This window comes from Thermobia domestica, chromosome 5 (genome assembly GCF_964235325.1).
Source record: "Thermobia domestica chromosome 5, izTheDome1.hap1.1, whole genome shotgun sequence".
Taxonomy (NCBI): Eukaryota; Metazoa; Arthropoda; class Insecta; order Zygentoma; family Lepismatidae; genus Thermobia; species Thermobia domestica.
Window position 1 is genome coordinate 323,448,058 of NC_137458.1, and position 288,358 is coordinate 323,736,415.

Below are 288,358 nucleotides of genomic sequence, written 5' to 3' on the forward strand. Positions count from 1 at the left end.
ACTCGGTCTGGTATCGAACAAGAGACCCTATATACCAGTGGCGAGCGCTGAACCACTGAGCCACCATGTCCCCCAACTGTCGGAAATGTCAAGGAAATTCTTCAACAGCAAGTGAATATCATTGGCTCTATTTTCGAAGGGGACACTCGTTACAATTATTCAATTAACCAACTAATTGAATATTGTAAGCATCTTTTAAATTGACTCTGCAGCTTTAACTGTCCATTTAAAAGCACGTAACTGGCTTTTTCTTAAAGTTGTTGTTTTAGTTGCGGAAATGAAGTCAGAATTTTCTTAACTGCAAAATTCAGGTTCAGCATTGTCTAAGTTACCAAATTTGATACTCAGCATGACCCCGATTTCGAATTTGAATAAACTGGATATAATTTTAGCTGATAGAGGGAAAACTAGATGAAAAATGGAAACTCTGAATCTGGAGTGAAAGAAGAGATTAAAAATTAGGAATACAACTTATAGAAGAACTGAGTAATTATGACTTCATTACTCAGATATTCATTTAAACACATCAATTAATATTCCTTCGATCTAAAGGCACTCTGACTTCTTATAGTGTCAAGAAGCCATATCCTTGACAGAGGGGAAAGGCAGATGGAAAACTGGAAATTCTGAATCAGTAGTGAAGGAATAGATTGAAAAATATGAGAATTAGGATTAGGGATACAATAAATACAAGAACTGAGTAATTGTGGCTTCATTACTCAGATATTCCCTTGCACACATTAATATTCTTATGGTGGAAAGCCACTCTGACTTCTTATAGTGTCAAGAAGCCATATCCTTGACAGAAGGGAAAGGCAGATGGAAAACTAGAAATTCTGAATCTAGAGTGAAGGAATAGATTTAGAATTATAATTAGGGATACAACGTATACAAGAACTAAGTAATTATGGCTTCATTATACAGATATTCACTTGCGTACATCAATTAATACTTATCCCATTTAAAGGCACTTTGATTTCTCATAATATCAAGGAGCCAGAATTTTTTCAAAGCACATTTGGCTAATTAGAGTATTCAATTTGTCCTAGTCCTTAGAAATTTTTACCAGCAACAAGAATCATGAAACTAACAGTCATTCTGGCAACGAAAGTATATTAATGTGAAACATGATGGGGAAGAGGGAGATGAAGTTAAGCCACGGAATGTGATGATGTGGTATACCTTTACTCCCCCGCTGTTCCCTCTTTTAACCTAAGCGACCTGTTGTTGGTAAGGTTAGGAGTAAGAACTGGTATATGTAGCGTTTCGAGTTGACCGCAGCAACCAATGAAATATGAGAAGAAGAAGGAACAGCCATAAATTTGTGTTGTAGCTACCTTGTCTCTGCTACCAACACACAATGCATTGGAGTTTTATTTAGAACTATAGAGCTTTGATGACACCATCATCAGTACAAGGAACATTTTTTTAATTTTTTTTTCAAGGATACTGTGTTACTCTTTCACAGGAAATAAAAAGAAAAGCTGTGTCAGGAAAGGTAAAAGATTATTATTATTATTATTATTATTATTATTATTATTATTATTATTATTATTATTATTATTATTATTATTATTATTATTATTATTATTATTACAAGAAGTATGAGCGCCACAGGTAGGAGTATGTGTATCACTGTTAGGAGTATGGCCCTAACTGCTGGTCTAGTGGCTAGCGCGTGTCTATGGTACAGGATGCACTGGGTTGATTCGGATTCTACCTTAAACTATAGGTCCATGTCTTATGTAGTCGTGGTGCCGAAAAGAACGTTAAACTCAACCAACCGTTAGTTGTAGATTCGTGTTACAACAGTATAATCAAATAGCTACTTCAGAGTGTATTTTTTATACAGTATACATTACATAAGTTTGGATACTATAGTCTAATGGTTTGAGCGTTGGACTCGCGTCTGCGTGATTCCCGGTTCGACCCCCGGCCGGTGCTTCCAAGATTTGCGGCGTCCATCCAACATTGTGTGGTAAAGGAGTTACATGAATTAAAAAAACAAACGTGACGGCAACTAGATCTAGAAGGCTACTGATATTCCTATTAGAGACCAGGGGCGGATCCAGGACCAACTTCTGAGGGGGGCGGTGGTTTGTCATACTGCTACTTTTAAGGGCTCCAATATTTGGGATGGGTTTTATTTATATATAGAAAATAAGAAAGTTTCCTCTTCTGGGGGGGGACGATCGCCCCGATCGCCCCCTTCCGGATCCGCCCCTGTTAGAGACAGGGCTACGCAGCACGCTGAACACGTGTTCTTCACTAGGACGTAGTTTAGCCTGTCGGTAATAGATGGCGTTGAAGCGGCTCAGGCCCACAAAGGGTTGTTACGCCAAGTGAATTTGGTTTGATTTTATACAGTACATACGTTTTACAATAATATGGCATTTAATGGAAAAGAAATACCAAACAATCAGTTATACACTGATCGATGATCCACATTGATGAGCATAAAACGGCACGCATTAGTGTACGGACTCATCCACAGCTTTGAAGAAATTTAACAACGAAATTATTTTAAAAACAAAGAAGTTGATGCTAAACGAAAACCACGCGACCCTTTAAGGTGATATCAGGAAGAAATTTATTTCTGGACGTATCCAATGCTTTTTGAGAGTCCAAATTCGATATGAGGATAAACTATATTAAAATTTGTAAAAAGTAATCGTAATATTTTAACTAAATTGATTTCGGGAGCGGGGCACAAACATCCCAGGACCATCCCTTGTGTATGTTCCTGGATATGACTGATACTGAAGCATATTTTTTGGTCTTTTTGGCCAAGACAAAAAGAATTGGACAAACTTCCGAAGGTTGAATGTTAAAGATGTCATTGGATACAATAGCGAAGAAGTTCACTCGTTCCCAATGCTGTTAGTCTTACAAGTGAAGAAACGGGACTAAGAGTAAAGCGTTGAGTATTGAGGGCTAAAGTTTTTTATCTATATTAGGGGCGTCACTCAGACATTCAATCGCATATAATGCTTTTAGTTTTACTAGACTAAAATTGAGACCAATGCTAAAAGTATTGAGAGGTCTCTCTAAGACTGACTGCTAAAGTTTTCCTGAATACCATTAAAGTAGTCCGCTATTATCCATTGTAATCAATCGCGATCTGATTTCCTCACTTTAATACACCCAAAAATAATATTTTCTTCTTTGTAATGTATTTCATAAAAGCATTGTTTACAGGGTTTTTAAAGATTATTATTATTATTATTATTATTATTATTATTATTATTATTATTATTATTATTATTATTATTATTATTATTATTATTATTATTATTATTATTTAGTACAGGTGGTTGTAAGATTCAATCACTTCTTGTATATTTTGTCAACAGGACTTTTAATAGTCTGCAACCAACTGAACTTTTGTGCGAATTTGGGTTGCATAAGTAATAGGCGCTTGATAGATACTTATTTGAAAATTATGAATCTTTACCGTAAAATGATAAGCTAACTTGAAAGGACTCTTTATAAAAGTTGTTTTACGATTATTATTTTTTTCATGCTCCGAATCTTCTTTATGTTTTTTTTTAATTATCGTTGCGATAATAATTCTTTCTTACTTTTTTTCTATATATTTATTGTTATCTATATTTCATTTTTCCAGTTACTTTCTATACCTCTTTAACTTCAATCTTTCTGTTCTTCTATTTATATATGTATAGAATATTCTTTCTCTTCTTTCAGATACATATTTATTAATCATTCTATTGTATCTCTAATTATTAATTGTTTCTCTAACGTTTTTCTTCTTTTTCGAATAAGAATTACATTTACCACACTACAATATGTCATTTACATAATCCTCTGCGAAAATAGTATGTGAATATAACAAATCAATATTTCACTGATAATTTCCACTACACAACCCTCTATGATCACTTATTTTCTGCAGATAACTAGAAAAATATTTAATAAAAACACGAGATGTTATAGATATATTACTACCCTTTGGCTAATTGAGGGCTTCATCCCCACACCCTGTGTTTGTTCGGCCTACGGCTTCGTACGTTTTAAACCCACAATTCTACCGAATTTCAAGTTTCTTTTCGTATTTCAACTACCTAAAAAGATAAGATTTTGTATCCCAGGAGAACGCCCATTTAAATAAAATGGAACCCCTTTTAGACCCCTTAAAACTAAAAATATTCACTTTTGGCAATTTTCTTGTGGGTTAGTCCCGAAGGGCTACAATCAGTCGAATTTCGGCATTTTAATCCTGCAGGAAGTGCTAAACATTTCGGAATGTAGAAGATGTTCCATATAAAGAACATCGGGAAGACTTTTCAGTTCCCCATAAAACCACTCTAAAGTTGGAAATTTTTATTTTTAGTGATTTACTCAGGTAACGCTAACGAAAACATACAAGCATATTGTACTTTAAGTTTTATTCTAATTCCAAGTACCTGAAACATGAGATCATATTTTTTTAAAGGCTTTTATAAGTAACATGGTGAATTAAAAATTAAAAATATTCACAGTGGGCAATTTTTCTGTGGGCTAGTCTCAAAAAGCTACAATCGTGTCCAATTTCAACTTTCCATATCAACCAGAATTACCCGTCGTTTTATGTCAGTTCATGTAGTTAAGAAGGGTATTTTACATATAATGTGTGGTTCATAGTTTGGATTATCTAACATTTTTTTCAAGGCCTTTAATATACCTATGGCATAAATATTGGCCAAACATTCAGGATATCATATGGTGTACACCAAAATTTCCGCTGTTATGTATATGACTTTTTAAATAAATTTCCGTTATTGATTTTTTTAAAAAGAAATCAATCACAAACAATGGCATACGCAAGAGAATTTTAAGATATCTTGGAAAAAATAAACCTTTACTATGTATAAATGATTGATTGGTTTTTAAAGTGAAATATGTCGGAAAGTATTAATACAACGCGTTTTTGCTAAGACGAAACAAAAGAACATATTCGTGATCTTGGCTTGTGGTGACAGACGGCAGCACAAGTTTAGTTTCCAATATGACATCTATTCAGCAGAAAACATTCCGTGTTTTGGAACATGAGAAGTTGTTTTTTTTTTTTTTTTTTTTTTTTTTCATTCTTACCGTACGGTGTACACTATGTTGACTATTTACAACTACACTGCTTCTGCTATGCTAACCTGCAAGCAGAGAACAGCCAATCTGACGACCTCGATTTCTTTCTTTGGATATTTTGTAAAGGATTGTACGTACGTTCCTTACTGCCACAGTCCCTGGAAAATTTGAGGCGACACATCTCTAGTACAGTGGAACAGATAACCGAGGATATATTGAAATGTGTCTTGCAAGAACTGGATTATTGGTCGGACGATTTTCGTTTTAAGAGAGTACTCATATCCAACACTTGAAATGTCCTCAAAGACTTACTAATTTCTTTTATTCTTGCTGAAAAACTTTGCTTTTGTACAAAATAAAGACGGTTTAGCTTTACACCATTACTTTTCAATAACCCTGTATATGTACGTTCCTAGCTCACTCCTTATTATGGTTTATGGTCTGCTACTTGTTGACAGAACGGACAGGCGAGTAGAGCGTCCTATAATACTCCTAATCAGGGGCGCATCCACAAAGGGTCTAATGGGTTTGAACCCCTCCTCAAAAATCCTAATTCAACACACATTTATACACTTTCTCAATAAGACTTTACTTATTTAACGGGGAAATGATTGACGTAGCACGAAAATTTGATTTTACACTTCATCTGTGCCCCTCTTTAAAAACGATATAATATTATAATTTTTGAAGAAAAATGAAATCTACGTCAAGTTTTACGTCCCACTGTTATGCCAGTTACACTAAAGGATACGGTGATGATCAGAAATGAATGAAATGGTGGAATGAACAAAGTGGGAGGAAACGGGAGAACCCCGAGAATACCTATACACACGGTGTTTATCCACCAGAAAGTTCACTTGGCGCGAGCTGGGATCGAACCAGACACCAGAGGTGAACGCTCTACCACTGAGCCACCACGGTCCCAACTACTACCATTGTTTTCCTGAAAATAAAAGTGGAATTATTTTACAATTATTTGTCGTCTTTTTGGGGACAGAAAAATTTCCGTTCAGTACTACCTAGACGGAGTGGCTTGTAACATTAGACCTTACTTCCACGAAGCTTGGACCCATCCAAACAAAAATTTCTGGGTGCGGGCGTGCTTCTCATGCATATAACACTTTCATTTTCGGTGGGGGCATTCGGTCGAAAAAGTGTAAAAAATCTTTTTCAGGCTAACCATCCTGAATGAGGTGTTTCTGGATTTTCCTCATTCACATCAGATAAATGCCGGGGTGGTACCTAACTTATAGGTCCCAGGCAGCTTCCTTCCTTCCCTTTCCTCGGGTAGTGTCCTCGCTGAGGGACGTCATCTCTCATACGTGAGGCGCTAACACATGGCCATAGATGTCGAAAGCCAAGAAATCTAATTCCTAAATCCTAAGAATTTGAAGTAATAGTCTTAAAAAAAAGAAAAGAAAAAAAATGCGCAGTTTATCTTCTGATTCCTGAGTCCATGTCTTAAGGTTAAAAAAAAAAAAAGTTATCTTTTATACTTGACTGAATTATTTTGTGAGTACTGTCGGTAATCAAGAATGTCTAAATAGATTGAATAATCGAAAGCTCAAGTTTAAAAGGAAGATAAAAAGGGAACACTGTAAGCTGAACAAGTTCTTTTATTTTCACAACTGAAGTAATCTAATTAGAAATTCGTGTATCTTTTATCTTTAACTATCTCTCCTTGTCTCTTACAAGAAAAAAAAAAAGAAAATCTTGTATCGATTCCATTTAAGAAGTTACGTACACTTTACATTTGTCCAGGAACATTGTTGCTGAAGGTCTAAGAGCAAATTGGCCTTTTCTGGTTTCTGTCTTTCACTTATCTAGATTTTTTTTAATGCTTTCTAAGCGGTTTAGTTTTTCAAAACTCTTTTACATATTTTCTCTGTTTGTCGGTGTGTCCGTGCGCCCAGAGACGAAAACTCTCAAAAACCACTTACTTGATGGATCCATGCACCGGAAGTAGTAAAAATCAACCATTTCCTGTTTTAACCTTGGTCACTACGGAGCAGAATCAATAATAGGTACGTCGTAACGGTTTCCTGTAATCGATTATGCGTTCCAAGAATGCGTTCCAAACGTTCCATTTTCATTCTTAACTCTTTACTGAAACCGGAAATGGTAAAAAATCTAGTAAAACCGGAAGTGATAAAGATCTAGTACAACTTCCTGTTTCAATATTGATCCATAAACAGCAAGAAAAAAACACATAATGAGAAGCCATTTCTCTTAAACGTCTATTTAAACCGGAAGTGGTAGAAATTAACTGCTTCCGGTTTCAATAAAAAGGAAATGAAATCTTTCAGTTTTACGTCCCTACTGTTATGCCGGCTAGGCTAAAAGAGACGGTGATGATGAGAAATGAATGAAATGGTGAAATGAAGAAAGTGGGAGGAAACGGGAGAACCCGCGAGGAAACTCACGCAGACGCTATTTGTCCACCACAAACTTCGCTTGTTGCTGACTGGGATCGAACCAATGACCCCATGCACCAGAGGTGAACGTTCTATCACTGAGTCACCGCGGCCCCGGTTTCAATATTGATCTACATAGGACAAGAACAATAAGAAATCATGGGAAATGCCTTTTTAAAAACCTATTTATCATTCTGAGAACAGATACCATCTCTCTTAGCCCATTCAAACCGAAGGTGACAGAATTTAACCACTTCCGGTTTTAATTTTGATTGCTATTGAATTAAAACAGTAATAGGTACAGAGACGTGTACTTTTCTGCAATCAATGACGCATCCCATGAATATCCCATCCGCATGACGCATCCCATCTCAACTCCAATATCTCTACTAAAACCGAAAGTGGTAGAAATCTACTACCATTTACGGTTTCAACATTAATTTAGAAAATATCATGTAATACAAACCAAACTCCTTTACGTGGCTCTTTGATTTGTTTTGAGTTGTTTGTTTACCGTCACTTTGAGCAGCGAGGCTATGTGAGACGTCGATCTACAGTTTAACGTGAAATCCGAACCACATGAATGCCCACTGGGAATCGAACCTGGGTCTCTCACGCCAAAGACACGTACGCTAACCGTTTAGCCACGAGGGAGCTGTTTCCGTGGCTATTTGTTAGAATATATGTTTTTAGTGTAATGTTTCTCAATCATTTTAAGACTGGGGCCCACCTACAAGGACCCAAAAGGATGATGAAAAATTCCTTTGTTTCTGCTGATACTACAATTCTTCTAATAAGCCAGATACTAAAATGGAAAAGCAATTTGTCTTCATCGCTGAACCCGTGAGCCCATGTTGCACGTGGTACCAATCTAAATTCAATGAGAAATCATCGAATGCACTGCAGCAACATAGATTCTTTTTTAATTGTTAGAAGACTCTGGTTCGATTCCCAATGGGAGCTCATGTAGTTTGGATCGCACATTAAGCTGTAGGACTACGTCTCATAGAGACTCGCTGCTGAAATGTACACTAAAACCAAATAATTCAATCTTCGTCTTACATTGTCTCCCTATTAAACTCTTTGGGCTTTCGTCGGCCTGAGCCGCTTCAACGCCATCTATTAGCAACCAGTTGAACTACGTCCAGCCAAGCGACGAACAGGGATTAGCGCGCTGCGTCGCTTTGTCTCTAACAGACATATCAGGAGCTTTCTAGACCTAGTGGCCATTACGTCTTTTATTCATGTGACTCCCCAGTTTGCCTCACGACTCTCGAAGAACGCCAAAAATTGGGAATCATCAGCCGGGAATCGAACCCAGAACCATCCGGACGTGAATTTATTCAACGCTGTAACCACTAAACTACGTTGTGGCCATTAACGAACTAAAGACATAAATGAAAAAAAAAATAATAAAATCAATCCTAGTGTGGCTGTGATAGTTTTCCCTCTTTGCTCTCTCTCTCTCTCTCTTCTTCTCCTTCCCTTTCATAAATTTTATTGTAGACAACGGCAATTAACTTAGATCGTAAATCTGAAAGCGTATGACGACGATTTATGTACTTGATTTTTCACTTTAATCGAAACACATGACCTTGTTCCACTCAGATATGTAGTGAACACTGATCTGAGTTATTTTAATGTCTCATCCAAAATTTCAGGATGTCCATCTCGTAAGACACTCTCTAATTCTATGCAAGAGCTTAGTCTGATGCGATAATTTCACCATCAACCAAAACATTCCTTCAGGACCCAAGAAGTAAGTCGCAACTCATAGGCTGAGAATAACCGTTCTAGTCAGGGGCGTCATTTAGAGGGGGCAGAAGGGGGCAATTGCCCCCCCCCCAAGAGTTTGAGGAATACATATACTTTAATAGATTGCCTACTAATATACTAGTACAAAACGTGAAAGTCTAACGTCAGTGATGCTCTTGTCCCTCCCCCTAAGCGAAGTCTGAAATAACGCCCCTGGTTCTATTATGTTAACTCTTAAGTTTAAAACTGGCAAAGACAGTAATCCCAATTATATGACAGTTTCAACAAATCTAGCTTAGTTGAAAATAAGTGTATTCCCAGAAATGTCAACAAGCTGTACACAATTTGCCACTCTTCGGATAGGAACCCTAGATTAAAAAGATGTCACAGCCTTTTCAGACCAGTCGCCCTGAGAGTGAGTGAGATTTTCCCTGGGTGTTATTCATTCACACCAGACGAATGCCGAATGGAATCTATCATACAGATTCCAGAACGCTTCTTTCCTTCCACGCTTTCCAGTTAGTACAACGGTCGTGGTCCGGGTACGTCATCCCTCATACGTGTCAGGCTTTAAAAATATACCGGTAATGGCCAGAAATGTTTATTTATTTAGCAATCACCAGATACAGCTCAGAGACCATTTTATACTGGATATCCAACAACAACAGTAACAATGGAAAGGATTTGGAAGGTATCAGCCAAGGCCTGTTTAGTAGGAACCATCTCGCATTTGCCTGGTAGGACTGAGGAAAACCCGTCATGATGGTCGTCAGCAGGAATCGAACCCACGATCTCCTGAATGCAAAGCCAGCGCTCTATCACTTGGGCTACTTCGCTTATTTCTAATATTAATAAAAGAAAAAAATAACAGTTTTATACTCTTTTGTACCCTATACAAATGAGCTGATGATACCACTCAAGAACTTTTCTCCCGTTATTATTCAAACACCCTGTACCAGTATTTAATAAGCCAATTATTTGACCGAATCTTCACACATTGTTAAAAACGCCCCTTTTCGCTACAGCGAGAAACCCACACATGTTGTGTTATAACCATATCGTTTTATATGGAAAACCAAGTAAACTGTATATTATGCAGTAGCCACTTAACAGTACTATCTTATGAGAGGCAGCTTGTTGAGCAACAGGTGTCCATAGTACATCGTTAAACACCAGCTGATTAATCCGAAAAATATATACCTCAATCCTGAAACACAGTACTTGTATACAAGAGCTGTTCGTATCCGGAGACCTGTAATAAAAGGTTTTTAAAGAGTTACTTGCCAGATAATAAGGACAGGGATAACGCTTTAGAAGATTTTTCAATATAAAGATACAGTAGTGGAACTTAATTAACCAACATTAGATTGTAAAAAGAAGATAAAATATTTTTAAAAAAAGTAACGAAGAAAACGTACGGAGGATGAGAAGAGTGGGTAATGAGAAAATCGGAGTCCTGACAGGATGTGGTCAAACGAAAGGAACCTGTTCGAGTTGACAGCTTCTCTCTCTCTTTCTCTCTTTCTATATTACCAGAACCTCCTGCCGGTTCACTGACCCTTCCGGTACACTTGTATTAACGATCTTCGATAAAACCTGCTTCTTCTTTAATTTCTTATTTTTATCTTCTGAGTATGTATTATATCTTCCTCTTAGACTCATTAATCTATCGTGTGTTTTCTCTAAACCCATCCGGCGTGGTCAGGATCTTTTTCGCTTAGAAGCATAGAGCGAACATGTGGTCAGAGTATTTATATCTGTAGCTGTTATTGCCAAAAAAACAGAACGATGAACTATAAAACTAAACTGAATTTCCTTGCTTTTACCTTATGAAGGGTTTATTCTGAGACAGACAGTTTCTAGTTTGGCGATATGTGGTCAGTACATTGGTAATTTTTTGGGGTTTTCTAGTCTTGATTTCACTACCTCTTAAGGTTACGTTTTCGATTGTCAAAGAACGTTTTCAAATCAGTTAGGACGTCATTTGCTTAGATATTACGAATTGAGCTAGAATTATGTCCGCCACGAGATAAGACGAGACGAGAAATAAGGTTTTCTCGTCTCGTCTCGGATTTAATAATGTTCTTCTCGTCTCTTTTTCGAGACGAGACAAGAAATTTCTCATCTAGTGAACAAAACAGAGCAAGAATGAAGACCTTCTAAAACGCATTGACTCATGCTCATTTTATTCTTAGAATGTAGAGAAAATGTCATTACTCAACCACACAAAACAATAAATAAAATCTGTGCAAACCCCAAGAGGATTGACCGTGTAACTTTTTTTTTTTTAATGGGCGAAATAATTGAGTGATATTTCGCCCATAAAACAAAAATTGACACGCTCAATCATCCTGGGGTTTCGAAATTTGGATTCTGTCTAACAAAATACATCGAATCCATGCCCTAAGGTCGGCTCACAGAACTTTATTATTATTATTATTATTATTATTATTATTATTATTATTATTATTATTATTATTATTATTATTATTATTATCATTATTATTATTATTATTATTATTATTATTATTATTATTATTATTATTATTGTATGTGGCTGTGCTGCCTTTCTCCTTTGAATATTTCTGATTTGGTGCTTCGGTGATTTCCGCGGTAGCTCAGTGGTAGAACGTTCTCCTCTGGTGCTTGGGGTCCCTGGTTCGGTCCAGCCAAGTGAACTTTGTGGTGGACAAACACCGTTTGCGTGGGTTTTCTAGAGGTTCTCCCGTTTCCTCCCACTTTCTTCATTCCACCATTTTCATTCATTGTTTCATCATCACCGTCTCCTTTAGCCTATCCGCGGGACGTAAAACTCAAAGATTTCATTTAATTTTTTTCAAATACTTTGAATCTACGTTCTTCCCTCAGAGTGAACGACCATGTTTCGCAACCCTACAGAGCAACAGGTATGATTATCGTTTTGTATATTTTAAGCTTCAAATTCCTCGACAGAATTTGTGACGACACGGAATCAGGCTCATAAAAGTCAATGATAGATGTATTTTTTTTTTTTTAAAGATATCTTTCTATGCACATCAGGACAGAAAATAACTTGAAACTTATAACGGTCAATACTGGAATCAAACCCGCAACCAAAAGTGCATGCAGAACCAATATGTCCCCATATAGATTTTACTACGCAAAGCTATCTAAGTTTCACAGAAAAGATAGAATCCACTGCATCGCATCATTTTCTCGCATTGGAAATATATAGAACAACTACCACCCCTCGGTTTACCAATGATATATAGGATTGATATAGAGGAAACGTAGATTAACCAGAAATACGGAGCCGACGAGGGGGCGACCAACAAGGGGAAAGGAAAGCGTCTATAAGAACACGTCATATGGTTTTTTGGGGACAAGAGAGAAAACCGGATCAATGACTATATATTAACTTCTTTCCGATTGGAATTGCGTAGAAGTTAAAACCTCAGCTAACTCCACTGATATGCCTACGCTTGTCTGGTATGTATATATATCATAATCATTCGTTTGATGACTTTTTAGCATTCTTACAGACAAAGAAACGTCGAAAGAAGCACTACTCTCACAACAATCACTTGTAGCTTAGGTTTCTTCGTCTCTTCCTTTCTGATTTAAGAGGGGAAAAGTCCATTTGGATGTGTTGCAGCACCAATTACTAAGGCCATTTGGCCTAATCATTATTGCAGGGAAAAGAGAAAATAAATTTTCTGGAGCGGAAAAACGATTTGAAGGGAAAGAAAACATTTTCTTGCATTCTGTTCCTGTGTCTTAGAGACAAAAATAGCTTTGCAGCTTCACAAAACAGGTAGCCTAGTTACGAAAATGGCCAACATAACAGAATTTACAGTACGATTTTTGAAATAAACTGGAATTGGCCACTCTTGATTTCACAGAAATAGCCATCTCAGAAAAAAAAAGTCAATATACAGAATACAGTAAACCAGCTTTGAAAATGGAAGCAGTTAAAGCTTTCGAAACGTTAGCTTATTAGTTTTGAAAATGGAAGTAGTTAGCGTTGCGGAAAATTTAATATAATCAGATTTAAAAATAATGGCAATTAAAGCTTTAGAAATGTTAACTCGATAACCTTTGGAAATGGAAGTAATTAAAGCTTTAGAAACGTTAACATCATCAGCTTTGAAAATGATAGCAATGAAACTTCAGAAGTGATAGCATTATCAGCTTTGAAAATGAAAATAATTAAAGCTTCAGAAACGTTAACTTTATCAGCTTTGAAAATGATAGCAACTAAACTTCAGAAATGTTAGAATCATCAGCTTTGGAAATGGAAGTAAAGCTTCGGAAATGATAGCAACTAAATTTCAGAAATTTTTAGCATTATTAGCTTTGGAAATGGAAGTAATTAAAGCTTCGGAAACGTAAATATTATCATTTTTGAAATTGATAGCAACGAAACTTCAGAAATATTAGAATTATGAGCTTTGAGAATAGAGGAAGAACTTAGTTGGTTGGTTTGAAGTTCCCTTCTCAACATCGAGACCGTGTGGAACGTGCAATTGCAGGTTAATGTGAAATCCAAACCGCATGAGCTCTCACGAGAAATCAAACCAGATTCTTCCGGGTCAAAAGCACGTATATTGACCATACAGTCAACATAGGAAACTTTAGCATAAAGATACTAGAATACAAATGAAATATCAAGAACTGATTCACTATTGGCTATCTTCAAAACATGTTAAGATAGTCAATCTTTATTCTGGGGTCAGTACGCTGACCACATGTGTAATTTGTCATTTTTTTTTCACGTTTGGAACGAAGGTTAAAGAACTTAATTAAGTTTTACGTACATATGAATTAAATGTAATCTGAAATTAAACCACTTTACAAATGAAAAAAATTAAAAGACAATTCTGAGATTGCAACTCGTTTTGCAGCATAACAGAAAATGAAATGTTAGAAAAAATATTCACATTGCAGTATTACCATACAATAAGATATCAAAAATATAACGTTCAGTTTTGCTATTATTTTGCACTAAGATATTTATCGCTTAAATAAAGTAATAATATTGTTTGCATGGAAAAGCTCACTTTACAGTACAGAACCTTTTAAAAAATACACACGCGTTATCAGATTATTTCACAATTAATTTTAATATGTAGAAGTACATTTTTCACACATGATATATCTGTAGTCTGACAGGATTTAACAGGTGTTAATTGTGAGAGGGAACAGAGTGTCCACATGAACAAAATTATATTGTAAATGTAAAACTTAATTTTATATTAGTAAGTTAGTTAGTTATGCAGGTGCATTCCCACTACTCTGATCTTGTTACGATTATGGTTGTGCTGAAGGCTGTATTCAGTAATAATAACAAATGAGGTTTGTTCCGCAGTGCGAAACTGCAGTACACTTCCGAACTATATAGAGATTCAATTAGTGTCGCCCATGAGACCAGAAAGTTTTTGAGTCTCGTGGAAAAATACTAGTTCATCCAAGTTTTAGGTCTCAAATACTGTTTCAGATTTACATAATTAATAATATGAAAACTATAAATTGACAAAGTATTTGTACCAACGCAAGGAAAACCATTTATCAACGCTTAAAGATACGCAAGATAATACAGAATTTACTCCAATAACACATGGGTCGTTCAATATATACGGTACGTTTCTTTAAGCTGTAAAATATTTCCTTTTTAAAGCAGAAATTTATAAATTATACATACATGTGTAAGTGGGTACTTGCTTACCTCTCCACGTAATTCCCATTGAGATTTAAGCATTTGTCACAAACATCAGTGAATGTACTGCAGGTTTCATGAAACCATCATTTACAGCCAACACACTGAATCCAATCGTCTTTCTTTTTTGTGTTTTCATAGTGTTCGCTACAATCAACGAATTCATTAGCAAAATTCACAAACTCAGCATTACTGGACTAGTCATAGAATACAACGGTGAGAATAGGCTCTTAGAAGCTGGAGCTGATGGGAAATCTACTAAAACCGGAAGTGGTAGAAATTAATCAGAAATTTAGGAATTTGTCTCACCGTTGTATCAATTTGCCCAAATCCTTTGCAAAAAAAAAAAAATCAAGGCTCTGGCTTTTTAACACTCTTCTCACATTAAGCTTAACTTCTTCATCTGTTTCGAAACGTTCAACTTACAAATGTAGACTTCAACACCGGAACAAGATGGAAGTAACTTGGCGCTAAATTGAGACTGTATGGAGGGTGGAGCAACCGTTCGTACCCTAATTCTTCAATTTTGTGTCTTGTCTGCGGTTGAATGTGGATGAGCGTTAACCTCAAAAAGAAAAGACCACATCGCTTATATCGAATCTCGTTTCACAGAAGAAGAGTTCAGGTTTGACATAAGAGACCTGCTCTCCTGTCAATTGGTAACGAAGAAGTGAAGCGAAATTTGAGGAGAGTATTAAATAGCCAGATCCCTGATTTCTTGCAAAGGGTTTGGACAAATTGGTACAACAGTGAGACAAATTCCCAAATTCCTAAAAGAAAATTTCTACCACTTCCTGTTTTAGATTTGTTTAATCTACAGCAGCTTCAGCTCCGAAGAGCTATTGTCACCGTTGTATTCTATGACTAGTCTAGTAATGATGAGTTTGGGAATTTTGCTAATGAATTCGTTGATTATAGCGAACACTATGAAAACACAAAAATAAGAAAGACGATTGGATTCAGTGTGTTGGTTGTAAATGATGGCTTCATGAAACCTGCAGTACATTCACTGATGTTTGTTTTGCTTGTAGGAAAGCGATAACAAAGAAACATTAAATGATTGCTTTGTTGATAGAAGTAATCGTCTTGAAAACTTACTTGTACAAGATTCGTTGATGTTCAAGTTTCCTAACTGGACTTTCTTAATAATGCGATATAATACTGTATTTTTTGTAAACCTTAAACTTTTGTTATTGCTCGTATGTTTGTTGAAGTAATAGAGTGGCCGTTAATTATGTATAGTACTTCAAAGACTGCGGTAAAGAAATAGCAACATAATTTGAACATAAACACACTATTTTCATACATTTCCTAACAGGAATTTTAATCTCTGTTCTCCATGACATGGTCCACCAATGCACCATCCAAATCGATACATGCCTGGAGACGAAGAGCAACCATCCAAATCGATACATGCCTGGAGACGAAGAGCAACCATCCAAATCGATACATGCCTGGAGACGAAGAGCAACCATCCAAATCGATACATGCCTGGCGACGAAGAGCAACCATCCAAATCGATACATACCTGGAGACGAAGAGCAATCATCCAAATCGATACATGCCTGGAGACGAAGAGCAACCATCTAACTCGATATATGCCTAGAGACGAACAGCAACCATCGAAATCGATACATGCCTAGAGACGAAGAGCAACCATCCAAATCGATACATGCCTGGAGACGAAGAGCAACGTTGTCACAAACAGCTTGACAGACCCACAGTGGTATTTCTGTCCTCTGGAACTCTTTTGTCCTACCTTTCTAAACTTCGGTCAAATTGCGTATGTGATGTTGATAGACTTTGTCCCTTAAAGTATCCCATAGGAAAAAGTCAAGTGTTTTTTTTTTTTTTTTTTTCGAGAGATCGACCTGGCCACTTCACAGACACACGTGAACCAAGTCAGCGGTTCGAGAATGTTTCCTTCAGCCCCACCATCCCGTCAGGCATGCACTAACGATTCTAAGTCCAGTGACCGTTCTTTCTACTCTTAGGCTACACAGTATTGCCATATTGGCATTTTGTCCAGACTTACAAATACTACAGTCGTCAAACATAATTATGGTCTACCCTGTAATACCATACATAATTGTTGTTTGTTTAAAAAGTAAATATCCATAATCTCAAACTTCAAAAACATGATCGCCAAGTATTCAATACCATATGGCCACTCTCCCGTACACGTCGGATAGAGGGCAAATGTAATTTCTTTTTCAAAATGTTATTGTTTCTGCACGTGCTACTTAATCAATTAGCCTATTTAATTTTTCACCATAAAATTCGTTTAAAATCTTCATATTTTAAGGCTTTGAAAGACTATGACCACATCATTCAGATTTACCCTACGTGCATATTTCTTATTAAGGTCTCAGATATCTCTCAGCTCTTTTAGAGTCCTATTCAGCAGCAAAGTCATGAGAGATCTGGACTTACAGCTTACGAAGCTCCCATCACGGCGAAATTAAAATATCGCTAATTTTACAATAATAATGTAATATCTTTAAATAGATAAAAGATAAATCGAAAAGTGGAACAAGAGCTCCCTAGACAATATTGTTTTGCATGAGATATCGTTATCATGACTTACTTATCTGCTTTCGATTTCCAGCCATTTAAAAAAAAATCGGCATTTATTTTCGCGTTTATAAATGTCTGGAAATGGAAAGCTACTAGGTGACTCGTGAAAACGTTACCTCATGCAATATATATATATATATATATATATATATATATATATATATATATATATATATATATATATATATATATATATATATATATTGTCTATTGTCTAGCCCGCTCTTGTTTCACATTTCGATTATCTTTTATCTATTTGAAGATATCACATAATTACCGTAAAATTAACGGTATTTTAATTTCGCTATGATTAGGCTCTTAACGTGGATCCGAAGCACATTAGCTCTCAACGGAAATATAAACCGGGTCTCCCACTTCAAGAGCACGTACGCTACTCATTCAGTCACAAGGAACGTCTCCTATAGGTATAGTGGCTAGAGCTCATGCTTTTGGTGCATGAGGTCCTGGGTTCGATTTCCGAGTATTACAATTTGAACGGGAAACGCATTTCACTTTAAAGTGTACATCCACATCTCATAAAGCGCCAATACTGAAAAAAGCAACGGCTTCTATTTACCGAACCTTTTAACGTTTCATGTAAAGTTATTTCAATTACGTATTTTCTATTCTACGATTTTTCTGCAGCCCAAATTGTGCAGTAGTGGTAAACTTAAGGGAAGAAAACGAATATGGAGCTGAAGATGAACGAAAGAGAACCCAATGAAGGAAGAGAGAAATCCTTCTCCCTGTTCGAAAGAAAAAAAAGAAGCCTCCCAAAGAACGAGAAAAGAAAAGAAAATTGGCATGCAGCACAACAAACAGAAGGGGAAGTGAGGAGGTGGGGAGGGGAAACCAAGGGGATCAATACTAGAAAGAAGAGAGAGGTCCGAACCCAAGCAACCAACCAGGGTGAAATGGAAGGAGAAAGGAGAAAAAAAATCCAACACACGAAACTCTAGCACTGTTTCTCACATCACAAGTCTCCATTGTCTACCAACAACAAGATATATATTTCATTTTAATAAATACTGAATCAATCAGTCAGTAGATTAGATTGGGTACAGACAGAAACAAAATTTCTATCCGTTCACCTTCCTCATTATTGGGTATTATAGATTATCATTTCCTGATCAGTTTAAGAATTTCCAAATGATTACAGATTTTAGACTTTTTAAAACTGTAATACAAGATGATAAGACAGATCAAAGTATAATTGAAGAGGGTGTTGACGTCATAGGAAACGATAACAATCTACTAGTTAACAGTACACTTTTTTTTTTTTTTTTTTTTTTTACATATACTGTGCATAAATAAGAACTGTAGCCAGTTCCAGCAGAATAAATTCTATTAATTATTATTGGTAACAATGACATTTTTTTAAGTGTCAACAAATTAGTTTTTTTTAAAAAATTATTTTCTTCAAAACTACGCATCAGAATTTATCTTGAAACATGTCGTTCTATCCAGCTTAATGTCATCTATTGGATCGCTTATTTATAATTTTTTAGACAATACTTCCCAAACAAAGGAATTGTTTTAAAAAAATAAAATAATATTTAAGAGTTTATAATGATTTTAGGCTATATCTCATTGTGCAATGTTGACGTATTAAAACATAAAAGAAAGGAATAGCATTTAGGAGTTCATAACAATTTTAAGCTATATCTGATTATGTGATGCTGACGTCTTAAAAAGTAAAATGTAGGTGATAATAATAATTTTAGGCTATATCTCATTGTGTAATGCTGACGTCTGAAAAATAATAAAATAAAATTTAAGAGTTCATAATAATTTTAGGCTATATCTGATTGTGTGATGCTGGCATCTTAAAATAAAATAAAATTTAAGAGATAATAATAATATTAGGCTATATCTCATTGTGTAATGCTGAAGTCTTAAAAAGTGAATCTCCGTGAAATGAATGACTATTTGTCAGTCCGTGTATTTAGAAGACAAAACCCCTCAAGAACTAGTTGATGGACCATCTTCAATTTTGAGTTGGATGTAGAGAGTCAAAGGTTAACAAAGTGAGTTCATTGGTGGAGGATATAACCTACTTGGTCCAATGTATGCTCCAAATGTATTCCCATAGGATATATTATAGATGAATTGCCCCTTGGAAGTATGCAATCTGATCGTGCCTAAGAGTTAGTTTGGTTGCATATCATTCAGTTACTTTCAAAATCTTCTATATATATGTATATACATATATCCCAACTCCACTCTAACTTCTCTTTCGAAGCCGGAAGTGGTAGAAATTAACTTCCATTTCCGGTTTCAATATTAATTGAAAACATGTCATACCATACAAACCAAACTTCATCACGTGATATACACGTGACTTATTAGACTTACAAAAAATAGTTTCTCTCGAAAATTATTCACGAGGACCAGTACAATGAAATCTTCTCAGTACAAACTTATATTTGTCCCATCCTTAGGCATTTTTTCATGATACTAATAATAATTGATTGATTGATTTTTGAAATTAAAAAATGAAATTTTAATTTTACGTCTCACGGTTTTGCCGGCTAGGCTAAAGGATACGTTGAATATGAGGAATGAATGAAATGGTGGAATGAAGAAAGTGGTAGGAAACGGGAGAACCCCGACAAACCCACGTAAATGTTGTTTGTCCACCACAAAGCTAAGTTGGTAATTAATTTTTGAGTTTAACATCCCGTTCAGCAGCGAGACTATATGTGACGTGGATCTACTAATTAACGTGAACTCCGAACCCCATGAGCTCCACCGTGAATCGAACCAGGTCTCCCATCTAATAATAATGTACCCATTTCTTATTTTTAAATAGAAAAGACAAATTAATATATATATTTTAAACGATCTAGTTCTTATAAACATTTATATTCACTAATCGATATCATCATAAATTTTGGGTGAGGAAGAAACTGGAAGTCAGGAACTGTTTGAAAAGAAATGAACACGAATTCAGAAGACGGACAGAAACAAATAAATCTTTGTAAAGAAAAACAAGAGTGAAATGTGATGATGAACCCATAATAGCAAAAGGGTTTATTAATAGAAGGCGACGAAGCTGTGCAAATTCCTAACAGTCGGAATTGCCACCCTATCCCTTTCACTTCCTTCTCTCCACAAATTCCTTTTTCTTTCTTTCTTTCTATTTTTCTCGTGAAAGCCGAGACACAAATTAACTCACTTGGAGTGTAATTAAATTCCCTAATTACCCACAGATAGCTGGGTTCGTTCGCCAGTAATATATGTATTACGAGAAAAGAAAGGATTTGTAGTTGCAAAAGGGGGTGACTTTAGTGATAGGGGGAAGGGGTGGTGGTAAAGCTAGTGAAGTGAAGTGAAGTGAAACAAGGGCGTATCTAGAATACAGAGCTGTACATACATGCCCGAGGATAAGTAGGGGTGGTGGTGGAAATATGGTTTTAAAGGAGAGGGTAAGAATGTGAATTACAAGATAGGGTTGTGAAAAGTAATGTGGAGCGTAAGGGAAAGAAATAATAAGGGGTGGCATGGTTCATGACTTCATTGCGATACTACAAGTACTGCTTCATTTACTGGAAAGAATAACTTCTGAAACCCCGCATAAGAAGTGAAGGATAAACCGAGCTGAAATTTCAACTAAGGGATAAACTGAAAGAGTCTTAATAACTGAAACTAGGTGCTTCTTATGTTTAAAAGACCATAAGAAATTGTCTTCATATGTCATTTTAATTTACAATGCCTATATGTTAACAGAATTCAAGCAGTATAGAATTTTTGTTTCAAGGAGACGACGTTAAGAAGAATCCCCTTGTGGCTATGTCTTTAGCATGTGCGTCTTGGACGCGGAAGATCCGGGCTCAATTCGCAGTAAGAGTGCATTTGGTTCGAATTCCACGCTAAGCTGTAGGTTCACGTCTTATATAACCTCAATGCTGAAACTACAATTCAACCAATCATGTTGGAGCAGGAGGTTAACAGTGATGATTCTTTTTTCAAATGAGGAAGTCAATCTATCTCAGATTTATGCGAGATTTGACAGCTAACAGCACCACAGCATTGCTAAACTTATTTTAGCTTTTGGCTAAATCTTACGAAAACCAGGTTTAATATTCCTCAAATTAAATGGAATGTAGTATAAGATTAATTACTATTTGGAAATAGAAAATACTTAAGTACTGTATTTACATGTGACAAATAGAAAGTCATTTAGACGGAAAACTGGAAATTCTGAACCTGGAGTGAAGGAATAGATTAAAAATTAGAATTAGGAATACAACGTATACAAGAACTGAGTAATTACGGCTTCGTTACACAGATATTCACTTGAACACGTCAATTAATATTCCTCCGATCTAAAGGCATTCTGAGTTCTTATGTTGTCAAGAAGCCAGGTCCTCGACAGAGAGGAAAGATAGATGGAAAACTCGGAATTCTAAATCTGGAGTGAAGAGATAGATTAAGAATTAGGATTAGGGATACAACTTATACAAGAAATGAGTAATTATGGCTTCATTACACAGATATTCACTTGAACACTTCAATTAATATTCTCTAATTTAAAGGCATTCTAACTTCAAGAAGCCAGGCCGTTAACAGAAGGAAAAGACAGATGGAAAACTGGAAATTCTGAATCTGGAATGAAGGGATAGATTGAGAAATATGAGAATTAGGATTAGGGATACAATATATACAAGAACTGAGTAATTGTGGCTTCATTTCACAGATATTCACTTGTACAGATCAATTAATATTCTGGCAGACATTTTCTAGTGTTTGGTACGTGATTCTTAAGATAGAAGACAGAACGACAGTGCTATTAAAAACAGCGAGAGAGTAGCATCAGGCATTAACACAGTATGTCTATCATTGACTTGATGACCTCTTTGGAAGTACGAATTTTGAGTCCTCTCCTGAATTATTGTTTCTTTCTTAACTTAGTTGAACTTTCTTCATGACACAGGAAATACTATATGAAACGTAACACATAATTCTTTTTCTGTCCCCTTGTCACATACACACACACAAAAGAAAGAAGAGAGAGAGAGAGAGAGGAAGAAAAGAAAAAAGAACTCACTTTTTTTTACGTAATATTTACCTAGTTACGACAATGACTTGCAAAAGAATTCAATTGTAAAGCATCGCATCATTCATTCTATTGCGTTTCTCTTCTTTAACATCTTTTTTTTTTCTCTTTGCTCTTAATGCTGAAAGATGGTAACCTTTTTTGTATCTGCGAGTGTGACAAACAAAACACTATCATTTTAAAGACCTATCACTAGTGACCTCTGTATCTGCTACCAGATGTTAAGTGAAACTTTGTTGTTAGAGAATAGGTTACACAAGAATCTCATTAATTAAAATGATATTATGAATGGCATCACCTAAGTTGACAGTTATATCTTGACGATTTCCTATCACTAAATAAACTGATGGGAAAAGTAATGATAAATACATACTTTCGATTTTTTTTTTTTTTTTTTAATGAGATTAGCGTTAACTGTAGTAGACAGATGTTGTCACGTCTATGTGCAAAAATGGTAACGGGATTTATATTATCAAACCTGTTCATTGTTCAATACTACCTTAAAGCATGTGCTGTAATATTTTACTATAAAACTAAAACGGACCAATGAGATCGTGGTTAGTGGCGAATCTAGAGGGTAAAAACTGAGGGGTCAGTCAGAACCTAGACTATGACAGATATATCATTAATTTGCTATAAACTTTCAAAATTATATAACTAATAGCTTAAATTTATTTTTGTCACTCAAACACCCGGGGGACTAGGCCTCCCGTCCCCAGGCTAGATCAGCCGCTGACTGTGGCAGCTCATTAGTGTCCTTGGTTCAATTACAGCTCCTGCAAAATGAGCTTTATGGGGAAAAAAACGTGTGTTTCGGTTTTTCTCGGGGTTTTCTCTTTCCTTCATTTTTATTATTACCCATATCATTCATTTCATCATCACTGGTTCCTTTACCCTTTGGTTCATAAACTAAACAGAAGGATAAAACTTACCTCCGTGAAACTACTTAAATTACGCGTAACTCAAGGAATATATATATATATATATATAAATGTAATGTAATCTTTCAGTTTTACGTTCCACAGTTATGCCGGATAGGTTAAAGTAGGCGTTAATGAGAAATGAATGAATATGGTGTTTGTGCACCACAAAGCCAACTTAGAGCGAGCTGGGATCGAACCAGGCACCCTACGCACCAGAGGTGAACGCTCTACTACTTTTGTTTTAATTTCCTGATTTATTTTCTACTTCGATCACTTTGCAGGACTACCAGACTCGAGAGGAACACGAACACAGAAACATCGAGGACAGTTAAAATTCCACCCTTGCTACTATAGAGGTACTCGAACCCCCAATGGGCTTCACCTCACAACGTCTCAGACCGCTCGGCTAGACCCACCGACCCACTGAGCCACTGTGGGACGACTGATTCTTTCAGGATGTCCCACTTCTAGCTAAAGAGCAACAATGGCGTGCTGATGTCTACATCATCTTCTGTGTGTGCTGAAGTTCAGAAACTTTGAATCTTTATCTCTGCCCATCCCGCCCCCCTATGGCCCGCCCCGAATAGGGAGTACTAGAGCATAGTTAATCTTTGCAACAATCTACGGACTATTTGTGGAAGTAATCCAACAATGGTTGAGATTTCAGTCAAGAAAGCTCTTCTAATGAACCTTCGGTATCCCTGCTTTCAGTCAACAATACAATTGATTCCCCAAACTTAGACAAAACTAAATTACTTACACGCACCTAAAAACAGAGAAAATATGGATACGGTGTAACATGACAAAATACTTAGGTACAGAGCATTCGAAAAGTACCTGAGTACTAAGAAATTCTAGAAGCAAAAGTCTTACATACCGATGTGCAGGTGATATTGGCACTACCAGTAGACCTCTAGTTAGGTGTTAACGTACGAGTATCACAGCAGATGCTGAAAGTGTTCATCTTGTTGTACGATACACAATTGAACCAAACGGAACATGTTTCATGCCATTGGATGATGATGTCTTTCAGTGTATCCAAATCCCTGGGGTTATTTTCGAAGACTTTTTAAATAATCGTACAAAAAGACTCTCTCTCCTATACGGACCGAAGTGAAGAAAATGTGGTCTTACCTTCATATAGTACTTAGGCGTCGACATGTCCATAGAGTAACTTATCAGGTAAGTATTTGTATATCATGCACATGTGTTTATTTAATACTATGTTTAATTTTGTTACAGGTGGTGGCCAAGTGAGCAAGGGAGGTGGTCTGAGGGGTTAGGTTGATTGTGGTGAGGTGAAATCATTCGTGATTTCGAGTTTTACTGAAAATAGTAGGATCATTAACTGTTCTCCTCTGTTTTTATATTCCCGTCGAATATCACCACCATCATCATCATCATAGGTATTCTGCCATTATTAGCAGATCACTTGCCACAATAAAGAAGCTTCAATGCTCCACCATCTTCAGTTAACCACACCGTCTTCACGTACGATTTCTGTGTTTTGATATTGTTCATCAATTGTAATCTTTTTCATCCTCTTCTTCTTTTTCTTGCCATCATACCCTCTTGCAAGTTCCTCATGATAGAGCTCCTTCTTAGCCAATGTCTCAACGAGTTTCTCTTTCTGTTCTTCATAATATTTAATTTTTCTCCCCACCATTTTAAACACCTTCTCATTCGTTTTCCACTCCACCGACTTAATTTTCCCCATTCTTCTCAACACTCACATTTCGAAAGCTTCCAGTTGTTTTTCATCATTTTTGTGTAATGTCCATGTTTCTGCCCCATACAGTCGAATATGGTTCAGGTAAAACTTTACGGTAATTAAATGACTTTATTTTAAAGTGGGTAGCACCTGTGTTTTCTCTACAGGGGATGTAGGTTTGATACTTGGAGGGAGAAAATTGTCTTAGATATAAACTTAAGTAGTGGTTTAGATTCGACTTTAAAAACAAGTTTCCGTCTCATAACTAACTCTTTGGCCTATGGAACCTGGAGGTTCGAACACTGTGTTCACTAAAGCTTTTCACTGACTTCTGTCCTTAGACAACGGGATTCAGTTTCTACTTTGTATTCCTATTTCATCTTAATATTGTCCTCCTATCTGCGCCTAGGTCTTCCTAATGGCCGTTTTCCGATTGGATTTCCAGTTAAAACTTTGAAAGCGTTCCTACTTTCTTTCATTCTGGCTACATGACCTGTCCACCTGAGCCTTTTAGACTTGATGACCCTAACAATGTTTGGTAAACCATATAAATTATGTAGTTCCTAGTTATGAAGTTTCTGCCATTCACCATTCCCGTTTCTCTTGGGTCCCAATATTCGTCTTAGGATCTTGTTCCAGTCTCATAGGGTATTGAAAAGGAAAGACTAACTTGAATCAACTTAGTACGAGGTAAATTTGTTGCAAATTTTATAATTGTTTTGTTTCGCCAAAATAAAAAAAAAAAAAAAAGGAAAGAAAAATAATTTTCCGAAGTTTAGAGGTTAAACATGGCCATATATATGATGCTGAGGTGATAAAGTGCGTACTCGAGTCTCTTTAGTGTCAATTCTATCTCATTTCTTCCACGCAACTTATTTTACCCGACTTTCTTTTCTGTAAGGCTATCTTTTCGTCTCTTCGTTTCTACTCAGACTTCCATTTATCTTTCGCTTCATCCTTCCTTGTTCGTCCCTTTTCATGGTTTTTCTCATCCTGTCGTCAGAGGAGGGTTTTTCTACGAAAGAAGGGAAAGAAATGAAAGGAGAAAAATATATTAAGGAACAAAGTCATTAATAAAAAAGAGAACTAATGTCGAGTGTGTTCCTCCCTCAGCGCCTTGAGACGTCCGCAAAAAAAAGAGTACATACTATTAATACTCCTACTACCTACTATTGCTATTACTACTACTACCACTATTACTGCTACTATCAAACTACTGATACATTTAAGCTTTAGGGATAGTCATTTTTCTTAGCGTAGTTAATAGCTTGGTATGACGATTAGCGTTTTTCTTTTCTAAAAGAATTTTTCTACTGTTAAATGAGGACGTTCGGCTTGAACTGACGATGGGGGATGGTCATATTACAAGAAGGGGAAAAAAAATGGAAACAGTCACTTGCAATTTTCCATAACAGATAATTGGAATTAGGGAGCTAATGTTAGGAAGTGTGGGGGGTTTTAAGAAGACGAGAGATGAATGTAGGTGGGTAGGTTGAAAGATAATATCTATCTATTCTTCGGCCAACTTCTAATAGTCTTCAACGGCTCAATTTACTTCTTTAAAATTTTCCTTTATTATTATTATTATTATTATTATTATTATTATTATTATTATTATTATTATTATTATTATTATTATTATTATTATTATTATTATTATTAAAGTACAAAATAATTATTGGGCCCAAATGGGGATATGTTTCCGCACTCTTCTCTATTACATATAAAAAGCTAAACGTAATAATTGAAAATGTATGAAAAATATATTAGCTATTTGTACGTTTCGAAGAATTTTCTTCTGATCTAGACACTAGTTTTGAAAAGCAAGTGCCTGCCTCTATAACACAAACCCAATTTGATAAATAGATCTACATGTTTTCGCCATAAATTGTATGTAAAAGCATACAAACGCCCATATTAACATACACAAAGTTTTCTTAGTGTACAGGCTATACTACAAAGATAACGGCAACTAAGGGAAATACTCTGGAAGTTGCTTGTGTAAATCTTAGCGGATTGACTCCATTAAAGAACTTTGGCGCGGTGGCTCAGTGGTAGAGCGTTCACCTCTGGTGCTTGGGGTCCCGGGTTCGATCCCAGCCCCCGCCAAGTGAACTTTGTGGTGGACAAACACCGTGCTCGTGGGTTTTCTCGGGGTTCTCCCGTTTCCTCCCACTTTCTTCATTCCACCATTTCACTCATCTCTCATCATCACCGTCTCCTTTAGTCTAACCGGCATAACCGTGGGACGTAAAACTCTAAGATCTCATTTCATTTTTTCCATTAAAGAACTCAACGTAGATAGTATAGTTCTAGTAAGAAACGTTACACATCTTTTTATTGTAGGCAACCACCATTACTTTACTACTATGCAGGTTGCATACAAGCTAGGGAATATTTTAGATTCTAAATGGGATGTGGATAGCCATTGTTAAAGTCAACGTTACAAGTAAAGATGTTAACAAATTGACTAAATTAATTAACTCAGCAGAGATAGTTGTAGTAAGAAAAGCTACATATCCTTTTATAGTAGGCAACCAATATGTCTTTGTTACTATGCAAGTTGCATAGAAGCTAGGAAGTCACGTGAATAAAAAAGCGTTACGGCTACTAGGTTTAGAAAGCTCTTGATACGCCTGTTAGATGCAGAGCGACGCAGCGCACTTCCCACATTTTCGTGGCTACGCTGGACATAGTTCACCCGATCGCTAACAGATGGCGTTGGTGCAGCTCAGATCCACAAAATGGTCTGTTACGCTAAGTGGAATTATTTTTTTATTATTACACTTTCATTAAAATTTATATCCGAAGCCGGATTCAAATATTTTCTCTAAAGCTATTTTCCCCGTGCGAAGAATGGGCATTCCAGCTAGTTGATAGTAAAAAGACGTTTAACTTACTTTAAGCAAAATGTTATTCCCAATTTCACCCCATTAAACAAGACACTCATTTTGTGTAAAGGGAAAGAAACAATCACTCCTGAAAGTAATTATACAAGATTATAAAAGGCAATTCAGTGTTGCCTGAAAGTTCAAACTGTGGATAAAAGATTTTTTTTTTTTTAAATGAGACTATGTCATATTTCTTTGTTAATTATAAATGATAATGGAAAATGTTTATGTTGATGTCATATATTGTCTGTATATCTTCACTGTATGCTTTATTTATATTGTGTTTTCTAAGTCGAATGTATCCATTTCCATGCACCAGATATATAATAATATTGTCACTTGTATCTTTGACTCAATTTGTTTTGTATGATTTGCAGTGCTGTAGTGCACTTCTGGCTGTTTTCAGCACTGCAAATTCCATTAAACAGGACTATTATTATTATAGCTCTCCAGGATTTGTTTATACTCTTATATTTGCTCCAGGCGAAACAAAACTCATTTTTGGATTTTCTGGAAATCTTTCAGTTTAATCTCACTATGTCCTTTAGGCTAAGGGAGTCCAATTATTAAGGCAAGTGAATGATAATGGAAGACTTGGTGGAATGATTATATGGGAGGTACGCGCTCTACCACTGACCCACTGTGCCCCTCTCAGAATACTACTTTAGTACTGTGGTGGCATACGCAAGGGGGGGGGGTTAACTCACCCTTGTGCAAGATATGGAAAAAATAAACATTTACTGTTTCAATATATATATATACAGTGTGTTTCAAAACAACACCGACAATGTTTGGGAGGTAATTCCTGACACCAAGATAAGACGAAAAGTATAGACCAACCTAGGTGCACAAATGCTTCCCTGAGGAGTTATAGGCTGCCGAAAACATGAAAAATGAACTTTAAAAGTCTATAGCTTCAAAACTGTGAAACCTAACGTAGTTTCAAGACTTTACTTAGGAACTAGTAGGCTATGTGCCCTGTCCAAATATCTAAGTTTCAGACTTCTGCGGTAGTTCCGTAACAATTTTTATAGATGTAGTTGTTAAGTACTTCAAGTTATATGCCCGTAGTCAAACTCCCTCTTTAAAAATTGTTCCTTAGCTTAGGATTCTGAAACTTTTTTTTTTTTTTTTGGATGGCGCACATATTAGTTCTTAAGTGAAGTCATGACCCGACTACGGTAGGCTCAATAATTTTGGAGCTATGAACCTTTAAATCTCTCTCTCTTTTTTTTTCTTGTTTTGTTTTCGATAGCCTATAAGACCGAAAGGAAGCAATTGTGCACCCAGCTTGGTCTATACTTTTTTGTCTTATCTTAGTGTCAGGAACCACCTCCCAAACGTTGCTCTCGTTGTTTTGAAATACCCTATATATATCCCACCCCATACTTTGATGAAAGTCTGCGTACATCATTGTTTTAGTGAGAATACATGTCAGAGGGTTTCGGGCAGATAGTCATCCTTGATTTTATGTTTGTTATATATACATACGAGAACATTAAAATATTGCTGTTATATAATCTACAAGTTACGGCAAATAACAAGTCTACAGTGAACAAATGTAAAGTTTACTGAAATGCGCTATTATTTCACCTGAAGAAAACGTTAGTTTTATTAGAACTTAAATATTATGAACACATAACATTTGCTTTTTCATTTGTCCTTGCTTCTACATTGAAATCCGCGAGTTCAATTCTCGACTGTAACGTGTGTGTTGAACAAATTGACATAAAACATTCCAACCAATCTCAGTTTTGTTGATGTTAAAACTGGGTGGAGTGATTGCGTATGAGAAATTACCATATGAGGAGATGATTGGTGGATTTTTTTTTTTTTAACTAATGAAACTTACTGAGGGTTATCCGTTCAGAACTGAAGAAAAGAGATGAGGGGGAGTGAAACCCCCCGCTTAAATTAAATAACGTGCCACAGTGGCTTTCCGCCGCAACCAACACCAGGCGTGGTGAGACGATCGATCCAGGCGACTGTCATCGCACGTGGATGCATCGAAGTATACCCCTCGACCCTCACTTCTCTAACTACAGAGAGAGAGAGGGTGAAAAAAATCTCCCACCTTCAGCATTTGCTATTAAACTCAACCCCCCGATCTGGAATCCCTCCCACAACACAACAATCCCTTCATACGCTGTCGGACGAGATGAAGTTCTCGGCGCTACACACAAGCTCACAAAGGAAAAGCGTAGAGAGCAGAAAACGCTAACAGCGATGAGTAGGTAAATTAAACGATAGCCCGGAAGGCTTTCAAAATGGTGTGAGGGATAGGAAAGTGAGACGAGACCAAAGTTGGGCAAATTAGCAAAAGGGAGACACGAAGAGAGCAAGGGTAAACAGCACAAGTGGTTTGAGAGGGATGGATTGGAATTGTCATCGGTTTGTTTGTATGGGAAAGGCGCCCCAGGATAAATAAGACCACAACATTGATACAAAGTATTTTTAAATCTTTTTCAGGCATCATATAGTCTTTGTGTATGTATGTCTGTGTGTGATACAATATGTAGAGTACCGCCAAATATGAACATGTTTACTTTTGAACATGTTTAGGATTTTGAGTTTTCCAGAGATTCATCTCTTTTATATGCCGAGAACAGGGGGTAAAAGTGGATCTGAAAAGGTAGGGAATCGTATGACGTCACGCCGTCCCCCTTGTCTATCTTTGTTCATTGTAATTTTTAGTAAGTGGAGGAACGCCATAGATATTTTCTGGAAGTGGCAGAACGGCATTCCCTGCGTTACACTTCATTTTTACCCCCTGGCCGAGAAAGAAAGGTTTTGCCGTCTAGACAATGGGTTAACTATCAATCTATTATTATTATTATTATTATTATTGTTATTATTATTATTATTATTATTATTATTATTAGTAGTAGTAGTAGTAGTAGTAGTAGTAGTAGTAGTAGTAGTAGTGGTAGTAGTCAGTTTCAATTAGTTCTTCAGTTTTATAAATCTCTCAGTTTAACATCCCAAGACTATGCCCTTTATGTCAAGGGAGAGATGATTAAGGCAAGTGAACGATGATGCAAGAATTGGTGGAATGAGAATGTGGAAGGAAAATTGAGTAACCAGAGAAAACTCATTGACATGATGTTGTCCACCACCACCACAAACTTACCACGCTGGGGATTGAACCAGGGGCCTTACGCATCACAGGTAAGTGTTCTACCACCGAAACATCGTGCCCCCACGGTTGTTTATTTTAAATTAAAACATGATATCTTTCATCCACTGATAAGTTCAACTGCTTTTTCCACTTTTCGCTAATCCTTCAATTCAAAAAGATTCCAGGTTCAAAGTCACGAGTCCAGGTCTAGCGTACAACCGGGCTTGAACTATAATTGAACCCGAGTTTCAGTGAACCTAAGTCCCACTAAAGGTGGCGAGCGGAAGCCTAGGCAAGTGTGAACCCCACAGTTGAGCACGAACTTCATTGAAGGAAACAAGCCTCGACAAGGCTACTCACCATGTGAACCCATACGAGTAAGGGTAGCAAACTCAAGCCTGACTGAGTGCAAGCCTCATTAAAATTAGTGGCGTCTGTTTCTATTGATAGTAGCGAGGTTTTTTTTTTTTTTTTTTTTTTTTATGACGAGGTGTGAAATACATTTGTAAATACCAAACAAGACTAAATATCTTTATAAATTGTCGAAACATCACAATTTTCGTTTCGTTTTCGAGACCAAACGAAAAATTTCACCAGCTCCGTGGGCAACACAGTTCGTTAAATTCTTAGATTCGTTTTAGTGCTACACAATTCCTAGTTCAAAAATTCATAAATTGATAAAGTGGTTGAACGAAAATAGTGAAGAGAATTTATCAACCTTTAAAGATGCGCAAGATACGCATAGCGCCACACAGCATATTTCAATAGACCTAATAAATATGGTTTAATGTTGTTATATCACACCCTACAAAGACCTCTTGTGACGCAGAAGGTTTCTAATACCTTCTAGATGACATTAAGAAAAGAAACTAGGTCATATAAATTTTGTAGATTCATTTACAAAATGAGACGAGAATAATTGCGAAACGAGACGAGAAATAATTCTTCCTGAATTGAGACGAGACGAGGCTTTACCAGAAGCGGATCCTGAAGAAAAAACTGGCGGGTGGAGGAGGAACAGAACCCAGACTAGGAATAGCATATTATGAGTTTATATATAAACTTTCAAAAATGTATAAATAATAGCTTCACTTATTTTTGTCACTCAAAAAACTGTTCCAACAGGACAAAATTTACTGAGACGAGACGAGACGAAAAATGAAATGAAATATTTCAGTTTAACGTCCCTCGAATATGCCTTTAGGCTAAGGGAGAGATGATTAAGGCAAGTAAATCATGATGCACAAATTGATGGAATGAAAAGTGGGAGGAGATGGAAGTATCCCAACAAAACTCACGTACACGATGTTGTCCACGAGCTCCTTAGTGGCTAAGCAGTTAGCGTAAGCGCCTTTGGCTTGGGAGACCCGGATTTTATTCCCGGTCGGAGCTCTTGTGGTTCGGATTCCAAGTTAATCAGTAGATCCCGTCTCATATGCCTCGCAGCTGAAAGGGATGTTAAAGTCAAACTCAACTCAACTCAACGATACTGTCCATCATAAACTTACTTGGCCCGGAGTTGAATCAGGGATCCACACACCAAAGGTAAGCACTCTACCACTGAGATACCGTGCTCCCTCTCCCCCTAGACAAGACTGGAAAACTTTATATCTAATCTTGTAGACAACACTAGTTCTAACGAGTTTTGTGAGCTCCAAGCAAGTTCGCTGATTTCTCTGTAAATTTAGGGGCCCATTCAGATGCAGAAGGTATATATATGAGAATGTTAAGACAAATTGCATTCAAATTATGCCAAATATTGTATATTCATAAATACAATAGGGGGGACACATGAGCTTTGGGGAGGCCCGGGACCCCCGGGAGCGGCGCCCTTGGGTCCAAGTGTACCTGAACCTCTTTCAGACTAGTAAGCGCGAACACCGTTGAGAGTTGCAGGCACCGACGCAAATAAGCTAGTTGTCTCCCGGGGCAAGAAATCGCCTTAGCGCTCCCCTGACTAACCAGATAAAAACGCTTCCCCAAATGTTTGCCCAATTTTGCGCTCTTCCAATCCGGCGCCCGGAGCACAAGCCCCGTTTGACCTCCTAGTTACGTCACAAGTAGGAAGCCCGAGTCCGAGCCGAGCGATTGTAATCGTAATTGATATTATTGATCCTGAGCCCAATACGCAATGGCCATCTTTTAGCTGTAGAATGTGAGCTGTCATAAGCAGAAAGAAAGTAAAAAGCCAAAAGTGACAGTTAAAAAAAAAAAAAAAAAAAAAAAAAAACTAGCAAACACACTTACATTACATAGTCTTAACAATCTGTTGCGAGGAACGGGGCGCTGCTGTTGGTGACATGAAGATATTTGGTACCAATTCATCCACCGTTAAAATCCAAAGAGAAATGGGGAATTTCTCAGAACAAAGCACAGGAAGTACTGAATGAATCGAGCGGATGAAAACACGCCTCCTTCTTTTTTCAATTTTTTTCACCTTGTTAAAAAATATCCATCGAATTCTTAAAGAGGTGCGTCTTTCATTGCAATAACAAAAAAAAAAAAAAAAAAAAACTCAGTATGAAAAGAAATGAAAAAGAGAGGCGTGTACATATGAAAAAGAGAAAAAGAAAGAGACAAAAAGAAAAGAATCCTGAACTGCAGCAAGGACACGTGTACTTACAGCGAGTGTGTCAAATTTCACGGCGTCATTTTCTCTTTTCAGATGAAATTGTCTGACTGCCGGCGCCTTTGTTGATTGCAGTTTAAGAAATGTTTTTAAAAGGTGTTTAGCGGGGGAGGGGATTACTTACCGAGGGGCGCTTCTATTTTTCCTATGTCCTGAGAGGACATGTATGAACGTAGATGTGTGTGTTTGTGTGTGTATGTGCAAAAGCAACATGAAAGATTTCACAGTCGCATCTCGAAAGATTGTATTCTGTACAACTGTACAATTGTATTCGAAAGATTTCTTTTTTATGTAAAAAAAAAAAAAGTGCATTACGTGAGGATCAGTGGAGGATCTAACCACAGACCGGGAGGACCTAGGCCCTTCCCAGTTTTTTTAAATGAAAAATTAAATAAACTTTTACTTCCCACGATTATGCCGGCTAGGCTAAAGTAGACGGTGATGGTGAGTAATGAATGAAATGGTAGAATGAAGAAAAAAATGGGAGAAAAGGAAAACCCACGCACACGGTGTTTGTCCACCACAAAGCTCACTTGACGCGAGCTGGGACCGAACCAAGGACCTCACGCACCAGAGGTGAACACTCTACCACTGAGCCACCGTCCCTTTCGTTTTTTGAGTGACAAAAATAATTTAAACTATTATTTATATTTTTTGAAAGTTTATAGTAGATAAGCATTGCCTTTTATTCTTTATTGGCAAATCTTTGAAACATTATATAGGCCTATACAGTACAACCTCTCAAATCCGAACCCCGGAAATCCGAACACGTTCTCAGGAGAAAAAGATAACTACAGCTGGAAAATGAAAAAAAATAGATTTAATCACACAAATTTAGTTTTTTTAAGGTTTTAACATTTTTAGACTTAATGCTTATTCAAAATCATTATCTAATTATATTCTTACAAGAAGACAGTTATAGATACGCGACAATCATTTTGGACATGAGTGTACACCCGCCAGTCAAGGTCACTGCCCTTTCGACCACTGGGCCACCCTGTCTAACCTCAGTCGCTGTTTTACCGCAAATTCAATGACGAAATAAGTACGTAATATTATTGCCCGGGTAATCCGAACCCCCCGAAATCCGAACAGGCTTCAGCCCCAATTAGTTCAGATTTGAGAGGTTGTACTGTAGTTTCAGTTGCAGCTTTTCTGTTATGCAATGTATAAAACAAAACTTGAGGTCCACAAAGTCAACGTCCAACTTAGCCATAATATAGGTCGGGAGAGAATTAAGTTGGAAAGTTCTGCAGAAGCCATGAAAAATTGTAAACTTACGAATTTATTAGATCCATCACTAGTGAGGATGTGCGATCCAGTGTAATGAAACTGTTAGAAGTTTTGGGATTAATTCCCGGCAAGAGTGCAAAATTTTCTTGAATCGTAAGGCAATTGTGAAGTTTCTTTACATTATTAAGAGGCCTAATCACTGCGAAATTAAAATACCGGTAATTTAACAGTTATTAGGGTCTATGTGATATCTTCAAACAGATAAAAGATAACCGAAAAGTGGAACAAGAGCTCGCTAGACAATATTATTTTAAATGAGGTGCCGTTATTACGACTCACTTATCTGCTTTAGATTTCGAGCCATTTAGAAAATCGGCATTTACTTTCACGTTTATTGGCTGCAAATGCAAAGCTACTAGGTGACTCGTGGCAACGGTACATCATGTAAAATAATATTGTCTAGGGCGCTCTTGTTCCACATTTCGACTATCTTTTATCTAGTTGAAGATATCACATAATTACTGTAAAATTAGTGGTATTTTAATTTTGCAGTGATTAGGCCTCTTAAGAACTATAGAAGAAAACAATATCATGTAAAAATTTTATAGTTACAAGTACCCTGAAGGAGATATCAAGTTTAGTTTCGTGTCAAATTGTTTTGAAATTAGTAATTTTATTGGACAATGGCAACAAGTGTCGAATTGCTTATTGACTAATCTAGGCGGGGGGCCTAGGACCCCGTTTTTTGAGTGTCATAAATAATTTAAACTATTATTTGTGTTTTTTTGGAAATTTATAATAAAGTCATGCAATATATCTATCATAGTCTGAGTTTTAGCTTCCTCCCAGGTTTCACCTTCTGCATCCGCCACTGGAGACGCTCTCAACCATAAAGCAAAATAATAATAATAATAATAATAATAATAATAATAATAATAATAATAATAATAATAATAATAATAAAAAATAAAAAAAAATTAAAAAAATAAAAAATAAAGACACGTATAAGGAAACTACAGACCTCTGTTTAGAAAAAGGAAAACAGCCTATGCCACTAATGCTTGCTTGTATCTGTGTCGATATGTAAAAGAGGAAAAAAATAACCTTACACGTGAATTTAACAACAGCAGACTCTCTTCTTCTCTGTTTAAACACATATAGTGTATATGTAAGTATGTAGTTTGTGTATATATGAGTATTTCCAGTGATGTTAGAAGGGGGAGTATAGAGGAATACGTAGCTGCCACATATTTGCTGCAAGGATCACATACATACACACAAGTAAGCAAGCTTGAAGAGAGCTCATGCGCCAGGCATGATGCCGGTGTTTTTTGGTACGCGTCTACATGCTAATTATCTACTATAAAGTTTCGGTCTATAACCGGCCGGCAATGACTCGTAATCGCTTGCTGGGAAAAAGATTTGCACACTATAAAAAGCTCTTGGTGGTTGGAGATTGCCGAGAAACACTCTTTTTATTTCCTTTCTTTTCTCTTTTTTTCATTTTTTCTTTTTCCTTGTTACTTATGTCTCGAAAAATAGGATTTTTCGCCTGTAGTGTTTATTTTTTCCTAGAATTTTATGTACAACCTTCATATCGTATTCAAAAATTACAGAATGCAAGTTCTTTATATATATATATATATATATATATATATATTCTATCCTCTTATCCTTCTTTTGGAATATCTAAAAGTTGCCGCGATAGCTCAGTGATAGAGCGTTCACCTCTGGTACTTGGAGTTCTTGGTTCAATCTCAGCTCGCGCCAAGTGAACTTTATGGTGGACAAACACCGTGCGCGTGGGTTTTCTCGGGGTTCTCCCGTTTTCTCTCACTTTCTTCATTCCACCATTTCATTCATTTCTCATCATCAGCGTCTCTCTTAGCCTATTCGACATAACCGTGGGACGTAAAACAAAGATTTCATTCCATTTCATTTTTGGAATATCTAAAGGTACGTATCTTTTCAAATGAATTTCCAAGGGACGCGGTGGCTGAGTGATAGAGCTCTTAACTCTGGTGTGTTAGTCCCTTGGTTCGATCCCCAACCACTAAGATTGTGATGGACAATATCTTGTCCGTGGGGTTTCTCACGATACTCCTGTTTCCTCCCACATTCTCATGTCACCAATTTATTCCATCATCATTCTCTTGCATTTATCATCCGTCTCCCTTATCCTGAAGGGCATAATCGTAGGATGTTAAACTAATATATTTCATTTCATTTCATTTTCATTTCAAAAAGAATTTCTCCATCTAAATATCTGTAAATATTCCGTGTCACGTTCAAATGGGCAGAAAACGGTTTTAGATCATTATATTTCTTATCTATAGTGTATACTGTTATCTTGGTAGTGTCATAATCAGGGCCGTAACTTGTGGGGAGAAGGGGGGCAACTGTCCCCCAGGGAAGCTTCCCGCCGGCGTTTCATTTTAAGACAAAATTTTCTTACTCCATATACGATATGAACATGAAATTATAAATGAAGCATCAAACAAGTTCACTACATTACATAAACAAAACTGCACACAAAAAGATAAATAATACATAAAGATAATAAAATGTGTCGTTGGCTCATTTCAGTTAAAAAAAAAAAAAAGTCTACTCTTAGGGGCCCTAGAAATAATATTTATTCCTATGGCTTTGAGATTTGTCAATATTGTCCCCTTAATTAATATGTCATTTATGGAATGGGCTCATGGGCGTAGTTAACGGCCCCGCAGATCTTGCCAAGCGGGAGGTCCCACAGTCTCCGAGGGGTGTTCATATAGAGTAAGAGAAAGATGAAAAGAGGGGCCCCAAAAATTAGAAAAACAACTTTTCTAGGGGGCCCAAATACGTGTATTAATGCTTTCCCCTCAGAAATAAATCTAAGTTACTACGCTGGTCATAATGAAAGGCATTGATGGTGATATATATTACATCTGTTTCACCCGTATAAATAGTATATTTTTAACATTGGTATTATTACACCACAAACATCCAATTTTTAGAGCCATTAAAGTGCGCTTCTGTCGATTTTCTCAACAAAACTAAGCATGAACATTTATCCTTATTTTGTTAAGCTAGGATAGATCAATCGATGTATGTGTCTCATCTTCGGACAGTTTTTTTATTATTATATTTCATAAACTACTTTTGTAGAGTTCTTTAAAATATTGGAGGATAAATTTATCTTGTTTTCAATATAAATTGAATGCTATTTTTAAAGAAAGGTACATCTTTTAAATATAATAATACTCTTCAGTGCCGGCGATTGGACGTTAAAAGTGAGGGGAGGGGGCAGGAGAGGATCTGAATATTTCTATATCAATATTAGTTTTCCTGGTTGTTTCTAACAGTTTGCTTGACGAAAGGTTGTATAACTAATAGGATACCATCTTTTTCAATTAAAATACCGTGTATCGTATTTCATATTTTCTTAAGTAAATTGACGAGAGCAACGCAAGTAGGTACTAAACCTTTGTACTCTTAAACAACGAAGGCGTAAGAAGAGATTTGAAGGATGTGAGGCAAGAACATGGTAACCCACAATTTTGCAATTGCTGCGTTTTACAGCACCCGATAGACAACAACGCATATCCTTTCTACCACTTCGTTTAAACTTGTCCGTTTAATCCTTCATGTATAGTCTTATATGAAAAATCAGCCTTCCGACTTTGAAAATGATTTGTGCAGCAGAAAACCGTCTAATTTATTAAAATAGTAAAATTGTAGATTACATGTTTTTGCCTCACACCCTTCATTTGATTCCTTGCTCATGAACATCTTAAAATTCTGCCTGTAAAATTGTGTGATCAGATTATTTAATAACAAATTTGCAAAACAAATAGATAAATAGAAAGGATAATATTAATCATACTAATGAATAATGAGGCTTGTTTTGTAGAAGTTATATTGAAACTGAGGATTAATGAGTAACTTATGTTTTTAATTCCACATATGAAGGTAAATGTATGTTATTATTATTAGAAAATGAAAGACAGTAAATACTATAGTGTACAAATATATACTACGACATTCAAAGAAATACACAATTGCAGTATTAATTGCTTTGAATTGCAATTAAAACGCAATTTCTGTAGCTTTCTTAAATCCAGAGGAAGACAAATAACCAATACGTACTCACGCAACGGCAAATATTATATGGCACCGTTTTTTTTTTCTAGGAGCCAGTAATTCATACAAAAACTTTACATTTCGAAATAAAACTATTTACATTAAGAGGTCACTTCAAAAAAGTAGGGGCACCTGCCCTTCTTCCCCCTAATAGCCGGCTCTGATGCTCTTTGAAAATATACAGTGATTACTTGTAATTGTATGATAAATTTTGTAATTATAGGGTGACTTGTAGTTCTAAATGTAGTGATTCTTTGTAATTACATGATTTGTTGTAAATATACAATGATTATTTGTAATTATATGGTTTGTTGCAATTGTACTGTGCTTCTGCTAACTAAAAATTACCAGTAATCGAACCCAGTATCACCTGTGTAACCAATCACTTATTTTGCATAACATATAACTCAGATGTTAATACATATTATGGGTATTTGTCATTTGATAGGCTAAATGTAGTGATCAACACACGAAATCGCTAATATAGTAAAAACCAGAAATCCAGCTTCCCACCAGAGGATGTTACATAGTCCCTATATTTATTTTTTTCTTGATTTCTTTTTCCACGTTTCTTGGCTGTTGTCCACTCGAGTATAAGCGAAGCTGACACCGACGTGATCTGACGGGTAGCCACTCCTAAGGTCAATGACCTCATATCTGAGAGAGTATGTGGATGTGACAACTGTGTATGTGTGTGTGTGTGACACATACGCAATCATGTGACATGCATGAGAAATAGTACAGGTGCCTACCAGTGAGTGTGGTCTGTAAACATATAACGTATACTACACAAATATATATACTATACACTGTAACACATTGAAATTATTGATATATTTAGGAAAGTTTACCAAACGTGTAGAATACATTAATTGAACTCATTTTTTGGTGTTGCATCTGTGTTTTATTTATTTTATTTTAATTTACGTATCAAATGCACTGATTGCGGTGCAATCTGAAGATTTCGAATTTTAATCAAATATTGTCATAATTCACAGATTTTTCAAATTCATAATACAATCAGATATATATATTATATGCTCCTACCATGGATGGTACACGGACAGAAAACCAAAAGCTGAATTTAATTACAGATAAAGTAACTAAGTCTATGGCCAAATAGAACCCGAAAGTTCAACGCCGCGTTCACAAAAGCTCTCCATTGACTTCTATTCTTAGCCAACTGAATCTAGTTTCTACTTTGCACTTCTATTTCTGCGACATCCATCTTATTATTGTCCTCCCATCTGCTGCTAGGTCTTCCTTATGGTCGTTTTCTGATTGGTCTTCCAGTTAAGAATTTGAAAGCGTTCCTATTTTTTTTCTATTCTATTCTGGCTAAATGACCTGCCTACCTGAGCCTACCTTAATGACTCTAACATTGTTTGGTAAACGGTATAAATTATGTAGTTCCTCGTTATGAAGTTTCCCATTCACGTTTCTCTTGGGTCAGAATATTCGTATCAGGATTTTGTTCTCAAATACTTTCAGTCTATGTTCTTTCCTCAGAGTAAGCGACCATGTTTCGCAACCATACAGAGCAACAGGCATGATTATCCTTTTATATATTTTAAGCTTCAAAATCCTCGACAGAATTCACGACGACAAAACATTTTGAACTGAATAACACGAATTCCCTGTTTTCAGTCGAGATTTAATTTCTTCGTAGATATGATATTGGTATGTTAATATTGATCCTACATATTTGAAAGTATCAACACTGTCGAAAGTATTATCTGATATTTTAACGCATTCATCATTCGCTGTACTACGATCCCGACGAACTTCCATGTATTTAGTTTTCTCTGCGTTTACTTTTAAATTCAAATGAGTGCAAGCATTTAATAAGATCTCTGCGTTTCTTTCTATTGTTCTCTTATCATCCCCTATTAAATTTACATCATCAGAATAAGCCATAACCTGGTGAATACCATTCAACTTTAGGTCTAGTTGCTATCTTTAATTTACCTTATGGCCAGCTACGTACGCAGGAGGTGGGTCCTGGGGGTCCGGAACCGCCAAAATTTCGACTTTTGTGTAAATTTAGCCTAATTTTAGGAGCAATTTTAGAAATTTTAATATAAAATATCTTCATATTGTGTTTGAACCCCTCCCGAAATTAATTCCTGCGTACGCTACTGGTTATTGCGTACTACAGGACAAAGTTGAATAACAATACCGACAACGCACCTCCTTGTTTCCGATTTAATTGTAGATATCTTGGTGAAAATTATGTCGATGTGTATATATAGAATACATATTTTAATTCACTAAGTTATGCAGTGTTAGTTCGAGAGAAAAATGTCCAACTTATTAAACTGGTCAAAATTCAGAAGACAGGTTATTTATATATTTAACAAACTAAAAGATCTCACTCTGAAATTCGATGGCATTCGATTCTTGTCAAATTATAGCGATTTGCAATACAATTATCATTAATATTAAAATAGATTACTAAAAGATTTTTTGATGTGATCGAAACTTTAATATGGATCATTATTATGGTTACAAAAATTGTACTTATTGCGATACGCATAGCTGTAATTGTATATTAGTAATTCTTTCTAAGTATACGTGTTTAGTTGTCATTATACAATGATCCTTCGTAATCGTACAGTGTTGTTTGGTCTTTTATAGTGAATCTTTGTAATTGTATAGTGATTTGTTGTAGGGGTCTAATTATACAGTGATTTGTTGTATAGTTATTATATAGTCATTGTAATTGTACAGGTGTTTATAATAAAGTCTATTCCGTATATATAAACAAATTAAGCAAACGGGAACTTAAAGAGAGGCAATGACTTTGTTTATAAGAAGAGTTGGTTTATTGAAGTGTTTGCGCTTATTACTGAGAATCCCACAACTTCAGTAAATTTCTGTTAGTTAATTAAGAGGTCTAATCACTGCAAAACTAAAATACAGCTAATTTTTTAGTAATTATGTGATATTATCAAATAGATGAAAGATAATCGAAATGTGGAACAAGACCGCCCTAGACAATATTATTTTGCATGAGGTGCCGTTATCATGAGTCACCTAGTAACTTTCCGTTTGCATCCGTTTAGAAACGCGAAAATAAATGCAGATTTTCTAAATGGCTGGAAATCGAAAGCAGATAAATGAATCGTGATAACGGTATCTCATGTAAAATAATGTTATCTAGCTAGCTGTTGTTCCACACTTCGATTATATTTTTTTTAATTTGTAGATATCACATAATTACTGTAAAATTAGCGGTATTTTGATTTCGCCGTGATGGGACCTCTTAGTACCTTATATTATTCCTACCTGATCAAACATCGTCTTCTTCCTTTTATTTTATGTCTATGATCTCCTCTATATCCACGTTCAGTTGTTGTGTCTTCAAATCTTCTAACTTACCTGCTATCTTTAGACTCTTGATATAGCTATCACCCTCCTATGCGTATTATTTGGCTCTGTCTGTAGATCATTTTAAGCCCCTCAAATTCTTGTACTTAAAGCTTTTGCAGTATAGTGTTCTGTTTTACTCATTTGGCGAAATCCATTTTTTAAAATAGCCATTTCCATTCGGCTTGTTTTGCGGGAGAGATGCTCGTTTTCGCTTATTACGAATGCACTTTTCATGCCAATACAGTAAGCTCCCGAATTCCGTGCGTAATTCGAAAAATGACCGAAGGGGGACATAAATCAACACGAAAATGCTCTTGAACCTTTTTGTTTATAGTAAGAATTTACAAGTACAATTGTTTCTTAATAAATACTAGTTTAATGTACTTTCAAGTCTGATGGTCTATTTCTTCACAAAAAGTCAGTTTAATATTTTCATTTTTTTTCATAGCAAAACACCTTTTCTTTATTTGTGATTGGAGATTTACATTGTTAAGTAATTTATCGACCCAAAAGAGAAGACAAGTAGGAACGAAAGATCACGGATAATCGAGAGTTCACTGTATTTCACTTCGCCGTTACTCACTGTTATTGCAGACGCATTTACATCTTTCCTGTAGACCTGGTTCCTTACTTTGAGTACTCCCCTGAAGGCCAGAAATCCCTCCCCCTCCGCCCCTAGTACAATATGTCTCAGGTGGTCTAAGAGGTGTCACTAAGGCTGAACAAGCGGTATTCACCAACATATGACAACACATTTTTCCTATTTTTCAACTTTGTAGGGAGCGACAACATTCGCAACAACTCACTCGTTGACTGCCATGAGCATCATATGTGGTGATCACCTTATTTCTCTGTGGGGCTATGAGCACCATATATGATGCTCATGTTTGATATCATAAATTACTAACCTATCCAGGTTCTTGAGCATTATGTATGATGCTCATTGTCACAAATTATTGTGAGAGACCTATGGTGCTCGGCTCCCAGGGGTACATTTTCGAGAGAAACAAAATATTGCAACAAAAATGTGATATAACTATCTATAATCGAGCCAAAGGTAAGAAGAAATTTATGGCCTCCTTGGACCAGTAAACTCAAATCACCTTGGCAGTCAAGCTGTTAAAAACAAGTGTTGAATTTCGAAACTTTGCCCCAAAACAAATCGAATCAGTAGTAACAGAATAATTCATGCAGTTTTCATTTCATTTTTTAATCATGTTTCTTCCATTGTTGGGAGCATGTTTCTTAAAAAAAGTAAATTAAATGCTCTGTACAATAAATAAAACAAAATAATTTAAAAAAAAACACGAATTATCCTCTGAATATATGTTTTGGACAAAGTTTGGGTGTCACTAAAAGTGGCTAATTTCTTGGGTCATCTGAAGTATACCAAAATGCTATAACAAATATGAAATACTTTATTAAGGGCAAACATGGCGACTCAGTGGTAGAGCGGTTATCTCTAATGTATGGGGTCCCTGGTTCGATCTCCGACCAAGTAAGTTTGTTGTACCCAACATCGTGTCCGTGGGGTACTCCCATTCCCTACTACATTCTCATTCCACCAATTCTTCCATCATCATTCTCTTGTTTTAATCATCGTGTCCATTAGCCTAAAAGGACATAATCGTTGGATGTTAAACTGAAAGATTTCATTTCACAAAAAGACTTTATTCTTCATGGTCGAACTTTGGTGAGTTCTGAATTTACCAGTATCATGCCAGCGATATTCTAACACAGTGCCACCGGTGGGAGGGGCGGTGGGTTGTCATACTGCTACTTTTAAGGGCTCCAAACTTTGGAATGGATTTTATTTATAGGCCTATATATAAAATAAGAAAGTTTCCTCTTCTGGGGGGGCGATCGTCCCCCCTGGACCCGCCCCTGACCTTCCTACTGGGCAATGTATTACATCAGGTTCATTCTTTAACGTAGAACAAGATTCAATGGTTCTTTACTGACCAACTTTTATGAAAGTCATACATAAAACACAATGTTGTAATATCATATTAAAATTTTAGAGTGTGTAAATTAGCAGGTTTCGGAAATATAGAATATTTAAGACTAGAATTTTTTTTATTGAATTACAAAATGGCACACATGACGATGAATGTAGGTGTAAATATGTGGACTCTTCTTCGAAACTTTGAATCGTTAGGACTCAAAAATCTGTTGTTGACAATTTCCATTAATCTGCAATAGAACGTCTGATTCCTTATTAATTTTTAACATAGTTTGAAACACTTATTCACATAAAGGAACAAAAAAAAATGTTTCTCTGACTTAATTCGACTCAAATAGAGCGAGTAAAGCCATCGTTTGTTATGTGAGTTTAATATTACTCCAAGTTCCATTAAGAAATGTTTCCTTATTTTTTTAACTTCCCAATTACGCTAAGTAAAAGTATGGGAGGGCTTATTGGACAGCTATGTACAGTCAGCGACAAAAGTTTTTTTCCGTTTGATGCAATTAATTTCGTAAATAGCTTCAGAATGGAAGGACAATTTGAGTACAGTTTCCAGTACATTAAAAAGAATGTGACTTTCTGTACGTTTCAGCCATATCACCGTTGTATGTTTCAGCTATACCACTATTATTCCCAAAAATATATTTTACCAAACAGAAAGAACTTTTGTCGCTCACTGTACGGTTGTGGACTGGTATCAGTTCATAAACGGACAGAGATAGCTTTTATGAGATGGGTTCTGTGTGTTCAGCATAGCTTCTGATTTTTTTTTGACTATTTATTCTAACCGGAAGTAGTAGAAATTAACCATTTCCGGCTTCAATATTGATCGTGATAAAGGAAAAATAGTAGGAAACATTGAGAATAGTGTTTTTTTTAAATGTAGATTCAGTGATCTGTCTACGCCGACCAAAAATAGGAAACCTTATGCGACTTATACTGTTATTAAAACCGGAAGTGGTGGAAAGCTGTCACAACTTCCGGTTTCACATATTGACTCCCATAGAGCAAAATCTTTCAAGAGATAGCGAGAATTGGAATTCGACCCGGTTTCTCTTTATCTCTGTATTGAAACCAGAATGCTAGACTACTCATCAGTTCCGGTTTCAATTAGATTCCCCATAGAGTTTGGGCAGTCTACTGTAATTTCCAAGTATGAAACAAAATCCACCTGTTAGGACATATGAGCAGTCCCGGGTTCGATTCCCGAAGCGGACACTCGGTCTAGATGTAAAAGCTTTTTTCAGGCTAGCCATCCTGAGCAAGGGCGCCCATGTTGTGGTTTCCAAGGGGGAGGGGGCAAGTATAAGCGACGTTTCAAAAATAGTTTCAAATTTTGCTGTAACTAATGTAAAAATTCTATTGGATTTTCGATATTCTTAAGTACAATTTCCTCTAGGGGGGCGAGCGCCTCACCTTGCCCCCCTGAAGGGCGCCCTTGATCCTGAGTGACAAATGGCGGGAAGGTACCTAACGTAATGGTCCCAGAATCAATCGCGGTTAAGTGGTTAGTATACGCACCTCTGGAAGACCCGGGTTCGATTCCCAGAGGAAGCTCATATAGTACGTTAAGCTGTGGGTCCACGTTTCATATAGCCTTGTTGCTGAAAGAGGCGTTAATCAAAATCAATAAAGATCTCAGTCAACTTTTTTTTTCAATTCCCCGGGTAGTGTGATCGCTGCATCCCTCATACGTGACTGGCTTAGGCAGGTCACAAATACCAGTTACTGCCCAGAAATATAACTCCTAACCTATCTGAACCTAAGGACTTAAAATGTATGATATAATCAGGTATGTGAAGTCACTTGGAAGGATTCCGACAATATGGCAGTCTCACTGTCAACATGTATCAAAATGGTAAGAGGGCAGCGGTGGCTCAGTGGTAGAGTGTTCAGCTCTGGTGCATGGGGTCCGTGGATTGATCCCAGCTCGCGCCAAGTTAACTTTGTGGTGGACAAACACCACGTGCATGGGTTTTCCCGGGATTCTCCCGTTTCCTTCCACTTTCTTCATTCCACTATTTCATTCATTTCTTATCATTACCGTCTCCTCTAGCCTAGCCGACGTAACCATGGAACGTAAAACTCACAGATTTCATTTCATTTTCATTTCAAAACGGTAAGAGATATCGAGAAATGTTACATACTGTAGAGATGAAAAATGACATGAAACCTTTAAGTTTTACGTCCCACGATTTTGCCGGCTAGGCTAAAAGAGACACTGATAATGAGAAATGAATGAAAATGGTTGAATAAAGAAAGTGGAAGGAAACGGGAGAAAAACCACGCACACAGTATCTATCCACCACAAAGCTTACTTGGCGCTCGCTGGGATCGAACCAAGGACTCAATGCACCAGTAGTGAGTTCTACTTCTCAGCCGCCGCTGCCGATCGTTACATACTGAAGAATGAATAGGTACTCCCCAAGAATACGTACTCCGCATAATATATGTTTTCCCCTTTTAATTTATTTCGAGAGAGACCAATGTTTTGTAACGAATACGTTGAACTTTACAAAGAGCAAACAAAAATTAAAACTCAACGTTAAAAAAGTGAGTATGGAGAAGACTTGAGAAAATTATGTTAATGAAACAAAACACAAATGAGGCAAAGTTGAGAGGACAATATGGATAATAATAATAATAATAATAATAATAATAATAATAATAATAATAATAATAATAATAATAATAATAATAATAATAATAATAATAATAATAATAATAATATAAAAACTCGGTTTTACGTCCAACTCATATCTTTTGGACTCAGAAAGACGAATTGATTAAAGAAAGTGAATTATTATTTTACATAATTGGTGAAGTGAAAATGTGGAAGGGAACGGGAAATTCCACAGGCATGATGTTGCCCACCATAAATGTATATGGCTTGGGATCACATCGCAAACACTTCGCACCAGAGGTGAGTGTTTTATAACAATAAACCAAAGTGTCAGCCTAGGAAAACGAAATAGTTAGGACATTTCAAGTAACAAGATTGTACCAGAATGTATAATAGAAGATTTGGAAGAAGAAGATGATTATATTGACAGAAGAAGATTAATTTGTATGTCAAAACAAGATTAATTGCAAAGCTTAGACAGTGGCGTACAGAAAGGGGAAGTATGAAAGTTTTTAACCCGCCCGCTTTACAAAGTATTATGATAAATATTTACCGTGTTCAGATTTGAATTCGAAAGTAGTCCGTACTTTAAAGTGATATAAACCTGGGGACTTGAAACCCCATTTACGAAGTTCTGTGTACGTTACAGACTTCAGAACATTGAAACTTCTTAATTTGGACAGTGAAGACAGAGTATCTGTTATAATTATGGAAATATAGTTTCTAATTATACAGTAAAATTTGTTACGGTAGCTTTCCTGTTAATTTTCCGGCGTAACTATAGAAGCATTAGATACAGGCATGTGCTATTATTAGTAAATATGTGAGTTACAGATTGTCTGAGAAACCAAGAAAGGGAACCCGAATCACATCTCATTTCGCTGCAGTAGTAACTACATTTTGATTTAACATAATGAAACCTTAGCAAACCACCTTTGGTCCCATAGAAAGTGGCCAATTTATGAAGCGGCCAATCTTACGATGTAATAATAGTACATACTTAATGTTTATTGACATTTGACCCGTGGTCAAATTAAGAAAGCAGCCAAGTTGGTCAGGTGACCAACATGTTTAGATTTTTTTATTGTTTCTGCTTGATTTGCAGTTTCACGTACCTTTCCAGCAACATGGCTATGTGAGACATGGGTCCTACAGCTTAACATAGGATCGGTCCTGCCTGAAAGTCCCACCAGGAAACAAACTAATGTCTCTCCGAGCATAAGGCATGCATGCTAATCTTATAGCTATTCGGGAGAGATCCGTGGCTTTAACTGGATCACAAGTTTTAAGAACGGAACGAAGAGCAGACAATAGCAAAATGACCTTTTATGCTCTGCGATTTCTCCTGTATTGTTTCCAAGCTTTGCTCTACGGTGTATACTTCTCATGTTTCAGTATAAACTTGGTGCAGGGACGTACGCACGAATTTATTTTGGGACGGGTCTAAAGCGTTTCGGGAGGGTCCAAATACAATTTGAGGCCAAATTATATGAAAATTTCTAAAATTGTCCCTAAAAGTAGACTACATTTACAAAAAAAAGTCGGGATTTCGGAGGGGGGGGTCCGGACCCCCAGAACCCACCCCCTGCGTACGCCCCTGACTTAGTGGTTATTAAATGAAAACTCTATCACTTATACAGTTTATTTCGTTGGATTTCTAAGCATTCTGCTATTTGGACTTACTCAATTCTTACAACTCTTTCGAGTTCTAATACCTATTTTTAGGTATTAAAGTACTAAATTAGTGTCTTCATTATTATTAAATTATTATTATTAAATTATTATTAAATTAAAAAGTAGCAATAAGGCTTTTTACTTCGTTTTTGTTTGTTTATTTGTTTCTTCGCCACACATAGAGGCATTGTCGAACACGTTAAGTATGTTTTCACGCCTTTCTACGTCGAGATATATGGGATGATGGCGTCATAACTTTAAAAAAAAATGTTAAGCCTATTTTCATTATTTTTTGGCGGGCTTACTCTTGCACCTAGAAGATCGAAACTTTGCACAAAAATTCAGTCCACCGAGTAGTATTTATCAGATTTTTTCAGATCTTTGCATTATTAACATAGGGGGGCTCAGAGGGAGAAAAAGGTAAAAAAAGGGGGGATTTTTAACCAAAAATCCCTTTTTTTCGCTATTTTCCAGCCTTAGTTACATGACTGTGACATGTGAATGGTACCGTTTGAAAGGCTGTTCCATTTTGAAGAGAATGGTGTACAAAACATGACCCTAGGATAAATAGGGAAATTTGTTACCTGAGATCAGGGTCTTTTGCGGTAATCTGGGGCACTGTGGGGATCATTTGTAAATATTTTTCCTGCCCTTACTATTCAAGATAGAAGCTTGAAATATTGTACACATATTTAGTACACCCCTTAGTATTTTTAAGTCAATTTTCAGATCTATGTGTTAACACAAGTGGGTCCAGGGGGCTCAAAATTTGAAAAGAAAAAGTTGAGAGAAAAATCCCGATTTATCTCGAACTTTCCCGCCTCAGAGACATGATAGGGAAATGTGAATGAAACCGTTTGAAAGGCTGCCCTATTGTAAATAAAATGAGGTACGAACCATGATCCTACGGTAAATAAGGATGATGCTGTAGCCGTTTGACTGAAAATATATAATTTACCTAAAAAAGCTGGAATTTAAAAGGGTTAATCTGACGATTCGATTGGGATTATGAGTATGGAATGATGAACCGCCACTCCTTACTAACTAAAATTCTACAGCGACTTGTCGAATCTTGAACCCTCATGGTTGGGCTAGCGGTAATAAGAGCACACTGCCTTTAGTCATAAGGTTCCAGGCTCGAACTCCGGTGTGATACAATAAAAAAAAAAAACTACAGTGGTTCAAATTCCAGTCTGAACAGGAGGTTCAGTGGCGAATCTAGAAGGTAAAAACTGGGGGGACAGCCAGAACCCAGACTATGATAGGTAAATCATCAGTTCGCTATAAAATTTCAAAAATAAATAAATAATAGCTTAAATTATTTTTTAACACTCAAAAAACTGATGGCCTAGGCCCCCCGCCCCCGAGCTAGATTCGCTACTGAGTAAGTTACGTCCTATATATGGCATTTCTGCTGGCGAAGGAGGTAAAAATATAAATCAATCGATTGTTTAAGTCTTGAAGGAAAAGAAATACATTCGGCAAGGAACTCCTTTCGTACGCCGTTGAGCAAAACTTGTTCAAAATTATTTTTTCGTGAAAGTGTGGAAGAGATCGTCAACACCTTCTACTCCTTGAGATCAACAACAAAACCATATGCTGTCCATTCTGCAATTGCTCCATAAACCTGAAATAAGAGAAACAGAGAAATGTAAGTTGAAATACTGCCTTTAGATAGTTTAAATAAGAAAACTGCACAGAATTGTATTCACTAACAATATAATAGAATGTTAATTCCTAATTATTCCTCTAACTTTCTCTAAACAGTAATTATATCTACTTCAGAAAAAAACAAATAGCATACAATGTTTCAGTCACCTTTCTTCAATGTTACAACGTTTCAAAAACTACTCTAACAAACGTTTCTGAAACTTTTTTTTTTTTTTTTTTTTTTTTTTTTGGAATCCATATCGTTTTTCGGCTAGTTTTCTCCTCCCCAAGCCTTAAGATTGTCTTCAAATTCCCCGTACACTAGTGGCATCTCTTGACACTAGGCAGAACGCCGTATATTAACGTTACTTGCAGCCTGAGATGTTACTGTATTCTGTTATAAATATGATTTTTTTAAATGTCTATTTACAAACATTCAACGAATAAAATGTTTTAATGAATCTTCCAAACGTTTAACATTTACATCAAAAGAAACAGCGCCGAACGTTTAAAAATATTCAAATATTTAAATTATGAGTAAGAAAATATTTAAAATATTTAAAATATTTAAAGAATTTGCAGAATGTTTAGTTAATTAAATGTTTAATAGTATGTTTACTTTATTAGACGCTTTGCAAAATATTTAGCTGATTACAGGATTGAAAAATATGTACGTAATGGAACGTTTTGCAAAATGGCTAGCTAATTAAAACGTTTCATAAATGATTATATAATGAAACTTATCGAAAAAGTATTCAGCTAGTTAAACATTTTTCGCAAAATATTTGGCTAAATAGACGTTTCACAAAATGTTTGGCTAATAAACCGTTCGTAATATTCTTTCCGGAAAAAGTAGTCAAATTGTATCCTGGAGATGAACAACCCAGAAAACATTGTTGTATTAAGGGTTGTATATCTATCAGGCTATAACCAGAATCAATACATTAAGTTTCCTACACTATACAATGCTTAGGATGTGTTTTATAAGCGTTACAATTCACTGTGTAGAAAACATGTGTCCGAAATGTGTTGGAGTCATGTGATAAAGTCTTCTTTTTTTAACTTTCGATCGGATAGACAATTATGAGATCTTATACTCGTGAATCTGTTTTAGCTACATAAGCAAAAAAATGTACTTTCGTCTCCTGAAAACAGTTGCAGTCTTCAGTGAGGCGTACAGGGGCTAACTTTCAGAAGTTGAAATAAAAAAATCAGGGATTATCCTTTTGAAAAATATCGGAAATTTTGTTTTCCGTTTTTCAAAGACTTTTGCATTTTCAAAAAAATGTTCGTTTCTCGTTTTGAAAATAATTATCGTTTTTCGAAGGTTTATTCGTTTTTCATTTTTGAAAAAAAGATATATTTTAAAGAATGTATTCTTGACTTAATTTTTTAAAAAAGCATGTAGCTATCGAAACAAGCAATTGAAAGTTTCAGAAGTACTGTAGTTGATTGGAGGAGCCTAAGTGTTTTCGAAGGGATGCTGAAACCCCTCCCCGCCGCTCCTAGCTACCAGCCTGGAGTCATGTTTCAATTGGAAGACATCCTTTCCTTTAAAAAAAAAAAAAAAAAAAAAAAATCTTTAGTCTACAGACCATAAACGTGGAAAGCAAGCTTAGGAATAGTGGTTTAAAAAATCCGTAAATGTGATTTTTTTCAAGCGGGGCCTCTGTGGCTTAGTGTTAGAGCGTTCACCTCTGATGCATGGGGTCTTTGGTTCAATCCCAGCTCGTGCCAAGTGAGTTTTGTTGTGGACAAACACTGTGTGCGTGGAGTTTCCTCCCACTTTCTTCATTCCACCATTTCATTCATTTCTCATCATCACCGTTTCATTTAGCCTAGCCGGCATAATCGTGGGGCATAAAACTTAAAGATTTCATTTCATTTCGTGTTCTTCAAAAACAGACCCTAATATGGAATATTGAAATGTTCCATTACCGGGAATCGAACCCGAGTTTGCCGTGTAAAAATGCGAGAACGCTAACCAATTGTGTCTTAACGGATTTCTGAACCCACGACCTTATTGTCCTAATGAGGCAACAAATACAGTACATAACTTACTTTTCTTTAGTATCAATTGACACTTAGGCAACACGAGTGACTCAACAAGACAACCGCATAGAAAACCTGAACAAAATGAAGAGAAGAAAAGGATGCATCGTTGGTCCATGTCTTATGAATAAGGTTGCTCCACCTCCGCGCCAGGAAGTCATGCATAACAAAACGCAACGCTTAAACGTTGAAAGATTGGAATAAAGTAAATAATTTGTTTGCATTCTTCTAACACCTTTTCATTTCAACTCGCGTGTGTGTGTGTGTGTGTGTGTGTGTGTATGTGTTGGCCACTTCTTAGCAGGCAGCGGAGGGAGGAGGAGGATAGTTCCCCCCGCGAGAACCCAGAAACCCCAACCTCTAAATATCCTTTTTTTTACGTCTTTTTATTTTTGGAGGACCCCCTTCCTCGTTTTATTGTGAATCACAGCGTTGCCAGATAGTACATCTAGGAAGCTACTTTTCAGTAGAAACACCGTCATTCAAGGTTCTTTGGCCCAGGCAACTTATAACGTTGTTGTATTATAAGATTGCTGTCGCGCATTTTAACCGAGTTTAACTTTAGCTTCCACATATGAACACATGAGCATAACTTGTTTTCGTACACAATTTTACTTACAACTAATTTGCTCTTTTCCATTCAAATAGCGAACGACTTTTCGTAAAGAGCCTAATTTTTAAATTGCTGATGATACACCGCAGTGCGTGATACGTTTTTACTTCTTTCGAAGCATTTTGATCGAAGGCTAAAATTAATTCCTTGTCTAACTGCTGTTTGGTGGCTCATGGAAAAAAGTTAAGCTCTACTGCAGAGTTGCAATCTACCAAATAGTTTCCCTAACCACTCTTCAAATTACCAATTTCCGATAACTATTTATGAAAACAGAACACGTAGGTAACTGAGAGACTATCACGTTTGTGTTTGGTGATTCCGGAACAAGGTTCGATTCCCAAAGCTAACTACGTATTGCGAGGTAATTCACAAATTTTTGTAATAGATACGAATTGCAGAACTGGAGTGAGATTGTCGGCAAGGATTCTAGCTCCCAACTGTGCGGTTATGGTTCCATTCAGGCCCATAGCCAGAACAGTAAGATAGTGGAGGCTGAAGCATTTTTGGAGGGAGGGGAACTTAAGTTCACATTACATTCATATAAACGAGCTCCTTCCTGGCTAACAAGTAAGCGGTTAGCGTACGCGCCTTTAGCGTGGGAGACCCGGGTTCAATTCCTGGGGGAAGCTCATGTGGGTACATGTCTCAAATAGTCTTGCTGTTGAAAAGGATGACCAACTCAAACTCAACACAACACTCATAAAACATAACAACGAATAATTGAAAGTTTCAGATATGCTCAAGGTTGTCTCAGCGGGGCTCAGCTCCCCTGAGCAACCTCTAGTTATGAGCCAGATACGACTCGTGATGGTGGTGTAAGTTTTACTCTTGTCCCAATTTCACTCAGAGGTTAAGCCAGGCCCTGTCCAAAATGGGCATGGGAAAAATGTGGGATCAAGGCGGCCAGAGAGAGCTTGTGACCACACCAGAAGTGCCCCCAAGCAAGTTTTAGGGTGCATATTACGAACGAGAGTTTTTTTTTCTGGGGGGCTGACTTTTTATTGGAAACGACACAAATATTCAGATAGGTAACTAGCTAGAAAATCTTATTAATTATAAAGACAAAAAGTTTCGAAACTGAATTAAATTTAGTCTACAAATCAAGCTATATTGGTTTTGTGACATCCAACACCGGTCTCTTGGACTACTTTTTTTCTCTCGTGGTGGGGGGAGAACAGTAAATTTGGGGAGATTATACCCAAGCACTTGAAGGAAGGGGTTGGGCAACGCTGGACTACATCACTCTGTATCGTACAAAAATGGGGTTCGAGCAAGGATTAATTTCATAACCTTTCCGGATAAGGCTGATTTTTGTGTATAGACCTTAATATAATACAGTACCTTAATATAAAAATATTTTTTATTTTTCCATGTCTTGCCCAAAGGGGAGGTTAAACCCCGATTTGCATACGCTATTGACATCACCTCATGTATGTGCCGAAGTCATAACGTCCACTCAGCCCTCTTGCCTCATACAGCTCGTCCAAAAGGGGGTTGTCGTTTTATATACACAAGTAATGTCCAAGTACCATTTATCGACAACTAATCCATTAAACTATGTGTACCAATGCCAGATATTCGTTTTCTCAAAAACCTGTTATTGGGCTATTTGTATAATTTTACCACATATTAGTACTGTCAGCAACAAATGTTCTTTCAATTTCGTAAAATTTATTTTGGGAATAACGGTGGTATAGCTGGAAAGTACGACGGCGGTATGGCTTGAACATATATAAAATTATATTACTTTTAATTTACCGAAAATTGTACTCAAATTGTTCTTCCATTTTGAATTTATTTACGAAGCTAATTTCACCAAAGGGAAAGAACTTTTGTCGCTGACTGTACAACCTTATACGTAATTCCAATAAAACGTGTAAGGTGTTATCATTTTTTTTTTAATTTTACACACCCACACACACAAATCATTTATTTGACTCTCTTTCGGAGTTAGATTAGTATTATATGATTTCATAGACATTCAGCCAATAGGCAGTTGGCCAAATTAAGTTGGTAGCCAACTTAACAGAATCAATCTGTAAGTTGGCCATTTTTTAACTAAGTTGACATTTCCTGTGAAACCACGTTTCGCAAACGTAGACAGGTCTCACCTTATAGTTCTGATACTTACACACACACACACACACAAATCAAATTAAGCTATGGAAACTGATTGATACTTGAAATGGAAATAAATGTTACGTAATCTGTAATTTTACATTCCATTGCTATGTTTTTCAGGTTACAAATGCTGTATAATTAACGAAAACAAATAGTTATGAAAGAATTGGTGGAGTGTTTTTATAATTTTTTAGCGTCCTTTTCAGCAGTTAAGCTATATGAGACGTGAATGTACAGCTAACGCAGGATCAGTACAATTTGAGCTACCGCAGGGAATCGAACTCGGATCTCCCAAGCCACATACGCTAACCTCTTAGCCAAGAGGAATCTCAATTGGTGAAATGGAGATGTAGAAGGAAGAAAACGGCAAAACCTCGAGAAAAAACATGGGCACGATATTATCCACCACAAATCCACATAGCCAGGGGCCCCTCGCACTAGAGGTAAGCGCTCTACACTTAAAAAAAAAATGGTTTTCTCTTTCTATCACTTCTGAGTAATATCAGATTCGCCAAGGACACGAACAGACGCGTAATTTGGTGACAACAGGGGCCATTTCCTCCCTGAATTTGAAAAACATATACTAAGCTGTTTTAAACAACTTATATACTAAGTTGTTGATAGAAACGTAAAATTTTTGTGTCGATGGACTATCTTGCATCTTCTCTTGGCAAAATTTGAAGTAACACTACTAGACACGAACACGGAAATAATGAGGACGGTTTTTAAAAAAATGTCCATGCTCGGGATATTCAGAATAGCGTTTCAGACGGTTTTGCTTAGAGCACTCCGGCTTTTTCTTTCTAATGTGGAATAAGAATGTGGTCAGAAAAGGGAAAAAAATCCACAGACACCATGTTTTCCATTACAAAGTCACAAAACTTGAAATCAGTTATTATTTCAGGGGGTGGCCCGGGGCAAATCTGACGTCTTGAGCTAGGAAACTCCCTCAAGGACCGTGCCTCTGATCATGCTCAATGTGGATTATCAGTAATTTGGCTGTACTTTGGTATATTCTATTGAAATTTCTCTCCGGAGAAATCTTCTGAACCCATCATTGCATGGAATCAAACCAAGAACTGTTTGCATCAAAAGTGAGGACGTTAGCACTGACCCAGTGTTTCTCCCACACCCCTTTCCAATCACAATAAAATATTGTCCACAATACTATTTCATGCGCTGTGGTGTCAGTTTGTTTATTTTTGTCGATCAGTTCTAAGGTAGAGAGATATATGCATACTTTTGTATATAGTTACTGAATGCTTGCAGTGAAGAAAAAGTGTTTCGTCCCCTGAACAGATGGCAACCCTTGTGCACCGAGGGATACAGTCTTGAAAAGAAAAGAAACCAGACTTGGTGAGATGTTGTTCTACGTGGTTGCGGTTCGTTGATGTGTCCTCGGGCAACCAGGTGCTAGAAAATGTTTTTACTTCAGCTGGGTCCAGCAGGGAAAGAGAGAGAGAAAGATCTACGGTGTACGGTATTCATTCACTTGGCGCGTAGGTTACATCTTTCTCTCTCTCTCTCTCATCCTCGCACTAAGCTCAAAAAATTTCCAAGCATTTCCAATACACCGTTGTCAGATCGTGAAACTACAAATGAGTGTAACCGAGTATGATAAACTGGAAATTAAAGAATCACTAATTAATTCTTAATTTGCATTTAATGGAATAAAATTAGTCCTTAAATCTTGTGATACATTATAATAACAATCTAGTGATTATTCTCAGCAATGTGGCTAAAGTATGTGCTTTATTGAGCGTGATATTGGGTTTGATCCCCTGTATTTCTCTCGGATAAGTCGCACTTTAAGAGGCCTAATCACTGCGAAATTAAAATACAACTAATTTTACAGTAATTATATGGTATCTTTACATAGATAAAAGATCATTGAAAAGTGGAACAAGATCTCCCTAGACAACATTATTTTGCATTAGGTACCGTTATCATGAGTCAACTAGTAGCTTTCCGTTTGCAGCCATTTAGAAACGAGAAAATAAATGCCGATTTTCTAAATGGCTGGAAATCGCAAGCAGATAAGTGTGTCTTGATAACGGTATCTCATGTAAAATAATATTGTCTAGGGCGGTCTTGTTCCACATTTCGATTATCTTTTATCTATTTGAATATATCACATAACTACTGTAAAATTAGCGGTATTTAAATTTCGCCATGTCTGATATAGCCTCAGTATTGAAAAGGGTGTTAAACTCTAATTGGTTGGATGGATTTGAATTTACTGTCTCTCTCAGCATCGAGGATGTATCAGACAGTACAGCTTAACATGGGATCCGAAACACATGAGCTTCCACCGGGAATCGAAATCGGACCTCGGACTCCGAAGACACATGATCACTGTGTTCGTCCATCATAAATCTCATTTGGCGAGAACTGAAATCGATGCAGAGACCCACGCACCAGAGGTGAACATTGCCGCTGCTATTACTATTATTATTAAGAGTAGAAGTCACACTTACATTGCATTACATTAACGCATACGCAATACCATGTCAGTGTGTTACAATTAAGAAATCTGAGATATTGTTCGCCCAGTCCGTGGACCTCCCCAACGGTCTATTCCCAAAGTGAGCAACCGTTTATTTTTACTGATATGCTTAGAGTCTAAATCTGAAGTACTATCTTAGCATATAACTACGTTAATTTCAGAGACACTTTGAAACTTACCCATTTTTTAAAATTGTTATATTTATGCATTTGTGTTTTGGGTCCCATAGTTTTAACCTTAAGCTAATGGAGCTGATGAAAAATGAAAACCGAAAGGACAATACAGTAACACTCCATCATTAAACGGGATTTGAACTCCAGACAGATCTAGAGTTCGTCAACCTAATTTTTAAACCGCTCAACCAACTCGATTCTTCTTTGTGGTTAAAGAGTTCACATTTTCGCCGTTCACACGTGAAATCGGGTCTAGGTCAAAACCCCCACAGCCAAAACCCCCACACTCAAGAAATGTCAAAACGCCCACACGATCGGTCATAACCCCCACACAAATGGACAAATCCCCCAAACGCACGAACGGTCAAAACCCCCACAGCCAAAACCCCCACACTCAAGAAATGTCAAAACGCCCACACGATCGGTCATAACCCCCACACAAATGGACAAATCCCCCAAACGCACGAACGGTCAAAATCCCCACAGCCAAAACCCCCACACTCAAGAAATGTCAAAACGCCCACACGATCGGTCAAAACCCCCACACAAATGGACAAAACTCCCACACATAGCAACGGTCACAATCTCCACATAAATGGACAAAACCCCCACACAAATGGACAAAACCCCCACACAATCGGACAAATCCCCCACACTCTGAAAATGCCGTGATTGCACGTCTTTGTTGCGGCTCTTTACGACGCCCACCTTAGTGTTTCTGTCATTACAAAACAGTGCAAGAAGAATAGTTGCAACATCGGTTTAAGTGGAATAAAAAATGTTATTAAAAAGTACAAGGGCAAGACATACAACCAGGATCATTTCAGAGTGTGGGAGATTTGACCGATTGTGTGGGAGTTTTGTCCATTTGTGTGGGGGTTTTGTCCATTTATGTGGGGATTGTGACCGTTGCTATGTGTGGCTGTTTTGTCCATTTGTGTGGGGGTTTTGACCGATTGTGTGGGCGTTTTGACATTTCTTGAGTGTGGGGGTTTTGGCTGTGGGGGTTTTGACCGTTCGTGCGTTTGGGGGATTTGTCCATTTGTGTGGGGGTTATGACCGATCGTGTGGGCGTTTTGACATTTCTTGAGTGTGGGGGTTTTGGCTGTGGGGGTTTTGACCGTTCGTGCGTTTGGGGGATTTGTCCATTTGTGTGGGGGTTATGACCGATCGTGTGGGCGTTTTGACATTTCTTGAGTGTGGGGGTTTTGGCTGTGGGGGTTTTGACCGTTCGTGCGTTTGGGGGATTTGTCCATTTGTGTGGGGGTTATGACCGATCGTGTGGGCGTTTTGACATTTCTTGAGTGTGGGGGTTTTGGCTGTGGGGGTTTTGACCGGTTCCCGTGAAATCTGGGTTTGAACCCTAGTGTGGGAACACATATTTCGGATCGTATATTAAATTTAGTTCTATGACTCTTGTACACCCAGTGTTACAAAGAGATGGTACACCCCGAACATTGGAAATCCTTTGGAAAATACGACTTTACTCAATGGTGCATGGGGTTAGAGTCTTTATCTCTGGTGCATGGGGTCAGTGGTTCGATCCCCCGGTCAAAAATTTTCTGGTGGACAACATCGTGTCCGTGGATTTTCTCGGGGGTACTCCTGCTTTCTGCCATATCTCATTTCAAGTATTCATCATTCACTTGCCTTAAGTCTTCATCCCGGCGAAATTAAAATACCGCTAATTTTACAGTAATTATGTGATATCTTCAAATAGATAAAAGATAATTAAAATTTGGAACAAGAGCGCCCTAGACAATATTATTTTGCATTAGGTACCGTTATCACGAGTCACCTAGTAGCTTTCCGTTTGCAGCCATTTAGAAACGAGAAAATAAATGCCGATTTTCTAAATGGCTGGAAATCGAAAGCAGATAAGTGTGTCGTGATAACGGTATCTCATGTAAAATAATATTGTCTAGGGCGCTCTTGTTCCACATTTCGATTATCTTTTATCTATTTGAAGATATCACACAATTACTGTAAAATTAGCGGTATTTTAATTTCGCCGGGATGAAGACTCTTAATCGTCGTCTCCCATAGCCTAACGGGCCTAATGGGACGTTAAACTACAAGATTTCGATTTACGTCTCGAAATCGAGACAAAAATTGCCATCTCGTCTCGAATTTAAAAATATCTTGTCTTGTGTGCAACACGACTTCAAACGTTATTAAACTTTAACAATAAAGTATAGCGGAAGTTCTGAACAAAACAGTTTACAATGACAATAGTGAAAAAAAAATCGACAATAAATCCCATTTCAACTCTTTTGACCTTCACATTATTCCAATCTTGTTCTTTTCGATACTTAATGATAGCTTCCAGAGCGCGCCACGCAGTCTATCTGTAGAAGTAGCGGCGACTGTAATATTAACTAACCCTCACTTTCATATTCAACCCCTCCTCCTATTCTAAGGGTGGCGCCATGCCTCACTCACCCAGTGTCACTCTTGAATGGAGTTCATCGGTATTCGGGTTGCGCGTTCAATTGAGTCATTCCTGCCCCGTGACGTACTTCCGATATTATATCAGTCAGCGAAGAGTAATAACCCGGAGGGAATTCCTCAGTGGAAGCACACATTGGGATCGTAGAAGCTAAGCGTTGGATTTCTACGCTGCTTCTCTTCACTCTGGTTACAATCCGAATGGAATTCTTTTTTCTGTCTTTTTTTGTTAGTTATGAAAGAACGCGACACTCAAATTACCGTCACAAAACTATGCTTATTCCTGCATCGTCCCTGGGGGTTTATTTTCTGTATGGTAATTAATTAACTTCTATTGATTATCACTGTAAGCAGTGCTTCTCAACCTTTTCTGACTGACGACACATTTGATTGTGTGATACACCAAGGTCGGCTACATAGTGACCAGATGAAGGCCAGTCAATTGAGTTGATTTTGAGTTTAACGTCCCGTTCAGCAGCGAGGCTATATGAGACGTGGACCTACTGATTAACGTGGAATCCGAACCACATGAGCTCCCGAAGGCCAGTCAAGCGAGTTAGATGGCAGTAGGAGAGGGTGTGGAGAGACAGCTTGATTGCATTGACTATGTGTCTCAGTCACAAACTTAGATTAAGCAGGGAGCACTTTGGGTAAGTGCTAGAGTGCTCACCTCTGGTGTTAGAGGACCACTGCTTCAATCCCAGCCCATGTGAGTTTATGGTGAACAACATCTTCTTTGTGGGTTTTCCCACAGTTCTCGGGATTCACTTTCCGCCATTTATTTCATGCTCATTTACTTTAATTAACAATCCATCTCATTTAACGTAAAGGGCAATAGGGTTGGCCAGTAGATGAGACAATACAGAATTTTCATGTCGAGAAATGAGAAAAAACAAAGTGCTTCCAATAGAACAAAAAAAAAAAAATTGGCGTCTACTCCAACGCCATCTATTAGCGATCGGCTGAACTAGGTCCACTCAGCAACTAACACGTGGTCAGCTCGCTGTGTCGCTCTGACAGGTGTATCAAGAGCTTTCTAGACCTAGTTGCCGTCACGTCTTTTATTCACGTGACTGCCCAGTTTACCTCACGACGCTGGGTGAAAGCTGGAAATTGGAAAGCACCGGCCAGGAGTCGAACCTGGAACATGAGTCCAATGCTCTTAGACTACTAGACTACAGCGTCTCCTCTATGCTCATTCACTCTAATTAACAATATGTCCTTCTTAACTAAAGGGCAATAGGGTTGGCCAGAGACGAGACAGAGTTTTAATGTCGAAATAAGAGACGAAACAAAGTTTTTTTTTTTTTTCAATAGCAACACGTATGTTTTCCGGGAAACGACATGGAATGAAATCTTTAGGCTAAGGGAGACGGGTGATTAAATCAAGTGAATGATACTGGTGCTGGAATGAGAATATGGGAATGATGTGATTACCTCTAGAAAATCCAAGGACACGATGTTGTCCACCAAAAAATTTCTTGGACGGAGATCGAACCAGTGATTCTACGCACCAAAGGTAAGCAAGCGCTCTACTATTGAGCCATCGTGTCCTCCTACATTTTCCGAGTGAAAGCATCACTTACACATCCTTTTGAGAAGAGACAATGTCTCGTAGGCAACCCTCTGTCTCGTAGGCAATCATCTGTCTCGTAGGCCTCTGTCTCGTAGGCAACCCTCTGTCTCGTGGGCCTCTGTCTTGTAGGCCTCTGTCTCGTAGGCAACCCTCTGTCTCGTAGGCAACCCTCTGTCTCGTGAGCCTCTGTCTTGTAGGCCTCTGTCTCGTGGGCAACCCTGAAGGGCATAATCATGGGACGTAAGACTGCGAATCGTGTAACACTAAAACGTTCTTTGAGATATAAGACTTGGGTGAATGAGATTGAACGGTGTAACTCATGAGATTCGAGCAATTTCTCGTTTCGTCAACGAGACGAAAATTGTCATCTCGTCTCGTCTCGTCTCGAATTTGAGAATGTAATTGACGTCTCTTTGGACAAAACTAGTCAAATCTCACAGTTTCAATTTCGGTTACTACTTCTTGAATTTTTGCGTCCGCAATCTTTTAAACACAAAGACGGATGTACAGCGTCTCTTAAAAACTTTGTAAATCAAATTCTTTGCTCTGGTATTTACTAGTTGAAAGGTATATGAGGACGTATATTTCAAAAAACAAGATTTTTTTTTAGTATTGACTTCAGTAGTTACTTTATCTGAGCGTAGGAAACAGCAAAGTAGTGAAAATGTAATTTGTCAGTATTATTGATTCCTTCCTGAGCAGCAGCGATTCAAAACTGGTCACAGCAACTCGTTTCGTAGGAGACCGGAAAACGCAAGTAAGCATTAGAAGAAGAAGACAACTAGAACACCGAAGGACGGGGCTTCATGAAGTGGTTTATCTTTTTTTTTTTTTTTTTGTTACTTTATTTTATTTATTTAGTTATTTTGTCCAAATCGGCAGTGCAGCTTTATTATTACGAAAGGATGTGACGTATTTAACCAGATTCAGTATACTGCTTCTCGGCAAGATGGCCATACAAAGAAAGCGAAGAATAAAAACGTCTGTAAGAAACAAGTGACCGCTGCAGAGAGCGTCTGTGTGTGTGTTGTGGATGTGGATGCGTATTTCGGCCAATGATCCTACGGCCTTTCTGGCCATCATCCAGCCACGGAGACAACGAGTAACATAGATCTTCTTCTCCGTGTGACCACGAGAAATGGATATGGGGGTGCTTCTACTACGGCTAAACGTTCTTCTCTCTCTCTACATTTTTACATTCAGTTTCACTCTTTATTACGTACACTAAGTAAATATAACTATAGCCTTCCCGCTGATCTAATATGACTAGCACAAGGGTGGCCAAAGGTTCGATTCCCGGTGGAAGAGCCTTGAAAATTTTGAACACATTTGAAATCATCCCGCTTAAAACTGTAGGTCCACATATCGTATGCCATTGGTTCTGAAAAGGCCACTAAAATCTAATTGAACTAAACAACTCTTGAAATGAAATGAACCGAAATCTTTCCGTTTAACGTCCTACGTTATGACTGTTAGGCTAAGGGAGACGGAAGAGTATGGCAAGTGAACGACGATGGAAGAATTGGTAGATTGAAAATGTGGGAGGAAACGGGAGTATCCCGAGAAAACCTACGGACATGATGTTGTCCACCACAAACTTATTTGGCAGGGGATCAAACCAGAAACCCTGTGCAACAAAGGCAAGCGCAGTACCACTGACCCACTATGCCCTTCCTCATCAACCAACTCTTAACTGTAACACTAATTATTGGTAGTGTTTCACAAGAGACGAGATGATAAAACTACTGTCACAGGCATATCCCATTGAAATCCAAAGGAAACCCTGGGAATATTTCCATTATTCCATTATCCTTAAAACTTCTATTGTGACAGGTATATCCCACTGAAATTCAAATGAAGTCTCGTGAATATTTCCATTATCCTTGAAGTTTCTACTGTGACAGCTACATCCCATTGAAATCTAAGGAAAATCCCGAGAATATTTCCATTATCCTTAAAAGTTCTACTGTGACAGGCATACCTTCATTGAAATCCAAATAAAATCCTGTGAATACTTCTGTTATCCTTAAAGTTTCTACTGTGACAGCTAAATCCCATCGAAATCCAAAGGAAATCACGTGAATATTTCCATTATCCTTAATGGCAGGATATATTAGGTGACATATTAGTATGATACTCGTTGATTTTATCATCCGTAAGGTAGTCAGTGGCTTTATTACTCGTACGATATTCAATGATGCCTTTCTTATCAGATGACAACTTTGTTATCCTATGACGTTAAATGATGACTTCGTTATCCGTATGATATTCGGTGATGACTTTATTATCCGTATGATATTCGGTGATGACTTTAATATCCGTATGATATTCGGTGATGACTTTAATATCCGTATCACATACTATCTATATTACTGGTAACCAGAATGTTTCTGGATAGGTATAGGATATGTTGGTTGTATATACAAAGGACGTCTCTTGGGCATAGATGTTTTATTATATGTGTTGTGGAATTTAGGACATTATGTGAGATGTTAAGCTAGCTTAATTTCGATTTCTTGTTGGAATGACAAAATAACTAAAAGATCTTCGTCAAATTGATCTACATCAGGAATCGAACGCAGGAACTCCAATCACATTATTACTATTAAAGCCCATTCTTGTGTTCCATTTGGATTGTTTATGGAACGCCTCTACAAGAGCTGAACGATTTATATTTACCGAGAATAGCAATTGAAAGCGTTTCCATTTCTGTAATGCAACTAATACCAAAAAGTGTGGAGCCGAAACAAATCTTGCGGGGGAATTCTTTCAATATGATGAGGGTTCGAGTAAAAAAAGGGACTTGTACAAATGTTATGACTTTTTCCTCCACATAAGCCCTTGAAGCGTTTCCCAATCTACCAGCAACCAATTGCAATAAGAGAGAGAGAGAAGGAGAGAGGCTTTCTTCATCTACTGAAGGGGTGAGGGAATTGGGGGGTGCACAGGGGTGGTTCATAGCAATCGAGAGAATAAGGGCAACCAACCTTTCCAATATCATCAAATATATCACGTCACTCGAGCCATGTACGACTCTCGAAGGAGCAATGTTAAGAGACGACACTTTTTCCAGCTTCTCATACCACGCGCTTTAAACGGCAACGGAATTGAACAATTTAACCTCCCTCCTTTTATACGAAGATCCCACACTCTTCGCACACACACTCACACACGACCACATATTCTAATAGCGCCACTCTTCTTTCGCTGTCTCTTCAGATCAAGTGCATGTGTACGTTTCTCTGTAGCAATTGAAACACTTCGCTTCTATTAGATTCTTTTATTTACTTCATGGTGCGGACGAGTAGGCAAGGGTCTTGTTTTGTATCTCAGAGTACTGGCTTCGATTGCAATATCATCTATATGTGCAAAGTTCCAACTTCGTAATTTAGGGGTATTGTCGCGTGTACCGAAATAAATTTTTGTACGTAGAAGAACGTAGCGAAGCTGATTACACATAAGTTTCATATCATCGCTGCGCCTTCAGAAATCGCTAAGTGCAAAATTCAAAATTGTAAAAGGGGAGGGGGGTAAAAACGAATTCATTGTTTGTTAGGAGGCAGGACAAAAATCAGATATGTGCAGCTGTTGGGCGAAATTATTGTATTATTGTTACATTTTTTAACTATGAAACAACTATGTTTCTTTAACACCATCTAGCGAAAAATGTTAGAAACAATTTGACCGCTATATCACATGACGGATTTTGTTTGATGATGTCATTACTCCTTAAAAGGACGATATCACAGAAGGGTCTCTGCAGGTAGATGCAGTACAGTAAACTGCTCCTGTATGTGTAAAACCAACGTTTTCAACAAATACTGCACAGATTTATCTCCGTTAAAACAAAAGGTATCCATTGAATTTATTCTGCGGCAATCAATTCTGGATTCTTATTATCCAACTCACTAAGATTCTTCTAAGATGGTTCACACCATTGTTCCACTTTCTTTTTCATATGCCCACAGGTTTTCGCTCTAGGCTTCCCAACTAGAGCTCTAGACGTATTGTACACATGAGCGACATTCTTCGTCTATAGAGTCTAGGCTCTATTATTCAAATGATATTCGGTGACGATTTTATTAATCGTATGATATTAGGTTGTGATTTTGTTAACCCAATGACAGTCGGTGACTTTATTATCTAACACTGTAAAAAATAATTTCTTAAATTTGTTAGAAACCGTTTGTTATCTGTACATCGAGACAATATTTTCTTAGAAATGAGATTCGGCAATTCTTATTCATAAGGAAAGTAGCAGTATATTTTCTCGTTTTGCTTTATACAACCTCATTGACCTTCCTTCATTTCTCATTAATAAGAGTTTCAAACTCTTATTTCTAAGAAAAGATATTCTCGGTGCACAGATAAGAAACGGTTTCTCAGATTTAAGAAAGTATTTTTAACAATGAAACGATATTCGGTGACGATGTTATTATTCGTATGATATTCGGTGGTGATTTTATTAGCCGTATGACCGTCGGTGAGTTTATTATCCAAATGATATTTGATGACGACTTTATTATTCGTATGATTCGGTGGTGATTTTGTTAACCGTATGACAGGCGGACATTTTATTATCCAAATGACTTTATTATTTCATTATATTAGATATCATCCACATGATATTCAGTGACAACTTCATTATCCGTATAGTACTTGGTTATTTATTGTTTGTATGATATTAGGTCAGGATATTATTATGCATATGATATTAGTTGATGACTTTATTACATTTATATGATATTCGCTGTAAATTCACGTCTCATATATCCTCGAGGCTGCAAAGGGACGCTAAAGTCCAATCCATCCAGAGCAACAAACCAGATAAACGACAAATATAAGTACTTATATCTATTATAGAATCCTTTATTCTTAACCATGTTTAACTTCGAACTTTGAAGTGTGGCGTTAAGTACTAAGTACTCAAACCAAGAACTTGAATGAAGTGAAGTCTACCGGAACGTGTCACGCGGGAAAATGGTAGAACAAAAAAAAAAAAAATCAAAATCAAAAGAGGTACTGGCATAGTTGGTTAAGGGTATTCTGCTGAAGACTGCAAAAATGGAATGAGGTAAGGGACAACATGGAATGAAGTAAAACAAAGAAAGACGAATTCCAATATATATTAGAGAGAGAGAGAGAGAGAGGGGGGGTGCAAACGAAACGGGAAGAAAAGAAAAGACAGCAAAGAAAAAGAAAAATCCCTGAGGAACCATATACAACGTCATAATTTGTGATAAATTTCTGGTCACGTTTGGCGCGAAGAAAGATTGGTAACGGAGCGGTATTGAGTTGAAAGCTAGGCGAAGGAGTTGGTGAAGGGAAAAGGGGGAGGGCATGAGGGAGTATCCATCCACCCCTCACCTCTACACAGAGTCATCGAAATGAAACAGAGAGAACGAAACGAAAGAGTCTTTCTTGAACAAGGGACCGAATGAAATGCGCACACACACGGCACCTGAAGTGTGACAAATGACGATGTTCGTTATATTCAAGTACGCTCTTCTTTGTAGAAGGCTCTACAACTCCTACTGTCCACGAAGGCTTCGAAGACAAGCACTTCGGTACACTGACCGTACAAGCCTTCCAGTGTATGAGACGCCAGGCGCGAAAAGACAACCTTTTCATTTTGTGCAGATCCTTTCTTTTTTCATTTTTACTTTTATTATTATTATTATTTCTTTTTTAAATCTTCATCCCACGCACATAGTGCATATGTAACATGTATAGTGGCAACTATGATGACAGGTAATGCAGAACAAAGTTCTTCTCTATACACATGTATTTACATAAAAGATTTTATTTCACGCATTCTTGAATTGTATCTCCCCCTTTTGAAAGAAGATTTTTCATTCCCGAATCTCGTCCTTTGAATATACTTGGTCTTTTGTGTTCCTTTAACATATTTTATTTAATTAAGTTTGACTACATAAGCTTTAATTAATCTTTTAACACGCCACATGGTTATATTATAAAACTTTAAATAGGAAAAGTGGAGCGTTTACTTCAGGTGAGTGAGGTCCCTACGTGTTCGATGTACGCCCAAGTATTTTCTTTTTTTTATGAAATGAAATCTTTGACTTGAGTTGATTTTGAGTGTAACGTTCCGTTCAGCAGCGAGGTCATATGAGACGTGGACCTACTAACTAACATGGAATTCGAACTACATGAGCTCCCGCCGGGAATCGAACCGGGGTCTCCCACGCTAAATAAGGCTCGTACGCTAACTGCTTAGCCACGGAAGAGGTCTATGAAATCTTTGAGTTAAACGTCCTACGTTTATGCATGTCCTTTAGGCTAAGGGAGACAATGATTAAAGCAAGTGAATTATGCTGGTGGAATGAGAAAGTGGGAGGAAAAGGAAGTACTCCTACAAAACCCACGGGCACGATTTTCTCGGGGTACTCCCCTTCCACTTTCTCATTCCACCAATTCTTCCATTATCATTAAATTCCCTTAATCATCGTCTCTTTTAGCCGAAAGTGAATAATCGTGGGACGTTAAATATTTAATTCCATTTTTCCATTAACACGTCTTGCCCAGGAATCTTAGATTAATGCACCAAATAGAGGTGATGGCGTACTCAAGGGTTTTGGATTTTGATTTGACTTCATTTGATTTTGAGTTTTAGCATCCTTTTCAGCAGCAAGGCTATATGAGACGTGTATCTAGAGCTTAACGTGGAATCCAAACCACATGAACTCCTACCAGGATTTGAACTCGTGTTTCTCACCCCAAAGGCGCGTGCACTAACTGCTTAGCCACAAGGAGCCCCCTTGAACAATATACTACGGAAAAATAATCATTTACTATATGAATATAAGATACTGTATTAATAGCCTGTAAGTTAATATAAATACAAACATTATACTTGTCCTGATAGGGTATGAAATTGAGTGCATAAAAGTATGTGTATGCCGCTGAACAGGAGTCTTATAGGGAGTTCTTGAAAGTTGGTAGCTCTTCTGCAACTAGCAGCCAAGTTTCAGTCAGAACAGGGACTAATTAAGATATTATATCTCAAGAATAAAAGAATAGACCCTTTCCAACAAAATCCATTGTAGATTAGAAAGACTAAGCTCCCGTGCCCGAGCTCCCTAATTGAACGTAAGTCCATGTGAACATGGATCATTTAAGTTCATAGCGAGCCAACACCCAAATCCGAGTAAGCTCGGGCCCCAGTCAGGTTAGTGAGCGCAAGCCTTACTGTGGATCAGGAACCCGAGATCGAGCAAATAGGAGCCTGAGTTAGCATGGGTCTTATTGAGATTAATGAGTGGAGGCCTGAGTTAGCACGAGCCTAATTGAGAATAATGATCTGGAGCCTGAGTTAGCATGGGCCTAATTGAGGTTAATGATCGGGAGCCTGAGTTAGCATGGGCCTAATTGAGAGTAACGATCTGGAGCCTGAGTTAGCATGGGCCTAATTGAGGTTAATGATCGGGAGCCTGAGTTAGCATGGGCCTAATTGAGAGTAACGATCTGGAGCCTGAGTTAGCATGGGCCTAATTGAGGTTAATGATCGGGAGCCTGAGTTAGCATGGGCCTAATTGAGATCAATGAGTGGGATCCTGAGTTAGCAAGGGCCTAATTGAGATTAATGAGTGGGGGCCTGAGTTAGCATGGGCCTAATTGAGATTAATGAGTGGTGGCCTGAGTCAGCATGGGCTTAATTGAGAGCAATGAGTGGGAGTCTGAGTTAGCATAGGCTTAACTGAGATTAATGAGTGGGAGCCTGAGTTAGCATAAGATTAATTGAGATTAATGAGTGGGATCTGAGCTGTTATGGGCCTAATTGAGATTAATGATCGGGAGCCTGAATTAGCAAGGGCCTAATTGCGATTAATGAGCTGGGGCCTGAGTTAGCATGGGCCTAATTGAGATTAATGAGCGGAAGCCCCCAGTGAGCCTGAGCTTGTGAAAGTCCGAATGAGCTCAGTTGCAGAATGATTATCTTTGCTGTAGATTAGTTAAATGTACGTATTTGACTTTCACGCAAGTTACTAAACAAGTGTTCTATACTTTGTTGAGACAGAATCTGGTTAGATACTGTAAGGTTGAACCTTAAACGGTAAATTCACGCCTTCTATAGCCTCGGTACAAAATTGACGAGTTAAGCTTTAAAGTCATTAAACATATAAGCGAAAATAAGAAAAATGCGTAACTTACGGAAATAGAGACAAGTCAATAAGAGCCATAAATATATTTTCTTGTGATTTGTTTTTTTTTTTTTTTTTTTTTTTTTTAAATTTATTTAAGCATTAATGTGACTGCTGCATCTAATGGTATCGCCCTATATACATTTCGAAAGTACAACAAGTTCGCATGATCCTTCAAGATATTTTAAATCTTGTTCTTTGTGTCACCCTGCGCAGTTCCAATCCAACTGAACTAACCGTATCCACCTGAAAACATGTTGTGAAATCACTCACACAGCAGGGGACGCTAGTATTTTCCCACCTCGTGCTTTGTTCTGGATCGTGTACAATCTTTTCTTCAAAGAAGGAGGGGTCTTCACCGAAGATTTCTGATCGTTGTCAAGAAAGAAAAAGAGGAAAGAATTTTTCCCTCTCAGACGATGGTCAAAGAAGGAGAAATGACAATGGAAAATTTACAGAACAGGGGTAGATATTCTTCTACCTTGTCGACAGGAACATGGAAGGAAATTTTTACACGTCCTTCGAGTTTGACTAAGGAATGTTCGGTTCCTGAAATATTTTAAGACAAGACCATCAGAAATAATAAAAAATCGCTAGCTGAGTTAAAAGATCAAAAATTTTCTTACTGTTCTGGGACTCGTACTAATATAACTAATACCAGATTACAGGTTCCTCACGAAGGTCGAGTCAACCTCAGTCCTCCAGAATCGATTGATATAGGTCTGTGTGGATGCTTATATCCGCATTAATATTGCTTTTTTACGGATATATTTTTAGTGCCAATACTGAGACAGATAGAATTGCAGATATTCATGAAAAAACAAGAATTTCGTAACCATCCTTCTAAACACTATTAGCTATTGTAATCTTGTATTAAAATGTGATAATCCGTTTGTGAGAAAAAACGCACAAGAAAAAAAATGTACTTTTGGATTTGCTAATAGTGACTTTATGTGAGTTTGTTTCAAGTGGTCTATTCTTTGTCCTCATTGACCCTTTATCAGCATTATGCCTTTATATTCTGAATACAGATGCTCATATCTTATGAACAATATTGATTTATTTATAAATTAAGTGAGAAGTACGTTATTATCTATCTGACAATGTTCTTGTCGGAAATCTGCGTTTGGGTGTAGCTTAAGAAAGTACCTACGTATATTTTCCATTAATTACCGTATTGAAACTATGTCAAAGTGCTGAGACGTTGTTGAGGGAGAATGAGGAGATATCATGTAGTGTGCTGATAAGGGCCAGAAGTATTGAGGCTGTGAGGTTATGAAAGTTGATAGTGAAGCTAAAAAACGTAGCAGTGGTCTATTTGTCCATAGGGTTGTCCAGGAACGGACTGACAGCCATAGGTCCTGTCGTGCTAGACTAAAATGAGGGTCCACTATTTGAATACACACTTTCTGTCTCCTCGACGGACAGACACACTCTTTTCGTCTCCCGGACAGACGAACATTATTTTTTGTCTCCCAGACGGACGGACACACACTTTTTGTGTCCCTAACGGACAGACGCACGATTTTTATTTGCCGAACGGACAGACACACTTTTTTGGTCTCCCGGACAGACGGACACACACTTTTTGACTCCCATACGGACATACACATTTTTGTCTCCCAGACGACAGGTGAAAACAAGGACAAATAGGTAACCATATAAAGAATTTTGGTTAACGAAAAGCCTTAAGTAGTTAATATTACTCAGTTATGGTGGCTTTTGAAGAAAATCACTTCGGTAAAAATTGAAATTTTGTATTTACAAGGAATTAAACAGAGGTTATCAATGTACTCACTCTTGATGTAGCTTCGTGATTTGTTTACCTTATAGAGAAAAAATTTATTTTATTATTATTATTTACTTATTTATTTAGCGACATGCCTTTCCTCAAAAGCATAAAAATCAAAAGATTAAAAAATAAAAATAGCACATATACAAAGGTATTCAACCCCTTTAAGGTGTATAAGTCAGTTCTTAACAAAAACTTCTCCATTTGACCAAAAATATTTTTTTAAAAAAGGCATATATTATTTTCACTTTCGTTCTAATATATTATAGAGAACAGTAGTTTTACCCCACATGGCTTCTTTTTCTTTAATTTTGTTTGCATATGAACTTATGGTATAGTGCTGTACTAACAGATGTGCAACTTAACGGTTTAATAAGCTGCCATCTGCAGACAAAATTGACCAATTGGTGACATTGGTTGACAGCTGGTATTCTAAGAATATTAAAGGAGAATTTGTATCGTTTTTCGGTAGTATGGTAGTGGTTTTGCAATATTCTTCTTATATAAACATTATTATTTATTAGTATTATTGGATTATGGCTCGTAGCTTCCATTTAATTGTCAAAGTTTAGCTCTGTGTTCAGAGCCGTAGCTATATGAAACGTAGACCTAGATTTTAACGTGGAATACATTGCCTTACAGTGGCAGATTTAGAAAGTAAAAACTAGGGGGGCAAGCCAGAACTCAGACTATGATAGGAATGTCCATGAGTTTACAGTTTTTCATGGATCCAACTTAATTCTCTACCGATGGATATTATGTTGAACGTTGAACGCTGGCATTGTGAAGTACTTGAAGTACTCACCAACTACCTCTATAAAACTTGTTGCGGAAATACTACAGCATACTGAAACATGGTAGGGCACATACTATTTCCTAAGTGAAGTCTTGACCCGACTACTATAAGTCTCATACTATTGGAGCTATGTGGCTTTCAATTTGATTTTTTTTTTTCACGTTTTCGGTAGCCTATAACTCCGAAAGGAAGCATTTGCGCACCCAGGTTGGTCTATACTTTTTGTCTTATATAGGTGTCAGGAATCACCTCCCAAACGTTGTCGGTGTTGCTTTGAAACACCCTGTATATGTAATAGCTTCAATTACTTTTGTCGCTCAAAAAACTGGGGGGGGGGGCTAGGTCCCCACAGTACTATGCTAGATCCACTACTGCTACCTTAATGTGTTTTATACTTTTCGACCAGGAATTAAAACAGGAACCGGAGACCACATGCTGCACCAAAGGTGTATTAATCTAATCTAACCATTATACTAGGCCATCAGAAAGGAATTCCATTTTACTACATTAAAATGTTCGTTTTAATACTTTCTTTCTTAAAATTTCTTAGCGAAAGTGAAGGGGGGGGGGGAGTACGGTAGTTCAATAGTACAAAGCTCACCTCTGATGCATGCAGTCTTGTTCATAAGACAAGATATGTTGAAAACGAGACAAGACAAAAACGTGACAACTCTCATCTCCTTATCGAGACGAGACGAGACGAAAAATTTCTCGAGTAGTGTGAGTAATATTAAATTATATATTTCAATAGTGTTAGATGACATATAACTATAAATTAATAAAGTGATTGTCTCAACATATAACGAACAGAATTTATCAACTTTTAAAGATATGCAAAGTCATTACACAATATACAGGGTGGCCAGGCCAGCAGCAAGCCCAAAAATGTGGGAGGGACCCGATAGAAGTTAGGGGGGCCCGACCCAACCATATTATAGTTCATTTGCAAGCCTACCATGAATTTTTTTGGGGGGGCGACCCATCCTAGCCCCCCGTGGATACGGGCCTGAGAGTGGTCCATAAGTAGGTATACAGTCCCGTACTGTATTTTATATCATTTCTTATTGTTATCATACAGGTAGACCTAGTTTATTATTTGTTCTTAACGTCTTTTTACTTATAACTTAGGCTTGGAACAGTCAAAGCAAATAAATGCATAAACTAGACTGTTATACTTAAACAATGCAGGGGTGTATACCGTCTTTTGGGCCACCCTACTGTTTAAAGCTACTTATATTACCCTTCGTGAAACACACATGACAGAATAATTCTGATGACTTCCAGGTAAAATTGAAAAAAATCAGGGCCTACTGTAAATGCAGTACATAAATTGGACGGTGTTATGCGACAATGGACCAAGCGCCAAAACATGGTTCTCAGGTATTAATATTGAAGGAAACATAAACATGTTACTGTTACGATCCAGTTCTTGGCGCTTGATCTCTTGTACATTATTTACATTGTCTTCTACACACTGATGTAAAAATCTCGAAAATCGAAAAATGGCACTTGATCAATTGATGCATAACACCGTCCAATTTACAAAATGAGATAAGAAAAAAAATTGGGATGAGGCGAGAAAAACTTTGCGAAATTGAGACGAGACGAGGCTTTTACAAAAAAATATTTCTAATCTCGTTGCGTCTCGTGGGTAACGGTAGATGCATGACGTCACAGATTCGATTAGTAGACATCACAAAATCGGTGAGTTTTCTTGGGATCTTCTCTCGGCGATCACACTGCATGGGAAATTAAAGAGGAAGAAAGGAAGCGACCTAGAACCATCATGTCAGGTACTATCCTGGCATTTGCCTTGTATGAATGAAGAAAACACCAGGAAAACCTCACTTAAGATGGCTGGCTGGCCTCAAAAAGCTGTTACACTCTTTCCAATCGAACCCGGAACTGTTCACACAAAAGGCTTCACTACGTTACGCGGGGTCATCGAAGATAACGAGAAAATATCATTTCTCGTACCGGAGATCGAAGCCGGATCGCCAAAACTGAAATGAAATCTTTGAGTTTTACGTCCCACGATTATGTCGGCTAGGCTAAAGAGACGGTGATGGTGAGAAATGAATGAAATGGTGGAATAAAGTAAGTGGGAGGAAACGGGAGAACCCAGAGGAAACCCACGCACACGGTGTTTGTCCACCACAAAGTTCACTTGGCGCGATTGGAGATCGAACCAGGGACCCCACGCATCAGAGGTGAACGTTCTACTACTGAGCCACCACGGTTCCCCAGACAGCCAAGTTGGTATGCAGACGCCTTACACTATTGAAGCTTTAGTTGCAGGTGAAGGATTGTCGTGAAGTTTAATAACGTTCCAGGTGGGGCTCGGACTGGAGGAGGTTGAGAAACATTGCTCTATGCTATATAGACAGAAATCATGCTTCTTCGTTAGGCATTTCTAACAGCTAAAGTGTAAGAACGTCTCACATTAAAAGATTGGCCACTTGTCTTTCTTAGCAGCTGTCACTATGATAAGATGTCTTTCTTCTCTCTCTCTCTCTGTTTTTCCCTCTTTCTCCCGCCCTTCACACACTTACACAAACACAGTCCAAGAGAAGAAGTGCGTAATTCAGTAGTAATGAATAAGATTCTAACAAGAGACAAACAGGATCTGAACCATTATGAAATATTTAGCCCATTTATAGCACGTCTTATCCTATGTTTTTCTCGTCTTTGCCGGCCTTAATTCAATGATATACAGTTACCATTTTCTTTTTCAAAGAAGAAGAAGAAAAGTTATTATAACACCCGCAAATCTAACCATTCTAACTCTGACGCGGCTAAAACTTATCCAGCTTGTATTTTTTTTCTCCTTCCTGTCTTAAGCTCATCTCCCAAGAGCACTTACAGATGACTTTTCTTCAGCCGACAGAATCAACGGAGGCGTGGGACGTTAAGAAGGAAGAAAAGCAACCAAGTCAAAACTGCAAACGAAGAATCATGACTTCCTTTGGGATGTCTTCTCTAGACGACTTAGCTGTCCCTTTCTTAGCTAACAACCCTTGGGAGTTTTCTTCCTGTGAGAAATTCCAACTGGTATCCTCTTGATATATAGATACGTGTGAAAGACACACTGTCATCGTAACGGGCAATGGTCACTTCCGAAAGCAATTTGGGGGCAATCAAAGTAGATTATAACCTAATTTGTTGCGCATCATCGGTTTTTTTCTTCGTCTGCATAGGTGGCAAACTACAATTCGCATTCACCCTCCTCGCCCCATACACACACACACACACACACACATATATACATCTATTTGCTATGGTTGGTGGTCATCGACCTCAAACCAAGAAAATGACCAGCTGGTCGGAGTCCTGCTACCGCCGAAAAAAAAATCTTTTCCTCCTGTGGCTCTAATGCCTTCAATGACAATAAAACTTATATATGTAGGGGAAGGTTGGCACATTTGTTCTTGGTGTAGCATACGGCTCTGTCTAGGTCAATGTTGCTAACCAGTGATGTATAAATTATCATTTAAATTAGGGCTATATTGAAAATAAAAAAGAGGCTAGCTCTACTCACTGGTCTAGTTGATAGTGCACACACCTTTGGTGCACGGAGTTCCAGGTTCGAGTCTCGGTGGGAGAGCATTGAATATAAGCGCATTACACATATTTGGATACCTCTTTAAATTGCATGTCCGTTTCTCATATAATATCGGTCCTGAAAAGTCTTTCTCTCAGATTAGCGACTCACGATTATGCCTGTTAGGCTATGTGAGACGATGATTAAAGCAAGTGAATGATGATGGATGAATTGGTGGAATGAGAAAGTGGGAGGAAACAGGAATACCCTGAGAAAACCCACAGACCCGATAATGTCCACCACAAACTTACTTGTGTGGGGATCGAACCAAGGGCCCCACGCACCAGAGGTAAGCTCTTTACCACTGAGCCATCATGCCGAAGAAATCTCTTCTCAAGTAAAATCATTAATTTATTATTCCAAATTCTACCGTTTACTTAAATTTTTTCTAGTATTACCTCATTCACAAACTTGAAACTCGTAGGAGAAGGAATAGATTTTGAGTTTCTAAGCTGTTGTAAAAGTGACCTTTGGGTAGATCAATTGATTTCATACTTTACTCCACTTGAAACGGAACTGAGTTACAATTTTAATAGAGGTTAGCTCTATATACTTTGTTTGATTTGACTTGATTTGAATTTAACGTCCTTTCAGCAGCGAGGCTATATAAGACGTGAACCTATAATTTAACGTGAGATCCGAACCACATGAGCTTCCTCCGGGAATTTAACCTGGGTCTCCTGTGCCAAAGGGACCTTACGTTAACCAGATAGCCACGAGAAAACTCTATGTGCTTTGAGTTTGGATCCCCCGTGAATTAAGAAAGTTTCGGAACCACTGGAGTAGGCAAACATGAAGATGGGATATTCCAAGAAGAAGTAGGATCACAGACAGATAGGAACAATCGATAATCAGGTAAAAAAAAATATTACTGTTTCTACGATAATGAATTTGCAAGAGGTGCTTTATGATGCAATTCGATTTATTATTGCACGTTAGCAACACTGGCTCCGATCGGTTAGGGGTTGACGTAGCACAGAAAGTCAAAATGCAATGGACGGTAAAATAGAACTTAGAACAGGTTGACGAGACGAGGGTGGAGATCGGGGTATACACAAAAGAAAAGTCAAAACCCCGAATGGGAAGGACACAGACCAAGCGGCCGACAGACACACTATTTGTAACTTGTTTGCGATGCAGGGTTCAAACTGTGACAGACTGCCTGGTTCTTTCTCTGTTCCCACACCCCTCTCTGCACCTCGAACGGACAGACGGAATGACTGGCGCTTTGACCCTTGTGCATTGTGCCTGCATTTTGCCTGCTCGTAAAGAAAAAAAAAAAACCCTTTGTAGCCACCCGTCCGCCAAGAAAATGGGTTTCGTTTCGCTATGCGGTAGGCCTCAACTTTTCCATACATTCTCCGCTCATTCGCTTAGCACACATATCTACCGCTCAAGCAACTCTCTAAAGATTTTTAACACTAAAGTACAAAACAAAAGAAAAACGACAATAATAACAATAAATAATAAAAAAAAGAAACAACAATACGAGCGAGAAGAATATAACACGGAAGATTGTACATTGTTTCGCGGTCCCTCTGTTCTGTACATGTGTGTGCCTACACCGTTCTTTGCGACACACCGTTTACCCTTCCTGTTTGTTTATTTTCGAACATGTGTGTGGCGCTCCAAAGTCCAAACATGTGAATACAAAAAAATCAATGTATTTTCTTGTCAATGAATGGCGAAGTGTTTTGTTTTTACAGCTAGGAAAAAAATCAAAGAATATGTGTTATAAACACGATTAATAGACGTTGGTGTTAAAACTGTAAGATCTTTTAAAAGTTAATAATTTACTTCTTTCATTTGTATGAAGTTCTTTAATTGTGAACAAAAATAAGAAAAAATGTGCCTATAGTGCTGCCAAAATGTCTTGATCCGTGGCAAAAATGCGAACTAAAGTTCACTCTCGACACATCCATGCGTTGACCCAATAAGAGATTAGCTGTTGCTAAACGAGACAGCTTTTGCGAAACGGAGTGGATTTCCTTCAGCTGATAGCAGAGCCTGGAACGGAAGCCTAGGTGTCAAGTCAATGTGGTATATCTTTAGTATAATCGAGAGGTGTAAGTAAAAGTGTTTGGAATTGCGATTTCAACTCGGAATACGGAATGTTCATCATCCCGAAAATTTTTCAGAATTCCATAAATCTAAGATTAACGTTTTTATTTCAAATCCGAAATAATTAAGATTTCCAATCCTGGAAGAGAAAGTTTCAACTGGAACTGTAAGATAGAACATCTAACTGTATTTTGGCCATAATGTTGGCGGTTAACATCAGTTATAATTAGCGGAAGGTTTGTTATTCTAGAAGTATGGAAAGCAGTCATTATAGTAAAGGCCGACAAAATTTGAAATATATCAGCTACAAGAATTTCCGTCCAAGGTAAATCAATTTCGTAGAATACTACTGTGTATAATAAGACTTTGAAGCAATAGTCGAAATTGAAGTGTGAAACGTTTTAAAGACATAAGAAAAAATAGGCGGTTTCAGCCTCTACTCGGGGTTACTTTGCAAAGGTCCAAAATAACTTTTACATAGGAAACTATTACTAGCGGCATCTCCTTCCTTCTAATTTTAGATAAATTTCCTTTTGGGGTAGATGCCAGAATGGACTTCTTGTTGGAAAACAAATTGCGAACAGTGGCGGATCTAGAAAATTAGTTTGAGGGGGCTTCACTTAGAAAAAAAAAAGTTTTCTTTTTGGAGTATGTTTATTAAAAGGGGTCCAGAAGACGTAAAAAAACAAAATTTACAGGAGAAACGAATGATGCAAGTACCTAGATGTAACATAACGTAACCAAATCTAACCTAAGCTAACCTGAACTAACCTAAACTAACCTAATATTAGTAGAAATATGCGAAATTCTATTTTTTTTTGGAAAATTATGCTGGACCCCTACACTAATATAACATAAACTAAACTAACCTAACGTAACATAACATAAATTAAGCTACCCTACCCTAAACTAACCGAATGTGAACATAAATTACCAAAATTGTAACATTTTTTAGAGAAAACAGCTGGACCCCATCTCCTTTTTTTTTTTTTTTTTTTTTTTTTTTTAGAAATCAGTAACTTTTGGGGAGACTTGAAGCTTATACGCTTCTATAACTAAATTATATTTTTTTATAGATATTCTGCATTTTTTTTAAGACTGAAAGCCCCAAACCTCTTAAATCTTCCATTGATTACGACTGGAATTAGTATATATTCTTGGACATAAAGAGCAACCAAGGCAAATCAGTTCACGGGGATTGTTTTCTGTTCCTGGGTTGGCTTTTTTGCAGGATATGTAGAGAAACGATCAGAATGCGGTTCCTGTGCCGATACCAGAAGTACATAATTATCTTTACAAATATCAGTAATTCGTACTAAGTACCGATATCAATACCACCATTCTAATACCAATATTTACAGACTGCATGCAGTTTTGTGTAGGAAGTGAAATGTATAGACAGTGAAGGGAAAACATAGCACAGAAACATTATGTTCGTATGTGGAACGTACTTTTTTGTATGTTGTGCACACTATCACCCCACCTAAGGAGTTACTTTGCACCGAAGTTTATATTTCAATAACTATGGTCATACTAAATGTTTACTATTGCACTTGTACGAACGTTTTCCTTATACTGTATATCTAGGTATTATTTGTTTAAAATACAGTGTTCTAAATCATTACGTTTATAAATTACGTACGATTTTCTTTAAAATTCCTTAATTTTGGTGCGAAGTAAACCCGTTCGTACGATATGTATTATTTTTCACGTTTTCTTTTATCTCAATCATATCTCATTGTTTCCTTTAGCTTAAAAGGGTAGGTTACAATGACTCAAACCTAGATAGTTTACATCAGATCCATAAAACTCCAACAAAAAAAATTGCACAGTCGGCGCATGAGCTTCAGTGGAAGTAAGATGTGAATTTTTTTTCACATAGATCCTACGTGTACTGTCTAGGATTAAAATGTAACGCGTTAGAGATACTTAAAATGCACTGCGTTAGTGTTATTTTAAAATATAACACGCTACATTTATTTAAAACTTAATGCGTTATATTTGTTTCAAGTCTAACACGTTACAGTTGCGTTATGGTTACTTAAAATGCAACGGAACATAACTGCTTAAAATACAATGCATTAGTTAATTAAAATATAATATTTTACAGCTAGAATATTTATAAAAGATGTTTAAAATATAACGCGTTACAATTAAATTAGTTGCTCAAAATGTCATGCGTTACAGTTAATTAAATGTTACACATTACAGTTACTTAAAATGTATTGCGTTATAACGACTTAAAATGTACCGTTACTTGTTTATCTTTCAGTTTAACGTCCCACGATTATGACCTTTAGGGTCAGGGAGACGGATCATTACGGCAACTGAATGATGATGCAAGAATTGGTAGAATGAAAACGTGGGAGGAAACGGGAGTATCCTGAGAATGCTCATGGACACTATGTTGTCCATCATAAACTTATCATACTTAATCGGGTATCGAACCAGAGACTCCTCGCACTAGACGTATGTGCTCTACTACCTTTTTTTCTTTTTCTTAACTTCCTGACTGCTTATGTTCTCTTTCTACCCTGTTCGGGATTACTAGATTCTATAGGGTTACGAACATCGAGTATAGTTAAAAATTCCAAAGGCGGGAATCGAACCCAGAATCGCATACACTAAAGACGCACGCGCTAGCCACTAGATCACTAGGGAGGGCCAACTACTGGGCCACCGTGCCCCTCTCAGTTACTTGTTTAAAATGTAAAGCGTTACTGTTACACGTTATTTACGTTACCTTACTTCCCAAAATTAAGTTAGATTTCAAATGCATTGAGAATATAGCTTTACGGATTAATATTTTAGTTTGTTGAGTTTAACGCCATTTCAACACCGAGGCTCTATGAGACATAGACCTATAGCTAAACACGGAAGCCATACAATAGGATCTCCTACTGACACACAATCATAGTCATACGTCTTGCAAATAAAATCAGAAAAATAAACACACTGCTGAACAAGACTGCACTTATTTAAGGATGATTTAAAGGGACAAGTTTTGCTGATAGATGTCACTACAGTCTTTGTATCTCTCTAGTGTATTTTTTTATCTTTCACGAAAATTCACGATTTTTCTTACAAATTTCAACCTACAGACTTCAAATTTTTAGAGAAGAAACTTCATAACCTATCGAAGACAACAATGCGTGCCGATTTTTTATTTAGAATTTTCTTCATTGTTGAAATAGTTTCATTGTTAAAGCTTTGAATATCCATTCCAACAATCAAGCTATTTCAACAATGAAGAAAATTGAAAATTAAAAAATCGGCACGGATTGTTGCCTTCGATAGGTTATGAAGTTTCTTCTCTGAAAATTTGAAGTCTGTAGGTTGAAATTTGAAAGAAAAATCGTGAATTTTCGTGAAAGATAATAATAATAATAAAAAAACACTAGAGAGATACGAAGACTGTAGTGACATCTATCGGCAAAACTTGTCCCTTTAAACTATCCTTAATATAAAAACACATTTACACGTGACGTTTCGATCTTCTAGCCAAGATCCTCATCAGACGTAGGCCTACACTCCTAACAAGTATCGAACCTCTCCTAACAAGTATCGAACCCAGGATTTCCGTGCCAAAGGCGCGTTCTTAACTTAACACGGAAACTTCTCTTCTCTAACAAGGAAACTTAATAAGGATTAAAGAGTAAATTACAATGCATCTTACCTCATTCTTCAAGCTGTTTTAATTCCTTTTCTATTCGTCTTTCATCTTGTCCATGTCATATCACGGCAAGAGGAAACTTCAGTGTAAACGGAAGCTGCAAAAAATAAAACAAAATTCTTAGAATCATTTATTCCTCTTCAATTTCTCAGAATTCTGTCTATCTGGCGTTATTTCTCGGAAAATCTATTTTATTCGTAAACTATCATGTATGAGATTTCAGAAAAAAAAAAAAAATATATATATATATATATATATATATTTTTGCAAATTTAGAGTAAATTTTTAAGTTGATCAGTAATATTATTTTCCTTTACAAATTGACCACTTGTACTATTGTGCTCTGCAAGTTGTCCACATATCTAAACTTGACCACTTATACTTTTTTTTTTTTTTTTTTTTTTTTTTACTTTGCATGTGGCTACCTCTCTTATTATTAAACTTGTACTATTAGACTCTGTGAGTTGGCCACTTGCTCAAAACAAATATTAGCAGTGAAATCGGTAAACCTAAGTTAATCGTATCAGAACCGCAATAAAGATTATTGATTATAAGTTGGTCACTAAGTTGACCGTATCAGAATCGCAATAAAGATTATTAATGATTAAATTGGCCACTAAGTTGATGATATCAGAATCGCGATAAAGATTATTTACTATAAGTTGGCCACTAAGTTGATGATATCAGAATCGCAATAAAGATTATTAACTATAAGTTGGCCACTAAGTTGACCGTATCAGAATCGCAATAAAGATTATTAACTATAAGTTGACCACTAAGTTAACCACATCAGAATCGCAATAAAGATTGTAATAATTAAGTTGGCCACTAAGTTGATGATATCAAAATCGCAAAAAAGATGATAAATTTAAATTGGGCACTAAGTTATGTTAGTAAGCGTAGAAACGTCATGAATACAGGCAGCTTTTTCTTTCTTAAAAAATTACTTACTTCATTCTATTGATTGATCAGAGTTTGTCTCCTTTCAGCATACAGGCTGTATGAGAAGAGATGTGCTGTTAAAATTGAGATTCAAGTGGTTACTAGTATTTTCTTCGAACAAAGTATCCAACCGCAGATCGAACTTGGCCAACTACACAGAAAGCATGCGTGTTAGATATGTGACCACAAAGGATTTCGGGGAAGCTTAAGCCCGGAAGCCCCCTCTGAATACACCACTGGGTATTCCATTTTTTCAGTTATCAGAATACTTCGGCGTCACGACAGAATCGTGAGCGGTGTGATATATTTAAGATTAGAGTATATTGTGTAATTGCGTGCGCTGATAAATACTCTTCATTGTGTTCGTACAATGACTTTATCAATGTATAGTTTTTATATTATTAATCATGAAACAACAAAACATTGTTTGAGATGTAAGATTTGGTTTAACTAGCGTTACCCACAAGACTCGAGAAATTTCTGTTCAAGTCTCGAAAACGAGACGAGAATTGTCTAATGTCTCAAATTTGAGAAAGTACTTCCTGTCTCCACCAGCAAATGATCTGGAAGGTTAAAACTGGGGGAAGGGTTCAGACAGAGCCCAGACTATGAAAGATATCTCATAAGTTTACTATAAACTTTCAAAATATATATGAATAATAGCTTGAATTATTATTTTCACTCAAACAACTGGGGGGTTGGATCCGCCACTGGACTCGACTCGTTTCGTAGGCTACATTAAATCTTCGTACACGATTGATAGAATTCTGATTGATCGAACTCTTGCCTCACCATGCGCATGCCTCACTATTAAGAACTCAGAGTCAAACAATCAAGCGCGAGCCCTTACTTACGGTATTCCGGGTTCGATTCCCGATTAAGGGAACTTGAAAGCACTGCAGTCGTTCGGATTCCACTTTAAACTTTAGGTCTACATGTCATATAGTCTTAGTGCTGAAGAGAGACGCTAAACTTCAACCAAGCAACGACCAGTCAATGTCTCACGATGAGCAGGTTGAGAAACTAAAATAATTTATCCATATAACATCATTATGCAGCTTATTAATAAAATAAATAAAAGTGATATTTCGTGGTAATTTTTTGTTGTTGCTGTTTTTAAGTACAGGGTGATCCAAAAGTAGATATACAGAACCATTAATTGCATTTTATATCATTTCTTATTGTTATCCATCAGGTAGAATTAGTTTCTTTATTGTTTGTTCTTAATGTGTTTTTACTTACATCTTGAGCTCGGAAGAGCCGAAGCAAATCAACTCATAAACTAGAATGTTAAACTTGATCAATGCAGGGGCTTATACCATCGTACATTTGGGCCACCCTGTACAATACGCATAAATGCATGAGTTTCTTACTGGATTGAGGTGTGTAGACCTGTTACACGGTGAAATTAACATAACAAGCAAGAAGATATTTAAATCTTGTGAGAAAACACAGATAGTGTGTAGAACGAAATGAAATTGTAAACGGTATAAACTCGTCTAGTACTTGGGTGTTTTTGTGTGTGTGTATGCAAATTTGTTACCAACTGAAATTAGTCAATGAAACGTTCTTGGGAATGACGACCAGAAAAAGGAACGAGTCAAAATAGAAAATCTGAATTATGTGGTACACGTAATCATTCGTAGCTCTTTTTTTTTTTTTTTTCGTTTAATATTCAGAATTATGCAAACGTGTGAGAGGAATAGACCTCGCCACGAGACGCCTGGCGTTACAACTGTGAACTATTCTTGGATCTCAGTGTGTAAAAGGATGAATTCTTCATGGACCTGCTTTGAATAAGAATAACCACTGTAGTTAAATAATTCATAGTACTCCATTGCGCGCTCTCTCTCTCTCTTTTCCACGCACACAGATGCAGGCTACCGTTTTTTTTTTTTTTCGTAACCGTATCATCTCCGGTGAAGCACGCGACGATGGGGTCTTCCTATTCTGATGCTGTTCCTCTCGGCAGCTCCGCGCTGTTTGTGAATCAGAAGAGAGAAGCAGGTGCATTTCGCCTCACTGACCTACTTCTACAGCATGGTTCCAAACACTTGTTAACAACGTGTAATGACGCTTGTATTATGCAAATACAATCTGATAAAAAATAAAAAGAAGTATTTACCATATATATACTATCTAATACGTACTCCGTAGCACTTCAGTCAATGTAAATCAAGATCCATGAAATTATTTTGTTGTACTATCATAATGAGAATGGGCATTTATGTTGTCTTCGGTGAACAGTGTGACAAGAGGATATAATTTTCTATGATGGAGATTACTGTATATCTGATTTCGTTGACATCTACAGCCAAAAACACAATACTATCCATTTTTCTGGTATAACGACCAGGGTCGGATTAGCACAGTAGGACACGTAGGCCAGTGGTTCTCAACCGATGTGTCGCGTGACATACTGATATGTCACCCAATCCCCTAAGGTGTGTTTTTAGAATTTAAAAATCATAAAGAATTTAATAATAATTAATTGGACTCGAGACAGACTTTACCAGTCAACACTTCCAGCGGTTGAAATAATGCTCAGTGCTATATAGAATCATTATAAACACTAATAAGTTTCAATATTATAATATAATATTATTATTATTATTATTATTATTATTATTATTATTATTATTATTATTATTATTATTATTATTATTATTTATAATAAAAATATCAGTAAAGTATGTCGCCAGTCAAAAAAGGTTGAGAACCACTGCCCTAGTCAAGTGTTTGTCAACCTTTATCTTATGGCGACGGCCTATTTGTACATACAATTTTGCACGACCTCCATTCATTTTTTTTTCATGTATCAAACACTCCAGTATAGGACCTCCTTTATTGCTACTCCAAGTGAAACCCGCTTTTAGGAATTCTTCACTAACTAGCCTCATTTTCGCATTATTACAACATTAATTACAGAGACATCTAGTGCTATCATTAAATCTTACTTGCGTAAAATTGTATAAAACACTTCTCAATTACTCTAGTTAATTTGCTGCATGAAATTAAAGAAATTTAGCACCCGCTCTACACCCAATTGTTCCTGGGGGGGCGGTGGCTCAGTGGTAGAGCGTTCACCTCCGGTGCCTGGGGTCCCTGGTTCAATCCCAGCTCGCGCCGTGTGGACAAACACCGCGCTCGTGGGTTTTCTCGGGGTTCTCCCGTTTCCTCCCACTTTCATCATTCCACCATTTCACTCATCTCTCATCATCACCGTCTCCTTTAGCCTAACCGGCATAAACGTGAGACGTTAAATTTAAGATTTCATTTCATTTCATTTTCCAATTGTTCCTCGACATATAAGTTGGAAAGCTCTGCCCTAGACTGTACTTTCGGAATCTTCTCGCTTCCCCGGCAAAAAATCTTGTGTTGTAAATTATAACGACTAAATTATTGTCGACATTCAGTCGTGACCAGAGGTGAATCCACGGGGGGCTGTCGGATCCGGATCCCCTCCAAAATACCAACTCGATATACTTTTGTACTCTTTCTCAATAAAACTATATTTGTTTTACATGGAAATAACTGATGTAGCGTAAAAATTTGATCTTACACTTCATCTGTACTCTTTCTCTCATGAAAGTAATCTAGTACTATCATTTTTTTTTCGGAAAATATAGGTGGAAGTATTTTACAGTTACTTATCGTCTTTTAGGATGCAGAGTAGGATTTAGATTTCTGGGCTTTCGGCATCTAAGATCATTTAGCCCTTCACGTTTTGAGGGATGACGTCCTTCGGCGAGCACGCTATCCGGTAAAATGGAAGAGAGAAAGGATTGAGGAAGGAAGGAAGCTGCCTGGGGCCTATAAGTTAGGTACCAGCCCGGCATTTGCCTGGTGTGAATGAGGAAAACCCAGGAAAACCTCATTCAGGGTGGCTGGCCTGAAAAAGCGTTGTATACTTTTTCGACCGAGTGACCCCCACCAGGGGCCCCTAGGCTGCAGAGTAATACCCGCTCAATACTACATAGACTTAGTGGCTTCTAGTATTGGACCCCTCCAAGCAAAAATTTCTGGGTACGCATCTGGTCATGACCACACAAAATATCATTGTTGAATATACTTTATACGTCAGTATCATTTAAAAAGCATTAGTTTAGTAACAGACTATTCTGTAGGATAGCATTAATTTTACAGACCTCAACACATACTGTATCTCTCATGGACATATTAACAATATTTCTGAGACGTTGTGTCGTCCACACAGATTGTATCTGTTACATGTTATAATTAGTGCCAAATTTGGGTCTATGGCTTAAGAGGACTCATCCCTGCGAAATTAAAATACCGCTAATTTTACAGTAATTATGTGATATCTTCAAATAGATAAAAGATAATCCAAATGTGGAAGAAGAGCGCCCTAGACAATATCATTTTACATGAGATACCGTTATCACAACTCACTTATCTGCTTTCGATTTCGAGCTATTTTGAAAATCGGCACTTATTTTCGCGTTTCTAAACATCTGAAAACGGAAAGCCACTAGGTGACTTGTGATAACGGTACCTCACGCAAAATAATATTGCCTAGGGCTTTCTTGTTCCACATTTCAATTATCTTTTATCTATTTGAATATATCACATAGTTACTGTAAAATTAGCGGTATTTTAATTTCGCCGGGATGAAGACTCTTAAGGAAAGTGAAAATGCGTTTCTTCTAGAACATGGCAGCACGCTTAGGATTCCATTGTATTTCTTGTAGAACGGCAATTACCACAATTCAATCGAATTCAACAGAAGGATCTTGAAACTAGTTAAAAACAAACTAAGTGAATAAGAGTCCATGTGTCTCTTTGAAATTTTGTTTCATTGTTGAAAGAATTTAATCATTGGAAGCATATTACTGATTGTTAAAGTTCTCTCAACAATGTATACTACTGTACAAAAATAATTAAAACTCCATGGGTTTTCCTTTTTTTAGTGGCTCAAATTGTTTTGGTGAAGTTTTAATACTTACATCTTGAATCTGACTGCATGAAGTATAAGTGTACGGGTGATCGTTTGATTCTTGATTCAATTTGCTTTTGGGTAAAGATTCTACATTCACTTTTTTTTAATCTGACTAAATGAAGTATAAAAGAAGTGTAGGAATAATCATTTTGTTCTTGACTCAATTTGCCTTTAGGTAAAGTTTCAACATTTACCTCTTAAATTTGACTGAATGAAGTATAAAAGAAGCGTACGGATAATCACTTGATTACTGATTGAATCTGTCTTTGAGTAAAATTTCAACATCATATCTTGAATTTGACTGAATGAAGTATAAAAGAGATGTACACTGACTGAATTTGTCTTTAGGTAAAATTTCAACATCATATCTTGAATTTGACTGAATGAAGTATAAAAGAAGCGTACGGATAATCACTTGATTACTGATTGACTTTGCCTTTGGATAAAATTTCAACATCATATCTTGAATTTGATTGAATGAAGTATAAAAGAAGCGTACGGATAATCCCTTGATTACTGATTGACTTTGCCTTTGGGTAAAATTTCAACATCATATCTTGAATTTGACTGAATGAAGTATAAAAGAGATGTACACTGACTGAATTTGTCTTTGGGTAAAATTTCAACATCATATCTTGAATTTGACTGAATGAAGTATAAAAGAAGCGTACGGATATTCACTTGATTACTGATTGACTTTGCCTTTGGATAAAATTTCAACATCATATCTTGAATTTGATTGAATGAAGTATAAAAGAAGCGTACGGATAATCACTTGATTACTGATTGACTTTGCCTTTGGATAAAATTTCAACATCATATCTTGAATTTGATTGAATGAAGTATAAAAGAAGCGTACGGATAATCACTTGATTACTGATTGACTTTGCCTTTGGATAAAATTTCAACATCATATCTTGAATTTGATTGAATGAAGTATAAAAGAAGCGTACGGATAATCACTTGATTACTGATTGACTTTGCCTTTGGATAAAATTTCAACATCATATCTAGAATTTGATTCAATGAAGTATAAAAGAAGCGTACGGATAATCACTTGATTACTGATTGACTTTGCCTTTGGATAAAATTTCAACATCATATCTTGAATTTGATTGAATGAAGTATAAAAGAAGCGTACGGATAATCACTTGATTACTGATTGAATTTGCCTTTGGGTAAAATTTGAACATCATATCTTAAATTTGATTGAATGAGGTGTGAAAGAAGTGTACGGATAATCACTTAATTACTGATTGACTTTGCCTTTGGATAAAATTTCAACATCATATCTTGAATTTGATTGAATGAAGTATAAAAGAAGCGTACGGATAATCACTTGATTACTGATTGACTTTGCCTTTGGATAAAATTTCAACATCATATCTAGAATTTGATTCAATGAAGTATAAAAGAAGCGTACGGATAATCACTTGATTACTGATTGACTTTGCCTTTGGATAAAATTTCAACATCATATCTTGAATTTGATTGAATGAAGTATAAAAGAAGCGTACGGATAATCCCTTGATTACTGATTGACTTTGCCTTTGGGTAAAATTTCAACATCATATCTTGAATTTGACTGAATGAAGTATAAAAGAGATGTACACTGACTGAATTTGTCTTTGGGTAAAATTTCAACATCATATCTTGAATTTGACTGAATGAAGTATAAAAGAAGCGTACAGATATTCACTTGATTACTGATTGACTTTGCCTTTGGATAAAATTTCAACATCATATCTTGAATTTGATTGAATGAAGTATAAAAGAAGCGTACGGATAATCACTTGATTACTGATTGACTTTGCCTTTGGATAAAATTTCAACATCATATCTTGAATTTGATTGAATGAAGTATAAAAGAAGCGTACGGATAATCACTTGATTACTGATTGACTTTGCCTTTGGATAAAATTTCAACATCATATCTTGAATTTGATTGAATGAAGTATAAAAGAAGCGTACGGATAATCACTTGATTACTGATTGACTTTGCCTTTGGATAAAATTTCAACATCATATCTAGAATTTGATTCAATGAAGTATAAAAGAAGCGTACGGATAATCACTTGATTACTGATTGACTTTGCCTTTGGATAAAATTTCAACATCATATCTTGAATTTGATTGAATGAAGTATAAAAGAAGCGTACGGATAATCACTTGATTACTGATTGAATTTGCCTTTGGGTAAAATTTGAACATCATATCTTAAATTTGATTGAATGAGGTGTGAAAGAAGTGTACGGATAATCACTTAATTACTGATTGAATTTGTCTTTGGGTAAAATTTCAACATCATATCTTGAATTTGACTGAATGAAGTATAAAAGAAGCGTACGGATAATCACTTGATTACTGATTGTATTTTTCTTTGGGTAAAATTTCAACATCATATCTTGAATTTGACTGAATGAAGTATAAAAGAAACGTACGGATAATAACTTGATTACTGATTGAATTTGTCTTTAAATAAAATTTCAACATCATATCTTGAATTTGACTGAATGAAGTATAAAAGAAGTGTACGGATAATCACTTGATTACTGATTGAATTTGCCTTTGGGTAAAATTTGAACATCATATCTTAAATTTGATTGAATGAGGTGTGAAAGAAGTGTACGGATAATCACTTGATTACTGATTGAATTTGTCTTTGGGTAAAATTTCAACATCATATCTTGAATTTGACTGAATGAAGTATAAAAGAAGTGTACACTGACTGAATTTGTCTTTGGGTAAAATTTTAACATCATATCTTGAATTTGATTGAATGAAGTATAAAAGAAGCGTACACTGACTGAATTTGTCTTGGGGTAAAATTTCAACATCATATCTTGAATTTGATTGAACGAAGTATAAAAGAAATGTACACTGACTGAATTTGTCTTTGGGTAAAATTTCAACATTATATCTTGAATTTGATTGAATGAAGTATAAAAGAAGTGTACGATAAGCATTTCAATATTCATTCAATTTGTCTTGGGGCAAAATTTCAGCATTTTTTTCTGACAACGAAGTATAAAAGAAGTGTATGGATAGTTATTTGATTATTGATTCAACTTGTTTTTAGGTAGAGTTTCAATGTCTATTTGAATCTTAAATGAATTAATGTGAAAAATTGTCGCTCCGTCAGAAATGCTTTGAAAATATGGGAGAAATGTGATCTCAGCGCTTGGTCCTATATTGCACCCAGTTTATAAGACCTTATTTATTCTGAGTACACAACATGAATGATCTTAGTTGGTGCTTTTGATAGCTTGTCTGCTTTCATAGAAGGGAATTGAAATATTAAAACTGTACAAGGACCACTAATGACCTTCAAATGAGACATATTTATATGGAAGACCTCCGTGATGGTTTTGATTTCCAAAACTTGCTTTTATATCAAGTTTATCTTCTTTCTTTTCTTTAGTTTGTTCTTCATATCCGTGTGTGTGTATGTGACCTCATATAAGAGGCTCCATTTCGTCAGCGACCAGTCAAGCGACCGACTGTCAAGAGTCCCCATGTCCCATTGTGATCGTTTTCACGCGGACAAATTGGACGATTCATTTGGAAGGTTTTGAACCCCTCGAGTTTAGGAGAAGGAAGGGATGTTTCTCTCTCTCTCTCTCTTACACACACACACACATGTCCTGCAAAGAGATGAAGTAGGGGGACAGCTCCTTGTGAGCTTGGGTGTGGGAGCTGTCTCAATGAATCAAGTCAGTGTCGACTGAATTTAATCCAATTGATCCTGCAGAAGGCAATGTACACACACTGACACACATGTTGAAAGTCAGCACATATGAGGTCGTAGACTCACGTAGTACATAACAAGACGATGTATACAGACTATGTATATATAATTATACAGGCACAGAGTTATTACAAGGCTAGTGGTGAGCGTTGTTATACAGATTTCATATGCAGTGGTCGGCAATCCTGAGACGTTTCCAGGGTAATTTTCTCAGCTTCACCGGATAAATATCGGAATAGTAATTTAAAAATAAGTTCTGACCAACTTTTACCCACTTTCTTTGTTTGTCTTGGTATGTTGATTAACTTGTAGCTTCACACGTCCCTTTTGAAGAGGGCACGGTGGCTCAGTGATACAGCGTTCAACTCTGGTGCGTGGGGTCCCTGGTTTGATCCCAGTTCATGCCAAGTGGGCTTTTTTCTGGTCAAACACCGTGATCGTGGGCTTTCTCGGGGTTCTTCCGTTTCCTTCTACTTTATTCATTCCACAACCAAATAATCACAAGATCGCTGAACAACTAAATACATAAATGATTCATCTTGTTTTATATGATGATACTTGCAAAAATATGGATTACATTTATTTGTGCTAATCACACAAAAGAAATGCACTTCTCAAATTTTCACACATGCCGACTTCGTTTTCTCCGAATGCTTGGTATCGCAGTAATGTTAAACTTGAAAATCTCACTAAAGATGAAAACAATGTTATAGGTAAGTTATTAAGTTTTCAGCAGATAACTTCCTGATATCTCTTTTGGAAGAAAATTAATGTTAACGAAATTGTTGTTGATTTTAAAACTTTTATTATTTCGCTTGGACCGTAAAAGAAAACTTTTCGGACAAGTTGTTCGAGATAACAGAAGTTCTTGGTAACTTATTCAGAAAGCAAGATTGGACTATTTTTACTTGTTATCTGTGATAAACATTTTAAATTGAATTTTAAAGTTTGCACAACAATGAAAGTTAATATCACAATGATAAACAATTTGATTAGATTTTTAAAATTTCCTTCAAACGAGAACACAATGAAGCGGGTAAGTTGTTGATTATGAAATTTTTGAATTGAACTTCAAAACTGTCTTCCAATGAGAAAATAGTGAAATAGGTAAGTTGTTACGGATGATAAATATTTTGAATTGAACTTCAAAATTTCCCTCCAATTAGAAAACAATGAAATGAGTTAATTGTTGTGGACAAAATTTCCTTCCAATGGGAAAACAATGAAATGAGGAAATTGTTGTGGATGATAAACATTTTGAGTTGAACTTTAAAATTTCCTTCCAATGAGAAAATAATTAAATTGGTAAATTGTTGTGGATGATAATCATTGTGAGTTGAACTTTGAAATTTCCTTCAGGAGGAAATACAACAAAATAGGTAATCAATAAATACTTTAAGTTGAACTTCCAAAATGACATTTATGTGACAAAGCAATGTAATAGGTTAGTAGTTATCGATATATTTTTAAAGAAACTAAATTAATCCTTGAATGTCCTTCAGGCGTAAATATAATGCTTGGTCTTAAGTTATTGTCAATTATATTCACATTTATTACAATTTTAAAACATTTCCTTTAGACGAGAAAGTGAAGAAATAACTAAGTTATTGTGGGGGACAATCATTTTGAATTGAACTTTAAAAATCTCTTCAGAGAAGAAAACAATGAGATGGGTAAGTTAGGTAGATGATAACGTTTTTGAATTGATCTCGAGGAAACAAAGGAATGAGTAAGTTGTTGTGGATGATAACTTAACTTTGAACTTTCCTTCAGAGGAAAAAATGGAGTAGGTAAGTTTTTTTATGGATGATAAACATTTTGAGTTGAACTTCAAAATTTCCTTCCAATAAAAAAAGAACAATGAAATGGGTAAATTGTTATGGATGAGGATATTTTGAGTTGAACTTCAAAATTTTCTTCTAATGAGATAACAACGAAATGGGTAAGTTGTGGTTGTGGATGATAAATATTTTGAGTTGAACTTCAAAATTTTCTTCCAATGAGAAAAAAAATGCAATGAATAAGTTGTTGTGGATGATAAATATTTTAAATTGAATCTTAGAGGAAATCGATTTTATTGATAAATATCATCTAGTATTAAATATGGGCCAAAAATAACTTCTAATCCAGTTTCTAACAAAAGGGAATAAAAAAAATAAAGCCGAGTATAAATTAGTGTGCGTGGTAAAAATTTTGTTAGATCTTTATGATTGAATCCAGGAAGAAGAAAAACAAAATAACTGAACAAGATTATACAAGGTGAAGAGAGCAGGTAGGAGATGTTCTAAAACGACAGAGGTAAATAAAAAAAGTAGTAATTTTTTTCAAGCAAGTAACTTGAGCTCGTATAGACTGAACATTCTGGTTGGCGTTGGACCATCCAACGACATTTAGTAGCAAGTGGACCTGCCGTAGTGGGTAGTTTACAGGCTATAAAAGATGTAGAAGCTTGGCAGCAGGATATGATATAGAGACTAGGGCTGACCAAACCACACAATCACTGACGAATAGAGGGGGGAGGGGGAAAAGCAGGTCGTATTCCCCATATTCTGGCTAGATGGTTGAAATGGGCGGACGCGCAAAAGCAAATAATCAGCCGAAATTGGAAGGTTTTATGCATGATTTACGAAGACTGAGGTTTCACTGAAGAATCTATGGGATGTTAGTACGAGAGTAGTATTTCTTTCTTTTTCTTTTCTTTCCCTTCCCTGTCCGCTATGTACATTATAGCTATAGAGATTTCAGCTCTATAACTCTCCCCTCATCCGTTGACTGTAGTATCCGCTGACCCAAACTCCCAAAGAGTTCTCAATCTATACTTATTGCTTGCTGTCATACATTTCTAGAATTTTCCCTCTCTCTCTGCAAGCCAATCTAATAAATTATCAGCCGCGTAATCTCACACAAAGACCCCCACAAAATACGTTTAGGTGACCCAGGATGGACTGATTTGAAGAACGGTTTTAGTGTTTGTTGTTCCTTGTGTCTCTGAGGGGTTTAATAGGGCTTTCCGCTGCTTCCAAATCCTACTATTTTTATTTCTCGAGCCTCAACTGACCATTGAGACTCTGGGCTTCTGTGAGATTCTCTCCCTTACGTGTTAACACTGGTGTCTTTCACTCATTTTGGGAAAAAGCTAATACAATATCTTCTACATCTGTAGCTACTATGTAAGTACAGTAAAGCTTAGTTTGTCGGCTGGGGGCTTTTATTTAGTTTTTTTTAAAGAAAAAACTTCTAGATACAGCCAGCGAGATGAAGTTACAATGGAATCATTAACAAGAGTAAAAAAGGAAATGTACCAGGATCTATATAATTGAAGGTAGCATCCCTACATTTGCCTATTTGAGCTGAGAAAAATCTTGGGAAAAACTTAGGACTACCGGATACTGGATTCGAATCAGAGATCTTCTCATTGCGAAGCAATATCTCTTACCATTTTTTAAAAAGTTTTTATTCAACTCTTTCTTACTTTGAATTTCTACAGCACTCGACAGGGACATGAGGATCTTATTTTCGAAAGGAAGGGGGTACGCTTACTTCTGATCCATGAGGTCCCTGGTTCGTTCCCTAGCCAAATACGTTTGTGGTGGGTAACATGGTGTCCATGGGTTTCCTCGATGTACTCTCCTTTTCTCCTACATTATCATTCCACTAACTGTTCCGTTGGTAGATATCACAATGTAAATAAAGTTCATGGTGTCTATAAAAAAGAAATATTTCCACATCGTCCAATCACTTCTACTGTAAAATTATTATTATTATTATTATTATTATTATTATTATTATTAGTAGTAGTAGTAGTAGTAGTAGTAGTAGTAGTAGTAGTAGTAGTAGTAGTAGTAGTAATAGTATTACAACAGTGAAACCTGTCTCACATGTCATTTCCAAGTTAGAAAAGCCACAGCTTTAATATATTTTGCTATATTACGTATTTACATTGTAATGCTTTCCTTCAGACAGATTTCACCGTGGGGGCGCGGTGGCTCAGTGGTAGAGCGTTCACCTCTGGTACTTGGGGTCCCGGGTTCAATCCCAGTCCCCGCCAAGTGAACTTTGTGGTGGACAAACACCGTGCTCGTGGGTTTTCTCGGGGTTCTCCCGTTTCCTCCCACTTTATTCATCTCTCAGCATCACAGTCTCCTTTAGCCTAACCGGCATAATCGTGGGACGTAAAACTCAAAGATTTCATTTCATTTTTTTTCACTGTGTTATTATTTTTCTTCTGAATTAGTGTAACAATTGTAAGATGACAGTGTATATCCATCTCCAATTACATTTAGACTCCTGTTGACTTGATTGCTAACTTCAATTGATTTAATTTTTATGTTCATTCTTCCTATTCCTTGTTTCTTTTCTGTTCTCCATGCATCGGTTGCTTTGTCTTTTTTTTTTAAAGGATCTTAGTTTTTCTTATTTTTTCCCTTTTGCTCTCCTCATAATGAGAAAAGCCCAATCTTAAAGGCTGAAATTACTCTTTTGAAATGGCAATAGTGCTTGTTCTGCGTAGGTTGGGCTCACCAATGATGCATGCAATGACGAACACAGGAAAAAATGTTAGAAACTTCTTACATCATATAACCCACGAAAGAAAAGGAGGCTAGGCCATTATTTTCAATGAACGGTTTTGTTACTTTTCCTGTCTGTCTTAACAGGAGGAAAGAGAAGGAATTGAAAGCGATTTCTACCCTGTTGTTTTTTAATTTGATCAATAAATTTGTTTAAAAAAACATTTCCATTGATTACTCTTATTCTCGAAGAAAGAATCGGCTTGGAAGCAAGGGAAAAGTGCCAATATTGAAGAAATTCTTAAACCATGACCCAGTACTTTTAAAGGGCTTAGGAAGGACGGTCAAGACAAAGTACGGTAGTGTGTTATATATGAAGTTTTTGAGGGTACGATCCTTGAACTATAGGGTGTTACTACCGTGCTATATCGTAGTATGATTTAAAAACCCTCACCTCCTAACCAACCCCTACTACAAGATAAAGACAGTATATACTTATTCAATAGACGGGACTTGGATCCTAAAAGAATGCGAAAAAAATAGTTTTAAGGAGACAAGAGATGTGGCGGGGCCGAATAAAAGTGTGAGGTTTAGGAAGGTTGGAGAAAATAAAAAAAAAATCGAAAATAAAATAAAAGAGAAGAATTCCGACATAAATGGAAATGATGCGGTAGGGATGTTAAAAAAAAAAAAGGAGAGACAAACGTTTGTAGTTAGGGGGTTGCACAAGAGGGGTTTGGGGTGGGGGGAGATCTGAAATTGGAAAAAGTGAGAGATGCAGTTAAGAACGGAGTATGTGAGTCTCCGTATGCTTTTTTTTTTTTTTTTTTTATTTTTGCTGTATAGGGAACAATGATTCTAGAAACTTAATGGCAATAAAAATTCGAGGGGAAACCAAGAGAGGAAAAAAAAAAAAAAGAACTATATATATTGGTAGCCAGAGAGCGATCTACTGATTACGTTAGGTTTTCTACACAGAATTTCGAATTCAAAAGTCTTCTGGTCTCCCTTAAGCTATTGCTCTCTTCTCTCCCTTCTTCACATCTCTGGATTCTTTTATTTCTAGAAATTTCCACCCTCAGGCGCGATAAACCGTGGAGTTCTCTGTCTCAACTGTTAAAGCTAACACAAAAGTAAAACATATATCTAAACGTTAATTTATTTCTACGATTCATTTATGTACGTATACTATTAAAGGGGAAAAAAAAAACGCTAACGAAGATACTGGTCCTACTTACGCATCAAAATGAGCTCATAGCAATTAAAAGATTATGAGACTTCCTCTCCAAGGGATTAAATATATAAAGGTTTCTGAGACTTTTCTGGTATTGTCATGTCAATGATAGCCGAACTCATAAGGTCAGCTGTCACTAAAAATCACCTTTAGCACGTAACTCCGTGTTCCATATCATGGTGTGAGCGTGAGGTCCAGTGAGGGTGGTGTCGAATATGGAGAATGTGAGGTCGAAGTGAGCATGATGTGAATGTGAGGTAGTGTGAATGTGGTTTTATTCTGGTGATGTGAGGAGATTGTCAAGTGAGTGATATTGGGTTGACAATGTGAGCATGAGGTCGAAATGATGCTGTGAGTGTAACTTCGACTGACCACAATGTCCGGCTTATGGTATGAACGTGAATTGAGTGAAGTTAGTTCAAAGTGGATATCTTTGGTCATGATTAGTTCTCTCACCTTCGCGTCCGAAGGTTCAAAGTTTACTGTAAGAACAACATATTTTGAATAAATAGAAGTAGTGGTTCTGATATGGTTTGTTTGAAGTCAGTTTCCAGTAACGTGCAAGCAGTTACGTATGTTCACTATACAACAAGGAAAACCGAATTTGTTGCTAGGCAATTGACAAAAGATCATTTCGGTCATATATACAGTATTTATTTTTGCTAGTAGCTATAATATATATATATATCCCGAATTCGAGTCTTGACAAGATATGTACAGGATATCCGAGAAGTCCTCTACCTTTAGATTTTAGTATCACAGAGTACAATAACAATATAGTTGTGGTATTGGTATTCCTGCTTTCAAGCACTGTCTGGTATCCGTACGCTTAACGTCACATGCAGTACTTTAGCTGTGAAGTCTTTAATTAATAATTTCCTGGCTTCTGGATTGGGCGTGGCTCTTCAACACCTCAATCTCCATTGAAATTGCTCCCACGAAGTTTGAACCTTATATGTCTCTCATTGTCGATAAAGGACATGAAAAATTGCTTGAAAGTGTGAAGGAAAACTTTCGAAAGGTAACTCCTCAAGTGTTTACAATAAATCAAAGAGAACATAGAGATGCTTATATTGCTCTCTGTGATACACAAATCTAGGCGTACGTGGGCAATAACTCGGGCACTATGTAGTAACTCAAACATCAGAAGTAAGTAATCGAAGGATCGAAAGCAAGAACCAAGTATGTCCACTTTTAGATTTTTTTTTCGGAGCTGCCTACTTCTTGCTCTAACTTTACGATGAACACTATATGTAGATACCTTCTTTTACATTATAACACTGAATATAATCATCGGATCTATATGGTTCTTGCACACAATGTAGAGTAGTTTTTCCTACTGGACATGTGAAAATCTCAAATTCACTTAAAAAAAAGTATATGGACCTACCGGTTCTTGCATCAATCCCTTCAATTATGTCAGGCTTTAAGCGCAACTCAATTACAGCCTTTCAGGAAGAGCTTCATTGATGTTGAGGACCGATACGTCACTTAATGGCCAGCTTTATCCATTGAGATATGTTAATGTGAGCTTCATGGAATTAGATAAGTATAAGGGACGGTAAAGTTGTATTAAGGCAAGTGTGAATGAAGTATAAAACAACATCGTGTATCACCTGACATTTTGCATCCTACACGTGAGAAACTGGAATATCGTTTGGATACGCTATGAAAAACCAATCAATTGAATGTAAACATGTATGGAATATTTTGTACGAAACTTTTCACTTCTCGTATATGGTTGAGGAAATAAGTTATTTATTCTATATCAAAGTTTCTTTGTGCAAGCAACCTGAAAGCGTATATAGGTCGACTTCGAAAATCTGGTCATCGGTAGTTTGGTTCCTTCAGATTTCCAGGCGTGGATTTTAAAGGGTATTTTCAAATTTACCGCGTTGGCGTGCCAATGTTTTCTGGAGACGACGTTCATGTTTTGATGGCGCTGTAGTCGATAAACAGTTCTTTGGTCTTGTTAGCACCTGATGAATGATAACAGACATTCCTGTTTATTTCGTCTCATATTATAGTTTATTTGCTGAATTTACTTTTTTTTAAAAGGACTATAAAAGCACAGAAGAAATCATCCCAAATCTGGCGCTTCCCAGGAAGGGAGGTTTCTGAAAAATGAAATGCTTTTATGTTTGTTTGGTTGCTTGGTTTAAACAACCCACGATTATGCCTTTTGGAGTAAAGGGGACGGATGATTAGTGGAACTGAATAATTGTGAAAACTATTTTGTGCTCTCTCACCGGGAATCGAACCCGGGAGCATGAGCACCAAAGGCACACGAGCTAGCCACTATACCAAAGAAAGGAGGACCTGACTCAGGTTACTAATTGGTCAACATTTTAATGACAGACTTTTTTCTCAAATTCAACTAGATATTTCGAGGTCTAAAATACAATTATTATTAATCTGTTTTGAGCATTATGAGCGCGTGACGGTAATTTTATTGCCCAGAGTTGGCAACCCAAACCGGAATTTTGTATGTCAAATTGTATTTCATTTGTGGGCATTCTGTACGTGGGTCAAAAATACCCCCATTTTCGCCTTTCGTGGATTGCTAATTATCTAGGCATTAACTACAGGGATTATTTCTGTAAAATATTGAATTCGAAATCATTGTACCGTATAAGATACATATTCTTCTTAATAGTCTTCGTCATAATCATTATGCATTCATAAAGTAATTTTTTCTGGCTGAACATCGAGCTCTGTAATATAGAGAGTTAAAAGATAAAAAATAAAAAAAATATATTAATAATATTTCATCCATAAAATCACGAGTGCTTTCTCACCATGTAAATTCTACGAGAACTTTACACCAATATTACTAGAAGATAACACTTTTTCATAACCACCATTAATTTTTAATGTGGCTGTTTCTCCTTATATAAACCGAGAGCTGATATCCATCTGAGTAAGATTATATTAGCTGAAATTGTTGTTTAGTAACACTTATCGCGTGAGACAATGAAAATTTGTCGATAAAGGAAGAAATGCATTTTCTTTTTTAAATGTGATGTATTACGCAATGAACATAATATCCGTTAGATGTAAAATGTACAATACAGTTGTTGTATTAAAGAATTGTCTTTTTTTTCCTTCAGTTTTCCGTGAAGGTTTCCCGTTTCTTGGGTGGTTGTTTTCTTTTTTTCATATTGTGTATTTTTCTATATTTCAAATTTTTTAAAGGTTGTGCTCAATGGCGGACAATTTAAGTCCTTTATTTATTTATTTAGACTTATTTTACATGGCTAAGTTAATCGTGCCTTATCTCCCACTTGACCATCCAATGATCATGATTAGTAATACAATAATAATAATAATAATAATAATAATAATAATAATAATAATAATAATAATAATAATAATATATTATAAAATATCATTCTGGGACGCTACTTGCCAAGCTTCTTATGGCATTAAATCATACCTCAGAAGAGCAATACTATTACACCATTCGTACATTCTACCGTCACAGTGCTACTAGGGTCTAGGGTGACCAAATTTAGAAAATCGAAGAAAGAAACACTCGGAAAATTGGAATAGTTTTACAGTTCAGTTAAAAAGAATGTAATGTATGATAGAGAAACAGTATGCTGGTTTTCCCTCACCTTTTTTTTTAAGGATACACAGAATTATAAATAAATAATGTCCTTAATAATCCTTTTTTCTTTGTAAGTTTGAGCTCCTGCCCATAGGAGCGCGGAGGTTTAGGGTTGTTGGTTACGAACTACCGTGCCCGATGCAACTGTGTCTGAAGGAATCTCTTGCCCTAAGCAGCGCAAAGGTGAGATAGTATCTCCTGAACAGTGCAGCACGGAGATGAGTAACGAACCTCTTACCCGATACAGAGCAGAGAAGGAACAATATTTTTTACCCAGTGCAGCACAGAGAGGTAAATCTCGTGCCCAAAGCAGCACAGAGGAAAGTGTGTGTGTCCTAACTAAAACGGCTTGGGGAGATAAGTAGAAAGTGATTAGTTTGTGGCTGATGTCTTTTGTCTCTATGCGTCTTTTTCATAGTTTTTAAATACAGAGCCTGTAAAAAAGTTAAAAAGATCTTTTTGTAACTCTTTGTATCCTTTCTTTTTTGTGCGTGTGTCTTCCTCGTATTTCATCAAAAATCGGCTGCTTGGTAGTGCTTGTGCTGAAACACGTGGAATTGTTTTTTATATATATATATATATAAGAGGATATTGCAATAATCATTAATGCAATAATGACATTATGTTTAATATGTCGAGTTATCTTAAAATAACAAAAGACTTTGAGGAGTCTTTGTATGTTATTTTTTACAAAAAGAGTTTGGTTTACCGATACTCCTTTAAACATTTACCCTGTCTGCCTATATGTCCGGCAGACAAAAATCTCAATTTTTTTTGATGAATTGCCAAAATATGGAGGGTTAAAAGTTAGGAATCCAGTTAATTAAAGGAGGCTATTCATCTAATTGATCCGAAAATATACCCCCTGCCTCCATCTAAGTCCATAAGAGGTTATTATAGTAGAATTTCACCTTGGTGGTATGCAACCCAACAATACCTGAAAGCCGTGTTGGTTGCATACAACTCAGCAATTTAAAGGATGAAAATAGAGGTAAATCACGATTCCTCCATACCATTCAGTTACTTTCAATATGCTTACCAAATTCCTTCACGTGATGTACACGCTACTTGTCTGTTTACTCTGTTTATCCGAGTGTCCGTCCGTCTGGGAGACTAGAACTACTTAATTGATCATCATCAACTTTGGCCAGCATGTTGAGAGTTAAAAGTTAGTACGAAAGTTTGTTGATAAAGTTTACATTCAAACCGGAAGTGGTAGGATTCAGCCATTTCCGGTGTTTACGTTGATCTTTGTAGACCAGAAACGGTAATAGATAGAGAGAAGTAATTTCTTGCAATCGATTAAGCATTTCAAGGATACACTTCATCTCTATCCTTAACTCTCTAGTAAAACCGGAATCCGCTACAACTTCCAGTTTCAATATTGGTCTACGTAAAGCTAAAACGATAAGTAATAACAGAAAGCAATTTAAGATTAACCACCTTCTCTCTTAACTCTGTATGCAAACCGGAAGTGGTAAAAATCAACCTCTTCCATTTTTACATTGATCGCTATTGAGTTTTTATGCAACAAACAGTTTTCTACAATCAATGAAGCAGAGTCGGATCCAGGACGAACTTCTAGGGGGGGGCGGTAGGTTGTAATACTGCTACTTAGAGCTACTTTTAAGAACTCCAAACTCTGGGATGGGTTTTATTTATATATAAAATAAGAAAGTTTCCTCTTCTAAGGAGGGCAAACAAGATTGCCTCCTTGGATCCGCCCCTGCAATGAAGCATCCCAAGAATATCTCCTATCTCTACTAAAACCGGAAGTAGTTGAAATGTAGTACCACTTCCGGTTTCAGTTTTGTTTGAGAAAATATTCACTCTTCACAAACGAGACTTCTTCATGCTGTGAACACGTGACTCTGTTACTTGTTTGAAAAAGAGTATTTAATGCGACCTCCACCATATTCATAGCCTGGTAGACAGGAAATAAACATTCTCTTCACATGTTGCTCTGTACAGTGAACTGTTTATTTAAACGAAAGAGAAAGAAAAAAAAAGAACAAAAATAACTGGTTCAGAACAGAAATACTTCGTATGTAGATTTTCCACGAAACAAATATTTCAATTTAGAGTTGTGATATTCTCTACCTTTTCTCATAGAAGGAAGAGAAAGAAATATTAGAATGTTTTTGAAATAATGGCCTTTTAAGAACATTCTTTCCCATGTAGCCTTAAAAGCTTCATGAACAATATATCAAGGGCATATTCTATTCATGAATTTGTCGTGTGATATGTAATAATTTCTTCTCGTACGCCCACTACTGGTGAAAAATTCTCACCATTTGTTGGTCCAATGAATAGTTTCTTTCTTTCCTTTTGCCTTTTTTTAAAAACAAGGTTTTAGCTTTTTTTTCTCTGTCTGTGTTTTATGCAGTAGCATTTTGACACATGATATGATCGTGTTAAGATAGTTTTGTGGGTGGCATTTAAATGAAGCAATTTTTATATTGTATGTCACTTTTATTAAAATATATTCTCTTAAAAAACAGGTAGGTTTCATATAATATGTCAAGATATTTAAATCTCTTCAATTTTAAGAAGCTTGGTGTAACCAAACTCTATTTACTCTGTCTGTCCAACAGTAGGCTAAAAGAAAAAAAAACCTCAAGAAGTAGTTGACAGATTATCATAAATTTTGGCCACATTGGGAATGTCATAGATTTTAAAACGGGATCAAGTTACAGTTCACTTACATAACCTCTGCTAAAACACAGTGAAGAAACTTACTCAATTCCATATCCTTATAAAGTAGACAACCAACACTGCTTTGCTATTGTGCAGGTAGCATACAAATTAGGGAATATTATAGATTTCAAATAGGATCCAGTCGAAGCTCACTAGCATAATCTCTGCTAAAACACAGTGAAGAGAATCACGCGATTCCATATCCTCTTATTATAGGCAACCAACATTTCTTTGCTATTGTATAGGTTGCATAGAAATTAGGTACATAGATTTTAAACAAGATCAGTCAAAGTTCACTTACATAACCTCTGCTAAAACCAGTGAAGAAACTTACTCAATTACATATCCTTATAAAGTAGACAACCAACACTTCTTTGCTAGTGTGCAGGTTGCATACAAATTAGGGAATAATATAGATTTCAAACAGGATCCAGTCGAAGTTTACTAGCATAATTTCTGCTAAAACACAGTGAAGAGAATCACGCGATTCCATATCCTTTTTTTATTATAGTCAACCAACATTTCTTAACTATTGTCCAGGTTGAACAAAAATTAGGGAATGTTATGCATTTTCAACGGGATCCAGTCACCGTTCCGTAGGCGTGAAGATCCTTTAACTGATTGACTTCATTGGCTACTTGGTCGATATATTCACTCTAGCTATCTATCAAAATAAATAAATAAAAATAAAAATGAATTCTAACATTCGCTTTCGTTCAAGAATTTTATACGTAGTAACGAACAGATGTTAAATTTACTGTTTCGTTACCCGTTAAGATGATAACGGATTGAATTTATTAGCGAACTCGGCCGAGATAATCGCCGGATGGACTGCAAGAAATATAATTCAAAGATTCATTTGTGTTCAAGAGTTATCATGTAAAGTACGTCTAACGGACACACTTATGTTACAATCCTCTAAAGCATTCTAGCGTGGTCCTTTAGAAAGTAAAAATTCTGGGAGTTTTAATCATATTGTTTGTAAACAAACCACCTTGCATGACAGTCCTTTATGAACCTGAGCTACTCCAATACCATCTATTTGATTAGGTATTATGTTGTCTTGGAATCCTTTGAATTACATTTTAAATAACAGTTGTATTTAGTTTGTAATAAACAAAATAGTTTCAACATACAATTATTAAAATTAAATAATAATGCTATTTAAAAAGTAGTTCACAGGATATCACAACAAGATGATACGTAATCAAATGCAGTTGCGTTCGTTCCTCTAGTCGCTGCCTTAACTTAGATTTTGGGGAAATTGTTGTTCTGGCAACACTGTAATTTCTATGGATGGCAACACTGTAATGTGTATGGATGGCAACACTGAAAATTCTTCAGATTCATTTTTGTTGTTGTTGTTGTTGTTGTTTTTGTTGAATAACATTATCTATGATTGTGCTAAGTTGCATTTCATTATCTTCTTTCACTTAAGAAAAAAAGAAAAATTGTAAATTTTGTATTATTTTTAGTATATATGTCATGCTCTTAAAGCCACTGGGCTGCCTCGTCTCAAAAAAGTATATCTATTTCTCACTATTGGAAATTCACTGTTTCGTCTCGTACCGTGGCACGAAAAATTTTCCTCGTGAGCATTTAAAAGAAAAATATAAGCCTATGAATTATTAATACGCTATATCCATCTTAAATTTTATTTAAATTATAGTTCATACAAACATGACATTACTTGTTTTTGTTCTTACATTTTTTTATAAAAAAAAATGCGTGTATTTGAATGCCAAAAAAACAAAAAAATAAAACAAATTAAAAAGAAGATTACAGTGCATCACAACATTTAACGGTTTGTGGATAGGTCATGGTTTTGGTGTTATTTAAAAGAAAGCGTCTGAAGGAATACTAATTAATAATTAAAATACAAGACGTGGGTAGTAAAGTCGCACGCTAAGAATTGTCAATAATAATTAGCGATGAAATTCTCCAGACAGTATCGCACAGTTCATTTTCCTTTATTATTGTTATTAGTTAGAAGGAAAACTTTCTTGGATGTTATATTAACATATCTCTGCTGTTGTGTTTATTTAATTAGACTAAAAAATTAAATTCTGATTCTAATGCTACTATCTTAATTCTATGAATTAGTAAAAATGTGGAATTAGTGATATTCTTGCTTAATGGAAAGGAGTTCAGGTTTGGTGTGAGGAGTCAGAGATGGCATGGGTCAATGAAAACTTGATCCACTCTGACTCATCACCAGCCATGACCCACTCTGACCCACCATCCTCCAAAACCCATCGTCATCAACTCTGACCCTTGATACACGCCCTCCTCTCCACTGACTAAAAGCGTTTACACTTGTAATAAAAGAAAACTGTGAAATTATCACTAATCGGAGTTTGAACTTCTACGGTTAATCACTCAAGCACCGCTCTGTTACAATACCGGTGGATCTGATCTTTGCGACATAAAATGGTAAAATGTTTGTCATGGGCCAAATTGACCTGAGATGAATTTCAATTTAATTTTCACAGTAAGACTATCCATGGCTTTGGATTGATTGTTTTAACAAAAGAAACACTGACCAAAGCTTAAAACGCACTTTCAAGAATTTTTTAAAGTGTGTTTTAAGCTTTGGTCAGTGTTTCTTTTGTTAAAATTAATTTTCATATATAATTATTTGTTTGTTCAATTACAGATACTTTTCAGTGGAAAATAGGATAAAATTTGAAAGTCTCGAATCAAGGTAAAATAGACCAACGTAAAGGAAAAAAAAAACAGTGTAATATTCGACTGTCTCAAAAGCCAAGTAGTAAGTCCTATTGCTATTATTACAATTACATATATCAATATTCAAAAGTGCCTGAAGTTATTTTTTTACTTAGATATACTCATCTCAGGTAAGTAAATAGAACAAATTCAAAAGGAAAGAAAATGGATGCCTTGAAAGCAAAACTTAGACAAATTCACCAGTGCTCAGAAGATACTGTCCATAATGCATTGAGCAGAGTGGGTTAGTGGGTCGTAATGGGTCATTGGATCAGACTGTGCCATGGCGGGTCGATGAGTCAGAGTGGGTCACGGTGGTTGGTGGGTCACAGTGGGTCACAGTGGGTCACATCCTGTTGACCCACCTGACCCACTTGACACACGATCCACTTACCCACTCTATCTCTGTTCAGGGCCATATAAACTTATGATGATGGACATCATGTCCTTGGGTTTTCCCGAGGTCTTCCCGTTATCTTCTACATACGCATTACATTAATTCTTATTACGCCATTATTGCTTATAGAATATAAAACTTTTAAAAAATTCTAGTTTATATCTTAGAAAGCTCTTAAAAACAACATTTTTGGTGTACAGCTTGATTTCACACTGATAACTCAGTAAATCTGAAAATGTGCCATACAGCATTATTCAGATTAATGCTTCAATTTGACATGACCATATTATCGGTGGTTTTAATATTTCGATTTTTGATATTGCGATTTTTTTTTAAAAAAAATTGATGTTTTGTTATCACTTCTTCGATTTTTCGATATTTTATTCCCTTTAATTTTCAATATTGCCATTCAGAACCGGGTACTGCACAGCTCGTATTGGTTGGCTTACATTACACTTATGTTTTGTCCCTCGTACAGTTTTTGTTTCCTTATGAACAGCTTATTTGTACAGTCAGCGACAAAAGTTATTTCCGTTTGATGAAATTAGCTTCGTAAATAACTTCAGAATGGAAGGACAATTTGAGTACAGTTTTCAGTAAATTAAAAAGAATATAATTTCCTGTACATTCCACCGCTATTCCCAAAATAAAGTTTACTAAACGGAAAGAACTTTTGTCGCTGCCTGTACATACGTAAAATAATTAACAAAAGAATGCGAGAATAAGGATACGTCAAACATATAACACAGAATACTCTAGTAAGGCACTTATACAGTTTCTTATATTCCCCTCCCCCTCAAATCGTTCTGCATATCAATAGACTATTTACAGATTCAGAAAGGTCCTATCACATTTGATTACTTAAAGACACCGTTCTTAATTAATACTTCTGATTTTGTTCTCTGGTTAATATGTCTATGTATGGAAGTTTATGTCATTCCTTAATAACATGGGTACGTGACCCTAGTATTAGAGCGTGTGCCATATAGACCCTATATATACGATGATAAAGAAGTCCTTCCTTAATTGAAGTGATGGACTTTTTTCTTTCTTTTTTGTAAAAAAAAAAAAATGTGTAGAACCTCCTCATTAACAATGACAGTGAGAAATGGAATAATAGACAGCTTGATCTTCTGGGGTTAAATATGGTAATCTGCTGGAGAACATCATTTACACAAGTGCGATAGAGAAAAAAAATAATAGAACCTTTTTCACGATTTGTTCAATTACTTTCTGTATATTACAAGTAGATACTACGTGTGTCTGTTAGATAATGCGTGTCATTTTTAGAAGTATGTGTGTCATTGTTAGAAGTATGTGTGTCATTATTAGAAGTGTGTCATTGTTAAAAATAGATGCAAGGGAGTCATTTGAGGAGGGCAGAAGGGGTAGTTGGTCCCCTAAATTTGATAAAAACATGCTTTTTAATAACTTGTACACTAATACACTAACAAATAACATGAAACTCTTATTTAGATGGGCATTCTTGCTCCCTCCTAGCAAAATCTGAAATTGACACTACTAAGTAGATGTGTCATTGTTAGAAGTAGGTGTGTCATTGTTAGAAGTAGGCGTGCCACTGTTAGAAGTATGTGTCACTCTTAGAAGTAGATGTGTCACTGTCAGAAGCTTGTGTGTAACTGTTAGAAGTTTTTGTGTAACTCTTAGAAGTTTCTGTGTCACTGTTAGAAGTCTCTGTATGCGCTGTTAGAAGCTTCTGTATGCACTGTTAGAAGTTTCTGTATCATTGTTAGAAGTTTCTGTGTGCACTGTTACAAGTTTTTGTGTCACTGTTAGAAGTTTCTATGTCACTGCTAAAAGTTTCTGTGTCACTGTTAGAAGTATCTGTATGCGCTGTTAGAAGCTTCTGTATGCACTGTTAGAAGTTTCTTTGTCACTGTTAGAAGTTTCTGTGTCAGTGTTAGAAGTTTCTGTATGCGATGTGTCACTGTGAAACTTATAACACTCGTTCATAGTTTAAATTATACAAAATGATGAATGGACTGTTTATTCTATACCTTTCTTTGGCCAACTTTTGGATACCAATTCTTATACTGAATCGGTTAACAAGTCTTGATCAAATTTTGGATGGTGATAAATGCCATTGATAGTAAAAGCTGAAGTTCTCCAAACTTCATTCAACCTGAAAACTCAAGTCATAAACTCACCCTCATTCTCACGCCAACTCTCTCTGCCCTCAACATCACTTGCCTTCATCTCATCGCCAAACACTATCACTCAATCTCATTTGGCTTCTTCCTCACAACCTCTCACTTCACTTCAACCTCACTCACCCTCAGGTTCATGGCTATCCCTCATTGACTTTTAGGAGCAGTGAGGTTGAGGGTTAACCTCATGAGAGTGTCAATTATATTGGCCAGTGTCTAAGCATAGTTTTCTACTTAAAAGAAATTGTGATTCTTAATGCATAATATATTATTCCAAATATTAAATGCACTATTGTTAATATTCTGCATTATTCTAAAATCGTATTCACATGAATAAATAGAATAATATATTTTAATTTATTATTCTCTTTACTCATGGTAAACAGTGCTTCCACAAAGTCTATGGACGCTGCGCCACTGATACGAGGGCCTGCTGACATAGCTCGGGAACTACTCAGTAGCATAATTCATAACAACTTGGGCATGCGCAAGCTCTACGCAAAATAGACTCCCTAAAATCCGTCAGCGGATGAAAAGCGTGAAAGACTGAGGGCATCAAGAGAAGTCATCTCCCATTTTGACCGCAATGCCGACCAATTTCTGTCACGAAACCAAGGACGAAACATGGTTGTGCCCAGTGGCGTATTTAAGGGTGGTTTCAGGACTTAAGCCCCCCGACATTTTATTTACTTTACTAAAGTAAATGAAATATCGCAAAATTTTCACATTTCTAGGAATAAAGTTAGCAAAGCCTCCCCCCTAAACAAAATCGTAAATACTCCATTGGTTGTTCCATTACGATATTGAAACGAAACAACAGTCAATGACTGGCAGGACTCAGGTTTCCCTCGCCCCAAAAGATTCAAGAGACAGAAGTCAACTGGGAAAGTATTTGCAACATTCTTCTGGGATAAGCATGGAGTCGTACTTTAGACTATTTGCTCAAACATCAGATATTTAATGAAGATAAAAGTGGAACACCGCAGAAAATTAATATATATATATATATATATATATATATATATATATATATATATATATATATATAATTGTTTCGTCAGGACAATGCCCCTGTCCTTCGAACACTGCAAACACAACTGACATTGCATGATCTAGAATTTCAACGTCTAGATCCACCTTATTCCCCAGTTCTAGCTCCGTCAGGCTATTCTCCGAACTCAAATAACACTTGAAAGGACGCCATTCTTGACATGATAAGGGGTGATTAGTGATACGGAACAGTGCTGCAGGGAACAGTCTTCAAAATTATTTTTAACTGATCTGCAAAAATTGGTGCGTCGTGTATTGAACTTCGGGTTGGTATGTAGAATAACTGAAAAATGTCATCATTCCACATCCACTCCTTATGGGTTGGGCTACGAACTTCTTGAGAAGTCGATATAATAGATCTTTCACTTGGTATAGTTTGGAATTTACAACAAAAGCTGTGATGTTTGGCTGGTTGATTTCGATCCCTTCCAACACCGAGGGTATACGAAATGCATTGTCTATAGCTTAACATGGGTTTCAAACAACATACACTTCCACTGGGAAACGAACACGCGTTATCGGTGACAAGAACAAGTGTATGCTAACCATTAACCATATAGACTCAAGAAAAGATATTAAATGTATCGACGTTTTTGTAACGAGTTTTTATATTTGGCCACCACTTTGGTCAATATGGTCAAATGTCTTGGAATCATGAGCATATAAAGTATCCTTGTAAAAGTTGGACTTGCCTTTGTGAAAGCCCTCGCAGCTGATCTAGTGGCTAGCACGTATGCCTTGGTAGCACGAGGTCTCAAGTTCGATTCCCGGATGAAAGCCGCACACGTACTGCTGTTCAGGTCTCACTTGTCCTAGAAGGCCTCTGTGCTGACGAAGAGTGAAAATGCAAATGAATGAATCGATTTCTTGGTGAAACCAATTTAATGCACATATGACTTGTGATATTATTTTGTGGTACAAGTATTATCTTTGATAAGTTATATTTTGCTTGAAATAAGCCGATGGTATGAATAAAGTAAAAAAAAAATGTAGGCCGCGGTGGTTTTATGGTAGAGCGTTCACCTCTGCTGCTTGGGGTTCCGGGTTCAAACCCTGCTCCCGCCAAGTGAACTTTGTGGTGGACAAACACCGTGTGCGTAGGTTTCCTCGGGAGTTCTCCCGTTTCCTCCCACTTTCTTCATTCCACCATTTCATTCATTACTCATCATCACCCGTCTCCTTTAGCCTAACCGGCATAACCGTGGGATGTAAAACTGAAAAATTTCATTTCATGAATAAAGCAATGTTAATTAAATGTTTTTTTTTTTTATAATTGAAACTAACACATTCATTTCTATTGTAAATACAGAGGATCCAGTAGTGGCTCAGTGGTAGAGCGCTTACCTCTGGTGCGTGGGGTTTCTGATTCGATCCCCGCCCAAGTAAATTTGTAGTGAAGAACATCATGTTCCTGGTTACTCCTGTTTCCTCCCACTTTCTTATTCCACCAACTTTTTCATCATTATTCACTTGTTTTAACCATCGTGTCCTTTGGCTTAAGAGGCATAATAGTGGGACGTTACACTGAGAGATTTCTCGATTGTAAATACATATTATTTTTCTGATAATAATTTATAAATTATACTTTTTAATGCTTGTTTAATTCTTACCTTGAAAAGGCTTCTCTGCATCTTTCTTACTTAACTTTATGTTAAAGATACGTTCACCGAAACGTGTGCCACAATAGATTAGCTACTGTAATATCAATATAATTTGAAACTCATATGGGAACATAATTAATATTACATATGTGTCTGTGTGTGCATATGTTAGAGAGAGAGAGAGAGATGAGGAGCCTTTTGACAGACTAAACTATTGAATAAATGTGGCAACAAGGCAAGGCGTTGTTGAGGAATGAAGAAACGAAGAAGCGAGAGAGAGAGAGGGGGGGCAGACCTTTCTCACAAAACCTTCCGGGCACGGTTTGCTGTTCTTGTAGATCTTCAGCACCTAGAATTCCGATCTCGAGACCGCTGAAGAGTGGACGAAGAGGGCCTCAGGTGTGTCTGGGTTTTTCAAACGTCTTTTCCTTTGCACCACCATCAAGCCACCCTTTTCAGAACAACCACAAAAAAATATCTAAGATAAAAAAAAAATAGTAAATTCTTTCTTATTTTCCTTTTCAAGTCTTGAATCTCCGTCTTTTTTTCTCATTGCCCTCTCCTGTTGTGTTATTTAAAGACAATTAAAAGATGTTAAAATACATATAATTGCTTTGACATTTATGGGCTAATTTGGTGTCACATGTTGGGACGTTTTGAGGGGGGGGGGGAAACCACAAAGTTAACGTTTATTTATTTTTTTACAGAGAAGATTAACCTGATTTGTATTTAAGCCCTTCGTCAGCAGCAAGGCCATATGGAACAAGGACTACAGGATTAGGATTTTAAATTTCTGGATTTTCGGCATCTATGGCCATGTTAGCCCGTTACTTATGAGGGATGACGTCCCTCGGTGATCACACTATCCGAGAAAAGGGAAGGAAGCAAGGACTGGGGAAGGAAGGGAGCAGCCTAGGAACTGTATGTTAAGTACCACATTCCGGCATTTGTTTGGTGCCAATGAGGAAAACCCAGGGAAACCTCTCAGGATGCCTGGCCTGAAAAAGCTTTTGACACTTTTTTCGACCGAGTGCCCCACTGGGAATCGAACCCGGGACCACTCGCATCAAAGACGAGAACGTTAGCCACTACGCTACACGGGTACAAGGACTATAGTTTAGCTGGTTTGTGTATGGTCGATGCTTTCCCATTGGGATTCAAACCCCAGAACTGCATACACTAAAAGTATACCCTAGTGTTGACCAATAGGCGAGACGAAATGAGAGACAGAATTTTTCGTGACATGATACGAGACGAACTCTTTCAACAGAAACATATATGCTTTTCCAAGACAAGACAGGCCCAAATCTCGTCTCATGGGAAACTCTAGCAGACATGTTATCGTTTTTTCTTCCAGTTTACTCCAATTAGGACTCTTTCCAATTCACTGCCTTTAAGCTAGCATTATGCGAAATTTTAATTAATCTAGGTCAACAAGAACATGAACATAGGAACTTCAAGATCAATTAGAGACATCCAGACTCTTCAGTGAGAATCGAACCTACGTTGCACTGCGTTTTGCGATCCGACTCATTAGACCAGTGTGAAGAGCACAGTCGTGTTCTTGTAATTAAAAACCATAAGAATATCGTACGTGTTTTAATTATCTAGTTGACGTTTTTACTGTTTATTTAATTATTTTACTGAAAAGCTCCAAAATTTACCTTTCTTGCCCCAAACATACCTTTCTTCTCCCAAATTCACTATTCTGACCTCCCAAATTTACCTTTCTTCTCTCAAATGTATCATTCTGCCCCTCAAATTTACCTTTCTTCTCGCAAACATGCATTTCTTCTCCCAAATTCACTATTCTGACCTCCCAAATTCACTATTCTGACCTCCCAAATTTACCTTTCTTCCCCCAAATTTACATTTCTTCCTCAAATTAACTTTTCTTCTCTTAAACTTATCTTCCTTCCCCCAAATTCACTATTCTGACCTCCCAAATTTACCTTTCTTCCCTCAAATGTATCATTCTGCCCCTCAAATTTACCTTTCTTCTCGCAAACATGCATTTCTTCTCCCAAATTCACTATTCTGACCTCCCAAATTTACCTTTCTTCCCCCAAATTTACATTTCTTCCTCAAATTAACTTTTCTTCTCTTAAACTTATCTTCCTTCCCCCAAATTCACTATTCTGACCTCCCAAATTTATCATTCTGCTCCCATAAATAAGAAGAATAAGCATAAGAAGGAAGACAGATAGGTTTTATTACTTAAACATCCAAGTACTATTCAGGTATTAACTTTGTAAAAAAAAATGTAAAAGAAAAATTCAGTGAAAATGAGTAATGATATGATTCGAACCTAAGACTTTCGGATAACAACAAAAGAACACAAACTATTCAGTCACTTGGTTGAGAATCACTTTTCAAGAACTTCTTCACGGTTCTGGGTTCACTTCCCGACGGAGGTTCCTTGGCTTGGATTCCTCTTTAAGCAATAGGTCCTGTCTCATTAGGATTACCTACAACGATACAAGCGTTGTGACTGTCTCGTCTCAAATAAAGGATCGTGAAAATCATGTCTCTTCCCTGAAAGGATATCTATAATGCTATTCGAAGACTTCTGTCTCGTTTCGTATCCCTTCACGAAAATTTTGTCTCGTCTCATCTGGTGGCGCCTACGTCTCATATATCATCCTGTGAAGAAAATGCTCAAATAATTAAGAAAACAAATCTTCATAGTATTACTTTTTGTACGATTAACACTTGGTTAGCAATTGGTTACATGATTTATGCATGGTACACGAGTATGTACAGGCAGGTTTTAGGGCAAAGTTTGCGCTCAAGAGATTTATTTGGAGGTATCTTATTTTTCAATGAAAAGTATACAATCAAACTATATAGAGAATGATAGATTCAGGAAGCTAAATATGAGGGCAAAATGGTAAATTACGGAGGTCAGAATAGTGAAATTGAGAGCAGAAAGGTATGTTCAGGTGAATAAAGGTAAATTCGGGGAAGAATAGTAAATTTGGGGACGGAAATGTAAATTTGCGAGGTCAGAATAGTGAATTTTGGGGGAATAAAGATATTGTTAAGAGAATAAAGTAAATTTGGGGAAGAATTGTAAATATGGTGGCAGAATGATGCATTTGGGAGGTGTGAATACTAAATTTGGGGGCAGGGTGGAAAATTTGGGAGCAGAATGGTAAATTTGGGTTAGAATAGTGATTTTTGGGGAAGAAAGAGATGTTTGGGAGAAGAAAGGTAAATTTGGGATGAATAGTAAACTTGGGAGCAGAACGGTAAATATAGGAGGTCAGAACAGTGATTTTTGGTAAAGAAAGACATATTTGGGAAAATAAAGGTAAATTTGGGGGAAAGAATAGTAAATTTGGAGAAAGAACGGTAAATTTGGTGAATTGAACCAAGTCTTTGGGGGAATAGGCACGTGGTATTAGTTTGTAGAAGTTTGCAGCATCAAGGCTATATGCAACGGAACCTACAATTTAAAGTGGGATTCGAAACATTACTTGAGTTTGTACACTAGGTAAGCACCTCAAACAGAAATCCACCCGGAACCAGGAACAGGAAACCTGTGTGCTACCCACTCTGCCACGAAGGGGAAAATAGAGAGTTTCGTATAGAATGTATCTGTATTACCAATTCTCAATATACGTATTCCTTAACTCCAACCGTTTGATCCCAGTTTCTTGAATACCTTTCGGAGCCATTAGAGAAAAGAACTGGCCACTCTACTCCTATTCTACTGGTTAATGGTATCTCCTAGTTTTGTTAGGCAAATGGGCTAGAAAATGCCTTCAGATGGAACCCTCATGACATGACAAGGCATTGTCTTCATAAAAATTACATTGTGTAGCAGAGATGGGTTGGGTCAATGAAAACTTCATCCACAACCCACCATCCATTGTAACCCACTTGTGAAATAATTTTTTTTTTTTTTTTGCAAAAATTCGGATTCCACTCACTTTAGGATATGTATTATAGTAAAAGCGATATGGTAACATTTCATTTGGGATTAAAACCTAACTATATACCAAAAGTCATTTCATTTCGCTTTGCTATTTGGCTATGATAATCACGCATACATAGTTGCATACAATTTTTATATAATTATTCATATATTAAAGGTGATTAAAAATATATTGTTTCCAGTAGTCAGCTCCTCAGAAACCGCACAGACCGTGTCTCGAAAGTCAAGTAGTAAGTCCTATTGCTAGTATTACAATTACAGATATCAATATTGAGAAGTGCCTGAAGTTCTTTTTTCCACTTAGATCTACTCATCTCAGGTAAGTAAATAGAAACAAATGAAAAAGGAAGAAAAATGGAGGCCTTGAAATTAAAATGTAGACAAATTCACCAGTGTTCAGAACATGCTGTCTACAATGCACTGAGCAGAGAGGGTCAGTAGATCAGAGTGAGTCATGGTGGGTCTGTGGTTCACTGTGGGTGGTGGGTCGCAGTGGGTCACGTCCTGCTTACCCACAACCCGCTCACAAATCTTGACCCATTTGACCCACGACCCACTGACCAATTCCATTTCTTTTGAGTAGTACAAGACAATGCATAAATCTGAACAGCATTTTAGATATGTCTATAAAACTTTGATTCTCGGACATTGTAACTCGTACGAAACACAATTGAGACTATATGTTCTGTTGGGATTAAATGTGGAATATTTTATAATAAAGTTGAGATTTTTCTCCAAACAATACTTAATTCAGAAGATCCTAAATCTCACGTCACTCATTAACTCAATCACAAAATCACGTCACTTCGTGTCAACTTCTGGCCCTTGAGGTCCAATCTTACTTTAATCCTATTTGTAATACCCATATGGTTGACTCAATCATACTGAATTCCAAGACCACTCAACAGCTTTCTTATTTTTGCAATACCCCAGGACAGAACACTTCATACTGAATCCATGTTTTTAGCTAATCCCAACCATGCTAAATCCTGGAGTATTGCAAAAATGCCAATGTATTAACAAAATTAGCTTATAGTTATCGACCAATCATTTTTTGCAGTGTTAACAGAGGTTGTCCATGCTAGACTATATTCCTAGAGAACACGTAAACTACCAAAATATATATATTGCAAAAATTATCTTTCAGTTATTTTAGCAGTCACCCATATGATCGATCAAGCCACACTTATTCTGGGGTAATGCAAATTTGCAAAAAAAAAAAAAAAAAAAAAAAGCTTACAGTTTTGTTATTTATGCAATTCCCAGGATGCAATATCTCGTAAAATTCTCCAAACCATACTAAAATCCTGGGGTAATGCAAAAATATCTAACGACATTGTAAATGTCAGCTTACAATTTTGTTAGTTTAGCAATACCAGAGTTACTATACAGCTGGAACAACTATGTGGGTATTATTGATGTTATGCTGTTTTACAGTGTATAACAAGAATTAGTTAAACAAATTACTCCGTCTGTAATGCGGAGAACAGAAAAATTTGAAATTCATCTATAGCATGTGTGACACATATTAACCAAGCAAGTTAGGCCATTTATTGTGTGCATAGGAAAATGAATTGACTGAGGCCGTCTATGGTACGGAGAACATTGACTGAGTTAAGTCGTCTATAGTGTGGAGAACAATATAAATCGGGTGAGTTAGATTTTCTATGGTGCGGAGAACCAAATAAATTCATTGAGTTATGTCAACTATGGTGTGTGTGAGAAAATTTAACAAACAGATTAGGCCATGTGTGGTGGTAATGGCAAAAATTAATTGAGTTACACCATAATTAAATGACTTCAGGAAATGTATTTTAAAAGCATACATTTTTAAATGTATTATTTCTCATTACTTTAATAACGTCTTGTTCAATATCTACAGTACATGAACTCATCAGTTAATTGAGAAATGTTCTACCTAGAACCATATCTTCATTTAATATTCATACCTCCATTTGTCTACAGGTCACTCTATTCACACAAGAAGACATTGTGTGTATAGTGAATGTGTCCATGTTGAGAAGTTAATAATTGTATTGACTTGGCGCATCACAGGTGAACCTTATATAGTTTGAAGAAAACGGTCAGAAGAATATATATATCTTGTTCGTTTTTGGTCTGTTGCAAGCAGCAAGAGTTGATAAAGAAAAAAAAAAACTGAATCAACAACAATGCAAGACAATAACAATGAAGCCGGGCGGACGGGTAGATAGATGGATGACTTGCACACACGGGACGGCACTAATACACACATACACACACACACACATCGCAGAAGAAAAACTATCAAGAAAGACAAGTGATATGTATGAAGAGGTAAAATAGGAAGATACGAAAAGGGGTCTTCGTAAGAAGAAAAATAGCCGTATAACAAGGTCCGTTTAGAAACAACAAGAGCGTGAAAGTAACCGGGAAAATTAGTGTTAGAGAGAGGTGTCGCTTCAAGCCTTCTACCCCACCCCTTTGTCCCTCACCCCCTCCCCAGTAAAGTATCATTTTTTTCTCTCGTTCACTTGTATTTCTATTTCTTTTCCCTAAATTAAGATCACAACGCTGGTAATAATGAAAAGCGTTCTGGTTCGTTTTACAGATTAATCTTTTTTTTCTTTAACTTTTTTTCAATTTTTTATGAGAGGAGGGAGAACAGAAAATCGTTCTTCTTCCACTCCGTCTTTTTCTATTCTTATGATTCTCTTTTACTGACATACACAGAGTGACTAGCAACATTAAAGGAGCTTGATCTTATAGAAAAGAACTGAAAAAAAAAAAAGCTGCGCCGGCTTATTATCTTGTTATGTGACTGTAAATAGGAGCATGAAATCCATGTACAAATTTTATAAAGAAAAAAACACCCGAACGAAATTTGTTTTATTAACTCTTTATTGATAAATCCACGAAAAATTGAATAATAGGAGTGAAAACCTTATTGAACAGGACTTTGTGATAATCCACGAAGATTTGCATAATAGATGCAGAAAATTTATTTCATTATTCAATTTATTAACTCTTGTTGATGCTCCACGAAAAAATATATATACAATAGACTCAGAAAACTTACCAAGAGAACTTTGTTTTATAAACTTTTGTTGATAATCCACGAAAAATCTATAATAGGTTAGGAAAACTTACCCAATAAAACTTTGTTTTATTAACTCTTGTTGATAATCCACGAAATTATCTATAATAGACTTAGAAAACCTACTCAATAGAACTTACTTCTTTATTGATAATTCACGAAAATTTGCATAATAGTCGCAGAAAATTTATTTCATTAAACTTTGTTTTATTAACTCTTGTTGAAAATCCACGAAAAAAAAATATATACAATGGACTCAGAAAACTTACCCAAGAGAACTTTGTTTTATAAACTTTTGTTGATAATCCACGAAAAATCTATAATAGGTTAGGAAATCTTACCCAATAAAACTTTGTTTTATTAACTCTTGTTGATAATCCACGAAATTATCTATAATAGACTTAGCAAACCTACTCAATAGAACGTACTGCTTTATTGACAATTCATGAAGATTTGCATAACAGACGCTGAAAAATTACCCCATCGAACTTAGTTTTATGAACTCTTGTTGATAATCCACGAAAAATCTATAATTACAACGGTACCGTTGTATATAGTATTTGCAATCTGTGCCAGCTTATAAAAAGGGGGATCAGAGGCGAATTATTTGAGCAGTATTATATATAAAGAAAAGAAAGACACACAGAGATATCGAGAGATTATTTTGTAATCGTTAACTAGAAAAAGAGTTGTTGCTATGGAAACGTAGTAAATAAGTGTGTGTATGTATGTAGACATCTTGTGGTATGTAGACATCTTGTTAAATATGCAAACAGTTGATTATGTACGCTTCTCATGGTTGAATATTAAAAATCAGCTAAGAAAGTGATAAAACGTTTGAATTATTTCGAAGATTACTAAATTTGACTTTTACAAACCACCTTCTATAATGGACTCAGAAAACTTACCCTATCGAACTTTGTTTTATTAACTCTTGTTAATAATTTAGCTTTGTTCTTATTAACTTTTTTATTGATAATCTAGGAAGAATGTTGCAGTAGGATCAAAAATTACCCCCTCTAACTTTGTTCTAAATAATTCTTTATTGATAATCCAGGAAGAACATTGCGGTAGGCTCAAAAATTACCTGATTTAACATTGTTCTATTAACATGCTCTACAATACCCGATTATTATTTTTTTCAGTTACATGTTGATGATCCAGCTAGAGTCATATAGTAGGCTCAAAACCTTGTTTCCTTTTATGTTTGTTCCCTGTTTACAAACTCGTAAAATGTTTGTAATTGTTTACTAAAAGATAAAGTAAAATACCCCTGATACGTCATTAAAACCTCTGGTTTCTGAAGTGTTACATCGTACCTGTTAAACGTGTTATATCATAGGATTAATGCAATCGTCTGTTGTGAAACCTTAGATATGCATCCATAAAAATGTCTATTTTATTTTGAAAATGAAATCGGAATTTTTCTATTTTATTATGCATACGTTCCTCTGACAAAGAAATAATAATGAAGTCTACACAGTTTTACCCATGAGAAGCTGTAATCAAGTGAGCGAGTTAAAGAAAAGAAAAATTTAACATATTTTACTGTAGAATGGCGAGTAAGTTGGCCACTCTTTTTTTCACATATAATGTCTTGTTCAAATGGCCAAGTTGTACAACTTAACTAGTCTTACTGTACAGCAGGAAGCAGCAATACATTGTTCATCCCTTTTTCACATAAAACGGCTAATGCATCCAAGTGATAAAGGTGGCCAACTTACCATTAATGAAATTTCACAAGTTGACCTTACCCAAGTAAAGCTATTTTTTTTTTTCAAGTGACCAAGGTGGCCAAATTAACAGGTCTTACTAAACAATGTAACTTACACGAAGTGACTATCCTTTCCTCCATGTAAAGACGTTTAACTTGTTTCAGTGATCGAACAGGCCAACTTATCACGTCTTAGTAATCAGTGGACACTTTTTTTTTTGTGCCTAGAATGTTTAACTTATTTAATTGACGAAGTTGGTCAGCTTGAGAGGTCTTGATGTGCAGTGGAACTTATCTAAGTTGACCATTCATTTCTTCCCTCATAAAACTTGTTCAAATGACCAACTTACACAATAAACAACAGTACATTAATATATAAAAACACATTATTCTGCAGATAGGTGGCCAAGTCAACAGGTTTTCTGATAGTAACTTATTTCTTTTGTTATATGTTTCAGGCTTTCAGTGTTACGCGATTTACCTTGTAACGTGAGTGAAATTCAAGGTCAAGAAATTTCAGATTTTTTTTTTCTTTTAGAAATAACATTGCAAAAGAGCGTAACAACAGTGTTGCAAATAAAACAACGTTAATGTTACATAATTATTATACGAATTTTGAGTAAAATATGTAACAGAATATAGGGCCTAACTCTTCTTCTATCGTGAGTATGGGAAGAAAAACAAAATATTAAGCTTCTGTGACTAAAGTACTGTGCGTGCGTGTGTCATATTAGTTATACTATAATTAATAAGAGATTTAAAAGTAACAACTTTTCATTTCGGAATATAATGATGTGAAAGAAGACGATTTATATGTGTATACTTTCAGAGAATATGTTAATAATTTCCTCGTTTTGGGGCTTCTAATTTTCATGTATTTTTAGTTTTCATTGAAATAAAAATAGAGTAGAGCCTAAATCAAAGATGTCAAAACTCGCGAGCTCGGCTCTGGAGAACAATTAATGAGCGCGAACCTGTGCGAGCACGAGCCCTAAAAGTGGATGGAGAGTAAAATCTCCTCTGCGAACGCGAGCCCTAAAACTGGATGGAAAGTTAAAACTCCTGTGCGAACACGATTACGAATCCGAATCACATGAGTTCCCACCGGGAATAGAACTCGGACCTCCCACTCTAAAGGCGCGTACGCTAATCGCTTAGCCACGAAGGAACTCCCCAAGACTATGAATAACAGACGTGAGACTATGGTTAACATGGGTTTTGAATCATCTTTATTCGCACTGGTAATCAACCTGTGCCTTCTACACAGAGCGCACCTTAAACATCACGAGGGGCTGCGGTGGCTCAGTGGTAGAGCTTCACCTCTAGTGCATGGGGTCCTTGGTTTGATCCCAGCTCGCTCTAAGGTAGCTTTATGAATGAAGAGTTAAAGCTCCTGTGCGAATACGAGCCCTGAAAGCGGATGGAGAGTTAGAGCCCCTGTGGGAACAAAGGGCGAGCACGAACTTGTGCGACCCTCCTGGATGATAGCAAGCTCAAGCCGATCCTTTAGTAGTATTACGAACGAGACGAGAAGCGCCTTTTCAAATTCCATACGATATTAGAAATATTACGATTTTCGTCTCGTAGTCGCCAACGCACTTGTCTTTGGTGCGATCGGTCCTGGGTTCAATTCTCGGTGGGGACACACAGTCGAAAAAGTATAAAAGCGTTTTCAGGCAGCCACCCTGAGTGAGGTTTTCTTGAGTTTTCCTCATTCACACCGGGCAAATGTCGGAATGGTACTTAACATACAGGTTCTTAGTCGCTTTCTTCCTTCCCTTTCCTCGGATAGTGTGATCTCCGAGAGACGTCATTCCTCATGCGTGACGGGTTAACATGTCTTTAGATACCGAAAGCCCAGAAATCTAATTCCTAATCCTAATCCTAGTGACGTGCTAACATGGCCATAAATGCCAAAAGCCCAGAAATCTAATTCCTAATCCTAATCCTAGTGACGGGCTAACATGGCCATAGATGCCGAAAGCCCAGAAATCTAATTCCTAATCCTAATCCTAGTGACGTGCTAACATGGCCATAAATGCCAAAAGCCCAGAAATCTAATTCCTAATCCTAATCCTAGTGACAGGCTAACATGGCCATAGATGCCGAAAGCCCAGAAATCTAATTCCTAATCCTAATTCCTTTCAAACCTGATTTATAATCCCTGGGGGGCCGCGGTGGCTCAGTTGTACAGCGTTCACCCCTGGTATATGAAGTCCTTGGTTCGATCCCACTCTCACCAAATTAACTTTGTGGTGGACAAACACCGTTTGTGTGTGTTTCTCGGGGTTCTCCCGTTTTCTCCCACTTTCTTCATTCCACTATTTCATTCATTTTTCATCATCACCGTCTCCTTTAGTCTAGCCAGCATAACCGTGGGACTTAAAAGATTTCGTTTTATTTCATTTAGCTATAATCACCCTGTATATTTAGTCTATACGTGCAATTGGATATTCTGAAATTTGTGGTGGAACTGTTTCATTTACAACTTATGTCACCTGCTGAGCTAAATTGTTGTCAGCGGTTATTGTCCGAATTCGGCAATTGAGCTCAAATATGCAAATTAGTTTAGGTCAAGTGTGAGCCTTAGGGTCTTGCGTATCTCACGCAAAAGTCGTATTTAAAGAGGGGGAAGACCAGCATCTGGTTTGTTTGTTATGTGATCAGTTAATGAACATTCTCCAAAAATGATATTTGGTGGACGCCATTTGCTTCAGGGTGGACATTTTAGTGGCATTATATAGCCAGAGGTAGGACTATTATGCAAGGTATTCAACAGAGGCATCACCCAATACAAACATTGGTAGCTTCTTCTGTCAAAAAAATTGTGGAAGGGAAAGGGAATTAAATTAAATCATACAGAACAACATAAATGATTTCATGTAGGTAGATTTTGCTGTAAATTTATTTTAATAGAAGTCAGCAGAGTGCTATTAACGTGTTCGGTAAGAAAGCTTTCTGTTTTTTTTTTTCTAATTCTATTGTCTTTACAGCTCCATATGTAAACTTGTTTTACGTTTCGCTATGTTTAAATAACACTCTCTATGTAGAAGGCCCAGGTTCCTGGAATTGATATTCAACATAATCCCACGTTTCCTATAGTCCTGAAACTGATGTTAAGCATAATCCCACGTTTCTTATAGTCCTGAAACTGATGTGAAGCATAATCCCACGTTTCCTATAGTCCTGAAACTGACGTTAAGCATAATCCCACGTTTGCTATACTCCTGAAACTGATGTTAAGCATAATCCCACGTTTCTTATAGTCCTGAAACTGATGCTAAGCATAACCCCACGTTTCCTATAATCCTGGAACTGATGTTAAGCGTAGTCCCACCTTTTCTATAGTACTAGAACTGATGTTGAGCATAGTCAAACCTTTCCTATAGTACTAGAACTGATGTTAAGCATAGTCCCACCTTTTCTATAGTACTAGAACTTATGTTAAGCATAGTCAAACCTTTTCTATAGTACTAGAACTGATATTAAGCATAATCCCACCATTCCTATAGTCCTGGAACTGATGTTAAGCGTAGTCCCACCTTTTCTATAGTATTAGAACTGATGTTAAGCATACTCCCACCTTTCCTATAGTACTAGAACTGATGTTAAGCATAGTCCCACCTTTCCTATAGTACTAGAACTGATGTTAAGCATAGTCCCACCTTTCCTATAGTACTAGAACTGATGTTAAGCATAGTCCCACCTTTCCTATAGTACTAGAACTGATGTTAAGCATAGTCCCACCTTTCCTATAGTACTAGAACTGATGTTAAGCATAGTCCCACCTTTTCTATAGTACTAGAACTGATGTTAAGCATAGTCCCACCTTTTCTATAGTACTGGAACTGATGTTAAGCATAGTCCTACCTTTCCTATAGTACTAGAACTGAAGTTAAGCATAGTCGCATCTTTGATATAGTACTAGAACTGATGTTAAGCATAGTTCCACGGTCTCTATAGTCCTAGAACTGGAAAAGGACATTGAATCGCAAAGAAATTCAAAAATGAACAAAATTAAGAGTTATTTAGGTGAATTGTGTAAGTATTGAAATAAATATATCCTGCTGAATTTGGTGTTATTGGCTACTCACATCTCGAGAAAATGAAGATAGCCAAACAAATGTAATAAATATCTCTATAAAGTATAGCGTGAAACAGTATATTGCATCTCTCTTTGTCACAGTATTACTAGAACCACAAATTTTTCCAATTACCAATCTTGTAGAATTTAGTCTCAGAGAGTGCCTTTTCGTGGCGGTACGAAATACCAGCACCTTTCTTTGCACCTGCTAATACGTGTCGCCAAAATCACATCCGCAAAAAAATTAAATGTCGACTGAAAACAGGAAATTCGTGTTATTATTCAGTTCAAAATCTTTTGTCGTCGCGAATTCTGTCTAGAAATTTGAAACTTAAAATATGTATAAGGTATAAAACCATAGTTATGCCTGTTGTGCTGTATGGTTGCGAAACATGATCGCTTACTCTAAGGAAAGAACCTAGACTGAAACTATCTGGGAATAAAATCCTGAGACGAATACTCGGACTCAAGAAGAACTTGAATGGGGAATGGTGGAAACTTCATAACGAGAAACTGCATAATTTGTACCGTTTAACAAATATTGTTAGGGGCATCAAATCTAGGAGTCTCACGTGGGCAGGTCATGTAGCCAGAATGTAGGAACGCTTTTAAAATTTTAACTGGGAATCCAATCGGAAAACGATCATTAGGAAGACCCAGGAGCAGATGGGAGGATAATATTAAAATGGACCTCGCAGAAATAGAAATACAAAGTAGAAATTGAATTAAGTTGGCTAAGGACAGAATGCGGAGTTAATTAGTTAATATGTGCCGCTTGTTTAGATGTTGACGTTCATCTTCGCAGCCACTGAAATGAAAGAGAAGCAGGTTGTGGTTTCTGTGGCTATCATCGGCCACAATTACAATACCTTACAGCGAATGTGAAATATGGTTTTCTCAAGTGACCTTACAGTAATTTCATTTAGGTTACTTCTGCTTCTACGAAAAGATTGTGCACTGATGAACTCCATAGAAAAGTAGGTTCACCTCTCATGCAGTTTATAGCCCTTGCAAACAAATATGTGAACTCATAGCGGCTTGGACGCCAGCAGTTGATACGAAAAGTGACAAAACAATCTAGAAATGACGAAGATATATCGGGCGATATTTAAGGTTGGTTTAAAGGGACAAGTTTTGCCGATAGATGGCACTACTGTTTTCGTATCTCCCATTTTTTTTTTTTTTTTTTTTTTTTTTTTTTTTTTTTTTTTTACCATTCATGAAAATTCACGATTTCTCTTACAAATTTCAGCCTACAGACTTCAAAGTTTTAGAGAAGGAACTTCATAATCTATCGAAGGTAATAATCTGTGCCGATTTTTTATTTAGAATTTTCTTCATTGTTGAAATAGCTTGATTGTTGAAATAGATATCCAAACCTTTAACAATGGAACTGTTCCAACAATAAAGAAAATTCTTAATAAAAAAAAACGGCACGGATGGTTCCCTTTAATAGGTTATGAAGTTCCTTCTCTAAAAGTTTGAAGTCTCTAGGTTGAAATTTGTAGGAGAAATCGTAAATTTTCGTGAAAAGTAAAAAATACATGGGAGAGATACGAAGACTGTAGTGACATCTATCGACAAAACTTGTCCCTTTACATTAACCTTAAAATTGTGGAAGTGTTACTGTAATAACATACCCATAATGAGTACTACTATATATTCTTTTAGAGAGAAAAGAAAGTAGCTGGTTTTAGATATTCTGGCATGGTAAAATATTGTTACTCATGGTACTTCTAGATTGTAACGTAAATATTCTGCGATAAAATATTCTTGGAAGAACCTCGAGTTACCTGGTGGAACTGGTCTTAGTGACTGCGGTATGGTGAATTATCGTTACAATTGGTACTCTAAGATAGATATCCTTATAGAAATTTAATGCTATAATCATCAATTATTTTAATAATTAGCTGGCTGAACTTACTATTTAGAGATTCTGGCATGGTAAATCAGTGGCGTATGCAGAACTTCATCAAAGGGGGTTTAAAACACCCAATTTCACATCCTGCCAGAACAAGTGTGATTTCAATATACTAAATGTTTACTTTTCCATAATACTTTTCTGAAAGGGGGTTTAACTCCGAATCCCCTTTTATATACGCCACTATGGTGAATAATCAATCAATTAAGTAAGATATTAGTAGTAAGATATTAGTAAGATATTAGTAGGTATTAGTAGTAAGATATTAGTAGATATCAGAGGCTACTTCAACTCCTAAGCCGTATTTTCATGGGGATAAAACGAGATCGGGAATCGAATCCGAGTTTAATAGTAGGTAGAGAGCAGACGCGTGCAAAGAATTTTTTGTTGAGGAGGTCCAATCTTTGGGGGCAGGAGTCCAACACTACACGTCGCTACGTCTATGTAGTATTGAACGTGTATTATTCTGCACCCGAAAAGAAGATAAGTAATTGTAAAATACTCCCACCTATATTTTCAGAAAAAGATGATAGAACTAGATTGTTTTTATAAGAAATAAAAGAGTGCAGATGAAGTGTAAAATCAAATTTTCATGCTATAGCAATCATTTCTCTGTTAAACAAAATAGAGTTTTATTGAGAAACTGTACAAATGTATGTCGAGTTAGGAAGTTTTTTGGGGGGGCAGTCCGGACCAAGTGGACACCCCGGTGGGTGCGCACCTGATAGAGAGACATCTTACCGACAGCGGGTCCGTATCTCTTCCTAATAAGTTGTACAAAATTGATCACTTTTGGAAGTTGGTTGTCTAGTTAATTTGGTTTCTTGAGTTTTTAGACTTCACTAACATTGATGGATCATAAAACTTGTTAATTTGGCCATAGAAAGAATATCAAACACATTGATATTTTCCCTAAATTGGCCACTTGTACCAGTTAGTAGAACCAATTGAAACCAACCTAAACAGATAAGTAGATTGTATTTTAAGCATATACTAAGAGATCTTATTCACTTTGTTATCCCGTAGGTCCACCTGTCTATTTGTGTTCAGTGTTTTTCTTTTTTTCCTTCACTTCCCTTCCTGTTCGAAGCTAAACCACCTTGAGCAGGTGCTCCGAATCGGAAGAAAGAATGATTAAAACAAAGTTAAGACAAGAACAAGCGTAGCGTAGCGTTACGCTCAAGCGTAATAGATCTAAATCAAAAGAAACACATCTTATCATTTCCATTAGGAAAAGGAAAAAAACGAACTTGATGTTTTAGTACTTGAATGAGTAACTTAAAGAGCTGGTAAGAAGCGGTGCAATGTATTCTTATTTAGATTTGGGATAGTTATTTTTAATTATCGCAAAAGTTATTTTCTTTTTGCTTTTTGGAAGCTATTTTTTATTTAATGTTCGCACTATAAAATAACAGCAATACTACTACTAATAATAATAAATAACTTTCTCTGTCAAATCTATTATCGTAGCAAATTCTGTTGAAGAACTTGAAGCTTAAAATGTATAAAACGGTAACCATGCCTGTTGTGCTGTATGGTTGCGAAACATGGTCGCTTACTCTGAGAAAAGAACGCAGACGGAAAGTATTTGAGAACAAAATTCTGAGACGAATATCTATTCAGGCCCAAGAGGAACGGGAATGGGGAATGGTGAAAACATCATAAGAGGAGCTACATAATTTATACCGTTTACCAAACATTGTTATGGTCATTAAGCCTAGAAGGCTTAGGTGGGCAGGTCATGTAGCCAGAATGGAAGAAAGTAGGAACTCTTTCAAAGTCTTAACTGGTAGTCCAATCGGAAAACGTTATTAGTAGGACCTACTCGCGGATGGGAGGACAATATTCAGATGGATCTCGCAGAAAGAGAAATACAGGGTGGAAACTGGATCCAGTTGGCTAAGGATAGAAGTCAGTGGAGGGCTTTTGTGAATAGGGCATTGAACCTTCGAGTTCCATAGGCCATAGAGTTAGAGTTATATCAAATGAAAATAGTCGTTTGTTTTAGTCATGTCGTTTAAGTATCCCAATATGAGATCAGGAAAAAGGACAATTACAAGATATTAAATCAGTTAGCAATTAAATTCTTTCGTTATAAAATGTATTGCATAGGTTACATCTTGTACGCGTAGAAGAAAATACACTTTAACCACTGCAGTGCTCAGAAGGGTAGACTAAGGTGACCCGCCAAAGAATCCTACCCAACTTACCATCGACCTGACTTTACTGTTACTCTAATGCTACCTATAGGACAATTCTATAAAGGGAAAGAGCTACTTTTCATCTGGGCTATCAATTATAGGAGTACTCGTAATGTACTCCACCTTAAATAGATTTTATTGTATTTCAACTTGCGAAGTAGTTTGTCTTGGTAGAGAAATATTACAAGTCTTTCGGTACACGTATCTTATAATACGTACTCCAGTAATATCTGTGCAACATTGTATATAGGGTTAAATATGTATGTATGAGTGTGTGTAATACTGGATCGTATCGTACGAGCATGGCCCCTTGAGTAAACTGTAGATGACCATTCATTAAGCACACGTGACGTAGTTCACCTTTGACCTCTGAAACGTGACCTATTGAAGAAAAACGGTAAGAACATTTGAAAAAAGAAATAATAAAGGTTTTATTGTTATAAAATCTATGCAAGACTGCTCGTAAAACGAAACATGGTTCATCTAACACCAAATCACCCTTCATAACCCCCACCCGCACCCCACACTGGTACTCCGTGGTTAGTGAATTAATAATGTCCTGAGAGATGTGACAACTCAAACTACAGCATTTATAGAGAAAAGTGTGAAGTACTTAAAAACCGTATTTTAGTATCCTTTGAAATCATTTGAGGTAGATTTTGGTGCGTTATCACACAATTTCAACACATCGTTCGTATATGCAGAGGAACTTTAAAAAGGAATTACAGCCAATAAAATCAATCCAAGGTCATTAAGTGATTTTTTTCGTCATTCTTTTGTTTCCGTTACTTTTTTCTGTACAAACATGAACAAGGAAGTTTGTTAACGAATGTTGTTTTAATTATTTTCCGGTTTCCGGAACAACCTAGCCATTGCTCTTTTTTAAAAAGAGAAAAACATGATTAACTTTTTCGTTTCTCTTAGCAGCATCCGCAGATCAATCCTACATATTACAGTGAAATACTTTTAACATGTTGGTAGATTAGTAAACACAAAATATTGTTTCCAGCATAGCATCGTAGTAAATTTTTATTTAGATGGGAAAACAACTTAGGAGTATTACTAACTTAGTTGAAAGCGTATGTTGGCCAAACTACAATTTCCCTTTATTCATTTAACAGTTTCTACCTTGCATACCTAAATTACAAGTTTACTTCTTTCGTTGAGTTGGTTGCAAATGCTCAACAATGCGGCCATCTTCAACGTAGGGCTAACGTTGGCAATTGGTTAGCCTACCATTTCCCACTATTGCGTATACTGTGTGATACTTAGTTGGAAAATGATCGGCAAAGCGACCAATTACTACATGGAGCCGACGTTGGCAGCTGACTAGCCTACCATTTCCCACTGTTGGGTTTACTATGTGATGGTTAGTTGGCAAATGATCGGCAAAGTAACCAATTACAACGTAGGACCAACATTGACAGCTGGTTAGCCTACCGTTTCCCACTACTGGGTACACTGTATGATGCTTGGTTGGCAAATGATTGGCAAAGCAACCAATTATAACGTAGAGCCAACGTTGGCAGCTGGTTAGCCTACCATTTCCCATTGTTGAGCCTATTGTGTGATGCTTGATTGGCAAATGATCGGCAAAGCTACCAATTACTACATGGAGCCGACGTTGGCAGCTGGCTAGCCACCATTTCCCACTGTTGGGTCTACTATGTGATGGTTAGCTGGCAAATGATCGGCAAAGCGACCAATTACAACGTAGGGCCAACATTGTCAGTTGGTTAGTCTACCTTTTCCCACTGTTGGGTCTACTTGTAGTGGTTGGTTGGCAAATGCTCAGCAATGCGGCCAATATTGGCACATGCGTAGCCTATCACTGTTGAGCCTACTTATCTGTCTGTATTCCTAGGCTTTGCTATGTAACCAGATAAAATAACTACATATAGAAGAAAACACTTCTGAAATAATTCCTCATTTCTGTAAATTTTTCTACTGTATATCGATTTTTTTTTTTTTGACGTTTTGTAAGAACGCCTGGTCTAAACGCAACCAACACTACAGTTTGATGTTGCGGGCTACATAACAACAGAGGAAAAACACCCTTGGAATGGAATGGTTGTGAAAACATTTTTCTTCCCTCTTCCTATCCAGGTTTTTTTATTAAGACGGGTCAACGACGGGTGCTTACTCTTTGCATGCAGGTTCTGAATTAAGACCCGGTAACTACGAGTGCTTTACAGCTAGTTACATAATATATTCCAATGATAAATAGGGCTATGGTTTAAATATTGTTATAAACACCCTTCGTGAACTTCCTGTGACGCAGAAGGAGTTTGATAACCTCTAGATGAAATAAAGAAAAAAAATCAGGGTATAAATTTTGTACATAAATTTAGAAAGAAGACCAGAAGAGAAAAGCTTTCAAAGAATCGAGAAAACCTATTTTCTCGTCTCATCTTATCTCATGGACACCACCGTAAGCCCACATTGTCTGGGATCCAACTAAGGACTCCAGAGATGAGCCGTTTACTCCTGAACTACCATGCCTTCTAGCTCACTAGTAGAGTAGTCACATACATAAGGAAAGAGGGTCTCTGCTTTGATGACAAGTTATATGCATTTGTCGTAGATACAAGGTCGTATTCAGAGGCGGACAGTATGAGACACGGACATACAGTTTTAAAGTGCGATCAAAGCTGAGTAATATCCTAGCAGAGCAGACAGCATGTCCAACGGTGACAAACGGTAGGATAAACCGTCACTGTTGAGATTCACCACTTTGAGGAACATCTGCCAACGAACTTAATTGCGAATGAAACCCTAACAAAAGAAATAAAATTAGTGATTTGAAATGAAACGGCAAAACTGTTGGATAAATTATTACAAATTTTCTATTGTTCAACATAAATGTTAAATTACATTAGGCCAATATATTTTTGAATTTAATTTTTGCAATTATCAATTTGCAACCACACTGATCACTGACCTATTTGGTCTACCAAGTGTGCTGCCAAGGGTAAGCACACCGAAGATAGAACACCGTTTTCCTACAACACAAATATGAAATTTAACTATTTATTCACGAGGTTGTACATAACCAAAATCGTTTAATACACACTAAAATATTGCAATATCCCTTCATATTGGTAAAGAAAACCACGGGCTTCGGCACGTAAGCAGACGATGGATGTCATCACTATCGAAAGAACACGAAGAGACACGAAGGAGACCCCTTCGACCGCTCCGCCTCCGAAGACTGTCTATATAAACGAACACATCGAAGTAGAAGACATCAGTTGTTAACTGGTCATCTCCTACCTATCTCCGAACTGCAACGGGCAAGAGATACTCCCTTCTCTCCAAGCTGCAACGGGCGGGAGAGACTCCTCTAACCCTACATGTGAACTGCAACGGGCAAGAGGTATCCTCACTGAACTCCGAGCTGCAACTAATAGGATATATTAACACTAACTCTGAGCTGCAACAGGCAAGAGGTTTCTTTAGACCCAACTGCAGCGGCCAGGGTCATTCTTAACCAGCAAACCTTAACCTCCGAGCTGCAATGAGCAGAAGGTCAAATTGCAAAGAACTTTTAGAGACAAATTTAAAAAAAATACTTATTTGTAAATCTTGTACACAAACTGTATAAACATATTTTATAGTAAATGATGATGAGGATAAACATGTGTACCTTTACTCTATCGAATCTTACAATATGGACATAAATTAACAGTTTGTGGTACTATAGATTTATGATATATATGCCTAATACTACATACCTTTCTGAATAATACCAAGAATAATTGCAAGAATTACTTCACTAACTCTGTACAAACAGAAGCTATAGATAACACGGATGCCATTTTGTTTGTAAAATACGCGAAAAATATGCAGGTGTTGCAAATTCTTGACACAACTAGGTGATATGTAGACCGACATTCGTGCATGCGGCCCGAAAACATTGTCCTCGCCTATGCTTTGGAAGACCAGTTTTTTGTTACGTGTTCAGTACGTAAAGAACCGACATAAGACATATCAAGGAAAGAGGAAGGAGGAGAGTGCGGGGTCTTAAGAAGAGGGAGGCAGATGAGAAGATAAAATCAAAAGCGACAAAAGAAAAGAAGCGAGGACGGTGTGTAATAATTAAGACAGGAAAATAAACCTTTTTTAAAAAAAAAATAAAAGAAAGATTTAGTTTAACAATGTTAATCAAAAAAAAAAAAAAAAAGGAAAACCAACTTCGTAGTTGAGGTAAACTGTTTCGCTGTTTTCTGGACATTCATTAAGGAGAAGGGGGGAGGGGGTAAAATGTCGTTTCCATCTATCTTCTCTTACGAGGTCCACTTCGATGCACGTTCCTTCAGAGAAAGAAAGAAAGACATTGAATTGAAAGAAACAGAGACCCAAACGAAACGAAACTGTAAGAAGAGAGCCAACCAAACTTAAGGAAAAACGTAATCGGAAATTTGAAATTCAATTCATGTCGGCCGAAGACAAGGCTGGTAGGTTTAGCAGTAGCTGGTTCTTGATGTGAGGTGAATAGTTGGAGACTTCTTAATGAACGCAAGATAGCAGGAAAAGAAGTCATATATCAAACACAATTAACCTTTTCTCTTCTTTCCTTTTTTTATCTGTGTTTTGTTTTTGCTTTATCCTATACAAAGGGGAAAAGACATGTCTATCTACGTAGAAGGTGTATTATTTTTTGTTTCTTTCTTTTAGCATGAGTGCTGCAGGTATTTCGACTTTTTTTTTCCAAAGTTGGACTTACCTTTTGAGGAATATCGTTAAGTCATCTACGTTGAGACACTGTGAGTGATAGGGGACCACCATCACACTGTTAAAAATATCCATTTTTTCCCCCTTAAGTATGCTTAATTATTTGCATGCGAAAAAATAATGCATAATGACTTTTGAGAATGGTCACACCATAACACCGAGAAGGATCACACATTGTACCGAGAGTTATTTTGTTCGCCATTTCTGAAGTTTCCTCACTGATTTTATTTTGTTAATATAAGGAAATCTAAGTTGGCCACATTTAGCTTCACAGAAAATGTCATGCAGCAACTTGCTGATTAATAAAATAATATCACCACGTAACCACACATATATATTGGGAGCCGCGGTAGCTCAGTGGTAGAGCGTTTACTTCTGGTACATGGGGTTCTTTAGTTCGATCCCAGCTCGCGCCAAGTGAACCTTGTGGTGAACAACCCGCTGGTCTAGTGGCTAGCGCGTAATCTTTTGCTGCAAGTGTTCCCAAGTTTACGTTATCTAATGGGACAGTATTGAAATTTTAAACACATTTAGGGTGGTTCGAACCCCGCTTTGCACGTCTCATATAACCTGGACACTGGGAAAAAACGATAAATTTGGACAAACACTCTGAGAATACGTATATTGAAACCCATCAAAGTTGGACACATTGGTTTTACAATATATATATATATATATATATATATATATATATATATATATATATATATATATATATATATATATATATATATATATATATATTGAACTTACAAAATTGACCAATTCAGATGATAATAATAACACACGGTTATGTGTATTCGGCTTCATCGATGTGCCTGTGCGAATAACTTAAGAGTCTTCATCCCGGCGAAATTAAACTACCGCTAATTTTACAGTAATTATGTGATATCTTCAAATAGATAAAAGACAATTGAAATATGGAATAAGAGCGCCCTAGACAATATTATTTTGCGTGAGGTACCGTTATCACAAGTCACCTAGTGGCTTTCCGTTTTCAGCTGTTTAGAAACGCGAAAATAAAAGCCGATTTTCAAAATGGCTCGAAATCGAAAGCAGATAAGTGAGTCCTGATAACGGTATCTCATGTAAAATGATATTGTCTAGGGCACTCTTGTTCCACATTTCTATTATCTTTTATCTATTTGAAGATATCACATAATTACTGTAAAATTAGCGGTATTTTAATTTCGCCGGGATGAAGACTCTTAACGTCAACTTTTAATATGTATACAGAGTGTTATAAAAATGTGGCACAATATTTTGGGAACAGATTCCTGACATCAAACTAAGGAAAAAAGTTCGTATGAACCTGTGCTCTAAAGTGGATAGTTTCGGAGTTACAGGGTTCCGAAAACGTGAAATAAGTGAACTTTAAAAGTTCATAGCTTCACTACCATGGGACCTATGGTAGTCAGGTCAAGACATTATTGAGGAATTGGTATGTGAACTTTCCAAATATCCATATTTAAGAATGCTTCAGTGCTCCGATACTTGCACACCAATTTTTTAGAGAGGTACGTGAAGAATGATCAAGTACTCTCAAACAGTCTTCCTAAAAACGATTGTAAAAGTATCGTAGGTTCTGAAAGATAATTGGGGAAATTTTGGAACGAAGATAGAAGAGAATCACCAAGGAAATTCCACCGATACAATATTGTCCACAACAAACTCACAGAATCGAATCAAGAATCCTTGGCACCACAGGCTAGCGCTGTACAAAAGTACCTCGAATTTTAATAAGAATAAGAGAAGAAAGACAAAAATATATGTGTGTGTGTGTGTTTAAGTGAAAAAAAAATTGAGTGAAAACCCGAGTAAAAACCATTGTATTTCAGCAGTATAGGGCAGCAAGTTGCGAAACACAAATGTAGGCTTGCTTGTTATAAACCTTACAAGGACTAAATAAGAGGGGAAATTAACTTCTCCCATTAACGAAAAGCACACACACACACACAGATGCACACTCACAGTACATATTTTCAATCGTGACACACACACACAAATAGCTTCCGCAAATTTAAACTTGTATTAGCCACGGATACCTTATAGTATTTTGTTATCTTTCGCCTTGAACTGTTAAAAGCAAAAGAAACTAACTAACGTGATCACTTCCCCTCCACTTTCTTAGTAATGTCCCCTTCTTGTCCCGTTTCATAAACACTCTCAAAAACTTCTGTTCCATCCATTTTCTCCATTGAGGAAAAACATGGATCTCTCGTTACTATGATCGCTATAATATATATATATATATATACATCTCTCGTAAGCATTTTTGTTCATTCAGAAAGAGCAGTGCAAGATGTTTCTCGGCATGATTTGCAATTCTATTATTATTATAAATAGCCCGTAAGAAAAGCACGGCGCTGTATCTCTCTCATTATGTAACAACCAAGCTGCTTTTTTTTTTTCCTAAACGTGATTTCTGAATTATCATCTCTCTCTTCCTCGCTTTTATCTAATGCTTTTCTTTTTACCACATTCTTTTTGTTGTTCTTCTTTTTCTTAATTCATATGTAGGAGGGGGAGGGAAGTGGATGACACAGAATGAATATGAGACAGAGATATGGTCTATATGGAAATATATATATAGTAGTAGTAAATACGTATATGATATGTGTAAGGAAAAAAAAAGTTTATAAATGATGTTAAAATATTCTACACGGATTGACTGGACTCGCCTGACCCTTGTAACAACTTGCCCGGCACGCGCACCACGCTATTCACTTTGGAAAAACAAGCTTTTTAAAATGATAGACTATCATAATACTACGTATACGAACGCGTATTTATATATGTATATACGTACCGTATATATACAACATATAAGGAAGCATGCATATAATTATCAAGTAAGTTTGGTTTGATTGTCCAGTTTACAACGTTTCCGAAGAAGTTATTATTTCTTTTTCCAATTTTCTTTTCTTTAATTTTTGTTATGGTTCTTGTTATATTTTGTTGCTACACTTTGTTTTTATTATCATTATAACAACAATTTTCTTAATGGAAACAAGTTTTATTTTATTTTGTTTGTTTCTGTTAATTATTATTATTATTTATTTATTTTTAAGTGAAGCACGGTTGTAAAGAACGTGTAACATTATTCCTATTACTACTACTACTACTATTATTGTTATTATTTTAATTGACAGTAATTTAAGTTTCAAGAATGAAACCCTTTCTTATCAGTGGCGTCTTCAGGCCTCTTTTTTTGAGAGAACTTATACTTCTCGTAAACAGACCTGAAGTCTCCCTATCTACACACAATCTGTATTAAGGGTCTTCACTACAGCGAAATTAAACTACCGCTAATTTTAGAGTTTTTCTGTAATATATTCAAAACAAATAAAAATATCGGAAAAGCAGAAACGTAGTGAACTAGACAATACGATTTTACATGTGATACCTTTACCACAATTCACCTATCTGCTTTTGCTATGCTGCTATTTACAGAACACGCAAAAAAAAAAAAAAAAAAAAAAAGCTAAATCTATCTACAGTTGCAAATTGAAAGCAGATGGATGAGTTGTAATAATGGTATCACATGCAAAATCGTATAGTCTAGTTCACTACGTTTCTGCTTTTCGAATATTTTTTTATTTGTTTTGAAGATATTACAGAAAAACACTAAAATTAGCGGTAGTTTAATTTCGTTGTAGTGAAGATCCTTCCCTTTTCTTAGGAGGTTGGGAATTCTCCGGTGTCACGAGAAAAATGTAAACGGAATACAAAATGTCCTTTTCCCGTTTTCTACCTAGTGGCATTTATTTACAAATTTATAAACCTTGTACTGGAACAGTGGTGGATATAGCTCGGAGCCAGGGGGCTAGGCCCCCCAGCTTTTTAGTGACAAAAATAATTTAAACTATTATTTATATATTTTTGAAAATTTATAGTCAACTCGTGATATACCTATCACAGTCTGCGTTCTGATTGCTCCCCCCAACTTTTACCTTCAAGGTCCGCCACTGCTTTGGAACGTTCATTTGAAAATATTTCAAAATATTGGAAAATAGTTTCAACTCTTTTTTTTTTTTTTTTTTTTTTTTGACACAATGACACGATAGTAACTTCCATGTTTCGGTATTCGGGAACTTTGCTAAAGTCGAATCAATGGTTGGAAGTATATCGAGACAGAGCTTTATGGAGAAGATTTATCACAAAAGTCGATCCCACACAAGTGGGAAAATGCGAAGAGAAAGAAGACATGTAACTTCGATTCGTCCGGTCTCAAACTCGCTGACTTTTAATAACGACGTACGAATGACTGTACCTGTGTAGAATGCCAAACTATGCCAACTTTCGGAAACAATTTACTCCTTCTCCTTCACAATCTTTGTCAAAATATTTTCTTAATCTGGTTATCCCAGATAAAGTTATTCAGGATTTTAAACCAAGGAGTTTTGGTATGCTGATTGGATTGAAATTCAGCTCCTTTTTTAGCAACGAGACTATATGGGACATGGATACAATTATTTATCCAGATACAGTTCAGAAGCCGTTTTATACTGGATCTAACAACAACAACAACAATGGAAAGGACTTGGTAAAGTATCGGCCAGGGCTCGTTTAGTAGGTATCATCCCGGCATTTGGCTGGTACAATTAAGGAAAACCCTGAAAAAAAAACCGGACAGGATGGTTAGCAGCGGGAATCGAAACAACGACCTCTCGAATGCGACCACTTGAGCTACTTACTTAACTTCGGTCTACAGTTTAATGGGATCCGAATCACATAAACTACCCACCTTCAACTGAACCACATGGAGTTTTGTTTAGCCTAATTTTAATTATTTTATTCCAAAATATTCCGTTTTCGGAATATGGTAGTACTCAAATTTTAATAAAACTAGTACGCACTTTTGTTCACTACTGTACACGGATCATATAGTACCTATAACTTTGTCCTTTGGGAAAAAATACTAACAAACGTGTTTACATATTTTGAAATGCGTCAACATTCGCACGATGAGATTTTAAATTACAGTTTTCGTTTACTGCTCATTTACTGAGTACTGAAGAAACTGTAAAAAAAAAAAAAAAAAAAAAAAAAATGTTTACTTTTTTTAAAAAAGTAAAAATCATAAAGGTATAGAGGTTAGAAACCCTGATTTCGTCGTTCGGATAGCGAAACCTGTTTGTGCTTCGCGTGGGTAGGGGCCGGAGACACGTGACGTCTTCTACACGGCGCACGCTTCAACTTATACTGGAAACTCCCGATTCCTGCGGCAAAACGCTGCCATTATCACAAAAAAAAAAAAAAAAAAAAAGTATGGACAGAGTGCGGGACAAGAAATAAAAAAGCAAGAATGCTGTCGTAGATGAAAAGACCATATATAAATGTATTTTTACTGAGAATGACTGGATTATGTTTTAAAAGTACAAATGACAATATCATTACGGGAACCCCTATTATTTTCATCTTAACAGCAACAGTTGAATGGTTAACGCACGCGTTCCTCGTTGTCTCAGGTTCGAGTCTCGGTTAGGAAACGTAATTTTCGATGTTGATATAGTACAGTATCGTGGGGGGCAATTAGAGAGTTATCTGAATTACGAAGAAATAAACTTCGGGCTAAAAAGCCAAAAAGAATTGCGTTTTAGGACAGTCTAATCTATTTGAAGGTGTTTCAGTTAGACAGTAGTATCACAGATTTAATATATGAAACAGTCAAATAAAAAAAAAAAAACTTCTAAAATTCATACAGTAAAACCTGTTAAGTCTGTCACTTTGATTGATTAATATTTAGTTCCTTTGTAGAATTGCGCACGAAACAAGACAAGATAGAATTTTCGTTACGAGACAGAGCTCTTTCAAAAGAAACATACATTTTTCGAGATAAAATGAGACATCTCAATCATGATACTATTTCGAGACGAGACATCAAATTTGGCCTTTTGTTAACAGTGAAGCTCTGTAAGATAAAACCCACAGTTTGAAGTGGGATCTCAACCAGCAGGGACGTACGCAAGGGGTGGGTCCTGAGGATCCGGACCCTCCCGAAATCCGGACTTTTTAAAAATTTTAGAGTACTTTTAGGGACAATTTTACAATTTTTAATATAATTTAGCCTGAAATTGTGTTCGGACCTCCCCGAAAAGCTTTGGATCCCTCCCGAAATAAATTCCTGCGTACGTCCCTATCAACCAGATAGGTGTGTTGGGCGTTCTTCACCGGAAATCGAACCCGGGACTCACTAGACCGAGATAAGACAGCGTCTGCCACTTTGAATCTATCTAGATAAAGCCATTTGCTATTGTAAGTCACGTAAATTGGTCACAAATTATGTGTAACTAAGAATGGCGAATTTAGACAAATTTCAATATACAGCAAAACCTGTCAAGTTAGTCATCTCTGTAGCTTGAGTAGTGGCCTAATTTGACCGCATATCCACAGAACTATAAAGTGTGAACAGGCTACGTGTTTCACTACTCTTTAAGCTGACTACTTGCCAGCCTGATATTATATAAAACCAGGATTGACTCAGGATTGACGAGGTGGACACATTGATAGGATGAGGCCAGTGACACAATAAAAGAAAACTTTGACTTTCACGTACCACGATTATGTCCTCTAGGCTAAGGGAGACAATGATTAAAGCAAGTGAATGAAGATGAAAGAATTGGTGGAACGAGAAAGTGGGAGAAAACGGAAGTACCTCGTGAAAACTCGCAGACATGATGTTTGTCCACTAAAAACTTACTTCGTTAGGAATCGAACCAAGGACCTCACGCCCCAGAGGTAAGCGCACTACCACTGAGCCACCGTGCCCCCTCCCCGTGAGTTTGTAATGGACAATATCATGTCCGTGGGCTGTCTCGGGCTTCCCACATTTCCTTCCACATTATCACTCTACCAATTTTAATTCACAAGCATTCTCTTTCATGAATCATCCGCCTCCATTAGTCTGAAAAGCATAATCGGGGGCGTTAATTTAATTGCATTTTTGATTCGAAATTTCGTTCTCAAAATGTGTTTTTATTTATTTACTTATTGTATGATTTATTTACTTCTTGTATCGTTGCGATAAATTTTCTGTGGGGGATTTAGCTTCCAAATTATCATCTGTGTACCCACGTTCTTATATATATACAGGGTGTTACAAAACAACACCGACATCGTTTGATTGCTGACACCAAGATAAGACGAAAAGTAATTATAGACCAACCTGGGTGCACAAATGCATCGTTTCGGAGTTATAGGCTGCCGAAAACATGAAAAATTGGACTTTGGAGGTCCATAGCTCCAAAACCATGGAACCTACCACAGTCGGGTCAAGACTTCACTTAGGAACTAATATGTGTGCTATCCAAAATTTCATTGTTTAGAATCCTAAGGTACTCACACAACGATTTTTAACAGAGGGATTTTGGGTACGGGCATATAATTTGAAGGTTCGTCTATACTTTTCGTCTTATCTTAGTGTCAGGAATCACCTTCCAAACGTAGTCGGCGTTGTTTCGAAACACCCTGTGTATATATATATATATAAACAAGCTTTGGAAAAGGAAATAAAAAATGCATTTTTTGCATTTGACTTTGCTTCTGCAAATAAAAAGGTTCTTTTTTTTACACATATGTAGTCGCATATGTATATACACTTTTCTTTCATTTATTTGGCTGTGAATGCCAACTGGGTGCTAAAGGGTTGAAAAGAAAGCTCGAAGGACAAACGAAGCAGTAGAGGTGAAGTGAGAAGTAAGTACAGAGCGTATAACCAATGCTATTATCGAGACATTCATAAGTAACAGAAGCAATACTCGCCCTTTCTCCGACGTTAACACAACTACGACTTAAAAAAAGAAAAAAAAATGTTGTTTGTTTGTTTGCTTGACACAAATGCTCTGTCTCTCTTTAGACTTCTACATATACTCGCTTTCCCCGCCCAACGCTCTCACTTCAATAGACATACGTACAGTAATACATACATGTATGTGTGTGTGTAAGTGTTTGTCTTTCGGTGAATCTATACTGTACGTATTTTGAAATACGTGTAGCTACGCTAGAATACACTACAACACATCCATTCTCTCTTAAGCTTGCCAAAGGCCGAATATACGTAATACTTGAAGCAAAAATGGCTTCAGTTGCTATTTTGATAATAATTACTATAACAGGGAAAAATGGTAACTGAAGTTGGCCACTGTAAACTACGTTTCGAGTTGATACCTAAGATGAATATTTTTAAGTCGGTCACCCGCAACATAGCATAATAACATGTCCATGAAACGTACTTTGGGTGTCCTACAGATCCCATATCTATCCCAGGATATTCATGCTCGCAGTACAAACTTAAAGGATAATGGAAATATTTACGGAATTGTCCTTGAATTTCAACGGGATATGCCTATCACAGTAAAAATATTTAGGATAATGGAAATATGAATCGTATTTCCCTTGAATTTCAATGAGATATACCTGTCATAGTAGAAATTTAAAGGATAGAAATATTCATGGGTTTTCCCTTTAATTTCAACGGGATATGCCTGTCATAGTAGAAACTTTCAGAATAATGGAAATATGGACCCGATTTCCCTTAGAATTTCAACGGGGTTTTTCCTTTTACAGTAGAAATTTTAAGGATAATTGAAATATGGACCGGATTTCCTTTGAATTTCATTGGAATATACTTGTCACAGTAAAAAACTTAAGGATGAAGGAAATATCGACTGAATTTTCCTTGGATTTCAATGGAATGTGCTTGTCATAATAGAAACTTTAAGGGTAATGGAAGTATTTATGGGATTTCCATTGGATTTCAATGGGATATATTGTCACGGTGCAAACTTTAAGGATAATGCAAATATTTATGGGATTTCCACTGAATTTCAATGGGATGTATCTGTCACAATAGAAACTTTAAGGATAATGCAAATATTTATGGGATTTCCATTGAATTTCAATGGGATGTATCTGTCACAATAGAAACTTTAAGGATAAAGGAAATATCGACGGGATTTTTCTTCGATTTCAATGAGATGCACCTGTCACGGAACAATTCTTCCCTTGGGTGTTCAAAAGTCATCCTGTCATTTCCCCGCAAAGAACTCAGAAATGTCCCATAGGAGCTTCGTAGGAATAAGTTCCGTTTCCAGGACACAAGTAGGCCTATACATCTGGATTTGCACAGAGTTCCTTGTGCAAAATGGGATCAGTTTCTTAAGATTTTTTACAATGTTCTGTACCGATGTTTTTGTTTTCTTAAAAATTTGCTTTTGTAAATACAGTAGAACCACGCTAATCAGAATCGAGTTAACCCGAAATTTCGGGTAATCTCAGTCGAATCTCAGTAAATAAAAAGAACATAAAATTCGTGCCTTCATTGATTGTATAAATCTATCGACAAGTTCATATGTGATACATTTATTGAGTTTTATTGAAAAGATTCAGTTTTTAAATCCAATTCATATTTCACAATTCCGCACTTATTTATTACCAGAAGCACTAAGCAATAAGTTCAAATATGCATGTACAGGGCGGTCCGGAAGTGGGCGTACTCCCTTTTTAGTTTCAACAGTATAGTGTTAGTTATGCTAGAATGTCTGTACACAGTTACCTTGAAGTCTTAAGAGTCATAAACATCGGTATTATTACCATCCATGTCGTTACACAGCTGAATTCTGCGCCAAGTTCTCGCAGATGTTTTGCGGAGATATTCCAGAGTCACGAGTGTGAAGGCGTGTTCCACAGCTGCTCGTAATTCCTACGTTGTGTGATATCGAGTGCTTCTTACTTGTTGCTTTATGAAACCCCAGAGAGCATTGTCTGGCGTCGTCAGATCGGGACTTCTTGGAGTCCAGGCAAAGGGAGCTGGTGAAGATGCACAATCTCTTCCAATTCAGCGACCAGGAAACGTCTGTTTCAGGTAATAATTTTTACTAAGCAGAAAATAGCAGAAAACAAATGAATGTGGATAGCAATATTGCCAGACAATGCCAAGCAATGTTACCAAACAAATGTGGGTAAAACCTAAAACCGTCAGAAAACACCAATTAGGGGTACACCCACTTCCGGACCACCCTGTACAGTAGACGCATTACAATGATTGTGAAATAAATCTAAATGGTTAAGAGATAAATAATCTGCTTGCTGTCAAATTTTAACTGTAGTCGCATCGAAAGTAGCAACATCATGCGGTGTAGCTGTAAAGCTTTTGTTTCCACTAAATTCGATGGTGACGTTCTCAGTGCTTAGCCAATTAGCGAACAGATTACAGAGGCATCATTAAAGAGAGTCAGGGAACAATCATCTCCCCTGAGTTTGAGATATAGACAGTTTAATTAAAAATATAATGTATTAGTGAAAAACGTAATTGCTATGTTTGTGGAAACTCTTGACCCCCTCAAGCAGTTAAAACTGGCGTCATCACTGGACCCTATTATGTAGATATTGTGCATTAATAGACTATTTCATATAGACGCTGTGTAGGATGCGTCTGATTTATCTACTTATTATAATGGCTCTATCAAATTGGTTTATCGTTATTAACAGATATATAATTGAACTTTTATGTAAATGTGTGCGTTTTCCTTAAAATTACTGCAAGAATTGTTTGGTCTTAGAACTAAGCTAATCATAAGTACATATCGGAATTTTATGTACTTAAAATTCATGAAATATGCATGCAACTATGCTGTTAAATGTGTTAAAATGTGCACTTAATATGCACTAATAAAGCAATGAAAGAGAGGATTTTCGAACATGCAGCAAAGTTGTGACAAAGTTTTGCACTTGAAATATGATATAAAGTCTTCGTTTTTAAGAATTTACGCTTTCCCGTAATTAGACTTATAGCATATCACAAGATGCTTCTTTTCATTTTTTTTTTTTTTATGTCGATTTGTGATATTTGTAGCCAGAAAATGACCTATTAACACCAACAGATGTTATTGGACAATATTTATAGAGAGGAGCAAGTTTAGTAACTATATTTTCTGGCAAATTGAAATTTAACCCATGAAGATATTTTCGTATTACTTCAATTGTTTTGTAGCCAAAATATCTGTCAATGACATCCGTCAGTTTCATATCCACAGAGTGTCCAAATTTACCAGTAACTGACTGGAGTTCGTGTAGAACTTCATCAATTAGAGCTAAGCATGCACTGAGCAGCGTGTCTCGCGTCTCTTGTTTCTGAATTGATGTTACTAACACGATATCACAATGTCTTTAGCACTATCAGATTGATCTTATCGTCTTGGCAATTGTAAGTATATTTGCTCTGCTGATCGGTTGCTAACATTCAAGCCCGCAACCAGACGGGGGGCTGGGGGGCCTGGCCCCCTCTAAACTTTTTGTGGCCCCTCCAGACCTCAACACAAAAAAAAAAACACAATTTAGATATACCTAGTGTTGAAAAATTTCATGAAAAGTTCAAACTTGAAAAGTTCACGCGAAAGTTCGCCGAAAGTTCGGCTCATTTTTTTTTAAATTGTCCATTTAAAAAAATCCCTGTAAAATTACAAACATTTTGGTATGTAACATGGCTATATTAAAAATCGAAGTAAATTTATTTTAGTTTTTTTTCTCTTTCTAATAGTAGGCCTACATAATTTTCACATTTTTTCAAAAGACGTTACGGAGCGTTACAAGCATGTATTTCAAATTTCAAGCCTATATCATAAAGCAGTATGTTTTCGGCAGAAACCTTCAATTTTACATGATGCTGACAACTGAAAACTTAAATTTGACTTGCACAAACAAGTTTATATCATAAACTCACGCATTACCAATACAAAATTAATCATTTTATTTAATATTTTTTTCTTGGTGGAAAGCACTGATTCAGTTACAATAATGTGTTTTACGTGTTTATCCACATCATGTATAATGTCAATGTCTGTCAGTCTATCTTGTATCATTATGGTGCAAACAACTATACTGTATAACACATAGCTAGCTCACAGTCATCACACTATGTTCAGAATAAGTTATTATAAAAATGAGTGTCGCTAATTAGTAAGTAAAAGAAAGCGAAAGTTCGGGAAAAGTTGCTTATGAAAAGTTCGGAAACGAACTTTCGAAAATGAAAGTTCGCCTGAAAAGTTCGCTCATTTACATCTCTAGATATACCCCTATGTGTAAGACAATTTTTAATGACTTGCCCCCCCTAACATATCCATGCCATGCCTTCCCCAAACCTCTGTGGCTGGTTGCGGGCCTGCTAACATTATAGATCCTTCTTAAACTAGGCATTCTTCCATCCTCCAATACAAAAAGCCGTTCTGTTGCATTGACATGTAAATGCATTGAAAATACAAACTAAAATTGGATTTATTCCATACTATAAGCATATATCTGAAATTAAAACTTATAGAATATGTTGAATATGCTCTTAAGCACTAATATATGCTCTAACCTTTAAAATATGCATTTATATGCACTATAAAATTTCCAAATTCGAGCTGTATTATTGTTGTTAGAAACCCCTACTAAGTTTAGGAGAGATGCATATAAGAAAACAAAATATACATTTGCATAAAAATCCGACGTCTAATCATAAGACTAGAATCTTCGAGTTACGGAAAAACTTCTAAATATCAGAAAAAAGTAAACTTTGCTATCAAACACTAGATATTTTTGCCTATTAAGACACGCTTTAGAATTGTTTAGCAAGCCTAGCGGTCATATGAGTATTTTTTTTTAAATTTCTCCACGCGACTTAAAAAAACAAACTATTAACACAGTTTATCTGTTTGAAAATGTTTTACATAATACCTGTTCACTTCTTTTCTCTCTGCAACTTGCCAGCATTCACATGAACAAACGCTATATATATTATCGCTTAGTGCAAAACTGAAAGGGCCTTCGCACATGGTGAGAGGTAAATGCATGCCTCATTCAGGACAAAACAATAGCCGGGCCGTTTTAACACTGAAAAGGTGATAATAGGAGTCGTCAATAACAGCGTACTCCTCGTAACAATCTCTGGTGCCACACAGGGCACTGCCAGACAGACGAAGAGTTTCTTTCAATGAGAGGAACTTGGGCACGTAGGTGGTGTAACAACAAGACAAAAAGTTGTAGTAATAATAACTGTAGTCACTTAAGCCAGTGAAACACTTGATCAAACTACACTACCTGGAAATGTAATACAAGGTCTAAAGACAATATGAACAAAACAGCTTCAGATTTCTCGCTGTGATTTGCAGACTACGGCTAAGTTATATTAGTGATGTGCGCAGTAGAAACGAGCACATGATTACACCTTACTTAGGTTTTTCAAAAATCTTAACGAACTAACTCTTTGGCCTATGGAACACGGAGGTTCAATGCCTAACTAACTAATTCTATGGTCTATGGAATACAGAGGTTTAGTGCCTAACTAACTAACTCTATGGTCCATGGAACACGGAAGTTCAATATCTGACTAATTCTATGGTCTATGGAACACGGAGGTTCAATGCCTAACTAAATAATTCTATGGCCAATGGAATACAGAGGTTTAGTGCCTAACTAACTAACTCTATGGTCCATGGAACACGGAAGTTCAATATCTGACTAACTAATTCTATGATCTATGGAACACGGAGGTTCAATGCCTAACTAAATAATTCTATGGCCTATGGAATACAGAGGTTTAGTGCCTAACTAACTAACTCTATGGTCCATGGAACACGGAAGTTCAATATCTGACTAACTAATTCTATGGTCTATGGAACACGGAGGTTCAATGCCTAACTAACTAATTCTATGGCCTATGGAATACAGAGGTTTAGTGCCTAACTAACTAACTCTATGGTCCATGGAACACGGAAGTTCAATATCTGACTAACTAATTCTATGGTCTATGGAACACGGAGGTTCAATGCCTAACTAACTAATTCTATGGTCTATGGAATACAGAGGTTTAGTGCCTAACTAACTAACTCTATGGTCCATGGAACACGGAAGTTCAATATCTGACTAATTCTATGGTCTATGGAACACGGAGGTTCAATGCCTAACTAAATAATTCTATGGCCTATGGAATACAGAGGTTTAGTGCCTAACTAACTAACTCTATGGTCCATGGAACACGGAAGTTCAATATCTGACTAACTAATTCTATGGTCTATGGAACACGGAGGTTCAATGCCTAACTAACTAATTCTATGGCCTATGGAATACAGAGGTTTAGTGCCTAACTAACTAACTCTATGGTCCATGGAACACGGAAGTTCAATATCTGACTAACTAATTCTATGGTCTATGGAACACGGAGGTTCAATGCCTAACTAACTAATTCTATGGTCTATGGAATACAGAGGTTTAGTGCCTAACTAACTAACTCTATGGTCCATGGAACACGGAAGTTCAATATCTGACTAACTAATTCTATGGTCTATGGAACACGGAGGTTCAATGCCTAACTAACTAATTCTATGGCCTATGGAATACAGAGGTTTAGTGCCTAACTAACTAACTCTATGGTCCATGGAACACGGAAGTTCAATATCTGACTCACTAATTCTATGGCCTATGGAATACAGAGGTTTAGTGCCTAACTAACTCTTTGGTCTGTGGAACAGGGAAGTTCAATGCCTAACTCTATGGCCTATGGAACCTGGAGGTTCAAGGCCTAACTAAATAACTCTCTATGGTCCATGGAACCTGGAGGTTCAGTGACCAACTAACTAAATCTATGGCATATGGAACCTGGAGGTTCAGTGCCTAATTAACTAACTCTATAGCTTATGGAACCCGGGGGTTCAATGCCGCGTTCACGAAAGATCTCCGTTGACTTATGTCCTTAGCCAACTGGATCCAGTTTCTACTTTGTATTCCTATTTCTGCGAGATCCATCTTAATTATTGTCCTCCCGATTGGATTTCCAGTTAAAACTTTGAAAGCGTTCCTACTTTCTTCCATCCTCGTACTTTCTTCGTTATGAAGTTATGAAGGTTCAATGCCTAACTACTTTCCCACCTGAGCCTCCTAGATTTGGTGTCCCTAACAATATTTGACAAACCGTATAAATTATGTAGTTCCTCGTTATGAAGTTTCCGCTATTCCCCATTTCCGTCCCTCTAGGGTCCGAATATTTGTCTCAGGATTTTATTCTCAAATACTTTCAGTCCGTGTTCTTCCCTCAGAGTAAGCGACCATGTTTCGCAACCATACAGCACAACAGGCATGATTACAGTTTTAAATATTTTAAGCTTAAAATTCCTCGACAGATTTCGTGACGACAAAAAATTTTGAACTGAATAACAGAACAAATTTTCTGCTTTTACTGGATATGGTTTTGGTCTGTTAACATTGAACTTAGATATTTGAAAGTATCTACTTTGTCGAAAGTATTATTTCGTATTTTGATGCATACATAATTTACAGTAGTATTACGATCCCGGCGAACTTCCATATATTTAGTTTTCTTTCAAACATTTTGTCCTTGATAAATTTCAAACCCAAACCATAGGAATAATTTCTAAGCCCTCAATGAAACTCACGCTACGTTTAACAAAAACCGTGTTCTATTTTTTTTTTTTTTTTTTTTTTTTTTTTTTTTTTTTTTTTTTTTTTTACGTAAGTTAACCTGAAACATGTCCTTAAAGTTAGAGGTAACTCTTCCTCCCTTCTCATCACTGACTGATGTCAACACCAAGCAACAATCGATATTGGGAAACCTCGAACAAGGCACATGCTCATAAAGTAAATTTTAGTGACTGAACGTACGATTAACGTTGGGCTCTAATTAAGTCCGGAGCTTGTATCCTACTGTTGACAGGTGTACAGGCACCTCAAAGGACAGGTCATTCGTTACTGCCCTCCAGAAGAGCTAGGGCACGGTGGCTCAGTGGTAAAGCGCTTGCCTCTGGAGCGTGTGATCTCTGGTTCGATCCCCGTCCAAGTAATTTTGTGATGGACAACATCGTGCTCGTGGGTTTTCTTGGGGTAATCCTGTTTCCTACCACTGTATCATTCCCTCAATTCTTCCATCATCATTCACTTGCTTTAATCATCGTCTCCTTAGTCTAACGGGCATAATCGTGGGACGTTAAACTCAAAGATTACATTTTTTTCCATTAGAGCTAGATTAGAAGACCATCTCACTGGCTTTGGCTCACGAAAACCGTATTATATTTAGTAAACTCCTAAAAGATGTTTAAAAGGATTTTAGTAATATTTAGTAAATTGTAGGGTCAATCTTAAAAAAAAAGAGAAGGAAGAGAGAGAGAGAGAGAGAGAAGGAAAGAAAAGAAAATGAATTGATTTGGTTTTGACTAACTTCTACCTCAAACAATAGAATTAAATCTTAAGTCTCAGTCAAAACACACACTGTTTCATAAAAGTCGGAGAGTTTCTACAGAATTATCATGATATATCGTATTTAAGATTATTACATTCATCCCTCTGCTCTTAATTCATTTGAGTCTCAAGTAGTAGGAATGATTTGGAGTCTCTTGTAAGAAAATTAACTTCATACTGGATCAAAATGTAATATTTTGTTTTCAAGAAAGTTATCATGGAAAATTATGTTCTTATATATTAAACATACAAAATAATTTTAAATTAGAGACATTTTTTAAAATAACTTTTATATTCTTAAAGCTGACTAATTTCAATTCGATGTTATGGGGTTCATCAGGAAACCTTCAAAAATATGTAACCATAAACTTAACAAAATTTTACGAAAGTTGCTGTGGAAAATTGTTCTGTTTTTACATTACTCACATATTTCTAAGTAGCATGGAACAAAGAGATGGATAGTTATTAAACTAATTTCTTCGAGACAAACATTATGTCTCGTTCTGTACATGCGACTGCTTGCCACTCAAAACTCAAAAGAATTCTTTCCATATCACTGGTTGCCTTTATCATCCGTCTCGTTCAACTTACAAATTATGACTGGTAATTGCGAAACTAAAAGCTTAACTCCATTTTACAAAGGGTTTATAAAGAGTAGATATTTTGACACCATCTGCAGTTAGTAATAGTCAAGACTTGTGAACAATAAGTTGTTACTTTTATAATATTGACGTATTAGTTCTTTTAAGTCAAACCATATGTCACACCCTGTAATTGCAAAAGCAAGCAATTTCTTCCATGGTGACTGCTTTACGCTTTTAAAGCTTAAAAAAATTCTTTTGGTCACTCTAATCCCCTTATCAGTCGATTAGTTTTGTCTACAAAGTGTTACCGCGTTACTAATTTTGTAAAGCATTTTTAACTACCGGTATTAGATATTTAAACTAATTCTGTTTAGAGCTTGTAAGTGTCAAGATATGCAAGCAAGTAATTCTCGCTTTTATCATTTCAAATAGTCATTTTGAATCAAGCACTATGTCACATTCTGTAAATATAAAGCAAGCAATTTTATCTATAGTGACTGCTCGCAGTTTACTAAGTATGACAACCGTACTAAATATTTCACCCCATTTTGTAAGGCGTTTATAACAAGTAGAACTTTCGCCTAACGCAAGTTGCATTTAGTCGTAGTCAAGACTTGTAAACATGAAGTTCTTGCTTTTATAATTTTAAATTAGTTCTTTCGAAGTCAAATCATATGTCACATTCTGTAAAAGTAAAGCAAGCAATTTTATCTATAGTGACTGCTTTGCACTTTTAAAGCTTAAAATAATTTTTTGGTTACTCTGACTCTTTTATAACTCGGTTAGTTTAGTCTACAGAGTACGTATTACCATATGACTAATTTTGTAAAGCGTTTATAATTATTAGATAATTAGGCTAACGCTATTTACAGTTTGTAATAGTCAAGATATGCAAACAAGTAATTCTCACTTTTATAACTTTTAAATAGTTATTTGGAATCAAGCGGTATGTCACATCCTGTAAATATAAAGCAAGTAATTCTATCTATAGTGACTACTCTCAGTTGACTGAGTATGACAACGGTACTAAATATTTCACCCCATTTTGTAAGGCGTTTATAACAAGTAGAACTTTCGCCTAACGCAATTTGCATTTAGTCATAGTCAAGACTTGTAAACATGAAGTTCTTGCTTTTATAATTTTAAATTAGTTCTTTCGAAGTCAAACCATATGTCACATTCTGTAAATGTAAAGCAAGCAATTTTATCTATAGTGACTGCTTTGCACTTTTAAAGCTTAAAAGAATTATTGCCAGTTTTGAGTACTTGTGAAGGTTATTTAGCAATAAGCTTAAAAAGGAAGATGTGGTTATGTTCTTTTTTTCGTTGTCTTCCTTTCTTTTAATATTTGAATAAGTAATTCCTCAGCAAGTAGGCTACTACTCCAATTTTACGATGGTTTGTTACTCCATGAAATAAAAGCGAAGTAAAAAGGAAGACGATAGCGTTGAGTTGAGACACAACAGCTAAAAACTTGAGACATCTTGAGGCGATGTCGTGTTTTATTACTCTTTGAGAGGAACATTTGTGGAGGGAAGGAGGGGGTTATTTCGGAAAACCAAAAAAATATAACACAAACACACACACTGAAGGCAAAGTGGCTTGCGTGCATTCATTTATTTTTTTTAACTCCTTAAGCCATTCCTATATGTTGTGGACCGAAGTAGGGAGAAATTTTATTTCTTAACGAAAAAAAAAATCTTTTATGGGGCAAACAGTCATGGCCACGTTGAAACACATTTATAGTGATTTTTAAGGACCCAGTCCATAACAACAAAATGACAACTTGTTTCCTTCCTAACAGTAGTTGGCCGACCACAAAGTCACACGCTACGAACACAAACAACCCGCCATAGTTATTCCTAGATTGACTTCATTAGAAATTTAACACATCAAGTTTACTCACAGTTGTATCTGCCGTGATAGTGCAATCTAAGGATGAAAATAGTACTTTCAAACGAAGTATATAGTAGTACTAAAAATAATGAGAAGTGCCTGATTCTAGTTTTCTTGTGTTGCCTTCAGTTTTACGTCCCACGATTATACCGTGTAGACTAAAAGAGACGATGATGATGAGAATAAATGAAATAGTGGAATGAACAAAGTGGAAGGGAATTTTGCCTAAGTTTATCATTATTTATTGCGAAGAAAATTGACCACTTATTACATATACGCGTAAAAGTGGCCAACTTAGCGAATTACAATAAGCTATGAAATAGGAGTTGAAGTTTTCCTGGTGACGAGATGCAAATATATATATATATATATATATCTTCTCGGAATACCAACTAGATGAAGTATTCGCTGTCCAACGTTTCGAGGACAGACATTGTTCTTGTTTTCAGGGTCAGAAGAGAGACAGAAGAGACGGACTGAAGATGAGAACCATGTCTATTCTCGAAACGTTGGACAACGAATATTTCATCAGGGTAGACCTTCATCCATGAGTGAATTGACAAGTGTTATTGATAATTGTGATGATGATGATACTCATTAATGAGTATAAAGTGAACAATTCAATGCCTACCCTTACTTAATAGTTTTTAAGGGTTCAATGAATAAAAAAAACAATTTGACATAAGAAAACAATTGTTTACAAAACAAATACCTGCTGGAATAACTGAGAAACCATCTGGGACATGTGACCCTTTGGGGGAAGGGGGGTTGCTAACTTTATTCCTGGAAATTTGAAAAATCTGCAAGATATTTCATTTACTTACAATAGTAAATACAATTTTGGGGAGCTTAAGCCCGGAATCCAGCTTAAATACGCCACTGGGTATGATTATTGTTTTATGTATTTTTAGTTTCAAATTCCTCGACAGAATTCGCGATGACAAGAGATTTTGAACTGAATAATAATACGAATTCCCTGCTTTCAATCGACATTTAATTTCTTCTTAAATATGGTTTTGGTCTGTTAATATTGATCCAAGTTATTTGAAAGTATCCACTTTATCAAAAGTATTATTTGATACTTTAACGCATCCATAATATGCAGTATTACGATCCCGATGGACTTCAGTGTATTTAGTTTTCTCTGCATTTACTTCTAAACCCATGTCCCTGCAAGTGTTTAATAAGAACTCTGCATTTCTTTCTATTGTTCTCCTATCATCTCCTATTAAATTTACATCATCAGCATACGCCATAACGTGGTGAATACAATTCAGCTCTAGACCGTGATTGCTATCTTTCATTTGTCTTATAGCGCACTTCAGTACAAAGTTATATACTAATAATGGCGATAACGCATCTGTTTTTTGCTTCTATGGTACTAAAATACGAAATCTTTATACATTTATCATATATACAGTATTATGTAATTATTTTGTAATTTTGCTTCATAATATTTCATCAAACAAGATATAAATAACTTTAAAATTCTCATGATCTATTACACTTAGATAATGTACTTAAAAAAAAAGTGACTTATAAAATTATCTTCATATAAATGTATAACAAAATAATCCATATTCGTGCAGAACATATAACCATGTAATATTTGATTACATACTGTATGTCTATGCTTGTGTGTGTTCTGGAAACGGTAAGCAAAGAATTTGACACCGTGTCAAGGAAACAATGCAGCTGACGTCAGTGATGATTACGTTGTCTTCTTACAACAATTTATCTTTAAAAATTCTCAACAATAATAACAAAAACATCAAACAACAATTTCCCAGGGTTCCCATAGCGAAAAGTCTGTGTGAACAAACTCGCGGGTCAACGATTAAACAAGTGCTTATTACCCAGACCTTGACTTAACCGTTTCACATGTTTTGCTGTATTTTTTCTTTTAAATAACAAAAATAGTACTAACACAAATAAATAAAGATAAGATTTATTATTTCATTTTGTAAGAAAAATCACCATCTAGTTTGTGGGATTCTTCATTATACATTTAGCTACTTACATACGTACAAAAGAACTACTACATTTGCAAATCTTTTTCGTGTTTTTTGTTTCTTTAATTGCATAACAGAACACATGCTACTGTGTAGTGTTCTTGTGAACATCAAGGCATTTTTTTTTCAACTACTCGTCAATGTATAAGATTTCAGATAAATTTCCCTTGAATACATACTACGGTATAAGATTTCAAACAAATACCTCTTGGATACATAATGGTCTGTAAGGTTTTAAATTATATAACGATGTAGTATAAGGTTTTAAGTACAGTATTTCTCTTAATATATATATATATATATATATATATATATATATATATATATATATAAAATTATTCAGGAGTAAAAGTGGATCTGAAATGATAGGGGGACACGACGTCACGCCGTCCCCCGTGTCTATCTTTCCCCATTGTTTTTTTTAGAAAGTAGGGAGACGTCAGTGATATTTTTTGGAAGTGAGGGGATGACATCTCCCTGCGTTCTCCCGCACTTTTATCCCTGTATATAATGGTATATAACACTCTAGAGATAAATTATCTTGAATATGTAGTGATATACAATATTTTTGATATTTTTTTAGTAAATAAAAGTGAATAGAATTTTAGATAGTTCTTTTCGAGTACGTAGCAATATGTGAAATTTGGAAAAAAAATTGTCTTAAATACATACTGCTGTATATGATTTTTTAAAATCTTGATTACTTGATGTATAAGATTTTAAATATTTTCCTTCATTCAGTACATGCAGGGTCGGCCCTAGGCAATTCGCTGCCGCGTGCAATTCCATCATTTGCCACCATCCCTCTTTCTTCAGAAAGAACAAATCTTAAAAGCCACGATTTTAAGTATGCTATTCCACCATGAACAACGAAGGAGAAAGAAAAGCACTCGCACTCAGAAAGATCTAAATACTACAACTACAATCTCGTTGTGTCTCTTTGCAACAAGAAATATTTATTTTAAATAATATAGTTATGACAGATTTTTGCCACCCTGTGCAAATGCACGTGTTGCACATATGGTAGAGTCGACCCTGTACCTAGCTGATGTGTAAGATATTATAAGTACATGAGGTAAGATATAATGCAATGCAATATATATAATGCAAACGGTTTTGAGTAAATTCTTCTTGGTCTCAAACTGATGAGTAAAATTTTATTTTTTTTTAAACATATAGTTATGTATAAGATTTTTACATTGGTCCTTTAGAATACTAAGGTAAGATGTGCAATTTTAAATAATTGTTCTTGACTTAATAACGATGTATAAAAATTGAAATATATTTCTCTTGAGTGCTTAGTGGCATGTAAAATTTTTAGATAATTATATCTTGAATACTTTGTGATGTACAAAATTTTTAGATATTTATTCTTGATTGCATGACGATGTAGCTATAGGGTTCAGTGAAATATTTGTTTAGATCAATTTTGTACGTACATAAGATCTTCGAACTACTCAAGTCAGTTCAAATTTCCGTTTTTTAACATTTAAATACTTTGAAAATTACTATTTTCCAAACAGAACCTATAGACACAGCATTTTGCTTTACTCACTGTACTGCTTTTAACCTTTTAATGTGATAATAATAATAATTACATATTTAAGGTGCTAAGAATAGCGTTAACCAAGTATAACATTGCAATATACAAGGTAATAAATTATATTGTGCGTAACACCAGTATAAGCTATAAAATTTCATATTCAGTAACATGTATTACAACAAAAGTAAAATATTAGACTGTGAAAATAGAGTCATATAAAGTAAAATAAATTAACGTAATAAAATAGTTCTAATCATTAGATTAGATTTATCTAATATTAAAATAAAAATACAAAGAATGTATGAAAGATTTTACCAGTTGTTGACTACAATAACCTAAAACATAATGAATAATAATACCGGTAATAATAATAAAAGCTTATCATGGTCTAATCTCTATGATTCTCCATGTTTGTTATTAAAAATGTTAACTAAGATATTTATAAAAGAGTGCGTTGTACCATTTGTAGTTCACTTATTCTATAAGCTGTAATTTCTGAATGAGATGTTATTTACTAGATACTAACTGTATGATTTATTTTCTAACGTATTGTATAAAAATTTCAACGATTGTTGTCCTCTTCTTTTGTGATAAAACGTCGAGGTTAAAGACCCCTTAATAATGGCTTGTAGTCACAATAATATTGGTATAAATATAAGTATCAATAACCCTTTCTATTTTACTCTATTAAAGTTTGACCAAATCGCACATGCTAATTGAAGTTTAGGCCTGACAAGAGTTTTTGAATAAGCTTATATTTATTTGTTGTAGTTCTCGAAATTCGATCAGTTTCTAAGTAAATTGTCCATTTACGATGCTTGTATTTTAAATAGTATCAATCACATGCTCGTTGAATAAGAGGTCAGCTATCTTTCGATTGGTTTGACGATTCTTTCTATCCTTCCCTATCCTAAGCCTGATTTTTTATCTCCATGTACGTTTTCTTCCCTACATCTCGTATTACTTTTTGACACAGCTTTCAACTCTTCCCTATATTGTGCCAGACTTTTACATTTCCATGTACGTTTTCTTCCCTACATCTTGTATTATTGTTTAACACAGATTTGTACTATTCCCTATCCTGAACCAGATTTTCCATTTCCATGTACTTTTTCTTCCCTACATCTTATATTATTGTTTGATGCAGCTTTCCACTCTTCCCTATTCTGAGCCAGACCTTTACATTCCCACGCACTTTTTCTTCCCTACATCTTATGTTATTGTTTGACACAGCTTCCCACTCTTTCCTGTTCTGAGCCAGACTTTTATTTTCATGTACTTTTTCTTCTTTACATCTTGTAATATTGTTTGACATAGCTTTCTATTCTTTCCTATTCTGAGCCGGACTTTCTATTTCCATGTACTTTTTTCTTCCCTACATCTTGTATTGTTGTTTGACGCAGCTTTTCACCCTTCTTTATCCTGGGCCAGACTTTTAATTTCTTTGTAGCATTTCTTCCGGTATTTTGTACTATTTGGTCCGTATATTTCAATCACGGACTTCCCTCTAGGTAATTTTCGGTCTGCCATTCACTTCATAGCTAATGCCGTGATTTCTTCATATCTCATGATTTGCCTTATCATTCTATCGCGAAATATTCTTCTGTATACTTCTATCATTCCCAATACCATTTCATTTGATAAAATAGTAATAATAATAATAATAATAATATGCCAGTGCCTGTCATCATTAGTATCAGGACAAACCAGATAAGTGATGCTATGTTTTGATTTGTGCAGAATTATGAGTGTCATTACAATTGTGTAGAGATGGTCGTATATATAGTGTAATTATGGTTGGTAACAAAAACATGCACACGGTAATTAAAAATAGATCACGAGTATCCTACATCTTTTACGCCTAATACGAGCGATGTGTTGATGGATACATGAACACCGTACTTCATTAAATATATAGCCGGTTAACAACAGCTAACTCATACATTATTCACGAACTCACACGTGTTTTGTTTTGTTCGGATCGTGGGCTTTGAAAAAAAAATGAAAAAAAAAATATAAATATACTTGTCTTTTTCTGTTGTTCTCAACGCTAGAGACTCCAGTTTAAATGGTCTCAACATAGCAATAGAATATTGCAATTTACATTGCTATCTACATGAGAACCATGTACATAACAAGCTTTTCTATAAATGTATTTAAAATGTTACTTAGAGTCGCATCTAGTAGCTTGCATGATTTCATCTTGAGAGTGGGGATAGAAAGCAGTGAATCGTTGACGTTAGTTTCTCTCTTAGGAAGTACGTCAAAAACTAGAAAGAAGAAGGGAGAAAGAGTTGAGTTGATTTTGAGTTTAATGTCCCTTTCAGCAGTTAGTCTAAATGACACGTGGAACGAGACCTACTGATTAACGTGGAATCCAATCCACATGAGCTCCCGCTGGGAATCGAACCCGGGTCTCCCACTCCAAAGGCGCGTACGCTAACCACTTAGTCACGAAGGAGCTCAAAAGGGGGAAAGAGAAGCAAGTGATAACATTTAATAAATGTTAGCTAATATGCTTAACCTTTGCTAATTTGGCGAACTTCTTCTGCTTACTTCAGCAGTATAAATATTACCTAACGTACATGCTTCTGCTAATTTGATCAACTTTTCAATTCAATCTCCTTAATTTGGCCACTTACATATTGCTTAATATGTTTACAACTGCTAATTTGGACAACTTTTTAAATGAGTCTTTAAATTTTGGCCGCGTATCTCTGAAATTATCCATATATTACTGTAACCATAGCACTCTGTATTTTTATTTAATGTAATATTTCTTCTCCCTAGCTAAGACTTCTTCAGATACTGGCGTCTCAGTGTGGCCTTCTTGAAAATATATTAAGTGAAGACATTCATATTGTTGAATTCTTTTTGTTTTTTGGTTAGTTAGATTAGAGATTAACATCCCTTTCAGTCCCAGTCTATATGTAACATGGGCCTACAGTTAACATGGAGTCCGAACCGCATGAGTTTCCACCGCCAATCAAATCCAGGTTTTCTGCACCAAAGATGCATACATTAAACCCTATTACTCTGATTACTCTCTTAATTCTTTTTGGTAGTGATCTACCGTAAATATATTTCGAAGCTATTGCAAAAATCAGAAGAAATTTTGTGTGTTGCCATGGTTTGATGGTTATTTTATGGTATGCTTATCTAGTTTATTTGCTTATCACAGGCACTGTATCATCTGTATGGCTGTCTATGTTTGCGTTTCATTTGTCAAATAAATCAATCAATACTTAATCATATGCTTAGATTAATTTTAGGGTGTCAATTGTTTTTCGTCTCTGAAGAAAGACTGGTATTGGCTTGGCCATAAGTGTTTGCGTGCGGTTTTTTCTTTCTTTCTTTCTTTTTTTTTACAGTGAAAATTCTGCATGAAAAATAAAATGTTGAGGCAATGCCTGTTATGTTTTTCGATAGGGCATTATGTGATCTACAAAATGGTGTGTTAAGATTTTTTTTATGCTGATATACTTTGTGTTCTTTACAGGTAATTAAAATGGAGTGTCAAGTCAACAGAAGAGAGCATTTTAGACACCTGCTGCTGTTTGGGCTTAACTGAGGTGCCAAAACCACAGAAGTTGTTCGAGAAATTTGTGAAGTTTATGGCGAAGAAGTGATGCCTCATAGGATGGTTCAATATTGGTTCAAGCGATTCAAAGACGGTAATATCGACTACAAAGACGTGCATCGCACCGGACCCTCCGTTCAGTTCAATGAGGAACGACTGAATCACTTATTCACGAAGATCCATGCTAAAGAACAAGAGAATTGGCGGAGATAATGGAGTGCTCCCACAGTACTATAGAGCGTCACTTTCACTCGATGGAAAAGGTTCAAAAGCTGGGCGTATGGGTTATCCAGGCATTGAACAGCTTGTTGAGCGTTAGGAAGAAATTGTAAAGCGAATACATTATTAATTTGTTGTTTATCTCTTGTTTATTTTTGTAGAAACCTAAACCTGCGAAAAATGCAAAAACTTATTGGCCAACTTAATAGGTGTCTCTGAACGGTTCACTTAGGCAATATCATATATATATATATATATATATATATATATATATATATATATATATATATATATATATATATATATATAGATAGATAGATAGATAGATAGATAGATAGATAGATAGATAATCCAAATTATTTTTTAAAAAATGAAAGTGAGGACATTAAACTCAATTTCAAGAAGAAATTAGCTTAAATCACATCATTAAAGACCCACATTTCAAAGAAATCAGAAAAAAATCAATATTAAATCAACGGTCTAAAAGATAAGAGTCTGAATTAACTAGTGTTGCCACGAGACTAGACTCAGGTTGTCTCGTTCGTCTCATGCAAAGCACATCTCGTCTCGAATGGTTCTGTCTCGTCTCGTGCCAACACTAGAGCAGCTGAGGTCCTCAAAAAGAGTTTTTATACCAAGTGGTTTTAAATTACAACTTTTAACCAAGTTTCGTTTGGTTCACTGAGGACAACATACAACACTACAATCTTTCAATAACAATTGCTTACTTTCGACTGAACCAGTAATGAATTACTACTACAGGAATATTTGTCAATACCGTCGATACAGTCGAAAGGTAAGCCTTCCCCACTTATTCTGAAATATTTTTTTGAGAACTTCTGGCGCCACTTCAACAAATAAGGAGGCCTGTGTGACTTTCCGATTTCAAAAATGGCATAGAAACAATAAAATAAGTAAATTTTATTGTCAAATTAGTATCTTTTCAAAACTCAGTACCGAAAAAGGCTGACACCTTTTTGTCTTTGTCCGGAACAAGAAGGACCATGAAACAATGCTAAGTTACTGATAAAACTGCCATTAAGAGAACCTGTACTCCTATAACAGGATTTTTATACATAGATATCCCCACCAGCACCCGGAATGAAATATTCCGAAACACTGATCTCGATGAATGCTTTGACATTGTACTTGAATCTGGAGCACTGTCACAAAATAATTAAACTTGAATCGATTGAAAAATGAAAATGAAAGCTGTTTGTAAGAATCATTAAAAGAAAAATAATTTTAGGTATTCTCTGTTCTTTGTAGGGTAGTCCTCATTTATAATAATAAACGCTGGTATATATTTTGAAGGCAAATAATTTATTCCGAGTTAATAAATTTTTAAATAAATTCAAAAACTGTACTTGCATTTTCGAGACATGAGGCGGCTCGTCTCGTCTAGTGTCTCGCCTCAAAGGGCTCTGTCTCGTCTTGTGCCAACACTAGAATTAACCAGGAAAAAAAATACACATTTATTTGATTTTCGAATTACGTCTATGCTGGACAAATACTGAACTTTTCACAAAGAGGCGGTGAACAATATTTTTATATAAGTATGTACTTCGTTACTCAGTAGAAAGTATTTTGTTCTCATTTCTTGAAAATTATTTGCCTTTTACTGTAGCTACTACCGTGATTGGAACTATGTTTACAGGTCTAGATTCTTCCCAAATATGATCCAAAAGAGATTCAGTTAGAAACCTGTTCTACTAACATCAACCTGTTCTTTCGTACCGTAAACCTTTCAAGAGATTTTTTTTCTCATTCTTTCTTTCTTTCCAAAGTATTATGACGTTACAGAACTGTATGGAAAAGACCTCGTCCATTAAAAAGAAAAAGTGTTGACAGTTTTCTAGTATCATCTGTAACGAATATTTAAATCTGAAATATATTTGTAGGTTAGGTGGTTCGGTTACGTTTCCTAAGGAAACGAAAAAAAAAAAAAAAACACGAATACGGTACATTGATGTTCTTTTTTTTAATTCTTTCTTTTCAGACTCCCTTAGGTTTTTGGAGTGCATAGTAAGCAGTCGATCAGCATGAAATAAATAAAAGACGAACCCTTATAAAACGGCTCTAAGAAAAGAAACCGGGGCGGGTTAGAAATGAGAAGCCCTTTCCAAAAAACGGATCCGTATGTTCAGGATAAGGGAATCAAGTGAAGTATTAGAATTGTCGGATTGGGGATGGAAGGGGGTTACAACGGAAGCAAATGGAATATATGAAGAAGAGGGAATCGCTTTCTTCACCTGGATAAGGCAGTAGTTCCAATCATTGGAATCGGCGCATATTTAATGAAGCCCTTTTCAGAAGGAAAACCATTGCCAACTCTCTGTGAGTATGTGTTCCCGCCCTTTCTTCACTTTTCTGGGTTTCTCCTTCGTTCGTTCTTTAGGCATAGTCTTTCTTCAATCGCTTTTGCTCTTGTATGGCGGTAGGAAGCGTCCGGAATACTTTTCTTTTAAGGGAACGATATTGGCAGTTGACGACGAGTTCTGCCAGCGAGAGGCTTGTGTGTGGAATTTATGGCGCCCAATATGCAAGAACTAGAAGAGGACGTGAAATTCCCTCGAAGCTCGCCAAACCACCATACTTCTAGTACATCTCCTGATGCCTTTCAGTCCCCTACTCTTTTTTTCCCTATTCCCTTTGAAATTTCTTCTTAAGATATGTGTGTTTGTGTCTATGTATTGGTTAGAGCTTCACTGTTCTCTTCACCCATATAGTAGAGGCACCCCATCAATTTTTTTCACTATCATTCTTTTTTTTAATACTATCAGTACTCCTTATCTTTCGTCTATTCAAATTCAAAATGAGTGTGTGTGTGTGTGTGTGTGTGGAATTGGGGAGAGGGGTGGACGAGTGGCTAAAGTGCTTGCAGAGAAAAGACCAGTCACTGGTTGGGGTTTCAGATACTCTTCCTGTGCCAAGTACCTTGTAGTTTTTTTTCTCCCTTCTGGATTTAACATTCCCTACTCAGTACATGTTTGTCAATTTTCAGTTTCTTCCCTTCTCTGTCAAGTTCTAGGGAAACAAATAAGTTATAGAAAGAAAAAAAAGGTTAAATTAAACTAATACCTTAACTAACTCAAGCAAATGATCCAACAGTTAGACAAAGACAATTTTGCTCTAAATCAGAGCAAAGTCAATCATTTTTACCTCTGCTTAAAACTGTTTTAACTTACAAAGTAATTATATAGATTCCCGAATCACGACAAAGATACAGTAAAGTACAAAAAGTGATTGGCTGGACCGGGACTCGAACCCAGAATCTCCGGTATACCGTGCCGATGTGTTAACCACTGTAAAAATAAGTTTAAATTGGTTGTTTCCTCCTTTCATCAACATATGAAATCACAACCGTCAAAACGTCTTCTCAATATATGAACACTTGATTGTCGAAGCACAGCAGCTAGGCTGTAGTACAAACCATGTGATCTACGTGAAGAGCAATGACTACAGGAGTGGAGGTGTTTGGCTGTTCTGGGAAGCGAATTGAGTACGTAGTGGTTAACGCATTGGCACGGTATGCCGGAAATCCCGGGTTCGAGTCTTGGTCCAGTCAATTATTTTTTCTCACTCTTTTCACTCTTTGTATGTTATTGAATTCGCGTCTACAAAGGATTTGGTGTGTAAAAATAAGCTTAAATTGGTTGTTTCTTCCCTTCATTAAAGGTACAGTAAGCTTTAAACAAGCGACCTAGTTTTACATATAACTTCTGTCAAATTAACAGAAGTAGCCAAGGTTTACTCGTAAAATTATGATGAAGCATTAAGTAGTATGAAGATGAAATGAAACCTTAAATTTAACATTTTGCGACTACGTGATTCAATATAATGGAGATGAATGGTATATACAAATATATATATATATATATATATATATATATATATATATATATATATATATATTAAATAGTGAAATACCTTAGAATCCCGGGAATCTATTCAACCTGGAATCGAATACGTGTATCAAAGATGAGCACTCTATCATCACAACCTTCATATATTCGTAGCTATACTTTCATCATATAATGGTTTTGCTATTGAGATATAGTACACAACTTCTGATTGGGTGCAGGGAGGACCCGAGTTCTCTTCGCTGTAGAAGTAATGTGAATTGGATAAACTGTAGCTTCACGTCTCATTGTACAGCATTAATGCATTAACATAAGGCGTAGATCCCAAACAAACAACTTGCTTCTCATTAAGGAAAACGTGCTTAGCTAAATTTCTGTATATTAGACTTTAGATATACTGCAAATGTAATAGAAATTACAGTGAAACAGATTTAAGATGGCCAACTTAAAAGGTACAAGTACCTTGCAATAAATTTTTGAGTTCTAAATAAATAAATATCCAACTTCAACAAGTGGCTAATTAGTAAGGTCATCAGGATCAAAAGTTTCATTGCGTAAGTGTTACCTTTACTATATTTCGCCCCCTCTTTCTGGAGCTTCTTCAAGTGCACATTTTATCATTACTTGCAGATAGACTTACATTTGTCAGAAATGTCATTCTGAATATTTGTTTAAAAGGGTCTATGATCATTTTGTTATTATTATTAAGCAACTGTAATCACATGGTTAGAATTAGACTCGAACTATGAACGAAAGGTTGTCAGAGACCTTCCAAATGAATTGCTATAAGCATTACTTTTTTCAAAAAGAAAAATATGTGCCCTTTATAATAATAATATATATATATTCTTCCAAAAGAATAATATATATATTCTTTTAAAAAATATTTTTTTTTAAAAAAAAGTTCATTAAATAATCATTATTAACCAACTGTCATGTGAATAAACCACAAAATGGGAATTGCAATGACGTAAGAGAAAAGAAAAGTGTTTTCCCTATATTTTTTTCTTTTCTTGGTTCTGTTATAGGTTGTAAATACAACACCTTTCTTATTGAAAACAATAATTACATTAAGTGGTACTACATTTAATTATAAGTTGCATCATCAAGGTAATTTGTTCGGAAGGTTTGTTTTTACCTGTGTTAAAGATGTACGATAGATGAGACAACCGCGCATGTTGTAACACTCGCTTATTTTGATATGGAACTTTCCTTTCACAACACTGACCACAGTCATGACATTCCGAAACCTTTCTTTTTAGCAATTGAGAAAAAGAAGAATCTTAATTATTATGTTATATTAACAAGGTAAAACTTACAAATTTACTGTCTTTATGACTCTGTTATCTTGAATTGTACTTTGGATCAGCTTAAGTTTCTATATATATATATATATTTTTTTTACTCTATAGTAACCAGGGCTGGGTTAGCCCATCTGGAGACCCGGGGCTAGAAAAAATATGTGACCCCTGCTGACTTCACCTAATACATTTCTGTGAAAGTACAGTTAGAAAGTTAAGGGAATAAGTTTCATATTTTTGGCGATATTTTATTTTATGATGATGATTGTATGTTCATGATTCTTTTTAGATAACCCTTTGAGATTTTGATCAGAGTGGAGGCCCCAATTCATCCGAAGGCCCTGGGCTATAGCCCCTCTAAGCCCTGATAATAATGTCAGTCACTCTTGGTTTTACAATACATCGTTCACATATACTAATGGTTGATCAGAAAGTAAAAGGACGTTCTTACAAGTCTTTTGAATATAAAAAAATAGTCTATTTTTTTTAAATGGTCAAATTGTAAACGGTCGTCTAGGTTACAAGCTTCATTGTGTAAGCTTTACACAGAATATACCAGACACAATATTTTTCTATAAGGTATGGAAACTTTTGTTCTTCACTTGTTATAACTTCTTCAGATGCATATTAACGCTACTATATTTATGCAGGAATCCCATTCAAAATTTTTAACAACAGGTTCTCAACATCCCAGTAAAAAAGCACATCTACAGTAAGTCTAAGTTTGTCATTAATTTTCCTTGATAGACTTAACCTTAGAAATCCTTTCTGTGTATGGCTTTCCCAAGTGTAAATGTCAAGTCATGCTTGTAGTCTTGATAGCTTTGATGTATAAATCCAGGTATACTTACATTAGACCAGATGTAAGAAAGAAGGCTGCGCAAGAATGCTTGCGTGTCAGACTTTGCGTTAAGGGTTCTCTATGTGTATCGTTTTCTAAAGTGTGAATTTTAAGTCATGCTTGACCGGTGTCTCAATTAAAAGGAAATTTAAGGCTAGCCTTATATTTTGTATTATTGTCAAGTTTGAAACAAGCTTGCAATCGAGAAACTAGCAAGTTTACTATAACCTTGGTTAAGTCTGCATTTATGTAAATGCAAACTTGTGCAAGCCTACAGACTTAGCCGTGAAGGTATTTGTTATGTTTCGTAGTGACCAAAAATCTGTGACGGGACAAAATGTGTTATTGTTGGAAAAATCTTAAACAATATTTTGTGCTCTCAAAAGGGGAAAGTCCGTATTAATCCACGCACAAGAATAGTGAAAAAAGACAAATTTACACAAGTGATCAGTTTGCTAAGTAACAATAATATACAGTAGACGCGCGAGTATCCGGCTTGCGACTATCCGATCTCCGTACTATCTGCACTACTTTTCTTTTATCGTAATTAAATGAGGAAGGCAAGGCGGATACTCGCATTGGCAATGTTGCCAAGGCATTGGAATTGGCCGTCTATTTCCACGGCCTACGTGTCGTGTGCAAAATACAAATTTTGACAGGAAAAGAGCAGCGTTCTGCTCCTTGTTCATTGTTTCGTCAGTGTGTAACGGACCTTAATATAATATGCTTGCCGCTGTTCCTGATTATAACTGTATAATACACTGTGTACTGTATTCGTAAATTGTTCTTGGAGTATGCTTAATGAGTTCATAGAATTCCGGCCTATCCGGTTTTTTTTTCTATCCGGCTTACCCTTCCGCCCCATTAGACCGGGTACTCGGAAGTCTACTGTATATGACTATATCAATATGTAAGGTTCTATAGACTCTTTGGTATATTAACCGGCTGAATACGTTCTAGAGAAGGCCAACTTACGAAGTTTTACTTTTTCATATTGTAATGCCCAAGTTAAAACTCGACCATAACGAACATAAACCAAGTATACCTAGGTAGTTAAACTTATAATATCAAGATCTAATTTAAGTTTATTAGAACTAGGAAATATTGTTTTCTTAAGTTGTTATTATTGTGTAAAGCGGCCCCTTATTAACCTGAACAAGTGGCCAACTTAGTCAGGGTTTCACAAAATACTTTGTGAAATTTCTACGGAGATAAAGATGCGTCAATTGAGAGATATTTGGAGTTTTATCAATGTTTTACTTGATTTTACATCTACTTGATTTACATTTCGAAAACCTATAATAGTTTCCGTTTTCGAGCTGTTACGGTATGATTAATATTTTTTCAAAACGTCATTGAAATAGACAATAATAATAATAATAATAATAATAATAATAATAATAATAATAATAATAATAATAATAATAATAATAATAATAACACGAAAGACCATTTTAATTAACACAAGTTTCACTATAGAGGAACACGTTCGAAGGAAACAAAAATTTAATTCGTTAATTATTATGAACTTTTTAAGTAAAGTTCTTGAGTTGTTACACTTTTGTAGCGTTTATTTGTTACCAAATTCTCAGCGTGGTATCAACAAACTTATATATACTGGAAACAAAAAGCACTGCGAATAACACCTACAAGGCTTTCTACCAGTACCTCTGAAAGCTCATTTCAAAGGCATGCTATACTATTCCCTACCCTGCAGTAAGAACATTAAAGTATGTAGTATTTATATTGACAATGTTCGAAGTATACTTGAAACATTGCACTTCACAACTACTTGCACTTATTTGACACTTTTTTCTTTTTTAATTCTATTCTTCGTTCACAGTATGCTTTTGTATGCTGTTGTAACTTTTGGCAAGCGAGTGATGTCATCTGTTTCATCTCGAACGTAAACTTTGCATCCATTTTCGTACACCTGTGAAGCAGAGGTAAAGTCCTAATAAATCCATTATTTTGAATCAACTGAGACATTCTTTAAGAATTTTCGGTGACACCTACACTTTTTTCTTCACGTCTTCGAGCTTGATGTGTCATTTTCTTTTCGGTGGCGGGATTACAATTTTTTCTTGTTCACCTCTTTTCTCGTTTACTTGTTTGGACTTTACTATTCTTTTCCAGTTTCGAGGCAATACGAAAACTGCAAACCTATGACTGGACTCTGAATCATTTGTATTTCCCATTGCAAATCGAACCGCGGCCATCAGCCTGCATACAAGGATGCTAACCATTGAGTAATTAGCTTCATTTATTATCAGCTGAAAAAAGCTTCAATATATTTCCCCCTTTCTCTATCTCACGTGTTTACTAAAATCCACTTAAATTGGCCACCCTCAGTTCCAAAGAAAACTTACAGAAGTGGTCAACTTATATTCGCATTGCTATTTCTTTATTCTATAGATATGAGACCAAGTTAAACTGGTGGTCAAGTTAGAGGAGCGGTCTTATATATGGCGTTATTACTTGTGAAGTTAATTAGTTGGTTCTACTTTGGTAGCTTACTGCAAGTGCTTTTCCGAAGATGTCTATTAAAGGAAAGGTTGAAACAGACCTAGGTATCCCACGAAAGTCTCATCAGTTTCTTGACTTTAGCAAGCACTGGAGGTTTCACATGACACCATTATCCGAGTTAGTCTTTGTAAAGCTAGTGCACCTCTCATATTCTTCGGATATATCACCGTAGGGCAATAGATTCTAAACCCATGGCGAGTTAACCATGCACTGGATGATTTCTTTCGTTTACGTTCCTCTATGGTCTATCATCATGAGATTCATGGTCTTCACAGACGTTGCAGGCAGGTTATTTATTGCTAGTGATGAGAACTATTTCTCACTTCCCAGATATATCTGATATATTATATCCTCCTCCTTTTAGGATCAAGATTCGACAGAACCTTTTTGGATTCCTAATACAGTATTATTACAACCTTATAAACTAATTTATTTGGAATTATATCTACAGAAATATCAAAAATATTTCAGAGCTTTTCTATTAGAAAAATTACATACTTCTTGCATATTTGGTATCCTTAATCCTAGTTATCAACTTAACCCATCAATCTAGCTCCTTAATTTCCAGTTTTCCATCTGCCTTTTCCCTCTGTCAAGGATCTGGTTTCTTGACACTATAAGAAGTCACAGTGCTTTCAGATCGGAGGAATATTAATTGATGTGATTAAGTGAATCTTAATTCCCAACCTAAGCCTTCACCTTAGTTCTGTCATTTCTATTTTTCCATATAATTAAATTCTTTTGAACCAGAGGATAAGAAACTAGCCATCCTAACCCTAACAACTACGTTAAGATAAATGGGTTAGAACCTGTCTTGGGACAAAAAGACAAGATTTACAATATTACAAATGTATCATCATTTTTATCAGTAGCTTCTTGTAATGATGTGGTGAAACCTAGTTGAAATGATGCAGGTGTATTTATATTTTCTATCGTTTGTTTCCTTTACCCAAGTCACACTGTAAAGAGGACCCAGCAAAAGCAGAGGCGAAGGGGGTGGGTATGTGATGTGTGTAGATTTCAGCAACTGTGTGCTAAATGACGAGACCACATATGACCTGCCAACAGCACCTTGCAACAGACTCCCATTGTGCACGTAAAAGACCTTGGAGAGGAGGCCTTGAAGCAGAGGTCGAGCTGCTAGCCAACTATACGCATAAACACACACACACACATATATATATACATATACACACATATACACACACCTGCGAGGAAAGAGAAACTCCTAAGGAACCGTAAATCCAAGTTCAAAAGCATAGTTTCTTCTCTATGGTATGTTTTATCTCTGTTTCACTATAGATTGATTCAATCTTGTAAGTCTTACTGGTTAAGTACAAGTAAACCACAACTTCGTTACCGACTTAATTTGTGATCATATCTATAGAGCAATCCAGATGAAACTATATCGTATTTGAGACCAGAAGTTGGTCTACTGTATAACCTGGAAATTGATTGTGCCCAACTGACACATTTTCTTGGTTTGAGTTAAACGTATCTTCTCAGCACCGAGCTTATATGAAGAAAAAAAAAAGGGGGGGGGGAGTTCAAACACAATAACAAGATCTTAATGGTTTAGGTCAGTGGTTCTCATCCTAATACCTATCACAACCCCCATTTTATCACATCCTCTTGCCAGCGACTTCCTTATAATTTCTGGTTTATAATAAGCTTGTGTGGGATTTTGAATATACCTATTGCTGAGATCTCACGATATACATTTATTTCTATAATAGTAGAATCCATTCCTTGTATTTAAAGAATACAGTAACTTCACTAAAAGCGAATGGATTAAAACCAAATTTGGTCAGGTCATCCCTATTACTAATATCGAACCCGATCCGTTATACTGTTTCAAAATGGAGGCCGTTTCAAAATTTTAAAATTTCATAACTACCTTAATTTTGGGTCATATGATAAAAAAAATAAAGTGATTTCTAATATTAGTTTAAAATATTTGGACAGTTGTTAAAAAAGTTATTGAGTATTTTAAATGACTTGATAATGTGCGTCACGAAGATTGAACCGGATGTTACCGCACTAGTGAAATCATATCATATTCAGGCATCTCATTAGCTCTCAATTTTAATTATATTTCAATATGCAGGTTTTGTAGCATTTGTATTTTTCTGGTATTTCAATGTGCAGTTCTCATTAGTTTCATATTGTAACTGTGTTTGCATTTGTTGAAAATGTTTAGTAGACCTAATTTTTGTTTGTTCTTATATCAGAACAAAATTCAAAATAATGTTTAAAATATTCTTCCGTATTAGATTCTAATTATATTTATCTCTTCTGCTTATATTCGTGATTCCCTCATGAAACACCCTGGTTGAGAAATTCTGGTTTAGGTTATTGCTGTTAAAATTCAAATAGTTCAATATTCCATTAATGGATTCTTCGAATATTCGTATTAGTTTAAAATTTGTTACTCGAATAACGAATACTAATTGGAACTAGTTATTCAAATATTGAAAACGAGTATTTGAATAACAACAACAACAAAAAAAAAAGTTCTATTAATTTTAACGGTGCTAGTTCAATTGCCTCAATTGAACTAACGTCAAAGAAAAATTGAGCTGCCAAAATAATTGCAATAAACGTGTTTCTTAAGATCAATAAAGTTAACAAAAATAATAAATAAATGATGCTAGTTGTGAATGTATTAGTGTTTTATTTTTACGTTAAATTTTGTTTTTCAGGTTTCCTCTTTGTAGGCTAACTGAAGGGACACTGTCAAGCTGAAATCAACTGTCATAAAAATGATTAATAGGATATTGAAACGAGAGAAAAAGTGGGTGAAGCCTAGACACGATGATGATCAACCATTTGGCTTTGAATTAGATTGATTTGAGTAAGAGGAAAAGTGGGTGAAGCCTAGATACGATGATGATGAATGATTTGGTTTTGCATTAGATTGATTTGAGCAAGAGGAAAAGTGGGTGAAGCCTAGACACGATGATGATCAACCATTTGGCTTTGAATTAGATTGATTTGAGTAAGAGGAAAAGTGGGTGAAGCCTAGATACGATGATGATGAATCATTTGGTTTTGCATTAGATTGATTTGAGCAAGAGGAAAAGTGGGTGAAGCCTAGACACGATGATGATCAACCATTTGGCTTTGCATTAGATTGATTTGAGTAAGAGGAAAAGTGGGTGAAGCCTAGACACGATGATGATGAATCATTTGGCTTTGCATTAGATTGATTTGAGCAAGAGGAAAAGCGGGTGAAGCCTAGACACGATGATGATCAACCATTTGGCTTTGCATTAGATTGATTTGAGTAAGAGGAAAAGTGGGTGAAGCCTAGACACGATGATGATGAATCATTTGGCTTTGCATTAGATTGATTTGAGTAAGAGGAAAAGTGGGTGAAGCCTAGACACGATGATGATCAACCATTTGGCTTTGCATTAGATTGATTTGTACCTATTTATGTGCTTTGTCAACAGTGAGGATATATGGAGCAAGATCTACTATTTAAAGAGCTGAATCACTGTAGTGCGTTGGGTGATCTTTGATCAGAAATCGAAGTTAAGACCTCGACCACTAAAGACGCAAACATTAACCACTAGACCACCGATGAGGACATTTGGTATTACAGATTTTCTTCTTACTGACTTCATAGTTTGAGTAAGCTGCTCTCACTTATATTGATCAGAAATATTTCTAGTTGGTATTACTAATCTCTAAGCACCTCCGAGATCCGTTGGATTCAATTCTCGGTAGAAACTTAACATTTTCGGTGGTATTAACTTAGCATCTGAAAAACAAGTGCTGGAAGGCATGCTAAATGAGGTCGTAGTGAATCGTGAGACAATACAAACATAAATTAAATACACTGACAAAACATCACACAATTATGTGACGGTTTCAATAGGTAACAGTATCTTCATCAGGTACAAATTGCTTCTCGCCTTTGATGACGGTACTATTCCAGTACTGATTTATATTTATTTACTTATTTATTTTTGTGTGTATTTTATAGTGTGTATTTCATTTATATTTGTATAAAATCTTGTACATAAGGCAAAAAGAAATTACAATGGATTCATTACACTGGCGACGCATCATATTGTTAAATGCTAATCCAGTCAGTTAGATATATTTGCACGCTTTAGCTCCACAGTTACATTCAATATTGTAACTGTTACTTTTTAAGTTCTTCGAAAGCTAAACAGTTTACTTTCAGAGCCTGGTTACGATGGTCACTTATTACATAAGAAGACCATTTTACTCTGAAGCCAATGACCGTCAACTTAAAGACACATTTCTTAAATATATGTAGATATATAACAAGTAATTGTTGTAAAGTGTTAAGTTGCTATGTCATTCCAGCATTAAAATCTCCTATTATAACCGTATTTAACGCCCTGGTGATGAATCTATGAGGTAAGTCAAACAAAAGAAATTGCTTCTATTTTTAAACATACGGCATTGTTTTTTTTCGGTACAAAGGAACAAAGAAAGCATAATGTTTGTTACATGAGGTGCATATAGAAGTACTTGGTGGACCTTTTTAGAAAAGTCTCCGTTTCATCATTTTGACACACCTCTCTCAAGCAATCTAAACTCAACCAGAAAAGAAGAAGACTTAAGCAAAAATCTGTTCTTTTTCGAGTCCCCTTGTCCTTTAAGATCCTTCTGCGCCCTGCAGTGTAGTGGAGGAAGGGAACGCCCCTTCAAGAGTGATTACAGCTAAAGAGAGAGAGAGAGAGGCAAGAAGATACGCCCAAAATGCTCTGCACCTGGGCTCTGAAACAACAAAACCATCTTTTTCCAGCTCATCAACATACAATAACATACCAAGTCTTCCAGATCAGCTTCGAGGTTGCGATGACGAGTGAGCTTTACTTGATGGTCTTGACTATAGGGTTCGGTTCCTATCTCCTTGATGTGGGTTGAAGAATAGTCTTCCAGTGCGCACAAAGTTAAACCAAGATTCATTTGCCTTATGCGATATTTTTCTGTTAGAGCCACTTCTACTTTATCCGGCCTTTTCAGCAAGCCGCCAAAGGAACTATCAGCATACAGTACAGCATAGAATCAAGATTGTCCTTTTACTAAATACGTACGTAGATATATCTAAACGCACACACAGACACATGTATGAAATGAAATATATTCGCCTACAAAGAACACAATGGCTAGTTTGACGTCAAGATTAAAAAAAAAAAAAGTAAATACGGCCCAGTCAACTGTTTGGGTTAGCTAGGGTCATCATCATCATCATCATGGCTACTGCTACCACCAGGTCCACTTATTGTTTCTTCTTCTTCTTTTAACAATTGTCTTCAATAATACAATGGCATTTCGTCAACGCTACCGGATTTTTATGTCTGGCCATTCTCTAAATCACTTGTTTTCTTTTTTTGAACCTGTCCTCTAAAACAAAACAAAACAAAGACGTTGCTTTTTTTTTTATCTTGTTGTGTCTTGTTACCTCTTTCTGTTCTACCTTCTGTAGATTGCCCACCCAGGTCAAGAAGAGTTCACTTATATATATATATATATATATATATATATATATATATATATATATATATATATATATATATATATATATATATATATATATATATATATATATATATATATATATATAAGAGGTCGCATTCCAATAAAAAGAAGCTAGCCATTTTTAGAAATTTAGTTTTTAGTATATTCATAGTTCTTTTGTCTATTAAGGGCTTCAACCACACAGTGTGGAAGGCAAATTTAATTTTGCAGAATACAATGCTTTAAGTTAAACTAAACGTCCTCACCTTGCGGTCAAGATTGTCCATTCCATCCATTCTCTATAATATATTACTCAAATGTTCTACTGATTCCCCCCACCCCACCCTCTCCCAAAAAGTAGAAGTTCTAAATTAGTAGTTTCAGATCAGAGGAATATTAATTGGCATGCAAGTGAATATTTGTGTAACGAAGCTATGATTACTCAATTCTTGTATACGTTCTTTCCCTAATCCTAATTCTAAATCTATCCCTTCACTCCAGATTCACAATTTTCAGAGTTCCGTCTATCTTTTATTATACCTCTGTCACGATCTGGCGTCTTAACACTAGAAGAACTCAGAGTGCCTTCAGATTGGAGGAATATTAATTGATGAATATAAGTGAATATCCCTGTAAAGAAGAGATAATTACTCTGTTCTTGTATACGTTGTATTTATAATCCTACTTTTTAAATTTATCCCTTCACTCCAGATTCAGAATTTCCAATTTCCCATCTACCTTCTCCCTCTGTCAATTATCTGGCTTCTTGAGATTATAAGGAGTCAGATTGCCTTTGGCTTGGAAGAATATTAACTAATGAGTGCATGTGAATATTTGCGTAATAAAGCCACAGTTACTCGGTTCTTGTATACGTTGTATCTCTAATCCTAATTTTCTATCTATCACTTCACTCCAGACTCAGAATTTCCAGTTTTCCATCTACCTTTTCCCTCTGTCAAGGATCTGGCTTCTTGACACTATAAGAATATAGGTTGCCTTTAGAACGGAGGAATATTAATTGATGTGTATTAATGAATATTTGTGTAATGAAGCCTTAATTACTCAGTTCTTGTATACCTAATCTAATTCTCAACTTACTTCAGATTCCAAACTTCCAGTGTAGATTTCTAACTTTTACTTCCATGTAGAATATAATACGTAAGAGCTCTGGTATTGATGTTCTATCGTACATTGTACCGAAAAAATGGGATACATTTATCTTTAGTGTTATCCAGTGGATTTTTGTAGAAATGTTCTTTACTGCGGCAAAATGAATTTCGTATTGAATATAGACACAATTTTTGCACCAAAAATCGACTTATTGTCTGAAATGGTTTGCTGTCTTTTAAAAGAAAAAAGAAAAATAAGACCGGATTTTAAGGAAAAAAATGTTCGCTGGAACACGTAAACATCTACAATTGTCCTAGAAAACTACTGTTTCACCATGCTTATATGTGTAAGACTCTAACACACTTGTTTTGTTTATATCGATACAAGCAGATGGTTGATGTATCGATATCTGCATGATTTCCATGAGATTTTTTTTTTAAGAGACAGGAGAATAGAGAACCTTGCAGAAATACATCACCCGACGACTCATGTTTTTTTGAACATTTCCAAATATCGACTTCTTTCGTTTTTCTGTGTAGCTCCGACCAACACCGGGAGAAAGGGAAAGGGAAACAACCAAGCTTGTCTCTTCCCCCTTTCCTCCCGCCATGCACCGATTCACTATGTTCTACTCTTCTCCCCCCCTGGAGGCGCCCCAGCTAGTTTTTCCTAATCCTGGGAAAGGCTACGGAGCTCTCTATACGATATTTGTAAAACCAGCACGTCCGCAGAAATAGAAGGCCGTGGCACCGAGGTGAGGGCGAGGGGCGGAGGTATTTTACTTCCCTTCTTCTAGACTGCTGGAAGCTTGCTCTAGCTACTGGAGCTGGAGCTTGGAGTCTGGATGAACTTTCTCCAGGAACAAGAAAGGAAAGGAGGAATTCTTTATGCCATGAAGAAAGAAAGAAAGTCTAGGAGTTTTAAAAAAAACTGAAAACAATTACAGTCAGGTGAAATATTGTTAAAGGGATCTGTCAGTGAACTACAGACTTTAGCTGCAATATGATGAAAGCCAAATACTTGATCATTTTTTAAAAATATATCTTTACAGTCAGTATATATTGTAATAAAAGTGTTTCTCTTTAAAATAAATTTAAGATAGATCCTACGTTTTGCCTTCCCGTATATTTCAGCACCTGTAAAGTTATACCCTTCTTCACTTGATTATTCCGTAGAATCATGTTAATTGAAGAGCGTGAGAGATATTTGACGTGAAAAATCTAATTTTAATGAAACGTGGCGTACGCTAAATTTTATTTCTTGTTTAGGAATAAAATTTGTCAAAAATTAGGAGTTAAAAGTGGTAAAATCGACCATAAGGTTTGATTAATTTATTTACATATTTTACCAATATTTATAACTTCTGTAAACTTTATGTGATTTTGATACAATAGGCATAAATTTTAGTTATTTCCAATTGTACCCATTGCTTGAAATTAAAACCAGTCAGAGGGAAAGTGTAAAAATGATAAATTTATCCTTGACTTGAAAGTTTATCTGTTTCTCTCAGAAAGTGTATCGCTTTCTACGTTTCTTTCTGTTCACCCCTGGTATATATATGATTGGTCATGAATCAAGGAGTAGTATATCTGCAAAACCATCGAGTACTCTTTGTTTACCAGTATCACTGTATTTTGTCAAACTTGAGTATAATATTTACTCCTTGTTCCCTCCATTTGATTGACTGAAGAAGAGGAGCAACATACTATGACGTCACAGGACATCCATTTGGAAATGACTTGCTTACACACGGCCTTGCCGAGTCATCTTTAGATTTATCAATTAGTGTAAGAAATTACATCTACTCGTACGTATTTTTATGCAACAACCTGTACATAGTTATTGTCTGAGTTTTCTGTCTAAAGATTGAAAACTATAGTGCGCAAATTTTAATCAAAGAACAAATAATAGTCGTGATGTCCCCTGTCCAATTAGAATCGAGAAAAAAGAGAACTTCACGAACACAATATGGCTAGACAGAAAATAATTTTCATCCCTTCACAGGACATCAATTTACTCTTTGACCAATGATTGAGTCCAGTCTATATGTGAAACCGTAGATGCATACAAAAGCACATAGCCTAGAGGTTGGAAATTTGATCCGACACGTGATCGAAATACAAAAAGGACAATTTGTTGGTTTTTGACTCGTTTCTCGGTCTTTTCTTTTTTACTTTTTCTGTCGTGTAGATGATAGTGTTTTGTTTTACTTTGGTTCTAGAACGTCAAAATACATTAAAGTTTTGTCCGAAGTTTAATTGCTGTCTATATCTCTAGAGGAATAGATATGCTTTGCCTTGTTGTATCCATCTATTGACCAAATCAAAGAGAAATTGCTGATGGACACAGAGTTCGTACTTAAAATGAGAGATACAACTTCTGTTTGTAATAATATTGTCTAGTTTGAATCTATCACAAAATTTCTGAAAGTGCTCTCCATATACTGCATGTAAAGTACTTAATAATTTTTAAGTATGGTAGCAAAAATAAAACAAAAATGACCCCCAGAACCCAGGCTAATTCTACAGAAATTCTTGAGAGCAGAAACATTTTGAAAATATAATTATCTACAAGAAAAATGTACCTATAGTTCAGTCATTAAACCATGATGCAGTGAGTCGAACTGTCTGAGCATTCTACGGAAGGCAGGTTCTGACCCACCTACCCTATTGTAAAAGAGGTGAAGCCATTAAGCAAGTAAAGCGGAAATAGTGTGGCCAGTTTCTTTCCCCTGTCGTTCAAAAACAGTTAAAGTAAACCGAAAATGAAAAGCTAGGGTAGAGAAATAAATAAAAAATTCGGATTAGGAACATAACGTATACACGAAATGAGTGATTGTGGCTTCGTTACCTAGATATTCCCTTACACACATCAATTAATAATCCTTCCATCTGAAAGCACTCCGAGTTCTTATAGAGTCAAGAAACCAGATCCTTGACAGAGAGGAAAGGTAGATGGAAAACTGGAAATCCTGAATCTGGAGTGAAGAGAGATTTAGAATTAGGATTAGGGATACAACGTATACAAGAATTGAGTAATTATGGCTTCATTACACAGATATTCCCTTGCATACATCAATTAATATTCCTTCCATCTAAAAGCAATCTGATTTCTCATAATGTCAAGAAGCCAGGTCCTTGACAGAGGTAAAAGGTAGATAAAAAACTGGAAATTCTGAACCCGAAATGAAGGGATAGATTAAGAATTAGGATTAGGGATACAACCAGGGCTGGATTAACGGGTCTAGAAAAAATATGTGGCCCCTGCTGACTTCACCTAATACATTACTGCGAAAGTACAGTAGGAAAGTTAAGGGAATATGTTTCTTACTTTTGGTCATATTTTATTTAATGATAATGATTGTATCTTCATGATTCTTTTTAGGTAGCCAGTTGAGATCTTCATCAAAGTGGAGGCCCCTATTCACCTGGAGACTCGAGGTTAAAGCCCCCTAAGCCCTTCCCTTAATCCGGCCCTCGATACAACGTATATAAGAACTAGGTAATTATGGCTTCATTACATAGATATTCACTTGAACATTTCAATTAATATTCCTATGCTCTAAAAGCACTTTGACTTCTTATGCTGTAAAGAAGCTAGATTCTTGACAGAGGTAAAAGTAGATGGAACACTGGAAATTAAGGGAATAGGTTGATGGGTTAGGTTGATAATTAGGATTGGGAATTCCAAATATGTAAGAAGTACGTAATTATTTGAAAACATGCTATATGAGACATGGATCTACAGCATCCGAACCAACCATGATCTCCCGCAGGGAATCGAACCCAGGTTTCCCACACCAAAAGGAGTACGCTAACCACTTAGCCGCGAGGGAGCTAAAAAAATCGTAAATATATATAACAGCAAAATGTATTATGCTATGTATTCTGCCTAAAATTAAACCTATGTATTCTGCTCTGAACCTCTGGAGCGCCAAATATCATGGTAACGCGGAGTAAATAAAGAAAATCAAACTATTATAATATTTCTTTGTTGTTATACTTGCAGAGACCTTTTTAAAATTAATTCTATTCTAATCTACGAAAATAATCGTGATTTATAGTTTTATTGCATGAAATGTAGCTATACAAAGAACGACGACTTCTGAGCGTCGAACTCAGGATATCTTGATTTTTCTTCCATTTTAGAAATCAGAAGAAATCTTTTCGTGAAATATTGTTACGGCATTGCAGGTGAAGGGTAAATGTACTTACAGCTAAATAAAGGTTTCTTTATTTTTTTCTGAAAAAATGAAAGACTACTCTGTTTTGTATATAAAATACTGTATATTTTCATATTTCTTTTGTTCTGGGCGCTTATGCAATACCGAAGTTATGATGGACGGAATTTATTATTAATTCGACTGGGGTTTGAAATGAAATCTTTAAGTTTTACGTCCCACGATTATGTCGACTAGACTAAAGGAGACGGTGATGATGAGAAATGAAGGAAATGGTGGAATGAAGAACGTGGGAAGAAACGGGAAAAGCCCGGGAAAACCTACGCACATGGTGTTTGTCCACTACAAAATTCACTTGGCGCATCGAACCAGGAACCCCGCGCACCAAAGGTGAATGCTCTACCACTGAGCCACCGTTTACCTAAAATATTTTGAATTCATGTTTTGCTGTATTAGTTTCTGATTAATAATTACTGTCTATGTCAAAGATCTGGTTTTTCAGTGTCACGTGAAGTTAGAATATCTTTTATTAGGGGAATATTATTGGTATTATCCATCAATATCTGTGTGATATAGTTGTCATATTTGTACACATTTTATCTTAATCCTAATTTGAGAGCATATCTCTTTATTTTACTCTCTAATTTTTCTTTAGGATCATAAAGAAAAAGAACTGTCTACCCTACTCCTATTTTATTGACCTAGCAGAACCGCCTAGACATGTTGAGTTAGAACTTACCTTTATTTAAAAAAAATACTTAAAATAAGACAATTAACATGCATGATTTCAGTTTTAACATTAAGAAAAAGGGACTACTTACCGTTTTTTGAAAACTAGACTTCCCACTAGTATCCCCAATAAGCAATATATCTGTAAGTAAAAAAGAAAATTGCTATGTTGTGAAAAAAAATATAACATACAGAAACGTTTTATAAAGAAAAAGAGAAAAAACTTTTACGCACTGTGTGAGTTAGATTCTTGGGGGTCCAAGGGGATAAAATAAAGCCCAATAGGACACAGAGGTCTGAAGATGTGCAATAATTCGTAATGATGACCTCTCCTCCAACCCCGAACACACACACACACAACAATGTGATTTTGTAAGAACAATAATAAACAAGACAATCAATCTTGTTGTTGTTTATTAAATCAACAAACTTAGCAATAATAACTAAATTAACTAACTACAATTATATCTGCATGATATACGCCCACCTAACTTTTCCGAATGTGTTTGAATATAGGATTGAAAGTATCTTATAATGAGTATGTACAATCAGCGACAAAAGTTTTTTTTTTCCGTTTGGTAAAATTTATTGTGGGAAAAACGATGATATGGCTGGAAGGCACAACCGTGATATGGCTTTAATTTATTGAAAATTGCACTCAAATTGTGCTTCCATTCTGAAGATATTTACGAATTTAATTTCATAAAGCGGAAAGAACTTTTGTCACTGACTGTACAATGTAAGACGTTTGTAAATCCATACATGACTTCGTTATATTTTACATTTAGTACACTGTCATTATTCAGTGTTGCCACAGTCCTAGCTCTGGAGTGGGCTGAAAATAGTACCAAATTAAAAAAAAAAAAAAAAAAAGCTGAATTCACTATTTTATACCAGTGCAATACATGGCTCTATAACACGGAACTAAAAGAGTTGAAGTTCTAGAGCACTTTTCCTTTTCTTCCAAGAGTCCAAATCAAGAAGATGCTCTTTTTAAAAGTTTCTGTTTTAAAAACAGCCAAATAGCAGGACCCCGAGCAACCGTGGAAGTAGATGAAACTTTTCTCGCACGTAGGAAGTATAACAGAGGCCTCAAATTAAAAAGGAAGTGTATTGTATTGAAACTAAATGCGCCTCTATTTCAAAGTGACCAATGAACCAAAACGGTATTATGGTCATATATGAAAAAAATACATAAAACGAGGAACAAATCAATCATCTCCGAATTCGTGTGTAAATAGTACATTATAATAAATTATTAAAATATAAATTATTGCACCTTATTCTCGCTTATTTCACGACCGAGGGAGGATAATAGACTGTAAGAAAAATATAAGGTAAGGAAACTGACAACTGTAAAAAATGTAAAACCGGTCCAGGCTCCTAGAACCTTCCTTGAATGACATCATAACACATTATTAATAATTTTAAGTCATAATGGTTTCTATTATTTCTAATTAGTGCAGCACACATACACATTCAGAAACAGTATTTGTTAAACGGTCCTGAATTGGGTAGAATTGTACCAACTTTTTTTTTGACAAAAAGAGCTGAAAATACCAGCATGGTGCCGATGAATGACAAAAAGGGCTGAATTTGGTACAATTGTACCAAGTGTGCGAACACTGTCGTCATCCAAATTCACCTCCGACCACAAACTAAAGGGTATACGATTCAAAGCGACAACTGTAGGTACAAGAAAACAGTTAAGCTGGGCCATGATCAAAACAAGGAAAAAGTATGTGCATATTGTAATAGCTCTGTGACTATAAAATTAGAAACAAGAGTGGCAGAAATAAACTACTTCCGGCTTTAATATTGATTGCTATTGGAAAGTGAAATCTTTGAGTTTTACGTCCCACTCTTATGCCGGTTAGGCTAAAGGAGACGGCGATGATGAGTAATGAATGAAATGGTGGAATGAAGAAAGTAGGAGGAAACGAGAGAACCCCGAGAAAACCGACGCACACGGTGTTTGTCCACCACAAAGTTCACTTGGCGGGGGTTGGGATTGAACCCGGGACCCCAAGCACCAGAGGTGAACGCTCTAGCACTGAGCCACCGCGGCCCCCTTGATTGCTATTGAATTAGAACGGAATAGATACAGAAATGTCCTTTTCTGGAATCAATAAAGCGTACCAAGAAGATATTCTATCTCTACTGTAATCTCTCTACTAAAACCGGAAGTGGTAGAAAGCCACTATCACTTCCGGTTTCAATATAAGTAGCTGAATATACGCTCTCTACACAGCTCATCATTCACATATGAGCATGAATCTCTTTGTCATTCCTCACAACATCTCTACATGTCCTTTTACAGACACAATTGAAAGACGTCTTGATAAGAATCGGCAAGGAGTACCATAAACGGGAGATTTTTTCGATTATTTTTTCATAATCTCGCACCGTTTGCAAGATTTGAGGCTACTTCCGGTTGGAGTTTCTAATTCATGTATGATCAGTGTTTTCTTTCTTCTTGCATGCAGTATATAATAAGCAAATACATTACACATACACTTAATTAAATATCAGTGATATACGGTGTTCACTGGACAAAACATTCCAAACGATAAAGATTTATCTTAGCCTGGAGAAATGGTTATCCTTGGTTTTTCATTATCATTTGGCCATGAATCAAACGCCTGAGAGATATACAACCCTTGTATGCAAATGCGATGTTGGGATGCATAACTCGTAGGATATAATACCTTTTAAAAATGGCAACACTTCCAATGTACACTCATGTCCAAAATGATTGTCGCTTATCTGTAACTGTCTTCTTGTAAGAATATAATTTGAAAGGAATGTGCACGAGACGAGTCGAGACAGAATTTTCCTGACAAAATTCGAGTTGAGACACAGCTTTTTCCAATAGAAAAATATATATTTTTCGAGTCGAAACATTACTTTTACAGCATATTTTTGAGACGAGACAGTCTCAAATCTTGTCTCGTGCGCATATCTATAATTTGATAATGATTTTGTAGGGTACTTTTAATACTGATACTATGTGTATAATCGAGAAATGTATATTTCTGGTAAATTTTATAGGAAAATAATAATAAATAGAAAATTCGAGTGAGTAAAACAAAATGTTGCTAAATGGACAAGAAAGTTTTATTTTCGTTTTATTGTCCTTATTTACTGCTCTTTTGACATGTAATTTGCCACATACATGTCTTCGCCGATTATACACATACTAACATTATAAGAAATACCGCGCGAATTCGTTATCAAATTATATTCCTACAACAACATATTTATAGACATACGACAATAATTTTGGACATGAGTGTGCCTCTTAAAAAATGTAATAAAGAAATAACGGCCAAGTTTTGTAAATATTCAATTAAAACTGAACAATCTACACAAAATTTGCAATCGATCAGTGAAAACAGCATCTTTCTAGAGCCTATGGTTCCCGAGAACTCACTGTCTAAAGAACTGACCACAAACATATAAACGTTCACAAACATGTAAACTTTTGTAGCATTTTAATATATAGATTGACAAAATATCACGCCGTACAAACCAAGTGGCGTACCTGAGACACTGCTACATATTTCTTTTTTTAATGTTCCCCTTAGATTCTAGGAAGAAGCAGTCAATTAAGTTATTTCTCAGACGGAAACAAGACAGACAAAAAAATAATTAATTTAATTTGTTGAAAGAGGAGAGTTGGGATAGATTTTGAAGAAACTATCAATGACAAAATTATACAGTTCTTCACAACAGATCTCATACCAATTGGCACTACCAAATCTGTAGAAATAGTATCATACTTGTGTTTGCTGAAGTTTGAAGCGAACATTCATCGCATTGTCTTGTGCTTTCACAGCATCTGCCAAAATTGACACACACACACACACACACACACACAGAGAGACTGAAGCGGTTATGATACAGGGATCTACACGAGAAGAGATGGAGGGTGGCATTAGAAAAGCACCCATGGGATGACTAAAAAAAAAGAACTTGGGGAAAGTATTAGAAAAGAAGGGGAAGGAATCGACCGGGGGGCATGTTCGAAGAGCGAAGCGGAAAATTAATCATGAAAAGGCCATTTGGGTGGAGGGTACTTTTGTGGTGTTTGCCCGTTTAATACAGACTTCGTGATATAAGAGGGAACGTTGAAAAAAATAAAACTTCCTTGATGTGACATCCGAGCTACTTTCGTTGGCACAACAAGATTCACTAAATGATTATTGAACCAAAGTGGGATAATAGCCTGTGTGACTTTTCGCTGTTCGAGGTTCATGTTTCGGTATCAATACCATAACTTCATCACAAGTCACTTGTTTTAATCACTAACTCACATACTCATCCCACTATGTGTCATTAACTTTAATTTTCTTGTCGAGTTTTAATTTAACGTTCCGTTAACTTTTTAAAGTCGTTTAGGGTACAGTTATGCCAGGAAACTTTTATTCGTCCCTTCTTGTCAGTAGAGAAGTTAAAAGGATACAGTTAAATGAGAGTCTTACAACTGAGTTAAAATTTAGACACAATACCTGCTTATCTTGAAATTTTACAGCAATGATGATATGGTTTGACGAGGGCCAACGGTTTGAGCTTCTAGTTTGAGTGCTACACGAGACAAGTTCAGAACAATATATTTTTAAGTTTTACGTCCCACGGTTATGCTGGCTAGGCTAAAGGAGACGGTGATGATGAGAAATGAATGAAATGGTGGAATGAAGAAAGTGAAAGGAAACGGGAGAACCCAGAGAAAACTCCGGCACACGGTATTTATCCACTACAAAGTTCACTTCGCGTGAGCTGGGATCGAACCAAGGACTTCATGCACCAGAGGTAAACGCTCTACTACTGAGCCACCGCGGCCCTTTGAGTTCGGAACAGTAGTGTAACAGCAGCATGTTACCGTAACTTATTTCATTGCTCAGTTTGACCAAACATCTGTAACAAGATATGATCGTGGACTCTATTGCTTTCTAAGTTTGACGCATTCATAACTCGTCCTCCTACAGAATTTGACCGAATAGTTCCAAAATGATGTAGAACGTTATTAGTCATAGACTACTATTACTCCCTAAATCTGACATATCATAACTTGTCTCCATACTCAATTTGACCAAATACATGTAAACGGATGTAAATATAATAATGAACTACTATTACTTTTTGATGTTTGGCACATCCATAACTTGTCTTCTTGCTCGATTAGTCTGAATATCTTGAATACATGGGCATGGACTACTATGTACGATTATCTAACTCTATGGCCTATGGAACCCGGAGGTTCAATGCCGTGTTCACAAAAGCTCTCCACTGACTTCTATTCTTAGCCAACTCCAGTTTCTACTTTGTACTCCTATTTCTGCGAGATTCATCTTAATATTGTCCTCTCATATGCGCCTAGGTCTTCCTAATGGTCGTTTTCCGATTGGATTTCCAGTTAATATGAAAGCATTTGTACTTTCTTTCATTTTGGCTATGACCTGCACACCTAAGATTCCTAAATTTGATGACATCAATAAATTTGGTAAATGATAGAAATTATGTAGTTTTTCGTTATGAAGTTTCCGCCAATCCTCATTTCCGTTCGTCATGGGTCCGAATATTCGTCTCAGGATTTTGTTCTCAAATACTTTCAGTTTCCGTTCTTCCCTCAGAGTAAGCGACCATGTTTCGCAACCATATAGAACAACAGACATGATTATCGTTTTATATATTTTAAACTTCAAATTCCTCGACAGAATTCGAGACGACAAAAAATTATGAACTGAATAATAACAAGAATTTTTTGCTTTTAACCGACACTTAATTTTTTCGTGAATATGGTTGTCGTCTTATTTCAAAGTATTTACTTTATCGAAAGTATTGTTTGATATTTTATCGCATCTATAATTTGCAGTATTACGATCTCGACGAACTTCCATGTATTTAGTTTTTTCTGTATTTACTTCTAAATCCAAGTCCCTGCAAGCGTTTAATAAGACATCTACATTTTTTCTATTGTTCTCCTATCATTCTCTACTAAATTTACATCATTACCATACGTAATAACCTGGTGCATACCATCCAGCTCTAAGCCCTAGTTTTATCTTTGATTTTCCTCATAGCGTACTCCAGGACTTCAAAATAATGTATGTGGTCATTAACTACTATTACCCTCTAACTGATACGTACGTTGTTTTCTGATCAATTTGGTCGAATATCTTAAAAATCATATAGATATTATCAGTGATGCCCACCCACCCTCATGTCCATGACGCACCCCCCTAAATTGTTTATCCGTAGGCGTTCTTCCATCAAAAAAACTTTTCGGTTAATTTTTACACCCTCTCAAACAAATTTATATAGATTTTCAACCCCCCCAAATATTTCAATAACGCAGTTTGCGTCATAGCCCCCCTTTGTGGGCACCCCTGGATATTATCATGCATCACTCTAACTTTCCAAGTTTGTCAGAATCGTAATTTGTATTCACGGTCAATTTGGTCGAACATCTGCAGTCTTATGTACATATAGTCACGGACTACTGTTACCTTTCAAGCTTTATACATACATTACTTACTTCCCGCTTAACTGGATCGAACATCTTCAAAATAATGTAGATAAGATCATGAACCACTAGTGCATTGTAAGTTTGACACATTTTAAACTTATCTTCCTGCTCAATTTGACCAAATATGTTCAAAACCATGTAAATATCATCAAGAACCACAATCACTTTCTAATTTATGGCACATCCGTAACTTGTCCCCATGCATAATTTGACCAAATATATACAAAAATATATAGATACATTTAAGTACGATCATAGATTAATGGACAACTATTACTTTTTATTTCTGACACATCCGTAAGTTTTCTCCCTGCTCAATTTGGCAGAACATTTGTAAGATGATATGTGAGCTGCTATTACTCTGTAAGACTCGCACATTCGCAATTTGGTTATCTGCTTTGTTTACTTTGTAAGTGCAAAATTATATAGCTGTTGCCAATGAATCTAACTGTTTCGTAAGTTGACTATTCAAATTTCAGAGAAATCTAGGGTGGCCAAGTAATTATATAAATTTCCTTGAAATACATTTCAAAAAGTCAAAAAAAAAAAAAAAAAAAAATGTGCGACTGGAAAGAGAATCGATCACGGGTCTGTGGCCTTCTGCGCTGGTATACGCTCCTCATCACTATGCATCCGACCAGCTACACATTTTCACTCTTGAGGTCGGGTGCTTAGCCATTTTATTACATAATAACTAAAGTTCTAAAGTAATAACTAAATACTTCAACACTTCCTATAGAATTTACTTTAATTCTTTATTACTAATCAAAAGGTGTTAAACAGTAAATAAATCGGTGTCTTTTGTCATAAGTTTTGCTTAGCGAATTCACATTTTTGAAGAAGAAACTACTTTTCTTGCTAAAGAGGTCGAAATGGATAAATAACAAATGAATGATTTTAGCTTTGATGTCTTTTGGTTTCAGCTCATGCTTCTCAACTCCCCCCTTATCCACCCTATACATCAGACTCCGACCCCCTTTTTATAGGTAGATTCCTTCCGCTGCTCTCTTCGTATAACACTGCAGCTTTTATAGGCCATAAATTACGAAAATTTTTGTCGCTGGTTGTACTAACTCCTTGAGATGTTGCTTTTGTGTGAGTTTCGAGAAGGATGGTTCCAGCTTCTATCTTTTAGTACTATTACTACTACAACTACTAACTTCTTCTTTACAGAAGGTGCTGTTGACGAAGCGGGGTACGTTTTTTTTCTTCATCTTCTCCTTCCCCGTTCCTTCTTCTTCAACTAAAGGGGTGGGTAGGGCGGGATCTCCTGTTGGACTACTATCACGTGATGCTCTCTCTCCAGGAATCATCCAGCTTCCTGTTGGCGAACAGAAGAAAGCACCGGATACGTTGCTATGGAAACGAGAAAAGGTTCTTATGCTATGTTCTCAGTTTCAGGGCTGGCTGGCTTGCTTCTTAGCTTCGGGATGATGATAATAATAATGATGCTACCGTGATGTAAAAGGAAACAAAAATGGCTGAATCACCCAACGATTCTAACATTCTTTTATTCTGCCCATAAAATAAGGATAACATTTTACATTTCCTTGTAGTAACTTTTAACATTCATTTTTCTCACCTCACACTAAGGGAACCTATCAAACTATTATTGTAGATTATTATCAATAGATTTACAACGAATATTCGAGAAATATGTTGTTATTGCATCATGCATTAATCGCATACCAGTATGAGGAGAGGAATTCGATTAGTGTTATGATGATAATAATTAATCATAGTTGTTAATGTAGATTTTTATTTTAATATCAAACCATGTCAATTTTCATTTCATTCATATTTTTTATGCTACTCTTTCATAAAATTTAACAGCGACAACGTATTTTCAACTTGTTTACTCTAATTTGCAAATTTCAAAGAATCTTCGTGTTATTTGCAGATTTGCTATTTTGATGGTATTTCCTGTTTCTTTCTTTTTGGCATATGTGTTAGTAATTCTTAGTAGCAGAGAACTTCCGAACCGCTTGCTATAAGCTTGAATTGCAAGTCGGCCAAACTTACACCTAGCTTGATTGGAAAACGTGCAAGCATGCTGCAAGCTGGATTCCAGTAAGGAAGTTACATGGGGACAATCTTGCATTCAGTATTCCATTCAAGCTTGACGCAAGCTTTTTTCAAGTCAAGTCAAGAGCCAGTGAACGGCCAGTCACGCTATGACGTTATGGGAAGGGTCTAAAGCATCGCTTGCAAGTACAACAAAAAGCAGATTGTATGAAAGCACGCGTTTCAAGTGCAAGCGTAGAAAACCAAAAGCCAAGCACGCGCCAACTGGCCGAAAGCCTTCTTGCTACTAGGGACTCTCTTGCTATTTCCTGGATTTGCCAGTAATTACTTATTATTTGTCATATTTGCTAGTAATTCATTGTTTTTTAATATTTGCCAGCCACTCGTTGTTAAATATCATATTTGACATTCATTTGAACTTTGAACTACAGTAATCAGAACATTTTTACAGCGTAGTAATCAGTTTACAAAATAACACATTGAAACATGTGAGTTTCAGCACGTCTGTAACTTTAGAAACCAATAGTGGAATCTTTTGTAATTAATAATCTATATTATGTGTTTTCACTGACAATGTTTGTCATAAAACCGTTAGAATCATTAAAGCCGTTAAAGCAATTTATTGAACAGCTACAAAACTACTTACCAACGCCCTAGTCGCACTTTAATACCACTTCTCACGACCAACGCAGTAGTCGCACTGAAATACCGCTTTTCACGACCGATTTTCCAGTCACACTGAAATACCGCTTTTTATGCACAATGCTCTAGTCGCACTGGAATGCCGCTTCTCACGACCAACGCTCCAATGCACTGGAATACCGATTCTCACGATCAAAGCTCCAGTCGCACTGGAATACCGCTTCTCACGACCAGCGCTCTTGTCACATTGGAAAACCGCTTCTCGATCAACGCTCTTGTCACATTGGAAAACCGCTTCTCACGATCAACGCTCTTGTCACATTGGAAAACCGCTTCTAACTACCAACGCTCTAGTCGCACTGAAGCAAAATAGTAATTGAGTTTAATCAATGAGCATTATTCCATTAAAATACGCGTTTGAACATCTTGCATAATGCAAGAAATAAGGAACTAAACCGCAGTTCAAATTTATTCTTTTGTGTTATAAAATATTAAAAGTTAAACTGCAGTTATGAAGGATTTGGTTTGAAGTTATGAAAGAAATAATATAGTAACATAGATCTTGTAGGGGGACGCAGTGGTTCAGTGGTAGAGCATTCACCTCTGGTGCTTTTGGTCCCTGGTTCGATCCCGTGTGGACCTTGTGGTGGACAAATGTCGTGCTCGTGGGTTTTCTCGGGGCTCTCCCGTTTCATTTCACTTTCTTCATTCCACTATTTTATTCATTTCTCATCTTCATCGTCTCCTTTAGCCTCACCGGCATAACCGTGGGACGTAAAACTCAAAGATTTCATTTCATTTCATTTCATAGATCTTGCAGTGAATATATCAAATGTAAGTTCTTGAGAATTGTCTTATTTCAATACAACAAATTAATTTCGGAGATACCCAAAATTTCGTTACACTGAAATTTTACTGTATAAAGTCTCCAAACAAATGGACGACATCGTAATAAGAACGTAAAGTCCCGGGGATCAAAAGCAAAGCCAGACAACTCGATTCTGGGCCTCGTCGTCCTGTAAGTTCCTTTTCCTATATCCTCCTTATTCACTTTTTTGCTCCCTCACCCGTCTGGGGAGTCAATATGCTGCTAGGACACTAAGCGCGAACAGCAATATATCAAAACAGCAGATAATTTAACCGATAAGAATAAGATGGACGGAGAGGAAAAAAGAAAAGCTGCAAGAGGAGTAAGAAAAAGAGAGACCAGAAAAGAAAGAACAAAGTGAAGGAAAGAGAAAATCTTGTAGAAACCTAGACAAAAATCAACCATAGAAGAAATTGAGAGAACATTTGTAAAGATTAAGTATTACATTTAGCAAGTAAAGGATTATAAACAAATTTAGGGCGATGCGTAAATAAAAAAAAATCAACCCAAAATTTCATTTGATTTTGAGTTTAGAGTCCCTTTCAGCAGCGAGGCAATATGAGACATGGACCTACACGTTGACGCGGGAGCCGAACCATATGAGTTCCTGCCGGTTTTACCTCAATACAAAATTAATTATGTAAATAATATTTAATTTTGAAATCTTTCCGTTTAACGTCCCATGATTATGCCCGTTTGGCTAAGGGAGACGATGATTTTGTCCGTTTGGCTAAGGGAGACGATGATTATGCCCGTTTGGCTAAGAGAGACGATGATTAAAGCAAGCGAATGATGATAGAAGAATTAGTGGAATGAAAAAAATGGAGGAAACGGGAGTATCCCGAGAAAACCCACGGACACGATGTTGTCCACCACAAGCTTACTCAGGCAGGGATCGAACCAGGAACACCTCACACCTGAGGTAAGCGGTCTGCCGCTGAGCCATCGTGAGCCCCTAATAAATATTTAATATTTATTACAGATTTATCGGCTAACTCGTGTATTTCTGATTACATTAAGTACAACGTAATTGTACTTAAATTGTACATAGAAATGAAAATGAAATAAAACTCCTTTGGTTTAACATTCCAAGCTTATGCCCGTTAGGCTAAGGGAGACGGATGATTAGGCTAAGGGAGACAAATGATTAGGGCAAATGAATGATGGAAGAATTGATGAGATGACAATTTCGGAAGAAACTGGAGTATCCCGAGAAAACCATGGGCAGGATGTTATTCACCACCAACTTACTAGACAAGGATTCAAACCCGAGGCCCCATGAACCAGAGGTAAACACTCTAAAATTGAGGCACTGTGCATCCCCAAAATTGTGCATAAAGTTACATACGAGACGAGACGAAAGTGAATTTTACTGATGACGCTTTCAGTACAGAATGACTTTAATGTTATAAATAAATAAATAGCAAACGTTAATAAATACCGAAAGTTAATAAATAAATAAATAAATAAATAAATAAATAAATAAATAAATAAATAAATAAATAGCAAACGTTAATAAATACCAATAATAAATAAATAAATGATGTTTCCATTGCAGAATGGCCCTAATGTTATGTATAAGTATGTAGCAAATGTTCATAAATACCAACAGTTAATAAATAAATAAATAAATAAATAGCAAACTTTAATAAATACCAATAATAAATAAATAAATGATGTTTCCATTGCAGAATGGCCTTAATGTTGTGTATAAGTATGTTGCAAATGTTAATAAACACCAACAGTTAATAAATAAATAAACAAATAAATAAATAAATAAACGATGTTTCCACTGGAGAATTTTTTAAATGTTATAAATAAATAAATAGTAAAGGTTAATAAATAATAAAATAAACGATGTTTCCAGTGCATAATGGCTTTAATGTTATTAATAGATGGAGATGTCTTAAGAAATAAACAAATAAATAGTTTCCTGTGCAATGTGCAGTGTGGTAAATGGGATTTCACTAATAAATAAATAAACAAATAAACAAATAAATAAATAAATAAATAAATGAATAAATAAGAATAATGTGAATGTCGCAGTGCGATAAAGAACGAAGTCTTTGGTTAGAATAGAAAGTGAAATTTCTAAACAACTTTTCTTACCATAACGTATTTTCTCGCTGCCTAATTAAAGAGATCTGTATTCTGTTCCCTGTGGGACTTCCATTACATTGACGCTGCGAATGCCATAAGGTTGATAATATAAACAAAAAATGATAGGAAAATGAGACGAAAAGCAACCTTATTAGCATTTTGTCCTTATAATACTTTAGTTTACTCTGTCTTTTCGTCAATTCCATTACTATTTTTTCTTTTCTGTTATTTCTTTCTAGCCACAATTTTTTTCTACCTTCTTCCGGCATCGACTGAATAAGGCATTTGCAGAGTGCATGCGCACATCCTATGGGAATCGTGGACAATGGCATGTCCTTTGGGACGGCACCGCGAGCAGTGTTTCCTAGGTAACGCTCAGCGAGAGGTCCTCCGATAGAAGCTATATCACACTCTCCAATGTTCATTGGTCGACAAACCTCGATGTCTTTTTACACCCACATGTCATAAAGCATAATCCCCCTATGCTATATCAAACACATAATTTCATAATTTCTTCCCATTCTTTAACACTGACATTTTCAACTTATGATTTTCACGGAAACTACATCTTCGATTAAAACAGAAATCAATAAAGCTCTTTGACTAGAAGACGTCAAGCAGTTTTGTATAAGTATTAATTAAACTATACAATTTTTATCTGTGTATTAAAGCTATAATTACTCAGTTCTTGTATACGTCGTATCTCTAATACTAATTCTTAATCTATCCCTTCACTCCCTGTTTTTCTGTTTTCCCTCTGTCAAGGATCTGGCTTCTTGACAATATAAAAAATTAGAGTGCCTTTAGATCGGAGGAATATTAGTCGATTTGTTCAAGTGAATATCTGTGTAATGAAGCCACAATTACTAATTTCTTGAATACATTCTATCCCTAATCCTAATTCTAAATATACCCTTCACTCCAGATTTAGAATTTCCAGTTTGACTTTTACCTTTTCCCTCTGTCAAGGATTTGCCTTCTTTACACTGTAAGATCGAAAGAATATTAATTGATGTGTGCAAATAAATATTTAAGATGCCTTCTTCCGGTTTCATATACAACGTTAACATTACATATCTTACAAAGTTATGAATTAATACTAATACAATGACTATAGAAATATCTATATCTACATGTAGGTTGCCAATTTCGTAGTTTTAGCCCCAAATCTGTTTAGTTTTGCTGTGCAAGGGAAATAATATTACATTAAATGGTTAGTGGATGGTATTGTTTATCACTATCTCACATAATGCGGTATCAAAACACCATCCGTTCGCAAGTGGGGTCACTTTTGTGGTCGTTCACCTCCGGTGTTTGGGGTCCCTGGTTCGATCTCATTTCGCGCCGTGTGGACTTTGTGGTAGACGAACACCGTGCTCGTGGTTTTTCTCGGGGTTCTCCCGTTTCCTTCCACTTTCTTCATTCCACCATTTCGTTCATGTCTCTTCATCACCGTCTCCTTTAGCCTCACCAGCATAAACGTGGTACGTAAAACTTAAAGATTTCGTTTCATTTCACCATATGAAAAATAAACACACTGCTGAACAAGACTGCACTTATTTAATATAAAAACACATTTACACGTGACGTTTCGATCTTCTAGCCAAGATCCTCATCAGACGTACTTTCACCATCTGTTCGCACTGGCTGTCATCTTCTATAACTAAGTAAGTACACGTATGTGTTAATTAATGTAGTTTTCATGAAACTATTTAGTTTTTTACCTTGTGGTAATTAATTAACTTTCATTAGATTTCAAAACTATGTTTTACATAATAATGAGAGGTGTTATAAGACTACTAAGTCTATCAGTCTATCCGTTGGCAGATATCAGAGAAAAACTGTAAGAATTATCAAGAAACGGTTTCTCCTATATAGATTCAGCACTCCAAAAATAGACTCTATTTATACCGTTATCCCTGTATTGAAACCGGAAATAGTATAGCTTTACCACTTCCGGTTCTAATATTGAATCTTGTATAGCAAAAGTAGTAAGAGACCGCTTAAAATATTTACGTACTTGATATGAATTCAGCTTCTTCAGAGTTGATTCTATCTGGTTTTCTTATCTCCTTATTGAAACCGGAAGTGGTAGAAATCAACTATTACTTCCGGTTTCAGTATTGGTCACGTGGAGCACAAACGATAACATAACTGCTTCCAGTATGGCCTCAGTGTACCAGAACTAGGTTCCATTTTTCTTCTATTCAAGCCGGAAGTAGTCATTTTTCATTTTATGTTTTAATATCAGTTTAGTTGTAGTTTGGTAGCCTGCTTTATTTCACAAAGTGAAACAAAGCATATTTGATTAGTTAATAGAAACAAAAATAAAATTAAAATTAAATATTTTTATTTTAACGTCCTACTATTATGTCTATTAGGTTAAGGTAGACGGATATTTAAGGCAAGTGAATGATATTGGAAGAATTGGTGGAATGAAAAGTGGGAGGAAACAGGAGTACCCCAAGAAAACCCACGGACACGATGTTGTCCACCACAAACTTACTTGGCCGATGATCAAACCAGGGGCATTAATAGAAACGAAAATGAAAAATGAAATGAAATCTTTTACTTTTACGTCCCACAGTTATGCCGGCTAGGCTAAAGTAGACTGTGGTGATGAGAAATGAATGAAATGAAGAAAGTGGGACGAAACGGGAGAACCCCGAGAAAACCCATGCATACGGTGTTTCTCCACCACAAAGTTCATTTGGTGCGAGCTGGGATCGAACTAGGGATTCCATGCACGAAAGGTGAACGCTCTACCACTGAGCCATCGCGGCCCTTTAATAGAAATGATTGGGAAAGCAAATTCAAGGGAGTATTCCTCACTAGTAATGTTATTATTTTAGGTTTCAATCCTTACCTATTGGGATTGTGGTGAGTTTTAAGCCTTGGTCTTCAGGGACATTTTCATGACCTGTTAGTCAGGACCGGATTAACAAATCTGGAGGCCGGGGGCTAAAGAAAAATGTATACCCACTACTGACTTCGCCTAATACATTTCTGTTAAGAGTCTTCATCCCGGCGAAATTAAAATACCGCTAATTTTACAGTAATTATGTGATATCTTCAAATAGATAATCGAAATGTGGAACAAGAGCGCTCTAGACAATATTATTTTACATGAGAAACCGTTATCCCGACTCACTTATCTGCTTTCGTTTTCGAGCCATTTTGAAAATCGGCATTTATTTTAGCGTTTCTAAACAGCTGAAAACGGAAAGCCACTAGGTGACTTGTGATAACGGTACCTCACGCAAAATATTATTGTCTAGGGCGCTCTTGTTCCATATTTCAATTATCTTTTATCTATTTGAAGATATCACATAATTACTGTAAAATTAGCGGTATTTTAATTTCGCCGGAATGAAGACTCTTAAGGGAATATCTTTAATATTTTGGGTCATATTTTATTTTATGATGATGACTGCATCTTTATGATGTGTTTTAGATATCCAGTTGAGATTTTGATCAGAGTAGAGGCCCCTGTGCACCTCTTGGCCGGGGGCTGCAGCCCCCCTAAAACCCACCCTTAATCCGACCCTGCTGTTAGTAATATCATATAACATAATTCTACAATTATGATTATATTTAAACAGGTCCTCTATTGCATCTCTAAACATATATCAACGAAATTTGTTCAAACTAAATATAATATTATCACAATACGAGCTAGAAAAGAAGAAAAGTAAACCGTATTTCAAATATTTTGTGTGCACTACTTAACAACAGAACCACCACCGCTTGTGCGTTTAAGAATATCGATTCGTTACGTGGCTTCTCATTGAGGCAGTCGAGAGCAGGTCGGTTAAGCCTTTTCCCATAACTAAAACACATTCAGCTTTACACAGGACTTTTTCTACACTTCCTACCACGCTGTTATCCAAAAGTATACATACTTCTAGAGTGACTATGTCCATCTCCCAACAGGTATCAGAGAAGGCGGTAAGAGATAGTCAGATTTTTCTTTATATGGATTCTAATAAAATATTTTATCTCCACTATGTTTCTACTGAAACCAGAAATAATAAAAATGTACCACTTTCGGATTCAATATTGATTATATAGAACAAAGAGAGTATTATACAGTGAAAAACGGATTTTCTCAATAGTGACGGGTTCAATATTGATTATATATTACAAAGACAGTATTATACAGTGAGAAACGGATTTTCTCAATAGTGACGGATTCAATACTGATTATATAGAACAAAGACAGTATTATACAGTAAGAAACGGATTTTTCCGATAGTGACGGGTTCAATATTGATTATATAGAACAAATAAGGTACAGATAGTGAGGTACAACTTTTCTCGATACCGAACGTTCTTCTAGAAGGCAGGCTCTAAATCGCTTACTCTAACATAGCTACATGGAACTACTAAGCTAGGAGCAAGGGTAGGATCATCCTTTATTTGCCATACAATTCAACAAGAGTTACAGCAAACCGGAAATTAAGAGTTGAAGTAGGGGAATAGGTTGAAAATAAGAATTAGGGGTACAACGTATACAAGAATTGAGTAATTATGGATTCATTACACAGATATTCACTTACACACATCAATTAATATTCCTCCGATTTAAAAGGATTTCTTGATTTCTTATAGTGTCAAGAAGCCAGATCCTTGACAGAGGTAAAAGCTAGATAGAAAACTGGGAATTCTGAATCTGGAGTAAAGAGATAGATTAAAAATTAGGATTAGGGATACAACGTATACAAGAATTGAGTAATTATGGATTCATTACACAGATATTTACTTGAACACGTCAATTAATATTCCTTCCATCTAAAAGCACTCTGATTTCTTATGGAGTCAAGTCATATCCTTGACAGAGGGAAAAGGTAGATGGAAAACTGTGGAAAACTGGAAATTCTGAATCTGGAGTGAAGGGATAGATTTAGAATTAGGATTAGGGATAGAAGGTACACAAGAATTGAGTAATTATGGATTCATTACACAGATATTCACTTACACACATCAATTAATATTCCACCGATCTAAAGCAACTCTGACTCAGTGAAGCTAGATCCTTGAATGAGGGTAGCTATTACATAAATGTACTTGATTTGTGTGTGTGTGTCTTATATTTTATAAAACTTTCCATTGTCTTGGATGAGAGTTGGTTTTCTGGTTTAATGTCCTTTTCAGCACAAAGCCAGTATGAAATGTGGACATACAATTTGATCTGAAATTGAATTCATGTGAGTTCCGAACGGGAATCAAACCTAGATCTCCCTCACCGAGGGCGTGTAATGTAATTATATATCTCGAGGAAGTTCTTTAATGAGAGACTAAGGTTGGTTTGGAACTATAAAATCCGACAGAGAGAGAAAGATTAATTTTAAGAGATATGAAGAACTCTACTTTGAAATAGAAGCAGCCACTCAGTAAAAATAGGATTTAAATCGAAAGAACCCAAATTACGTTGGTAGTTCCAGGGGCTGCAGTATTATCAACTGTTGGTTGTGAGCCTTCCGAGTCGAGCGGCTTTGACGGAAGATTAGCTCCGAAAAGCGTCCGCAAGGTCGGTTAGAGCAGAGAGAGAGTGTCCTGAGCCAGTGAGCTGAGGGTGCGGATTTCTCGGGGACCTTCCTATTCAAAGTCGTCCATCCGTTGAGGCAATCTTTATTTAACGCCAACGATGTGAGGTCATCCATCTTCATGGATGCAAAGGGATTCCATGCAGCGATCAACAAAACCCCTGAGGAGGAAGAAGCTGTTCGTGTGGAAGCCACGCAAAGGCATCCAAACAACCGGCCAACTTGGATATAAAGGAATGTAAAATCCCTTCTCAGACATTCCCCTACCCTGCAGCCCCATTATTGTGAAATAATGTTTATCTGCTCCTTTACAATCCACTAAGGAGACATCCGAAAAAAAGCTATGGAGACGAAGTTTTAGAAGTCGAATATATATATAGTTTTATATATACTTATATATATGCGTGCCAAATAATAATAATAATAATAATAATAATAATAATAATAATAATAATAATAATAATAATAATAATAATAATAATAATAATAATAGTGTACAGTGTTATAGTGTTTAACGGAAAGTATTGAACAAAATGAAATGTTTCATGATGAGTTCTAAGCTTTTTTTTTTTTTTTTTTTTTTAGAAAATCTAGAAAAACGAACTAAAAAGTACTTCGTTCATTGCAAAACTGATACAGTTCATTGTTTTAATTCGGAAGGCACGGTGGGTCAGTGGCAGAGCTCCTACCTCTGGTGCGTGAGGTCTCTGATTCGATTCCCGACCACATAAGTTTGTGGCGAACAACATCGTGTTCGTGAGTCTTCTCGAGTATCTTCCGTTTCCTGTCACACTCTCCCTTCATCAATGATCTCATATGCATTTACTTACATTAGTCATCCGTCTCCCTTAGGCTACAGAGACAAGTGTGAGACGTAAAACTGGAAGATTTGACTTAAAAGAGTTTCATTTACAAAAACTCCTTTATATGAGTATTTGTTTATATGTACTGTCTGTCTGTCCATCTGTCTGTCCGGAAAATAAGAGATCTTAAGAAGTTAGGAACCATGGGCGTCTCTGGCAGGGGGACGAGGGGGACGCGTTCCCCCAATATTTTGTAGTACAAAATATTCAATATTTTATTCTAATTTTTTATTTATTTACTAACAACTGAATAACATATAAATAATAATAATTAGATTTATTTGGATATAAAATTCAGGCTGTGAAACGATTATGACAGAGTTCTTGATATACCTTAGGGGGTCCGTGAAGATAAGCAGAAAAGTAAATGGAATGGAAGATAATAAACAAGTTGGGCTAGGTAGTACCATTTAAATAATTTTCTTTGATGTCCCAGAGACGTCAGTGTTAGGAACCGAGTTAGATGAATGAGATGATGTTCAAATCAGAAGTGGAATAAATAAATTATTTCCAATTTTGACATTGATCATTAGAGCCCGGATTTCCATGTACAAACAAACCCCGAGATATGCATGCAAATATGCACGAAAAATATTTTAAAAAATATGCATTAAAATTTTATGATATGCACTGAAATAAGAAAATAAAATTTCAATTCCTTTCAATACTTTAATGACCTTTGTTGCAATAACCTATGAACGTCCTCCTTAGGTTGTCTTCTGTAAACCTTCTGCGTTTACCAGTGAGAAACGTTTTGTAGATCGAAAAGTTTCTTTCTACATCAGCACAAGTCACTGGTGCACTTTAAAAAAAAAATGCAAAAGCAATCAACAGTGATTTACCTGGGACTGTGAGGAACAAACTCAACGCCAGTTTTCGCAACAACAAAAATAAATAAATAAATAAATAATTAAAAAATAAAATAAAAAAAATACATCTACATCTGCATTTACAAAGTGATTCAGTTCACTTGAAATATAATCTACTTTTTTTATGATGAACTCTGAAATATGCTAGTATGTAACAATAAAATTCGGAAATATGCAGTATCCTGCTAAGTTTGCAGTTTCGATGCATGCACACCAAAATTCACTAAGAATATGCACTTATATGCGCTAATATATGCGTCTCAAACGAATCCTTACAGTCCGTTGAAAAGAAAAACCAGTTGAGAATGCTCCAAGAACATTTTCCGAACGAACTTAAAAAAAATGGAGAAATGAAGTTGGAAGGATAACTGTCATTGTTCCTAGATGTAGAAATATTTTTTTTTTTTATCCGCACCTTCTCTTTCGCGCAAAAATTAACAAAATATCATCTCTCTATGACTTACGGTTCCCGAGATATGGCTCCTTAAATCTCTGGAAAGCCGCCATTTTTTGGCCAATATCTCGGGAACGGTAAGAGTGACGCGAAAAATGTAATCACTTTCTCTGATAGTTTTTGATGCTCTATCGAATGCAGGGTTCAAAATTGAAACAAAAAAAAAAAAAAAATCGCAAATAACACACAGACAGACAGACAGATGGACGGACAGACACACAGACATAGAGAATTCAGTAACGAAATTTTTAAGTTTGTTGAAAATGCTTTCCATAAGTTTCTGCATGTAAATCCGGGCTGTATTGATCATTATAGAGCAAAGTGCTTTCGATTCCTTGCAATTGATTACATGCAGGGGCGGATCCAGGATATGATCAAGGGAGGGGCTAAACCATATTTTGCCGTTTTATCCAGTGCAAAGCAGGATTGAAGCCCATTTTATCCAGTGTATACCTGACCGTCAATGGGGAAGGGGGGGGCTATAGCCCTCCCCTTGGATCCGCCACTGATTACATGTACCCAGAATACATTTCACCTCCATTTTTAATTTCCTTGTTAAAATCAGAAATCCACTGTAACTTGCGGTTTCAGTGTTTATGTGTATATAGCAAAAACAATAAGAGATATCACATCTTTCAGTTTAACGTCCCACGATTACGCCCTTTAGGCTAAAGGAGACAATGATTCAGGCTAATGAAGATAATGGAATAGTTGGTAGAATGAAAATGTGGGAGGAAACAGGAATATCCTGAGCAAATCAATATGTTCTCTATCACAAACTTACTTGGCTAGGGATCAAAGTAGAGACCCCACGCACTAGAGGTAAGTGATCTACCATTGAGTCACCGTGTACACTAACAATTGAGAGATAGTGAGAAGAGTGTTTTTCCCTTTGGAATAGACTTAACATTCTAAGAATACGTAACACCTTATCTTACTTAAGAGTCTTCATCCCGGCGAAATTAAAATACCGCTAATTCTACAGTAATTATGTGATATCTTCAAATAGATAAAAGATAATCGAAATGTGGAACAAGAGCGCCCTAGACAATATTATTTTACATGCGAAACCGTTATCACGACGCACTTATCTGCTTTCGATTTCGAGCCATTTTGAAAATCGGCATTTATTTTCGCGTTTCTAAACAGCTGAAAACGGAAAGCCACTAGGTGACTTCTGATAACGGTATCTCACGCAAAATAATATTGTCTAGGGCGCTCTTGTTCCATATTTCAATTATCTTTTATCTATTTGAAGATATCACATAATTACTGTAAAATTAGCGGTATTTTAATTTCGCCGGGATGAAGACTCTTAAACCCCTATTCAAACCGGAAATGGTAGAAATCAACTATTTCCAGTTTTAACATTCATCATTATAGTGTGAAAACGGCAATAGATACAGAGGAGCGGTTTTTTTGCAACCAATTATGCATCCCAAAAACATATTCCATCTGCACTGTCTAGTATAACCGGAAATAGTAGAAATCTAACACCACTTCCGGTTTTAATATTACTCGAGAAACTATTACACTATACAATTCGAAACTCCTTGAGGTGGTGTACATGTGACACTGTTGCTCTTTTTTTTTATATATAAGTAGCTCATTTAGCCTGAGTGCTAAAATGATATGTTAAATAACAATTACTAAAAGACAATAGTCAATTTACAGAGTAATACTTGTACAGTCAGCAATAAAAGCTATTTTTGTTTGATGGAATTAGTTTTGTAAGTAACTTCGGAATGGAATGACAATTTCAGTACAGTTTCCAGTAAATTAAAAATAATATAATTTTCTGTACATTCTAGTCATACAAGCGTTATTCCCAAAATAAATTTTACCAAACGAAAAGAACCTTTGTCGCTGACTGTACACTATATCGTTGAATCTTACGTTCCACTGATATGTGGCAGTTGGGTAAGAGGCCTTATCACTGCCAAATTAAAATACCGCTAATTTACAGTAATTATGTGATATCTTCAAATAGGTTAAAGATAATCGAAATGTGGAACAAGAGCTCCCTAGACAATATTATTTTGCATGAGGTACCGTTATCACCAGTCACCGAGTAGTTTTACGTTTGAAACCATTTAGAAACGCGAAAATAAATGTCGATTTTCTAAATGGTTGGAAATCGAAAGTAGATAAGTGAGTCGTGATAACGGTATCTCATGTAAAATAATATTGTCTAGCGAGCTGTTGTTCCCTTTTCGATTATCTTTTATATATTTGAAGATATCGCATAATTACTATAAAATTAGTGGTATTTTAATTTCGTCGTGATGGGACCTCTTAAGAAATTTTACTGTATTCTAATTATACGATAATTTGTGACTTATTGCTATGATTCTTAATATATTTTCGTGTTGTTACACTTTCAGGGTAGTTTTAATCCTGTTGTAGGAAGAAGTATTGGGGTGGAGAAGTTTGGTGGTGGGGAAGAGAGGTTTAAAAACCGAAAAACGTGCAAAAGATGGAGAAAAGGGTTTAAACCAAAGAAGGAAGGCGTGGAATAAAAGGGATAAAACAGGAAAGGCTTCCGTCGTACCTCATCTCATGCGAGGAGCTGATAATGGCCCAGTCGACTTGAGACATCACCATAGCAACGGCCCCATGTTGTCGGCAGCGGGTGCCCGTCGCTGTTGCTTTGCAAAGAGAAGTCTCTCTCTTGTCACCAAAGTGGAAAATGTATTACCCCAAAAGATGATGCCTTCCTCATGAGCGGTGGAGAAAACTTTTCCTCATTCTAGATACTCAGCATGTCGAAATAGAACTTGTATTTTCTAAAGATTATGAACTGAAGCGAGAGATTCCAGTTGTCATTTAAGACGGAAATTCTGTCGTATTATCTCGGCGACACAGAGATAATAATAGTTTTTTTTTTTTTTTTTTTAAAGGGGGAAGTGAAATAAACGGATGATTTGCAGCTAATGTTTCAGCCTGAAATTTATGGTTCACGAATGTAAAACTGAACAAATACAATTGTTATGCCGATTGCAGAAGAATTGCAGCTCCATTTTATGAGTTAGAATATACCCTATCATTTACTGTTTGCCTTTAAGGCTCATAGTTGTTATTTATTGAAGTTTAGCGCTTCTTTCGAAGTACTGAGGCTACATGAGACATGGAACTACTATTCACGGTAAAATCCGAACCATCATCATCATTATCATAAGTATTCTGCCATTATTGGCAGGTCACTTGCTGCAATTCAGAAGCTTCCATGCTCCACGGTCTTCTGCTAATATCTTCGTCTTCACGTACGATTTTTCTATTTTGATATCGTCCATTAATTGTGGTCTCCTTTGCTCTCTCCCTCTCTTTCCTGCCACCATATCCTCTAGCATGTTCCGCATGATATAGTTCCTTCTTAACCAATGTCTCAATCAGTTTCTCTTTCTCTTCTTAATAACGTCTAAATTTGTTATTTTTTCTGCCACCATTTGTAACGTCCTCTCGACCGAGCTAATTCTCTTCATTCTTCTCCACACCCACATTTCGAAAACTTAAAATACCCTCATAAAATACCAAAATGAGGGTATTTTAAAATAAAATCTTAAAATTGAACCTAAAATTAGGCTAAATTTACACAAAAGTCGAAATTTCGGGGAAGGGGGTCCGGGCCCCCAGGACCCACCCCCTGCGTACGTCCCTGATCACAAAAATTATCCTTTCAGCTATATCGGCTATTTTATTCACCATCCACAAAGAAAATAAAAATACATTCGCATTTATGCGCACATATCCATGCACAGCAGTATTCCCACAGTCCATTCTATCTATAGATTATCTGTCATCATCATTTGATAAAAAAAAAAAGTTTAGTATGTATTGTCTAGTTGTAGCATTTTGCAGAATTGTCCTTAGTTTTACAATATTTAAATCCGTTACAGTTGTTTGTGATGAAGCTTCAAAAGCACTACGGATTTCTTTATTCTGCAAATCCTAGCCCCATATATACTATTATTATGGACCAAAAATAGATACATTCTTCACATTAAAAAAATTAAATTTGATCTGCGATCTAGTTGAAATATTAATTACTTGTTAAAAGTACAACACAACAAAACGTGAAACACAGAAACACATTATCAACGCACAAGAAAAAAATAGGTCTAACATGAATAATTGATAAATCTTATTGAGCTAAACACAATGTTATGGGGGGGAGTGAGCCATTATGCGTAGTTTCCTAGAAAATCAAGAATAATGGATTTAGTCTATTTGTAAACCTAAAACTTGGTGTTATACAATTATCACGCCACCCATTAAGATGGAACAGATTCTGAAATATACAATAACCAAACATCGTATTTCAATCACAGACGAGGGGGCGCCGTGGCTCAGTGGTAGAGCGTTCACCTTCGGTGCTTTGGGGTCCCTGGTTCGTTCCCAGCTCGCGCCGTGTGGACTTTGTGGTGGATAAACATGATGCTCGTGAGTTCTCTTTGGGTTCTCCCGTTTCCTTCCACTTTCTTTATTCCACCATTTCATTTCTCATCATCACCGTCTCCTTTAGCCTAACCGGCATAACCGTGGGACATAAAACTAATAGATTTCATTTCATTTCAATCACAGACGGCATTAAACTGAACAGAATTACATATTTGAGTTGAATTCTCATACGTATTTTTAGACAAAATCGTGAAAAAACTAATTTTTTTTTATATTGCTAAAAAGTATGTCATTTATCTCCAATAATGACTGTTACCGTATAGCCAGTGTAATATGAGCAAATAAATTTTTCGGGAAGTACAGAAGCTAAAAGACGTATTGACCCTTGTAATGACCGCACTAGCATTTCCACATTTTAGATTTTGTGTTTTTCTATGATCTATTATTAATGAAAAAGGGGAAACAGGAGTATCACCCAACAATTACGACAGAAACACTTGGGGCCGCGGTGGCTCAGTAGTAGAGCGTTCATCTTTAGTGCATTGAGTCCTTTGTTCGATTCCAGCCAAATAAACTTTGTGATGGACAAACACCATGTGCGTGGGTTCTTCCGTTCTCATCATTACCGTGTCCATTAGCCTAGTCAGCATAAAAAAGTAGGACGTAAAACGGAAAGATTTCACTTCAAGAAACAGTTCAAATCCACTTAGATAAGTACCGTTTAAGGCAATATTGAATTGCGGTATTTTCGTTTGCTTTCTAGGACAGCTTTTTTATTTACTCCAGACGTGGTGCAAGTACCGAGAAATCAAATTTACTGAAAGACTCATGTAATGTCCCCACCTTGAAATTTTAGTTAAAATTTTGATTTAAAATGTGCGGACATCACGTGGGCACGCACTTCGAAGTTTTCATCCTTCCGGGTCAGATTGTTAATTTATTTGTCTACTGTGTATATTAAAACACACACACGATTAACTATCAGATTATACAGTATCTATTAATATTATAGTTTCCTAACAGTGATGTACACTATTTGAAATTCACATGGCAGAACGTACGTTACTATAATTTCTTGAATCTTCCTTCATCTATTGATTTTTTCAATGCCCAAAGTTGAACTGTAAATTATTACAGTTTTCGGCCGTTATCGGCAATAAACGAAAACGGTAGCCTGCTAACAATGACCAATACGATTCGACCGAACTGATTTTTTCCAGGTTGTGTGTTAAGTTTTGCACGTGTTCTGTTGGACCGGGGGTCCCTTTTTCTTTCGTTACCCATATTCTGTTTTCCCACGGATCGAAGGGCCAGCGTTCGAGAAAAAGGACCTAGATTGTACGGCTGTCGGTTTGATTGGTTACGGTACGATACGAAACATGAAGGAAAAATTTCCACCCCTTACCCCCTCTTTTGGGTTTTCTTCACTATTTGAACATGAAACAATTTATACAGGAACACACCAAAAAATCCCTCACGTGCGTTCTTCCCCTTTAGCTTCGATGATACATATAGGGATATGTCTACGAAGTAGAAAAAAGTAGTGCTAAATCTGGAAGTTGGAGAATATGCACACAGTTAAATTTTGTTCTTCTATCACAACCGATGAATAAAAAGAGGGGAGGAGGAGGTTAAAGATCGTTTGACTCTTTCGAGGTCTTATGTATAACGGGCAACCAGGAAGGGATTCGTTCCCAATACATTTTTACAGAATCTTTCCTCGCCTATTTGAGTACATATACAGTTTTGGGAGGCATAAAAAGGGAAGGGATCCGTACACGGAAGTCCCTTTAAATATATACACACATATACACCGTATGCAAAAGGGGGAAAGGGAAAAGGGACGCAACACACAGCTGTTTTTCTTTTTTTTATGTATACAAACCTATTGATGTTTAAATTTCTACCTGTAACCGTCCGATGCGACGATCGGAATCCAGTCGGTGCATTTTAATTTAAATATCTATACTATTTACGCCCCTCCCTCTCTTCTTATACAGGATTTTCCTTCAACTCTTTCCTTTCCCAAAGCCGGAACTTCTTGCAAATACGTGTGTCAAGAAAGTTTTAAGTCGACCAACAACTTTTGATATATTACATACTGGACAGCTAAGAGTATTATACAAAAAAAAAGATAAATAAAGAGGGTAAGGGGAAGAGATTTCAAATAACTGAGTGGTTTTTGATAGCTGCATTGTATTCTGAAAGTTTAGGGTTCGTATCCATAGTAGATTTTTCTCAGGTGAGCCGTGAGTAAATCAGTAAATTCAAAGTGAAGGATACTAGTATTGTCGTCATTCAAGTGTAAACAATCTTTTTAATCCGGTCGTAGTGGAATTCAAGTTTACTTTTGACTGTGTTTTATTCAGCCAGTTGTGAACAGATTCTCATATTCCCGATATTACTTGAACCTTACCAAAAGCGAGAAAGTGAATGGATTCGATACTAAGTAAATTAACCCGGCCTTACTTTACCAGCTAGATATCAAATCAATCTTCGTATCATTACCAGCAGCAACAAACTCAGTATTCAATCCTCTACTGTATTTTTCCTGTGTTAACCAGTTAGATACTAAATTTTGGAACTAATGCAACTAATAAATTGATAAATAGCATATTAAGATAAGCACAAATACAACGTAAGCAACAATTGAATATAATTCAGCATGGAGTCTTCTGCTTTCTTTCCTATGTTAACCAGCTAGGCATTTAATTTTGGAATAAATAGAACGATAAAAAGATAAGCAGCATATTAAGATAAGCACAAATGCAAGATAAGCAACAATTGAATATAATTCAGCATGGAGTCTTCTGCTTTCTTTCCTATGTTAACCAGCTAGGCATTTAATTTTGGAATAAATAGAACTGATAAGAAGATAAGCAGCATATTAAGATAAGTGCAAATGCAAGTGCAATTTGTCATTGAAATGTAAACAATTCTTTTGATCAATGGTACTTAAATTAAAAGTTTACTTTAAACTGTGTTTTATCGAGCCAAATAATGTGGTAATTACTTTCACATATTTCCAATATTACACCTTACCACAAGCGAGAAATGAACGGAGTAAGAATTAGGTAAATTGAACCAGACTTGCCTAAATTAACTAGATATCAAGTCTACTTTCATACCGTTACCAGGAGTAATAGAATTCAGTAATGAGTCTTCTGCTTTCTTTCCTATGTTAATCAGCTAGGCATTATTTTTTAGAATAAATAGAACATAGATAAGAAGATAAGATAAGATAGATAAGAATAGATAAGAAGATAAACAACATACTAAGATAATCACAAATTCACGTGCAATTTGCCATTCAAATGTAAACAATTCTTTTGTTCGATTGCACTTATATTAAAGTTTACTTTAAATTGTGTTTTGTGGAGCCACATGTGGTAATTACTTTCTCATATTTCCAATATTACACCTTACCACAAACGAGAAAGTAAATAGAGTAGATACTAAGTAAATAGAAGTAAACTTGACTAACTACCTAGAAAATCAAGTCTATTTTCATGCCATTACCAGACGTAATAGAATTCACTAACGAGTCTTCTGCTTTCTTTCCTATGTTAACCAGCTAGACATTTAATTTTGAAATAAATAGAACTGATAAGACGGTAAAATAGCATAAATCACAGATCCACTTGCAATTTCCTTTCAAATGTAAACGATTCTTTTATTCGATTGAACTTAAAGTTTACTTTAAACTATGTTTTGTCGAAACCAGATGCGCGTAGTTTCTCATATTTCCAATATTACACCTAATCACATGCGAAAAAATATTTCGAATATACCTTAATTTATAAAACATTCAGCACACACACACACACACAAAAGAAGAAGAAATATGAGACCTGTCCATATTTTGTGTTGGGTTTTGTCGCTGTAAAATACTATCTGAGCTTGCTACCACGACCATTTTCCTCTGAAATTAAATTGTTGGAGAAGAGCATTCTTGTTACTTGTCCGGAAATTCATACTTGTCTCTTATGGACCATATTGCTAAGAATTCTTCCCCAATACCCCCTCCTCCGTTAGAAACGTAAAATGTACGTAATATCTCAACATAACAAGATCCTCTAAGTACCGAAGAGATATTGCCTACATGTGGATTCATGCTAATAATGATGCTGACGGTCATTAGATTTTTTCCCCTTCTGATTCTCCGTACTAATAAGCTTCATGGTAATGCTCTAATGCTCACATCCTGCTTGTAATTATTTCAGCAGGTTCTGCTTTTTTATTTATTCACACACACACACATAAATTCAAGACGTACATATATATATATATATATATATAAAGGTTGCACTCAGTTTAGAATTATTTAGTGGATCTGTTTCCGTCCAACCATCAAATCAGTTCTCTTTTCAAAGGTTTTTGCTGTACAGAAAAATAAAGATTTTTATTTTCTTTATCCCCTCCCTCTTTCTCTTTCTCTATACATATCCCTAATTCTTGACTTAAAATAATTATTATGATGTGACCAAACTGCAAGAACTTACGTTATACCATAGCAAATGTTCTAATAGGCAAAAAAATATGTTTTCTTAAGACTCGTGCAGAACATAACAGTTTTAACAATTGTGTTCGTTATCACATTTAGTTTGTTTTTTAAAAAAATAATTCTTTTTTAACTACATACTTTACAAATACACATACATATATTGTTTTCTTGTTTATTTGAAGACTTCCAGACAGGAAATGTAAGTTTTGTTTTCTTATCGCATTTACATGTGTTTCTATCCCTAATATTAATTTGTTCAAGAAAACAATATATAATAGTTTTTTCCTTGTTTATTAGAGATTTTTAAACAAAGAGGCAGTTTTCTGGTTTGTTATTGTTGTTGTTGTTGTTGTTGTTGTTATGGGCTTTGATTTGTTCCTCTAAACAAATCAACTTTTATTCATTTTCATTACTTTTTCAAAAATATAATCAAATGAAAGGGAAAAAATCTTAGGATGATTTAAACAATTAATGATCTTGATATAAATAGTTGAAAATCAAAGAAAAGATTAAGAGTATCCATTACACTTTTCCTACTTTTTCGAACTTTAGAAACACTGCAGAACATCTAAAGTTCAAAGAGTAAGCCAGATAATATTTATTAAATACTAAGAATATAAAAAAATTTAGAAAGAGAATCAGAAAATGTTTATTAAATGCTAAGAATATCAAAAAATAGAAAGTGAGCCAAAAATACTTATTAAATGCTAAGAATATTTTTAAAAAATTATAGACAGTGAGCCAATAAATATTTATTAAACGCTAAGAATATGACAAATTTTAGAAAGTGAGCCAAAAATTTTTATTACATGCTAAGGATATCAAAAATTTTAGGAAGTGAATCAGATATTATCTACTAAATACTAAGAATATGAAAAATTTTAGAAAGCGAATCAGGTAATATCTACTAAATGATAAGAATATCAAACATTTTAAAGTGAGCCAAAAAATATTTACTAAATGCTAAGAATATCAAAAATTTAGAAAGTGAGTCAGATAATATCTACCAGCTGCAAAGAATATCAGAAAATTTTAGAAAGGAAGCCAGAAAATATTACCTAAATGCTAAGAATATCAAAAATTTCAGAAAGTGAGCCAAATAAATATTTGTTAAGTGCTAAGAACATTTAAAAAATAGAAAGTAAATCAATTAATATCTACTAAATGCTTAGAATATATAACAAATAGAAAATGAATTAGATAATATCTACTAATTTCTAAGAATATCAAACATTTTAGAAAGTGAATCAGATATCTGTTACGAGTAATTGCTAAGAATATAAAAAAAATGAAAAAGAGCCAAAAATATTCATTAAACACTAAGAATATCAAGCATTTTAGAAAGTGAACCAGAAAAATATTTACTAAATACTAAAAATTTCAAAAATCTTAGATAGCGAGACAGAAATATTTATTCAATGCTAAGAATATCAAAAATTTAGAAAGTGAATCAGATAATGTCTACTAACTGCTAAGAATATCAAAAAAATTTAGAAAGGGAGCCAGAAATTATTTTCTAAATGCTAAGAATATGAAAAATTTTTAGAAAATGAGCCTAAAAATATTTGTTAAATGCTAAAAATATAATTTTAAAAATTAGAAAGTGAATCAAACAATATCTAGTAAATGCTAAGAATATAAAAGGTGTTAGTGGTGGCTTAGTGATAGAGCGCCTATCTCTGGTACCTGAGGTCCCTAGTCCGATTCTCGACGAAGTAAGCTTGTGGTGGACATTGTGTCGATGGGTTTCCTCGCACATTATTATATTACCAATTCTTTCACCATCATTCGCTTGCCTTAAACATCTTCTCTTTTAGCCTAACTGGCATGACCGTGGGGCGTTAAATTGAAAAATTTCATTTCATTTTTCCTTCCCTTCGATTATAGCGACAAAATTTATTTTTTTACTGGTGTAATTTCCCTTAAAAACCGCCACTGAAATCACTACTACTACTTGTATCCGAGGAAGTAAGCATAACCAGAACTGGAGTCGAACCCAGAACACATCACAAAGGAAGCGCGTTACCCACTTGGCCGTAAAGGGATACATGCGGAATTCATGCACTGTGTATTATAACAGACACGTACATGTGAGAAACCACACACCCAGTCGGAGACGAATAGCCAGCTATGCTCTGGTAAAGTAGAGTTCTTATACGCTTAAGCACTTTCGACATATCTCCCGTAATTGCTCAGAATCAGCCCGGGGGCACGAGGGGGGGTCACCAGGGACCTATTCTCTTCTTCACACTTCCGGACTGCTTTATTAGAATGTGTTGAAAAGAAATATATGCAGCAGAGGAATAATTAACGAAATGCGATAACGGAATTAATATTCGGTGAGTTCTTCCCCCTTTTCCTCTCATTTCAAGCCCTCTCGTACCTTCTTTAAAAAAACGAAAAAAAATTTGCACTGGTATCTCTCTCTCTTACTGTATATCTGTCCAGACTTACAACAATTGTAATGAACCCTCCTTCACCCTTCTCTTATACCCTTACGTTATTTTCTAGTTGATACAGGGGAGGAGAGGGGTAATAAATTAGGAACCCTCTCTTCGCTCTATCAAGTATCTTCCTCATACTGCTACAGAGAAACACCACAAGACTCAAATTAAAATTTTAAAAATAAAGAGAAAAATTTCCTCTTGCGATCGTCAGAAGAGTGAATGATAAAGATAGACGAAGCTAATCAGAAACAGAGCTCTCGTGAAACCAAATTGATAGACAGTACTCTGTATCGAAGCGGTCCCGGTTCGATCCTCATGCAAGCACATGACGTTTGTGTTTATGGTTAACACCTATCTAAAAATTGACCTGGAACTAGATTCTTTGCCACGAGACCGGTTAAAATTATAGTCATTATTTACGTAGACGGACGCAAACCATTATGCAATTATGCATTACGCTGGTGGCTCAGTGGTAGAATGCTCCCACGTCGTGCCAAGTAAGCTTTGCTGTGATCAAATACCGTGCGCCTGGGTTTTCTCTAGGTTCTCCCGTTTGATCCACTTTATTCATTCCACCATTTCATTTATTATAATCATCATCACCGTTTCCTAAGCCTCGTGCATAATCATGGAACATTACATTAGAAATTTTATATATACTAGATACTACAGGAAGCCAGAAAACCTTATAACTTATATCAATAAACATATTCACATAGAGGGTATATATGAAATGAAAACACAATTAAACAATAGCTTTTACATGAGTGCAATCCTTACTTTCAATTATCAACATATTCCTTCATTCCAGATTCAGATTTTCCAGTTTCCACGTACCTTTTCTTACTTCTTTACACTATAAGAGGCCAGAGCATCTTTAGATCGTAGGAATATTAATTGGCGTGCGCAAGTGAATATCTGTGTAATGAAGCCAGAATTACTCAGTTCCTGTAAACGTTGTATCCCTAATCCTAATTCTAAATCTATCCCTTCACTCCAGATTCAGAATTTCCAGTTTTCCATCTACCTCTTCACTCTGTCAAGGATCTGACTTCTTGACACTATAAGAAATCAAAGTACTTTTAAATCGGAGGAATATTAATTGATGTGTTCAAGTGAATATCTGTGTAATGAAGGCACAATTACTCAATTCTTGTATACGTCGTGTCCCTAATCCTAATTCTTAATCTATCCCTTCACTCCAGATTCAGAATTTCCAGTTTTCCATCTACCTTTTCCCTCCGTCAGGGATCTGGCTTCCTGACACTATAAGAAGTCAGCATGGCATTAGAATAGAGGCATTAATTTATGTGTGCAAGTGAATGTCTGTGTAATGAAGTCAGAATTACTCAGTTCTTTTATACATTGTGTCCCTAATCTTAATTCTCAATCTATCCCCTTATTCCAGATTCAGAATTTCCAGTTTTCCATATACGTTTTACCTCTGCCAAGGATCTGGCTTGTTGATACTATATGAAGTCAGAGTGCTTTTAGATCGGAGGAATGTTAATTGATGTGTGCAGGTGAATATTTGAGAAATGAATCCATAATTACTGTTTTTTCTTTTGTGTGTGTGTATGTGTACATTGTATTCCTAATCCTAATTTTCAATCTAATTCTTCACTTCGGATTTAAAATTGCCAGTCTTCCATACAGCCTTTTAATCTACAGGTATGTGAAGAAACTGGCCAATCTATCCCTGTCCTACTAGTTTAGTGGCCCAGCCAAGAACCTGGCTTGAGACAAAATACTCAGACAAGTCAAGACAATAGCTAAGCAGTGCTTTGTATTGCTTATTTCCGTCAACTGGAAGAAAATATTGCAATTTCTTTTAAAGAATCATTTTCCCTCCAAAAAAAAATGTATAATTGGTAACTCAGACTAAACGCTTAGTACTGCATTTAAAAGAAAAGGGTTTGCTCAATATGGAAGTGTCATAATTTTCCCGTCAATTTCTGTATGCATTTTCCCCCCTTCTACCCCCCAGATACTACCGCCTGTTTCTTCTGTAAAAAGCACATGGAATTCATTTTAATGGACCATTAAAGGCGTGATAAGTAGCTTTCATCGCAATATTCACAATTTTAATCTTCAAGACTTTTGGTGCTAATAAAGAAAAGAATAAAGAGAGTTTTTTTTTTAAATATAAGACAGGCACCAGAGGGCAGCAGTGAGGGATAAGAAAAGAATGGGAAAAAATATTAAAATAATGTCTTGAATGAAGGGAAAAAAAGAGATGAAGTATATATTCATATACTTGAACAGCTTTGGGAGAAGGGATTAAATTGGTGCTAGCTATGGAATGAAGTATTACTTACGACGTGACTCTGTTTTTTTTTTTTTTATAATGTTATTTTGCAAAATCTACGACTTTCAAATGTCTCAGCATGTTAAAAAATTTATAGCAAAAGTTTTCAATGAACAATTGCCGGGCGGGAAAGGGTTAATATTAGAAAAAAAAAACTGATGACGAAAGTAAAACGAAGTCCACCCTCTTAGTTATTGTGTACTAATGAGTTTATGTTATTTTTTTTCTTTCTTTACAAAAGAAAATAAAAAAGATACTAGGGGATGATTTTTGAAAGGGTTGGACATTGCTGAACAGTTTTTGCAGATTTATGTGTATTTTGTCGAAACTTTAATTACAATTTTCGTACTTCTTTTTTTTTTAAATTTATTTATATGGCGTCTAGTCTAGTCTTTAACCAAGGGTAGGTTTTGGCAGACCTTGGAGCATCGTAATTCAATGTCGAAAATGTTATCACATTGTACAATCCGGGACAAAAGTTTTTTTCCGTTTGGCAAAATTTATTTTGGGAATAACTGTGATATGGTTCGAACGTAAAGAAAATTACATTCACTTTTAATTTACTGAAAACTGTACTTAAGTTATCCTTCCATGTCCCGATCAGACATACCATTGATGAATAGTAACCGGAAAACGGGGTACCCATAGACTTAACCTTGGGGAAAGCATTTGGCTCGCGATATAAACAATGGAAAAATAGAATTTTCAGCATTAGAAATAGAGCGAAGCCCTTCTCGTTTTGTTTTGCGAACACAATTTTTCAAAACCATCATAGTTTTCGCTAATATGCCAATTACAATTATTTGCAAGTCGTGTTCGTTCACGAAAACAATTGTTGTACTAAAAAAATCTATGAATAATCAAAAATCTATGAATAATCAAAAAAAGGTCGATCACTTTGCTCCAAATGTGCAATTATTGCATACATATCTATTTTATTCTTACTATTTTTTCAGAGATAAGTGAAAAACTTTCAGAAATAATCTGATTTTACATAACATTAGTTTTATTATTATTGTTGCGAACAAGTCTGAAAATTACTTTAAAAAATATTATTACAAAACAATTCTTTTATTGTTGTTTTCGTTGCGGAGATAAGTAAACAAATCCCAAAAATTTCTTAAAAATCATATAAAATTGCTTGTTGAGAAGAAAAGTCAAAAATTTTTTTCAAAAACAAACTTACAATTTTGAATCAGTGAGTGGAAAAAGGAGAAAATTCCCACAACACGTTACTTTTGGAAAACGAAAAGTAAAATTGCTTACCGGGAATGCCATTGCTTATATAAAAATATTTATATGGAGATTTGTAGCATATGTTAAGACTTTTCGTTCCCAAAGTTCCAAAAACGCAATGGGATTGGATATTTAGTTATAGAGAAATTGTTATCGTGGAATGTTATCCTTTATTTTTTGGAATGTTCTTCTTTTTCTACTCAGCGATTTAATTGCAAGCAAACTAAATTATTTTTATAGTAGCCTTCGGTGCGGAGACAAATGAAATATATTTCTCCTAATGTTGCACTACGAACTCATGTTAGACATTATATGTAATTTCAAAAAAAAAAAAAAAAATCTGATTTTCAGCTTATAGATATAAATCCTTACTTTCTTTGCTAAAATAAGTGAAAATTTTGACATTTACGTTGATTAATAAATTTAGAAATTTAACTTCCGGTTCGTGACCTTTTTAACACATTTATTAAATTTACTCTTAAAAGCTAAGACCGGAACGAAATCAACAAGATCTTTTGATTTATCTAATTACTATGTAAAATTATTTCTGGCGATGTATGAAATCAAAACAGAACTATATTGCATGGTATACATGGACGCGCAAGAGGAAAAATACACCATATTTTATTCTACGCAAAGAATGTTTGTAACAACATGTTAGTAATGGTAAAATGAACAAACTATGACACAAAAAAATTTCTTTTGAAACATCAGAATGCATTAAAAGTTCGAAATGTATCAAATGATAAATATTTGATTGTACATAGCCTAATATTTAATGTAATAAAATGAAAATGAAATCTGTGTTTTACGTCCCACGCTTACGCTCTGTAGTCTAAAGGAGACAATGATTAAGGCAAGTAAATAATGATGGAAGAATTGATAAAATGAGAATGGGGGAGGAAACAGGAGTACCTGAGAAAACCCACTTACACCATGTAGTCCACCACAAACTTACTTGACCGGGAATTGAATCAGGGATCCCACGCGCATGAGGTAAGTGTTCTACCACTGAGCCACCGTACCTCTCTTAATGCAAAAAAGACACTACTTTTTTTTTTTTTTTTTGCAATTGTTTCTTATATGCATGCCATTGATCAGTTTGCATAATTTTATATTTTTGAAAATAATTTGGAAAACAAAAAACAATTTTATAATTTTAAAATTATAACGACCCAGAACATAGTAATGACTTTAAAACGGAGTGGTGAGAATTTTGTACATGTTGTGTACGACGTACAAATGTATTTCATAAGAGTTGAATAAAAATTTAAAACATTGCAGACTAAAACATAAATTTTAATTATAAAAAAAAACTATTAACCGAAATTTTATTTTTTTTTAAAAAAAAGGAAATATACTGGATCATTTGTCCATCACAAATGTAAAAGATTTTTCAGGCTTCCCATCTTGACTGAGGTTTTCCCGGGTTTTCCTCACTTCCACCAGGCAAATACCGGGATGGTACTTAATATAATGTACTCCCCAGACCACTTCCTTTTCCATTCCATTCATCTTCCCATATTCCCCGGGTACTCTGATTCCTCGTACTTGGCGAACTAACATAGTCATAGCTGGCGAAAGCCCAGAAATCTTAATCCTGATCCAGTATGCCCTATGCCGCTAACTTCTTCAAAAATTAAAAGTGACTTTAATGTTATAATTATTATTACTTTTTAATGAAAGCGATATGAATTTACTGAGTATCACTCTTAACAGATCAACCGAAAATAATAAAAATTTAGTTATAAGGTGGAGATAAAATATTTTTCTTGCAATGTTTTCATTTATCCACAAAACAAAAATAATATATAAGACCAACGTATCTCAGAAAGGGTTTCACTTTCAAAAATGTTTATTAGGGATAATTGTACAAAATTTGCATAAACAATATAACCATCTTATTTGTAGACAACAATATTTTCTAAATTATTAATTATGCAATAAAACATTTTGTCGTATATTTTCTTAAATCTTACATTACGCTCCCACATCTTATATATCAGCTGTGCTGTAAATTAACACTATATTCCAAATAAAACAACCAACAACTACACAATGTAGAATATTTCTTAACTTAAAAGCAGTGAATATTAGAAAATAACTGAAATTAACCAAAATCAAATTATGCTGTTCTAATATTTTATGTAAAATATTTCATCCAAACTTATAAATTACAAATGAAATTTATTCTTATTATAATTTAATTCTACTTTTGTGTAGATTTCTTCTAATTAAATTTAAAAATTGCTAATAAGGTCCAATGTCGCGTTCACAAAAGCTTTTTATTGTCTTATATCCTTAGCCAACTGGATGTAGTTTCTACTTTCTATTCTTATTTCTGCTAGATTCATCTTATAATGTTGTCCTCTCATTTGTGCCTAGGTCTTCCTAATGGCCGTTTCCCGATTGAACTTCCAGTTCAAACTTCGAAAGCGTTCCTACTTTCTTCCATTCTGGCTACATGACCTACCCACCTGACCGTCCTAAACTTGATAACCCTAACAATGTTCGGTAAACGGTATAAATTATGTAGTTCCTCGTTATAAAGTTTTCGCCATTTCCCATTTCCGTTCCTCCTAAGTCCGAATGTCCGTCTCAGGATCTTATTCTCAAACACTTTCAGTCTACGTCCTTCTCTCAGTGATATTTTATGTAAAACATTTTATCTAGACATCGAATTACAGTCGAATTACAATCGAAGTTCATTCCTTATAATCTTGGATTTAATTTTAGTGTAGTTGTCGTTTATAATCAAAATTATAAATTAATAATTTATGTATAATATTAATAAACAGTTTAGGTAAACAACATTAATTACAACAGAAATTCATTCTCAATAACTTTTGATTTTTTTTTACTATAGGATTTTAGTATTAATATAGGATTTTAGGATCTAATATTTCATGTAAAACATTTATCGAACTTAACAATTACAGGATAAATTGATTCCAAATGCTCTTTGGTTCTATTTTAGTATATAACTGTCTTTAATCAAAATTAGAAATTGGTAATATGTACTTTACGTAAAATATTTTAACTAACTTGTTCATATTAGCATTGATATCTCAAATAAATTAAACTTGAAATATACAATGCTGAGCAAAGCAAAGTTAATTTAAAAATAATACGTGTGTAACAGTTTCGCCAACTAACTCAAGATATTGGCTTCATCAGACACTGAAAAAAAAAAAAAAAAAAAAAAACAAGAGAGAGTTGTTATATTTAGATGCAAATGTTATATTCAGATGCAACTCTTTCTTGTTTTTAAAATGTCTGATGAAGCCAATATCTTGAGTTAGTTGGCGAAACTGTTACACACGTATTATTTTTAAATTAACGTTGCTTTGCTCAGCATTGTATATTTCTAAGTTTAAGATGCCAAATAACGGCAAAATTAAAATACAGTTAATTTTACAATTATGTGATATCTTCAAATAGATAAATGATAATCGAAAAGTGGAACAAGAAATCCCTAGACAATATTATTTTACATGAGATACCGTTATCACGACTCACTTATCTGCTTTCGATTTCCAGCCATTTAGAAAATCGTCATTTATTTTCGCGTTTTTAAATGGCAGCGAACAGAAAGCTACTAGGTGACTCGTGATAATGGTACCTCGTGCAAAATAATATTGTCTAGGGTACTCTTATTCCACTTTTCTATTATCTTTTATCTATTTGAAGATATCACATAATTTCTGTAAATTAGCGGTATTTAATTTCGCGGTGATTAGGCCTCTAAAGTAAAATATTTTATCAAACTATTCTGGTACAAGCTAGTGAGGATCATAGGAACTTAGATCATTATAGAAATCTACACCCCTTAGTCCATCATAAGCTTCATCAACAACTCCACTAAGGTAGTCCAACTGTCCAACTATGACAATAGGTTCAATTTATTAATTGGTTAATATGGGAAATATATGTATACCATAAAACCCATCAGTTTGTGTGTGAAATAAACAGGTGCATCATACAGTCGAGTGCAGGTGGAAAACAGTTGCATTGCCCCGCGGCTACCACACACTCTATATCCAGTGAGTATTCACATGATGGAAAGGTGCAGCAAAGGTATTGTAAAAAAAAGTGTCATTAAATGGCCGCTATCATATGTCTATCAACATCGCTGATCGTTCCGTCAGTAAAAGAACCGTAAAATTACTTTTAAAAGTATAATTTCATCTTTTATACTATGCTTTGGTTTGCTTACATGACTGGAAATATGTCATGCCATTATAAACGCATTCAACACACGCAACTACTACATACATTATAATACGCTGCGAGAAAGTGAAAAAAAAGAATTTACATGTATATCAACAAAGCACTACGTTTCTCATAAACATATCCATATCTACCTGTAACCGATACCTATATACGATGTATCAGTTTAACAATAACAATATTATTGTTATTATTATTAATAATAACAACAATATATAATAGAAACATTTATATATCACAGAGCTTCTTCGCAAAAGTTAATTTTACGAAAGTCGTTTAAGCGTTTGGCAAAATCTTCTTTAAAAAAATATGGAAAGAAAGTGCGTATTGGTTTTGAAAAAAAAAACGTAGAGAAAAAAAGGGTCATTGTTCTTCTTAAAAGGCGAAATTGTGACGTCACAATCTTCGAAGTATGCGAAATGCATACAATGTGAAAAACGCTCATTTCACATCGAGGAACAATGTATCCCGTACACACTACTTAATTGCTTGAGGAAATATGTATACAAAGTAGTACGTTATTGAGAAGTATTAAGATACATATACCCATACATATATGCAAATGTTTCTTTATATATATACATATATGAATAAGAAAATAAAACTAAAATTGATTTATGGTTTTATAGCTTAATATCCAATTTATTTTATTGATAAAGATTGATCACTTTATGAACCAATAGTAAGATATAAATAAATCTTGTTAAGCAATACTGACCGCCCATGTTAAGACAAACTTCTCTATCCTAAGCCGTGTCGCCACGTTTGGCCTAATCCTCGTTTCGCCTAACCAATTATCTGACACTTTTATGACAGATAAATGATAAGATTTGTGTCCGCCATTTTAGGCGAAAAAGGGATCCTCGTTTGGCCTAATTCTCGTTATGCCTAAAATGGCGAACAATAAGAAAAAATCGTGGAAATTCAACTAGAGGGAAATTATATGTGAAAAAATCCCTAGTATATAAAGAATTAAGAAATGCAAAATATATAGATTAATATTATATTAACTATTTTCGAGGAGTTAGGATTACCAAAACTCCTTTATGTATTTACTAGGACCATGGATATATACGAATATATATGAGTAGGTAAATAGCAAAACCTGTTAAATTCACATTTTAAAATTTGTGACAAATCGAGAAAAACTGTTTAAACACGTCATAATTGTAAAATAACATTAGAAACTAGAGAACATTAAAAAAATAAGAATAATATGAGTGTTGGTCTGTCGAAAGCTGTATAATCACACTAGTCTGTGAATTGCGTTATTGAAGAAAATAGTTTGGATTTAACAGGTTTTGCGTATGTTAATGGAAATAACAGCTTTTGCATCTGGACGAGCGGCCATTTTTGTTGAGTCTCAAGATACAAAACCTATCAAAAAGAAAGGGAGTCAGAGTCAGAAATCAGTATTATGCCTACTAAAATATTAAGGGGGAGAATGTATTATCAACTATACATTGCACAAGATTGGCACAAATGAATATGGATACATAAATGCTACATTAGTTTTGTTCTAAATTGAAAACAATGGATCCAAATGTTCAAAAAATTGAATTATGTAACCTCCTCTCCATCATCTACTAAATGGAAATTCATATCGTCGTCGTCCTCTGGTGCATCACCATTTTCTCGGTTTTCTATTCCTCAAAAACCTCTTTGTAAAACGTGAGCTTTGAGCTGCTTTCAATCGTCAAACCCTTCGTAACTACAAGCGGAGTTAATTATACTTATCCGTATACATTTCTAAACTGAATGACTATATTTTGGAAGAGTTTGTAACCTTTTATGGACTAACATAGGATGAATATTAATTTGCCAATTATCCCAATATATGAATTTGAAATATAGCAAAACTAAATGTGCAAATGTTGAGTTTGAGCAAAACAGTGGCAGAAAGAGAATCAGAAATGGTAAATAAGTGGCAAAATTTTTTAACATGTACCAGAAGCATGTTATAGTTTTGAATAATAATTGACACGAGACATTTTAAGAAAGAGGTTCTGCTGAAGCCGAAGAAACCGTTTAGAGAAGAACCTAATCCAACAATGTTCTGTTCAAAGTAAAGAGTTACCCTGAAATACAAAACAAACGACTTTTAAACATAGATAGTCCACTCACCTTGTCTTTTTGGCTACATTTCGTTTCCAGTTTTTCATGTGTCTTGTACGTTTTCTAGACAATTTTGGTGTTATCTGATAACAAAATCATGATCATCGCTGCTTAGAGTATCATTTTCTTTCGATTTTGCGTGCATTTGTCTAGTAATTATTAAAGAAAAGCAGATAAGCACAGAAAAGTTTCACGAACAGTTAGGTTAAGACGTATAGTGTCTCTATTTTCAGTCCAGGGTGCGCGGTGGCTCAGTAGTAGAGCGTTCACCTTTGGTGCTTGGGGTCCCTGGTTCGATCCCAGCTCGAACCATGTGGACTTTGTGGTGGACAAACACAGTTCTCCCGTTTCCTCTCACTTTCTTCATTCCACCATTTCATTCATTTCTCATCATCACCGTCTCCTTTAGCCTAACCGACATAACCGTGGGACGTAAAACTAAAGATTTCATTTCCTCTTTTTCAATTTTCAGTCCAAAAATTAAAAAAATAATGAAAGCACACACTTCAAATTCTGCCAAATAAAATTTCGAGTGATTTACGAAGAGTTGCAATAAATATTCAGATTACTAAACTAATCCTATACAGTACGAAACCTCAAATTGTTTGAAATATGGAATTAACCGGATTTGATTCTGCTTTTCTCATTAGGTTATTTGCAGGTTTGGGATTTAACAGTTTATGAAACTGAATATGGAAGAGGGATTTATCTGGTTTTGCATCTGTATTTCTCAGTTCTTCACATAGTAGGGAATATTTTTTTTCGAAAAATTTCCCTCCAGTTTTATCTCCACGATTTTTTTATAGTCCACCATTTTAGGCAAAACGAGGATTAGGCCAAATGAGTATCCTTATTTCGCCTAAAATGGCGGACATAAAGCTTATTTTTTATCTGTCATAAAAGTGCCAGGTAATTGGTTAGGCGAAACGAGGATTAGGCCAAACGATGCAAGATCATCCTAAGCTGGCCACGCGGTAGATTCCACAAAAAGTGTCCAACTTTAAAATATCACAATGTCATGTCTACCTGATTCCACTGATGTATGGCCAAGTTGGATAGGTACATTTGATGTATTTTGAATAATATTTACAAATCATATACCTATATACAAACAAGCTGGTAAGAGAGGTTTTAAAACTATTATTTTTAACAGAAAATAAAAATATTTCCTTAAACAAATTTGAATGAGACTAATTTTGCTCTTATAAAACACTGACTTTGCTACGAGTAATGACTTCTTATGCTAACAGAAAATACAAAAGTAATACTTCTTATTAAAGGTGGATTTTTTAAAAATTCAATCAACTAAATTTGCAATTTCCTTAATTTTAATCTGTTCTGATGATTGTGTAGTGTATTTAGACATATTATTATTCTAAATATAAATCACAAATGATTAATATCTATTTTTTTAAAGATACTTTGTCTTCTTAACAAAAAGAAACTCCATTTCAGTCAGACATTAGAGGAGAAACTAAGTAATACTATCATTTGACTTTATATTAGTATAGAATTCTTACTCATCAAGACTAAAAATGATTAATCCTACAATTAACACTGTGGACCACATTTTAAGTGTATACTATGAATAAATATTTAATTTTATTAGACTGATGTATGAGACTTGATGTAAATTCAGTTCCGAGTTTTTACACCGTGTAACAAATTATATTGATTAAAACCACTAATTCATTAAATATTTTGTGATGTTACGTAGCTAGAAGATGCTAATAATCATTACAACGCAGTTGGGTTTGTTTCGAGTCAAACAACAACGATAGGCCTACTTTGAGATTATTTTTGTTACAAGTTAGTATGGCTGTTCTAGAAAAACTGTCTACCAATTACTTCGCTTCATTAAGACATATTCCAGTTACACAGTTTTATTAATTACATTCAAAATCTTATGTAAAATCTTCCAAGTACTCTGGATTCTGCCATACCCAGTATATATATACACTGTATACTTAAGACATATTCCAGTCAAATATTTTGTTAATTACTTTCAAAATCTTATGTAAATCATCGAAGTATTTGGGCTCTACCAATCACTAGTGTGTGTATATATACTTAAGACATATTCCAGTCACATAGTTTTATTAATTACTTTCAAAATTTTATGTAAAATCATCGAAGTACTCTGGGTTCTGCCATGCCCTAGTATGGCTAGGCCCTATGACCATGGCCATGCCCTATGACGTCATACTTAAGGCATATTCCAGTCACATAGTTTTATTAATTACTTTCAGAATTTTAAGTAAAATCATCGAAGTCCTCTGGGTTCTTCCAAGCCAGTGTGTATATATACTGTACTTAAGACATATTTCAGTCATATAGTTTTATTAATTACTTCGCAAATCTTATGTAAACTCATCAATGTACTATGGCCTCTGCCAGGCCTCAGTGTGTATATACTTAACAAAGGTTCCAGTCGCACGGTTTTATTTATTACTTTCAAAATCTTATATAAAACAAACCAAGTATCCCAGGATATGCAATATCTCACTGTAGTTTATGTACCACAAAATAATTGCATGTTTGCAGGATTAATATTTTACATACAAAATATTCAAACTTACAGATTACAGGATAAGTTACTTCCATAAAAAAGTTATTCAAACTTGTAGATTACAGGATAAGTTACTTCCAATTATTTCCAATTTTAAGTATAGAATTTTTTATTTATAATGTTTCATTGTACAGATTTCTGTAATCAAATTAGATATTGCTAATATTTTTATAACATATTTTATGGAAACATAAATTACCGAAAAATATTATTATTACTATTAATTAATTCTATTTTAATATAAAATTTTATCTGATTAAAGTTTGAAATTAATTATTTTTTGTAAAACATTTTATTGAAACGAATAAATTTCCAGATAAATTCATTCATATTACTTTTAGACTCTATTTTAATACAGAATTTTCTCTAATCAAACTGGAAATTTTTAATAATTTATATCACACATTTTATACAAATTCATAACTTACAGTTCATTCTTATTATCCTTTGACTGCGTTTAAGTAATAGCATTTTCTTCTCTCATCAAAATTAGAAAAGATAATATTTTATGTAAAATATTTTATATCCAAACTTATAAATTGCAGAGGAAATGCATTCTTATTCGTATCTCTTTCATATCTCTTTTAATTCAGAATAGCTTGTAATCAAACTTATAAATGAAGTTGTGAGTGTTCTATAAACAAAACAGTAGAATATATATTCATCTTGTTTCGAGATAACAAATGACACTTAGTCATTTTCTTTTAAACGTACATTTAATAGTGCAATATCTTGTACTCTTAAAAACAACAATTACTTCAACATGTTTTGTTTTAAAGTATAATATTATCTGCAGTATCTTACTTAACATACAATTAAATTTGCTCATATTTAATTAACATTAAATTAGTTTGTTAATGTTATTGATAAATTAAGTGCTACTGTGTCTTAATCAAAATTAAAAATCATATTTTAAAATTTACTTATTCATTTTTATTAACTAAGATCCGTTTATAGCCGGAAGGCAATTTTACACTAGAAATGTTAATTAAAAAAGAAATGCAAAAGAACTTCATCACATCCTATATAGTGAAAGAATTTCTCGAGCACTTAACTTGACACTGGAAAAATCCTGGAAATCCTAACCAGAGGTTCGGAATTTGAACTTGGGATCCCTCGATTACGAAGCACGAACGCTATCTACTGCAGACTCAAAATATTGTATTTAAAATTAAATCGAAAATTTATTTAAGCAGTTGCCTTTGAATTGTTATAGGGCTATATTTGGTACAAATGTTGTTTGGCTTCATCTAACCGAAAACAAATCGAAAATTTATTTAAGGTAATTTCATAATGTTTGAAACCAATAATACAGTTTCTCAATAAGAATTGAAGTAAGTTCTTTTTTTCGCTTTTCTAATATAAAGAAAATCTTAATTCTTACAGATCCACAATCAAAATTAATCTTCCTATGGCTTTGGGGTCAATATAATCCCAAGGGACACATACCGGGTATATCTTAAACAATTTCTTTGTACTTTGTTTTCGGTTATTGATTATTATAGTATTCCTCTACCTAGTATAGTTCTTTACATAACCAAAAAATTAAAAAGTTAATTATTTTAAATAACGTTGTTAAATAGAAACGTAACATATCAGACCTTGGGGTCATATTGACCCCAATATATAATATTATAATTTTCCTATTATTATTATTATTATTATTATTATTATTATTATTATTATTATTATTATTATTATTATTAAGCCACCCCAAGACACTAGATTAACTATTATTTAGTCTATCTTTTATGTTTGCATGCTTTTATAAGAAATTAAATAATTGGGGTCAAATAGACCCCAAGGACAGGCGTGTGTGTAGGTTTGTAGGGCAATAGGAGGGTTAAAGTAATATTTAGTATTTTCTCTAAATTCTTGTTTTTACATATGTTTTCTTTTACAAAATCGTTCCTTTTAAAAGTAAACAAATTTACTTCAAAATAAAAACGCATCATAGAATTGTATTGAGTTGTAATCTTAACGTAAATTTATATTTATATTGCATAAACAAAATGTGTTTCTAAGTTCTTACAATAAATTTATTTTCATAATTACATCTAAAATTAATAAGTGCATTGTATAAATTATATATTCAATGATAAATATTAAGTTTCATTTGATATCTTAATTTTAAAAAAAAATACATCTAACTCTTATATTTTTATGATTGAAATCAAATTATGATTTGTGTAGACTTCTGTCCTTAATGAATACTTTGTAAAAAGTTTTATTTCCAATTACGCAATATTATGAAAAAGGAGGAATTGCTAAATTGCGGATTCTAATTACATATTGAATTTAATTTTGTTAATATAAATTAATTTTGTTATAATAAATAAGTTTCAAAAAAGTTATATTAATTCGTACAATTACTCTAACTATTCTCGTATAAATAAATTTATCTTTTGTATTTCCTGAAGAAAATTTATTTTTTTATGTTATAAAATCCACTCTTAATAATTTCTACATTATATATATATATATATATATATATATATATATATATATATATATATATATATATATATATATATATATATATATATATATATATATATATTGTATATACAACCACGGATCCAGCATATGATCAAGTGAGGGGCTAAACCATAGTTTGCAGCGTTATCCAATGTAAAGAAAGTAGGATTCAACCCCATTTTATCCAGTGTATACCTGAGCGTCAATAGGGGGCTATATCCCCTGTAGCCTTCCCCTTGAATCCTCGCCTGTATGACAAAATATGACAAAATAAAAGTTAAAGAATCCTTACCATCTTTTAATATGGTCTATTTTGTGAAATATTATTTACCGTACAATTAAAGTTAAAGCTTGATAAATGAAATAAATTTTTATTATACTTGTACGAATGGAATTATTTATTAATTAAAATTCCAGATACAATGCTCGATGCCAATTTCCACTACAATCATTAGGAATCATCAATAATAACAGCAATGGGTGAAAGAAGTGGAAGGAAGTCTCCCAAGACCTTAATTTTAAGGAACTGTCTCAGGATTTGTCTGGTGAAATTGAGGAAAACCTTTCAAAACGAGTCTCTTAGGACGATAGCGCATGAGGTTTGAAAATAGTATTTCTACCGAGCCAAGAATATTAATTACTAACCTACTTTCCCTTATTTCAATACCTATTTACAATAAATTTACTTCTCCTAATAAAAATAAAGTGTATTTTAATAACATATTTATATATTATATTACATATTAGTGGTCAAAAATTGAAGCATATTTGAAAAAAATAAATTTTTTACTATTCGGAATTTATTTATTCATTTTTGGTAAGGGTAAATGGAGAAAAGAGGTTGGTCCACGAAAATTTCGTATAACGCAAATGAAAAATAGGGCTTGTATGTCACACGGGGCAGATGTTGCTCTTCCCGGCGTTACAGTTTCCTGGTACTATAAAAAGATGCAAGGTTATGAGGCGGCGGGGATTATCATTTAAATGAGCGCAGGTTGTATGTGTGGCAAATTGTCGCTACAGAAAACTCAACCCCCCCCTTCTTTCCCTTAACCAGAAGAAAAGAAAGAATTATTAAATTGCACAATTTTCATCATCACTGGTCCATTCATATAAAAAGCACACTTACTCCGTTGTTATGGAAATATATAATGTACACAACTGCGGTGTGCACTTATTATTATTATTATTACTAGCAGCGTTCACCCCGCTTCGCTGCGGTCACCCCGGAACGCAATAAACTTTGTTACTTAGATAACTTTTACTTTTTCGCTTTCAAATTGCAGTAAATGTTAACATTATAGCGCCTGTCATTTATGTTAACCCGCCGAGTGACACGGTCATGCGGATTGCAGTAAATGTTAACATTATATCGCCTGTCATTTATGTTAACCCGCCCCGCTTCGCTGCGGTCACCCCGGAACGCAATAAACTTTGTTACTTAGATAATTTTTACTTTTTCGCTTTCAAATTGCAGTAAATGTTAACATTATAGCGCCTGTCATTTATGTTAACCCGCCGAGTCACATGGTCATGCGGGTTGCATATAAATACGTTAATTTTTACCTATGATGAACTAATAACAAAGGATTTGTACGTATGGACACTTGAATGGTCAATTATCTCAAGACACTGGTAATTAAAAATTAAAGTGATATGATAAAAACCATCTAGGGTCCAAATCCTAACAACCCCCCAAAAATGAAAGAAATTGGTTCAGCCGTATTAGCGTGATGAGTTCACAAAGGATTTGTGCGTTCTCTTTTATATATATAGATTACAAATACAATGAACTTTTTTTTAGTGTTATTGTAGCTGAATTTGTTGAACAGAATACCATAAAAACTGAGACTTGATACAATTAGAGTCACCTTTTTTTTTTTTTTTTTTCATATGAGTCAACACATACAGTTCCATAGGGATAATCCAACTTAACGCAGCTCCTATTCCCTATCTTTTCAATGGGTATTGTAGGAAGCAGCAATATTCAAAATACTTTTCTCGATTTCAAGAGATGAATATTCAAACTTAAGACAGCATATATTCCATATCTTTCCAACGTGTTTTGTAGGAAGCGATAATATACACAATACTTTTCTCGATTTCAAGAGATGAATATTCAAACTTAAGACAGCATATATTCCCTATCTTTCCAACGTGTTTTGTAGGAAGCGACAATATATACGATACTTTTCTCGATTTCAAGAGATGAATATTCAAACTTAAGACAGCATATATTCCCTATCTTTTCAACGTGTTTTGTAGGAAGCGACAATATACACGATACTTTTCTCGATTTCAAAAGATGAATATTCAAACTTAAGACGGCAATCTGTGCTTTTGTAAATTTTGTTTGTTCCATTGTTGAAATAGAGCTTTGTTGCTTAGAAGCATTTATCTGAAGATTAAAAATTAAGTGTTCTAAGCAATGAATAAAATCAAATATTAAAAAAATGTATGAATTATCTTATGGTTAGCTATTCAACATGTCTTTGGAGAGAGTAGCAATATTCATCTCTTGGACTTGATTCAATTATGTGAATATTTCTGAATTCTGCAAAATACATCATGTAAAGAATAGGTTACATGTGCTGCAACTTGTTGGCAATGTTGATGTCTTTACACTCCACTTAAGAATACTATAAACAGCACTTTTAATATGTCATTGATAATACCTCATAGCGTTCCCGGCCTTGCAGAGAAAACTAAATACATGGAAGTTCGTCGGGATCGTAATACTGCAAATTATGGATGCATTACAATATCAAACAATACTTTTGATAAAGTGGATATTTTCAGATATCAAGAATCAATATTTACAGACCAAAACTATACTCATGAAGCAATTAAATGTTGACTAAAAGCACGAAATTCATGTTATTATTCAACTCAAAACCTTTTGTCATCGCGAATTCTGTCGAGGAATTGCCTATTATGCTGTTGCGAAACTTGTTAGCTTACTCTGAGGGAATAACGTAGACTGAAAGTATTTGAGAACAAGATCCTCAGACAAATTTTGGGACCCAAGAGGAACAGGAATGGGGAATGGCGGAAACTTTGTAACGAAGAGCCACATAATTTATACGGTTCACCAAACATTGTTAGGGTATCAAATCTAGGAGGCTCAGGTAGACAGGTCATGCAGCCAGAATAGAAGAAAGAGGAACACTTTCAAAGTTTTAACTAGAAGTCCAATCGGAAAACGACTATTAGGAAGAGTTACGCGCAGATGGGGGGACAATATTAAGATGGATATCGCAGAAATAAGAATACAAAGTAGAAACTAGATCCAGTTCACTAAGGATAGAAGTCAGTGGAGAGCTTTTGTGAACGCGGCATTGAACCTCCATGTTTCATAGGCCATAGAGTTAGTTAGTTAGCGTTTCCGGCCTTACTAAATACTGGAGTATTTTTTTTATAACACCAAAATGCAATGTTAAAATTATCTTACGGTTTTTGTAATTTTTTAATAATCGCTTTTCGAATTCGATACTTGAACTTAATCATAATATTGTAATGCTGGGGTAAGACAAAGATACCAAAGCACATTGAAAAAAAAAATACAGTTTTGTCATTTTTGCAATACGTTTTACAAAACACGTACCGTATAGTTAACCCAGGCATACCAAAAACTTGGGAATATTGAAAGGTAACAAAACCCATCATAAAATTTTCCTAAAATTTTATTTGAGGAACAGAAAAACACTATTAAACAGTGACATAAGTTTGACGTACCATCATCATCATCATAGGTATTCTGCCTTTATTGGCAGGTCACTTGCTGCAGCTGAGAAGCTTCCATGCTCCACGGTCCTCCGCTAACCTTTTCGTCTTCGCGTATGATCTTTCTGTTTTAATATCATCCATTAATTGTAGTCTCTTTCGCCCCCTCCCTCTCTTTCCCGCCACCATACCCTCTAGGACGTCCCTCATGATACAATCTCTTCTTAGGCAATGTCCCAACCAGTTTCTCTTCCTCCTCCTAATAATATCTAAAAGTTTTCTTTTTCACCCACCATTTCTAACACTCTCTCATTCGTTTTCCGCTCGACCCAACTAATTCTTTCCATTCTTCTCCACACCCACATTTCGAAGGCTTCCAGTCGATTTTCGTCACCTTTACGTAATGTCCACGTTTCCGCCCCATACAATACAACACTCCACACGAAGCATTTTATGAGTCTTTTTCTCAACTCTTTGTTCAAGGTCCCACAAAACAGACTTTTCTTTCTTTTAAAGGCTTCTTTCGCCAGTCCTATCCTTGCTTTTATTTCACGTTCGCATTTCATGTCATTACTAAGAACACTACCCAGGTATCGAAAACTATTCACTTGTTCTATTTTCTCCCCCCTACTTTTATATTTGACACAGACCCCTTCGTTCCAATCACCGTGGCTTTTGTCTTTTGACGTACCAGTAATTGTTATCTTACTATCTTTTAATTTAAGATATCGTTGCTTATTTTCAGCCAACCAATTAAAATTATCGTATTATTTTTGTTATTCAGTTAGTGCGATTGAATGTGGGCAGGCTTCAAAAATAAATCTATGATTAGCACCACAAATTTCTGAACATTGACCGAAAAATAATCCTATAAGGCTACTGTTTGCACCTACTTGATTTAAACAGTTTTGCCATTTTCACATGTTGAAAAACCTATTCAGTTGTTCGAACCGCACTAAATCCTCAAGTGTTGACAAATTTCCAGAATCAATTCTAAAATTTAACATAGAGTTTTGTCATTTTTACAGTACGTTTTACAAAACTCATGTGGTTGTCCCAATCATAATAAATTCTGTGGTATTGGAAAATATCCTAAGGGGAAAAAATTACGTAAGTGATTGAATTGAAAGATACCGGTACTTTGTAACTTTAATCAGGCTTCACTATATTCGAAGTGAAGCTATGTAAGTGACGTATTAGTATTACAATCTTAAAATACTGAATAAAGAAGAAATATACATTACGAAGGTGAAGACAAAATGTTGCCGTCTTTAAATGAAAAAGTGAATCATAAGATTAGAACACATCGATGAAGAGATGATTAACTTGGTATGCAGGCGTCGTTAAGTGTATGAGACAAGTGGGGGAAGAGCTAGTTAAGGGATAGAAGGGAAATACAATTGAAGGAGGTGATGCAGTCGAAAGGGGAGTAATCCCACTGAAAAGAGGAGGGGGGAAGTTTAGACTCCTCTGGGAGTGAGTATTGAAACGAGGTAAAATTTTCCACTGGTTCGTGAAACGGTCAACCTGGGACCTGGCAGGGAACTTCCCGCTAATCAGACGGAATGGTTTGAAAGTGCACACACGAAGAGAGGATGGGGGGAATTTTAGTTTTCGAAAGCTGTGACGATCTAAAGTTATCTTTGTCCTCCGTCGCGTACAATCAAACTTGCATGTTTTATAAGCTTTTGAGCTAACTGCTCAATCAATAAATTCACTTTGCTCAAACTACACCAGTTTAATTCTTTTTCTTTCTTTTTTTTTAAAACAAAAAAGCTTGGTCTTTTAATTATCCAGAATTCAAGACTTATTTGCTATAGTATTTTGTATTTCTAAACGATGATCTCGTGTAACCAAATGGGTAACACACAGGTCTTTGATGTGTGGAATCTTAGCCTCGACAACCAGTGAAGGCACAAAATTTTCGTAACCAAAACTTATATGCTTGTCCCAATCATAATAAATTTTGGGGTATTGCAAAATTATGCTTATAGGGAAAAATCTACGGAACCTTAAGTGTATGTAACCTTAGATTCGACAACCAGTGGGGGCACAAAATTTTTAAAGTAAATATGTGTAACCAAAACTCATATGGCTATCCCAATCATAACAAATTATGGGGTATTGCAAAAGTATTCCTATAGTGAAAAATTTTTGGTGCGTGATGTCGAATGTTAAATTATTTCTTGTAGGATTTTCTATCACTGAACTATGATCTCGTGTAACCAAGTGAGTAACGCACAAGTCTTTGGTTTGTGGAACCTTTGGTTCGACAACAAGTGTGGGCACAAAATTTTCGAAATAAATTCGTGTAACCAAAATTTATATGGTTGTCCCAATCATAAAAAATTCTGGGCGTAATTGCAAAAGTACGCCTATACGAAAAAATCTTTGGTGTGTGATGATAGTATTTTGTATCACTGAATAATGATCTCGTGTAACCAAATAGGTAACGCAGAAATCTTTGTTATGTAGAACCTTCGGTTCGACAACTAGCGTGGGCAGAAATTTTTTGAAGTAAATATATGTAACCAAAACTCATACCGGTATGGCTGTCCCAATCATAATAAATTCTGGGTATTGCAAAAGTATGGCTATGGGGAAAAATCTTCGCTGTGTGATGTCGAATTTTAAGCTACTTGTTGTAATATTTTGTATCACCTAACTATGATCTCGTGTAACCAAATAGGTAACGCACATGTCTTTGGTGTGTGGGACCTTAGGTTCAACAACCAGTGAGGGCACAAAACTTTGGAAGTAAATCCATGTAACCAAAACTCGTATGGTTGTCCCGGTCATAATCAATTCTGGGGGATTGCAAAATATGCCTTTAGGAAGAAATCTTTAGTGTGTGATGTTGAATTTTAAGCTACTTGTTGTAGAATTTTTTTTCACTGAATGATGATCTCGCACAACCAAGTGGGTAACGCACAAGTCTTCACTGTATGGAACCTTAGGTTCGACAACCAGTAACAGCATAACATTTTCGAAGTAAATCCGTGTAACCATAACTCATATGGTTGTCCCAGTCATAATCAATTCTGGAGTATTGCAAAAGTGTGCCTTTGGGAAAACAACTAAGGAATCTTAGGTTCGACAACCAGTGAAAGCACCAAATTTTCGAAGTAAATCCGTGTAACCTCATATAAACATTATGAAGAAAGCAGAAAAAAATACATATGTAAAGTAATTATATAATACTGTCATATTATAATATTAAAATTAAAAAGAAATTGTGATCTTGGATTAAAATCGAATCATTTTTATTTTATTTTATTTTTTTAAAAAAGCAGAAATCCTATCGTTTCAGAATGATTACCTTTTGGCCTTGGAAAGAGTTCAGCTTCAACGAGAAACGTTCATATCATAAGAGTATTTTACTTCGACAGGAAGAAGAGTTATAACGTTTCTTATTCTCCAAATTTGTTTATATTACTTCGTAGTACATAGGGTGGTCCGAAAGTGAACATACCCCCCTTTAGTTTCAACAGTAATATAGTTATGGTAGAATGTCTGTACATAGTTACCTTGAAGTCTTAAGAGTCTTAAAAGTCATAAACATCGGTATGATCACCATCCATGTCGTAACACAGCTGAATTCTGCGCCAAGTTCTCGCAGATGTTTTGCGTAGATACTCCGGAGTCACGAAGGTGAAGCCGTGTTCCACAGCTGCTCGTAATCCCTGCATTGTGTGATATCGAGAGTTTCTTACTTGTTGCTTTATGAAACCCCAGAGAGCATTGTCTGGTGTACTCAGATCGGGACTTCTTGGAGACCAGGTAAAGGGAGCTGGTGAAGATGCACAACCTCTTCCAATTATGTCTGATTTAGGTGATTGCGCACCAAGCAGAAAACAGCAGAAAACAAATGAACATAGATAACGATGTTACCAGACAATGCCAAGCAATGCTAAGAAACAAATGTGGGTAAAACTTAAAACAGTCAGAAAACACCAATTAGGCCCATTTCCGGCCCACGCTGTAGTTTTCAAATTACAGTACAATGACGTATGAAGATATATGTTCATCTTGAACACATTCTTGATCCGCGCCTATATTGCTTCAGCTAAGGAGAATGGTTATCACCTGGTTATTAAGAGCTCTGTCTACAGTAAAGACTTGAAATTCGGGATGTTGCTTATATCGCAAGGCAATTGTGAAGTTACTCGAACTAAGAGAATTGGTATATGATCAAGAAAGGTATAAATAGTGCATCTCGATTCATTGATCATAAATTAGCCAGTTGAACGTGCGTGGACTGCGGCTAAAATAAGCTTAGTTTAGGATCTTTTAGAAGGTATCTGTAAAGTTACTGTGCACTATGATTGAATGTTTCTATGTAAGTAACGTATTACCAGTAAACCAAACCCTGAAATACCAAAGCGTTTGCTTACACGTTTCTAGCATCTTTCCTACAAAGTATTTCAAGAAAAACACTGTGTGTAAGGGTTTTCTCGGGATTTTCCCATTTCCTCCCCTTTCTTCATTCCACAATTTCATTCATTATCATCGTCATCATGAATGTCTCCCACAGAGAACAATCATGGGATATTAAATTGGAAAAGGAAAGTATTTTCAAATTATATTATTTTTCAGTGCACAAAAACTTTCCAGTCATCCTGTATAATTCGAATTCACTATTGGTTTAATGCACACTGTATAATAACTAACATATTCAACATTAAAATTGGATGTACGACAATAAGAAAAAGCATTGCAATCTTTTGATTGAATTTATGAATAGCAGAATACTCGTTTTTAGCACGGGAATAATATGTTTCAATTTGAACGTTATATATATATATCCCTCCTCTAAGTTGCAGGGCTGAATTTAGATTTAAACGGCATCGGTAGTGTCACTGTTCACCTCAGTGATCCTCGAAAACTATAGATTCGGCACTAATATTAGTCATTTTCAATTATTTTTATATATCTCTCCCTTTCGCTTCGCTACGTTATGCCGTCAACGTAAAATGACAAAAACCATCCCAGGCCTGAACCTTATCTATGTTGAAAATTTGATCGAGATCGGTTGGGTGGTTCAGTAGTTATTAAAAGTCTTCATCCCGGAAAAATTAAAATACCGCTAATTTTACAGTAATTATGTGATATCTTCAAATAGATAAAAGATAATCGAAATGTGGAACAAAGGCGCCCTAGACAATATTATTTTACGTGAGAAACCGTTATCACGACTCACTTATCTGCTTTCGATTTCGAGCCATTTTGAAAATCGGCATTTATTTTCGCGTTTCAAAACAGCTGAAAACGGAAAGCCACTAGGTGACTTGTGATAACGGTACCTCACGCAAAATAATATTGTCTAGGGCGCTCTTGTTCCGTATTTCAATTATCTTTTATCTATTTGAAGATATCACATAATTACTGTAAAATTAGCGGTGTTTTAATTTCGCCGGGATGAAGACTCTTAAGTCACAAACACAGTTACTTTCATTTTTTATATCTATAGAAGATAGTAAAACCACTAGGAAAAAAAAACATATAAATAGTAATGTTGTATAGTCACAATGAATATAACGAAAACATAAAGAAAAATTCTGTACTCACCTATTTGGTTTCCCTTGAAGATCCATTTGAGGGTTGAAGATTCGTTTCCTATAAGATGTCTTCTGTAGCGGGGTAACACACTTTCACACTTTCACTATGAGGGGAAATTGTTTTGTTTTTATTTCTTTTCTTATTTTTTATCCGAATGATTAATTCATTTCACTTTGTACATTTTCTTCCGTTTATTATTCATTTATTTATTTTATTTATTTTTGTCACTAAAATATTTTTTTCTTCGTCTAATATCAACGACAAAAACAAGAGAAAACTTATGTCATTCATTTTTCTTCTCACCCACGTCACAATGTTATTTTTTTAAAAATCGTTGCACTTAATTTTAAATAAATCACTTTTTTCTTTAACTTTAGAAGCACTTTTCTTCACACACACGTAATAGGAAAGGAATAAAAAAAAACAATAATATGCATATTTTCTTTTTACGAGGGGTGTCGAATATTTCTAGATGGGGGTATGGATCACTGTGTAGGTATTGAGTCAAAGGACAATCACAGAAACTATATACACAAAAACACTCGTAAACACAGATTTGACAAGATTTCAGAGACTTGTATTAGATTTTTCTTTTTCTTTCTTTCTTTTTTGTTGATTACTTTTGACAGAGACACTTTTTTTTTTTTTTTTTTAGCACTTCACTTACGATAAAAGCTGAAACTTTTAGTGTAACGATGAAACTTTTTTTGAGTAATAAAACTGAATATGTCAGTAATACTTCTGAGATTATTACAACAGAAAAGGGTTTATTTTTTAACGAAGAGCCTATATATATCTATGTATTTATCAGATGAAAGGTCATTTGCTTATAAATCCCAATCAGCTGGATAAAAGAAAAATGGGAAGGACCCCACACGCACAGGGTCGCGGTGGCTCAGTGGTAGAGCGTTTACCTCTGGTGCATGGGGTCCCTCGTTCGATCTCAGCTCGCGTCATGTGAACTTTGTGGTGGACAAACATCGTATGTTTGTGTATTTTTATGGGGTTCTCCCGTTTCCTCCCGCTTTCTTCATTTCACCATTTCATTCATTTTTCATTATCACCGTCTCCTTTAGCCTAACGTGGAACGTAAACCTTAAAGATTTCATTTCATTTTCATTTCGCACAGTACAATTTTTCCTTACGAAACACGTTTACTTTACATGATCCTTTAAATGATGTATCATACCTTTTGATTTAAAATTTTTGGGTGAGCCCCAGGACCCCATGATAGAGGGACAAGTAGAACCAACGGAATGCTCCATTTGATGTGTTTTTTTCTCTATTTTCCGCCGTATGTGATTTATAAGCACTGGACATTTTATCTGAAACACCCTATATATATTATTATTATTATTGATAACAAATAGAACAAAAAATATTTTCTACAAAATGTTACATATTCACTTTTCTATCAGAAGAACGCACAATTAATCTAAGGAGAAACTTTTCTGTTTTAATGTTGTATTTTTTTAAAAAAAAAAAATAATTTCTTACGAGGTTTTCAATCAATTTCTTCCAAAATTTAACCTCTCCTTGCATGCGATACTTATAAGTGGACTGTATAAATCCAAAATAAAGTATACAGTCACAAGAGAGTTTGAAAGAAACAAAAGCAATGTGATCTTCCAGCAGTACTAAGCTTTATCTTGACACTTAATACTGTTTTCATGCAAGAACGGCACTTTTTTTTTATTTAAAAATGTAGTTAAATATTTTCAGCCAAGTATCTGGTATCATGTTTGATGTTGTCGTATGTGAAGAGGAAAAAAAAAGCTTTGGAAAACAACGGATTAGTTGCATTATTAACTGAAGTTTAAGATCAACATGTTGTCTATTGTAACACCTTGAAGAAAATATCTTTCGTTTTATTCATAGATTGAATATTGTCCCATTTCTGCTGCAATTTCTTCAGAAGCATAAGCACTGCTGGTTCTGGAGTATGACTTGTTCTTCTCATTTGGGCACAGAGGCGTAAATAAGGGCTCCGTAGATCCCGCATTGCGGGGGACCCCAAGCCATCACGGGGCCCCCAAATCGTGATGTAGGACGTAGAGAAGGGGCCCCATTCCATGTTGTCTGCGGGGTGGCCCCCAAGCCCTTAGTTACGTCACTGTTTGGGCATAATGTTTCTAGTAAAGCTATAAAACTGTTAGGAAGCTGGCCATACAATATGGGTCTGCAGCATCTTGTATTAGAGTACCGACATATACATGAACTGAAAATTTCGTTATTGCCCTATTTGGGTATATTTTTCGTCAGGCAAAATGTGGCCAAAAACATAAATTTCATGGTACGGTGTAGGCAAAAAAAATGAATAATGGCTGTTTCAAGCAATGTACTCGCTTCAAATGATTTAAAGATTTGTCGTGCAGATGGCATTACGTGAAAAGAAAGCAAACAACCACTAGATGGAAATAAAAAGTGAATATATATTGAAAGCATGTTCACGCATCTAAAATTAAATCACTTGCTTTGACTAATAGTATGTGAGAAATAGTTTTTAGTTAGATACTAATGCCATCTGTAGGACTATTCCATCAAACACTTGAATTAAGCACACCACTTTCCGAATAGTCGTTGAGCATCTGGTTTTCTGTTAAATAAAGTACTGCAATTTACATTGACCATCAGAATTAGAATAAAAATCTGTCCCATCTTGTGCAATAATCAAAATTTTCAGCTTCAACGATATATGCCGTTCGAATGTACAATCTTGTTTAAAAAAAACTGACCGCCCATTTCTCTTTTAAGAAATTATATTCTAATAACCAAATGTAGGGCATTTTAGTGTCTTTAGTAGAAATAAAGACCTTAAACAGACAAATGATATTTCGCATGGTTTGTTTTACTTCTATTTAAAGGAGCATAGATGAGTGGTCATATTTATCTTGAATAGAACTGAAGATTGTCAAGTTTACAGAGTTGGATAATTTTACTGCATATTTGTTTAGATGTTTCAATTAAGAATCACATACCTCTCTTGTTTCTTAATTAACTAAATGACACAAAATAAAGCACAGAAAAAATATCATTGAATAGTTTCGATTTATAAAATGAAATCTTTAATTCAACGCTCCATCTTTTGTGTGCTTTGGGCTACAGAAATGGGTACTTCAGAGACCCCATCAATGCGAAATTAAAATACAGCTAATTTTACAGTACTTATGTGATATCTTCAAATAGATCAAAGATAATCGAAATGTGGAACAAGAACTCCCTAGACAATATTATTTTACATGAGTTGCCGTTATCACGACTCACTTATCTGGTTTCGATTTCCAGCCATTTATTTAGAAAATCGGCATTTACTTTCGCGTTTATAAATGGCTGTGAATGGAATGCCACTAGGTGACTCCTGATAACGGTACCTTATGCAAAATAATATTATCTAGGGCACTCATGTTCCACATTTCGATTATCTTTAATCTATTTAAAGATATCACATAATTACTGTAAAATTAGTGGTATTTTAATTTCGCAGTGATTAGGCCTCTTAATTAAAGTGAATGATTATGAAAAAATCAGTAGAATAAGAATGTGAAAGAAAACGTAAGAACCTCAAGGAAACCCATGGACAAGATGCTTTTACCTAACCTGAGATCGAACCCGGGAACTCATCTCTCCAGTAGCAGTAGTACGCAGTAGTTCGTAAAGGGGAGGATTCAAACCTCCCAAGTTCATATGTTTTCAGCACTTTGTATACACATTTGAATATGTTAAATGTTTATTTTTACTTATAATCTTGTTCAAGCGGGGATTAAACCTCGAGATTCTCCATTTGCGTGCGCCACTTCCTGGCACAACAGGTGAGAGCGCTTTTATTGTTGTGATTTGTTTCAACTTATTTCGTTAGAATAAGAATCGAGTGTTTCATGGAGAGGAATTTAAATGAAGATATTTGCTTTCTTAACATTTAGTTAACAAACAAGGGAAGTAAGTGATTCTTGATCGAATACGTAAAGACTTAATATTTCCCCCCAGGTTCCACCAACAATTGCTAACTATGGTTTAAAATTTTAACTAAGAATTTCAAAAAAAAAAAAAAAAGTAACGACACGTTACGATAAATGAGTGATTTTGTATGTGTGTGTGTGTGTGTGTGATCAATAAAATCATTAACAACAGACGTTGGCATTTTAGCAGAACAATCAATTTTCTTAAGAAGAATAGGGGAGGGGCACAGTGGCTTGTGGCAGAGCGCTTATCTTTGCTGCATGGGGTCCCTGGTTCGATTCTCACACAAGTAAATTTGTGGTGGACAACATCGTGTTCGTGGGTTTTCATACGATACTCCCGTTTCCTCCCACTTTCTCATTCCACCAATTCTTGCAGCATCATTCTCTTGCCTTAATCATCGTCTCATTTAACCTAAAGGGCATAAACGTGGGACGTTAAACTGAAATATTTCGTTTACATATTCTTTTCAAGAAGTATTTCATTCATAGTAATTTTATTGGGCCTAAAATTAAACCTGCACTGAACAAAATTTACTTTTTATTGCGGAACACTAGGGATGCGCACGAGACGAGTCGAGACAGGATTTTCCTGACAAAATTCGAGACACAGCTCTTCTAATAGAAAAATATACATTTTTCGAGTCGAGACATCACTTTTATAGCACATTTTCGAGACGAGACAGTCTCAAATCTTGTCTCGTGCGCATCCCTACGGAATACAGAATCCCTCAGAAACTAAATAATATTTAGGTTACGTTGGGAACTTCAGTAAATAATGAAATTTTGTTCACTTTCATTTATATCTCGAATACATAGTTTGCAAAAAAGAAATCTTTTTTTAAAAAAATGACGGAAAATTTACCATATTTTGGCACTTAAAAATTGAAATATTAATGTATTTGACATAGTAGTGGATAAAATAATAAATGTCGCTAAACAAAAAAAAAATATATATATATATATATATATATATATATATATATATATATATATATATATATATATATCAAATTGTCTTCTTTTGTAACATTTGAAAGAAACAATAAATTAATCAGAAACGAGAAAAGATTTGACAGCTTACCAACACAAGCAGCTGATGGAACAAGCAACCGTAATTCTGGAGCCTTGAAAAACAATGCTGGCAATGAATTGTTGCGTAAAATGTGTAACTAGACGCCGAGGCATGAATCTGAACAGGAATATTTCTCATATCAAATTACAATATTAAAAAACCGGTTTCAACTTTTTTTTATAAAAAAAATGTACAATAACAAACGTTGTTCTTTGACCAAATGTGCCATTAAAAAATAAATAAAATAAAACGTAAGAAAAAATGAGAAAGTATGTTTAGATTTTTTTAAGATATTATTTTTTTCTTTAAAGAAGGGAGCAAGAAGATAACGTCAGATTTTTTAAAATGTTATTTCTTATTTAAGCTTTATGCGAGTGGTTGAATGGTGCCCTCTCAGATGGTGTAGTAGCTAGCACTTGCGCCTTTGGTGTACGGGGTCCCGGGTTCGATTCTCGATGAGAGAGCCTCTGCAATTTTTACTGTCCTCGATGTTTCTGTATTCCTGGTGGGAGCTCACGTGGTTCGGATTCGACGTTAATCAGTAGGTCCACGTTTCATATAGCTTCGCTGCTGAACGGGACGTTAAACTCAAAATCAACTCAATTCAACTCGATGTTTCTGTCCGTGGGACGTAAAACTTAAAGATTTCATTTCGATGTTTCTGTGTTCGTGTCTCTGTCGTTCTAGGTTAGTGGAGAAACAAATTAAATGAGTAAAATTAAGTAAAATCTAGTAATAAATAGTTAAGTAAGTTAATGAGGCACGTTCGGTGAATCAGTTAACTTTTTTAAAAAATTGGTAGAGTATTCACCTCTGGTGCGTGGGGTCCCTAGTTCGATCCCAGCTCCCGCCAAGTGAGTTTTGTGGTGGACAAACACCGTATGTGTGGGTTTTGTTGGGTGTCCTCCCGTTTCCTTTCACTTTCTTCATTCCATCATTTCATTCATTTCCTATCATCACCGTCTCCCTTAACCTCGGTGCATAAACGTGGGACGTTAAATTAATATTTCATTTTATTTTTAAGCTATAATCATTCGTGATTGGTTAGTGAAGGTTATTATTTTCAGTGGCGTACGCAAGAGAGGTTTCGGGGCTTAAACTCCAATTGAGCAAGAAATTACGGAAAAATTAACATTTACTACATTAAAAAATTAATAATATTTTAAATCACGCTTATCCTGAAAGATTGAGCGCTTGAACCTCTTTATCTGTGATGATATTCTGTGTACGCCACTCTTCAGAGTTTTTATATGTAATGTGTTAAGATCAAGGTGGTTCAGTGGTAGACCTCTGCTTCGATCCCAGCCGTACAATTTGTGGTGGACAATATTCTAATCATGATCTTCTTGCTGGTCTGTTGGTTATCATGAGTGTCTTTGGTGCACAGGCTCACCGGTTCAAATCCCGGTGAGAGAGCATTTGAACGTATTACTATGGTTCGTATTCCACGTCAAACTATAAGACCTAAAAATACAATCTAAACTTTAACTTCAATAACGTATCCAAAAGTTTTCTTGAGGTTCTCGCCTTCATTCAACATTTACTAGGGTTAAGATAACAAAAATTATTAATATGTTTCGTTAATCAGTCACTTTTTAATATTGAATTGATTTTAGTTTATCGTCCCTTTCAGCAGCGAGGCTATATGAGACTTGGACCTACTGATTAACGTGGAATCCGAACCACATGAGCTCCCAGCGCTCTTTGGTATCGGTTATTTTCCATCATTTTTATGTATCTCCCCTCCCCCAAGTTCTGGGGCAGAATGTGGATTTAAACGGCATCGAAAGTGTCACCATTCATTTCAGTGACCCCGAAAACTATGGATTCGACATTAACATCGGTCATTTTCGATCGTTTTTATATACCTCCCCTTTTCTCTCCCCTAAGTTGCACCGCCAAAGTGAAATGAAAAAAAAAATATCCCAGGTTCGAACCTCACTTATGTAGAAAATTAGATCGAGGTCGGTTGCGTGGTTCAAGAGGTATTAAGTGGCCAGAGTTTGAATTTTAGCGTTCCGTTCAGCAACGAGGCTATATAAGACGTGGACTTACAGCATAACGTGGAATCCAAACTTTAGGAGCTCCCATCAGGAATCGAACACGGTTCTGCCTCGTCAAACGTAAGTACATAATCTATAAGGAATTAAAACATATAACATTTTCTTCAAAATGGGGACCGCAGTGGCTCCCGTGGTTTGATCCCGCCTCGAGCCAAGTGGACTTTGTGGTGAACAAACTCCGTGTACGTGGGTTTCGTGAGTGTTCTTCAACCGTTTCCTCTCAGTTTCTTTATTCCACCATTGCATTCATTTCTCATCATCGCCGTCTCTTTTAAGCCTAGCCGGCATAAGCGTGGGACGTAAAACTGAAAGATTTAATTTTCTACAAAATGTGACACAGGTAGAGGCATAGACTTGGTCGTTCATTTGAGTTCAATGCTCTTGTCTAACAACAAATAAACAAACGACAACAAGTCCCTAACGGGGAATCGACTACAGAACCACGTGTACTGATAATCTGGGTGCATGTTGAATAACAATAAATATTAGTGCTTAGTTATGTAAAATGAACGATTCATTGAAAGGGAAATGAGAAAGGATATTAAAAGAAATATAAAATAAATAAATAAAAAGAAGAGAAAGAAAACAAAAAGTTAAGAAAACCGAATAATAATTCCTCCTCTTACCTCCCGACTTATTTGAAATGCTAATCCATTTTGCCACACGACACACCACAAACTAACACACTCCAACTTGGCATATTTAAGAGCAAAAAATAAAACGAAAAAAAAAACGCAGAAGGAATGTAAATTCTTTGGATTCACAAGATTGTTGAATATAATTATTATCACGAAGCGAAAACGTTTTCTGGTTTAGTAATGAAAGCGTAGTCAGACACAAGGTTTAAAATTTATAATTCACATGTAAGTACTTATTCTTCCGAATTCTTTCAACAATAAATTCTGTCGTTCGATTACCTTACAAGTCGCCATTGTTATTTCGTATTTTATTTTTATTTTGTATTGTTGTTGCTATTACCATTATTACTAGTATGAACAAGACAGCTGTATATGGAAATAGGAATGAACTAAGAGCACTGAACTCATTTGATCTGGGAATAAAACGAGATCTTCAATAGTTACATAGTTTCCACAAACGTTTATGGGATGTTTTAAGAGGCCTCATCAAATTAGCGACATTAAAATACCGCTAATTTTATAGTAATTATGTGATATTTTCAAATAAATAAAAAAAAGATAATCGAAATGTGGAACAAGAGCTCGCTAGACAATATTATTTTGCATAAGGTACCGTTATCACGAGTCATCTAGTAGCTTTCCGTTTGCAGCCATTTAGAAACGCGAAAATAATTGCCGATTTTCCAAATGGCTGGAAATCGAAAGCAGAAAAGTGAGTCGTGATAACGGTATCTCATGTAAAATAATATTGTCTAGTAAGATCTTGTTCCACTTTTCGATTATCTTTTATCTATTTCAAGATATCACATAATTACTGTAAAATTAATGGTATTTCAATTTCGCAGTGATTAGGCTTCTTATTGATTACCTTTACCAATATTCCTTTATTAACATCACTATAGTTACCGTTATTCAATTTGATGTTATGACTTTTATCAGTCTTATTTCAGAATCCAATAAGAAACAAGGACAAGGCAGTGATGCCAATTTTTAACACTTAAGCACACGTGCTAGCGGGGATTCCCAGCATTTGCAGAAAAAAAAAAGAATGATTGCTTTACAATAGCTTTATGCTCGTAGGTGAAATGCCTTGTATCTTCCTAATTTGTTTCCTTCTGCGTGTAAATGGTCCCCTCAGTTTTCTATGAACTTTCGTTGTCTAAAGACAAAGTTTTGCGGGGAAAGCATTCACCGCGTGTGCATGCGTTTCTATTTTTTAATGATCATATTATAACTCGTGTTATTTATATCTGTGATCAGAATGGAGTATGAAGAAGAGCAGAACTAAAACTGTTTAACTCAATAAGAGAATATAAAGTTGAAGGTGAAGACATAGCTGAATCACCATAACCATCATTTTCTATGTCTGATCGTGAAGATGATACGGATTCCGTGTGTAGTGATGTGGGTGAACCTGCAAATATATTAGTTTTCCAAGTGTGTTTAGATTGAAATGTTCATTCATGTGTTTTCATTTAGTATAATCTACTTTTCCATACGTGGTTTCAAGTAAGAATAAAGATAGCTTTTGGGAAACAATATTAAGAGGTTACGAGGAGAATAAATTTCTAAAGTGCGGGCAATCCCCGTTACCGCGTGTGCCTCATAGGTGTCCAAACTCGCGAGCCCGGCGCTCGTGAGCTCGGCACTCGCACTCAACCGGGCTCGCGCTCAATAATTGAGCGCGAGCCCAAGCGAGCGCGAGCCCAGTTGAAAAAAGTGAGTGCGAGCCCGAGTGAGCGCGAGCCCACTTGAGATTAGTGAGCGTGAGCCCGAGTGAGCGCGAGCCCAGTTGAAAGAAGTGAGCGCGAGCCCGAGTGAGCGCGAGCCCACTTGAGATTAGTGAGCGCGAGCCCGAGTGAGCGCGAGCCCAGTTGAAAAAAGTGAGCGCGAGCCCGAGTGAGCGCGAGCCCACTTGAGATTAGTGAGCGTGAGCCCGAGTGAGCGCGAGCCCAGTTGAAAAAAGTGAGCGCGAGCCCAAGTGAGCGCGAGCTCTGTTGGGAAAACTGAGCGCGAGCGCGAGTGAGCGCGAGCCCAGTTACGATTAGTGAGCGCGAGTGCGACCGAGCGCGAGTGCAGTTAAGATTACTGAGCGCGAGCCCAAGTGAGCGCGATCACAGTTGAGAGAAGTGAGTGTGATCGCGAGCCCAAGTGACCGCGATCAGAGTTGAGAGAAGTGAGTGTGATCGCGAGCCCAAGTGAGCGCGATCACAGTTGAGAGAAGTGAGTGTGATCGCGAGCCCGCACTCGCTTCGCGCTTACGTGGACTCATTTGCTTCAGAGACAAGAACATAAGAAACGCATTCCATGTGCAGCATTGAAAAGGAAGATTTTGGTAGGTGAGTGTGAGTGAGAGTTAGCAAAAATACCCATCTCTGCTTCGTAAGCTCTGAATGAGACGTAGCGTTTTCAAAATTCTCCCATCATTCCGAAAGATGCAGAGATCATATGATGCTTGTATTTTATGGTTGAAGGTACAGAGCATAGAGGGAAGTGAGGCAATTCTTGGAAATTGCTATCTATTGTTACAGAGCAGCAGGATTTTTGCACATGGGTTTGTTGTCCATATCGAAGGATAGTATGAAACTAGATTTCAGTGGAAGTTTTTTATTTTTATTATTATTTATTTATTTCTAAAGAATTTGAAACAATGCTATAAGCAATGAATAAAACTACAACAGCTTACAACTTTTCTTTTCTTCTTCTTGGCCAAAAACTATATGAATACTTCGTATAACACATTTAAATTACGGCAAAATATTTACAATCATGCACTTGCGCCTTCCTTACACCGTGTCCTGGGTTGGAGTCCTGATGAGGAGAGCCTTGAAATTTGATCGTATTGCGGTGCTTATGGTTCTACCTTAAATTGAAGGTCACCGTGTCATATAGCCTTTGTACTCGAAAGAGTGCAATAAGCAATTTTCTCTGCTAGTGTAGTGACTAGCGCGTATTTCCTTTGTTGTACGTGGTTCCAGGTTTGATTCAGAGTAGGAGAGCACAAAGTTTAATTTTTCATCATCATTCACTTTCATTAATCATTCACCTCCTTCAGCCGAAAGACCTTAATGGTTTGACGTTAAATTATGATTTTTTTTTTCGTTTTTTTTTCTTTCTTTAATCGGTAATCGAATATGGTTTAGTCTTTGAACTGTATACACGGAAGAATAAAAGTTTATTCAAAATATTTGAAATGTATATTTGACGTGCAATTTATTTGTTTTCAAAATTTCTAGTAGGTTCAATAGTTCTATTCATTTCTAACAGCATAAGGTTCTACGGAGATCTATTGTTCTATTAGACTAAACTTGAGCTTAAATGTCATCTGGACTCTCAACAAAGTATAGCGACTCTTTAAAAATGTGTATTCGACATGAATGTAGGTCGTTCTCGATTATTTATACGTCACCCTTCTATCCACCGCTAGGGAGACCGGAGATATCTTGCCCTACAATATTATTGTGATTGTATGTCATATGTGTATCAAACTTCGTTGAAATTGCTCCAAGCGTTCTAGAATTAAACTTGAACATACGTAACATATTCTAATGGTGATGCCGAGACCGAGATTACTCTAAGTATCATGTTTCTCCTCTTTAAATTTCGAGACGAGACAGACTTTAGTAAATCGAAACTAGACCGAGATACAACATATCGATCGAGCCTTACTTGAGAGTCCTAAACAAAACCGTGAACGAGAGACAGTTAAGAATGGGCACGAGCGAGTTCGAGCGAGTTTTCATTGAAACTCAACTCGGCTCGAAACAGACATATTTGAGCTCGACTCGAAAACTCGGATCGAAAAATTTCCTCCAACTCGGCTCTAAACTCGACTCGAATTTGAGTCGAGTCGAGCCAAATCGAGCCCAATGTTGTGTGTAGTTTCAAATACTTTCTTCAGATATCCTACATTGACAATATAATTATTATTAATGATACTTACTGCTACTACAAATTATTATTATTATTATTATTATTATTATTATTATTATTATTATTATTATTATTATTATTATTATTATTATTATTATTATTATTATTATTATTATTATTATTACAACACCGTGTATATACATGAAAGATAGGCGATTTGTATCTAAATACTAAAAGCGAGTTGACTGTTGACTTCGGTAGTCGTGAAGTCTAGGAGGGAAGGCATTATTCACGTGGTTCTGGGTCTGATTTCTGGAGGAGCAAGTATTTGGGCTCGAACCAAAAATCGTTACAAGTTAGAGAGCGCCGGCCAAACAAGTTCAAAACTGCTCGGCTCGGGTTTAGGGTTCTGAACGGCTCGAGCGGGTCGGCTTACAGCTCATTCACTATCGAGTCGAGCCGACAGCTCACTCAACAGAGCAGCGATTAGTAGAGATTAGAATTTCAGTATAAGGCAAGATCATGGGAAAAGGAAAACTATCAGATTAAACCAGAGTATTTGTTAAAATATCAAAATATAAATTGCATAGTTGGTTGGCTTGGAATCTAGCGTCCCTTTCAACATCAAAGCTGTACGAGATGTCGACCTACGGTTTAAGATGGAATGTAAGCTACCGTTATGAGTTGAAACTTTTTAATGGTCTCCCACCAAGATTCAAACCTGGAACCCCATCCTTCAAAGACATGTGCTCTGGCTATTCAAGTATAATGTAATGCAAAGTGTTGGACTTTATTTATTGGGGTTTAATGTTGGTTTTCGGTACCGAGGATATCTCAAACAAATTTCCTGTTGCTCAGGCTCTTGCGACTATATCAGCGGGGCCACATCAGATGCGAACTATAGCTTAACGTGGGATCCGAAGCACATAACCTGCAAGGAAACGAACCCGGGTCTACCACGCCAAAGGTACGTACGCTAACCGCTTTGTCAGGAAGGAGCTGCAAATATTGATCGAAACAAGACCGAGACTGATACGTTGTTTTTCGTATACAGATACATATATTAATATGCATGTAGGAATAAATTCAAAATGACAATATAACACCAACTAAATTATTTTCCAAGTTTGATTAAGATAAATAAGCTGTTTTGGTCGTTTACTTTGTTTATACCTAGTTCAACAAAGGGGAAAAAATTTCGTGACAAAGTTTCTTATATGCTAATGCTGTGGTGATAAATTTACCGATGACAAAATTACTGTGTAAAATTTTCCGGTGACGAAATTACCTATATGCTAATATTTTGGTGAAAAAATTACCACTGACGAAATTACTGTGACAAAATTTTCGGTGACAAAATTACCTGTTCGGCAAATTGCCAAGAATGGAAGTGAAAAATGGCCAGCTTTAAGTAAATTTGGTGCAAGTTGTTCGATGTCAAGTTGACATACCTGGGCCTTTTATCTAGTTAATTTTGAAACCAGATACACGATGATTATGATAGCGCTAAATTTGGACAACATAATTCAAACCATCTTCGAGAGAAATATCTGTAAATAAACGTTTACATGTGGACGCATAAGTTACATTCGTTCAGCTTAATAAAGCTTAGTTGACTGATTAAGTTTAACGAGGTTTATGAAAGGGAAACCTCTATATTAATTTGGAATCTAAATTAGATGACTTGCCAGTTCCCACTGGTGATTACACCACTTCTCCTGAACCCTAAGTCTTGTCTCGTCTTGTATAAATTCTCGAAAACTTCTTTCTTGTCTGGATTCTCGAGGATTCACTTCTCGTCTCGTTTTGTAAATTTAAGTACAAAATGTATTCCCTTATCTAATAGTTCTCAGAATCCTTCTGCTTCAGGAGAGAAGTCTAAGAAGGATGTAATTTAACAATATTTAAACCATATTTCTTATTGGAGTATATTGTGTAATGATTTGAATATCTTAGGCGTTCCTATATGCTATTCATTGTGATCGTATAATTAATTTTATAATTTATAGGTTTTATATACGGATCATTTAGCACTGAAATGATGTTTGAAATCTAAGACTTGGATGAACTAGTGTTGCTCACCAGACTCGAAAAAATTCTCGTCTCGTAGAGAAAATTGTAAGAGTGATAACGGTGACGAGGTTCAAAAAGTGGTATTTTCAACAGTAACTTTCAACATATTGTTTCTTATAATTATTAACAATAAAGAGAGATATAAAATTTATATAAAGGATTGAGTTAGTAATTTGCACGAAATTAGTTTAGTAAATTTCGTTTAAAATTCCAGCAATAATACTCTTTGTAATAGGCCTATATGGTATATATTTCTTATGTGGAAAATTCTTTGATCCACTTTTTAAAATTTGAATACAATACGCACCACAGAAGACACCTGCACTAAATTCAAAGAAATCTCTGCAGCACGGGACGAAGGGTCATTCGACGCTCCCCACTGGCAGACCATCGCAGAAATCTTTCACTGCCCCTCCCTCCCAGGAGCCCGTCCTAGATCAGGGCCTAGATTTCAATAATAGATTACCTGTAGGAGTTATAGCTGCAGATAAAAGGTTTTCTTTGGGTACCGTAAAGTGAATGCACAGAAACATTATGTTCGTTCTGATTGCTTTTCCAAGAAATGTATACAGCTTCGTGAGTAGGTGATATTGTTTAAGACAAAGATCATCCAGTACCGTAAGACGGGGTTACTTTGCAGCAGATGTAATGAATTTTAAAGAAAATCGCATGTAACTTAGAAACGTAATGATTTAGAACATTATATTTTAAACATATAATAGCTAGATATATAAGGAAAACATTCGTGCAAGTGCATTTGTAAACATTCACGATGACCGTGATTACTATAATATAAACTTTGGTGCAAAGTAACATCATAGGTCAGGATACTTTGCACCACATACAAAAAATATGTTGAACATAGGAACATAATGTTTCTGTGCAATGTTTTCCCTTCAGTATTTATACATTTCACTTCCTACACAAAACTGTATGAAATCTACAAATATTGATATTAGAATCATGGTACTGGTATCAGTACTTAGTATGATTTATCGATATTTGTAAAGAAAATTGTGTATTTTCTGGACCGGCACAGGAACCACATTCTGATTTTTTAGCATATATCCAACAAAAATGTCAACTCAGGAACGAAAAAAAAAAAATCCCCGTGAACTGATTTCCCTTGGTAGCTCTTTGTGCCCAAGAATATCATCCAACTGTAATCATTGGAAGGTTTACGGGGTTTGGGGATTTCAGGCTGAAGCCTAGCCAAATTTCAGGATTTCTTTTTTTAAAAAAATAATGTTAGTAAGTCCTATGTGTGTAAGCTTCAAGCCCCCCAAAACGTCCAGAGATTAAAAACAAAAAAAAACAAAAAAAAAAACAAAAAAAAGAAAGAAAAAAAGAAAAAGCTAAGCCTTACTGAGTGAAGCGAATGAAGCGGATCCGCCATTGTTCGCAATTTATTTTCCGACAAGAAATTAATTCCAGCATCTACCTTTATAGGATATTTACCTAAAATTAGAAAGTAGGAGGTGCCAGTAGTAATAATTTCCTCTCTAAGCTATATTTTGGACCGGTGGAAAGTAACCCCTGATTCAAGGCTGAAGCCGCCTACTCCCAGTTTTATTTTTTCTATGTAAACTTTGAGTATTTCTTGCGAAGATTATTCGCCAAAATACATCTCCAGGAGGAAAGTACAGAATAGAAGACTTTCGCAAGTATAAAAATTACATATGTTAATTAGTCTTGTTACATTGTATGTTCTAAATAAAAGAAAATTAAATCTTCGAATTTTACGTTCCACGCTTATAGGCTACTGTGTAGGGTACAGAAGAGGGCGACGATGACATGAACGAAGAGGTGTAGTGATGAGCAAATTCAAGACTAAGACCAAGACCCAGGTGGTCTTGGTCTTGCACACCGAGTCTTGGTCTTGGTCTTGCACTGGCACACTTGATCTTGGTCTTGGTCTTGGTCTTGCATCGGGATTCCTGGTTTTGGTCTTGGTGAAGACTCTTGTAAAAACTGCAAGACAAAGACTCTTGCGCTCATCACTAAAGAGGAGGAATGTAAAAATAATAGGAGGAAACGGGACAATCCGAGAAAACTCACGCACGCGGTGTTTGTCAACCACAAAACCCATTTTGCACAAGCTGGGATCGAACCAGAGACTCCACTCGCAAGAGATGATCCCTCTACTACTGACTCACCGCGATCTAAATAAAGTTTTGATATAATCAGTGAGAGATGGATTATTCTTTCTTGCCTTGTTAACAGAGCCGTAGCTAAGGGGGGGCCAGCGGGGCGCCCGCCCCGGGCGCTGATAGCAAGGGGGCGCTGAATGAGCAAGGAGAAAGAAAAAGTGGTGTGGACATGAGTAAAAGACGAGTCGCCACCAGAAAGTATTGGCGCCCAATTGGATCAATATTGCTGTCGGTTATCAATTAAATACGTAGATTTCTGAAAAATTTTCTTACTCGCTTCGCTCGCAATACAAGAGTTTAAATAAGTCAAAACAAGTTTTTACGTATTACTTAGAGAGTTATTATAGATGATTTCTTAATGACATGTGGTATACAAGGTGCCGAGTAATGACTTATAGTGTACGCAGGAACATTTTCAAAATCAGAAACCAGTTGAGAATGCTCCAAGAGCATTGTCAGAACGAACTTAAAAAGAATGGAGAGATGATATATAGACCTATATTCAACTTGGTTACTGCGTGCATGGGGATCATAACCTAACACTTGCTCTCACATTCATCCCAGCTCAATTCAAAAGCAGCATTGCATCCAGAATGCGGTTTTCCTATAACATTTTCATGCGCTATATTTCTCAAAAGTGCCAATATGTGCAGGATTTCTCTTTGCATACAGTAATAGCAATGCTTCCGCTACGACATATTAAAGAATCACAGATATATTATGCTCTATTTTCTACTAAAATGCCATTCTATCGTTTGACCATAGTTTATATGCTTTCAGTACCACAGCATTTTCCAAATATGATATTAAATAGGGGATTATCATACGGATATGATAATGATATTAGAATAATTCCAAATATGATTATTGACTACATCACATCAACATTCTAAATATGCAAAACGATACATACATGTCGGTCGTCTCACCATGTTTACCAGCCACTGAATATCTACACGCAATGTAGGAATAGTCGCATTCAAAGTCAATTTCCTATCTTCTGTCACTAAGCAGCGCTTCTCCGGCTTCGGCGGATAACCAAATTTACACGTCCCATGAGTTCATTGTAAACTGCTATCACTTCTTTTCCTGTACACTATCTTATGTGTACACTATTAAGGTTTTATTATAACAAATTATATCGAGGAAATCTTTTGCTTCATTTGTCGAGTTTTTGCTAAGAATTGCCTGGTTTGGCCCCACTGTACGTCGGTGAGAATGAAGGTATGAAAGTGAGAAGAGTGAAGAGACACATTCAAGCTGCTGTTTTCGCGGGAATATTAAAAATAAATGGAAACGAGGGAAACAATAACATTTTCGAACTTCAAGCACTTGTAGAATAGGGGCTTAAGGGATCAAATCTTAGCCCAACGAAATTCGACTTTTTCAGACACTAATCACTACCAATGATTTACTTTTAAATTCCATTGACTTATCAAATGCTTCCAATTAGGAGGAATTTATTGGGGTCATTTTTTCATGGACTTTTTGTATCGCCTGCATATTATTTTGTGCATACGTGTCTAGTTGTGTGATGTTTTTATATATCTACATACATACAAAACGTAAGTACATACACTCTTTATATATGTACGTGTTAGTGTATTTTAATGTGTTAATTAATAATAAGTACCTTAAATTCGGAACTTTCATTCATTAAGAAATTAAGTAATTACTATAATTTCAGACATATTTAGTAGCCAAAGTATATTTTGGATTTTAAGTACAAACATTGAACATATTCTTCATCTCCATCGATCAATATTTAGAAATTCACAAAGAAGGATCCTTCTGAATTTCCATTACATTTCACAAAATATTTCTTACCGTAAAAAGATCGAAATTAAAATGCTATTGATGTGGTCACATACAAAATAAAATTAAAAAGTTTACAATTATTACTGGAAATTAATACTGTCACCCATTTCGAACAATTTAAAAGCACATAGTTTTTAATGTATTGAACTATCATTTCTTATCTATAGTATGAAACGCTGTAAATAGTACTAACTTTCCATAACTGTTCTCTTACTGTATACAACCAAAGGTAGTTTTGTCAAGTTTAACAAAAAGCCCAAAATGAGACTCTTGAAAACAGCTCTTATTTGAAAAACGATACATAATGATCGATTTTGGTTGTTGCAATGGTCTTTCCAAAAAGATTAATAAAAATTCAGAGTAGCATAACAACAAAAGCTGCTTTATTATATATATATATATATATATATATATATATATATATATATATATATATATATATATATATATATATATATATATATATATATATGTTGGGGGCGCCGAATTCTACTTCGCCCCGGGCGCCGAAATCTCTAGCTACGGTTCTGCTTGTTAAATATTAGCCACTTCTTTGTCCAAATATGTCTATTTCTTTATTCTTTTTCTCAACAACACAACATTGATAGTACCTGCATTTAAAACCATTGCTTCAAAAGTAATGTTTGAAGGACACTTCATGTTGTGCTAACTTTAGAATATTTTCTGCAAGCCTATGTAATTGGTTGTTTTTTAAGTCAATAATTTATTGAAGTAAAGTAATATTTAGGACGTTCAGAGGACAATGAATCCAAGTTCATTTTCAATAAAGTTCAATTTTGCTCAGCAAATTAATTTTATTTAAAAACCTAATGTCTTCGCAGTCAAGAGTCCGAAGTAAATGTAACTAAAACCATATGAAAGGGCGTGGAATAGCTTCATATTGCAGCCGCTAGACAGAGGTGCCAGTGGGGCAGGAGGGCAGTCGCCCCACCCCCACTCTGAATTTTAGATTTTGGGACCAGTAAACCAGTTTTAGAAATATTTTGATAAGCGAAGTCCAACAGAAAACGGTTGGAGATAAATAAACATAATAAAAAGTGAAACAGGAAAATGACACGGGGCCACCCAAAACATCGCGTGGACAAAACCTCGCCGCCAAAACCTCGTGGGTCCTGAGATCAAGCCAACGTTCAAGAATTATCCAAACTTCAACACTCCCTTACGAGGAGCATTTTGCAACATACCTTCTTATGGTACAAGGAGAAGGTTTGTACCAAAACGTAAAGGTTCTATGCTTAGTAGTTTTTTTAGATCTGGAGAACGGCAAAATTCATTCAAGGCATTCCATTCCATTCCTCCTCAGGGCATGCATTTCGCAAAATATTGTCTTATCTGGAGCTAGTGCCCTTGTGGAGCAAGAAGATTTATACAAAATGTCAAGTTTCAAAACCTAATAAGTTTTGTAAATCTGGCGATAGAACATTCTACATTGAAGAAATCGTCGTGAAGAGGTTTTATCCTGACAACATTTCTTCCCAGGCGACACTACGTCTCGCTTAATTTAGACCAGGCGAGATTCTGTGTCGCGCGATCATTACAACCAGGTTTTGGTTAGGCGAGATTTTGGGTATGGCGATATTTTGGGACGCGAGGTTATGGCAAGGCGAGGTTTTGGCCCGGCGAGATTTTGGCCCGCGAGGTTTTGAGTGGCGAGGTTTTGGCCAGGCGAGGTTTTGGGCGGCGAGGTTTTGTCCAGGCGGGGTTTTGGCCCGGCGAGATTTTGTCCCGCGAGGTTTTGTACCCAAGCCGTTCCCTCTGTCTTTACGGTGTATTTGAATTGCCACAACCAGGTAGTATGGTTGGATATACACACCAACAATTGACCTTCGCCTTATCTCCACTCGCATTCAACACACGGTGTGAGGTCCAATTGAACACAGACATCCACGAAAAGGGACAGAACTTTCTTGGTTACCTTTATAGTTATGCACAAAAGTATAGCGTTTGGTCCCGGACAGTAGTTCTTGATTAAGCATAATAAAAACTATCTTGAATATAATTTATGGATAATAATAATAATAATAATAATAATAATAATAATAATAATAATAATAATAATAATAAGAAGAAGAAGAAGAAGAAGAAGAAGAAGCTAAAATAGTGTTTTTAGTTTTCCAGAAGGAAACCAAAATTTTCCTTTCTTTCAGGCCTCAAAAACACTAGCAGCAACACATTTTTTGGCTTTGTACATTGTAGCTGCCCCCCCCTCAAAAACGACGGACCCCCCTACACAAACCTGCTGGCTACACCCCTGTCCATTTGATACGAGCTGCGATCGAACCAGATTCCTCACGCACCAGAGATGAACCTTCTACTACTGAGCCATCACAATCTAAATAAAAATTGGATATAATCTGTGAAAGTTGGATTATCCTTCCTTGTCTAATATTAAAATCCTATTCCTTGTCCAAACATACCTATTTCTTTAGCGTCTTTTCTTTATTCTTTTTCTCAACAATATAACATTGGTAGTACCCACCCTTAAAACTTTGCTTTCGATCGATCCATTCTGCAACTGCTTTCCTCAGCTTATATGCGTAAATTCATGCACAATGCATGAACTGCATGACGCGCATAAACTCACATCGTTAGTTTACGCGCGTAAACATACGGTAGTGTATAGCTGAGCTTATGTTGCAGACCGACATTAAACAGGTGTTTGCTTCAGGAATAAAATATAAGAAATGTATTCCAAGTCCAGATTATAACGACCTGCAAGATTTTAACCGCTATGCAAACGAAAATGAAGGAAAAGTGCATTCTGTACTATCTGAAGTGTATTATATTTATCCACTCGACGAATGTTTGACATCTGACCTGTGATCTCATTGTCGAAACATCTTTGGGAATGGAAATCCCATTTTTTCATACTTATTATCAATGGTGTTTGAGGCTGGCATTTGTTTTTGTTTTGCAAATTCCATGGCCATTTTCTTTTTCTAATAGATCATAGAGTAAGGAAACTTCTTGACCCTACAAGGTAAGAAATTTATATATAGCAACTAATGTGAAGCTTACGTTCATAGAAAAGTCGAGCGAAATATGTATTATTTTAATTGTAGGTTCTTTAAATCTCAACAAACAAGAGTAGCTCTTAATAGTGTTAAATACATGTAACATAATTTTTTCTTAGCTTATTAATTTATATTACGAAACATTTTATTTATTCTTTTAAAAAAAACAAAAAAAAACGACAGTTTTAGCAAGTTAATTTTACTGAATTCTTCTTGAGATCTTTAAATGTATTTTACGCGAAATTTAATTACTGCACTATGTAATTTTAATATTTATTTTTTAAAAAACTGAAGCAATATTATATTTATATTTTAGAAAATTTGAAAGCAAGGGACACTTAAATAGACCAGAAGGAGAAATATACAGGGTGTCCAATATACAATGCAACCCGGAGTTTGGGATAGAACTTTTGAACCTGAAGCGATACACAAATAATGGTTATACCAAAATGAAGCTTTGTTTATGTATATATTTTTAAACTAGGAAGCAACGATTGAAGTACACTAGAAACCACACAGTGTTGCCAGATGTAACCAAAGGTGTATTTTTTTTTTTTTTTTTTTTGCAAAACATGTAAATTGACACATAACTCATATGTTTGGATGTTCTTCGTTAATTTTCAGTTTGTTTAGTTGGAGTAGCTTGGAAAGTATGCAGCAGAAAAAAGAATTTTTCATTTCCACCGATAACTAATCGGATGAGGCCTCTGTAAGGGGTAACTAGGGAAATCGTAGTTTTCATAAATTAACACTCTGAATTGGCAACTTTACTGATGTTTCAGTGCATCAAAAGGTGTGTTAAGGATCTAATTACATTATGCAATTCCTGAAAACAATGAAAAACAAACTTTGAAATTATAATGAAATTTGTTTTTACTTATATGCATCCGGCAACACTGCTATTCATTTCTATGGGGCTATTTAAAGCAAGAGGCATACAAGAACAAATCTCGAACTATTCAAGACCTGGAAACGAACATTCGCGGTGCCATTGAGAACATTAACACTTCTAATCTTCGTAAAGTTGTTGCCAACCTGGTGAAACGTGTGAACCAGTGTTTGAATCAAAACAGAGGACATTCCCAGCATCCGCTGTAGAGCTGGTAACTCATTTCTGATAGTAGCAGTGTTACCGGGTGCATGTAAGTAAACGTTTTATCATGATAATTTCAAAGTTTGTTTTTCATTGTTTTCAGGAATTGAATAACGTAGACAGATCCTTAACACACCTTTTGATGCATTGAAACATCAGCAGTTGCCAATTCAGTGTGTTAATTTATGAAAAATACGATTTCCCTAGTAACCCCTTACAGGGGCCTCATCCGATTAGTTATCGGTGGAAATGAAAAATTCTTTTTTCTGCTCCATACTTTCCAAGCTACTCCAACTAAACAAACTGAAAATTAATGACAGAACATCCATACGTATAAGTTATGATTCAATTAACATATTTTGCAAAAAAATTGATTTACACCTTCGGTTACATGTAGCAACACTGTGTGGTTCCTAGTGTACTTCAATCTATGCTTCCTAGTTTAAAAGTATATACATGAACAAGGCTTCATTTTGGTATAACCATTATTCGTGTATCACTTCAGGTTCAAAAGTTCTACTATCCCAAACTCCGCGTTGCATTGTATATTGGATACCCTGTATATACATACATACATACATACATACATACATACATACATACATACATACACACTTCCTTCCTTTAAAGTCTTTTTATTTTATTTTTTTATTTATTTATTTATTTTTTTTTCGAAATCTACTCTGAAACGATAGCATTCAGTTTGCCACTACTCGATTTTGGTGTTGTTTGTCACAATATTTTCATACGGATTTATCAGATCATATTACAGTGAAGTTTAGCACATACCTAACGAAACAGCTAAGGGTTACCAGGCATTTATATTCATATTGATTTAATGTGATTAAGTGGTATGTATTCTCGTCTTCCGGACAAATGAGGTATCATATACTAATTGCTAAAAAAAAAAAAAAAAAAAAAAAAAAAAAACGCAAAACATTTTAAATTTTACGATAGCTTCGTCAATTGACATAATTGTTTAAATAGTAAGGTAGTTAGGGATCTCTTGCCTGTCAGATGTCAATTAACAGGTTAATAATTTTTTTCTACAACAAGCAAGACTTTATTTTACATGAATTAAAGACCAAATACAAATTCAATTTATGCTCTTTCGCAGGAGACCAATTCGACAAGCTTGGAGCCTTATATAAATGACAGCGTTTTGGTACTAATGAAAAATACAACTTACGGTATAAATGTTAATTTTCGACCCATGTTGTGTAGATGCTGGTCGATTACTCGACGAGATGCTGGTTGGTTGCTCAGATGATCCTTGGTCCTCTCCCTTACCTTTTTATATTGTATAAATTTCCTCAGTCAGACCCTGAGGTTCTCCATAACAGCCTTGTTTGTTCACTTAATTACTTTTTACGCTACGTGACTGCCGGAGAACCTTCATTAGTCCACGATAAGTGTGACTGTTTATCCAAAATTCTTTTGTAACCTAATTTAAGTACACATACAATTTTTACATATAATTACTAGAAAACAGTGCTAGTTATTTCACTAAACTTTTTTGATATATTCCTTTTTGCAATATGTTGAGCTAACTTTTTTTTTTCAACTCATGTCATAGTTTCAATACAGTCCCCCACTGATGAGGAACTGTTCCTGAACATCACCGTAGTGTGTGTCACTTCTGTTTTTTTTTTTTCAACTCACAGTTGTGTAATGAAACTATGATATGAGTTGAGGAAAAAAAAGGAGTGACACACACTACGGTGATGTTCAGGAACAGTTCCTCATCAGTGGGGGACTGTAATGGAACTATGACATGAGTTGAGAAAAAAAAAGTTAGCTCAACATATTGCAAAAAGGAATATATCAAAAAAGTTTAGTGAAATAACTAGCACTGTTTTCTAGTAATTATATGTAAAAATTGTATGTGTACTTAAATTAGGTTACAAAAGAATTTTGGATAAACAGTCACACTTATCGTGGACTAATGAGGTTCTCCGGCAGTCACGTAGCGTAAAAAGTAATTAAGTGAACAAACAAGGCTGTTATGGAGAACCTCAGGGTCTGACTGACAAAATTTATACAATATAAAAAGGTAAGGGAGAGGACCAAGGATCATCTGAGCAACCAACCAGCATCTCGTCGAGTAATCGACCAGCATCTACACAACATGGGTCGAAAATTAACATTTATACCGTAAGTTGTATTTTTCATTAGTACCAAAACGCTGTCATTTATATAAGGCTCCAAGCTTGTCGGATTGGTCTCCTGCGAAAGAGCGTAATCTGAATTTATATTTTGGTCTTTAATTCATGTAAAATAAAGTCTTGCTTGTTATAGAAGGAAATTATTAATCTGTTAATTGACATCTGACAGGCAAGAGATTCCAAACTACCTCAATATTTTAACATAATTGTATTTCCTGTTTTAACGCAGTTCGTAAAATTACCTCATTTTATATAATGTAGCTACTATTTTTTCCGTTATGTTATGCGATTTAAAAACTGGCATTTATATACTTAAAGAAATGTAAAGATGAATCGAAAACTAGAACCACATTATGCTTCATTATCATTATGCTTATCATATATAACTTCTTGACTCAAAGTGATATTATGATGTAAGTTTCATATTCACAAACATCTTGCTTGACCTTTCATTAACTTGTAATTTTCTTTGATAGGTGTTTTGTTTTAACAAATTACAGGCTATAATCAACGCACAATTTCAAAAATTCAGTTTTAATACTCTTAAATTTGACTTAAATTAAGAAATGTTCATATTTACTGTATTGTAACAGGACAATATGCCTTCAAACAGCAAACACATAATTAAAAGTAGAGGCTGCTCTGGAGGGAAGTCACCGTTAAAAAATTAGTTTTCTTTCTTCAAGTGAGAGAGAAAAGATAACCTAATGGAATTACAAGACGTGGGACTCGATTAGAAACACTATTTTACGGGCCCCAGGTTTCCAACTAACTTGCATATATATATATATATGAAGGGCTTGGAGTAATATAACTTTAAGCCACATTTATACGTATTGTGCAACGAAATTTATCGCTGCACTACAATACAAATTAATGAAGGCAAGAACACCATTTACGATATTTACTGCCATCTAATCTCAATTTTTGCAAATTTGTCAACAGCAACGGGTAGATTTTGTTTTTACAAATGCGGCTTAGCACTATATTGCCCCAAGCCAATTATCTATCTATCCATCTATATATATATATATATATATATATATATATGTAGGGTGCAAATTACCGGGAGAGATGAGGGGAATTTCCCCGTCAATCACATTTTCTTCCCCCCCAAAGAAGTCAGCTGAAGTATATCCACCGGGGATGCTCGCTTCTCCCCCAAACTATGCTCAGTATAACTCCAAATTTCTTCGGAATGATCGATGCAAAACTATTCAGTTTTGGTCATTTCTACTTAAACCTGATTGTCCACTATTTTCAATGTTGTTTAGTTGAACTATATTATTATGACTATGGTTGTTACTTGCAACTGTACCTTCGTACCCTTCAGTTCGTCATCGTTCGTGAATTTGAATGTACTAATTGCGTATAACAAAGCCACATATGGATTTATAAATGTTCTTAGCGGTTGGTCAAGAAGAAGTAAACAAATAGCTTCTTCCACCATACTTGGCGAAGTTCGGACATGCCATATTCATCCTCTACATTTGTATCGATTATCATCTTATTTTAATTTTTGTTATAACATGTTATTTCATTTTCCAGTGTATTCTTTGTTAGTACATGCTCTTCATTCCCTAGTAGTTTGTGTGTATGCAACTCAAAAGTTGCAATTAATTTGTGATAGCAATTTGTGATAGCATAGCAATTACTGCCTTTACAGCTTACGGAAATGAACTTTTGAAACTGTACTCAAAATCTGAGTACATCATTCGTCGTTATAGGTATTCTCTCGTAAGTATATGTTAACGTACACGCTGGGGATTCGCTCCTAGTGAGCAGACATGTTAGTGAAGGTGATTTTTAGGTGAATAAGCGCATAATTGAAGATTTGTTTCAGCATTTGTTAATACGACTGGTTCTCCGTGTCATTGTCCGTGTCTGTATCATAGGTGTCCAAACTCGCGAGCCCGACGCTCGTGAGCTCGGCACTCACGCTCAACCGGGCTCGGGCTCAATAATTGAGCGCGAGCCCGAGTGAGCGCGAGCCCACTTGAGATTAGTGAGCGCGAGCCCCAGTGAGCGCGAACCCAATCGAGAGAAGTAAGTGCGAGCCCGAGTGAGCGCGAGCCCAGTTGAGGGAAGTGATCGCGAGCGCGAGTGAGCGCGAGCCCAATTAAGAGAAATGAGCGCGAGTGCGAATGAGCGCGAGCCCAGTTGGGAGAAGTGATCGCGAGCCCGAGTGAGCGCGAGCCCAGTTGGGAGAAGTGATCGCGAGCGCAAGTGAGCGCGAGCCCAGTTAGGAGAAGTGAGCGCGAGCCCGAGTGAGTGCGAGCCCAGTTAGGAGAAGTGAGCGCGAGCGCGAGTGAGCGCGAGCCCAGTCCAGAGAGATGAGCGCGAGCCCGAGTGAGTGCGAGCCCAGTTAGGAGAAGTGAGCGCGAGCGCGAGTGAGCGCGAGCCCAGCTGAGACGGGTGAGCGCGAGCGCGAGTGAGTGCGAGCTCAGTTGAGAGAAGTGAGCGCGAGCGCGAGCGAGCCCAATGAAAAATGGCCATGTGCCTACGTTTTAAAAATTTTAGCTTATTTTTAGCAATTTCAACATATTAGGAAAACATTCTTTTGGCCGCTCACACCGAAACAAGTACGAAACATTTTTGATGTTTTTAAGAAATAGATACGTAGGTTATCCTGTAGGAAAAATTTCTAAATAAAATACCTTTAAAGTAGAAACCTATGGGCAGTTATTTTCAGAGTGAGGGAATCCCTGTACAGTGTGTCGTTACGGCAAAAATAGGCGCGTATGCTTGACTGTTAACGATGGAATTTCCATATTTTCCCCCTTGTGGTGCAACAAGAGGGTATCTCAGTGTAAAGAAGTGCTTACGCACTTCTGTATGGAGTTTTTCTGGTTAACTCTATTAAGTACATTAATATTATTAACAGTGGCGTAAGCAAAAGTTTGTCGTCAAGGGAGGTTAAGTTCTCAAGTCCGTACAATTACAAATTTATATATATATATATATATATATATATATATATATATATATATATATATATATATATATATATATATATATATATATATATATATAATGTGTATCTCAATACGATAAATGTATATTTTGAAGAATATCTTCCGCGAGGAGAGCTAAAACCTCGAAATCGCGCCTTGTGTACTTCAATTATTACTATTATTATTTATATCTTTTTGTTGTTATTGCCCTCAGTAGATAAAGCAAACATACCTGCAGAGAGAAGATGGTAATCCTGTTTATAGAATTCAATATCGAGCTTCAATCCCAATAAATCAGTTTGCAATTTCACTGCAATTAGCTCTTTGAGACTTTCTCTATTTCTTGATTTTCCTTCTACACTTGTTAATTATTATTTTAAAAAAAAAACTTGTTTCCTCCTTTAATGATAAGGAACTTGTTTGTGACAAAGACAAGACTAGTTTTCATATCAAAACTCTGATAACTCACTAAATGGAACAGATGTTCGCTACTGTTCGAGAATTGAGTTTTTGTGTTTGACAATTCATGCTGGGATTTGTTTGGCCATTGCTTTAGCACTGTCGATGTGGCCTTAAACTAATGCGACCTAAACATGATTGATGAATAACGTATTCAAATAGAATGTCAGCTTAGTAAATGTAATTTCCATCATCATGAAGTCTTTTCCAACTAGAAATATTTATTTTAAATAATATGGTTATAACAGATTTTGTCGCCCCGTGCAAATGTAGGTGTTGAATACATGGTAGAGTCGGCCCTGACTGGGACCTGAGCCACTTCTCGAACTCCGATTTATTTTACTTTACATTCCTAACTAACATCCCTGTTGCATTTAATAGAACAATATAAGTGTACACTCAGTACCATGATGAGATTGAATCCGATGTTGGTATATGTTCCGATCATCATGTGACATCAAGTCACACATTACAAGTGCTCTTCCTCATCACACTAAATTTCGCCTTCAAGCTATTTAGTTTACATGACGATGGCGGAAACCCCGGGAAGCTAGTATATCCTCAACAGGATCTTGATGTAAGAGTAAGTTATATTAATACAGCCCATCAGTGGCGTAACTAAAGGCTTAGGAGCCACCCCGCGGACAGCATGGAATGGGGTTCCTTCCCTATGTCCTACTTCACGAGTTGGGAGCCCCTTGATGGCTTGATCTCCCCCGCAATGCGGGGTCTGCGCGGCTCTTATTTACGCCCCTGCAGCCCATCACTATTTTCTTGTCTATTCTATCTCATTTAGTAGTTTTTCCCTCCTTTTCACTTGTTCCAAAGAGTTTTCTCTTTTCTTAGCTTTCTAAACCTTCCTCGTTGGCTTTTCATGTCATCTAGCTCATTTTCTCATCCCCAATCTCTTTCAGCAATATTACGTAATCAATACTCAATATATTTAGAAATTTTACGAAACGGCATTTTAAAATAAAGTATCTCTAAAATAGAATAGGCTTTAAAGAAATAAATACAACGTCTACAATTAAATGTATGCTTAACAGTGATGACGTAATACATCAGACTTCAGAGCCAACACAAGAAAAAAAAAGTCTTCAAACAGAAATTATACACACAAAACATATTCAGAGCAAGTTCCTATTACGTTTATTGTTTCTACTTGTCTCGTGTGACAGAATACTTATAAATGCTCACTCATGGACGTTTACCATGTTGTCAATGACAAACGGACAAAGAGTTTCGAAGGCGTAAACAGTCACGAGCGTTTTTTTATGCCATCACATGTAGTTATGGCGTCATAAGGTTATTTCATGTATTTGTTTTTAAGATCAAGTTCTAGCTCTTAGGAGAATTGAAGCAGTAATGAAAGAGGTAATATAATTATTGATATAACCTTCCTTGTAAAACATTTTATTAAAGTAATACATCTTTTTGAATTGAGAGGGGCAGTTATAGTAACACAACGGTTTATTTTGAACTATTATATATGTATTTGTATTTCTTTTATAATTGGATTTAATGTATCTGATGCTTTGTGTGGTTCCACGCAGACTGCGTTGTCTCAGATGGAGTTGCCTCCCTTCCAATTAACTAGAACTAAATTATTTGGAAACTTTGATGCTAAGCAAAAGAAAACAGTGTTATTTGTGAGTGTGTGTGTGTGTGTGTGTGTTCATGTAGAGACCGACTACTCATATTTGTGCCTTTTTTTTTTTAGTTTTTCGTTTGTCTGTAATTTTTCCCCCATCTATCGGCCTCCCTTTTTATTATCAAATGTAATTTGGCATTTGTCCATTTAGGCAGCAAACCTTCTGTTGTGAAATTACAACTCTGCCAAAATCACAAGATGCGGAGTGGTTTAATTAAAATTTACGCGGCGCTCTCTGTACTCAAAGCCTATATTTGGTTGCCTTTTTTTTTTGTATGTTTTAACAAAGACCGTTTTTTTGTGGAGAGTGTTGTAATTTGTATGTTCGAAATGCACTTGAAATTTCCCTTTTTTCCCTCTCCTCTCTTCTACTAGTAAATCCAGATAATGAATGATTGTAGGGTGTAATGTGAAATGATGTGTTAAAGGGATATTTTCAGTATATATTATAGGGTTTTCCCTCCTCAAATCGTTAGTTTTATAGGCATTTCTAATACATAAAATGTCTCCTTGTTAAATCTTTTTAGAGATTTAGTTATTTTGTCTGTAACCATAGAAAAAATATACTGTGAAACATGTCTAAGGAGAAGCCTCTTTAGCGCATACCTTACGAACTAAAGGATCGTGTTTTGCCCTCGTCAAAATATGACTCAGGGACAAAAATGCTCTAAACTCGCGAGCCTGTGCGAGTTAGAGTACTGTAAATTGATAGTGAACCAATGCTCGAACAGAAGCGAGATGAATCAGGATTAGGATTAGGAATTATATTCTTGGACTTAAAGCATCTATGACCATGTTAACCCGTCACTAGGATAAGGATTAGGAATTAAATTTCTGGGCTTTCGGCATTTATGGCCATGTTAGCCCGTAACTAGGATTAGGATTAGGAATTAGATTCCTGGGCTTTCGGCATATATGTCCATGTTAGCCCGTCACTAGGGTTAGGATTAGGAATTAGATTTCTGGGCTTTCAGCATATATGTCCATGTTAGCCCGTCACTAAGATTAGGATTAGGAATTAGATTTCTGGGCTTTCGGCATCTATATCCATGTTAGCCCGTCATTAGGATTAGAATTAGGAATTAGATTTCTGGGCTTTCGGCATATATGTCCATGTTAGCCCGTCTCTAGGGTTAGGATTAGAAATTAGATTCTTGGACTTAAAGCATCAAAGGCCATGTTAGCTCGTCACGTATGAGGGATGACGTCCCTCGGCGATTACACTATCCAAGGAAAGGAAAGAAAGGTCATGGCCTGGGACCTGTATGTTAGGAACCATCCCGGTATTTTCCTGGTGTGAATGAGGAAAACCCAGGAAAACCTCACTCAGAATGGCTGGTCTGAAAAAGCTTTTACTCTTCTTCAACCGAGTGTCAGCACCGGGAATCGAACCTAGGCCCGCTCGCACCAAACACGAGGGCATTAGTGACTGCGCTACATGGGACCACAAGCGAAATGAATTAATACACGCTTGTATTCTAGGCTCTACTTTTGCTTAACGCCCCTCACTACTATTCAAAAAAAATGTACAGTAAAACTTCGTTAATCCGAACCTCACGGAGCCGGACTTCGTTTAAGATAGAAGAAAAAAGATAGAAAAAGGCAGAATATGGCTAGAAGTCAACAATTTCATTTATCTAAGAATATTGTGCTGTATTTGCCCATTGTTGTGGACGTTACAAGTACACTTCAAATTGTCTCAACGGAATATAATCGTAATACAACTTCCGCAACAAGAGTTTTGAGTGGTGCAGAGCAGATTAGCTGGCTACATCATCACATTAAATGGTATATAAATTTTGTATGTACTGTATTGTTTTACATTTCATAGAATAGTAGCATTATGTATCTATATTTAGGGCTATACCGCTTAAATGCAGTATAATAAACATGTTTTCTTCTATAAACAGCATTTTAATGCACTTTCTACTGTTCTTTTAGGTTATTCAAATTAATCTGCGTTTTCGTTAATGCGGTCAACTTAGGCCCACAATTAGTACGGATTAACGATGTTTTGCTGTATTTCTAGTTAGCGAGTTTGATGATACTACCTTTACTATTGCATATTCTGTTCTGTTACATGAATATATATAAGTTTTAGACCTTGCTGTAAGTTGCAACAATCAAACAATCAATTTGTCGTCGACTAATAGATCCTGCATTCGGGGGGTTTCAGTTTAGACTTCAGTCTACTTAATGTAGGCGTTAATATTGCCTTGCAACAAGAAGCACTTTTCTTAAATTCGAGACGAAACGATAAATGTGGCAGTTCTAGTCCCGCTTTCGAGACGAGAAATTTATGAAAATCTCGTGGATAATACCATTTCACTGATGTATTAGATCTCAAACAATATTTTAGTGTTACATAATTCGTAGTATAAGAACTATAAATAGATAAAGTTATTGTACGAACAAAACGAAGAGCATTTATCAACCTTTAAGAATAGACAAGCCATAGATGACTTTTTTTAAAAAATAAATTTATTCCATAGATGATTTTAATAACACAAGTTTTAATATATTGGATACATAGAGAATTTTAAAAATAATGGATAGGATGCATAGAGATATTTAAAAAAAAACAAATTTTAATATAAGAGATGCGTACAGAATTTAAAACAAAACAAGTTTTAATGCATTAGACGCGTGGATGATTTAAAAGAAAACAAGTTTTATTGCATTACATGCGTAGAGGATTTAAAAGAAAACAGGCTTTAACATTAGATGCGTAGAGGATTTAAAAGAAAACAAATTTTATTGAATTAGACGCGTAGAGGATTTAAAAGAAAACAGGCTTTAAAATTAGATGCGTAGATGATTCAAAAGAAAACCAGTTTTATTGCATTAGATGCGTAGAGGATTTAAAAGAAAACAGGCTTTAAAATTAGATGCGTAGATGATTCAAAAGAAAACCAGTTTTATTGCATTAGATGCGTAGAGGATTTAAAAGAAAACAGGCTTTAACATTAGATGCGTAGAGGATTTAAAAGGAAACAAGTTTTATTGCATTAGATGCGTAGATAATTTAAAAGAAAACAGGCTTTAACATTAGATGCGTAGATGATTTAAAAGAAAACAATTTTTTTGCATTAGATGCGTAGATGATTTAAAAGAAAACAGGCTTTAACATTAGATGTGTAGAGGATTTAAAAGAAAACAAATTTTATTGCATTAGATGCGTAGATGATTTGAAAGAAAACAGACTTTAACATTAGATGCGTAGATGATTTAAAAGAAAACAAATTTTATTGCATTAGATGCGTAGATGATTTAAAAGAAAACAGGCTTTAACATTAGATACGTAGAGAATTTAAAAGAAAACAAATTTTATTGCATTAGATGCGTAGAGGATTTAAAAGAAAACAAATTTTATTGCATTAGATGCGTAGATGATTTAAAAGAAAACAGGCTTTAACATTAGATGCGTAGAGGATTTAAAAGAAAACAAATTTTATTGCATTAGATGCGTAGATGATTTAAAAGAAAACAGGCTTTAACATTAGATGCGTAGATGATTTAAAAGAAAACAAATTTTTTGCATTAGATGCGTAGAGGATTTAAAAGAAAACAAATTTTATTGCATTAGATGCGTAGATGATTTAAAAGAAAACAGGCTTTAACATTAGATGCGTAGAGGATTTAAAAGACAACAAATTTTATTGCATTAGATGCGTAGATGATTTAAAAGAAAACAGGCTTTAACATTAGATGCGTAGATGATTTAAAAGAAAACAAATTTTTTGCATTAGATGCGTAGATGATTTAAAAGAAAACAAATTTTATTGCATTAGATGCGTAGAGGATTTAAAAGAAAACAAATTTTATTGCATTAGATGCGTAGATGATTTAAAAGAAAACAGGCTTTAACATTAGATGCGTAGAGGATTTAAAAGACAACAAATTTTATTGCATTAGATGCGTAGATGATTTAAAAGAAAACAGGCTTTAACATTAGATGCGTAGACAATTTAAAAGAAAACAAGTTTTATTGCATTAGATGCGTAAAGGATTGCTAATTAATTGTGAATTAGAATTACATTAATCTATAATTTCATAAATGTAAACGACATATGAAAAAGTAACGACAAAGATCCGCAAATTTTAATTTCGGAGAGTTATAATTAAAAATATATATCTCCTATACATTATAAAAGGAAAACAGCCATTTCCATGTAAGACTCATGCATGTACTATATATATACTCTCATACGACAGTTGAATTCCGTATGCATACATTTGCATACTATTTTCCCTTTCAAATCTTCACTAAGTCATAATTCTATCCTTAAATTGTTTTTATACATTTATTATTTTTTTTAATATTTCTTTTTCTTATCGTAGGTTCCGTTACAATACTATCAACATCGTATGCATTTTCCTGCCTCTTAATTCCGTATATATACATATTTAACGATGAAACGAAGTAAACTATATTAAAAAAGATACGTATATGTATTTTTATTTATATTTATTTTTTTTTTAAGTTAGCATCCGTGACTTTTATACATGAAGGTATTTGTTTTCTGTTGCTGTGTGATGAGAACATTTTAAAGAGCTCAAATAATATTAACAGACATAGCTTCCGTTTCCTCCTTGGCAATGCACGGAGAGATATATATGTGTATACATATTTATAACATACGTATAAAATATGTGATAATAACAGGAAATTCAAATAATAGTCATTTTATGAAGAATGTTTATAAAGGGGAGAAACTTATGACGCCTAAGTCCATCATTGAACTTTCAGAATTGTGTCGAAAAAATCAATTGAAGTACATTAAAACCAATTAGCAGTTAAAATTTTGTATAAAAAGTGTTTAATGGGTCGCGGTGGCTCAGTGGTAGAACGTTCACCTTTGGTCCTTGGTTCGACTCCAGCTCGCGCCACGTGAGCGTTGCGATGAACAAACACCGTGTGCGTTGGTTTTCTCGGGATTCTACCGTTTCCTCCCACTTTATTCATTCCACCATTTCATTCATTTCTCATCATCACTGTCTCCTTTAACTTATCCGGCATAAGCGTGGAAGGAACAACTTAAAGACTTCATTTTCGAAAAGTGTTTAATTATTAGAGAGTTTGGTTTTCTTTATATATTTACCCTGCCTGTCCGTGTGTCCGTCTGTCCGGGAGACACAATCTCGAGAACTGCTTGATGGATCACCGTCAATTTTGACCAGAATGTACATGATCAAAAGTTAAAGACTCTTGTTTGTCGATGTAGGTAATATTCAAACCGGAAGTGGTAGAAATCAACCACTTCCGGTCTTAATGTTGACCACTGTGGAGCGAAAAATAGTAACAGATAGCGAGAAGTGATTCCCTAAAATCGATTAAGAGCCGCAAGAATACATTTCATCTCCATCTTGAACTTTCCACTAAAACCGGAAGTGATAGAAATCCACTATAACTTCCGGTTTCAATATTGATCTACATATAGCAAAAGACAAATCAACCGTTTCCGGTTTCAATTTAAGATCAAAAATGGATTGAAATCTTTCGGTTTAACGTCCCATGTTTACGCCCTTTAGGCTAAGAGTAACGGATGATTAAGACAAGTGAATGATGATTGTAGAATTAGTGGAATGAGAATGTGGGAGAAAACGGGAGTAGCCCGAGAGAACCCACGGATACGATGTTGTCCACCACAAACTTGCTTGGTCCGGAATCAAACCAGGGACCTCACGTACCAGACGTAAGCACTCTACCACTGAACCACCATATCCACCTAATACAAGATTAACATTAAAACCTGAAGTGGTAACAAATTTCTAAAACTTCCTGTTTTAGTAAGGAGATACAGGTCGTGTTTTCATCTATTCTTAGAACTCTGAATCGATTCCGAAAAACACTTTGAGGCTATGTTGTCATTTTTTGTTCAATGGTGACAAAAAATGGTGACCACCTTAAATAGTTGATTTCTACCACTTAGGATTTGAATAGAGGGGGAAATTTAACCTATTCTTGGGACGCTATGTGCCGGGTTCGATTCCCGGTGCAGACACACTGTAAAAAAAGTGTAATAGCTTTTTCAGGCCAGCCATCTTGAATGAGGTTTTCCTGGGGTTTTTCATTCACACCAGGCAAATGCCGGGATGGTACCTAACATATAGGTACCAAGCCACTTCCTTGCTTCCCTTTTCTCGGATAATATGATCGATTAAAGACGTCATCTCTGAGACATGACGACCTAACATGGCCATAGAAGCTGAAAGGCCAGGAATCTAATTTCTAATCCTAATTATTCTAAGGACGCTAAATTGATTTTTTTTTAAAAAAAAACGCGTCTCGATTTCCTTTATCGTTTCTGTTCTAATATCTGTCGACAGACGGCATAGCAGTTCTTTAAGGTTTCTAAAAATAATAATAATCAAGTAAAAGAATTATTAATGACTCTTTAGGAAAAGAGAGAAAAGGACATATCTCATTTGTTTGTTTGTAAGAAAGAAAAAAAAATCTGACGTCAATGCACAATATAAATGTAGAGAGAATCTCATGAAGTGGCGAAGTATCTTGTTGAGGTAGATCTCTGGAGGAGAAAATCCCGACCGACGCACACAGACAGATCACTGTTTCACTTTAACTCAGTGCAACTTTCTGAAACCCAAAGCAATGGCATCTGATTTTAGTTCGTAACTAAAGCTTAAAAAAAAGTTCCCTTTGCCATATACATACACACACATACACACAGAGAGAGTTCTTCCCTTGCTCAGTTTTGCACATTCAAATCTTTTCCATCTTCATTTTACCCTCTTCGCCCCGCTTGTGTCCCTCTTTTCTCTCCCATCCGGGCTCACTCACTCACTACGTTGAAAATGGTGGCCTCCTATTCATATGTAAATTCATTCTAGAGAGTTTTTGAAGGGTTTGTGCGGCGGGAGGGAAGTTTTAGAATAGGGACGACTGCAGAAATGATTCAGTGGGGGGGGGAAAAACCCCACATACTAACAAACACATAAATACCCTGCGATGCAGCATCGATCATTATTTCAAAACTAACTTTAATTCAAGTAACGTTATTATTTTGCAAATTAATTTCAATAATATGTGATACATAGTCGTAATAAGAATTTATTATATTCTCAATTAATGTGTTTGAAAATTAATTTATTTCAACTCTTTAGCTTAGACGTGGCTTCAGTATATTGTTCTAGCCTTTTTTTCAATTCCTTTTCACAAATATTTCGTTTAGAAGAACTGAATAAGTTTGTTTCTCTAACGATCTGAAAACACTCTGCGAACACTCTCTTCAATATTAAGAGGTAGGGATGAATATGGCCCTCTGTTAATAATGTGGTTCAGTGATCAATTGATAATGGTCATATGTTCATTCTTTTTCTTTTTTTTTCTTTTTTTTTAAAAATCTCCTGCTGAGTTTTAAAGTGTTCGCACTCATTGAATACATTTCTATTTAAAATAAATCTAGCAACCCGCTTCATATTAATTCCCCTTGAGCTTTAATAAAAGATTATTAGAATATACTCTAATACATATAATAGACTGAAAAATGACAAATTTATTGAGCTCTTGTTAAATCTCTTTGTCACTTGTCTAAAGTTGATAATTGTTGACTGAAAAAAGATCTAAATCAGGTCTTTAGTACCTCCACGTTGCAAGAACCTCATGAAACGCCATTTAATCTTTCCGTGGTTCTTTATGATATCTTTCAAGATAATTCAAGATCCCTGTTCAACGTTTGTGTATGATATCTTTCGAGACAATTCGAGAGCCTTGTTCAATGTTTGTGTATGATATCTTTCAAGATAATGCAAGATCCTTGTTCAACTTTTGTGTAGGATATCTTTCAAGACAATTCAAGGGCCTTGTTCAACTTTGTGTATGATATCTTTCAAGACAAATCAAGGGCCTTGTTCAATGTTTGTGTATGATATCTTTCAAGAGAATGCAAGATCCTTGTTCAACTTTCGTGTAGGATATCTTTCAAGACAATTCAAGGGCCTTGTTCAATGTTTGTGTATGATATCTTTCAAGAGAATGCAAGATCCTTGTTCAACTTTCGTGTAGGATATCTATCGAGACAATTCAAGAGCCTTGTTCGATGTTTGTGTACGATATCTTTCAAGATAATGCAAGATCCTTGTTCAACTTTTGTGTAGGATATCTTTCAAGACAATTCAAGAACCCTGTTCAATGTATGTTTGGATCCAAAATTTTTTACAGTCTTTGGAGTTCTGGACCAAGTTTGACTGGATTAGGCAGCATAAGACAGTAAAACATTTATAATTTAAAAATGAAAAAAAAATAAGAAAAGTAAACAAGAAGTAAAGGCTCGTAACTTCCTTTTCATTTCTTCTAAGCAAGTACTCATAGAAAAATTGGTGACCTTGGAAGGATACTATTTGAGAGGAAATTTATCAAAGTCTTGTGTCATACAAAAATGGTGATTCGTTCGCTGATGACGAAATCTTGATTTAGATGGGAAGTTTCATACAAACGTTGATTAAAACTTAGATTGTATAGAAATAATGTTCGATGTTTGTGTACGATATCTTTCAAGATAATGCAAGATCCTTGTTCAACTTTTGTGTAGGATATCTTTCAAGACAATCCAAGAACCCTGTTCAATGTATGTTTGGATCCAAAATTTTTTACAGTCTTTGGAGTTCTGGACCAAGTTTGACTGGATTAGGCAGCATAAGACAGTAAAACATTTATCATTTAAAAATGAAAAAAAAATAAATAAGAAAAGTAAACAAGAAGTAAAGGCTCGTAACTTCCTTTTCATTTCTTCTAAGCAAGTACTCATAGAAAAATTGGTGACCTTGGAAGGATACTATTTGAGAGGAAATTTATCAAAGTCTTGTGTCGTACAAAAATGGTGATTCGTTCGCTGATGACGAAATCTTGATTTAGATGGGAAGTTTCATACAAACGTTGATTAAAACTTAGATTGGATGGAAATAATGTACATTTCAGATGGTATCATTAGTATTCTATTGTAGCTAACCTAAACTAAACCAAACTTAACTAATAATGACGAATTATCAAAGGTTCTTGATTATTTTTAATGTTTTCTTTCTAAGGCAAAGTTCTTCTTGGTACTGAGTAGATACAAGCGCCATTATTGTTTAGGTTGGCTTGTTGTATGTGTGTGAGCGTGCATTGTACACTTTACTTATTGTGTTGATTTCACCTTTCCTCCGGAAGTGACATGACCCTTTCTGTACATCTCACCCCTCATTCACCGCCTATAATCCCCACCAATCACCTGACGTATTTCTGACGCCACTATGATGTTTTTTTTTAAAACCTCGTGTGCTAACCAACTCAGATTCTTTCTTTATTTTGAAACAGCCACCCGTAACCTCAACGAAATGAAACAAACGAGAGAAAGATTTCATATATATATATATAAGTCAATTCTTTTTGTTGTTTCCATTTTTTTGTTTATGTTCAAGTGACTATCTTTACTGTGTAATTGGTCCAAACTGCTGATGTGTTGCAAAGTTGCGTGTTTTTTTAATACTATATCGCTTCGCGGTTGGGAGGCGCGTAACGACAACAATGAGTGGGAAGTTTGCTCTTCGCACTGATATTCCCCCTCCCCCTCCTCCTTTCTCTCACTGTCCGTTGTCTCGCGAGAGCTATTGTTGTCTGTAAGTTAAAAATAAAAATGGAAGTCTCGTGTCGGCTGACTTCTACAAGTAAATTTCAAGTAATTTTTTGACAGGTGATTCTGTTTCCTACAGTTTTAAACTAAATGAGTTGAGTTGATTTTGAGTTTAACGCCCCTTTCAGCAGCGAGGCTATATAAGACTGAACATACTGATTAACGTGGAATCCAAACCACATGAGCTCCCTCCGGGAATCGAACTTGGGTCTCCAACACCAAAGGCAACGCTAACCGCTTAGCCATGAAGGAGCTCAGTTTTAAGCTAAAATAGCTCACTGCAGTGAAATATTGTGAAGTTTGTAACCTCCTTTAACTCGGTCATCTGGGTATCAGTAGCCCACTTACTTTCTCATGTTTTTCTTTCTTTTCTTTTTTTAAAGAAATATTAAGGACCAACAAAGACCTTTGAGAAAAAATTCAAACAAAAAACCCGATATTTAATATCGAATTCAATTCAATTATAGGCAGTTAACACTGGGTTCTCTCGAGATTAATCCTTCACTGTTGCTCGCGCTTAGTAATTTTAGGGTTACGAACGAGACGAGACAATGTTCGAGTCGAAACAGAACTCTTCCAAGAGAGGAACATGTTTTTTTGAGACGAAACAACCTCAACTATTATAGTGGTGCGCATTGTTAACTGATTTCGTTTAGCTCGAACTCACTTCCCCTCGATGGAGCTCGTAGTCGCTACCGGTAATCTCTTTGAGAGTCGCGCTCTCAAGCTTCGGTTTCACTCACCTCAATGGTCTCACAATCACTCGGATTCGGGCTAACTTGCGCTCATTAGTTTCATTCGGGCTCGTGTTCGCTACTTACAATAGGAATTGGGCTCGTACTTCCTACTTACAACAGAACTCGGGCTCGTGCTCCCTACTTACAATAGGAATCGGAATCGTACTTGCTTCTGAAAATAGCAGTCGAACTCATGCTCACTACTTTCAATAGGAATCGACTTCTTGCTCGCTACTTACAATAAGAATTGGGCTCGTGCTCGCTACTTACAATAGGAATCGGGTTCGTGCTCTCTACTTACAATAGCAGTTGGCTTCGTGCACAATTTATTGACCCCAGTCCCTCTTGAATGCAAGTCTCGAAAACTCTGGCTCATTAAAACCAGTAAAATAACGAACATTTTCCTAGAAGATCTAGAATCAAGGTTCCTTTACAGCATCGAGGCTACATGAGACAGGGACGTACTGTTTAAAACGGGATAGGAGCCACTTGTGTTTGTACCCAAAGCAAGTGTCTCCCATTGAAAATTAAACTCAGAGCCAAGCATATTATTCATTCTGTAATCACGGTACGCTACAAATTATTACTTAAAAAGAGTTAAGAAATAATTTCATAAAATGTTTCGTGTGGAATATTGTAATTTACAGAACATACATAAGAGCATCAAAAACTGCATAAAAACAGATGTGAGTGTGGAGAAAAATCTAAGAAATTAAGAGAGGTCAAATGAAAAATCAAGGAGGATATATTATAAATAGTTGAAGAGAACAGAATAAGTTTAGATGTAATTAAAAAGGAGATATATAAACTGGTTTCCACGTTGCCTGAGAAGAAACATTGTCATGAGGGACATGATAAAAGGTAATGAAAGGAAAAAGAGGGAGAGGCTGAAAAAGCTACAGTTGATGAATGGTACCAAAAGAGAACATTATATCAAGTTGAAGAGGTCAACTGAAGACCACAATCGATGAAAGCTTTTCAGTTCATGGCAAGTGATCTGTCAATAATGGCAGAATACTCATAATGATGATAGTATTTCAGTTACCGTATTTTTGAAAGCTGTCAAAAAAAAAAAAAAAAAAGACTGAGGAACATTGACTAGAAAGACAAGAAGAAAAGTTAGAGAAATCTTTGTAGAAGATGTTACGTCGCGTGGGAAAATGAAATTTTGTTGCGAGAGGTGATAGCGAAGGCAAGACAAAAGGTTTCCAGGAACACAATCAACGGAGTCAATAATGATGATGAGATGGGACTAGTAATATACGTTTGCTGCAGTAAGTTCTGGAAGGCAATACCTGTCTTGACGTTCAAAGTATTGACGTTTTTTGGTGACGAGTCAGCTCCTGTACTGTGTGTGTGTGTGTGTGTGTTTGGTAAATTTTTTTTGTCTTATTTTCTTTCGAGAACGTATTCTAAAAAAAATCGAGGAACCTAAATCGCATCTCTCCTTTCTTAGCTATCACCTCACAGAGCATGCTCACACACACTCTTACACTGCAACCTCACACACAGAAGCTGTCTAAAAGGATGGAGTTGGGGGGGGAGGGTTGGAGAAAAGATAGCTCAGGAGGAAGAAGCAGTTCTAAGGGAGATTGCAGCGTTGTCCACTTCTGGAATTCCAGGCACGTCCTCCAGACTCCAGAGCAGTCTCCCATCTTCCTGGACAGCGAGACGCTCAAGAGAGTGCTACTATAGCTTCAGGGAGAGATAGGGGGGACCTAGAATCTAGAGACGAAAATCAAAATTTTACGCGTAACCGGCGTCGGCAATAGAAAGCTTTCTGAGAAGATCTTTTCGAGAGGGGATGGGTCGGTATGAGGGAGACAAAGGGAAAGATGGAGATGGCAAGCATTTTCGTGTTTTTCCTCACCCTGGTTCACCCCTAGCGTTTTCTTCCGTTTTTACACTCGCTCCCAGTTTCTTTATATTCCCAAACAAATCTAGCAGTGTTCGATTCCATACCACACCTCTGGAAATGTCATGAGTTAACCCAAGTATTGTAGTAGAAACAGCAGAAAATTCTTACACAAATATATGTAGCAAATACAGGAAAATATGTAAGTTTATACAAAAATGCGAAAGTAACGTTCGACAACTTTGTAAGAAAGTCAATGATTCAAGTTGAAAATATAAATGAATACCAGAATTAAAGAAGAAAATAACAAAAATATTAAGCTTGGCTGGAGTGCATTTGAAAAGAACAGCTTCTCATTGAAAAGTCAAATACACCATGGGGAGGGCAACAGGCCCGTATCCAGGGGGGTCTAGGGGGCCTCCCCCAAAAATTTTTAATGGCCCCTCCTAAAATTTTCACGGTAGGCTTACAAGTGAACTATAATATGGTGAACTATAATGTGGTTGTATCGCGCCCCCCCAAACTTCAACCGCCCGCCCCCTAAATTTTTGGCCTGGCTACGGGCCTGGAGGGCGAGCGGGGTGACATCCCCGGGCGCTGAAGTAAATTCGGGAGGATAAAGAAAAAGATATATATAATAAAAGAAAAAAGTAATAAAAAAGCTCAAAATCAAGGAAAAACAGTATTTTTGAAATTTTTGTACGCTTCGCGCCAACCACTGTGGCGCTTCGCGGCTGGTCTGTCAAACTCACTCATATGTACGGGGCACCACCGAATACTCTTGCCCCGGGCGCTGATTTACCACGGCACAGCACTGGTCAAATACCAATACGTTTAAAGCGTAAAATTTTCAAAGTATGTATTCTGCCTGTTTTAATATATGGATCAAAGACATTGAAAATTATCCACATCAGACATTCATTGATTGAAGACTACACAACAAAGCATTGAGAGATATATAGCTTGTTTCTTCAACCAGAGTGCAGTTTGTATATAAAGAATGCCTTAACTGATATAGTTCGTTTCTTCAAACGAAGCACAGTTTGTATATAAAGAATGCCTTAACTGATATAGTTCGTTTCTTCAAACGAAGTGCAGTTTGTATATAAAGAATGCCGCTTTCTACGTGCAGTGGTTCGTGCCATAAATAAGTCATCGTAGGAGGGATCTTGCAGAAAACACCTCTAATAACTAAATGGTCAACCAGAGAACTCATTTCAAACAACTGATAGTCGCTTGTCAACTCCACGTGGAGTCTTAGTTTCAAATACTGTCCTTTAAGTTAGTGCTCGATTCCCTATTCTCAAAACTAGCTTCCTTTTTCTTACATTACCTGACATCTGTTTCATATTAGCCATAGTGTTTAGAAGAGAGAGCAGACACAGTGGGTGTTAAGGCGTTGCAACCCCGTAAATGCGGTGAAAAGACGGATGGGAAGAGGAAGGAATTATGTTGTAAAAATCAGCATGGAAACTTGAAAGAAATCTGCCGAAATGCATTTCTAGTGAGTAAACGCACTATATATATTAGGAATAATCCGCAAGGACAGGAAAAAATATCAGAAAGGCGACACCACTGATATATATCACCATGGAAATAAAGGCATTAAAAGTGATAGAGGGCTGAGCATATTACAAGAAAGGGTATTGATCAGTGGACGAAAGCAATCCAAGACTGATGCCAAGAAACAACATGAGACCTACTCTTTCACGAAATTGGAATTTTTTTTCGTTTCGCTTCGAATTTTAAAATGTATTTCTTGTCTTTCTCATCTCCTAAGCAACACTAATGCTACCACAAAGGTAGATTACATGTAATTTATATCTATGTGTATTTTGAGAACATTAGTTGTGGTCATTAATATGGTTCAAGTTTCCTTATACATTTAAATACGAGCGAACTATCTAAGGTGGTACCTTTGGTTTCTCAAAGTTTACATAAGTAGATTTCTACCTGTTTCCCAAGCTGTGCCTAAAATAAGCAGGTTACGAACTTAACATGTTTTACTGTATATATCACGTTGAATTGCATGGAAAATATCCAATTTACCTGCTATTAAAAGCAAATTGCTGCATCTGTTTACTTTCAAAGATATTCGACGAAATTAAGCGAAAGAACAGATTTAGGTTATTTAGAGATGGTGAAATTAACATATTTTACTTTACAGTAAAACCTGTCTTAGTCATCTCGTTTGATTCTACAAAAAAAGTTCAATTTACAGAATAATGTTACAAAGTAACACATGCTAAATTTACCAGGTTTACGGCTAAATGGAGGAAATGTCCAAGTTAGAGATACTGTCGACTTAAATATGGTTGTGGTTTGTAATATAGGCGTTGATGTAGTAGATCCGGAATCCGTTTCTCGTAGGAGAAAACATGAACCGAATTTCACTTTAAGTCACAAAACAACTGTGATAACTCCCTCTTAGCTACATTTTAATGTAAGGGCCTTCGGCTCGAGAGAGAAATTCTTGTTAGGAATTATTATGGTTTGGAGACATCGTTGTCTAATGGTTAGAGTGTTGAACTCACGCGTTCCCAAGTTCGATTCCCGATCGGTGCTTACCAATTTTCAACGTCCACCCAGCTTGTGAGGCAAGCTGGGGAGTCACATGAATAAAAAATCACTAGGGCTACAAAGTTCCTGATATATCTATTAGACTGAACGTCGTCCCTAGGCTGTATGTTGTTCCAATGCTAATAGATGGCATTGAAGCGGCTTAAGTCCATAAAAGGGCTAGTACGCCAAGGGGTGGTTTAGTTATTATGGTTTGGATCTCATGTTACGCTGTAGGTCCATGTATAGCCTCGGTGCTGAAACGAACCCTAAACTTCAATACATCTAATCGAATAACCTGCGTCTGTGATACGTCTAGTACAGCTTTTGCGTTGAAAAGGAACGTTAAACTCAGTGGCGTATTTAGGGGGGGGGCTTCCGGGCTTAAGCCCCCCCTCCGAAATCTTACTTACTATAGTAAAGTATATGAAATATCTTGCAGAATTTTCACATTTTCAGGCAAAGCCCTCCCCGAAAGTTAGCAAAGCCCCCCCCCCCCGAAAGAAAATCGTAAATACGTCACTGGTTAAACTCATAATGTATATACACTTACAAAGTACAATATACGCACGTAATTGTAGCACGTTTCGGTTCAGATCTTTTAGCGAGTATCATTGTCCACCGTCTATTTTCATGAACACCAGCTTTCACTCTATCTGGCAGACTTGCGCTGCCGCTGAGCACATTTTCAACGAACCCAACCGTCCTGATTCCTGAATCCGTTTGTGAACGAAGTTTGTTATGCAGGCAACGAACGCTCACCTGAATACTGAATAATATTGTTGAAAACCACGGGGTTCTTACTCCAGCCATGTCCCAGCCGAACCTCACGGATGAAATTTCCTCTCACGACCAAAGCGTATGGTGTATACACTGAGTTTCTTTAAGAAGGAGAAAAAAAAAAACTTGAAAATGCTGTAGTTTTCTTTTATTGACTTTTTCTCAATATTTCACTGTGTACATGCTAGATTTTCTATCAATCATGTAATGTTTGTGTACCCTAAGGTGATTAAAATTTCGTACGTAGAATACAAGCAGACTTTCAGAGTGTGTTATCCTATTTTATCTATTATTAACAAGCTTAATCACTGCAAAATTAAAATACTGCTAATTTTGTGATATATTCAAATAGGTAAAAGGTAATCGAAATGTGGAACAAGAGTGAGATAGATAATGTTATTTTGCATGAGATACCGTTATCACAAGTCACCTAGTAGCTTTCCGTTTACAGACATTTATAAACGCGAAAATAAATTCCGATTTTCTAAATGGCTGGAAATGGAAATCAGATAAGTGAGTCCTGATAACAATATCTCATGTAAAATAATATTGTCTAGGGAGCTCTTGTTCCTCCTTTCAATTATCTTTTATCTATTTGAAGATGTCACATAATTACTGTAAACTTAGCGGTATTTTAATTTCGCCGTGATGGAGCCTCAAAGATGTGAGCTCGGGAGGTCACGCCGTTAATACTGACTTTCTACTCTGGAGTTTGTTACTTCTTTCTTCCAATTGGCTACTCAGTTGTCCTCACCACGCTGTAATGCCAATACTATGTGGTGAGCACCTAGGAACGCTCTGACCAGACCCGGTACTGTTTGACTTCGCTAATCACACCAAAAGCTGTATTCCAGCGTGGTAGGGCATTACGACGCCTTGTCTGTAGCTAGCGATGTTTATATTTCGAATGACTTAACAGAACCATTTGACACACAAAGTAGAACCAACTTCTGTTGAGGCCGAGGACAATTGTTACTTTTTTTTTCTTTTTTTAAAATGAGGATTCATTCCTCGTCCACCCTCGCCCAGTGGTAAGGAGAGCACTAAAAATAAATTCTGCCTTCGTTGGAGGTCGAAGACTGACAGTCCAGTACATAGGCAGACGACTTACCACTATAACTTTGGAACCGAAATTTTTAAATATTCAAACACAATAATAAATGTTTTTTGTTTAGCAAATAAGAACAAATTGAAGATGAAAATGGAAGAAAACGAAAAACCCCATGATCATGATGCTATTTACTAGATGTTAAGACATGATTTGGAATTTAACTAACCCAACACCTTAAAATGAATTTGACTTATTTGATCTGCCAGCAAGTTTGAAGTTTTGTACACCTAATTCTTACAATGTGTTCCTGGCGTATCAACAAAAGAGCCGAAAATTTTCAACGGGCGAGACTGTTGTCAGCCGTGCATGATAACACGTGTGCAAAATTTCCGCTTTGCCAGCCTATAAAACACCTTCCCAGGTTTTACCTGCGTTTTCTTTTCCCTTTATTTTTTTTTTTCAAAAAACTTAAATCTGTCAATATTTGAAAGACGTATATATTCAAAATGTGAAAAGAAAAGATATCATGACCCATCTTCTAGAGTGAATGTACATCCCCCAAACCTCCTCCAGATTCAGAACCGTTGCTGTCTACCTGCCCAAAAATTGTTCCTTCCAAAAGAGGAGAGCCATCGAAAGGCATCAACCGCCAAAATCCGTTGGAAGGAATTGAGCGCAGAGAGGCATTTCGTGTGCTTTTCTGAGGGACGACACTCTGAAAAGGAATGGTGCGATGGGTTTGACAATGATTTAAGACAGATAGACGCGAAGTTCTAAAATACAAAGGATTTTTTTTAAACCTTGATTCCAGTGTGGAGAGAGAGAGACCAAAACTGTAACTCCTTTTGTTGCTAGAATAGCAAAACCATCGTACTGTTCTTAAAGTAAACGGAAATCTTGTCGTGAATAAATCTTCTCAACGGGAAGTGACCTAGCTTAAATATATACCCTAGCTTGGCAAGACTCAACCTACAGGTCGCGACTCACAGGTGGATCCTGAGAGAGTATTTATTAGGTTACTGGAAAGGAACGCAAAATTCTAATAAAACTTAACGAATCAACTTTTGGTGCTAAGGTTCGATCCACAAACATCTGAGTTTGTTGGTTAAGAGTCTTCATCCCGTCGAAATTAAAATACCGCTAATTTTACAGTAATTATGTGATAACTTCAAATAGATGAAAGATAATTGAAATATAGAACAAGAGCGCCCTACACAATATTATTTTGCGTGAGGTACCGTTATCACAAGTCACCTAATGGCTTTCCGTTTTCAGCTGTTTAGAAACGCGAAAATAAATGCCGATTTTCAAAATGGCTCGAAATCGAAAGCAGATAAGTGAGTCGTGATAACGCTTTCTCATGTAAAATAATATTGTCTAGGGCGCTCTTGTTCCACATTTCGATTATCTTTCATCTATTTGAAGATATCACATAATTACTGTAAAGTTAGCGGTATTTTAATTTCGCCGGGATGAAGACTCTTAATTGTCTTCATTACCTCTAATCACCCGTCTCCTTTATCGTACGTAAGACATTACTTGAAGGTTTTATTTCATTTTATTATAAAGAATGAGGAAGCATTAGCACATGTTGAGAATAGAACAGCAAAGGGTAAAAGAGGAAAAAAAACTGATTATGACATTAGTTAGGAGTACTGTGATCTAGTTAGTGGTTAAACCATTGGACTCACGTCCGCGTAGTCCTGGGTCCGATTCCCTCACAATTTTCGGCATCCGTTCAACGTTATGAAGCAAACTGGACAGTCACGTGAATAAAAGACGTGACGGCGACTGGGTCTAGAACGATCATAATACGCCGTTTAGAGCGACGCAGCGCGCTGTTCGTCGCTAGACTGGACGTAGTTCAGGCATTCGCTAATAGATGGCGTTGGAGCGGCCCAGGCCCACAAAGGGCTGTTTTGCCAAGAGGTTTGGATTACTTTTTTTTACATTATTTGAAAATTGTTATATTAGGAATGCGATAGACGGTGGCAAATAAATGAGTTTTGAGTTTAACGTCCTGTTCAGCAGCGAGGTTATATGAGACGTAGACCTACTGATTAATGTGGAATCCGAACCACATGAGCTACCACCGGGAATCGAACCCGGGTCTTCCACGCCAAAAGGGTAACAATAAATGATTAAGGAAAGAAGAACAATACTGGAAATAGTTTTTAAAAAAGGAAAAAAAGATACTGATTTTGACTGTAAGAAGAAACTCTGTTGTTAGGGTGTAATAAAAGGTGTAGTGGAAGGTAAACGAGTGATAGGAAGAACATCACAATTGATAATCAGCAATCTTTGAAGATAGAGTAAGTCTTTCATGTATACGAGACCTCTAGTAATGAATTCAAGCTTATAAATATTCGGCAATAACTATATGTATATATATATAGATGATGACGATGATAATGAATTTAACTAGAAATCCATGAAGTTTTAGCATCCATGATATATAGCTTTTGCTCTAACCCTTAGTTTTCGGACGGCGCGATAGTTTCATTTTTAACTTTCCCGCAGTCCAGCAAAGATGTAAACTAAAAAGGAAACGTATTGGCAATATGGGCTCAGGTAGTTGGGGGGGGGGGAGTGCACGTTAGGCCATCTGTGTCCTCTGACCTCGTAGGTCAACCGACATCAAGTCGGATGGATTGGGGAGAAGAGGATTAGTTTCGCCGTGTTCTCTACACTTCGATGGTAAAGTTTGGTCGTCTCCATTCTTTCTTTCTTTCTTTTTTCTTTTTAAGTTTTCTTTCGTCGTACCCCACTTCTCTCCCCTCACTATTTGCTTTGGTTTGAACATGTTGTTCATCTCCCTCCTGATCCAAAAGTTTTTGGTGCGTTAGACCTCTTCTTTCTTTCTTTTTCTTTTTTTTTTTTTTTCAATTTTTGCTGATGAGGGATTAGCCTTAGCGATAGCGGGCAAAACCCAATAATAATAATCATAATAAAATTGGAAACTTCCAAGCATTAATTTTGAACAAATGTTTCTCTACGTTGAAATAACTAATGATGTAATTTATGTTAAACATTAACTAACTAACTCTATAGGCTATGGAACCCGGAGATTCAATGTCGCGTTCACAAAAGTTCTCCACCGACTTCTGTCCTTAGCCAACTGGATCCAATTTTTACTTTGGATTCATATTTCTGCGAGATCCATCTTAATATTGCTCTCCAATCTGCTCCTAGGTCTTCCTAATCATAATTTTCCTATCGATTTTCAGTTAAAACTTTGAAAGCTTTTCTACTTTCTTCCTTTCTGGCTACATGACCTGCCCACCTCAGCCTCCTAGACTTGATGACCCTAACAATGTTAGGTGAACTGTATAAATTATGTAGTTCCTCGTTATGAAGTTTCCGCCATTCCGCATTCCCGTTTCTCTTGGGTCCGAATACTTCTGTATTTGTCTGAGGATCTTGTTCTCAAATACTTTCAATCTATGTTCTTCCCTCAGAGTAAGCGACCATGTTTCGCAACCATGCAGAACAACAGGCATGATTATCGTTTTATATATTTTAAGCTTCAAATTCCTCGACAGAATTCCACGACAAGAGATTTTGAACTGAATAATAACACGAATTCCTTGCTTTTGGTCGACATTTAATTTGTTCTTGAGTATGGTTTTAATCTGTTAATATTGATCCTAGATATTATGTCAAACATCAAGTATATACAATTCTTCAAGAAAATGCTGCTACATTTTAATCTGATTTTAATTAAATTATTTGATACTGTCCTTATAGATAGCATTTCTTAAAGCCTTAATTTTGGCATGTAAAACGAATTGTAATAAATAAATAAATTACCCCCTCTGTGTAATTTGGTCACCTGATCTGCTTGGAGGGTACAAGAGAGATACATAAACTGTAAGGTAGCTACTCGCAGAGACGAAGATGGCACGGTGGATCAGTGGTAGAATGCTTATCTCTGGTGCTTGGGGTCCCTGGTTCGATCACCTTCCAAGTAAGTTTGTGGTGTACAACATCGTTCCCGTGGGTTTTCTCTTGATGGTCCCGTTTCCTCCCACTTTCTCATTCCATAAACTATTCCATCTTCATTCACTTCGCTTAATTATCGTCTCCCTTAGCCTAAAGAGCATATTTGTGGAACGTTAAACTCAAAGGTTTCGTTTCATTTTCCGCGGAATCGAACTCATAACCACATGATCCGAAGACTATGTAGGCCTATTAGTTATAAAGGATCACGTTTCATCTCTAACTGGGTTGGTTTATGAGTAACGAACTTATTTTGCAAATCGGAGGTCTTAGTTTCGAATCCGGTGGTCACCTATCCTTTCTAAAGTTTATCAAGATTTGTGAGAGGAACAAAGCAATGTAACATTTAAACAGGTTCTGACCAATGTCCTTCTACTTTTCCATCATTAGGGGGCGTGATGGCTCAGTGGTAGAGCGTTCACCTCCGGTGCTTGGGGTCCCTGGCTCGATCCCAGCTCGCACCGTGTGAACTTCGTGTTGGACAAACGCCGTGCTCGTGGGCTTTCTCGGGGTTCTCCCGTTTCCTTTCACTTTCTTCATTCCACCATTTCACTCATCTCTCATCATCACCGTCTCCTTTAGCCTAACCGGCATAACCATGGGACGTAAAACTTAATGATTTCATTTTAATTTCATTTTTTCATCATTAGTTTTTTTTAAATCTTTGAGTTTAACGTCCCACGATTATGTCCGTTAGGTTAAGAGAGACGGATGATTAAAGCAAGTGAATGGTGATGGAAGAATTGGTGGAATGAAAAGTGGGAGGAAACAGCAGTATCCGCAGAAAACCCATGGACACGATGTAGTCCACCACAAACTTACTTGACCGGATATCGAACTAGGAACCCTACGCGCCAAGGGTAAGCGTTCTACGACTGAGTCATTAGTTTTGTTTGATTGTTAATAATTGAGTCATTAGTTTGATTGTTAATGATTGATTGTTTGATTTTTTTGATTGTTAATGATTGATTGTTTGATTTTTTTGATTGTTAATGATTGATTGTTTGATTTTGTTTGATTGTTAATGATTGAGGCATTAGTTCTACGACTGAGTCATTAGTTTTGTTTGATTGTTAATGATTGATTGTTTGATTTTGTTTGATTGTTAATGATTGAGTCATTAGTTCTACGACTGAGTCATTAGTTTTGTTTGATTGTTAATGATTCCGCGGTAAATAATTTCACAAGCTATATTTGTAAAGATTTTAAGTAAATTAATTATGTATGAATAGCACATATTTTAGGATTAATTAACTTTTCATTCAATGTAGAGTTTGTAACTGAATGCATTCATTGTTCGTAACATGCGGAAAATTATTACATTTTTGGCAGCTAACAGCGAAAGATCACATTTGTTTCCAATAAAGTCCTATTGTCGATAGAACGAAGTGGAGGTGTTTCTTGACATGAGTTTGCTGGACAAGGAACGGTGAACCGAAAAGTACAGCCGTTTCACGATTTAGCTTTATCTGGGGGACATAGAGGCTAGGGTGCGGGAAAACGTAGGGTCCTCCTCATTGTATACTCTATGCTTTGGAGTTTGTACAAAAATTCTATTGAATGGGCTTCCTAAGCCCAAACAGACCCTGTCGGCTTTTGATACTGTTCCCTCTCTCCTCCATCCCTCCATATTTCTCGCGTATGAGTATCACACCTGCCTATTTACAACAGTTCGTATCGTATTTTCCTCTGATCAGGGTTGGAAATTTGTTAAAATCACAAGAATCATAGCTGATCATGAAATTTACTATGATTTTCTTGAATTATGAAACCACCAAAGGAATTTTCAGTTTAACGTGCCGTGTTTTTTTTTTTTTTTTTTTTTTTGGCTAAAAGAGACAAATGATTAAGGCAAGTGAATAATTATGAACGAATTGGTGGAATGAAAACGTGGGAGGAAACGAGACAAGCTCGAGAAAACCCACAGATATGGTGTTAATCATTATAACCTCATTTGACTTGGAATCGAGAAAGGAATCCTTCACAATAGACGTTAGCGCTTCAGCAGTGAGCTATCATCCCCTCTTTTATTAGTCTAATGATAGCAAAATTGATACTATGTGTCAATATCGATAGAGCAAAAATGATTCAGCAAAGGGTGTTGCCCAGAAGAGCTTGAGCGTAACCCCCAAAATTACAATTTCGCACCCCCAAATGTTTTTTTTTTTTTTTTTTTTCGAAATTCACTACTCTTCAGTTTGATTGTGCAATTTTTAATGAAAAAATAATACCCCCAAAGTGTTCTCGTGAGCGAGACCTGAGCCCTAATACCCTACAGTGGTGTACCGCTGAATTCAGCATCCCGAGAACCGACAACTTATCTCTATATTGAAACAGGAAGTGATAGAGAATAATCACTTCCGGTTTTATTATTAATAATCTTGAATGGGGGAAAAATAGTTGGAAAATGGTTTTTTGATATGGATTCAACGCATCATCTTCGCTCTTCCCCAAAACGCTCTCTTCTAGTGCGAAGGGTCCCTGGTTCGATCCCAAGCCATGTGAGTTTCTGACAAACATCGTGTCTTTGAAGTTTTCTCGGAGTTCTCCCGTTTCCTCGCACATTCTCATTCCCCTAATTATCTAATAATTACTGACTTTCCTTAGTTATCTATCTTCTTTAGCCTGCAGGGGACACTGTGGCTCAGTGGTACAACATTTACTTCTGGTGCGGGAGTCCCCGTTTCGATCCTCGCCCAAGTAAGTTTGTAGTCCGTGGGTTTTCTCCCCTTTCCTCCCACATTCGCAATATTCCAGTTCTTCCATTATCATTCAATTGCCTTAATCATCGTGTCTCTTAGCCTAAAGATAATAAACGTGCGACCTTAAACTGAAAGATTTTAACCTAAAACTTCCGGTTGTCATATTCGATTTCTATTCTTTTGGAAGTCTTCTTTGATTTAGACCTAAAATGTGCAACGGATGTCACTCGTTTGAATACGGTAATTACCGCACAACTTCCAACCTTGACTTTGCTAGAACAAAATAGAATAGTCTTTCGCCTCGCCGTTATATCCCTGCTGCTAAACTAAATCCGCCCCGAAAAAAAAAAAAATCTTTAACCCTCTGAGTACAACCATTGCTTCGACACGAACAAATACCCTTTCATTTGTCGCATTTTTCCCCCTTTCAATATCAGTTTGAGATCGTAACAACAAAATATCTCACCATGCTTTTTTTTATATATATAAAAGCTATTTTTCGTTTGATTTAGATAGAAATCTCTCTTTTTTTATTATCTTTTTTCTAAAAAAGAGGGAAATCACACAACGTTTCTGAATTTTCCCTTTTTTTCTTTTCGTGTAAAGATCAAATCTTTTGTCTGAAACCAGTCACAATTCTTCCACTATTGTGTAAAAAAAAAAAAGAAAATCCTCTTTCTTACCATTGACCTCCCGAAAGCTATTTTTACTTCTGTTCATTTTATTATGTTTCTCAAATTCTTGTGAAAGAAGGATTTGTCTGTTCCTGCTTTGCTTTTACAGGACAAATGCATCACTACCACCCCGAAAAATGTGAACTTTTGTGTGTATAAAGGATTCTGAGAAAATAAAAGAATCTCTCTCTCTCTCTCTCTTAATCAATATGAAAAGATTTCACAGCTTCCGTTTTTTTTCTTTCGTATTTCACCTAAAAAAGGAAAATATATAAAGATTTTTTTCAACGTGAGTGACGCGTTAATTTCAGTTGACATGCCAAAAAAATGTTTCTGAATGTAGCTCCCTCATGGCTATATAGAAACCCGCCTTAGGTGGAGAAGACCCTTTTGCGATTCCCGTTTGG

At 35.8% G+C, this 288,358-nt stretch overlaps 1 long non-coding RNA gene across 1 annotated transcript; it reads right to left on the minus strand.

Moving 5' to 3' along the window:
• Positions 1-49,804: 49,804 nt before the first annotated feature.
• LOC145686831 (uncharacterized) lies at positions 49,805-239,828 on the minus strand. The gene is made up of 4 exons (XR_014131654.1): positions 234,969-239,828; positions 179,589-179,638; positions 82,072-82,165; positions 49,805-50,471 (listed from the first exon to the last, which is right to left on the minus strand). It is a non-coding gene; the product is annotated as an uncharacterized LOC145686831 (long non-coding RNA).
• Between the last annotated feature and the right edge of the window lie 48,530 nt (positions 239,829-288,358).